The sequence below is a fragment of the Phyllostomus discolor genome, chromosome 5 (assembly GCF_004126475.2).
Source record: "Phyllostomus discolor isolate MPI-MPIP mPhyDis1 chromosome 5, mPhyDis1.pri.v3, whole genome shotgun sequence".
Classification (NCBI taxonomy): domain Eukaryota; kingdom Metazoa; phylum Chordata; class Mammalia; order Chiroptera; family Phyllostomidae; genus Phyllostomus; species Phyllostomus discolor.
This window is the reverse complement of record NC_040907.2, coordinates 83801209-84089566: the sequence shown is the minus strand read 5'-3', so window position 1 is coordinate 84089566 and position 288358 is coordinate 83801209. Positions and strand designations below refer to the sequence as shown.

The following is a 288358-nucleotide window of genomic DNA, read 5'->3' as shown; positions in this document are numbered from 1 at the left end:
TCTAACAGTTCTCAGCAAGTACAACTTTCAAGTTCCTTCCTCTCCAGGAAGTAACCCTCGAGGACCCCCAAATAGCAGCAAGGCAAGAGAAAGCAAAAAGAAAACGAAAAGAAACTGACATCATCTTTCCTCCCCACTGCAGGCCTCTGACTAAATTAGACCTCATGCTGGGGAGGAACAGAAATTACAAATTGGCTGAGTAATCAGACCTGAACTAGGAGGGAGGAAAATTTCAAATGGTTTGAGAACTGGGCATTTTGAACGTACCTGGACGGACTTCCTGCCACCTGAAAGACAACTTATTATTTGACAGAGATGGTGGAAGCTCTAGGACATGCTGGTCTTTTACCCAGAAGCAAAAGGGCAAGGGTCCCCTGAGCAAGGTTTATAGAAGCAGGAGGGAGGAAAAGCCAAGTTTCTTTTTACTTGCCCCTTATTTAGCCAACCTGCTTCAGTAAGCCTGGACAGATAAAGAGTTCTGGGACACTAATAAATATAGCATGGATTAGTAAATTAATTCATATTGTGAATAAATTCTAATAGAATAATGAATTATTGTGAATTGTCTTTGCTGGTAATTGGTTTGATGGGTGATTACATATTTAGGAATTTAAAGTGTGTGTAATCAGTGATCCATTAATTCAAAATTATTTGAGTTTCTATCATTGAGTATTTACAGTACCTACAAGTTGCTGTAACATATATAGAAAACCCTCATCCTAATGTTTCAAGTGAAAGAAGCTGACAAGAAAGTAATCTGAAAACAATGTGATAAGTGCTATAATAGAAGAATATAGACTGTAATATTGTAGTAGAGAGGAAGGGCATTTTTAACTCTCTGAGAGGATCTGGAAATCTTGCCTAGAAGGTGATACTTAATCTAATGTTTGGTGTGTTTCTTTAATCATTAACTAGAATGGGTTCAAAAACATTAGAGATTATTCTTGGAAGCAAAACAGCTTAACACAAAGGCATGCAACAGGAGAACCTAACTGACTCAGAGAACTGTAAATTCACTGGTTTGCTTATAGTACCAGGTACCTCTGGGTGGTGGTGGGGAGTATGTCTGGAGATTACTCAGAGCCAAGACTGGCACTAGGCCTAGATGACATGTTAAGGAATTCAAAGATATATTTTCAACCATTGAAAATGTTTAAAAGACTTTGGTTTTGCTTTTATGTTTATATATGTACTTTAAAAACAGATTATAATAAGATTTCTTAAAAATTATCTATAATTCCCCATTCAGAAAAAAACTACTAAATATATTCTGGAGTATTTTATTCATCATTGGTACATTTATAATATCTTTCTACTTCAATTTTGTAGTCCACATTTTAAACTTAATATTATACTGTGATGATCTTTGTGTCATTGAATAATTTCTGACAATGATCTCTAATAAATGGCAAACAAATAAATCCACTATTTTATATTTAACCAATCCTTTACTGTTAGTATTGGGTTTTTCACACATCTTGTAATTAACATTTGTGTATATAAATCTTTCAGTACATTTTTTATGCCTTTAAGATAAAGACCAGCCCCAGCTGGTGTGGCTCAGTGGACTGAGTGCCAGCCTGTGAACAAAAAGGGCTCCAGTTAGATTCCCAGTCTAGGGCACACACCTGGGTTGAAGGTCAGGTCCCCAGTGGCGGGTATGTGAAAGGCAACCACACACTGATGCTTCTCTCCTCTTTCTCTCACCCTTCCCCTCTGTCTAAAAATAAATAAATAAAACCTTTTAAAAAATAGATAAAGACCAATGAATTAAATTGCTAGGTTAAAAAAAAACTTTTTTGAAACAAACTTTTACACATTTCCATATTTATATCCACAAACTTTTTTCTAATTTACATTCTCCCAACTTCAGTAGCAGTGTAAAATATTCTGTTACTTCATAAGTTTATCAATGGGACAGATTATTTGCTTTTATGAATAATCTTTGCTAGATTTTTAAATAAAGTAAATACATACATTTATAAATTATCTCTGATAAATAACTTTTGTCTGACTTTTAAAAATAAAAGTCCACTGACGAAATGTTGGGGAATATAGAAAAATGCAAAGAAGTGAAATAATTTCAACTCTATTTCCTATAATTAAGAACTGCTTATATCTTGATATATATCCTTGCAGTTCCTTAAATTCTCTCTCTAAATATACAGGGTGGGACAAAGGTAGGTTTAAAATAGTGAAACACAGAGTTTATTATTGTATTCTTATTTATTAATTATTGTATTATTTTCCTATAAACCTACTTTTGCCTCACTCTGTATTTAACAAAATTGAGAATTTACTGTACCTGGACTTATGTATGCTTTATCTTTTTCATATAATACTATAGAGCAAATGCTTTAAAACATGGCTTGCAAGAGCTGCACAGCATTGCCTTATGTGAATGGGCCATTATAAGTAACCATTCCAGTACTGGAAGTTAGATTGGTCTTAATCTTTCATCTTCACATGAACATGCTTAAACATATATCTCTGTGATTATCTCTAGTTAATTGTTTAAGGCAAATTTCTAAAAATGGGAATGTTGGATGGAAAGATCTGAACACTTTTTATGACTTTGAATTCATATTGTGAAGTTGCTTTCCAAAGACAGCTGTGCCCGCGAGTAGTGAATGAGAGGTCTTGCTTCACAACATTAAGGATTTATCAATATTTTTTTTCCAATTTGACAGATAATAGAGGCTATTTAATTTTATCTTTCTATGATTATTTTTAATATTAAGTAGCACTTAAAATCTTTATGGACAATGGTTAGTTTTGCCCTATTTTTAGGATTTGGTGCAATTCTTTGGCATGTTTTGGCATGTTTTGTGACAGATGGTCTAACACCATGTAACAGAGACCAAGAACCTCCAAAGGTTACTTATTTAATAAAGAACTGTGTTGCAACCCATGGTTCAGTCCAGTTGGGAGCAGCAAATGTGGTGTCTGTCACACAAGTGGATGCTCAGTTCAGGTTCAAATGGGCCAATAGTGGTGGGAAATCAAATAAAATAAAATCTGGTGATCTTGTCAGGCTTCCTGAGTAAGAAGGGAATAAAGTATATCAAACATAAGTAAATATGCAAACTCTTTTTAAAAATTCTTACATACTTCAGTGTGTATCTAAATTATTTTCTAGTATCAATTTATAGACATAGAAGCAGGTATAAACCCCTAAGGTTTATATCTTAGATTCATGAATAAAACCAGAAATAAAGGCAATTACATATAAAAAACATGACATCAATAAAATTAAAATTGAAATACTTTTTCTGTGTTGCAAAAGTATTCATGTTATGTTCAATCACTGCTGGAATATGATTGTATGTGATGGCACTGGGATGGCAACGGATTGCTTTGTTTCCAGATTATGGAGACTTGGATGGTTTTATGTTTTATAATTATGTATGTATAAATCATTTTATCATCATAAAAATATGTATTACACAGATAATGAAATTATACACAAGTAAACATATTTTATTATGTAAACTAAAGGACAATTTAAGTAGTTTATATTTTATAATTTTTAAAGAAACCATAAACTACCAAAGGGCATCAAACCAATTAAAATCATGCTGGTATCTAATAACGCAGAAGCCAGGCTGTTTATTGCATTTCTTTTCTCTCTTCTTAAATGCACAATTGTGGAGGGAGGAGATGGAGAAGTAGGTCAATCTATATACGAACTTTCACATAACACTGTGCTTTCAGTTAGGGTGACCAACTGTCCCAGTTTGCCTGGGACTGAGGGGCTTCTTCGGATGTGGGACTTTCAGCCCTGAAACCAGGATGGTCTCAAACTTGCAGCCTTATATCTTGTTTCTCGCCTTCTTCACACCAAAATCTGCATGTATGTTAGGCTGTAGCTTCTTTTGCTTTCCATCATCAGCCAACACTTTTCATCCAATTTTCCAAAGTTTGTCAGAATCTCAGCTTCAATGTTGTCCTTTTGTTCTCTTTATTGTTAAAGGTTGAAAACAGAATTTTATCTAAACTTCAAAACTGCTACTGTAATGAATTCTCGTGTGTGCTCTGTCCATCATCTTGAACCTGAAAGGACAAGATTCTTTTCAGTTTCACACACCTATACAAATATGAATCATTGATGACTCAGTCCTAGCCCACCTTTCAAGAAACCTTCCTGTATACAACTTGGATTTCACCTGCTCTGAATGCATCACCTGCTGCCTCTGGTTCAGTTGCTCTAACAGTTGAAACAGAACTTCTTGGACCTAATATGATCCTGAATATAAATAGAAATACTAAGTTAACATAGGATGTTTGCTTATAAAAGAGTCATCCAAGTGTCGAATAGTCACTATTTAGAATATCATTAAAAATAAATACATGTAAACATGTAATGCTTGTAAAAAAAATCTCTTGAACTCCCAAGGAAACATTTGCAGAATTGGCAGTGTCTTCTCATAGATCTGCATGTTTATTTATACTTATAGGAAGCACCATTTTAAATTATGGAAATAATTATAATAGTGAGTTAGATTTTGTTTGAAATATGTTAGCATCTTGGCAAGCTTTTTTTAATATAAATTGTGTGAGGTTTAGTCATTTAGATCTATTGAAGATAAATAATTTTCTAAGAAACATTTTAAACAAGATCATATGACAGAAAAAGTAGAATTTTCAGCTTACTTCTTATCTTCCAAATTTTAATTCTTAGGTCCAAATCTGTTTCTTTTTAAGATGAACTATTACCCACATTTTCCTCCTGAATATTTTCAATTAATGTTGTATGTCAGCTCCAGCTCTTTTAGGAGTCTAAACTTACCATCAACAGGTAGACTGTTTTCACATGTTTTTACTGTAACTTAATTTTTGTTTCAAGTATGAAATACTGTATATCAAAAATAGAAGATTAGTAATGCAGTAAAATTTATGGGACCCATTTTAATATGTCATTTAGATGCACTCTGGGGACTACTCTTCTCTTACTATGAGGCCCATTGATGCTTATGCCAGTTGTGGGAACAATTTAAGCAGTCTGAATCCCTGTAAATTTAAAGAAAAGCATTCTCATCTTGACAGATATGAAAAGAGAAAAATACATAAAATGCAACCTATTTGGAGGAAAACTTGCTGCTCATTCTATTATTGTTGCCAATGTATGTGTTTGAATAAATTCCTCACCAACCCCCAACATTTTTCTTGGTTGATTCCTCAAAATAATGGTCTCTGTTTTTTGTCTCAAGCTTATTTCTTTTGTTATAAACATTTTTACTTTATTGGCTTGAAAGGGAGAAACAAAGTCCTCTGAAAAATATTTTTGCCCTTGATAAATAAGAAAAGGGGTTCAGTAAAATTCCAAACATAATAATTAGTATATTTTCTTAAAAAGATTTAATGTTTTCTGAAATATAGAGATTCTCCTTAAGAAAGCTACTACTTGTTCAGTGGTAAAAATTTTCATTTCATGATTATTTAAGCAATAAACCCTTCAATGTTTTGTGACATGGAAATTTTATAGCTCTTATTTGCAGTTAAACAATTTAAAAATGACATCCTATTCCTTAAATAACATAAGGCAAGAAGATGTTTTTCACATCTCCAATTTAATGTCCATAAACATCTTGGAACCAGGATAAAGACTTGAGACTAAGTCATATCCCCAGAGGGTGGTCTTGGTTAAAATCATTCTGTACACTCATCTCCATTTAAATATTCAATTATAAATGACATAAAGTCAAAATATATATCAACTATAATTGGAAGGAGAAAAATTCAGAAAGGAGTTTTCAGAACTATGGAAGTCTGAAACTAGGGAGAAGTAGGTTTTTTAAAGATGATGAAAACAATTTGTAATATTACTGTAAGTCTTACTCTTTAACTTCACTTGGGTTCCTCTGCTCTTCTACACACAGAAAGAGAATCAGGGCTTTCTTACCAGCTTTACTAGCTCATGAAAGGCCAAGACAATGACCCAATTTCCAATTTCCTATGGCTTCTCCTAGCCAAGGTATGGATGAAAACTATTGAGGGTCTGAATGAAGATTGAAGAATTAACACATTCTAATTCTCAGATTTCTTTCTTCATATGAGCTCAAGAACTCAACATAGTGCCATCAACCTATAATTTGTATTCTAGGTTGATTGCTTGGAAATAGTTCCTCATAGAATTAACATTATATGTGGAATTTAGGTTTTAACCCACAGTATACACACATTGTATTTTACCAAAGAACCTTAGACCTTGACCATCACATGTGTCATTGTTTTACAGAAAAACAAGCTCCATATTTCAATTCTCAGATGCTACAGTTACATCTTTCCCATTGCCACCTCAACAATGGGGACAAGCACCTCCTTTTCTCCTGTCTAACACTGGGCCACTCAAAGAAAATCAAGATTCTGGGGCCTCATTAATCCAGAGATCCCAAATCTTCATAGCAGAGAGAAGACAAAGCACTGAAGGAATGTAATGATTGAGCTGTCAACATCAGTGGTATATAATTGTCAACTTCCATGCTTGTAAAATAATTATTTTTCCAGGAGATTTAATATTCTGTTCATCTCAACTTCAGAAATTCCAATCTCTGTGATTTAAACATAATTACAAAAGACAAGATGTTGGTGATATTTATTACAGAAAGGGGAAACAAAGTTATTCCTTTACATCTACTTCATATAAAAAGATCTAGGACTTCTGGCCAAGATGGAGGTGTAGGTAGACAAACTGTGCCTCCTTACAAAACCAAAAGAAAGACAACAACGATTTAAAAACAAAAAACAACCAGAACTGACAGAAAATTGAACTGTATGGAAGTCCACCAACCAAGGAGTTAAAGAAGACACATTCATCTAGACTGGTAGGAGGGGTGGAGATAGGCAGCCAGGCAGAGAAGACTCACTGCAAGGTGGCTGCTGGCAGACCAGGCAGTCACACATTCGTGTGCAGATAAACCAGGCAAAACAAAGGGAGAACTACATGGACCACACAACCCAGGGTCCCAGCATGGGGAAATAAAGCCTCAAAGCACTGATTGAAAACACCTGTGGGGGTTGAGGTGCCCAGAGAAACTCCCAGCCTCACAGGAGAGTTCCCTGGAGAGACCCACAAGGTCCTAGAATGTACACAAACCCACCCACACAAGAATCAGCACCAGAACAGCCCAATTTGCTTGTGGGAAGTGGGAGACATGACTGAAAACTGGCAGAGAGTGGAGCAGGCACCATTGTTCCATCTCAGACACCTCTACCATATACAGTGTCACAACACAGCAACTGGGTTGACCCACCCTGGTGAACACCTAAGGCCTCACTCCACCCTTCACTACATAACAGGTGCAAAAAGACAAAAAAAAATAAAATGGCTCAAATGGAAGAACAGATCAAAACACTAGAACAAATACAACTAAGCAATGAAATGATAGCCAATCTATCAGATGCATAGTTCAAAGCACTGGTGATCAGGATGCTCACAGAATTGGTTGAATTGGATCACAAATTAGATATAAAAATTAAGGCTACAATAAGTGAAATAAAGGAAAGTGTACAGGGAACCAATAGTGATGGGAAGGAAACTGGAACTCAATGGAGTGGACCAGAATGAAGAAAAAAACATCCAATCAGAAAAGAATGAAGACACAAGAATTCAAATAAATGAAGCTTAGGAACCTCCAGGACATCTTTAAACATTCCAACATCCAAATTATAGAAATACCAGAAGGAGAAGAGGAAGAGCAACAAGTGAAAAAATTATTTGAACAAATAATAAAGGAGAACTTCCCCATTCTGGCAAAGGAAATGAACTCCTAGGAAGTCCAGGAAGCTCAGAGAGTCCCAAAGAAGTTGGACCCAAGGAGGAACACACCAAGGCACATCATAATTACATTAGCCAAGGTAAAAATGAAGGAGAGAATCCTAGAAGCAGCAAGAGATAGGGAGACAGTAACCTGCAAAGGAGTTCCCATCAGACTATCAGCTGATTTCTCAAAAGAGACCTTGCAGGCAAGAAGGGTCTGGAAAGAAGTATTCCAAGCCATGAAAGGCAAAGACCTACATCCAAGATTGCTCTACCCAGCAGAGCTTTCATTAGAATAGAAGGGCAGATAAAGTGCTTCCCAGATAAGGACAAGTTAAAGGAGTTCATCATCACCAAGCTCTTATTATATGAAATGTTAAAGGGACTTATCTAAGAAAAAGAAGATAAAAAACATGTGTTGTAAAATGTCAGCAAACTCACAATATTAACAATCACACCTAAAACAAAACCAAAAGAAACTAAGCAAACAACTGGAAAAGAAATAGAACCACAGAAATGGAGATCACATGGAGCGTTAGCAACAGGGGAGTGGGAGGAGGAGAGGGGGGAAAAGGTACGGAGAATAAGTAGCATAGATGGTAGGTAGAAAATAGACAGGGGGAGGGCAAGAATAGTATGGGAAATGTAGAAGCTAAAGAACTTATAACATATGGGCATGAACTAAAAGGGGGAATGTGGGTGAGAGAGGGTGTGCAGGGTGGAGGGGAGTGACGGGGGGAAATGGGACAACTGTAATAGCATAATCAATAAAATATATTTTAAAAATTAAATTAAATTAAATTTAAAAAAACAACAACTATGGTACATTTACACCATGGAATACTACACAGCAGAGAGAAAGAAGAAGCTCCTACCCTTACAACAGCATGGATGAAACTGGAGAGCATTATGCTAAGTGAAGTAAGTCAGGCAGTGAGGGACAAGTACTATATGATCTCATCTTTAACTGGAACATAACAAAAGAAAAAAGCAAATGAAATATAACCAGAGACATTGAAATTAAGAACAATCTAACAATAGTCAGAGGGGACGTTGGAGGGGGATTATGGGGAGAAGGGTTTTCAGGAACTACTATAAAAGCCACATGGACAAAACCAAGGGGGAAGGTGGAAGCAAGGGAAGGAGGTGGATTTGGCTGGGGTCGAAGGGAGTGGTGGAGGAAAATGCAGACAACTGTAATTGAACAAAAAAATAATTTTAAAAAATAAATGTTATTATCATTTTAAATCTGTAAATTATTACAACTGTATCATTTTTCTAGCTTTTTAAATTGGAATAATTTCAGACTTATAAAAAAGTTGAAAAGGGTTTCTATGTACCTTGGCTGAGCTTCTACAAACATCTTACTTGATCATAGTACAATGATTAAAAGGAGTTAAAAACAGCATTGGTACTATACAATGTTCTACTTTACAAACCTTATTCAAATTTCACCAGTTTTTCCACTTGTATCTATTTTGGTCCATAATTCAACCCTGAAACCTACATGAGATGTAATTGTCATATCTCCATGTTTTTTAATCTGTGACAATTTCTTACTTTCTTTGGTTTTCATAAACTTGACACTTTTGAAAGTTACTGGTCAGTCATTTTTTAAAATACTGCTCAAATTACATTTATCTAATATTTCCTTAGGATTAGCTGGCATTATGCATTTTGATGAGAATGCAGAGATGATGTTGTTATGTGTCTCATATCAGGAAGTAAATGATGTCAATGTATCTTAATATGGTGTTAAGATACCATATTAAGTTAACTCTAATGTTAACTCTGCCTACTTCATTGAGGCAGTATTTCTTGATTTCTCCACTGTAAAATTATGATTTTTTTCTTTTTAGATTCACAGTTATTTTGTTGGGGGATACTTTAAAGATATGAAAATATTCAGCTCAGTTTCCCATCATGGTTTTGTCCACTAATTTTAGCATTCTTCCATGACTCTTACTGTTTGCCCAAAATGGTTGTTTTCCATGTCCCCTATTTCTTTCATATATATTAATTGTAATTATATTGCAAGAAGAAAGAGTAGTCACTTCTTACTTATTGATGGAATATTCTAAGTATGGACTTGTGGGTATTTATTTTATGCTGTGGGTTATAGTCTGATACTATCATTATTTATTTTGTCACTCAAATTATTCCAGCTTTAGACATTGGGAGCATCTCCAAATTGGCTCCTATGTTCCTTTTATTTATTTTTTTCATCATCAACCAGGGATATGTTTATTAATTTGAAAAAGAGAAAGATGGTGCGGGGGGAGAGAAGGAGAGAGAGAGAAACAGTAATGTGAGAGAGAAATATCAATTGGTTGCCTCCTTCACACACCCTGAGTGGGGATAAAACCTGTAACCTAGGCATGTGCCCTGACTGGGAATCAAGCCTGTACATTTTTGGAGTATGGGGCAAAGGTCCAACCAAGCCACCTGGCCAGGGTGGCTCCTGTGTTCTTTTGACATGGCCCCATCATTTTCAAACATGCCTTTACTTTCTGGCCTCAAAAGATGTTCTGTGCTTATCTTGAGTGTTCCCTGTAACAGTCCTGGAAGCAAAACTTTCTATAAAAAGCCTTGGTCTTTTATATCAGAAAATAATACTTAGAATCAATACCTGGGCTCTAGGTATGGTAATTACTATTGGGTGGTCATTGTTTCTAGGCTCTCTCAGCAGCAGAACTAGGGAATATATGTGTGTATAGCAACATATGCCATATACATGTCTCTATTTCTTTGTCCATCTGTGTATATTTTATATTAAAACTACGAATTCATGCTAACATCTATAGTTTTGATCCAACAGCACATGGTTTATTCCATTCTCCTCCTTTTTTTATTTATAACTTTTTCTCCTCTAAAATTGAAAAATCCAGCTTTCAATATCCACAATATGTATTTTTTCAATTCTCGTATAAACATATGCAGTACTATGGACTTTCACAATTAGAAAAACTCTTGGATAATATTTGGTATAGTTTCCTCATTTTACAAATGAGAACATCCAGGCCAGTGGTGTTGAAATGCCAAAAGGAAGAAGGAAGTTATTAGAAAAAATTATTATAAATGTCAGAATTTTAAATTTTACTATTGTGTATATTTCAGAAGAGGATTTATAATGGACAGGAAATGTAATGTCAAGTAACTGCAAAGTAGAAGCATTAATTCACTTTTTCCTCACTATTGCTATAAAAGTGAGACCATTTTGGCTAAAAAAGTAAGACATTTGGTTAGCCTGGCTTGTATATATAATATGGCCAAAGGCCAGAAAAATTAAACACACTACTCATGTGGTGATAAGATAGCTTCTAGAAAATGGGAGAACAATGTTTCTGTCCATTACCATGTCTAACTTGTGCAATTATGGATGCAGTGAAATCCTCTGAGGTCATTAAAATTCATACATCATTTTTAATATGTTTTATTGATTATGCTATTACAGTTGTCCCATTTCCCCCCCTTCACTCCCATCCACCCTACAACCCCCTCCCACCCACATTTCACCACTTTAGTTCATTTCCACGGTTCACACATGCCCAGCTTCACGACTACCCCTCCTATCGGTCTGGATAAACAGGTCTATTTCAACTTCTTGGTTGTTTGACTTCCATTCAGATCAATTTTCTGTCAGTTCTGGTTGTTATTCTGTTTCTAAAGTGTTGCTGTCCCTATCTTGGTTGTGAAAGGAGGTGCAGTGCGTCCACCTATGCCTCCATCTTGGCCAGAAGTATACCATAGTTTTTTGATCCACTCATTTACTGATGGGCATTTAGGTTGCTTCCAGCACTTGACTATTGTAAATTGTGCTGCTATGAACATTAGGGTGCATAGGTTCTTTTGGATTGGTGTTTCAGGGCTCTTAGGATATAATCCCAGCAGTGGAATTGACGGGTCAAAAGGTAGTTCCACTTTTAGTTTTCTGAGGAAATCCCATATTGTTTTCCACAGTGGCTGCACCAGTCTGCATTCCCACCAACAGTGCACTAGGGTTCCCTTTTCTCCACACCCTCTCCAACACTTGTTTGTTGATTTGTTTATGATGGCCTTTCTGGCCAGTGTAAAGTGATATCTCATTGTGGTTTTAATTTGCATCTCTCTGATGGCTAGTGATGCCGAGCATCTTTTCATATGTCTTTGGGCCCTCTGTATGTCCTCCCTAGAGAAGTGTTTGTTCAAGTGTTTGCACTTTTGCCCATTTGTTAAGTGCATTTTTTATGATAATGACATTTATTTTAAAAATACATACCGAATGACTTCTCTGTGCCAAGCACCATGTTCAGAAACATCTAAGGATGCACAGCAGGCCAGATGCACATACTTTTATTTCATGTAATTCTTAATCACTAAATATTAAGACAATAGTTCTTATTTTTCAAGAGATTGAGTCCAACCATCTCTAATTATAATGATGGTATTATAACAAAATAATGGTATAATAACATTTATTAATTCTACAAATATGTAAATGCCTACATATTTTAGAAATAGGAATTAAGTCACTAACCAACTCCATGTACAAAAAAACGATTTCTGATGTAATAAAGAGCTACATATTTTTAAATCTAAAAGTATGTTAAGATATACAGGAGGGTAGTTTTTATCATCTTGGATTGGAGAAGACATTTTTACAAAGGATGGGAACCCAATATGCCATAAAAGAAAGAACTGAAAATTTTAACTGCATAAAATTTAAACTTTTTACATGAAAGGAGATACCATAAACAAACTAAAAGATTGGGACAAGCTGAAAAACATATTAAGTGTATATAAAAGATGAATTAGAATATAAAATATATAAAGAGTTCCTGTAAATAAACAAAAAGACAACTGAGCATTAAAATTTGCCAGTTCATATTCTGGTTAATCATAAAAAAAAAGAAAGGAAAAATGACAAATATACATATGCCCAACCTCTAAATAAAGAAAATAAATACTGATCAAAACAATAATGATTCACTTTGACCAAATTGGCACAACGTTTAAAAGATTATTCCTGAATAGTATTGATGGCTATATAGATGTGAAGTCAAGAACTCACAGAGATGGTGGGTGTAATGAGATGCACATATCTTTTGACTCAACAACTTAATTTCTATGAACCTGTCAAAACCACAAATATGCACAAAGGAAGCAGGTATAGGAAAGACCATTTGAATTGTTTGTAACAAAAAATATCAGAACAATCTCAATATCCTTTAAAAAAAGAATAGTTAAAAAATACAGAACATGCAGATATTGAAATACCAATTATTAAAAAGAATGATGTAGTGTTTTATGTATGAATATGGAAAGATCTTCAAGACATTATGTTGTGTGTTTTAAGCAAGTTGCATATCAACTGCTAGAGTATAATTACATATGTATTTGCATGCATACATATATGCAGATGAAAGAGAATGAAAGGAAACTTACATATTTTACTCTATATTTGCTCTATATAATTCTTGGTTTGAATTTTTACATTGGGAGTATTCATTTACAATATATGTAGCTAAAAATATAAAGTGAAAAAATAAGCTTCCATATGTTTCAGAGCAGCTCTTTGTAAATACAGCTATTTTGTCCAACTTTTAAAGTCACATTTAAAGGGAAAAATGGGCTAAAAGTAGAATATGCAACCAAAAATATCTATTTCTCAGATTAAGCTAGGCAATAGTTTCTTCAGTAAAGTTTGAAAATGTGAATGATTTCCTCTTGAACACAAGTTATTGAGTTATAGGTCAGGTAAATTGTTGGAAGCAATATTTTTGCAAATTCATTTTGGAGGACGAGGTAGAAAGGGAGAGCTCTCACTAATAGCCTGGCTGTTTAGTAGTGTGTTCTGAGGACTAGTATAGTTGACTACTAGAGTTCACTAAATTAGAATGGTAACAGCAAAACCAATTTACCCACTTGAACGCATTTTGTACACTTAATGAATAGATGTTAGGAGAAAGAAAAAAGAAAAAAGAAGATATAGGGCCTACAAAGCCAGGGGTAAGGAAATGGCTAATATGAAACAGAGAGTAAGACTATATACAACCAATACAAAGTTAACAGAGATACTTAGAAGCAGTGAATGAATGATAAAACTATGAGTCCCACTATTTTAAAACAAGTATTTGAGTTCTGATAATGTAAGTAAACCTAAGAAGAAAATATAGAAACATAATTTTCCAGTCATTCATCAGTTGTTCAAACCAGAAACAAATATCATTTTTGACATTTCCCCTCCTTCACCTCTACATCACTACAAGAAAAGTGATTCAACCAGTTCAACCACCGAAAGATCTCTCAATGTTTCCACTTCATTTTATCTTCAATGCTACCACCCTAGTGTCACCACCATCACATCTCACTAGGACAATCACAATAACCTCCTAACCCCTCTCCCAGCCTTCACTCCTGTCCTTCCAACCTGTCCACATATCAACCAGGGTTGCTAGGATCTTTTAGTAAGTAGTCCTACACCTTTCTGTTTAAGAACTGCCCTGCTGTGACCTTCAAGATAACAGATACACATGGTCCCCTTCCCCACCTCTCCTGCTTCATTGTAAGTTGCTCACTCTTCTTGTTCACTAGGCCAGTCTTTCTTCCTTTCGATCTCTGCATCCCTCCTCAGAGCCATCATGCTCTCTTTCCCCCAATTTTTGCCTAATTGATTCCTTCTCATCAGTCAGGTCTCATCTTAGATGACCTTTACCAATAAGCACTTACTTGACCACATAATCTAAAATAGCCCTCTTCTTCACCATGTTGGTCTCTGATCTTTTTCTTCATGGCATTTACAGAAATGTGTAATTATATATTATTCATTTTTTTGAGTGTATGTCTGTTTAAAAACACAGGGTCCAGCACAAATAACTCCTCTTTTTTGTTACAAAACTTTTATCACAAAATGATAAGCATATAATTCTGTAACATAACAATATCACACCATATGATATTTTAGGTGAAATGTTCAAGTTAAAACTATAAATTATTACACCCATATTATTACCTTACCATCCACACTCAAGCAGGCCTTACTTCTGTCAGACCCTGTATATCTCCCCTACTGTATTACTTCAGTCCTGAAATGATTCTTGGCCACAGATTACTTATGCAGCAGAGGTCCCGTCACTTTAAAATAAGCCACCATTATCTTATGCCTGGATTCTTACAATAGCCCCCCATAACTGTTCTCTGCACTTCATCCTCTCAAATCTATTAAGCACACAGCAGCAAACCTGTTCCTTTCGAAACATATTATTTAATCACCTCACTCCTCTATTTAAAACTTCAATGCCTCTTCACTCCATTAGAAGGAAAACAGTCCCCTATTAGTGGTTTACAAGGTTCTGTGTTATCTGAGCTCTGCCACCTCTCCAGCCTCATCAGGTGGCCCTCTCCCAACACTTTAGAGCCCCAAAATGTGGTACTTTCAGACTGGGATCCTGAATGTACAAATGGACAATGGCCAGACCATATATAAAAACAGAACTCCTACCCACAGTCTGTAGCAGCCAGCTTAGGAAACCTGCCCATTATGTACAGTAAACAGCCTAGGAAGCCAGTCTGCTATCTGTAAGTCATGCTTGGAGAAGGCGGACCACTATTTCTAACAACTGATCCAGAAAAACAAACAATAGCTCCTCAACAATCAGACTGAAAGGACCAGGATTTACTAACAACTGATAGTCTTTGAGTATCTGCCAAAGCATAAGTGATGATGGCTGACTCCCTTGAGTAAATGGTCTTTGTTAATTCCACAAAGACCCATCACTACAACAAGCTGTTTCCTCCCTTGGAGCCTTTCTAATTCTGTTCCCTCTGCCTGGAATGTGTCCCTAACCCTTCACATGGACAACCTTTTCCTCTTTTCTAGATTTCTGCCCATGTATTAAAGACATTCTCCCTGACCACTTTGTAAACACAACCACTTGAGACTCTTTTTTAGCTCCCTTACCACATTTACCACAACTTCCAATCATCTTACCTTTTCAGTTTACTTTTTTCCTACCTATCACCCCCACTAAAATGGAGCTTTATAAAGATAGAGACTCCCTTTCTCTCTAGTTTACTCTGATCCTTGAGAACCTAGAATAGATTGCTACAAATAATAGGTACTGAAGAAATATACTGAATGCCTAAATGGGTGAATAAATGAGTCACACCTAAAGTAAATGCAGACTCAGTGTAAGAAACAAGTGTGCCTAGACACCAGGTGAAATAACTAGATGCTGCTGCACTTTTGCTGGCCTCTTTCATGGACTGGACCTAAGACTGGGAGTTGGCCTCCCTCAGACTTGCCATGATCTGGAACATCCACTTCAGAGCAGTGAATGAGGGAGAGGTATGGCCAAGGATGCATGCCCGAGTCTCCAGATCTCACAGTCTATGAACCTTGAACATCTGAGTGAAACAACTCCACTAGCCATTAAATATTAGGTCCCCCAAGCCTACCCAGAATCTAGCCCTCAGTGTCAGCTACTTTTTAAAAAAATTTCACTTACGGTTTACATTCAATATTATTAGTTTCAGGTGTACAGCATAGTGTTCAGACAATCATGTATTTTACAAAGCGTTCTCCCCAATACTTCTAGTAGCCACTTGGCACTGTACTTATTTACTGCAATATTACTGATTGTATTCCCTATGCTGTACTTTACATTCCCACGACTAATTTGTGCTTCTTAATCCCTACACCTTCCCCCACCCCCCCCCCCCACACACATAGATATGGAAAGAAACCACTTCAGGAATTGGCTCATACAATTGTAAGGGCTAGCAAGTCCAAAATCTGCAGGAGAGGCCCGCAGGCTGGATACTCGAGCAAGATTTCTACTTTAGAGTCTTACAAGCGAATTCCTTCATCTCAGGAAAACCTGTTTTTCCTCTTGAGGTCATTAACCGATTGGATGAGGTCCACTAACTTTATGGAGGATAATCTACTTTATTTAGAGTCAACTCATTGTAAATGTTAACCATATTTACAAAATACCTTTACAGGACCATCTAGACTAGTGATTGACTAGACACCTGGGAACATAGTCTAGCCAAGTAGACACATAAAAATTGATCCTCACACCAAGGTTTCAACTTAAATCCCCCATTTTGTAAAGTAAGATATTGTCATTCTGCTACTTAAAACTGTCCGGGGTGTGCTATAGCTCTCGGCCTCAATTCCTAGTTCTCTATCATGAGTGAAAAGCCCAACCTGATACCTCCCTGTTCTTATTGCCCACCACCCTGTGGGTCACTATTCTACACTCCATTTTTCTTTTAATACCCAAGTCATACAAACTCTTCTCCTGCCTCAAAGTCCTTGCATGTGTTCTTTCCTTACCCTGGAGGGTCTTCACTCTAAACCTTTCTTTTGCTAACTCATTCTGGAATTCAGGTCTCAGTATACATGTTCTCTCCTCAGAAAAGCTCTCTTTGATCATTCTTCATAAAACGACTCCTTTTAACTTTCAGTCACATCATGGGCTTGTCTCCTTCATCACCCTATCACTGTCTGTGATCTCCCTATTAACTTGTCTATAACTAAATCAGTGATTCTCCATTAAGGTAAAGTTTGCTCCACAAAGGAACATATGGCAATGTCTGGAAATATTTTTTTAAGTACACTGTATTTATTTTTAATGGGCCTTTAAGTTCACAACGAAACTGAGCAGAAAGCTCAGAGATTTCCCACATACGCAGAGGTGCCCCACACACATGGCCTGTCCCAGTGTCAACATCTGCCACCAGAGCAATATGGTTTTTACAAATGATGACCCTACATTGACACATCTGCATCACCCAAAGTCTATAGTTTATATTAGGGTTCATTATTGGTGTTTTACATTCTGCGGGTTTAGACAAATGTGTAATAACATGTAACCACCATTATAGTATCATACAAAACAGTTTCACTGCCCTAGCAAGTCCTTGTGGCCCACATATTCATCACTCCCTCCCTATAACCATGGCAACCATTGAACATTTCACTGTTTCCAAGACTTTTTCCTCTTTTAGAATGTCATACAGTTGTAATCATAAAGTATGTAATCTTTTTAGGTTGGCTTCTTTCACTTGGTAATAGGCATTTAAGATTCCCCCATGTCTTTTAATAGCCTGATAGCTCATTTTGTAGCATTGAATAACATTCCATTGTCTGGATGAACCACAGTTTATCCATTTACCTACTGAAATACACCTTGGTTACTTTTAAGTTTTGGCAATTATAAATAAAACTTCTATAAATAACCACATGCAGGGTTTTATGTGGACATAAGTTCTCAACCCACTTAGGTAAATACCAAGGGACCTGATTGCTGGATCATATGGTAAGAGTATATTTACTTTTGTAAGAAACTGCCAAACTGTCTTTCAAAGTGGCTGCACCATTTTGCATTCCCACCAGCAATGAATGACAGTTCCTGTTGCTTCACAATCTTGCCAGTATTTGGTGTTGTCATAGTTTTGGACTTCAGTCATTCTGATAGAGCCAAAAATATTTTCTGAACATCCAGATGTGAACAGTGAAAGAAGAAATGAAATCTATTATCAACTAAGATGGGAAAGACTAAGGGGAAGTGGGTTTTGTGGCAAAGCTCAGGAGTTCACTCTTGGACATGTGGATTTAAAAGTCTTTATTAGACATCCAAGTAGTGATGTCAAGTAGGCATTTGTCATAACAAATATCTGGCACTGTGCTTGTGGGAGCCCTCAGCATGAAAAGAGTGAAGATATGAGACCAGATGAGATCAACAAGGGTGTGAGTATGAATAAAGAACACAGCCAAGGGCTGAGCCCTAGGGCACCCCAATAAGAAGAGGTTGGAAGAAGAACAGGAGTTAACAAAGGAAAAGAAGAGGAAATAATCAGGAGGGTAGAAGTTAGAAACAAGAGAGTATGGAGTCTTAAAAAAGAATATGTGGATGGGATGATTCATAGTATCAAATGCTGCTCAGACATCAGGTCAAAAGAGGTCCAAGAACTGACCATTACATTTAGCAATGTGGAGACCCCAAGTGACTTTGACAGAGAAGTTTCGGTGGGTTTGAAGGTTGGATGAGTTAGAGAAGGAACTGCAGGAGAGGAATGGAATCCTACAAGTAACAATAACTGAAAAAGTTTTGCCGCAAAGGGGAGTGAACAAATGGAGACATATATAGGAGGGGAGGTAAAGAGAAGACTTTTATTAGGCAAGAGGAATTACAGAATAACCCAGTAGATGGGGGAACCCAGTAAATGATGAAAGACTTGCCAGAGTAGATCATGGCAGATGAAATGTAGTACAGAAGAAAGGTTTTCTTTACACATGAGTTTGGCCAGTTTCGCTCTGGTGAAGGGCAGTAACAGCATGCAGAATGTGCTGTCAGTAACCCTTGACATGCTTGCTCCCTGTGACATTGTGGAAGCGCTGGCTGCCTTTGCGGGGCCAGAGCAGGCAGAGAAGTAAATGTTGTAGAACTTGTCCTTCGGTAACTTTAAATGCTTCTTGGTTAATGTGTTCACTGATCTATTCTGTAAGTGGCCTTTTTCCTCATGAGAAGACAAAGGACACAGATGTTTCCACCTTGACTCCCCAGACACCTCAGTGGCATTTGAAGCAACCACATAGGACCCTGCCTGTGTTTAGCTTCTAAACTCTTTCTATTTAATTTCCATGCCCCCAAGTGCCTGCCCTTTGTCTTTATCTCAAATTCTGGTCCTTTTCTGGACTTTTAAAATTGACATTTGGATTCTGGTTTCCTGGTTGGGTTTCAGTATACACGTTGGCTAGGATGATTTCTTTAACTCCTGGCTGCCTTGTGCCGCATGTCCTTCTTTATTTACAATACTCAGTGCTGAGCCCTGACCTTGGCTTGCCTTGACTAATGCCCTGACCTGGGTCTTCTCCATCACCCCTCAAAATGGAACAGATACATTCACTGACAGCTGGGATTTTGTGGTAAAAACACCAATTCAAAATATCGAAGTGAATTACCACTGATTATATATATATATATATATATATATATATATATATATATTATGTATATAATAATAATATATGTATATATACACATATATTGTCATTTGGTATAATGTAACATGCTCATAAATTGATGGCAGCTGAAAACATACTACTGATGAAACAAATCACATGGGTTGCTATGGTAGGCAGAATTCTAAAATGGTCTCCCAAATTTCTCACTCCCTTCCCAATGTGTGCTTCCCATGCAATTCCTAGAACTGTGGAGGTGGTGGATTTTACTCCTCTGATGAGGTTATTTTATACGGCACAACAGACTTTACAAAGGGACGTCATCCAGCCAGCACTGACCCAGTCACGGGAGTTCTTTAAAAGCAGAATTTTCTCCAGCTGGTCTCAGGAGTCAAAAATGCCAAAGATGGTGACACTGAAGCTTCCAAATTCATACTTTTTTTTCTTTACCTTGGATATCTGATGTTCCTAAACAATGTAGAAATTCTTGAAGTTCCATATCTATAAATAGATATTTAGATATTTCTAAAATCCTGTAATCACTGGGTTTTTTTTTTTTTTTAAATCTCATTGGGTCACGTTACCACTAGCCTTAGTAGATCAATTTCTGGACTATAGATTGAGCAGTTGATAGTGCTGATCTGTAACAATGGCGTAGCAAGACACTTGCTATCAGTGAAGTAGTGAGAAGGGACAGGTAGAGCTTGAGCAGAAACTATCATAAGAGGCCAGAGCTATAGCACTTCAAAGTCTCTTCCAGATCTGAGGCCAAGGCTGGATGGAGAATAGGGGTAGCATGTAAAATTGGGATCCAATCTTAAGAGCTGGAGAGTTGGCTTATCAAGGTCCAACAAACAGTGGATAGAAAAGCTGAAAAGACTGGGACAGTTGCCCTGACCAACATTGCCTAGAGGGTTGGGCATCATCCTGCAAACTGAAAAGTCACCAGTTCAATTCCTGGTCAGGGCACATGCCTGGGCTGCAGGCCAGGTCACCCATTTGGGTGATAGCAAGAGGTGACTGAGTGATGTTTCTCCCCCTCCTTTTCTCCCTCCTTTCCCCTCTCTAAAAATAAATAAATAAAATCTTGTGATGGTTGAGGGAAACTACAGGAAGTTAGTGTGGGGAACTTATAATTACTAAGTTTCTGCATCCTACTGAGTCCCATCACAGGTTTTCTGCATATGCATTTGCTTCTCAACTACCTTATGAGATCAGGTACTATGGTCTTCATTTTATAAATGCACAAATGGAGACAACTCAGAGTAAATAAATGACTTATCTTTGATCGCATACCTAGCAAAGTGATGGGGTGACAGGGTTAAGATTAGAACTCAAGTAATTTCAGTTGCCATCACCCTGTCATGCTATTTCCTGATGACTCCTCTTGTTTAACAGACACTATTGAATCCATGACAATTATACTAATTCTATCCCATGAAAATTTCTTGAGTACCCACTATATGCTGAGCACTACATATAGTGCTAGGAATCTGGCTTTCTTTGCTCTGTCATCCATGGCCTAGTGATTACTCAGAGAGGAGGACTAATAGGAAACACAGATTTTTGTGAGCCATATGTATACAGTAACAGCAATTATAGCCCACCAGGCACACAAAATGCCTACTATGCTTCAGGCACTATACTAAATGCTGGAAATTCCATAGGCAGCAAAACAGTCCTTTTATTTTGTGACTGTGCCAATTTCCTTGCTGTTCTTACTCTAAGGAAAAGTCTTTGTAAACTTCAGAATGGTCTTAAATGGTCTTAAAATATTCAAGGGAATACTATGAAGGATGTGTTCCCCTCTAAAAATGAAAATAGACTAATTGGCCTGGATGGGATCAGCAGAAATAAGCCAAGAAATTTCCAGTAAATATATGACTGGAGAGTTTGGGTAAGCTCCAAACCCAAAAAGTCTCTGTCAGAATTATCTAAAGAAGTCAGGGAAAGAATACGATTTTAACTATGAAAGCTGGAGCCCTATCAATAAACCCTGTATGGGCAAAAGTGGTAACGGGGAAGATGATCTGGATATAATAATATAGATTAGGAATTTGTTAGTGTTAATCTAATACTGTCAACTAAAGCAGAGATTCAAAGTCACTTAGAGAGATATAAGCCACCGGGAGACAAAGATAACTTCTTTTCCTCATTCATATGAGGTTGTGAGATAAAAAAAATTATCTCACTCCATGTACATAGGAAATCTTCTGATTAATATTTTGATTTTGCTATCAGAAGTTGAGATCTGGATTCCAGACAAGTTCTTAAATTGGAAGTCTTATTTATACATCTATCATTTATAAATATGATTAATGCCAGTTAATCTCAAAAAGCTGAATGATCAGTCCTGACTGGTGTAGGTCAGTGGGATAATCATCCTTCCACAAACCAAAAGGTCACTGGTTAGATTCCCAGTTGGGGCACAGGCCTGCATTGCAGGCCATGTCCCAGGTTGGGCGTGTGCAAGTGGTGGCCAATTGACGTTTCTCTTGCACATTGATATTTCTTTCCTTCTCTTTCTCCATCCCTTTCCTTCTCTCTAAAAGTAAATTTAAAAAAATTGTTTTTTAAAAAGCTGAGTGATTAATGTAGGAAAGATCCTAGAAGATGGTAGTATCTAGACATTGTCATTTCCCAGAGTCTGGTCCTTAGATTTAAAAGAACTGGTGTGGAGGACTTCTGGTCAAGATGGCAGCATAGGCAGACATGGCTTGCCTCTTTGTACAACAACATCAAAATTACAGTTAAAATGTAGACAACTATCGCTCAGAACTGTCAGAAATAGAGTTGAATGGGAGCCTGATGACTACAGAATTAAAGAAATCACATCCATCCAGACTGGTAGGAGGGGCACAGATGCGGAATAGGCTGGTCCCACACCCAGGTGTGGTAGATAAAAATTTGGGAGGGATATCTGGGGAGTGAGGAGTCCCAGAGCCACACCAGGCTCCCCAGCCCAGGATTCCAGTGCCAGGAAGATAAGTCCTCACAACTTCTGGCTGCGAAAAGCAGTTGAGATTGAGTCAGTGGAAGAAACTTCTGGAGCCCCAAGAAGTTCCTCTTAAAGAACCCACACATGGACTTACCTCCTCAGACTTGCTTCCTCTGAGTTCCATCAGGGGTAGCAGCATGAAAGGCACTAGCGGTACCCAGGGAGAAACTGAAGTCTGGCATCAGGGCAAGCAGAGACCATTGTCCCTTTGCTAAACTCTCCTTGCACAGAGACAGTGGGCTGGTGCCCTATCTAAGACTCCATCAGCTTGGCTAACAGTGTTTGACCCGCATTGGCAATCCCCAGAGACTCTGTCCCACTCAATTTATCTGCCCTCCCAATCTGCTTTCCATATGAATGGCTGGTCTTAGTGAATGCTTCACTACTTCCTATATCCCATCAAACAAGCAACAGCTGGCTTCAGCGAGACCTAAGCCTGGCACTAGCAGCAGCCAGATTAGAATCACAGCTTGATTTCACGTGAAAATCATCAAGCCCCAGCACAAGAAGCAACCATCTCAGATTGCTTTATAGCTTAGACAGGGTGCCCTGGGCAAAATATAGGTGGGGACTGACCTTGGCCTGTACCACCTGGGAAATCTTCAGGGTCAGAGCACCCAGTGGACAGATACTGACCACATCAGAGCACCACCACCCTGCCCCCCCCCCCCACATCTGAAAGGTGGAGGTTGATGGTCAGTGGCCACAGCCAATCCTTGCAACTGACTAGCCAGGGTGAATCCCTCCCATTGACCTGTCAACAGCAACCAAGGCTCAACTAAAAGAGGAAGGTGTACTCAGCCCCCACAAAGGATGTACCTTGAGTAACCAGTCTGGGTGATAGGGGAGGCTGTGACACTGGACCCTATAGGACACTCCTTACATTAGGCCACACTACCAAGACATAGAACCAAAGCAGCTCTATCTAACACATAAAAACAAACAAAATGAAGAGACTAAGAAACATGGCCCAAATGAAGGAATAGATCAAACTTCCAGAAAAAGAACTAAACAAAATGGAGATAAGCAATCTATCAGATGCAGAGTTCAAAACACTGGTTATAAGAATGCTCAAGGAACTTAGTGCCTTATCAGCATAAAAACGATCCAGTCAGAAATGAAGGATGCACTGATTGAAATAAAGGACAATATACAGGGAAACAACAGTAGAGTGGAGGAAGCCGAGAATCAAATCAATGATTTGGAACATAAGAAAGCAAAAAAAAATAAACAAACTACACAGAGCTGGAAGAAGAAAAAAGAATCCAAAATAATGAGGATAGTATAAGCAGCCTCTGGGACAATTTCAAGAGGTCCAACATTCACAGCACAGGGGTGCCAGAAGGAGAAGAGATAGAGCAAGAAATTGGAAATCTATTTGAAAAAATAGTGAAAGGAAACTTCCCTAATTTGGTGAAGGAAATAGACACTCAAGTCCAGGAAGCACAGAGAATCCCAAACAAGATGGATGCAAAGAGGCCCACTCTAAGACACATCATAATTAAAATGCTAAAGGGTAAATATAAGGAGAGAATCTTAAAAGCAGCAAAAGAAAAGAAGTTAGTTACCAGATGGTCACCAGATGGGAGGGGAGTAGGGGAGAAAGAATGAAGAATTAAGAAGTACAAATAAGTAGTAACAGAATAGCCATGGGAATGTAAAATACGGTATAGGACATGGAGTGGCCAAAGAACTTATACTCATAACCATGGACATGAACAATGGCAGAGGGATTGCCTGAGGGAGTGCAGGGTGCTGGGTGATGGGGGCAAAAAAGGAAAAGACAGGACAACTATAATAGCATAATCAATAAAATATAATTAAAATAAGAGAGCTGATGTGGTAAAACAACAACAACAACAACAACAACAACAACAACAACAACTAGACTTTGAAGCTAAAGACCAGAACCTGGGAAAGAGGGACAGTGCCTAGTATTACTACCCCGGGGACATTTTTGAGAGATTGTTTGGCCCCATTTCTATGATATTTTTGTGTCTTTGCTAATTGCAAGAAGTTCTAAAACAAATTCTTTGAAAGTGTTTATTAGTAAAGATAGGCATTGACTGAAATTTATTTCCTTCTTAGCCTCTTAAATATTGTAGAGTATCATGAAGCTTCTCACCCTAGAACCTACATGTAGAGTGCAACCCCTGGACTTTATGCTGGTCAATTTTTGTGACATCTTTTTGGCAATGGCCTTTCTCCTTGAAGGACTGGCTTTCCATATCTTTAAATTTGCAATCAGAAAACTGAATCTACCCCTACAGAGCTCAAGTCAGAGTTATCTGTGTTGATTTGGAAACGTTCTGAATTATGTTTTTCTTGCATCTTCCTGACGCTACTGGAAATCTGCTATGTAAAGGCACTGTTTCTATTAGAAACAATCGCTTCAATATCTCTGGCTTAGAATGAAGCTCTTTAATGCGTTACGGTCCTCCCTTGGGTGCCCAAAATGAATTATTTAAGGGTCATTTTGGGGAACATTGACTCCAAATAGAAGGGTTATTTGAAATGTCTTCCACATTTCAATGTTGAAATAAATTGACTACAACATAAGAGCAAGATTACAGCAGGCTGTGGATTCTATTATATTTCACAGATGTGATGTCTAAGCAATGACTGATGGGAGTTTACCAACAATAAGCTTTTTAAAAATATTCTGTTTTTTACCTGTGGTACAAAAGAACACTTATCAAAGTTTACCATCACATCCATTTTTAAGTCAATGGTTCAGTAGTGTTAAGTTTATTCACATTTTTGTGCAAGTGATCTCCAGAGCTTTTTCATCTTACAATCTGAAACTGTTTCCATCGAAGAACACCTCATTTCCCCTTCCCCCAGTCCCCAGCAGCCTCCGTTCTACTTTATGCCTCTATGAAATTGATTGCTTTAGATACCGAATGAGAAAAATCACACAACCTTTGTCTTTTGTGACTGGCTAGCAATATGTTTTTTAATGATAACACCAGTTCCTAGGACAAGTTTCTCAACTGTGTATTCCTTCAATTGAGAAGCAGCAGAGGACTTTATTTTATCATCATAGTGACAGATAATATGTACTTCAGTGTTTCGGTTAGTGTACTAAGAGCTTCATAATCGGGATCTCAATTGATTCTCACAACAGTTCCTAGAGGGAGATGCTATGACTAGCTCTGTGTTTCAGATGGGGAAACAGAATTAGAGAGATTAGGTAACTAGACCAATATTGCACATTGTCAAGGAATACACAGCCTTGACCATGGGGCATTGGACAAATATGACCCTGGGCTAATTCACCAGAGCATGGAAGTGCTGAAATTCAAAAGGAACTGACCGGCCTTGTGAAACAGTATCTGGTAAACAAAACAGACACCGTGTCATTTTAAAAAACCAACAGCATAAATTAAATTGGAACTGAAGTTTGTGTCACAGTTGGTTCTTTACAAAATAAATGAAATACAAGCTGAGAGAATGTAAAAACCAAATAATTTCCTCTCTTTCTAAGCAGACCACCTGTGGGTCTCTGTTCATTGATACTCAGAGTTTCACAAGTGGGTAACACAATGGGTCTCCATGTGTACTGCTACTGAGCTAACCTAGGCATTCAAGGGAAAATAAAACATAAATACATGTTACAAATTCTATTAAAGAACATTTAACTTCATCAAAAGAGAAATAACCACATTGAACTCATTAGAAATGATGAAAACATAATTTTTTCATAGTCCTGAGCAGTTGGTTCTAATCTAAATGATTAGCTGGACGTTAATCCATCATGAACAAATACTCTGTTGAGTTTGCCTTTTGTAAGTAGTCACGTGCAGTTTCCCCTACAAGAACACAGCATCAAACCTTTACATGGAATGAGAGAGGTGATGCTTTCATGTTTCAGGGCTCCTGCATATGAACTATGCCACGCATATGAAGTTTGGCTTAAGAAAGTTCAAGTGAATACCCAGACACTCAAACTAAACACAATAAAGTGACTCCAGAATGAAATATAATGCTTTTGTCATCACAAAATAAGTTAGTTTCAAGGGGGAAATGTGAACAATGAAACAAAGACAAGAAAATTAAAATAATTAAAAAATTAAAAAGAAAATTGTAAGTCTTTCAGTTTATATATGAAAGAAAATTATTAGAGGCTTCCTACACTTGGCAACAATACTAAAAATTTGCATGACATTATTCATATGAGTTGTGAAGATGTAAGAAATTTTTCTAATCTATCAATTTAAAGAAAGTGCTTTGATCAACCATAATAGGAAAGATTAGATTCTCTTTTTATTCTTTAGAAAATAATATTTAAAAAATCATGGGCATATGAAGCACTAATACAACCCCCAAAAAGGCAGAAGAAAAGTATTATAGTGTGTGCCAAACAGTTAATAAAAATCTTATATTTTCCTTACATTTTGTGATTTTTATGATATTTATCAGCTTTTTCTCAATCTAAACAGATATTCACTTCATTTCTTATTTTGCACTCATATTTTACACTCATATTTTACATTACTGTGTTTAATGAAAGTTCTGAGTTAATTTAAGTTGACCCCACAAAACTTGAATACAACCTCTGTATCATGCTTAGAGAATTCTTGTTGACCATAAACGTGATTTCTTTTCTTCTTTTTATACACAAAGATGCTAGTAGTTTATTTTTTTACAAAGGAGATGCTAGTAACAATGTGTCTCAATAAAAATGAGTGTATGCCACCTTTAGAGAGTTAAATACAATTTATTTTCTATATTCAAAATCTTTAATTGGCCTAGAATTTATTTTCAATTATGGTATGGATTGGAAAATTTCCCTTTTTTCCTCAAAATAGTTAGTCAATTGTTTCAACACCACTTAAAAATAACATATATTTCCTATTGCTAACAAAGATCACTTTAGTACATATTAAATTCTTGAGTATGCTTGAAGTCCTAGAATTTTTATTCTGTTCACTATTTATGTATTTCAGCTTCACTGTTTTAATTATCACTTTTTGATAATATATTTCAAAGACTATGAGAGGAAAATCTCACTTCTTTCTTAGTTTTCAGAATTTTCTTATTTATTGTAGTTTATTTTTCTACTTGAACTTTGAAATCACTCAATCATGTATTATAAAAAGAAGTTCACTAAAACTTTGATAAATTTGAAATTAATTATGCAAAAACTGATATCTTTACAATATTGAGTCTTTCTCAGACAGCTTCCTTCTTGTGTAGAATTTTCCTTATGGATCTTATCTGTTTGTAATTAAGTGTATGTCTACATCATATATTCTTGTTGTTGCTGCTGTGAAGGGCTCTCTGCTTGGTTACAGTCAGAATATTGTTGTGAAATTAATATGTCTGTGTGCTTTGTAAATGGCCATTTTACTGAATTTTATTTAAGAATTTTTCAGCTGCAAACATTGATATCATTGATACTCTTTTCATCTGAATTATAATTTATTTAACATTTCTCATTATATTTGCTAAGATTTCATCACAAAATAGTAGTTAACAGTTAATATCAGTTATCTATGAATCCTTGCCTCTAAAAGAGAGGGGAGAAGAGAAAGAGAGCACAAAAGAGCACATCTAGGTATCTATGTATCTCTCTGTGTATGTATTTGCATATGTGTGAATAAATATATATGAATATATGTAATGCTGAAGAAGTATTCTTTCTAATTTCCTTAAATACCTTGTCACACATGGATGCTGAGCTAAACTAGGTACATTTGGAAGAAAACTACTGATATGATCATTTTACTTTTTATCATTTGTATCTTTTACATTATTACATGTCTTGCTAAATCATCTTGATTTCAAGAATAAACCCTACTATGGTTGTAATTTGTTGTTCTTTTTATACATTTGGATTTGTGCTATTTCACTTATTTTTTATTGCATTTACTTGAGTGACATTTAGGTTTCAGGGATAAATTCTATAATGCATCATCTATATATTGTATTTTATGTTCACCACCATGTATCTTTTCATCATCGTTTATCCCCCTATCTCCTCTTTTACCTCTCCCAGGGCCCCTTTCCCTTTGGTAATCATCATACTATTGTCTATGTCTATGACTTTGTTCTTTTTTTTTTATTTGTTTAATACTTTCACTTTTTCACAAAGCTTTGCAACCCTTCCCCCCTCCAACAGCTGTCTGCCTCTCTGTCCGTGAGTCTGTTTCTATTCTGTTTGTTAGTTTATTTTGTTCGTTAGGTTCCACATATTAATGAAATCATATGGTATTTATCTGTCTCTGACTGGCTTACTCCACTTAGTGTTGTGCTCTCCAGGTCTAGCCATGCTATCACAAATGGTTATATTTCCTTCTTTTTATGGTTGAGTAATATTCCATTGAGTAAATGTACCACAGCTCTTTTATCCATTCATATACTGATAGACACTTAGGCTACTTCCAAATCTTGGCTATTGTAAATAATGTTTCAATTAATGTAGGTGTGCATATATTCTTTCAAATTAGCATTTTGGGTGTCTTCAGACATATTCCTAGAAATGAAAATGCTGGGTCATAAAGCAGTTCCATTTTTAATTTTTTTAAGGTAACTCCATACTGCTTTCTTCAGTGAATGCACTAATTTGCATTCCCACCAACAGTGCATTAGGATTCCTTTGTCTCCACATCCTCACCAGCAATGTTGTTTGTTGATTTATTGATGATAGCCATTCTGTCAGGTGTGAGGCAATATCTTGTTGTGGTTTTATTTTGCATTTCTCTGATGATTGGTGACATTGCATATTTTCCTCTGTCTATGGGCCATCTGTATATCTTCTTTGCAGAAGTGTCTATTCAGGTCCTTTGGCCATTTTTTAATTGGATGGCTTGGGTATTTTTGGTGTTGAGTTTTATTTTTTATAAATTTTGGCTATTAACCCCTTATCAAATGTATCACTGGCAAATATATTTTCCCATTCAGTGTGTTGTTTATTCATTTTGTTGATGGTTTTCTTTGTTGTGAATAACCTTTTTAGTTTGATGTAATCCCCTTTGTTTAATTTTTTCTTTAGTTTCCCTTGCCTGATAAAATATATCAGAAAAAAATATTGCCACAAGAAATGTCCAAGATTTTACTCTCTATGTTTTCTTCTAGGCTTTTTATGGTTTTGAGTCTAACATTTAAGTCTTCAATTCATTTTGAGTTTATTCTTGAGGGTGGTTTAAAGTGGTGTAGTTTCATATTTTGCATGTATCTATTCAATTTTCCCAACACCATTTATTGAAGAGATGGTTTTTACTTCATCATATGTTGTCGCTTCCTTTGTCAAATATTAAGTAATCATAAAGGTGTGGATTTATTTCTGGGCTCTCTATTCTGTTCCACTGATCTATGTGTCTATTTTTATGCCAGTACCAGGCTGCTTTGATCACTGTGGCCTTGTAATACAGTTTGATATCAGGTAGCATGATTTCTTTAACTTTATTCTTTTTCTCAAGACCACTGTGGCCATTTGGGGCCTTGCATGGTTCCATATACATTTTTGGAATATTTTTTCTAGCTCTGTGAAATACACCATTGGTGTTTTGATAGGAATTGCACTGAATCTACATAATGCTTTAGGTAGCATAAATATTTTAATGATGTTAACTCTTCCTATCCAGGAACACAGCATGTGCTTTCACTTATTTGTTTCTTCAATTTCTTTCTTCAATGTCTTATAATTTTCAAGTACATGTCTTTTACATCCTTGCTTAAATTTATCTCTAGGTATTTTTAAAGCAATTGTGAATAGGATTGTTTTCTTAGTTTCCCTTGCTGTTAGTTCATTATTGGCATATAAAAATGCAACTTATTTCTGGTTATATATTTTGTATCCTGCTACTGTACAGAATTTATTTATCAGTTCTAGTACTTCTCTAGGGTTCTCTATATACAGGAGTATGTCATCTGCCAATTATAGTTTTACTTCTTTGTTTCCCATTTAGTTGCCTTTTATTTCTTCTTTTTCTCTTACAGCTGAAACTAGGACTTCTAGTACTATGTTGAATAAGAGTGGTGAAAGTAAATATCACTCACTTCTTCCTTATCTTAAGAGGAATGCTTATATTTTTTGTCCATTGAGTTTACATGATGTTGGCTGTATTCTCACATATGATCTTTATTACGTAAGGTATGGTCCCTCTCTTCCCCCTTTGTTAAAAGTTTTTATCATAAATGTGTGCTGGATTTTATCAAGTGCTTGTTCTACATCTATTGATACAATCACTTGGTTTTTATCTTTCATTTTGTTCACATGGTATATCACACCACATTTCTGACTGGTCCTTTTTCATGGTTTCTATGTCATTTTTCATGTTTTTGAGCATTCTTATAACCATTACTTTAAACTCTATATCTGATAAATTGCTTCCCTCCATTTTATTCAACTTTTTTTTTTCTGGGGTTTCTCCTGTTCTCTCATTTGGAGAATCTTTTTTCTCTCCCCCTTTTGGCCTTCTCTTTATGTTTATTTCTATGTATTGCATAGATCTGATATGACTCTCAGTTTTCATGGGGTGTCCTTGTGTGGTAGGTGTCCTGTGGATCTAGTGGTGCAGTCCTTTTGATCGCCTGAGCTGGGTTCTCGAGGAATGTTCCATGTGGGTGTTATGTAGGCCCTCCTGTTGTAATCGAGCTTTGATTGCTTTCAGTCTGTTTGTGCATGAGATCAGCCCTCAGGCTGGCTAACTGTGAGGCTCAACGACAGCATGCAAGCTGCTGTGCAGGTGCTGATTCCAAGGGGCTGAATTCACCTCTGCAAAATTTGGTGCCTGCCAAGATCACTCTTTGGATATGTTACTTGTGAAGATTTTTTGGATCCTGTTCTGATGTTATCTGAGGCTTGCCACTGAGTATGTTAGTTCTGGGTTTTTGGTTTTTTGGGTTTTTTTTAGAGAAAATCTGGTGCACACCAATGTCAGGTGCTGCCTATAACTGGCCCTGGACACTGTGCTTAGAGCTACAAATGATCCACAATTTGTGGCTGCCTCTGCTGGATATGCTTGCACATGGGAAGGACCAAGCTGAACACCAAGGCCATCTTTTATTAGCACCAGGTCCTGGGGAAGGTCAGCAAAAGTCCCAAGGCAATCCTGAGAATCACCTCTGCCTGCCACCTTGTGTCAGCTGCATGTTAAGCTCAGTCACTGAAAGAACATCTGGAGGTACTCAACTTATATGAAGTAGGTTCACAGTGAGTCACCAGGTAGGGTAGAGTGATGTTCACCAAGTTGATGCAGGTTCAGACTCGGTTCCAGTGTTAGATATGAGGCCACTCAGCAAATATGTCTCGGTATACCAACACTAGCTGCCCTCTGCTGGGTAGTCCCATACCTTTGTGTTTTGATGGGATCTCAGGGATTCATCACGATGAAGCCAGAAGGGTTTGTGAAGTGAGAGCTCTGTTCCAGTCAGGCATGCGAAGGAAAAGTAGCTCCTACCCTAGAATCACACAATGCTGTCTTCCCAGATTCTGCCAAAAGGAAATGAAGCTCAGCAGGACAGGGTTACTGGGAGTCTAGAGGATGGGACTAGTGTATTTCCTGTGAAAGAGAGGTGCCAGTCAGGTTTCAAGGAAAATAGGGAGTGTGGCCCCCCACTCCAGATCCACTCAACTCAGTCTGTCACAGATTTGCCCCTATCTCTGCAAGGCAGAACCACTAGGAGTCAGGTGGGTAGGTTTTCCTGAAACTGAAGGGTGGGTCTGCTGGAAGCACAGAAGGATGTTCTAGTGGATCTCCACTGAGGGGAAAGTACCTGTCAAGTTTATGGGAAATTGGGGAGAATGACCCCTGCCCCAAAGTCACACAACTCAGCCATTAACACTCCCTGTGTCTGCCCAGACCTCTACACCCAGGCCTAAGCAGCTGACTTCTCAGAAATGATATAAGCTTCACAGGATGGGGCAAGAGGGGGACCCAAGTTTGGGGCTATTTTATTCCCCCAAGCTGATACGGGGAGTACCAGATACTGATACTGTAAGAAGGGGAGTGCTCCATCCAAGAAAGATGGCATCTGCAATATGGGAGAATGACTCAGCTCAGGGATCATGGTGGTTGTCCCTTCAGCTCTCTCCCCAGAGGCATAAACCTAACTCTCATCACATAACTTCAGTCTGCTTGCCTGCCCTCCACCAGAGTCCAGGGTGAGTAGTGGGGGAAGAAATTTTGTGTGTTGGCCCTTTAAGGGGCCATCTGTGTCTCTAGCAAACTCTTGTCTCTCCCTGAACAGAAACTACAGAAACAGAAACTACATTGCTTTTCAAAGCCATATGTTATGTGGATGCTTCTTCACAGCTCTGATGCTCTGTGCTGGGCAGCTGGTTTGGGGTTCAGACCCCATGCTTCTTAGAGGAAATCTCCTGTAGCTGAGATATCCTTCCAGAACTTCAGCCACCACAGATGGGAGCAAGGCCAGCCTTTTTTGCAACTCTGACCACCTTATCAGTTTTGATGTGCCTTCTCCTGCAAATACTTGGTTATATGACTTCTCTTCAGCAGGTCTTCAGTCAGTTATTCAGGCTGATTGTTCTATAATTTATTTGTAATTCTACTTTGGACCTGAGAGTTGGTGAGTGTAGCTTCCTCTTACTCTGCCACCATCTTGGTTTTATCCTGAGAGGTAGTATTTTATTTAAGAGATTTCTTTCTCCTCTATAATTATAAGAAAAATTTAGCTGTAGTATTCTTTCATTGTGATGATTTTATGAGGTTTTGGTATAAGATTAAAATAAACTGGGAAGATTTCCATCTTTCTTTATTCTTTGGCATGTTTTAAATTGCAAAAGAACTCTATAATTTCAGAGACTAAAATAACATCCATAAAATCATCTGAGTTTTGGCAAATGTGTGGGGATAATTATCATCTTTTTCAATTTTATTCTTGGTGGACCTTCTACATATTGAGCTAATTTTTGTTATTTACATATTCATTCCATGCTGACCATCTATTTCATCATGATATTCTAACTCAGTTGCATAAAGCTTTGTAGAGAAGTGGCTTCTATTTTTTTCTTGCATTCTATGAATTAAAAATATTTGAGTAAGCACTCCAATTTATTTATTTAATAATTATATATATTTATCACTATATTTGTGGATTACATTTATTATAAAATAAACTTGGCAATAGAAAAATACAAAGGATAAGATAAAAATGAAATAACCTATTTTAAAATATTTTTGATTTTGTTTTTTTTAGCTCCATAATGAAATAAAAAGCCATTTTGCTCTTCTAAAATTATCTCTTTCTTATGCAGCTTTATTAATATATAATTGACATGTAACATGTGTAAGTGTGAGGCATATAATGTGATTTGACACACATATGTGCAAAATGATTAGCTAACACCTCCATCACTATAATCACCATTTCTTTTTTGTGGTGAGAACTTTTCTCATTGCATAAACTAACAATTTCCCCATTACCCTACGTCCAAACTGCTAGTATAAACAGTCAATATTTTAGTGAGCACCATGTGATTAAATAGGCTTTATTCTTTTAAAAAATCTTGGTTTAATACTTTGTGATACAGTGATATAAGATGTTTTTAATTAATTTTTTTGATATTTCTTTAAAATGCAATCCTAGCTATAAAGATACCTCATAAATACACAGGGCTATATTGAAAAAAATAAATATAACATTGAAAGTTTTCCTAATTCATTATAGTCATTTGTTAAGTCCCATTCATCAATTATATATGCATGGGTTGAAATATTAGAAAATGTTCACCTTTCCTGAGGCAATCAGTTGGTCTTTTAAAATAATCACAAGTTTTTAAATTTTTATATTTTAACAAATAATTTAAAAAACCACTAGGACTGTATTTCCAGGTTTTTAGAGTATGCAGACATAAAAATTTTATAAGTGCAAATAACATTTCAGCAACAAAATCATATAATGGTGGAAACATTTCCAAATGTTGTTTCTCAAAATTCTGTCTCCATAGCAGAACTTTCTTTCAAAAAGTTACTTTCTGTTTCCTTTTAAAAACTATCTTCACTTCTGAGTGGTGGAATGTGCTAATATTTTTTTCAGTGACTTTTGAGTTGATACAATTCATAGACTTTTACCTGTGCAGAAAGGCAGAAAATTTGAAATACTTCTCGTCATAAAAGAAACTTGCATAATTCACCAATAGCTTAAAATTGGTGTTACTAAACTTAAATCTCAGATGCCCTTCTTCTAAGAGGAAATAAAATTCCATGTACTTCTTTATTGACTTGTAGATTGACATCTCATAATTTTTACAAAAAGTTCATAAATTTGCAAAGATATAATTTAGAAATTGGCAATTATTTAAATTTAAGAAATAAAACATAGGAGAATGGTCTGAGATGACAATATAAAAAGAACCTGGACTCACCTTCTCCCATGGACACATCAAATACACACCTACATATAACTCAGTTCCTTTTGAAGAATAAATGGGGGCTGGATGGACAGCTTTGGCACAGCAAAAGAGTGATGAGATGCATAGAGAAGAGTAGGAGAGATAAAGGTATGGTAATCATAGGAAGCCAGAACCCTACCCTAATGGGGCAACCTGCAGTAGGAAGGGAATTTATATAGTAAATATATAGTAAACAACCAATGAGTCAATAAAGAAGTCAAAGAGGAAATAAAAAATACCTTAAGGCAATTGAAAATGAAAGCACAGCTTTCAAAAATCTATGGGATGCAGCAGATCAATTCTAAGAGAGAAGTTCATAGCAACACAGTCCTACCCTCAGCAAGCAAGAAAATCCACCCCTGCCCTGGGCGCAATCGAACTTTATATCTAAAGGAACTAGAAAAATCCCAAAGTTAGTAGAAAGATGGAAATAATAAAGATCAGAGAGGAAATAAACAAAATAGAGACTAAAAAATTATAGAAAAGACTAATAAAACTAAAAGCTGTCTCTTTAACAATATTAAAAAAAAGTGATAATCCTTTAACAAAACTCATCAAGAAAAAAGAGACAGGACCCAAATAAATACAATCAGAAATGAAAAAAAGAGAAATTACAACCAACACCACCAAAATACAAAGGATCACAAAAGAATGCTATGAACAAGCCCTAGCTGGCGTAGCTCAGTGGATTGAGCACGGGCTGGGAACCAAAGTGTCCCAGGTTCGATTCCCAGCTAGGGTACATTCCTGGGTTGCAGGCCATAACCCCCAGCAACCGCACATTGATGTTTCTCTCTCTCTCTCTCTCTCTCTCTCTCTCTCTTTCTCTCTCTCTCTCTCTCTCTCTCTCTCTCCCCCCCCTTCCCTCCCTAAAAATAAATAAATAAAATCTTTAAAAAATTACAAGTAGCAAAGTTAAATTAGTATTGAAAAAGCTCCTAACAACCAAAGCCCAAACCCAGGACCAGTCACTTCCATAGGTGAATTCTACCAAACATCTGAAGAACTGATACTCATTCTTCTTAAACTATTTCAAAAAATTGAAAATGAAGGAAAGCTTCCAAAGTCATTCTATGAGGCCAGAATTAATTACCTTGATACCAATACCATAAAAAATAATGGAAGAAAAAAAAATTTGAGGTCAATGTCCCTGATGAAGATAGATGCAAAAATTCTTTACAAAATATTAGCTATCTGAATTAAACAGTACACTAAAGGACTCATACATCATGATCAAGTAGGATTTATTCCAAGGATGCAAGGATGGTTTAATATGTAGAAATCAATCAGCATAATATACCACATTAACAAAACCAAGAATAAAAATTACACCACCATGTTAGTGCATGGAGAAAAAGCATTTGACAATATTCAATATTATTTTGCTATGAAAACTCTCAACAAAGTGAATGTAGAGGGGATATATCTCAATATAATAAAGACTACTTATGACAAAATGACAGCTACCATTATATTCAATGGTGAAAAGCAGAAACTTTTTCTTTTAAGATCAGGAACAAGACAAGGGTGTCCAAACTCCCAGGTTTTACTCAAAATAATATTGGATGTCCCAAGCACAGTAATCAGACTAGAAAAGGAAATAAAAGTCATCCAAATTGGATAGAAAGAAATAAAACTGTTACTATGTGCAGATGATATGATTATATATAGAAAATTCTAAGGATGCCACCAAAAAATTTACAATTAATAAATGACTTCAGTAAAATTGTAGGATACAAAATTAATATACAGAAATTGGTTGCATCTCTATATACTAATAACAAACTATCAGAAAGAAAAATTAAGAAAATAATTCCAGTTAAAATTGCGTGGAAAAATACCTAGGAACCCTGGCTGGTGTGGCTCAGAAGACTGAGCAGCAGCCTGAGAACCAAAAGGCTCTGGTTCATTCCCAGTCAGGGCACATGCCTGAGTTGCAGGCCAGGTCCCCAGGAGTGGGTGCATGAGAGAAACACACATTGATGTTTCTCCCTCTCTTTCTCTCTCCCCCTCTCTCCAAAAATGAAATAAATAAAGTCTTAAAAAATACCTAGGAATAAATTTAATGAAGATGATAGACCCATACCCTTAAAAACTATAAGAAATTGATGAAAGGTATTGAAGACAACACAAATAAATGGAAGGATATACATGCTTATGTATTGGAAAGATTCATATTGTTTAAGTGTCCATACTCCCCAAAGCAATTTACAGATTAAATGTAATCCCTTTTTTAGTTTTCTGAGGAAATTCCATACTGTTTTCCACAGTGACTGCACCAGTCTGCACTCGTAACAACAGTGCACTAGGGTTCCCTTTTCTCCACATCCTCACCAGCACTTGTTTGTTGATTTGTTTATGATGGCCATTCTGACCAGTGTGAAGTGGTATCTCATTGTGGTATTAATTTGCACCTCTCTGATGGTTAGTGATGCTGAGCATCCTTTCACATGTCTCTGGGCACTCCATTTGTCCTCCTTGGAGAAAAGGACACATGGACAAAGTGAAAAGCGGGTAAATTTAAGGGTGGGAGGCAGGGATGGGTGGGGCAGAGGAGTGTGGTGGGATGAAAATGGAGACAACTATACTTGAGCAACAGTAAAAAAATGGAAAAAAATTAATAAATGTAATTCCTACCAAAATACCAATGTCATTCTTTATAAAACTAGGACAAATAATCTTAAAGTTTATATGAACCAACAGAAGACCCCAAATAACCAAAACAGTCTTGAGAAAGAACATAGTTGGAGGTATCATGCTCCCTGATTTCAAAGCATACTCTAATGTGATAGTAATCAAAACAGTATGATACCAGCATGAAAAGAGACAGATCAATGGAATGGAATAGAGATTCCAGAAATAAACCCATATTTATATAGTCAAGTAATCTCCAAAAAAGGAAGAATATAAAATATGGGAATACAGTCTCTTTGATAAATGGTACTGTGAAAGCAGGACAGGTAAATGCCAAAAAGTGAAACTAGACCACTCTTCTACACCATATACAAAAATAAACTCAAAATGAATTAAGACTTAAATTTAAGACCTGAAACCACAAAACTCCTAGAAGAAAACAGGAATATATCTCAGTTAAGGGTAATAAAAACACACACATACACAAATGGAACTACAATGAACTGAAAAGGTTTTTGTACAGCAAAGGAAGCCATTAACAAAGTAATAAGACAATTTAATGAATAGAAGATATTTGGAAACAACATATCCAATGAGGGATTAATATCCAAAATATATTGAAAAACTCATACAACTCAACATAAAAAAATCAACCACCCAATTAGAAAATGGGCAGAAGACTTGAATAGACATTTCTCCAAACAGGACAGACAGATGGGCAACAGACATATTAAAAGATGTTCCACATCACTAATCATCAGGAAAATGAACATCTAAATCACAATGGGATATCATCTCCCACCTGTCAGAATGACTATTATTAAAACTTCAAAATATAACAAATGTTGAGGATATGGAGAAAAGGGAATGCACTGTTGGTGGGACTGTAAATTATTAGTCACTATAGAAAACAGTATGGAGTTTCCTTAAAATATAAAAAAATAGAATTATCATATGATTCAACAATTACACTTATGTTTATTTATCGAAATAAAACAAAAACTAATTCAAAAATATATATTCATCCCAAAGTTCATTGCAGCATTATTCACAATAGCCAAGATATGGAAGCAACCTTGGTGTCCATCAATAAATAAATGGATAAAGAAATTGTCTGGAATTATCTTCTGGAGAGTGGGCCCCTTGTAGTACAGGCTTCTTCCCCTAGGTAAGTGTCCTAGAAACCCATCTGTATCAGTGTACCAGCTGGCGTTGTTGTGTGAAACCGTGTTTAGCTTCAGTGATTGTTTTGAAAGACTCAACACACTTGCCCATTTCATGCTGGGTGATTTATGAGCACACCAGCCTACACAGCACTGAGTGTTCAGTGGTTTTTGACCAAAAACAGCATGACTCCCACAACCCACCTTCCTATTCACCCAATCTCTCCCTAAGAGACTTTTTTTTTTGTTTCCCTGGATGAAAAATTGTCCTCAAATAAAAATGTTTGGCTGATATGGAAGAGTGAAACAAAAAAACAGCAGAAGTACTAAAAGGCATCAAAATCGACAAAACTGTTTTGAGCAGTAGAAAAATGTCTCAATAGGTGTTTTGCATCAAATGGGGATTACGCTGAAGGTGACTGAAGTTTAAACATGTAAGAGTAAATACATGATTTTTCATAAATAAATTCTGGGGCTTCTTTGCTCCCCATATATATTAGAATATTACCACAAAAACAAATAAAATTTTATTATTTGTGACAACATGGTTGGACCTAAATAAAGGGTATTATGCTACATGAAATAAGTCAGACAGCAAGAGACAAATATTATATGATTTCATTTATATCTGGAATATTTAAAAAAACAAATTACCAAAACAAAACAGAAATAGACTCATAGATACAGAGAACAAATTGATGATTGACAAAGGGGAGGAGGGAGAGGTGATGGATAAAAAAAGGTGAAGGAGAATAAAAGGTCCAAACTTGCAACTATAAAATAAATCACAGGGCTGTAATGTATAGCACAGGGAATATAGTCAATATCTTTGTGCAATGTAATCACTTTTCATATAGTAATAACTTTGTACAATGACAGATGGTTACTAGACTTATTATGGTCATCACAATATAAGGTATATAAAGGGTAAATCACTATTCATACACCTGAAACTAATATAATATACTATGTCAACTATGCTTAAAAAATAGAGCTTTTTTTCCTCTTCCCTGGGTGTACTCTCACCTGCAGTTCATGAAAATACATGCACCTCAGACCCATGGAGATTAACCTCAACATGCTGTTCAAAGTGTTGGCCCACCTGGGGGTTGCTGGCTGGTGGAGCTTTCCTTCCTGAAGTTGTGGGGCTGGATGAGGAGGCTCTGAGCTCGGTGCCAGTGCCTGCCTATGCTCTGTTGCTGGTGATGTTTCCATTCACTGCCTATTGAGAGAACTTCATGAAAAACAGATTGAAGAACTGAAGGCACAAGAAGTCAGTCCTAAAGGGTACTTCATGAAGTAGACCCTTGGGAACTTCTGTGGTACCATCGGACTTATACATGCAGTGGCCAGTAATCAAGACAAACTGGAATTTAAGGATGGATTTTAAGGATTCAGAAACTGAAACAGTTTCTTTCAGAAACAGGGAAATTGGCCCCTAAAATTAGACCAAGACACTTTGAAAAGAATGAGACAGAGCAGACAGCACAGGCAGCTTGGTGCAGGAAGGTCAGTGTCAGGTAGATGACAAAGTGAACTTTCTTTTGTCATTGTTGTTTTGTTTTGTTTTATTCTATTTTTTAGATTTTTTATTGATTATGCTGTTACAGTTGTCCCAATTTTTGCCCCTTTGCCCTCCTCCACCCAGCACCCTCTACTCCCTCAGGCAATCCTGTTCATGGGTCATGCATATGTTCATGTCCATGGGTCATGCATATAACTTCTTTGGCTACTCCATTTCCTATACTGTTCTTTACATCCCCATGACTATTCTGTAACTACATATTTGTACTTCTTTATCCCCTCACTTCTTCACCCACTCCCTGGCACCGCCTTCCCATCTGGCAACCATCAAAATGCTCTCTGTATCCATGATTCTGTCTCTGTCCTTTTTGTTTGCTGTTTGTTTTTCAGATTCAGTTGTTCATAGATATGCATTTATTGCCATTTTATTTTCACAGTTTTGATTTTCTTTTTCTTAAATAAGTCCCTTTAATATTTCATATATAAATGGCTTGGTGGAGATGAACTCCTTTAGTTTTTTATTGTCTGGCAAGCGCTTTATCTGTCCTTTGATTATAAAAGATAGCTTTGCTGGGTAGAGCAATCTTGGCCATAGGTCCTTGCTTTTCATAACTTTGAATATTTCCTACCAGTCCCTTCTAGCCTGAAAAGTTTCTTTTGAGAAATCAGCTGGCAGTCTTATGGAGATGCTTCTGTAGGTAACTAATTGCTTCTCTCTTGCTGTATTTAACATTCTGTCTTTAACTTTTGGCATTTTAATTATGATGTGTCTTAGAGTGGTCTTCTTTATATCCATCTTGTTTGGGACTCTCTGTATTTTCTAGACTTAATGTCTATTTCCTTCAGCAGATTAGGGAAGTTTTATTTCATTATATTTTCAAGTAGATTTCCAATTTCTTGCTTTTTCTCTTCTCCTTCTGATACCCCGATGAGGCAAAAGTTGGAATGCTTAAAGTTGTCCCAGAGGTTACTTACACTATCCTCATTTTTTGGATTCTTCTTTGCTTCTTGATATTCTGATTGGTTGTTTTTTGCTTCCTTATGTTCCAAATCATTGATGTGATTTTCAGTTTCATCTACTCTACTATTGTTTCCCTCTAAATTGTTCTTTATTTCAATTAGCATGTCCTTCATTTCTGACTGGATCTTTTTTATGCTTTTGAGGTCCTCACTAAGTTCCTTGAGCATCCTTATAACCAGTGTTTTGAACTCTTCATCTGATAGATTGCTTATCTCCATTTTGTTTAGTTCTTTTTCTGGAGTTTTGATCTGTTCTTTCATTTGGGCCATGTTTCTTTATCTATTAATTTTGTTTGTTTCTATGTATTAGGTAGAGCTGTTGTGACTCCATGTCTTGGTAGCATGGCCTAATGGAGTAGGTATCCCATAGGGTCCAGTGGCACAGCCTCCCTCATCACCAAAGCTGGGTACTTCAGGTGCACCTTCCATGTGGGCTGAGTACACTCTCCTCTTGAATTTGAGCCTTGATTGCTTTTGGCAGGTCAATGGGAGGGATTTACCCAAGCCAGTCAGCTGCAAAGACTGGCTATGACCATTGTCCACCAACCTCCACATTCCTTGTATGACCAGCTGTGTAGGGGCAGGGTGGTGGTGCTCTGACATGGTCTGTAGTTGTCCACTGAGTGTGCTATCTCTGGGATTTCCCAGCTGGTGCAGGCCAAGGTCAGCCCCCACCTGTATTCTGTCTGGGGCTATTCTGCATGAGCTACAAACACAATCTGAAATGGCTGCTACTTGTGCTGGGCTTGGAGATTCCCAGATGAAGCCAAATTGTGAATCTAGGCTGGCTACTGCTAGTGCTGGGCAAGGGGCCTCTTAGCAAGGGCACAGGGGCTAGGGGCTCACTGAAGCCATCTGTTGCTTATTTGTTAGGACTTATGAAGTTGTGAAGCATGAGCCTAGACCAGCCATTCATATGGAAAAGTCACGATTAACAGTTTGAGCGGGTGCATATGTTCGGTGGGATGGAGTCTCTGGGGATCTCCAGGATGGGGCACACAGGTTGATGGAGCCTCAGATATGGCACCAGCCTGGCAACAATGTGGCTTTGTGAGGGAGGGCTCAGAAAGGGGCAATGCTCACCTTGACCTCTGCTTACTTTGATGCCAGACACGTCAGATCCTCCCTCTATGCCACTGGTTCCTTTCAAGCTTCTACCCCAGTGCTAGAGCTCAGAGAGAGTGAATCTGAGTAAGTCCATGTGTGGGTTCTTTAAGAACTGCTTGGGACTCCAGGAGTTCCTTTCACTGGCTCAATCCCCATTGGTTTTTGCTGCCAGAAGTTATTGGGACTTATCTTTATGGCTGGGGGACTTCATGTGGGACTTGGGCTCCTCATTCACGGGATACCTCCCCCAAATTTTTATCCACCACACATGAATGTAGGACCAGCCCATTCCATGTATGTACCCTCCTACCAGTCTGAATGGATGTAGTTTCTTTAATTCCTAGTTGTCAGACTTCCATTCAACTCAATTCTGATGTTTCTGAGTTATGGTTGTTCTATATTTTAGTTGTAATTTTGATGTGGTTGTTCAAGGAGGCAAACCATGTTTACCTATGCTGCCATCATAACTGGAGATCCAAAGTGAACTTTCATGTTATGCTGTTCAACAACATAAATGGCCATCTCTATAAAATGGATAGATGAATGCTTATTCCAGTGAACCATGACACCCGTTCAGAGGCTTAGCAGCAAGTGCTGCCAATGTCTGCAGAAAATTCATGGAGCATGGGTGAGGGGAAGTCTGTTTTTCTGCTGTGGTGTCTGCAAGGCCACTTGATGCCCTATGGGAAGGGATTAAGCCTTTTCCTCTTCATCCCTTTACCATCAAAATGTATCTCCACCAATGTAGTCTAAAATGCTTCAGTACTTGTAGAAGACAGCTGTTCTTTTCTTCTGTAGCTCTAGCTGAGCTCAGCTGTCAATTGAGCAGTTTGGTGTAAGCTTCAGAGGGTGAAGGATTTCCCCTATTGCATGTCTTGTACCTCAGTATCTAATCCTTTAAATGGCTACTTTGGTTTTGTATGTAAGTTAAGGGCTTAGATATGGTTTAAATTGTCCTTATAAGGAACAAAAAAATGATAATAATAAAATAAAAATAGAATTAAAAAATAGAAATGTAAACAAATAAAAATAAAGTAAAACTTAAATTACACCTTATTCAATGGTATCCTAATCTCATAATTATTTGTTACCGACTGCTATCCATTTTTTAAAAATATGTGAGTCATAGCATACTTAAAAATTGAAAATTGTACTCAATCCTTGTTTTTCTTTGGATTTATAATTATATCCTTCTTTAATATCCCTTCTCCCAGAACATTTTTAAAATATATGTTTATTTTTGAAACTCTATGTTAATCACCATTGTTTACTGCAATAAAAATATGCATATAATTGAAGGTTTAATTTTGTAATTACCTGTGGATATAAGATTCTAAATGTTAATTGCCTCTTGGATAAAGCTATCATTACAATTGTTAGTAGTACATAATTGGTTAAACAATGTAATTGTATTACACATTTCTATAAATAATCATACTTTTTAATCACTTGGAAAAAACTTTTAATGATATTTAATGAGGTTGGGTTATTTTTGTACATCCATGGATAAATATTGCTTGTGGTTTGAATGAGACAGACATCTATCAATTGTACTTGCCTATTTCATGTTTCCAGGTGTAAATCCTGAGAAACCTTGTTCATATAAACAGGTAAGAATTGTTATAAGCAATGCTGTTCAGTTTGTTTAACCACATCTGTATCATATGCCAAAAAAGTCACCCACTGATGAAATTACTTTTAATAATCTATCTTTTGACAATTCTAATTCATTCTTCAATTTAGTTGAGAGCAAAGAATAAATATCTCACCTAGTCACTTGAGTTTACTCACTTAGCCTTTATTGAGACCTACTTAATGATTATTATGTGATTCAGCCTTTGCTGCACAACCAAGATCTCAGTGGTATATAATAAGAAGCAGTTATTTCTCTCCTTGGCAAGTATATAGGTCAGCTGAGGCAACCCTGATTCTGGTTGCAGACCAATTCTGGTATGTTCCTTGTATTTCTTTCTGGAGCTCAGAATGAAGGCTCAGTGGGCATTTTTTCTTCAGGTCAGTGGTCAGAAGTACATGTCTCTTCCTAAAGCCTAGGCTCAGAGTTGGCACACTACCCCTGCCCACATTCCATTGGCCAAATAATGTCAGATGATTCAAGCCTGACTTGGGTGAGGTGCGATAAATATTCTTATGGATATGTGGGGTGGAAGAGTAAATGTTTGCTGACCAATAATTTAATCTGCCACACCTATTAGCAGTTCTTTTATTGTTGTTTGTTTTTATTTGGGGTTTAGTTTTTACTTAGTGGTAACTTGTTCAAAACAATATATTAAAAAGTTTTGGTAGATTAAGAAAAGCATGAAGGAGGCTTCTGAGATGCTGTTACTATTCTATTTTTTACCCAGATGGTGAATACACAGGTGAGTTTGCTTGGTGATAATTCATTAAAATATATGTTCATGAGCTATGCACTTTTGTGTGTTTGTGTTATACTTCATATAAAAGCTGTTTTTAAATAAGGAGTTAAAATAAATTCTTTTTTATTTCAAAATCTTTTTCCAGTGCCACATTTTTGTAAGAGTCCTTTTTAAAACTTATCACAAGCTTTAAATATGTATTTATTAATGTTGTTAGAGTTATAGATTTAGAGCACCTAACTTTTGGACAGTGTCTGCTATGAAACCTTATTAGCAAAGCCATTCCTTATTTTCAAATCTATCAGTTAAATCAGATTTACTTTGCATCAAAAATTGTATTTTTCAATTCAAATAAATGTTAAAATTTATTTCAAGAAATGTAATTTTTAAGAAAGACTACAAAAGAAGTTATAGGATGCAGTTTGTAAATAAGTTGACTAAAAGTGATTAGGTTAAAATTGTGCAGACTCAATGTGATGAATTTATTTGTTTTATTTTTAAAAGCAAGAATAAATCTATATACTGTTTTTATCTTAATTTCTAACAATGCAATCGAATGTATAGCTAAAATAATGTTATTATAAAGGGAGGACTATAATAAAAACAAGCTATTTATTAAATATTGTGTACATACATGTATTGGACTTTGACACTTGGCTTTGTGGAATAATTAACTGAAAGTCAAAAATAGTTTCATTAATTTCATTCATATCATGAGCCAACCTTTTGTACATTTCGTGGAAGGTTCTATATAATACTAAAAATTTAATTATTCCAACAGCTACCCTAACAATGTAAAATTTGAATGAGGCAGAAAAAAGTAAGTAATTTAGATGTATAACTATTTTTAATATGTGATTTGATAAAACAGGTTTTAACTAACAGTTAAACAATATACACTAAATCTAAAAAGAAAAAATTCAGTATAACTTGAAAAATTTGGACCCCAGTTACTTTTAAAGCAAACAGTACCACTATTCTGTACTTATTCTTTAAAAATGCTTTTCTTTCCACTCAATGACTTACCCTAGGGATGAGTATTGAGAGTAGCTGAAAAAAATTGCTTACATTTAAATAAATGAAAGAAAAAAGTAACAGCCATTTTTAGCACGAATATGTCTTATCAATGTCTCTTTGCTTTGCCCACATTAAACTCTCCCTATTCGAGCAAGGCACTTTTGACAGTCCTTTTGAGAAGTAAGAGGGAAGGTGCTAAAGACAATTGTCATCACTCCCTTCTCCCTAAAAAGTCAGATTTCAGAATAATCTGCCAGAAGCAAAAGACTACTGGTTCTAATACATTGGTTGTACCTTTAAAAATAAATATGCATGAAAGAGGGAAAGACTAGAAGCTCTATGGGCTTTTATTGACCCAGGAGCTAATCATAAAAGGAAGCTTCCCCAAAAAATAGTATTTCCAGAAATCCATTGGTTTAGTGACCTGGAAACTCCATTCATTTTGGTGCCATAGAGCACTATGGTAAAATTCAGGAGGGGTAAAGTAGTATCTCTCATGATAGCCTTAATGATGTTCACTGAAACTGTCAAGGCTCTCTGTTTTCTGTGATCCTAGTAAGCTCACCTGAATCAACCAATTGGTTCTGGCCACTGTGTTGTAAAGGGGAGTGATGTGTGTCCTTTCCAGGCTGGAGCATTAAGCACTATTCCTTCTGCCATCTTCTAGCCAGTGACTACCTGCGTGGCAGAGTAAGGACATGATACAAAGACGCAAACCTTCTCTGGTTGAATGGGCAGTATAAATGAGATAGAAACATCTGTGTTTTAAACCCCTGAAATTCTGGGTGGCTTTTTTCCCTGAGTATCCTGCTCAATTCAATTTCTTTTGTAAAGTGGGACAAGGCTATTTTGAAAGGAGGAATAAAGAGAGAGAGAGAGAGACAACATTATGCTAGAGAAGCTTAGAATATCATGCTTTTGTTCTACATATTGAGCCTTTTAAAGTAGCCACATTCTTAAAAGACTGTATTTTAGCCCAGTAGGAAAGTTTAAAAAAATAATTATTTTAAATACTTTGCCAAAAACTAACTGGGTAATCTCTGTGGGAAAAAATATTTGTTATCACTCCTCATCTCATTGCAGAGAATTACATTTATTCTTTCAGTTATTTATTCAGAATTTCAGTTATTTAAAATAATCTAGTCTGAATATCATTTACCTAAGTATTTATTAACAGATATATTCCAATACACCGAAAGTGAAGAACCAAAGGCAACAATGTCAATATTCGCATCACAAAATTCTCAACTCTCCCCACCTGCCAAGGAGACACAGGCCTGATATACAGATTGAATAAGGGTCCACTGTAAAATATTAGCTTCAGTATCAGGAAAGTTCATTTTCCATTTTTTTTACATAAAAACACAAAAATAGATTTTTCAATATATATTTTTAGACCATTGTGGAGCATTCCTCAGGATGCATCCATATCACTTATAGAAAACTGAGATTGAGTATTCACTCCTAAGTTTTAATTAAATCTCTTTTTAATTTGTGATTAAATATTCTTTATCATTACTAATTTTAAGTATTTTAGGGTTGTTATTTTCTTAATTGACCTTGTGGATATGCATCAATTTTATTGAACTATTTAAGATATTGTCTCTTGTATTGATCAATTTTCTATTATCCTGATTATTATATTTTATGCTTAATAATTATTTCCTATTTCTTTTAAAAATATATTTTATTGATTATGTTATTACAATCATCCCAATTTTTCCACCTTTGTCCCCCTTCACCCAGTACCCCCCATTCCCTCCAGCAATCCCCCCTTAGTTCATTCCCATGGGTCATGCATATAAGTTCTTTGGCTTTTCCATTTCCTATACTGTTCTTAACATCCCCCTGCCTATTTTGTACCTACCAATTTGTACTTCTTAATCCCTGCACCTTTTCCCCCATTCTCCCCTCTCCCCATCCCTGCTGATAACCCTTCAAGTGATCTCCATATTTATGATTCTGTTCCTGTTCTGGTTGTTTGCTTTGTTTGTTTTTTAAATTCAATTGTTAATAGTTGTGAGTTTGTTGTCCTTTTACTATTCATAGTTTTTGATCTTCTATTTCTTAGATAAGTCCCTTTAACATTTCACATAATAATGGCTTGGTGATGGTGAACTCCTTTAGCTTTACCTTGTCTGGGGAGCACTTTATCTGCCCTTCCATTCTAAATGAGAGCTTTGCTGGATAGAGTAATCTAGGTTTAGGTCCTTGCTTTTTATCACTTTGAATACTTCTTGCCAGTCCCTTCTAGCCTTCAGAATTTTTTTTGATAAATTAGCTGACAGTCTTATAGAAACTCCTTTGTAGGTAACTCTCTGCTTTTCTCTTGCTGCTTTTAAGAGTCTCTCTTTATCTTTAACTTTTGGCATTTTAGTTATGATGTGCCTTGGTGTGGTCCTCTCTAGCTCCAACTTTTTGGGGACTCTCTGTGCTCCCTGGACTTGTATGTCTATTTCCTTCACCAAATTAGGGAAGTTTTCTTTCATTATTTTTTTCAAATAAGTTTCAATTTCTTGCTCTTCCTCCTCATCTTCTGTTATCCCTGTGATTCAGATGCTGCTATGTTTGGAGATGTCCCAGAGGCTCCTTATACTATCCTTGTCTTTTGTTAATTCTTTTTTTTCTTGCTGTTCTAGTTGAATGCATATTTCTTCCTTATGTTCCAAATTGTTGAATTGAATCTCAGCATCATCCCCTCCATTGTTGGTTCCCTGTAGATTTTTCTTTATTTCCCTTAATGTAACCTTCAGTTCTGCCTGGGGTTTTTTTTAATGCTGTTGCCATACTCAATAAGTTCTTTGAGCATCCTGATAACCAGTGCTTTGAACGCCACATCTTTTATATTGGTTATCTCCATTTAATTTCTTTTTCTGGGTTTTTTTAATTTCTGCTCATTTATTTGGGCCATATTTCTTTTTTCTCCTCAATTTGGTAGCCTCCTTGTGTCTGTTTCTGTGTATTAGGTAGAGCTGCTTTGACTCTCTTTCTTAGTACCATGGCCTATTATAGAAAAGTCATCAGTAAATTGTGTGAGGCAGAGTCTTAGGTAATTGCCAGGGCAGGACAACCTATTTCATTGCTTGGTAGCTCTGTATATGTGTGGGTGAGCAGGGTGGCTCAGAGAGGGGATAATGCTGCTGCCACCTTCTTGAGTTTTGCCCAGCACTCACCCTGTTTTTAATCACTTCACTTACTCCTTGTATGTGATTGGTGCCCTTCCAGCAATTTCCCTGGTGCTGAATCCCAAAGGGGGTGGGCCTGTGTAAGTTTTATGTCTGTGCATGCCTTTTAAGTGGGGTTTCATAAAAATCCAGCAGTTTCTTCCACCACCCCAACACCCACTGGTTTTCACAGCCAGAAGTTATGGGGATTTATCTCCCTGGCACTGGAGCCCTGGGCTGCCATGCGGTCTGGCCTGGGGCTGGAATCCTTTGCTCCTGAGGTATCTCTCCCAATATTTATCCTTCACACATGAATGTGGGACTGCCTGTTCTGCTGCCTCTCCACACCACACTGCCTCTTCTTGCCTCTCTGCCAGTCTCCTCATCTCTGCCCCTCCTACCCATCTAGATGAATGTGGCTTCTTCAAATCCTTAGCTGTTGGACTTCTGTACAGCTCAATTTTCTGATGTTTTGGGTATTGTTTTGAGGTTTGGCTGTAATTTTTCCTGTAGTTGTGTGAGGAGGTGAAGTGTGTTTATCAATGTCTCCATCTTGACTGGAAGTCAAATATTCCTAATAATCTTTATGTATCCATGTTATGCAAGGCTATTTAGCATATAAAAGTTTGTGACTTTAAAAAAGTTTTATCATATCAGTATAAAATAATCTGTTTGGATCCAACCTTATGCTTATCATCTTAAATTAATATTTATGAAATAGTTTTATTGAGAAATAATTATACATCATAAAAGTAATCCCTTTTAAGTGTACAAAAAATTACTTTTAGTATATTTAAAGAGTGGCATAATCATCACCAAAATCTGATTTTAAAATACTTCAATCATTCTAAAAAGAAAGTTCATGCCATCATGCTTCATCCCTATCACCAGATTTAAGCAACAATGAATGTAGTTTTGTCTCTAATAACTTGCCTTTTTTTGGACATTTTGTATAAATGGGATCATATAATACACATACTTCTTTCACTGAATAAAATGTATTTGAAGTTTACCCATACTGTAGCATTTATCATTATTTCATGCCTTTTTTAAAATTTCCAAATAGTATTCCTTAAATTGATCTTAGCCTGGCATATATTTACCCATTTCCTTATTTTTACCCTTAATGAATCATTATGTTTTAGTGTCATATAAAGAGTAATATATTAGATTTTGTCTTTTATCTAATTTGAGAATGAGTTTTTTAGACTGTAGTTTAATCCATTTACCTTTTTATTTTAATGCTTATAAGTTTCCACTTGTTTCTGTCATCTTGCTTTCTTTTTTAACTTAATCTTTATTGTATTTTTTACACTACCTTTTAGTCCCCTTATATTCCCCTACCTCCAGCAATCACCACATTACAGTCTATGTCCATGAGTCCTTTTTCTTTTTTGCTCAATACCTCCACCCCTTAAGCTCCCCAACTCACTAGCTGCCATCTTGGTTTCTGTTTTCTGCTTTATATCTGATATTTACTTTTTAAATTTTTCCAGAATTTTCCTGTCAAACAACCTTTTTTGATATTTTTTCTTGCTATGTATTTGTAAGGTATGTAATCTACTTCAAGTCAATCAGTAGTTTCTTTAAAGATGAATTTATATATTTTTATGTGCATAAGTAAGGTTGGCCTGTAAATTAGGCTTGTATTTTCCTTCTTTCTTTTTCTTTCTCTTTCTTTCTTCCTTTCTTTCTTTCTTTCTTTCTTTCTTTCTTTCTTTCTTTCTTTCTTTCTTTCTTTTTCTTTCTTTCTTCCTTCTTTCTTTCTTTCTTTCTTTCTTCTTTCTTTCTTCTTTCTTTCTTTCATTATTTGAATCAAGGTTGTTTTGACCTCCTAAAATTAGGAAAATTCTTTCTTTCTTTTTCTATTCTCTTTAAGTTCGGTAAAAATTTGAGTTATTTCTTTCTTAAAAGATTGGGAATTTCCTTTATGGGAAGGTTTGTAATTATGGATTAAATTTCTTTACTAGAAAAAGGACTTCACAGATGTTCTTTATTTTCTTGTGTCTTTCAAATTTTCTGAAGGAATTTATCTATTTCATGTGCATTTTCAAAAGTATTAGGATAATATTTTTCTTAATGTTCTCATGATTATTGTAATTTTTCAGGATTAGATTATTATTTTCTTCTCTGTACCCCTGACATTATTTATTCCACCTTCTCGCTTTTATTTTTTTTAATTTTTAGTTTTATTTTTTCCATTACCATTTATCACCTTATACACCCCTTTTCTCTGCAATCACCACTGTTCTCTATGTCCATGAGTCCTGTTTCCTTTTTGCTCTGATCCTTCCACCCCCCATAGCTATAAACCTGCTCTCCATCTATGAGTCTGTCTCTATTTTACTTGTTAGTTCAGTTTGTTGATTAGATTCCACATATGAGTGAGATCTTATGGTATTTGTCTTTCTCTGACTGGCTTATTTCAATTAGCATAATGTTCTCTAGGCCCATCCATACTGTCACAAAGGGTAAAATTTTCTTCTTTTTTATGACCAAGTAGTGTTCTTTCTTTTATTCTTAATAAAAAAAAAACTTTTAGCTTTGTTGGTTTTCTTTATAGTGTGTTTGTTCTATAATTTATATTTGTTCTTTCATTTATTTTACTTCCTTTAATTATTTGTAACAAAAGATTTGATTCAATATTAAAAGCATCTGAAAATAAGGGCCCATGGACATTAGAGAATAAACAATACATTTTTTAAAGCAATTATCCTGGAAACCCTAGGGAGAGGGTTGAGGGATGGGGTAAAAGAGTCACACTGAGAAGATAAGGACAGGGAGGAACAGAGACACTTCGGTGGAAACTCCATGGGGCCTATGGAGCCCTAGGATCATGGAGTGAACTGCTTGCTGTGCACTCCCTGCTTCCACCTCCTGGCTCTCCCTAACTCAGGCCAGCTTGGTGTGAGTTCATCTCTTGCAGTGCATCCCCATTTAGGAGGCTCAGAGGATGGCAGGCCTCTATCTAGCAATTTGAAACTCTGGGTTTCTACAGTGACCTGTGGGATTTAGGCCATTAGTGAACAGTTATGAAATCCTGAAGGTGAGAAATGACAATTGGTCCGGATTCACATTAAACATACTGGGATGCAAAGGCTTTTATTTACCTTTAAGACAAGACTCAACCTCAATCTGTTTTTGGAAGAAAGATTCATGCTCCCTCATTATTCATTTGCAATTAGATATCCTGGTACATCTTGACAGACTGGGGGATATCAATAATTTGGGGTAGCCTAGCCATGTGGACCTACATCAGCAAGAGCAGATTCTTCTTTTTCTACCAAAGGCTAAACAACAAGAGCTTGCTTAAGGAAAGGTTCTTTAATTGATAGATTTTCCAACTCTAGAATCAGTCAACAGAGTGTTGTCTTCACTGGAGAAAGGAAAGATTAGGAATCTAGCCTGTCATTGTGTTTGCAGTTACCAAAAAATGTTCTTCACAACCACTATGACTTTATGATTGCCCTAATCCATCCCCTTTTCTTATTTTTTCAGTTTAACTTAATGTTCCTTTTTCTAACATCTTATGGTGGATATTTAGCTCACTAATTTCAGCCTTTCCTCACTTCTAGTTAATGTATTTAAAGCCATAAACATCTTTCTAGCATATAGCATTAACTGTGTCCCACAAGTTTAACACATTGTATTTTTTGCTTATAATAATTTTTATTTTTCAATTACAGTTGACATATAATATTATATTACTTTCAGAAATACAACCCAGTTATTAGACATTTATATAACCCATGAAGTGTTCACTCTGATAAATCTAGTACCAATCTGACACCTCACATAGTTTTTAGAATATTATTGACTATGTTCCCTATGCTGTTCTTTCCATTCCCATGACTATTCTGTAACAACCATTTCATACTTCTTAATTCCTTCACTTTTTCACTCATCCCCCAACACCCCTCCCATCTGGCAACTGTCAAAATGATCTCTGTATCTCTTGTTCATTTCTTTTGTTTTTCAGATTCCCCATATAAGTGAAATCATATGGTATTGTCTTTCTCTGCCTTATTTCACTCAGTACAATATTCTCTAGGTCCATCCATGATGTTGCAGATGACAATATTTCATTCTTTTCTTAATGACTGAGTAATATTCCATGTATACACACAATTTCTTTTTTAGCATTCATCCATTGATGGACACTTAGGTTGCTTCCATATCTTGGCCCTTGTAAATACTGCTGCAATGAACATATGGGTGCATATGTCTTTTAAAATGTAGTGTTTTGGGTTTCTTTGAATAAATCCCAGAAGTAGAATTGCTGGGTCCTTTGTTGTCTCTTGTTATATCCTTTGTTTTAAAGTCTTTTGTCTGGTGTAAGTATGGCTACCCAGCATTTTGTTTCATTGTTTCCATTTTCATGAAATATTTTGGATTACCCCTTTACTTTCAGTCTCTGTGTGTCTTTTGATCTGAAGTGAGTCTCTTGTAGACAACATATGGAAGGGTCTTGTTTTGTTAATCATTAAGTCACTATATGTCTTTCGATCGAAGTATTTAATCCATTTGCATTTAAAGTAATTGCTGATAGATGTGTATTTATTACCATTTTATAATTCATATTTTTGATGTTTTTCCCCCTTCTTCTTGCAGAAGACTCTTTAACATTTTTTGTAATACTGGTTTGATTGAGATAAACTTTTTTAGCTTTTTCTTGTCTGGGAAGCACTTTACATGTCCTTCAAATCCAAATGATAGCTTTGTTGGGCAGATTAATTTTGGTTGTAGGTCCTTGCTTTTCATCACTTTAAATATTTTGTTCCAGCTCCTTCTGGTCTGCGAAGTTTCTGTTGAGGGAAAAGCTGACAGTCTTGTGAGAGCTCCCGTGTAGGTAACTAGCTGCTATTCTCTTGACACTTTAAAAATTTTTGCTTTTTCTTTAATCTTTGGCATTTTAATTATGATGTGTCTTGGTGTGGGCCTCTTTGTGTTCACCTTGTTTGGGATTCTCTGTGCTTCTTGGATTTACATGTCTACTTCCTTCACCAGGTTAGGAAATTTTCTGTCGTTTTTTTCAAATAAGTTTTTAATTTCTTGCTCTTTCTTTTCTCCTTCCAGCATCCTCATGATGTGAATGTTAATATTTTTGAAGTTGTCCATGAGGTACCTTACACTATTCTCATTTTTTTTGGATTTTTTTAACCTTTTCTGATGGGATGTTTTCTGCTTTCTTATCTTCCAAATTGCTGTTTTAATTCTCTGATTCATCTACTCTGCTGTTGATATCCTGTGACGTATTCTGCATTTCAGTTATTGTATTCTTCATTTCTGACTGGTCCTTTTTATGTTTTTTTATTTCCATTTTTACATTTTAATCTCTTTGTTGAAGTTCTCACTAAGTTCATCTACTAGTCCCCTAAGTTCATCAAGCATGCTTATAACCAGTGTTTTGACTGCATCTATTAGATTGCTTGTCTCAATTTTATTTAGTTCTTTATATGGAACTTCCTTCTGTTCCTTCCTTTGTAATATATTCCTTTGTCTTCTCATTTTTGCTGCCTCCCTATGTTTGTTTCTTTGTATTAGGTAAATCTACTATGTGTCTCAGTCGTGGTAGAGTAGCCTTATGCAGTAAGTACCCTGTAGGGTCCAGTAGTAGAGCCTCCCTAGTCACTTGGGCTGGGTCTCCAGGGGTCTTCCCACCATTTTGAGGGCTGTGTACACCCCCCTATTGTAGTTGAGACTCAATTGCTATTGGCATATCAATGGGAGTGGCTTACCCCAGGCTGATGGGCTGTCAGGACTGGCCACCACTACAGTAGAGAGCTGCTATTCAGAGGCTGACCCCACAGAGAAGAACTCACTTTAGAAAGGTTCTGGTGCCTGATGAGTCTGCTCCTTGAATGTGTTGCTCGTGGAGGTGGTTAGGTGGGGCTCTGTCATGTTCTGAGCCTGACCACCAGGTGCACTGGCTCTGTAGCCTCCAGAGAGGTGCAGGTCAGGATCAGCTACCACCTGTGCCTTTCCTGGTGTCAATTGGCAGGAGCTGCAGAACAATCAGCAGTTGGCTGATACTTGAGCTTGGAGGTGCTCAAGATAGGCCATGCTGTGAATCAAAACCAGCTACCTAGGACCAAGTCTGTGGCCACTGAGCAAGAGGTACAAGACATGTGGAGGTCAAATACTGCTTGTTTGGAGTTTGTGAACCTTTGAGAGATTTTGAGAAAGACCAAAGCATGAACCAAGACAAACTGTTTGTATGGGAAAGCCAGTAGAAACAGCTTGGCTAGGTCTTCAAGTTATGTGGAGCAGGGCCTCAGGAAATAACCAGGGCTGGGTGAACAGTGTGAGCTAGGTTGATGGAGACTCAGATATGGTTCCCACCTGCTTGCTTTGTGGGGGAAGAGCTCAGCAAAGGAACAATGGCCTCTGGCAGCAGTTCTGCCTGGGAGAAAACTGCCCGTCCAACTCTCACTCCAAAGCCAGACAATTCAGTTCTTCCTGTATATCCTTGGCATGCCTTTCTAGCTAATGCCCCAGCACGGGAGCTAAGATCAAGTGAGTCTGAATGTCTGTGCAGGACCTTTAATAGGAATGCCTGGGACTCCAGAAGCCCTCTGTCTCACTCAGCTACAATCCTCAGAAATCCTTAGTATTTCTGTCCCTCCTACCAGTCTCAATGTGTCTTCTTTCTTATATCCTTTGTTTTAGGACCTCTGTTCAGCTATATTTCAGGCATTTCTGAATGATGCTTGTTCTGTAGTTTAGTTATAATTTTGATGTGGTTGTGAGAGGATGTGTGTACTCAGTTTACCTATATCTCTATCTTGATCCTCCATGTCTAATAGAATGTATTCTATTAACTTCCTAATTTTCATTGTGATACCTTCTTTGATCCATGTAGATTTGTATTTCTTAATTTCTTAGTTTCCAAACACAACTTTTTTTCTATTTATCTTATTGGGTTGTGGTACCATTTAATTGCACTGAGTCAGAAAAAATCACTGATTTCATTATGATTTCAAAACTACTATATTTTCAAGTTTTGCTAATGTTCTACATGCATTTGAAATGAATGTGTGTCCTGCAATCCTTTGATTCAGTGTTTCATATGTATTCCCCAAAGCAAATTTTTAAATTATATAGTACAAATTTTCTATATTCATGCTTGTTCTGTCAGATATTGAGAAACATGCCAAAATGTTTTAGTATGATGGAAGATTAAAATTTGCTTTCTTTTTCTTATAGTTTTGCTAATTGTGTTTTACTCATTTTGGAACAATATTGTATATATATATAACTTTAAATTTTTTTGTATTTTCCTTGTTAATTAAAATTTTATCATTATAGTGTACCATTTTATCTCTGGTAAAGAGATTAGATTTTGTCTTAAAGTCTCATTTGACTGATATAAATCTAGGGACACTGGCTTTTGGGTTTGGCAGTTTCTGTGGTATTCCTTTTTCCATTATCTTACCTTCAGCTGTTATATGCCCTTATGTTTTAGAATTGTTTTATCTAAGCAGCTGAGTTTTACATTTTTATTCAGTCTAACACCTTTATCTTTTAATTGGATCACTTAGTCCATTTCCACTTGATGTAATTACTAATATATTCCTTTAAATCTACCATGCTTATTACTTGTCCCATCTACTTGATGTTTTTACCCTCTATTTTTAAACTGTATTTTGGATTGATTATTTTTATTCTTTGATTTATTCTCTATTAGTTTGGAAGCAACATACTCACTGATTAGTCTTTTAGTGGTAAGCCTAGAAATTAGAACAGGCATTCCTGACATTTCCAAGTCTAGTGCTAATTTGTGATTTTTATTTTCTTTCAAGAAAATATAAAAACATTAGAACACTTTAATTCTATTTTTCCTAATCTCAGTCTCTTCCCTTTTTACTACTACCTGCTCTTATTTTAATAGATGTGATGAACTCTCACATCATATTAAAAATACAGATCAAAGAGTTTTAAATCGCCTTTTGTTTCTTGTAGTAAATAAAGAAGTTAGTAAAGAAGAAAAATTTAATATATTGTTCTCAAGGTCATCCCCATTTCTGAACCATTAAGTACTTTCATATGTTGGATGATTTGGTGGTATTTCTTGTTAGCTATTCCTTATGAGGGAATATTTTTATCTGTCCAATATTGGTAGTCTAGGTGGGTTTTGCTTGAAGCTTTGTAGGATGCTTTGGAAGAGTGTATTGAAAAACTGGGAGCAATTATTGCTCTCACTGAATATATATATGCCTTCTTGCTCTTTGACTTTGAAACTTTTCCTATCAAGACTTGGAGTTTATTTGTCTACTCCTAAGTCTGGACTGGACTTATGAATTGCTTTAACAAGCAAAATATGTCAGAGTCATTTTCCAGTTCTAAGCCAAGGGTTCAAGAGGTCTTGTGCATTTTGGTTCTTTCTCTTGAATTCAGCAGAGCCACAAAATCAAGATCAGGCTAGCCCTCCAGAGGGTGAGAGACCATGTGAAGAAATGAGGTATTACAGATATGCTCGTTCTAGATGAACGGCCCCAGCCAACCCATCAGCTGACCATACATGAAAGTGAATTCAGCTAAGACCAGAAGAAGAAACTAGATGAACTCAGCCAAACTATTAACCTGTGTAGCCTGTATAGTTTGTGGGCTAAATAAATATTATTTTAAGCTACTAAATTTGGGGGTGGTTTTTAATGCAACAAAAGCTGACACAAGTCCCTGTTCTATTTAAAACTTTTAAACTCAAAGGAAAAGATAAGAAAAAAGTTTGAATTTTCTCTATGCTTTACTTTGGTACTTAGAAGTCTAGCAATCTGTGGTGTGGAGAAGCAGTCATATGAATGGGGATTTTCACCAGTCTGCTAAGGCTGCATGGTGCTAGCTGATCAATAACTCTTAGTGGGCTTTATTTTCTTCTAGTAGTAACAGAGTGGTAATTCAGAGAAAGTCAAGAGGCTAGAGAGTGGTTTTTATAGCATATGGCTCTGCTCTATCTAGGATTTGAGAAACCCCATGCCCATCCATATAACAATGTTTGTGCTATAAACATTCATAGCACAAAAGTCACTGGAAGGCATGGAGATGAAACTGAATCCAGGATAGCCCATTCCACCAAGGCTATACTTCTACAGTGATTCATAAGATCAAACGAGAGAGAGAGTTTTAAGGTGTTAATTCAAGCCAACAGCAGGAGAGATGGCTAGTGCTGAATCCTGTTTGGGCAGTAGGTGACCTTAGGGCACCTGAAGAGAAGAATGGAATAACTTACTATTGATAAAGACATTACATACAATTTTGTATAATAATTGCCATTACAAGTTTCCTAAAGAAATAATGCATCCATTTGATTTAACCTGTCATGCTAGCAAGTTTAAGAGAATGCAAATACATAAGACCACAAAACAAAAGAACAATAAAAAAAGGGGATGGGAATCTTTCAGGTGGTTATCCATTGTACCATAAGCACCTTAATGCTGAGTTATTCCTACAATGCAATCCAGCAGAAAAGTTTGTGAACAGTTTGAAGGCACTTATTCAATAAGTTTTACTGAATGCCCTAATATTTGTAAGTAGTTTTAGGACATGTAAAATTAATCATAATAAATTGGGTATAGAGGCTTTCTTCAAGGAAAAAGCAGGCTAGTAAGAAATGAGGCAAATATTTTAGTGATGGTGATGCATCCTCAAAAGTGATGGGTAACGCCCTGGCTGGCGTAGCTCAGTGGATTGAGCGCGGGCTGCGAACCAAAGTGTCGCAGGTTCGATTCCCAGTCAGGGCACATGCCTGGGTTGCAGGCCATGGCCCCCAGCAACCGCACATTGATGTTTCTCTCTCTCTCTCTCTTTCCCCTTCCCTTCCCTCTCTAAAAATAAATAAATAAAAATCTTTAAAAAAAAAGTGATGGGTACCATCTGAAAGTATGAATTCCCAAGGAATTTAGTGGAAAGTAGGACCAGTCAATGCTTCATCAAGTCTGTTTAAGAACGGACTTTGATGAGGGGTAGAAGAAGATGGAAGCTATTTCACCATTGGAACATCAGCCCAGACACTGAAAAAAGAGAACTTTTAATAAGGGTCAACAGATCTTGCATTTAGGAGGCAACATGAAGATTGATAGAATACCAAGGAAGAAGTGGATGACTAGCTATGTGACCCAAGAAAGTCATTAAGTCTTGGTCTCCATTTCTTCACATTTGAAATCCAGCTGTTACAGTTGATGATCTTTAAGTTCCCTGCCAGTTCTAAAGTTCTGCAGGGCTTGGAACAACATACTGTATTACTTTAAATCATTAAAGTGAGTTGTGGTTATAATTTCATTTCTACAGTCTATTGATAGTCATATCCTTGATTTATTTTAACACCAAGTCCTTGTTTGAAAAATTCAATAGCTAATTATAACACTAAAACTATGAGAAAATATGATTTGCTTTACAACAATATATTTTGACAGGAACTCTAGGAAGTCCTGTGGTAAACAAACTGAAACATTATGCATTAGTAATGTGTACAGTAGAAATTTGGAAAATATGCTAGGGGAAACTGAATTGTGTTATATATTATATATATTATGTGTCTATACATATATAAAATATACATACAAATGACATAAGGAAGCTGTACTTTTAAACAGAAAAATTAAGGACTTCTTTAAAAACCAAAATACCTTAAATATAAAAACAAAAGAGATTACAAAAAGAGGAATGAAAAAAATACAATTTTTATTGAAATTTGATCATGCTAAAAAAAGGAAGCTTCAGAGCTTGTTAATCATCTTTAGCTTACCTGAATAAGAATAAAATCAGAAAGAAGTGAAACTTTAAAGTAAGACTGAGTATGAACTAAGGCCCATTTGCATGCATAATGATTTAATAGTCTACTTTGACTGCAGTGGTCTATAAAATCATAAAAATATATTTAGTCATTATGCTTAGTAAACACAATCTTTAAAAATTATTTTCATGTAAATAACACTGCTATGTTATTCTTTCTGATTAGTGTTTTGAGTGTCTTAGGATATATCCCCAAAAGTGGGATCCCTGAGTCAAAAGCAGTTCCTTTTTTAATTTTTGAGGAAATCCACACTGTTTTCCACAGTGACTGTACTAGTCTGAATTCCCACCAACAGTGCACTAGGGTTCCCTTTTCTCCACATCCTTTCCAACACTTGTTTGTTGATTTATTGGTGGTAGCCATTCTGACAGGCATTCTGACAGGCATTCTGACAGGCATCTCATTGTGGTTTTAATTTGTATCTTCCTGATGATTAGTGACATATCAGTGTTATTTACAATAACCAAGGTCCAGAAACATCCCAAGTGCCCATCAGTAGATGAATGGATAAAAAAAAGCTGGTACATTTACACAATGGAATACTATGTGGCCATAAAAAGAAGGAACTTTTACCTTTTGCAACAGCATAGATAAACCTGGAGATTATTATAAATAAGCAAAGTAAAAAAAACCAGCCACAGAAAGACAAATACCATATGATCTTGCTTATACGTGGAATCCATAATAATTAACACAATAAATTGACAAACAAAATGGAAACAGAGACATGGAAACATGGAACACTCTAAGAGCTCTCACAGGGGAGAGGGGACTGAAAGAAAGAAGGTGAAGGGATTAACATAACCCAAGTACACAGACAACTGATGTGGAGATGGCCAGAGAGAAGGAGGGGGCTGGGAGGAGGGAGGCAAAGGGAGGGAAAATGGGGACATCTATAATGATGTGAATAAAAAAAAATAAAAAATATTTCGATGATAGCTTTGATACCTCTAAAGGCACAATTTAAACCTGCATTTAAATTTAGGTGCAAAACTTTTACAGTTTATCTAAAGTAATGGTCATCACCAAGATTGTCTCTAGAGACTATCTCTAGGTATATAAAATATTACTAAGTTCACATGTAAAGTAAAATACAGTGTAATAAATTTTACCTTTTCTCTAACTTCCTTCTGAACCCTGGCCTTTCAATAGACTGGGAACTCTGTTTTTTAAGAATCTCAAGGCAAAGTATTGTCATTTTACATTAAAATGTTTGCTATTGATTTTTTTCCTTACCCATAACCTGTAAGAGAACAAAAGATCTCTGTCAACAGACAGAGGGTAAAGGTAATAGAAAATGTCTAATATTAAAAAATTCTGTGCTGAAAGAAATGAATTGATCAACATGTATTAGGTTAGAGAATAAATTCCTAGGCTAGATAACCTAGCATTTTATTCAGATACAAGTAAAATATTACACAAAGGAGCTGGACTCATTTTTAAAAAATTAGACATGCAGTTTTCCTATCCTGAAGCATATTTGTGTCTGCTGGCAGACAAGTACAGGTAATTGCCTCCAGGTGTTTGCCTGCAGGAAGTCATTGAAATTCAGTGCTAGTAATGGCAGTTTCCTCAACAGCAAAAACTAACCTGCAGGAACCTTGCAGGCACAGGTATATATTTTAGAATAGTAATGCCAGCCAGCTGAAAAACCATAGACCCAGAAGGCCCAGCTTAACAACATTACACATTAAGTAAAACAAGAATCAGGACATATTTTAAACTATTAGCAAAAATTCAAGATTATAAAAATTATTTGATTTTTTAAAAAGTTTTAAAAGTTGTTCCCTGTTCTTGAATTCTTACTTGTTTATGGTATAGCTACCTAGCAGATTTCTTCCCTCTTCTCTCAAGAAAAATATGAATTACAAGAATAATTATACATTTCTTTAAGTTCTGTTTTTATGGAAGCTCATGTTAAAAAATATTTATTATTAAAAATAATCTACTATGAATAGATACCCTAGGATATTTTATTAAAGATGGCAGATTACCCCATTAGCATTTAGCCAATTTTCTTCACTCAAATGATAGTAATTTTTTTATTGAAAGATACAAACCTACGAAGACAAAATAAACAAGAGTGGAGACAACAGTAACAAAAATATGGAAGCTGAGAACAGATCTGAGAAAGCTAAATTTTAAGCCAGCTGTGGGAAAAGCTGAGAAATAGCCTGATGTTTTGGGAAATTTTTCAAATAAAGATCCATGAATGGACATCATCAGATATGTCTGGAAGTTCCGCTACAAGTATAGTTGCTTAGAAGGAGCTGCACCTGCAGATTTCCTCCCCTATTCTCTGTCACAGGTCAACTGCGCACCACGGCAAATGACTGGATAGAATCATTTACTGGAGACAGACACACCAAGGATACAATACTAAAAACTGGGATTGAACTCACATACTGAGTGGTAGGATTTCCAGTATCTCTTGCTCTTTTGAGGTCTGGAAAGCCACTGGGGACACACACACATTCAGGCAGGTGATTGGGGGTCTTCTCTTACGCTAGGGAGTTTGACTAGCTAAGAAGAAAGATTTGAAAAGACTGAGACTGAGTGCTCCACAAAAAAAAGCAAAGCCAGGTGTCCTCCATACAGTGATGTCCTGGGCTAATAAAAACTAGCCACACACTCATCTGATCAGTTTTCAGTGTGCATTCCTAATGCGAGTAGCCAGACAAAGGATCACCAGGAACTGATTCTAATATAAGAGAGACTGAAACAAATAATCAGGGGAAAGGCAGTGAGAGTAAACAAAGACTCTGAAGGAGAATAAAACTTAAAAAATCTATTATTAATATAATATGAAATTACATATACAAAACAAGAAAAGACTACTATTTTTTAAAGGAATGTTTTGGGTAAACGAGTCCTTAGAAATTAAAAATAGAATTATGGTAATGAAAAATTCAATGGAAGAGTTGGCAGATAAATTAGAAGGAATCTTCCCAAAGTGGAGTAAAAATGGAAAATAGAGTATGAAAGATAAGAAAAATAGTGGGCATGTCCGTGTGGTCCAATTTCTGTATGGTAGGAGTTCCACAAAGAGAGAGCTGAGAAAATAGAGAAGAGAAAATCACCAACAAAACAACTCAGTACTTTGCCCATAAAGGAACACGAGTTTTTAGATTAAAAAAAAATCAGCACCAGAGATAATAATAAACCTACTCTAAGATACATCATTGTAAAATGTTAGAACTCCGGAGATAAAGAGTATAGAAAAAAGAGATTTCCAAACAAGAGTAAAATTCAGAATGGCATGAAATTTCTCGTTACTAATGCTGGAAGCTAGAAGACAATGAATTAATGCCTTCAAAATTCTGAGCAAATGTTATTTTTATCCTAGAATTTTTATCCAGACAAACTATAAATTAGTGTGAAGACAAATTAAAGATATTTTTAGATGTTCCAAGTCTCAAAAATTTTTGTTTTCCCTGAACTCTTCCTTAGGTAACCCCTGGAGAATGGGCACCACCCAAGTAAGGAAGTAAACTAAGAGGAAGGCAGAAGATCCAAGAAATGGTGTCCCACTTCAGGGATAGGAGAGGCAATCCCAGGGATGATGGTAAAAAGGGTCCATGAAAATAGTGATATGTCAGGCCTAGAGGGTGACTATATAAAATACAAGTCAAAAAGCTCTAGGAGAGAGCTATTCAATAAGACCAAATTAATATTATACTGAGTGAGTTTGAATGGATTAAGATGGTGTTTACCCATCTTAGATTTCATTAGTAAGTACATGGAAAGCCAAGCAAATATACAAATTAGGCAATTATTTTCACCAGGGAAATGAAGGTAAAGAAAACACATTGTAACATGTTATATAGTTTATCTGTGAATGGTGTTTATAATAATACAGGTGGTCACGTACATGGACACCCAAGGGGGTGAGCACTGTAACTGCACTGCAGCAGACAGGGTGTGGTAAAGGAAGAAAGGGAAAGTCTCACATTTCAGAGTGAAAAGTCAAGAGACAATATCTAAATTGAAGAGTAAAAATTTAGCAACATGTTCATGTTATTTATAGTTACAACTGTAAATATTAAAGAATTGGCTAAAAGAATTAAAAATATTTGTGTCTAAGGAGTGGGAAAAGATGATAATGGTGACAATAGGAAGCAGCTTTTTTTCATAACATGTGTAATAAGTTTCTGACTCTTAAAACTTTAATGCAAAATTGTACATATTATTAATTTAAAAAAGAGAAAAAAGTTCAGGTTAAAAAGCATACTTCTAAAATCCTTGAGCAAATCGTTTCAAAAGATGTGGCTAAGGTGAATCACTTATCTAACAAAAATCATAGATCTTTCTGTACTTCATTCATTCATATTATCATATGTTAAGTGAATATTTGTTAAATGACTGTTTTTGGCAAGGTGCCCTGCAAGATACCATGGAAAATGTAAACAGAAAGAAATACAATATGATATGCTTCCTCATGTTGTTTGCCAACAAGTAGGAAAGATATGTGAAACATGTTTTTACATGTTTATATGAATCAATGATTAATGTGGAGGTGAAGGAACTACATATGACAATATGAAAGAAATAGGATCAGGACTTTGTGTGTGTGGCAATCTGAGCATCGAAGGAAGAGGTGGACCAGCTAGTACTAATATGAGAAAACCATAAAGCAAATATTTCAGCAAGTTTGATGGTTGTAAATCCTTCAATATAATGGAGGACAAAGAACAACAATGTTAACTTGAAGAGAACGGAAATTTTTCGTGCTTTATTTATCACTGCATTCTAAACACCTAGAACATTGCCTGACACATAACAGATAATAAACACTTGTTTAATGGATGGCTTGATAGGACTAGAAAGATAAATCAGGAGTTGGTAACAGAAGGCCTTGATATCATGCTAAGAAATTTAGAGTTTAAACTATAGTAGTAAAACATTTGAGGAGAGGATTGTCATGGTTCTAATTTTCATGGTTATATTCAAGATAAATTGGAAATAAGAGATGTTAGGTTAGGTAGGAATGGGGGAGGAATAAGGTCTGAATTATACCATTAGCCACTAAAGCAGAAAGGAAAAAACGAAGACCAGTTAGAGCAGTGTTTATAGAAGCTAGCCATGATATGGAAATGAACTAAGTTTGCGGTCAGAAAATCTGAGTTTAAATCCTGTTCCTTAATGAACCTAAGTTTCCTCATTAGTAAAATTTGGAATTTTAAAAAATCCATTATCTGTTGTCTAAAAAGTATCAGGTAAGTTTCAGAGATACATAAATATGTTAAGGGTGTATGAGTAAATTGAGACAGTGACAAAAGAGGAAAACATGAGTGGAGACATAAAATATAGCTTTGAATGAAGCTAAAAGTCCACTGTGATACATAAAATTATGTGAAAGCATGTTCTGAATTGCAAAGAGCTATATAATAGGTGTAGTTAACCTGCACTATTTCTGATTTAGTGGAAGCTTGAAAGATATTACCAGAGAATAAGAAGAAAGGGCACTATGTGGATACAGAGGCAACGGGTATAGACTAAACATTTAAGAAGTTTGGAGCTCAAGAGAAAACAAGAAACAGGATACTCATGGTGTTGAGAAAATTAGTCTAAGGAAAGATTTTTTTGAATCTAGGAGGCACCAGACCAGATTTGTAGCAGCGGAAGGGTCTGTGGAGTAGGAGAGGTACAGAACAACGAGAGGGGACGCAGATGCGCTTAGACCTGGAAGAGGTCAAAGGAAGCACAGTCCTGGGAAGCAAATTTGCCTGAAGTGAATAGATCCTACTTCCTCTGGAGGAGGAGGAAAGCAGAAGAGCAGAGGAAGGTGGAGTACCAACAGAACTGTGGAATATTAGGGGTTAATGGACTTCTCATTCTCCACAAGCTAGTAAAGGGCTTCTGCTGAAAGCAGGGTGAGTGGGTGAGTGGAGGAGCTAGGAGTCTCAGAGAAGCAGACAATTTCCCATCATTAGAAGGCAGAACTATGGACCCAACTGCGAGAAGGACCAACAACTGTAAACATAACCAAGCTTGTTGAGACCAAAGAAACATATTGCTGTACAGTTTATATAACATGTTATGCTTTTTGGACTTAAAAAAATTTTATCCCACTAGTCTTCATATGCTATCATTATATTACAAAATAAAAAAATTGAAGCTGGGAAAGAAATAACTTGCCCAAGATGACAGGGCAAGTAAATTCTTGTCTCACATTATAAAAATTTTAATCATGTGTGGTCATTAGTGGGAAGAAATCATTCTATTTATGTTATGAAATAGGTATTCTTTTCTTGGATAGTTCCAGGATCAGCAAGAAAAGTTGAAAGCTTTACAAGGCTGAGGTAAAGTCAAGATTTCCCTAAATATTACTTTGGTTAGTATCATACAAAGTGTTTGTAGTGAATGAACAGAATCGTCTAACAATAGTGTAGAAAAAAAATTTTTGTTAACAGACCATACTAATACCTATCAGGTTGGATTTCATGTTTGCACAGAAATCTTATTTTCATCTTTTCTATTTTGCAATGTTTTCATGGTTAATCATATCTTGAGGACAGAACATGTTGAAAGCAGGGATGTTTAATGTTAACTTACTCATAATTAAAACATCACAATTTAAATTGAAGTAAAGGGAAGTTGTTTATAGTAAAATGCTTACGTTTAGAAAGATTTGTGAATAAAATAAGGAATATTTGTCTTAGAGGACAAGAGGCCTTTCAGGATCACGGCTGAGAGTGAAAAGCGACAGACTGGATAAAGTAACAACATAGAGAAAAGTAACGTGCTCCATCTTTAAAGACATTACAGGATAAACTACACCGAGAAGGCAACAATTTTATAAAGGATATATAAATGAATTAATTAGAACCCATAGCTTTTTAAAAAATGAAGATTTTATTTTTAAAAAACAGTTTTAGGTTTACCAAACAGAGAATTCTTTCTCCTTCCACTGTCATTTCTATTTATTATTAGCATCTTGTATTAGTGTGATATATTTGATATGACACTATTGATGAATTATTATTAATTAAAGTCTATAGTTTACATTGGAGCTTACCCCTTGTGTTGTACAGTTCTATGGAACCCATAGCTTTTTTTTTAATCTTCACCCATGGATATGTTTTTATTAATTTTAGAGAGAGGCAGGTCAGGTGGGAGAGAGAGAGAGAGATCAATGTGAGAGAGAAACATTGGTCAGTTGCCTCCTGCATGCACCCTGACCATGGATCAAACTCGAAATCTAGGTATGTGCCCTGACTAGGATTGAACCTGTAACCTTTCTGGTGCACAAAACAATGCTCCAACCAAATGAGCTATGTGACCAGGACTGAAACCCATAGTTTTTTTAATCTATCATTTTCAGTTGTATCATCTAGAAAATAGTTTTGACTTATTAATATTTAAGTTGAGAAAAACTCTCAAAGGATTAAGTTAACATTTAATTTTGAATTTGTACTACTGTTTCTAGATAAGTGATTTTTAGCCAAGATTTTGAAGTGATCATAAAAAGATTATTTTTTGCATTTTATACTGCCTTTTGAAAAATTTACAACCAGTATTCTCTAATCACATTTCAATATTACCTAAGAAAAGTAACATATTTTAAAATTTAAAATTTTACCAAAATTTAGTAATTTTAACCAAATGCATTAAGATTTGGGAAAATTGTCTTATAATTTTTGTAGGTATAACAAAATAATATAGTACAGAAAAAGGGACAAAATTCATAGATTAACTTTGTTTTCAAATCAACATTTTACAGTGAATGCAATTATATCTAGCATATTATCTCAGATGGAAAAGAGCCTAAAATATATAATCTAAGTACTATAATTAAAGATTGTTAAAAGTTTGTTTATATCAAAATAATATATGATTTTTACAATGCCATCTAAAGTAGATCATTATGAAAAATGAAAGAATAAAGAAGTAAGAGAATAGATTAAAGAAAGTCTAAAAAGACGAGGTCTGTGATTAAAGTTTATATGGTCACAAAGCACTTGCTTAGAAATTCACCATCTTTGAAGTAGTACCAACACAATTACAGAGTCCCCTTACCCCAAAATGGACTTTGGTGAACTAGTTCAACACAGTCACATTGCAGGTAGAAATTAAAACTCAATGAAGTGTCCATATTAGTGGTGAAAGATACCACTTACAGACTTCCGGCCAAGATGGAGGTGTAGGTAGACACACTGTGCCTCCTCAAACAACCAAAATAAGGACAATAAAAATTTAGAAATAGCCCTGGCTGGCATAGCTCAGTTGATTGAGCACAGGCTGTGAACCAAAGTGTCGCAGGTTCAGTTCCCAGTCAGGGTACATGCTTGGGTTGCAGGCCATGACCCCCAGCAACTGCACATTGATGTTTCTTTCTCTCTCTCTTTCTCCCTCCATTCCCTCTCTAAAAATAAATAAATAAAATCTTTTTTAAAAAGAAGTTGTCTTTAAAAAAATTTAGAAATAAAAAACAACCAGTACTGACAGAAAATTGAACTGTATGGAAGTCTAACAACCAAGGAGTTAAAGTAGACATATTCATCCAGACTGGTAGGAGGGGCAGAGTTGGGTGGTAGGGTGGTCCTGCCTGGGTGGGGGTGGAGAGGGGTCTTGGCAAAGTGGTGGCTGGCAGACTCCCAGCACAGAAGCGAGGCGGCGGATTGTGGAGGGGCATGGTGCACAAGGTGGCTGGCAGACCCAGCAGTCCCTCATTTGCACACAGATAAACCAGGTGAAACTGGGGAGTGAGACAGACCATGCAACCCAGGGTCCCGGCCCAGGGAAATAAAACCTCAAAACACCGATTGAAAATACCTGTGGGAGTTGAGGTGCTGGGAGAAACTCCCAGCCTCACAGGAGAGTTTTTAGAGAAACCCACAGGGTCCTAGAAAGCACACAAACCCATTCACATGAGAATCAGCACCAGAAGGGCCCAATTTGCTTGTGGGAAGTGGGGAAATCCAGTAGAGAGCGGAGCAAGTGCCATTGTTCCCTCTTGGACCCTACCCCCACATACAGCATCAAAATCCAGCGACTGGGTTGCCCCGCCCTAGTGAACATCCAACACTCTGCCCCTCATTATGTAACAAGCATGCTGAGACCCCCCCCAAAAAAGGGGGGGCCCAAATAAAAGAACAGATCCAAGCTCCAGAAAAAATACAACTAAGCAACAAAGAGATAGTCGACCTATTGGATGCACAGTTCAAAACACTGGTAATCAGGATGCTCACAGAAATGGTTGAATTTGGTTGCAAATTAGATGAAAAAATGAAGGCTACACTAAGTGAAATAAAGGAAAATGTATAGGGAACCAATAGTGATGGGAAGGAAACTGGGACTCAAATCAATGGAGCAGACCAGAAGGAAGAAAGAAATATCCAATCAAAAAAGAATGAAGAAACAAGAATTCAAAAAAATGAGGAGAAGCTTAGGAATCTCCAGGACATCTTTAAACATTCCAGCATCCGAATTATAGGGGTGCCAGAAGGAGAACAAGAAGAGCAACAAGTGGAAAAGTTATCTGAACAAATAATAAAGGAGAACTTCCCCAATCTGGCAAAGGAGGTATATGCAAGTCCAGGAAACTCAGAGAGTCCCAAAGAAGTTGAACCCAAGGAAGCACACAGCAAGGCACATCATAATTTCATTACTCAAGATGAAAGATAAGGAGAGAATCTTAAAAGCAGCAAAAGAAACAGAGACAGTTACCTACAAAGGATTTCCCATCAGACTGTGAGCTGATTTCTCAAAAGAGACCTTATAGGCAAGAAGGGGCTGGAAAGAAGTATTCCAAGTCATGAAAGGCAAGGACCTACATCGCAGATTGCTCTATCCAGGAAAGCTTTCATTTAGAATGGAAGGGCAGATAAAGTGCTTCCCAGATAAGGACAAGTTAAAGGAAATCATCACCAAGCCCTTATTATATGAAATGTTAAAGGTATTCACCTAAGAAAAAGAAGATAAAAAACATGTACTGTAAAATGATAGCAAACTCACAATTATTAACAATCACAGCTAAAACAAAAACAAAAACAAACTAAGCAAACAACTAGAACAGGAACAGAACCACAGAAATGGAGATCACATGGAAGGTTAGCGACAGGGCAATTGGAGGAGGAGAGGGGAGAAAAGGTACAGAGAATAAATAGCATAGATGGTAGGGAGAAAATAGACTGGGGGAGGGTAAGTATAGTATGGGAAATGTAGAAGCTAAAGAACTTGTAAGTAAGACACATGGACATGAACTAAAGGGGGGGGAATGTGGGTGGGAGAGGGTGTGCAGGGTGGAGGGGAGTGAAGGGGGAAATGGGACAACTGTAATAGCATAACCAATAAAATATATTTTTAAAAAAGATACCACTTACCTATGTTTCTCACACGTACACCAACAGTACTGGATACAAACAGTCTGTGGATCTCATTTCCCTGAAAGCGTGGTTCATGGCTAATATCCAGAGTTGGTTATTAATTACTTAATAACAAAGACTATGGGAGGGCTATGTAGAATAATAAGATAGAGTTATCTGTTCTATAAATCATTTAGACCAAAAGATAGAAACCTAGAAAAAGTAAAAAAACAATAGGACTTAAAAGTTGCTGGTATGATTAACTACCTAATTGAGAGTATGCCAATTTTATATGAGTCTGTTGAACCATTTCAGGAGTGGTCAAAGAAAAGGGACAATTCAATGAGATCTTAGAGAATAGGTAGGGTATGGATGAGCAGAGAGGAGAAAGGTGGGCATCCTGCACAATGATAGCAATTGGAAATATGGAGGAAGGGAAGCACCAAGCTTACTGCAGGAACAGTTAGTGGAACCACTTAGTTGAAATGAAAACTTTACTCAGGGAAGCAGTTGACAATAATGCTGGCAATGTGCACTTGGATCACACTGTGGTTGGAAAGCAGCTAGGGAATATGGACTTCATCTTGTACTTAGAGGGAAGCTACTTGGTCTCTGCAGTAAGGGAGCTACATGATCAAAGCGTTATTTTTAGGAGATAATTAGGGTGGTGTGCCTGATTAAGAGAAGCTAGGAATGTTTGGACTCTAGCCCTATTTTTTTTTTTTTTAAGTTGATGCCTTGGTGGACAACTGCTTTCTTTTCCCAGACACCCTCTAATGTTAATATTGGCAACATTGGAGTACCACTGGATTAAACCGTTGAGTAGCTTTTTATTAAATGTGATATAGAGCATATTTGCTTTTCATCTGTAGCAAACTTTGAACAGAATGAAGAAAAAAATTTAAAATGCATCCTGTCAGACCTGTACATCTGAGCGTAATAACAGTGAAATCCAAAATCTTCTAAATGTGGGGAAGAAATCAGGGAGTCTGTGTTGTGGAAACAGGCATGGAGGTGTTAGTTAAGAGAAAATTGAGGAATTAGAAAAATGTGCTTAGGAGTGATGTCAAAATCCTGGGCTATGGGTGGTTGTAAAGAGCTAATTCTGATTTTAATTAGAGAATCTGCAGTCAAGAAGCCAGATGTCAGGGCAGTGGAAACTAGAGGAGAAAGAGAGATTGTATAGTATTTTCCATCCAAAGAATTCAATGCACTTGTACATATTAACAGAAGACGTAATTTAATTGAATTTAAGAAGACAGAGGTCCAATTCATAGACATCATAGAACCTAAAAGTAATATAGTCCTGGGCTTAAGAACAACTTATTCACTTCAAATTCAGATGCAAAGAAGAGAAAGAAAATAGAGCAGAGAATGTCAAACACATTCTCTTACAAGTAGGGAAAGAAATGCTTCCTTAGAAAGGAATCCGATTACTCTATGAGGAAAGAAGGGAGGAGATAATGAAGAGACATGGAAAAATAAAATAAAGAAGACATTCCACATAGTAGAAGGATAAAGATAATGAGCTGTTTAGTTAGATACTTGTTAGAAGTAGATACATTCAAATTACTTAATAAGCATTCACTGCTCTTCTTTAAGGCATTTCAGGAAGCAGATTATAATTATCACTCCATTTTACAGACCAGGATACTGTAAAGTGTCCCTTAGTACTTTAGTTTTCAGTTGCTAATCAGCAATGTATCCAAAATATAAGTTGGTCATGATAAGAAACATTACTATCTTTTTTCCAGGATCTGTAGTTTAACCTAGAAGAATGAGTCCCTTGACTTATCTGCTACACAACTGGCCAATATTCGATGATGCCATCTCAATGTTACCATATATCTTAGACTAGCAGAAAAATCAAGCAAGCCTCAAGTAAATCTTAGTAGCAAGAAATCCATACTATTCAGTCAGCTGCTAATAGTTCTATAGCACCCCAGAATCACTTATGTAAGTACTGGCCACATGTTCTTTTCTGGCTTTCTTTGAATTTGTGAGAAAAGACACAAATGAAATATTTTTTTGTGACATTGCAGAATGACAACTTGGCCTTCTAAAAATATGAATCACAGACCATTGTCCTAAAGTAACTCATGTTTGGAAACTTTTAAAAATAATAACTTGTCTGGGACAAGACTTTTTTCTAAGTAAGAAAAGATTTCTTAAGAAATCTCACTAGAAATTTGAGTGAAAAAAAATTGTGTGAATTTGTCTTAATGGTATCACAATGGATACAAGTTCATCTGTTGCTCAAAATATTTACCAGGAATCTTTACTGAGATGGAAAAAAATATATATTTTCATAGAAAATCCAGAAGCTAACCACATACTTTGCCCAAATTAGACTTTAGAATCATAGAAAAGTATGCTTTTAGAATAAGGCAAATAGCAGAAGAGCTACTATTAGAGAAATGTCTGATTTACCTTTCTGGAAATCTTTTTATTTTGTTCTAGAGGGGTGAACTATGGAACTTTCTGAGAGAACATGGTTACGAAACTGTTTTGTGATCAGAGCACAGGAGGGAGGGACTGTTTTGACTCTCTTGTTACTATGTGAGGGATGGAATTTTGCAACCAGAAGGTTCCACAACAGTTGGGAATGACAGTTGTATGAGTAGCAAGCAGAAGACAAATGTGTGTGTCCTGTTACTCCTGCTCTGAGCACTACATACCGCAACTGTGCCAAGATTCCTGCTTGCATCAAAATTTTTTGTAATTATCAAACCTCTTATGCATTATCCACTAACCACAAAAAAAATTCTTACAATATTATCTACACTGTCTTTAGGTTAGACAGCCATCTGGCTAGCTGATATTTGCTACATACACACAGCCTTATTTAGATGCCTTATTATAACACTTGATCCATTTCCAATCACCTACTATAGATCAAGTTCCCCATCTTCCTGTAGAAATTAAAATAGCTAAAACTTAAAAAGTTTACCATGAGCTATTATTGTCCTATTTTTTTTAGTGGCTTACTCTTGTCTTTTATTCCCTTGCTTATCTCCTGTGTATTAACATTGCTTTCATTTTCCTTAGCCTCTATAAAGTCTGTTCTATCTGTTGCTCTTTCTCCAACTTGTCCCCTTTGAACTTTGATTCCACATTCTTATCCTCCTTTTGTAATGACACCCATAGACATTTTGGCATAATAAGAACTACCATGAAAAGAAGATACCGATAAACTCAAAATCATAAACGTAACCATGAGCTTTTAGAAATAGAAAATTAAACCAAAATAGTATAGAATACTACTGCATTGAATTTAGGGAAGGAAAAAATGATGGCTTTATGAACTGTTTACCAGAAGCAATTCAGCTGCAAAATTTCATTCACTAAGCAGGCATCTAGAGAAAACTTTTTAGAGCTCAACTACATATTTAAAAAGCCAGGAGCTGGTGAGTTTGGGACCTGGTAAGGTTGGTAGTAATGGCAACATTAGTGTAGGAGGTAGGCCTTGGGAGTCAAGACGTATTTGGAGAAAGAGGGCACTTGTGAAGCTGGTGGGTGGAGTTGTGGACTTGGCAGTTTATTTACAGGAAGGAAGAGCTGTTTCTCACCAATGCTTTAGAAGGGAAATTGGTAGGGCTTTAATGTTTTGTTGACTTCCACCTGTCCTGTAACCTGATCCACACACCTAGTGTATACCTGTGGTGATGCTAAAATTTCATAATTATAGACGTATCCCCATTAAAATGAAAACATGCCAGGGATTTTATCCGTAATACTTTAAACCTGATATGAGGTTCTGCTGGATAGGTTGTCAGGTGGAAATTAAATCTCAAAATCTCAAAGAGGAGAAGGAAACTTGAAGAAAACCCCTGTGTGCTTCATAGCAGTATTTAAGCCCCACCTACTCGCCCAGATCCTAGACTGCTGCCAACGAGAATATAAAGGAAAGTTTGGACTTGCTGGTGGACAGCGTGGTCTAGAGGCCCAGGACCTGATCTGCTCTGCAGATGTTGAGGGGCCTCGTGAGGCCTTGTATGGTTATACCTTGGATATGTTACTTAATCTCTCTAAGTCTCACTTGTTTTATCAGTAATGTAGATAATAACAGTACCACAGCAGCAGGTTATGGTATTTGTTTAAAGAAACTTTATTTTAAGATATTTCATATTTACAGAAAGTTTGCAAAGATTGTACAGAGTGCTCACCCAGTTTTTCCCATTGTTAACATCTTACATTAGCATGATACATTTGTCCAAAATAAGAAGCTGCCATTGGTACATTACTATTCAGTAAACTCCAGACTTCATTTGGATGTCACCAAGTGTTTCCATTAACATCCCCTCTCTGTTCCAGGATCCCATCCAGGGCACCACGTTATATTTAGTTAACAGGTTTCCTCAGCCTCCAGAGACTTACATGTATTTCAAAATTGAAAAGATAATAAATGTTAAAGCACACTTAGTAGAGTGTGGAAAGGCAATAAGGAATTGGCACACACACACACACACACATACATATTTATAACTATGTGACAGGCACTGTTCTAAGTGCTTTAGAAATACCATTACATCTAATTGCCATAATAATTCTATGCAGATTCCAATTACACCCACTTTAAAGGTGGGTAAACTGAGGCACAGGGAGGTCAAATAAATTGCCTAGTATTATGCTTTTGACAGAGCTGGGATTCAGTCTAGTTTTTCTGGCTGCTAAGTCCATATTGTTTTCTCTGCCATATTTTTTCTTAATTTTGTACACACACACACACCTATCTTCCTCTCCCTTTCAACATAAAATGTGTAGGCCACAAAACCTCAATCAAAACTATAGCAGAGAAGAAATTTTTCTTTTTAACTTTAGGAATGCAGATTAAGAGCAAACAAAAAGCAATGGAGTTGCTGCTGGTTGAGAATCAATGAAGGGTTTAGAAGGAACAGGATTTGGGAGCAGGAAGAAGGTGAAGAGGATGGACTGGGAGCTTTCCAGTAAAGCTCTGCCAGTAGCCAGCTTGGTGACATTGTGTATACACATGACCACTGCATATTTTAGTTTCCTAGTCCATAATATAAGCAGTTCCCTTTTAACGATATTAATAACTTTCAGTCCAGAAATTAAACATTCCAAGTTGTTTAAATGAAATTGCAAAAGTAAGAAAACACTGACGTTGGCACAAAAGCCCCAGTAACTAAGCTGAAGGATGAGCAGGACTCAGTCTCCAACAAAACTATTATTTTGGGGCCATTTTGAGAGCAGGTCCTGAGCATGAAAAAGCAGAATCTGAAAGTAACTAGCAGGACTGTACTCAGTTTTAAGGAAGTTACAGAGGGTTCAACTAGGGAACACATCAAGCTCCCTTTACTCACAACCTTCATATTTTACTGGAAGACAGAGATAATAGACAAGTAAGACAGAAAGGTAATCCCAGAATGTTAGATGTTACAAAGGAAAGTATTGGAGTGATGAGACAGAGAGCATGGGGTGATATACACACTTTTGAAAGGACACAGAGAGGACATTTAATTTACATATGTTCAGATTGTGAATCTACTGGGGAGAACAAGACCCTTAAACCCTCTGGAAATCAATAAAATGGCTTTATTTATAATGAAGTAAAGGTGCAGAAACCAAAACAGCTTTCCACAGTAGGTTTGATAACTGTTTTACAAGAAATGTTCAAAGATGAATACATAATAATGTTTTCAGAGTTATTTAGGAATAATTCTTCCTGGAAGTAAGAGAGACTAGAATGGAGTCTTTTTGACCCTCTGGAGCTATGATAAAATCAAATTAAGCATGCCCCAGCAGTGTTTTGCTTGGATAAAGGAGATTGCACTGTACTGTAGAGCTTTCCAATTTTTTATTGTGTGGCAGTATTATTAAAATATTAATGATAGTTATAATAGTAGCTCACATTCGTTGAGCAATCAGTCACTTCCAGGCATTTTCATCTCGTATTTCACTCAGTCCTCTCTTCACTCTTACAAGGATTGTACTGAGGCATAAAGAGAGGGGAGCAACCTTTCCCACAGCCACCCGTGTCCTTTCTGACTGAAACCCAGGTATGCCTGAGCTCAAAGCCCATGTTAACTTATGTCACCTTCAAGCACCTGACAAGCCTGTTTCCTAGGCTGGTGTTAGTTCACTCTGCATTTTCTTGTAAAAATACTCTTTTCTGCTATGGAATGAATTGTGTCCCATGCTGCCTCCCATATTCATTTGTTTAAGCCTACTCTCCATGTGACTGTATTTTGGAAATGGGGACTTTAGGAGGTAATTAAGTTCACTGAAATCATAAGGGTGGGGACCTCATTCCATAGGATTAGCGTCTAAAAAGAGATACCCAGAGAGCTCACTTGTGGTCTGTGTGGGCATGCTGAAGGAAAGACCATGTGATGACATAGTGAGGAGGTAGTTGGCCAGCTGCAAGCCAGAAAGAGTGTTCTCATCAGAAACTGAATTAGCGAACTTTGATCTTGGATTTCCAGCTTCCAGATCTGCAACTAATATTATTAGTTGGCACTGAACTAGTGCTTTTAAATAAAGTTAGAAAAAACCAGTTCCTTAGATTGTGTATGCTGTAAGGTTAGTAATATCAACATTGGCATAAATGTGAATTAAACTATCTTTCTTAAACCCCAAGCATCACACCATCCCAACTTTCCTATTTTTATCACACAATCTACCAAGTTCTGAAACTTGAAAGTATGGACCTTTTTTTTCATTCCTGTTTTTCTTTGCTCCACAGATGTAGAACATTAGAGAGTTATTGCAATATTTTCATAAAATATATTCTTTAAGTTTTGAGCATCTCTGTATTTTTTTGGATTCCAATTATGGACCTACTATTTACTAGCACTGTAGCTGCAGGCAGATTATTTAGCATTTCTAAGCCTCTCTTTCATCTGTAGTATGGGTTTATAGTTGGGATTATATGAGTTTATATAGGAAAGGTTGACGAGTCATAAAATTTCAATTGCCATCAATTACTACCACTACCACTACTGCTATTATTACTATAGCTGGTGAAACGAGTGCTACTAATACTACAAGGATGGGTCCTAAATCCATCAGTGACAATAACTTTCCTTTAAAAGCTCATTCTAAGTCTACAAGTCTCCAAATGACTGCTAACTACAGGCCTATTTTAGAGACATTGCAGGTGTGGTTCTAGACCACCTCAATAAAGTGAATATTGCAATAAAGCAAGTTACATGAATTTTTTGGCTACTAGTACATATAAAAGTTATATTTATACTATATTTTAGTCTACTAACTGTGCAATAGCATTATGTCTAAAACAAGGTACATATCTTAATTAAAAAATACTTTACCACTAAAAAATGCTAACCATAGTCTGAGCCTTCACTGGCTCATGATCTTTTTGCTAGTGGAGGGACTTGTCTCAACGTTGATGAGAATGCAAAATCTGCAAAGTGTAATAAAGGAAAGTATGCTTATATTTGCAGTAGCACATTTTAATTCCTTCCTCAATTCCATCTTAATTTCTTGCTTTTCTCTGGTTGCCTGTTGCCTGCCCATTCTGTCCTCCTGGCTAGAGAATCTACCCTTCCTGTTTGCCTAGAACAGTCCAGGCGTATGTCTCTCATCTGAAAATAGTTATTAATAGTTTCCCTTTTTCTCTCAAAAGTATCTAGCTTGGATGCTACATTTATATGGTCACCCTACTTTTTTCACATTTGTTTTGACTTCCCACTCTAGCCAGAAGAACCATCAAACATAATTTACTTGCTCTCACAGTCAAGCTATGTCCCTTGTCTGGAGTGCTGTATTCATACTATTGCCAAAACATGAACTTTCCTTCAAAATCTTACTCAGAACTCAACCTCAGGATAGAACTTTCTTTCTTAATCCTGCCCTGCACCCAATCCAGAGAAATTTCGGCAATCGTGTAAATAACTCTGTATAACTTTAATTGGCTCTGTTTATAAGCTGCTTCTTGTGTCTTTTTTTCCCCTCTAGGTACTTTTCCATGTGTTTATACTGTCTCTATTAACTTGTAAACTCCCAGAGGGCAAGGTCTGAGCTCAGGCTGGTGCTGGCCTAAAGTGGATGAACAGTTAGAGCTGAATGGTAGACTGTGCGATCGTCGTGATTATTAATCTGTTTAAAAAAAAAATCCTTTGTTAGTGCTTTGTTTGTAATGGTCCTGAGAGTTGCTAATCCAATGTTAAAAATATATGTAGTTTCTACTAGTGTCCAGTTAGCTAAGACAAAATCAACAGTTACAAGCTTTCCATAATGGGAGGAGGAGGGTGCTGGATAGTCTGACCTATAGGAATGCTATGTGAAAGGCATGTTATGCGGTTTATCTCCTTCAGAGGTATATTCTTGTCTCTTCAAGGCCACAGGTCTAAGGAGGAAAGTAACGTTTACTTTCAAAACTGAGATCTAAAAACCAAACAAAGCCTCAGAAAACAAGCAGTACTACCTGTTCTAAGTTAGTGCTGACAGTGGAGGGAAATGAATCTCCAGCATTACTGCTAGATAGGTGGCTTGTTCATTTCAGTTCAGGTAACAAAGGGAAGGCAAGGCCAAAAGCTCCTTTTGCACCGCGGGGCTAAGAAGTGGGGATCCTTTACCGTGACCACCTGCTTCCTTCTCTTCAAACCAGCGTAAAAAGTGCCAAATATCTGGATATCGCACTCGGCTCCGAGCCCACGGTATAAACCCACGTAGGCGGTGCACCAGATAACATCAAAGCCCCAGGCAGGGGCCTGAAAAGGAGGGGGGAGGGGGGCAAAAGCTGCGGAGGGAACCAAGCGCCTCCCCCTAGCATTTCCTCTCACGCCCACTTCCAATCTAGGAGGCTTTGGTTTCTGCTTTTGTTGTTTTTAAAATTAAAAGTTAAACCCAGGAAGCTTTGGATCAGAGTTTTGCGTTGCAGTTCGGGTAAGTTTTCTCTGGGTCCTTTTGTTTGGCGCCTGGCTTGGGAAGAGCCTGGGCGTCGGGGCGGAGCAGGCAGGGTGTGCAGGGACGGTTTTGTCGCCGGGTCGCCCCCGAGGAGGAGGGGATTCAGCCGGTGGACAGGAAAGCCCAACGCGCGCGGAGGGCGGTGGGGAGTGACTCGGCGACCGCCGGGGAGGAACCTCCGGGATCTCCTCGTGGCGGTGGCGCCGCCGGGCCGCGCGTAGGGCGGAGGGCCGAGGCCGCGGGGCCGCGCCAGGGGGGAGCCCGATCGGGCCGCGCCTGGGCGGTCGCGTGGGAACCTGTGCTAGGGACGCGCGGGCAGCGCTGGTGGCGCGGAGCCCAGTGGACGCGATGGCACGCTGGAGCCCCGCGACAAAGCCTGGGGGTGCACTTCAGTCCTCTCAAAGTTGCTCAGCAAGAACAATGTGGTAGAACCCTAGTGACACTGCCCTCATTTGAACCCCAATCCCTGAGGGGCCTCCAAAAGAGTTCACTTGGCCGGTAGGGATGCAGCCAGAGAGAAGTGGGCCCCGAAGCGCCCCCTCCCCTTAATTTTGCAGAGTACGATTACCTCCCCCATTTGTTCCAGAATTTTTGACAGTTTTAACTACTGTTTACCACATATTTATCTTCTTCAAAAATTTTTTCGGCATATTCTGTTTATATGATACAGTTTGAGAAAGTATTAAATATGCCACATAACAAGCCGAAACTACTGTATAGTTTAGCTGGCTTTCCTTACTTATTCTGAAAACTAGGAAGTTAGAATTGTAGGCTGAATTAGGAAAAGTGATTGCATTTAGAAAATCAGTTCAAAAATAGAAAATAGGAAATTGTTCAGTATTGTATATATTTCAGACCATTTTAATATTGATTTATTGCCCAATAAAGTGAGTAGTCTGTTTAAGAAAAATTCTTTAACAAACTTAAATAACAAAATTGCATGTTTGTTAGAAACTTCACAGCAATGCCAAATCCTTATAAACACCATTCACAATATGAATTTGTTATGTTCAACAATTACTGGGTTAAAATTGTATTCATTCAGTTAGCATTTTCGACTTAACAAGTGACACAAAGTAGAATGAATAATTATGGAGCTATCTTAATCTTTATCCTCTGACAGATGAGGTACACTTTCACTTGTAAATGAGTTTATTTTTTAAATCTAAATACCTAGTTAGGAAGTTACATTATATGCTGTTTGTGACAGCAATCCATTAGATGCGTTTTCATTTGATGAGATGATTATATCACATGGAAAATAAAAAAATTCATTATTGCAAGGTTGGACGCATATTATGCTAACCATCATTTAAAATTTAGGCAGTTGTTGGATGATCTTCGCTCTTATGACTAAAGTTAGTTTTTAATAGGCATATTCCTACGTTTACATGACATTATTTTGTGGTACAAGCTCACCATTATTGAGTACTTCATTTTTAATCCTATTCTTGTGTTGAACTTTTCTTAGCTTAAAAAAGAGATAGGATTTCCTCAGATAATTTTTACTTTATTTACTTATTATTTTCTACAGCATAAGAAAAGTCTTATAAAAGTTTATTCGAGCCAAACTGACAATTGCGGGGAAGCAAAATCTCAACAGATAGAGAAAATGCTCTTTAGGATGGCAGTTTTGCAGCTAATTCTATACATTACAATCAAAGGAGGAGACGTAGGGACGGCTACAAGAAATTCATTGGTGTTGGATTTAGGGAGGAGGGAGAAACCAAAATGGGGAAATCTCTAGAACTAGATAAAAAGCAAAATTGAGAGGCACACACTTCTTTTACATTGATGGGTATGGGAAAGTTAATAATTAACATTTACAGCTTATAGAGATATTCCTCAGGGGAATTTCAGGGGTGGACCCTAGCAGGAAAAACCTAGACGTCTTTATAGAAGCCCCAGGGAACAAAACGATTCAGGTTTGCACAGATGGCCAGCATAGTGGGTGTACGGTCTTTAGCATTTTTATTCCTTAAAAGGGGAAAACAGTTTGTTTTAATCTGAGAACTCTTTCTGCATCAGAATTCTTGTTTTACTTTATTACTGTTAAGTTCAGCATGGCTCCTAAACCAATTCCTTTTGCCTGCTTCTTTAGGTGCACATGTGGAATTCCTGAGCCCCAAACTTCTAACGTTCTTTAAGTCTATCTCCAAAAACCTTCGTTCGTTTCCAACGTCCAGCCCTTCCTGATTTTTTCCCCATATGTTTCCATTCCTTGCTTCCTCTATTGCTTTCTAGCAGCCGGGGTCAAACTTTGGTTTCTGGTAGTTGCTCCGTCTTCCCTCTTTCCCTTTACCCGTGCGTCCCTGGAGCAAGTCGGCTGTCCAGCCCAGCACCCTGCTTTCTTCACTCAAGCACCCCTCTCCTTCCTGCCCCAGGTTGTCAGGTGGACAGGCAAGGGTTAAGTGCGCTCGCCGCTCGGGCTCTGGGAACCACCAGACGGCTTTGGAGCGGCCTCTGGAATAACCTGGGCTTTCCTCAATCTTTTAATAGAACATCCGCCACCCAAAAAGTGGTTTCAGTTCAGGGTTAATAATAAGTCCCCTTCCACCCTCCAAACCAACAACCCGTCCCCCCACCCCCCCCAGCCCGTTGTTTTTTAAAGTTGTTTTTCAAAGTTAATGAGTTTCAAGTTTCACAATGACTTTCTCCTTCCCTCAACGCGTTGCTGAGGAAACCCCCTTGGGGTGCCCCCCTCCCCTATCCCCACCCCCATTCGGCCCGGACGGGGGGCGGGGCTGGGAGACCCCATGACGTCACCGGGCCGGCCCACATCCTGCTTTAGAAAGTGAAGGGAAGGTAAAGGGAAACTACTGCCCCGCCCGTCCCCGCCCCTCCTCTGGAACCAACCGGCCCCAACTGCGCGACCCGGCTAGGCCTTCCCGGGACCGCGTGACCGGTCTGGCCCGCCCCTCCGCCCCTCCGCCCCTCCACCCCTCCACCTCTGCCAGGCGCCAGCCCCGAAGCGAGCGCGACCCCGGACTCCCGCCGCTGGTGTCCCTAGCCCAGCCCCTCCCCCTCAGGCGCGCTGCTCCCTCCTCCCGCTCCCCCTTCTTGTCCCCGTGGCGGCCCGGTGGGGCGGAGCCGCGGGCCGGCGACGGGGTGAGACGCGTTCTCGGGCCCTCCCCGCCGGGGAGACCCGGGGTTCCGGGCTCCACGGGAGCCCGAAGCGGGGCAGCCACCCTACCCCTATCCCACCGCTGGGCTGGTGGCCGCGCCTGTCCTGCTGGGCCTCTGCGCCCGGAGTGACCTCCGCCCTTACCCCGCGGAGCTACCGCCTCAGTCCCCACCAGGGGACGCCCCCTCCTCCGACGGCCAGTCGCAGCCGAAGGCCTCCCCGCTCCCGCCCCCGGGGATCCCCTGCTGCCCCGCCCACCCGCGGGAAAGCCTCGGACTTTCGCCCTCCCTCCCCCGCGCTGCCCGGCCCCCGCTCCCGTCGCCCCTAAAGACGCTAAACGTGCCCTACTCTGTCCCGGGGAGAGGTAAAACCTGCACCCGCCTGCCTTGCCCCGGGTCCCACGGTCCCACGGGGCCGCCCCTCCCCGTCTCGCCTCGTCGAGGGCGCGCTCCGGGCCTCGCCGCCCGCCCCCCCCCCCCCCCCTTTCCCGGACGCTTCTCCCTGGCAGTGGTCGTGTCGCGGCCGGGGGCGTCAGCTAGCGCGCCAGTCTTCACTGCCGAGCGCCTGCGGCCCCCGCCCGCGCTCTCCGAGCTTCCCCCCTCGGACCCCCGGTCGGCTCCCCTGTTCAATATTTCAGTGCTGGGTGGTGTGAGTGCCAGTCGCCGGCCTTTAGTGTGGCTGCTGCTGGGGCGGCGGCGGCGGCGGCGGGGAGGGGGGACGGAGTCGGGGGCCAGGAGCTGCCGCAGGAGGAGGTTATGTTTGTGTTTGGGGTTGTCAAGTGAAGGAAGGCTCCCTGGCGCCGCCGCCGCCGCCGCGCGGGGGTCGTGGAGATTCTGAGCTGCGGCGCCGCCATCAACAGCGCAGCTTCTGGGCCGGCTGCAGACGCAGCCGCTCCGCCGGGCGTCCTGGCAGCAGGTTCGGCGCGGGCTCCGCGGCGGAGGCGCTGCAACGGGGAGGGCGGCGGGGTGCAGTGGGGTGGGCTGGACCACATCCCCCTCCGCGGGCGGGGGGGGGGCGTGCGGGAGCGCGTGTGTGTATGCTTGTGTGTGCAACCGCCGACCTTGCAGAGGGGATGGCTGCGTGCGGGAGACGCTTGCCACTTCTGGGCGCCCTCGCCGCGCGCAAGCGGCCCGAGCTGAGGTCCAGCAGGCTGTGCAGGTACGGAGGGACCTAGCCTTCCCAGCCCGGTTCCAGCCGCAGACGCATTTTGCAAGAGGGTGGGGGGGTGAGGGAGACCAGGCCTCGGCTTCCCAACCTCACGGCTTTGTGGCTTTCTTTTCCTTTCGTTCTTTGCTCTAAGTGCCTGTTTACTCCCAACCACCTGGGTAGTTTCTTTCCGGGTTGGGACTACGCTCCTGCAGCAGTTGGGAAGAGGGCGGCGGTTTAGGCGCCGGTCGGATTAGGCTCCCTTCGGGGTCAGACTGGGGAAGGAGTTGCTGCTGGAGGGGAGGGGGCGCTGGTGGAGCTGGCGGCGAGGAGGAGTCTCAGGGTGGCCGTACTGGCCTCCTCTCGTCGTCCTCCTGCTTTCCTCATCCACTCCAGGCGCCTTCCAGAGCTGCCACTTCCATCCCCTACCCCTCCTCCTGGCGTTCGAAGTGCTTTGTTCAGTGCAGCGTTGCGGAGGGGTTTTCCCAGGCTCCGCCCTCCACATTCATTCATGTTTTTTCTCCTTGCAACTGTCTTTACGCTTTTTGATCGTGTCATGGTTTTGCTCCATGTGGTATTTATTTCTTTCCTATAGAGGAATGATTTATCACTCGTCCTGGTCGCTACAGTGCTGCTGATGCTGCTGAGTCTTTGAAAATATCCACTCCGCCCTTCACCAGGTTTTAAACATAGGATGGACAGCTAGGGACAGTGGGTAGGCAGTGAATGGAGAAGCAGAAAGCGGTTACTGATTGGGAATTTGCATATTTTACATTTTATGCTCCTGATCTTATGGGAATCACGTGACTGTTACAGTCGGAGTTCACGCTTTAAAAACTTCCAAATATCGTGACCATTTAAAAGCTTTAAGTTTAACAAGGAACGTATTTAAGCGTACAATTTATTTGCTCCTAATGTCTCTAAATTTTCTATTGAATCAGAAGCTTCATGAATTGGATGGTGGATGTCATTACTGCAGGGAGTTGTGGAACCATGTCTTTTATAGATCATTTAGCACAGTGCCAGATGAAATACATACATAGTATTGTATCATCATATTTCATATTCTTCTCCATGCATAAAAGAACTGCAGATATTTTTTGTCAGTACTCACATTTAGCCATATCAGGGATAAGATACTGAAGTTAGTTGTAGCCTTCTATTCTCTTACAGTGGAACAATAAAATTTTAAAACCATATCCTGGGATATTAGAGGTAATCTTTCTCATATAGGCTTTCTTAAGGAAAATTAATATTTGAATGTTTTTGTGTGTCAGGCAGTGGCATATTGTTTAGTCCTTATATCCTGTGAAGTGGATACTATTCCCTAGTTTTACAGCTGGGAAATCTTGTCTTTGGGGAGGTTACGTACCTTGAAAAAAACATAGTAAGGGGTAAAGCCTGGCTTTGAACCTAGTCTGGTTTGACACCAAAATACATAGTCATGAATTGTGCTACACAGCCTCTTTAATAAAACCCCGGAAATAGATGTTATTTCCACTGAGGGGAAACAGGCACTGAGAGCAACCAAGTCACACGGTGCCACTTTACTTAGTTGTTGATCATGAGCACATTAGTTAGCCTCTCACTGGCTTAATTTTCTTACCTGTAAAATGGGTAAATGATAGCTACCTCACCAGTTATTAGGATTAAGTAATGTGCAGAAAGCATGTAGGCACACAGTAGATGCTCAGTAAGTATTCTCTTGTTTCTCTTAAAGTACCAGATGCAACAGAAGTTTTAAACAAAGCATTCCTACTCCATTTTTTGTGGGTTTTTTTAGAGATTAAACATTTTGTGTTTAACATCATAATACTAAGCTTTGCTTATTAGCCACATTGCAGGAAGTTAAAACTAAAATTTTTAGGACCATGCAAGAAGAGGCCAAGGTAGCTGATTCGGGGAGAGAGATGATTTGTTTTTAGATTATTACTCTCTTGTATGTTGTCATGTTTTTGCTCCATGTGGTATTTATTTCTTTCCTGTAAAGGAAAGATCATTGTTTTTAAAATGTCTAAGTCAGGATAGGCTAGCTTATGCTGTCATAACAAATAACCCCAAACTTCAGTGACTTAAAACAACAAAGGTCTCTCTCTTGTTTATGCCACCTGGCCATGTTGGGTTAGTGGGAGTCAGCTCTGTGATGTCAGATGCACTGTCTAGAAGAGGCGACTGTTCCATGGCAGAGGGAAAGGAGCTCTGGAGGACCTTGCTTCTACAACTAAATGCTTCAGTCTAGAAGGGAGACGTGTCTCTTCCATTCACAAGTCATTAGCCAAAACTGGTCACACATTTTAGCTAAACACAGGGAGGCAGAACATACTGTCCTACCATGAGCCTAGAAGGGAGAACTGGAATAATGGGGAGCATCCACTATGTTAACTGCATTAACTCAGTAAAATAAGGTGAATGAGACATGATCCCTGTCCCCAAAGAATTTATGAATGGGCAGACATGTTCTATATACAGCATGTTCCATTTATAGCCTAATGCTGTACTTCATTTGTACTTGGTAACTTTACTTTAAAACACAATTCAGTGGTTTTTTTCACTCTTGATAAAGGTAAAGTGGTTTTTTTCTTTTCTGTTTTCTTAATGAGAAAGCCCAGATATTGGTAAAATTACATGTCCTGTGTTTAGTTAAAAGTTAGTAAATAATCTTTTGCGGCAGTCTCCAGCTTGGTTACTTCTGTTGTTGAGTTTAGAATGGTGTTGTATTAAGCCATTACCTTTGAAGTGTCTTTTTTCTTTGATGGTAGTCAGATGCAATTTTTCTTTTTCTTTTTCAGCACATGGATTAATTGATGGATATTAAGTTTATGGAGCTACTTTTTTGTGACCTGCTCTTCCTAGAGTTTCTAAGAAGAAAAAGGGGTCCCTGAATCAAAGAAGATGCCTCGAACCAAACAGATTCATCCCAGAAATCTAAGAGGTGAGACTGTGTTAAAGAAAAGTCAGGTGGATGGTAAATCGTGTAATAAGGTAACTGTTTGGTGCCAGGAATGGCAGTTTTATTAGATGCTGACTTTGTTCCAAGGTGAGCTCCATGGATGCTGGTTCCATTTTCCTTGTTCACTTCCACTTGCTCTGCACAATTCTTGTCTCTTAGGAGATGCTTAATAAATACCTGTTGAGTGAATTAATTGAATTTAACAAAATTTCAATGCCTTCTGAACCAATAGATGTTGGTATTAAAGTCTTAGATTTACTCTCTCTTAACAGGAACCATATTTGGATTGAGGAATTTGAAATTAATGGTTGGATATTCTTTTCCCACTGGATCCCTGTGGATTTTTTACCCCTCCCCTGTACTTATTTTGAGATTTGTTTTTGTACTACCCTGCACATTAGAGTAACAAGAAGTGAAGACAGTTATAGTTGACACTAACTCAGACCATTGTTTGCAGAACTCAGAATTAAACTGACCTATTTTTTATGAGGAAGCAATATGAGGTCAAAAGTATGTATACAATATACATTTTATACAAAGACACAAAAATGAGTGCTTCTTCTTACCTGTGAAGACATATTTTAATATTAGAAAAGTAAGCATGTTTTAGCTTGTTTTTTAAGAAGATTTATATTCGAATGTGTTTTATCAGCTGGGAATAGCAATTATCTGTTATATTTAATTTTAATGGATAAGAGTGTAGCGGTGTTAAGCAATGAACTCCTAAAGTAAATAATTACAAATTGAGTGAAGTACCTTATGAAATATTTACTATTATACAAAAAAAATTCTCAAGTACATGCAAGGTAAAAAAGTGACAAAATCAAACAGATGAATTGAAAATGTTTCTTGGTATAATAAATTAGCCTAGTCACCATAAAGTGATAGTTGAAAATGTGGCCGGTTCTGTGGTCTGCTTAAATCTGGAAATAGTACTGGGTCCTGGCTAAAAGAGTACTAGAGCTCTCTGGGCTGCCTCATCCTAAGTTCAAATTGATGGATTATAGTACTAGTGTTTAATGAGGTGAGGATTTATACAGAGAACATTAAGAGTTGTGTGTTGAAGTCTGATTTTTCAGAGTCATATAAAATTGACTAGGTTCTTGCCTATCTCCCTTAGTAGAATCTGAGCTCCAGAAAGTAGGGAATTTTCCTCATTCATGACTGTAGGCAGACCCTCCACACCCACAGATGCCCGCTGAAGGGTTCATTTGGAGACTTGGGGCCAACTTTTGTAATTTACCTGCCCAGAGACGGTGCCCTGTTCCAATATATGCAAAAGCACCCTGGGGGCTAGTGTGTGCTCTGGCCCAACACAGTTCCTGGCAGCTAATAGGAGCCCAGATATTTGTTGAAGGAATTTGAAGGAATGAGTATATGATTGATCAGGAGTATTACTTATTAGGTTGTAAGTATTACCATATTTTTCAGACCATAAGACCCACCTAGGTTTTAGAGGAGGAAAATAGGGAAAAAAAATTTGAAGCAAAAAATGTGGTAAAATATTTAATAACATAAATAACATAATATTTCACCAGTGTAAATGTAAATAGAACCCAACAACAGCGTTAACAGCCATTATTCTCCCAAATGGGGTGGTGTGGGGTGGGTGTGTCTTAGAACCCAAAAATATGGGTAAATGTTTTTTCTCTTTAAAATACATATAGTTGACCCTTGAACAACTTGTATTTGAATAGTTCAGGTCCACTTACTTGTAGAGGATTTTTTCAATAAATACAGTAAATTTTCTCAGGATTTTCTTAACATTTCTTTTGTGTAGCTTGCTTTATTATAAGAATACAGTATGTACTACATATACAAAATGTGTTAATTGACTGTTCACATTATCAGTAAGGCTTCTGTCAACAGTAGGCTATTAGTGGTTAAGTTTTGGAGGACTCAAAAGTTATTTGTGGAGTTTTGACTGGGGGGGTGGCGGTTGCCCCTAACCTCTGCTTTGTTCAGTGGTCAGCTGTACTTTATGATTTAAATTACATACTGTCCTGAGAAATGCATATTTTTAGACTGGAGACTGTTTTGTATATCAAATAAGTATACAACTCAACAGATATTTGTGGAACACCTTCATGTGCCACTGTTTTAGGTGGTAGGGATAAAATGGTAATCAGATGTGGACCCTGAAAGGCCTATGGAAGGAATTAAGGAGGGGAGATAGGTAACCATATAACTGTGCTACTGCAGTGAGTGAACAGAGGTATGGCACAGAGACAGGGAATCACATTTTGTCCTGATTGTGGGTGGCCAGTTTGGAATGGGGCAGGATGGTGATTTTGGGAAGGAAAAGTATCATCTGAACTGGGTTCTTAAGGCTGAGAAATTATCCAGGAAGATGACAAGGCAGGTTGAATGCATTTCATCCTAGGGTAGAAGCCATGACATAATTTGGGAAATCCAAGCTACTCTAAGTTACTCTCCATCACTAGTGCATAAGAAGTTTTATTCAGGGGAGAAAGGAAGGAAGGAGAGAGGTAGGAGATTGGTGTGGAAGAATTAGGAGAAATCAGGTTGGTGAAGGTCCATCAAATTGGAGCCTAAATTTAGTGTGTGTAGTTAAAAGTTTTAAGAGTGAAACTTGCTTATTTTCTGAAATTACAATGTTTTTATCAAAGTTTTCTGAGAGAACTTGAAATAAATTGGATCCCAGCCCTTTAGTGAGAGTTTAGAAAGTTGCTTGACTAAAGTAGTTATGAATGATCAGCCCACTGAATGTTGGGGGAAAGAATGAAAAGGGGAGAAGAGAATAGCAGAGAGGGGAAAAACTTGAAGAAGTGAAATCTTCTTTGGCAGAAACAACTCCCACAAATAGTAAGGAAACAGTGGAAATGGAAAGGGGGAAGGAGAGACTTTCCAGAATGAAGATATTCAAAGAAGAGATCGAAGTAGATTAGCACAAGACAATCTACTAAAACCATGTTGGGGGGACCTGCAGCCTCTCCAGACCCAGGGGTGGGGTCACCCTGACTTGGGGGTGGGAGGACTTCATGGAAGAGGTGGTATCTGAGCCAGGTAGTTAGCTTACTCAGCAGAGAAGAATGATGGAAAGCTGTTTCAGTTAGAAAAATGGAGAAAACAAAGGCAAGAAGTGCAAAGGTGTGACACTAAAAATTTCTGCTCTCTTCTAAAAATGGTTTGAGGACTCTCTCTCTAGACAGTTCAGTGGTTAAAGCAAGGGAAATATTAGCTACTAAAATGAATTTTTCAGCATTTATTTTATATCTCAAATGCTAAAATGAATTTTTCAGCATTTATATTGTGACAGTTGGAATACCATGTTTGTTTTGCTTTACTTGTGACCCACTGCTGTGGCTTGCAGAAGACCTAGCTCACAAAGTTAGCTATGAAACGGGGAGCGAGGAAACCAGAACACCAGAAAGGGAGTCAGTTACAGCCCAGCTTGCTGTGCTGAGTGCATTGCTCACACTGCTTGTGCTGTTGCTCAGGGTGTTCACTTAGCATGTGGCCTGTTTTTTAGGCTTCCTTGGAAAATAGTCTGTGATGTATTTGTCTTGTGTTTGTTAATTAGGTCAGTAATAGAAGATTTATACTTTCAAAAAATATCTCAGATTATGTATTTATTATGCTTCTGTAGTAGTTTCAATTCTTAAAATATAATTTTTCTTTGACTTATTCTTGGTTCATCAGCTGGGTTTGATAAAATCCTGTTGATATGCAAAGGCATGGATAAACATGTAACTTTCTGGAATATGAATTATACTTCAGGAAGAATATGTATATGTGTGCGTATTCACATATGAAAGCATTATGCAAGTAAATAGTACAGTATAGGCATCTATCACAGAGGAGCATAGAGAGTGTGCATAGATTTAAAATTCCACACGCCCAGACTATGCTCCCATAGGGAGATGGAGTTTATACTTCTGGTGGTAGAGGTTCTTTAGTGGAAAAGTATGAGAAGAACTGCTATGTTAAGGGTGAGCATGAATTTGGGACATAAATGAAACAGAGTTAAACTTGATGGGTAATTTGTTCAGTTTGTAGGAGTGTGGTTTGTGAATTCTAGTGTCTTTACCCTTGGCCATATATAAACCAGACAGAACCTTTGTCTTTGGTGGTGCAGGTGGGTAGAGTTTAACACTTACATATCCTTTGTGAGGTTGAATAAGAATTTCTAAAGAGCATGAGACAAGCACTTGGTGTTCAGAAGTAAGACTTTTCACGTTGTCCTAGATCTCCTGGACACTATGTGGCAAACTCCAGGGGTGGAGAGCACCAGTGTGTGGTTGTGATGAATGTAGCAGCAGGGTCAGCCCTGCCCTCCCTAGACTCATTCCTTACTGATTATATCTCTACTGCCTGTGTGTACTCTTTAACAGAATGGAGGAGCTGGGGACTTACAGAGGCTCCATGTCAGCCCCCTGAAGATAAAGGGCTGTTTCTGTGCTGTGCCAGTCATCATTGTGAATGTGTTTCAAAGCTTTGGGAGGAAAGAAAGAAAGTAGATGTTAACCTGTATTAGTTGAATTTGGGCCTAGGGTTTAAAAGACTCACCGACTTTTTTTTTTAAGATGAAATAGAGTTTTGATTTTTTTTAAGATTTTATTTATTTATTTTTAGAGAGGGAAGGGAGGGAGAGAGAGAGAGAGAGGAACATCAATGTGTGGTTGCTGGGGGCCGTGGCCTGCAACCCAGGCATGTGCCCTGACTGGGAATCGAACCTGCGACACTTTGCAGCCCACGCTCAATCCACTGAGCTACGCCAGCCAAGGTGAGACTCATCGGCTTTAAGATTGGAAATCAATGTAGAAAACACTAAGTATTAACCTTTTGAAAAACATATTTTGAGAATTTGATATGGTTGTTTTCCATTTTTATTGGTTGAATGCATTTAGCTCTGAACACACCGCAAAAAAAAAAAAAAAAGAGTTTATTCCCTTCCACTGAGAGACAGTTTTGTTACAATGTGAGAACTTAGAAGGCCTACCAGAGCATAGCCCAAATCCACACAAGGGGTCTGTGAGAGCCCATTGCCTTACAAGATGAAGTCGGAAGTCCTGATTTTGGCTAAGACATACTTTCCACAGTTTGGCCTTCATGTTCTGCAGTCTGTCTGATGAAAAGTCATTGCCATTTCAGGAGCTCAGCCTGCAAATCCAGCATTTCTGTGCTTTCTTGTCTTTCTGGGAAGTTTCTTCTCCACCTTTCCATTTCCACTCCATTTTCTTACTCTGTGTAGGAGTTGTCTTTGCCAAAGAGTTCACCACTTCTCTGCGTTTTTTCCCCCTTTGCTGTTCTCTTTCCCCTTTCATTCCCTCCACCAATACAGAGTGGGCCTCTATTGCTTGTGTCTGTGGGTGCCTTACTCTTCTTTTGATATTGATTATGTCATAATTATTTTCCTACAGGTCTTTCATCTTATCTGGATATAAATTATATGTCTAAAGAGCCTGTTTTAGTCATCTGTCTGTGCTCAACAAAACAATATTTATGTTAGCTCTTTAGCAAATTGGAGGGTTAAAGATGCTTGGTCTTCATGAAATTTGCTTACATTTGGAACCTTGAAGAGCAAATACTTGTTCCAATAATTGGTAGCCTCTGATTGATAAACCTGTTATAATGCAAACTTTTAATTGAACAGGTAAACTAAGTACAGTAAGTCCTCACTCAACACCCTCAGAAGGTTGTGCACCTTGAAGCAAAACTGTGTGTAGTGAAACTGATTTTACAATAGGCTAATTGATACAAACAAGAGTTAGGTTTCTGCAGCATCTTATAAAAGTTGTAATGAAACAACTTTGAACCAGATGAAGCTATTTGAGGATATACTGTAGTTATTATTAACTTTGTTTTATGTGAGATTTTGCCATCAGATTCCTAGAATTTACCTTTTCAGTACATTAGTTAATATAGTAATGGTCAAGTGTTTGGCTTCTGGCTACTAAGGGACTAGCTGTGTGGTCTTACACAAGCTGGATTGCTGATTTCCTTGTCTATAAATTAGAAATAATACTTGAAGATTAGAAAACAGGGCAAGTGTAAGCATTTGGCACAAAGCTTGACTCTCAGGTAAACACTCAATACAGAATTGTCACTTTCTATAAAAAACTGGCTTATGTCAAACTCTGGGGTTGCATATGCTTTGCAAACAGAGGACTTGGGGAATACCTATATATTGATAAAATATTTACCTGCATTTCGATGCTGCATAAAGTGCTTAGCATTGATTACTGATATGTCTCTTTCTTTTCCTGATTACTCAAGGATTGGGATTTGGAAGAGCGTTCAGTGCAGAAAATAATTTGGGAAGGAAAACTGACCCACTGTGCTGCCTTCTTGATTTGTCTACCTGAACTCATTCAAACCTTGCTTCATTTTTTTTATAACATTAAATGAAATTAAACATAATATTCTGTCTGTATCTACTTCTGGAAAGTGATTGAGAGGTCTTTTTTATTATCATTGAACTGTTTTTAAAAATGTCAGTGTCACTCACAGTCATGTGGGGTTGAAATGAAGTGCTCTAGTCATCACTGTTCTTTTTTTCTTAAGTATATTTTACTGATTATGCTGTTACAGTTGTCCTATTTTTCTCTCCTCTCTATCCCTTCTGTCCTATACCTTTGTTGCCTCCAGCATCCCCTCACCCCACTTAGTTCATGTCTGTGGGTGGTACATATAAGTTCTTTGGCTTCTCCATTTCCTATACTATTCTTAACATCCCCCTATTTGTACCTACCAGTTGTGTTTCTTATTCCCTGTACCTTGTCCCCCATTCTTGCCCCTGCCCCTCCCCACTGGTAGCCCTCCATATGTTCTTCTTTAGGTTCTGAGATGGTACCTTCTGTCAATCCCCTGCTCCCCTCCTCTGTGAAGACCAGAGAAACCCAGCTGGGTTTTCAGAATTAATCTGATTAATAAAAACATCTTTACTTGCTATCAATGGTAGGGCCCACTCCAGTGATTATTTTATAAAACCATCTACGATGAATGAAATCTTCTGGGTTTTTTTGTTTGTTTGTTTTGTGGGATTTTCTTATTGGGTTCATGAGTAAAGGAGGTTTAATTTTGTTGATTTTCAGATAGAATTATAGCTGTTTATTCATTATTTTTTTTTACATTTAAATGTTAGGTCTGCAGTTTTAAACTGAGAGCCTTGAGATTGGAGAAATCAGAATGTTGTAGAGAGAAGAACCCTATGGCTTATTTAAAAAATTGTACACAACTGTAGCTAGAAAGGAAATAAGCAATAACTTAAAAATGGTTTTGATGATGTAGGTGAAAAAGCAATTTGAAGTTTTTAGGAGCTATCATGTAAGTAGCTGATATTATTCAGTTTGACTAGGATAAAAATAGGAGGAAAAATTGAATATAGCAAGACTCCTGGTTTTTTTTTCCTGGTAATTATTTTTCAGCTCATGTTGAAAGCTTATTTGATACTTTTTGAATGCTTATTAACCAACTGCTTTTTTCTTTCTAATAGCAAATATAAAATGTAATAATACAATTAATTAGAGCAATGATTTTATTTTAGAACATCTTTGCACAAAATATGTTCTGATAAGGTATAATTTTATCTCACCAGAGAGTAGAAAAAAGCATAATGTGTGTAAAATCTCTCATCATATACATATAATTTTTATGTAATTTGAACAGTCTGGGTTAAAGTTGATTCTTGTGTTACCTGTTAAAACATTTTATGAATAAAGTAAGTGTCTTAGTTTTTCATGCACATGTTTAATCTTTTAAAATATTTTAACAGTATTCTTTTGCATGTCAGTAATCTGCCAATTACAGATGATGCTCAGATGTTCTTATAAAGCACTTGATGTTTATAATACTGTTAGTCATTATTTCATATTCACTATAGCACAGAAACTTAATCAAACAGGCTCCTTTCCTTTAAACATTCAAGTCAGTCATTCAGAAGGACGGTCTTAACCATTATTAGATTTAAGCTTATACGTGGTGCAGCATTGCATTAATGTTGACATTTTTTCCAGTTTTAAAATGAAAAGTTTTCAGAAGGTTCTTAGAAATTTTCCATGATGAATTTTATTCTAGAAAATATTCTAAGGCTATGCAGCCATGCAAATATATTTAAAAAAGATAAAATAATAACAAAGTAGTTGGCTACAATGTAATTAGAATAGCAGTCACTAAGTGTGAAACTGCTTTCTTGATGCAAAGCTTGATTTTTATGGTAGTTATGTGTCTACATACATAAAAGACTCCTGGGTGCCTATATGATTCGAGTATGAATTTACTCAAATATACTTATTTTGCATTTGGAAGTGTGCTTATATGTGTTTATCTTCCAACTCTTTCAGAGTGGCCCTTGAAGAAAAAGATGAGATCATCATACAACTGCTTAATAGTTATAGTATTCAAATAAACATAGATTAAACATAAAATTGCAGCAGTGTTTGATAGTTTAAATAAAAATGAACTGAACTGATACACAGGTAGTTAAACAATGCCAGTGTACCAGAGAGTTTTCTCTCATGATGCTAGTTTCTTACATGCCTTTCCAAGAGAATCATCCAGATTTTACAGTTGGGAAGGACAGACCTTAGAGGTCATTTAGTTCATTTTACAAACGAGAAAGTTAGCCAGAGATGTTCAGGTGAATTGACTTTCAGCAACTTTATTTGTATCTTGTTTGAGATGGTGTTTATGGAGTGGTCTATAGAATTTTATTTTTAATCACATTGCTTTCCATAGTATGGATTCTTGTGGGCTGGTTGCAAGAGGAAGGTTGTGTTGCATTATTTTTATGATTTTTATGGTGATGGAAAGAGATAAACTGTTCACAGGTGTGTGTTCTAGGCAATATTCAAAGTGTTTTTTTTTTTTTGCATGTTTGCTCATTTAATCCTAAAAACCATGTGAGGTAGGAACTATTATTGATCTGATTTTACAGACATGGCATGAGGCACGGGGAGTTTGCTGTCTGTCCAGAGTCCCACAGCTAGGCATCTCTAGTGTCTTTGCTTTTAACTCTCAAGCTTATACTTGTTGATGTTGCTAGTAGAAAGAACTGCCCTAATTCCTATGTGCCTGGAAATGCTTTCCATCCCAGTTATAAAATAAAGCTTGTCAAACATAGCACATATGAGCTGAGATTACTCAGGAGGTCAGAATTTGAAGCCCCCCACTTCCCCCCACCCCACCAAGTTCTTAATTGTTGGAAATCCATTTCAGATGTGTATGTATGCATTACTCTAAGTTGGATTTGTGATCACAGACCATCGAAGGAATTTCCAAGCTCTTCAAAAGAGAAAAATTAGTTGTTCCACCGTGTTTGCTTACGTGGTTTACTTAGTACTATGTAGTTTAAAGTAGAGATGTTTTGTTTAAAGGGGAAAATGGCAATATTTAAATGGGAACCTCAGCATAACTGTTGAAACTTTGGACATAAAGACTTAAGAACTATTTCTAGGAAAACTGATATAAAAATATTAAAACTCTAAATAAAAGCAAGGATGGGTGGGGTGGGGGGCCATGGTGGGGTGAAAATGGAGAAAGCTGTACTTGAACAATGATAAAAAATAAAAAAAATTCTAAATAAAATATAGAAGGAAACATTTTATAATTTTCCTCATACAGTAAGTACAGAAGAATATAGAAAAAGTACTATTTTAGATATATGTGGACTCTTGCAGATTTCAGATGTAGATAAAGGGCAAATGAACCACTTTTAAGGGATTGGGGTTAGGATATTTTATGTCTTCCATTTTAATTCTGTGAACAATGAGTGTGCTAGTGTACATGCTTAAAAATAAAACCTCATACCTGCCTTTTAAGAGTTTTTATGTCTCCAAAAACATGAAAAAGATATAAGGGCATTATTAAGCAACAAATATATACTTTCATATTAACATAGTTCATGTAGTATGGATTTCTCAAAGGGAAAATGAGCAAAAAAATCTGGGTGGGATAAAAGCAATCAGAAAGTACATAGAGGTATTAATGTTTTCTCAGTGAAAACCTGTATGAGGCAAAGTTTTGAGTTGGGTATTTTAAAAATATATTTTATTCATTATGCTATTACAGTTGTCCCATTTCCCCCCTTTATTACCCTCCACCCTGTACACCCTCCCCCACCCACATTCCCCCCCTTTAGTTCATGTCCATGTGTCATAAGTTCTTTAGCTTCTACATTTGCCATACTATTCTTGCCCTCCCCCTGTCTATTTTCTACCTACCATCTATGCTACTTGTTCTTTGTACCTTTCCCCCTCTCTCCTCCTCCCACTCCCCTGCTGCTAACCCTCCATGTGATCTCCATTTTTGTGGTTCTGTTCCTTTTCCAGTTGTTTGCTTAGTTTGCTTTTGCTTTTGCTTTTGTTTTAGGTGTGGTTGTTAGTAACTGTGAGTTTGCTGTCATTTTACTGTTCATATTTTTTATCTTCTTTTTCTTAGGTAAGTCCCTTTAACATTTCATATAATAAGGGCTTGGTGATGATGAACTCCTTTAACTTGACCTTATCTGAGAAGCACTTTGCTGGATAGAGCAATCTTGGATGTAGGTCCTTGCCTTTCCTGACTTCGAATACTTCTTTCCAGCATCTTCTTGCCTGCAAGGTCTCTTTTGAGAAGTCAGCTCACAGTCTGATGGGAACTCCTTTGTAGGTGACTATCTCCCTATCTCTTGCTGCTTTTAGGATTCTCTCCTTCATTTTAATCTTGGCTAATGTAATTATGATGTGCCTTGGTGTGTTCCTCCTTGGGTCCAACTTCTTTGGGATTCTCTGAGCTTCCTGGACTTCCTGGAAGTGTATTTTCTTTGCCAGATTGGGGAAGTTTTCCTTTATTATTTGTTCGAATAACTTTTCCACTTGTTGCTCTTCCTCTTCCCCTTCTGGTATCCCTATAATTTGGATGTTGGAATGTTTAAAGATGTCCTGGAGTTTCCTAAGCCTCTCCTCATTTTTTGAATTCTTGTTTCTTCATTCTTTTTTGTTTGGTTGTTTCTTTCTTCCTTCTGGTCCACTCCATTGATTTGAGTCCCAGTTTCCTTCCCATCACTATTGGTTCCCTATACATTTTCCTTTATTTTACTGAGTGTAGCCTTCAATTTTTCATCTAATTCGTGACCAAATTCAACCAATTCTGTGAGCATCCTGATCACCATTGTTTTGAACTGTGCATCTCGTAGGTTGGCTGTCTCTTTGTTGCGTAGTTGTATTTGTTTTGGAATTTTGATCTGTTCTTTCATTTGGGCCATTATTTTTTTTGTCTTGTTGTGCCTGTTATGTAGTGAGGGGCAGAGCGTTAGGTGTTCACCAGGCCGGGGCAACCCAGTTGCTGGGTTGTGATGCTGTAGGTGGGGATAGGGTCCAAGACGGAACATTGGCACTTGCTCAGTGCTCTCAGATTTCAGCCTCTTCTGCCACTTCCTCCAAGAAAACTGGGCCCTTCTGGTGCTGATTCCTGTGTGGGTGGACTTGTGTAAGTTCTAGGAGCCTATGGATCTCTCTAATGAACTCTCCTGTGAGGCAAGGAGTCTCTTCTGCTGCCTCACTCCCCACAGGTGTTTTCAATAGGTGGTTTGCGGCTTTATTTCCCCAAGCCAGGGCCCTGGTGGTTTGAGGCTTTATTTCCCCAAGCTGGGGCCCTGGGTTGGGTGGTCTGTCTCACTCCCCAGTTTCACCTGGTTTATCTGGGCGCGAATGTGTGACCGCTGGTTAGCTAGCTGCTTTGCACGCTTCACTGGGTGTGCTGCCTGCCATCCCGCGCCCAGGGTCTGCCAGCTGCTGCCTGCACACCCTAGGTTCATTAGCTGCTGCCTTGTGCGCCTGGGGTCCGCAAGCCATCGCTTTTTATTTTATTTATTTATTTATTTATTTAGCCTTGACCCTCCTCTGCCCAGCCGCCTGACTCCACCCCTCCTACCAGTCTCAATGAATATTTCTTCTTTAACTCCTTGGTTGTCGGACTTCTATAAAGTTCAATTTTCTGTCAGTTCTGGTTGTTTTTTTTTGTTTCTAAATTTTTGTTGTCCTTATTTTGGTTGTGCGAGGAGGCACAGTGTGTCTACCTACACCTCCATCTTGGCCAGAAGTCCCCTGAGATGGGTTTTTAAGGAAAGGATAGATTGGCAGAGAAAATAAGTTGTTCTGAGACTTTGGCAGAAGAAAGAATGGGGAATTATATAGAAGTGGTTATTGGTTTGCTTTGCTTGATTAGAATGGGTTTCTCAATGACCTTGAGACTAAGGAAGAAGAGGAAGGGAAACTTAATATTTGATATGTAGATGTTTTATTTATGACAGTTGTTAAATTACCAGGTTGATTTTTTACTAAGCCGAGCATATCCAGAAGATATGTTAGAGGCTAGGGACTATTTTATAATAATTTGAAATTTAAAAACAACCTTCCTAGGGAGGATGTTTAGAGGAGTGAAACTACTCTGATACTCTAGTGGGGATAGATGCCATTATGCATTTGTCCAAACACGTGGAACGTACACTGCCAGGAGTGAACCATACTATAAACTGTGGACTTTGGATGATGATGACATTTCGATGTATGTTCATTACTTGTAACCAGTGTACCACTCTGGTGGGAGAAGTTGATAGTGGGGGAGGAGGCCATTCATGTGTAGGGGGAGGAGATATGTGAGAAATCTCTGTACATTCCTCTCAGTTGTGCTGTGAACCTGAAAGCAACCCCCAAAACTAAGTATATTAAAAAAAAACAGTAGCACCTCCATGTTGAGTTGGTATGTTTTATTGACATGTAAGAAATACGATGGTAGGTTAAAAGAATGAGGCAGTCTCTGCTCTCTTGTTTTTAAGTTCAGAAAATCATCTGTACATATGAATAAAGCAGCAAAAGAAGACCATATGACCTTGAGCACATAACTGGAATTAAGTTTCTTGTTGAGAACAAGGCATGGGAGTGGGCAGGGGTTGGGGGCATGGTTATGTTGATCTGTGATTTCCTTTTTAACTTTAATAGCTATTATTCTGGGCAGGGTCAGGAAACTACAGTCTACTGGTTGAATCCAGTCTTCATCGTCTTTGTAAAAACCAGTTTATTGGAATGCAGTCATGCCTATAATTACACGTTGTCTCTGCCCGCTTTTGTGCCACGTGCTATAAAGGCAGAGTTGAGTAGTTGCAAGTGGCTCACAAAACCTAGAATATTAACTTTCTAACTCTTTACTGAAAGTTTGCTGGCCTCTGTCTAGGAATAGAGGGAATGAACTGGAGTAGTTATATAGAAATGCCTTTATGTTTGGGAATAAGGAAGAGTGTTTCATCTTTTCTGTAGAGAATACTGTAGGAATGAATTATAGAGGAACCTAGAACTACTGCTTTTGTATTTGGGGGTCTCCTGCCCGCCATGCATGACAAGGGAATTCACATTTGCTTGGGAAGCCAACCTTTTTCTTGTGGTTCTAAGGTGAAGAGAGAGACTTAGATGTTGAGTTGATTTCTCCAGAAAAATGTACTTGTTCTTGATGTTCTGACTCCAGGGTTGTGGGTCCCCACCCAAAGGCCTACATCATCAGGGAGCTTGTTGTTTAAGATAGAGGACTGTCCTTTTTCTAATTGTATTGTCTCCTTTAGTCACCTCTACATTGAACTCCAGTAGAAAAATATTATAAGCAATGATTTACAATGCTATACACAAAACATCTTGTGAAGGATTATTCTGCAGAAAAATTGAGCCATCTTTGAGAGGAGTGCCTTCTGAAAAATGCCCCCTGAGAAGCAGCCCTGCTACTGTGAGTGGAGTGCTGAGAAGGGGCCCCAAGAAGGGGATAGGTCCCCTAAGTGATAACTGCCGTTAACACATTAGGCATTATAGTTTGTACTTAGGTTTTTGAGAATGTGATTAAATTTCTGGTATGTCTGAATTCTCAGTATTCCCCACAATACTTTCCTTAATCTCCAAGTAATTCTTTATTCCTTGTGGTTTTGGGGTTGTGTGATTAAAGTAAGTAGAAAAGAGTGGTATTTTTATGTCCTAGTTTTGTTTTACTTTGTTTTTCCTTAAGTTAAATACTCTTATGTCAAGGATAGGCTTGATTGAGTTTTTGGTAACTATTTGAGTATTTTGAGAAATACTTTTGAAAGTAATGTCAGTTCTCTACAGACACAGTGGAACATTAGCCTTCTTATTTTGATATATGCCAGGGTTCAAATGGCTCAAAAGTGGCATGAAAATCCGTAACCGTTAACATGTGTCCTTTGTCAGTGAAAGGAAGCGCCTGTAGTGGTCATGAAGTGAGGTGAAAATGAAGGGCCACTTTGGCTAAATCTCTTAGATGCCTCTGTTTGGACCTCTGTGTGCCCTACTCTGATGTGTTGGACACGTTGTGGAGTTAACAGCTCTGCCCCTGTCTTCTGGGAAATTTATAATTGAAGGCATAAAAATAATAATGGCTTACACATGGAAGTCCAGACAGTTTTGCTAACATTTGATGAGCAAACATAGAAGTATGGTAATAGTCAGTAGTTAATGTATTTAAAGATGTGTGTGTGTGACTGCATGGGAAAAGGGTTAAATGTATCATTTGACCTATGTGTTGATACGTTATTTTTTTTATGGAATGAATGCCATGTAAATGATGCATTCATATACTTGCAGCATTCATATGAGCATCTTAGATGAGGTAGAGTTTGCATTAAGTTTGTATTTGATGGTAAGCTCTTTCATGAAGGAGTGGAATGCCTTTTTAAGCCTTCAGACAGTAGTTTATTATCTCAAACCACTGCATAATATTTTTTTCTTACAGCTTTGTTAAGCTATAATTTACATGCAATAAAATTCACCTATTACAAGTGGACAGTTCAATGATATTTATTAAAGTTACAGTGTTGTGCATTCTTTAACACAGTCCAGTTTCAGAATATGCCCATTATCCCCAGAGGGTTCCTGAGCTTGTTAGTAGTCAATCATTAACTCTCACTGCTGGCCCTAGGCAACTGCTGGTCTGCTTTCTGGCTCTTTACATTTGCCTCTTCTGGACACTTGCTGTAATGGGATCATACAATCCGTAGTCTTTTATGTCCACTTCTTTCATTCAATTAGCATAGTGTTTGAGAGAATGTATCAGGATTTTTGTTACCTTTTATTGCTAAGTAATATTCTATTGTATGAATGTATCACATCTGGTTTATTTATTCACCATCTGGATGGTTTTGTGTTTGGGTTATGAATAATGTTGCTGTAAGTCACCATGTCCAAGGCTGCAGTGAACTGGAGTGTTCCTAAATGTCACTAGGTCAAACTGGGTCTTCATGTTTGTTTTGCGTGATATGAGATTCCAGCTCTCTCAGGGTTGCTGTTTGCATGGCATATCTTTCCCTACTCTTTTACTTTGAAGCTACAGCATGCTACCTGGACAGCATGTTGTTGAAATAGGTCTTTATCCAGTCTGACAGTTTGTCTTTTCAGTGGGGTATTTATTCCTTTCACATTAATGTAATTATTATTGTTGTATCTGTGTCTGCCATTTTGTTATTTCTATTTTAAATTTTTTTAAAATTTTTATTACATTTATTGGGGTGACATTGGTTAATAAGATCATGTAGGTTTCAAGTGTACATTTCTGTGATGCATGTTCTGTATATTGCTTTGTGTGCCCACCACGCATCTTTCATCACCATGCATTTGGCCCCCTTTACCTTTTACTGTTCCCCCACCATCTTCATGTGGCTATGAGTTTCAGGGTTGTTTTTTTATTTCCACATATGAGTGAAATCATGGTTTTTAGCTTTTTTTTGACTGACTTCACTTAGCATATATTCTCAAGGTCCATCCATGCTGTCACAAATGGCAATATTTCATCTCTTCTCATGTCTGAGTAGTATACCATTATATATATGCACATCTTCCTTATCCAGTCCTTTATTGAAGGACTCTTTGGTTGTCTCCATGTCTTGGCCACCGTGAATAACACTGCATTGAACATAGGGGTGCATTATTTTTTATGAATAAATGTTTTTAAATTTTCCAGTAGATACCTAGAAGAGGGATTGCTAGGTCATATGGTAACTTTATTCTTAATTTTTTGAGGAACTGCCATACTGTTTTTCATGGTGGATGTATCAGTTTACACTCCTGTCACCTCTCCAGCACTTATTACCTGTCTTGTTGGTAGTAGCCATTCTCACAGGTGTGAGGTGGGATGTCATGGTAGTTCTGATTTGCATTTCCCTATTAGCTAGTGAAGTCAACCATCTTTTTCATATATCTGTTGGCTATTTGTCTTTGAGCAGTTTGAATACTATGTATTTTCCACTATGTTTGTGGATTTTTTTTGTATTACCTTTTTTGAGTTTTGTTGAACTTCCTGGATATGGAGATTAGTCGTTTTGCTTTTTATCAAATTTGGGAAATTGTAGGCCATTATTTTGGAAATGTTTTTGCCACTTCATTCTCTTCTCCCATTACAAATATGTTGCTATGCTTGAGGTTGTTTCACAGCTCTCTGAGACTCTGTTCATTTTTCTTTGATCTTTATTTCCCCTCTGTTCCTGAGATTGCTTAAATTCCATTGAGCTATCATCAACTGTACTGATTTTTTTCTTATGCTAGCTCACATTTGCTGTTGAACCCCTCTAGTAATTTTTAAGTTTGTTTTATTGTGCTTTTCAACTCCAGAATTTCCATTTGGTTCTCTTTTTATAATTTATATCTCTTTATCGAGATGCTGTATTTGTTGAGTTATCATTGACATACTGTATTTTAATGCTTTAAACATGGTTTCCTTCAGTCCTTTAAATTTACATATTCACATAATAGCTACTTTGAAGTCTTAACCTGTTACATCCAACATTTGCAGACACTCCAGACAGTTTCTGTTGACTGCTTTTTTCCCTGAGTTTGGGTCACACTTTCTTGTTTCTGTTCATGACTCCCAAGTTTTTGTTGGTATTTTACATTAAAGATAATGGAATTTAGCAATTCTGGATTCTGATTCTTGTTACTCCTGAGTTGTTATTTTGTTGTTGTTTTGTTTAAAAACTTGCCTGAAATAAACCTGTGAAGGTCGTCTCTCCCATATTGTGTGGTTGCTGATATCTGTAATAAAGTTTGGTTTTTGTTTGTATGTTTTCTTGCTGCTTTTAAGCTTCACTTCCTAGGGGTTGCCCTTGAGGAAGCATAGTTTTGTGTTCCAGCAAAATTGATCAGAGGTTGACCTCAAATCACTGAATCTTTCACTTTCTGCTGATGGATCTGTGTGGGTCTGGGGGGCACCTTCACATTTCAGGCACTTTTTCATGTCTGCTGTGGCTTTTACCTTCAGTTGGACAGCCTTGTATCTTTGTGTGTGTGTGTAGATGTGATTTTTGTTAGCAAGACATGTGTAGCTGGTATGAGCCCACTCTGGTGTCTATGATGCATGTGCAGAATCTCTGGCCAACCCAGCGTGTCTGTAGAGAGTTTATTAAGAGCACTATGGTTGCCTCACCTCCCACACAGAACTCTCTGTTAAAACTTGATTAGTTACCTGGTATCTTGGCTGGCCCCTAACAAGACTTCAGGTCAGGATAGCAGAGCCTCAAACCTTGGTGTTTTCTTGCTGATGGAATTGCCACTTTAAGCGACAGGGCTCCATTTCTAGTGAGCCTGGTCAGGCAGTGGCCATGAACCCATTGGCTTTCTTAGCTCACCTCTCTCAGTTGCACTGATGCTCTGATGGAGTTGGTGGCAAGGGGTTGGAAACAGACTCAAGCAGAAATGTCATAGGCTTGTGCTGTGCTGATCATACTAGAAGTTCAGTACTTTTCATGGAGAAACACATCTCAGTTTGTATATGGCTTTAGTTGATTTCCAGAGTGCTGAATTGCTGGTTTTTTGAGTTTTGTCTGTCTTCTTAAGTTGTGTTTTAGAGAGATTTGTCAACCTCTTCTTTTTGTCATTGCTACATTTTCTCTGAAGGTGTTCTGAGCATCCTCGGGTGGCAGGCACTGTCTTGAGCCCTGAGAACATGAAGTTGCACCATATATTTTGACAGGCTTCTTACTTAGAACTGCTCATAGAAACCCATGATTTTGGCTGAAAATCTAGTTAGTTACTGTTTAAAAGATACAAAGTGAGATACATGATTGTGCTTTTTTAGGATACATTGCAGCCATTATTGCTATTTTAAATCCATGGGACTCCTAAAACTGTTAGTCCACTGATAACTTTTATATGTAAGCTTCTATCACTAAGAGTATAGTTTAGTTGGGTAGTGGTGGGGGTGTGGAAGCAAGGGCTTTGGAGTTTGGTGTTGTGAAATTGTGATTGAATCTTGATTCTCCCACTGCCTAGATCTGTCATTTACAGAAGGTTATTTAATCCTTCTGAGTCTCTGTTTCCTCACCTTAACTTGTGAATGATACCTACCTAAGAACTTTCTGTGAAGAGTAAATATAACATAGTTACAATATCTGGCATGTAGCAGGCATTCAGTGAATGCTAGAGTACCCACCCAACAGGCTGTGGTCAGGAATATAATTTGGTAACTTTTTCTTTATCAGATTTTCTACTTCTTTGTTTACCTAGCTCTACTTTTTAGTTTTATCTTCCTTTTACAGAATAATATTGGTAGTTTATATAGTAATTGAGGCATATACAGTATTTTTGTCAGAGTACCATTTGATTCAATGTTCTTTCCAGATAAATGATCCCAATATTTCTTAGTGATTTCTTTCCTAAAGTCTAAATTTTATGTGCTTATAAGTGACAATGAAACTTTTTATGGCCACTTTATGGTGAATGAGCTCATATTTACAGCAGGTCCTAGAATAAAGTCATTTTGTTACAACATTGATGAGATGCTGTAGGGACTTAATTCCTGTTTACATCACTTAGCCTATGGTAATATTGGTTTTGTTGTTTATTTAAACCTGTTGAAAACTTTAAGTAAGGATTTACTGTGTCTGATATTGTCTTATGGGGAGGGCTGTGAGGTGAAAGAAGGTAGTTCATTGTCTCGACAATTCAGGTCATAATTGGGAAGGGTCAAAACAAGGTCTCTAGTAGAGATAGATATTTTTTTTAAAACACTGTTTAAATCTGTATAATTGCTTTTCTCATAGAGGAGAGAGCACTGGAGTAGGTTAGATTTTGTTACTATAGCAAGCTCAAATTGTGTCAGATAGTTTTGATCATCTGCCACAGTGTTGCTTGCAATAGAGATAAAAGACTTTTATAGCAATTTTTTTTTATCTTGCTGGACCAGAGCTCACCCTTTTCAACCTCAGAAGCTCTATCTCATGATATTTATTTATTATTGGCCTCATCCAAGGATATGTGTCCATTGATATTTTTTGTTTGTTTGTTTTAGAGAGAGAGCGAGCGAGAAGGGAGAGGGAAGGGGGAGGGAAACATTGATGTGAGAGATAACCACTGATTGATTTCCTCCTGTACGTGCTGCAGCCAGGGATTGAACCCACAACCTAGATATGTGCCCAGACTGGGAGTTGAATGCATGGAACGATGCTCCAACTGAGCCATGTGGCCAGGGCTGTCCCCTGATGTTTAAGTTGATGTGGAGGAATTGTTAACTTTGGTTCCACTTCAGGTTTTAATGTCATTTTTGGTTTTAGAGAGGATATGATTGGACTGTGGCACATCCAGATCCTCTTAATAACCATAGTTTTATGTGAGTTTTAGAACTGAGAAGTTAACAGTTGCTCTTACCATTTTACTTTAGCAAGTACCTTAGGCCAGAATATTTTATAATGCTTTTTATTTAACTTTTAAAAATTAAATTTCTAGACACTGCCCCTTCTTTTTGGAAGCCTTTAATGTCTTCTCAAGAATGTTTGTTGTGGATACTGTGTCTATCAAGAGTAATTCTTGAAAATAAAGTACTTGATGGCTATAAATTTTCACAATATTGAAATTGCAGAATCTAGGCATACGGGGGAAATCAGGACTCAGAGTTCCTTCATTATGAGGTGAAATCAGGAAGTTGCGGGTTACGTGGGTGACGAGATTATGCAGACATTTTATAGTCACCTGGCACTTGGAGTTGCAGCCCTGTGCTGCCTGGAATGGTATCTGAGTATACAGGTCATACATACCCTAACAAACATGATACAACCAAAGTTCCATAGTGAAATAATGGATTTTGTAAACATTAAATGGCCTTTTAGCACCTGCATTTGTTGTAAGAATGAAGTGTGGGGTTATAGAATGTTATTTCTATGAAAACACTGATACCAGTGTGTCTCTTGAGATGGGTCTATGACAGGTTTATAAAAATGATTACATTTCCCCCCTTAGGCTTTTAAAACCATATTTTTTGGCAATGGTACCTATGATAAATTTTTAAGAGGAGTTTTATTAAATAAAGTCAGAGTTTAGACTTTTTGTTTGGGGTAGATTGGGTATTTTTTCTTGTGTGCTTAGGAAAACCATGTGAGCCCTGGTTTGACTTTTGTGGAGTATGCCAAAGGGGCTCTGGCAGAAATGCCAGCCTCCAAGGCCCTGCTGTTCACTGGGAGTGGTAAGACAAGCTCCTGACCATAACAAGTGCAAAGTGAGCAGTGCCATGGGGTGACTAGAGCTGCTGGGCAAGACTGGGAAGGCAAGTAGTGCTTTCTGGTTCAGTGGGAAAGCTACTCCAACCCCCAGGTACTCTCTTTGCTTTTTCTGAGTCCCCATTTTAGTGCATAAAACCTATACAAACACACACACATAATATTTCTGATTTTCTTTCATTATGGGAGCCTGAAAGAGAAGAAAGAATTCAGTGGTGAGAGACTTGGCTAAGGAGGGTAGTTTGGACATTTGGTGTGATTTCTCTGCTTGAGGATTGGGCCAGGCTCCATGTGGCATCTGACCTGACCTGTCACTGGAAAAGCCCTGTAACTGTAGGATCTCAGCAAAAATATCTTGGAAAAACTCACTAATAAGCTCAGGGACTGGACATGTTAGATTTGGGAAAAATACCATTTGTGTGAACCAAGACCTTGCTATCAAATGTATGAAGAACTACTGACACCTCATGGATGTTGGTATTATTATTTTTAGCTATGTGAAATATGTAAGCCTGTATAGCAGTTTGTCTGTGTGCGAGTACATTCAGTTCTGTGGTCTTGGCACAGATTGACCTGTGTATTAACCTATAACAGTGAAAGCTGTTCTTCATATTTCCATGTTATTTGATGGATAAAGGTGGAGTATATACAGTTGAACAGTTAAATTTTTCCCATACTATTTATATTTGTTCTATAGAATTCTGCCAATAGGACTCACTGAAGGTGAAGACAAGGTAGCATTTAAATAATTCATTATCCTTTTCAAATTTATATACGTTACTGTTTTAGAAAAAAATATGATCATGCTCTTCTTTTTTAATGAAATAATAATAACAGTTCAGAGAGGTGAAGTGTTAGGACCCACTGACAGGTATATCTAAATAAATCTAATTATAGTGAAAAATTGCATATAGTTTATTTTACTTTTCATGTAGTCTTTGTTTTATGGTCTTGTTTGAATATCAGCAAAGTTGGTTGTTTCCAGAATCTACTTCTAATGTGAATCTTATATTTTAACATTTATAATTTTGGAATTATTCTTGTACACACTTAAAACATACACACATAGATAGGGAAGGAACATTTAAAAATGGTGTTGGGTCCTGGCTGATGTGGCTCAGTTGCTTGGACGTTGTCCTGTGAAATGGAAGGTTGAGAGTTTGATTCCTAGTCAGGGCATGTGCCTAGGTTGTGGTTTGGTTCCTGGTCAGGGCACATACAAAAGGTAACCGATCAGTGTTCCTTTCTCACATCCATGTTTCTCTCTGTCTTTTCTCCTTCTATTCCCCTCTCTCAAAAAAAAAAAAAAAAAAGAAAGAAAGAAAAAAAATGGAAAATAATGATGGGATTAATTGGTAGGTGTTTGGGGGTAAAACACTGAAATTTCACCCTACAAATCAAACTAAATTTTAATGAGTAGTAGGTATATAGAAAAATCAAAATATAGGAAAAAGGTAGAAAAGATACAAGACTGTTCAGACCCCTGGAGAGATTACACTCTCAGGTTTAGAGAATTAGAATGCAGATGTAGAAAGGTGTCTCAGAGCTGATAGACACAGTTAATATTAAAAAAATAGCTTATTCTAATATGTAAGAAGAAATAATAGATAAAAGAAATTATAAGTGATCAAATAATAAATTGAAATACTGTCAGTAATAAAATGGGAACAGCGTGGAGATAATTTTTATTTACCAATGCATTTGAAATTTATTTTAATACCCAGTTCTCCTGAGGTTGTATGGAACAGATGTAGTCATTTGTTGTTGATGATGTGGTGGAGCTTTATACCTGAGTATTAAACAACTTTAAATAAACCTCTTTATCCAGATGCTTTATTTCTTGAAACTTATCCTAAAGAAATTATTAAAGGCAAAATAATATTTGCTCAGAGGTGTTTTAGTGGTATCTTTAGTAGTGAAATAGTGGAAGTGACTTGAATGCTCTTTCAATTAGAATAGTAAATTGATCCTCTATACCAACAAACTTTTAAAATGATAGTTTTTGAGATCCTGTAGAAGCATGAAAAACGATTGCTGAATGTAAAATATGGTGTAGTGTAGAATATACTTTTATATGGTCTTTGTAGAAATGCTTTTGTTAGGGTGACAGCAATATGAGAACTTTAAATTATTTCAGACATTGATTGAGCGTTGTTAAGTGACTCTTTAGTGTAATCATCAGGCTGTGTTCTGGACACTGCTCAGAGCCCGGGGTACAGAGCTTCTTAGGTGACTCTATGTGATGGTGCCGATGGACACTTAAGCGGCTAACACCATTTTAGAAGAGTGGCACTCCAGAGAAGAGGATGTATGAGCTGGGTCTTGGAGAATGATTAGGAGTTGACTGGATCATTTGAGAAGATGATCTGAGCAGAGTCAACAGTGTGAATAAAAGCCCGATGTGTGTGTGAGTCATGGGGGATGTGTGTAGTTTACAAGCACCTTCTTATTTCCAGGGTTGATTTAATAGTGAGGAGCAGTGTAGGGGCACAGAGTGGGTGGGGTGGGTGTGCTTGTCGTTGGAAGGATGGAAAAAGACTGCCTCATTTTCATCTCATGCAGCTTTTCTATTTCAGAGTATGATATATATTACTTGTCTGGTTAGTTGTGCTCCGTTCTCCTAGTTGTTGAACATTTCTGGTTGTTCAATGAGTATGAAGTGCATGGAATCAAAGCATACTTGTCTGTGTAAATTTCTTTGTGTATTTGCTATTGTGGTCATTCATATATTGATTAGTGATGATATTCTTGAGACCATATGTGAATCATTGGCAAAAATGAAATTTTCTGACTCCTGATATGTGAAAGTATAGTCCCTTCTGCATTTTATTGTGGAGCTGTAGGTTGTGGCTGAATATAAACACACAGGGTGGGATGAAAGTAGGTTTACAGTAGTGAGTATATGAAACACAGAGTTTATACTTATATTATTATTTATTAGTTATTGTATTATTTTCCATACAAACAACTGTAAACCTACTTTTGCCCCACCCTGTATTTTTAGATAATACAGTTTTATGTGGTTGGGAAACAAGTTTTATTGGATATGAAAGGAAAGTATTCTGTGTATGTAATAGGTTGTATTAGTGAGTGTTATGGTTTTTTTTTAGTTCTTCAACATTATAAAATGTAAATGATAAATTCTACCATTTACTGCTTCAGTTTAAAGCATCCTGTATAGGAACAATTAAGGAGCATGGAATATCTCTTAGGACATTAATGCATGCAAAGTCACTATGTTTTAATGTTTTTATCTATTGATGATTTAAGGCAAATAACAGTAGTTAGTAATGCTATATTAGATGTTGTTTAATGTTTTCATAAAGAAGCACAGATACCACAATTTCTCAAAAGTATTTTTTAATGTTTGAGAACTGTATATTGGTATAATTGGTTTTCTTTTTTTATCATATGTGTTTTAGACATTTAAAAGCACTCTTTGAAGAGGTCCATAGGTTATACTAGATTGCAGAGACATATATAGCATACACAAAAAGTTAAGAACCCCATCCCCCAAACCACAAAGCTGGGAAAGGAACAGACCAGGATGAACTTGAGAAATGAACAAACAGAGTTTTGAATTTTACTCTGCTTATGGATGAAGGATTTAACTTCTGAGCTTCATTGTCTGTGTTATAAAATGACTATGATACATCCATCCATGGTTTGTAATGAGGATTAAAACAGTTGCTCTATTTAATGTACTTAGCAGGGTAACTGGCATATAGAATAAATGTTGTTACCTCTGGGTTGTAACTCTCAACAGAAACCAACTGTGTGTCCTTGGGCAAATTATTTATCATTTCTTGCTCTTTTTCATGTGTTTATCTGAACTAAAAGGATGTAGACTTGTTTATTTCTATTTCAATTAAAAAAATTCTGAGATTATTTTGAAAATAATCTCAGGGCTGTGCCCTGACCATGTGGCCCAGTTGGTTGAAGTGTTGCCCGTGCACCAACGGATTGTGGATTTGATTCCTGGTCAGGGCTTGTACCTGGTTGTCTCAGTTGTGGGTTTGATCCTAGCTTGGGGTGTGTATGGGAGGCAACCGATTGATGTTTCTCTCTACATTGATGTGTCTGTCTCTCCCTCTTCCCCACCTTCAAATCAATGCAGATATCCTGGGGTGAGGATTAAAAAAAAGAAAAGAGAAAACTAAGGTTTTCTTTTTCAAATTGTAATGCTCAGTCAGGTGTGCTGAGGGAACATTTAGGAATGTCCTTATGTGGCCACTCCTAAAGGAGGCACAGACCTCTATTTTGTTGATTAAAGACATGCATATATTGACACGCATTGTCCTTTATTTCTATGACATCTAGTTTTTCTTACCACTTTTCTTTCATTAAATGTTTGCCAGTCACCTTTGTTAGAAACTATACCTGTTGCCTCAAATACCAGCTCCAGCCATATGGGAGCTACCCCAGTAAACAAGCCTCTTTGGGTTGGCTTGTAGGAATCCTGCTTCAATTCTAATAACGATATTCTTGAATTTGTCTGCCTCTATCTTCACTTCTCTTTAAAGTATCTCTTTAAATCTCATTTGATCCATTGGCTCTAGGTTGGTAAGAAGGCCACAGGATTGGTTGATTGAGGATGGGAGGCTTATAATAAAGTGGAAATTTGTGATTGCAGAGAACAGAAGTATACTCTGACTCAGAAGTAATTCATTGGAAGGATACTGGATGGCTCACATAATGGCCAACACAGGTGTACATCTGTTTTTAAGACAGGTAGGGAGCTGTGTGTGCAGCCAGAACCTGCAAGGTCATGGCAAGGTACACTACTGGATCTCGGGCAATATATGGTGGGAGCACCAACCCTTCAAGTGCCCTGCTGCAATACAGTGTGCATGAGTGTGCAGTGTTTGCCTGACCACACCTGTGGTCAGATGACATGGAGGGCCAGCATCTGACCTTGCAGCCCTGGGGAGAGGAAGGAGGGCCTGGCTGCCCACCAGTACTCACCCAGTGGTAGGTTTTCCAACTGTGGAGTAAGGATTCAGATTCTGGCCAGCCAAGAGGAAGTACAAACAAAAAGAAAGATGACTGTTTTCTATTGCTGGTTCCAGGAGTTGCTGAAAGTACTTATTATTTGTTTGTTTGAGTGTGCACCTGCTGTTGAGTATGCATTCATGTGCCTGCTTCTGGAAAGGAGGGGACCTAGGCCTTTCATCAGCATCCTCAAAGGGTTTTTGATCCAAGAAGACCTAAGAAAATGCTCTATAATAAAGAGATTTAACTGTGTTTGAATCTTTGCTTTTCCACCAGGTGGTGCAAATCTTTTATAATGTTCACAGAAGATAATCCTCTTAAAAGATAAGAAACATTTAAAATGAAATCACATTTTCTCTAAAGAATTTAGTTCTACCACACAGCAAAGGATCATTGATTTTATTCTTGCCTTATTTGTCTTTCATAAAGAAATATGTGGATTTATATAACTTGTTAAATGTTGACTGTTGATTTAAATTATCCATGGCTTTTTGAAATTATACCACAGTATTTTGTTTTGTTCTTTCTAGAAGGAAGCTATGGCAATTGGGAAAAAAGTAGTATTAATATGCTTAACGTACTGATTATCTCATGTTCTTTATGAAGCAAGAGGCATTGAATTTTTATAACCTTTTGCTTGGTACAGAAAACTTGTGTGAACTGAATTTTTGAAGATAAAAGTGCATCGTAGCAGATGTGTCAGACGTTTTATAACTGCCTGGTAATGCGGCCCAAGTGACAAGTGGGATTGTAATCAGAGAAGATTGCTGAATGGAACAGAGACTGCCTTGACTAGATTTTCGTGGGTGTGAGGTAGTAAAATATAGCTTTGGGGCCTTGTAAGCAAAGTATAAATATTTCATTGCCAGCATAAAGGCAAAGAAGAGTGAATTTTGAGTTTGAATAAGTTTAGAATTGTCTTAGAAACTTGGAAGTTTTTAAATTTGGACATGTTTTGAATATTTTGGGGAAAAGTATTTGAATACACTTGCTAAATTTAAATACTATATGCACACACTATTAGTGTTATTCAAAATATATATTGTTAGATTCATTTTTAAAAATTTAGAGGTAGTTTAACATTTGAATTTGATTATTTAATAGTTTGAGTGTTTATACCAGTGGTTAGCTAGTAACCATTTAAATTTATACTAACAACAGTTAAACTATTCCAAGCAAAATAGCCTCAAGGTCCATGCTGTGTGTCTAGAGTTTAGTTAAGAACTTATTAAATTAGATCTTTTTTATACTACTTGTAACTCATTAGGTATGAACTAGATTAGTATATTGAAAACTTTTTTCATTATCACCCCATTCAGGAGAAAAATTAAATTAACCATTAATTAATTTAAAATTGAATTTCTACCTGAGAAGAATGGCATACTAAGGGATAAGATTTTATTGAGTAGGGCTAAGATTTCTAAGGCCACATGGTAATTGTTATTTTTTGTTCCCTCAAAAACCAGTTTTCTCCTCCTTTGAGACAGTATTGCTGGGTAGGAAAAACATGATCTAAGCTATATTGAACTTACCAACATTTCTTTATTTGTGGCTGCCCATAATTAAAGTCAGTGTATGTGCTTTGCTTCCAGAGGCATTGCAAGTGAGTCATCTATACGATGCATTTGTTTTAAGGACGAGAAATTAAATGTGCTTTTCAACTCACCTTACTGATTGACCTTGAACCCAGAGGATGGAATTGAGGGTACTAGATATCCTGCCTGACAACTAATGCTGCCCCTAAACAGTTTAATTGTTGGAGAAATTTTTTCAGTTTAGATAGAAATGAATGAATTCCTTTGTTTTATAACATTTCCCTTGTACCTTCTTTGAACTTGTTTTTAGAAAGAGAAGGAAAACAGAATTATGTTTTACCTATTTTGTGATAAAGTTTATGTTTTACTGGAGAATAAATCATGTAAACAATTGAAAGGTTATAATACTTGCAGTTGTACAAAAAAGAGTAGAATATTGAAATGAATTATATAGTTCAGTTTTCTTAGTTTGTATATAACAAACACAACTCTAGCCAAAGACTTAGAAAGCGTACAACTGCTAAATAAAAGCAGATTAGTGTCTCAGCTCTAGATATTTGGACCTGGAAAAGAAAAGAGTAGTAGAGTAGGATAACCTTCTTTAGAGGCAGAAAAGGAAATCTAACCTTACTCATTCCGAGAAAAGGTTTGATTGACTGGGCAGTGGATCTGTAGATCGATCTGCCTATCTAGTTTCCCCACTTTGAGCTGTTATAAGCTTACTGTATCTCCTGCATCTTTCTGTTTTTAGAAATAAATGCACAGAGATAGAGGTTTGCTAATATTTTACCAAAATGATGGGATAGTATATACATTACACTCTAGCTTGCTTTTTTCTATTCTATAGTTTGATGTGGCTGTCCTTCAGCTCAGCACATACAGATATTAATTCATAGTTATGTAATCTAAAATATGAATTTACCTGATTCTATTTTTTGATAGAACAAATACATTGATTTTGTTTTTATTTTTGCCATTACAAACTACTGTAGTAAATATCCTTGTTATATACATTTTATTTACTGAATATTTTTGCAGTTTTATTTTTCTATAGGATGGATTCCCCAAATTGTAATTCCTAAGCCAAAGCACATCCATGGCTTTAGATTTTAGTAGAAACTGCTAGATTTCTGGGTGAAAAGTTTGTAGCAGCACCTCTTTTACCCTTTTCTCTTTATCCTCACTGCCACTGGATTTCATTTATAGCTAACCATAAAGGTAAAAAATTGTGACTTGTCAAATGTTTATTAATTGTTTCCCTTTCATCTTCTGTCTTACCTCTTCATATCCTTTACTTGATTTCTCTTAGATTGGCCCTTTTTTAACTAGTAATGAAAAAACTTTCAGTGACATATCAGATAATGGTTTGTGTTATGATTGATGTCTTGAATTCAGTATACTGTGATGTTTCTTGTATTCAGACCTTTAATCTATTTATACTTCTTTTTGTACATATTGTGAGGTAAAGAATCTATTTTTTCCCTAGAAATAAAGTCAATCTGCCAGGATCGTATATTAAATGAAGAATCTTTTTCCTCACAGAATTGTCGTACAGTAACTTCCCATATATTTTGGACCGCTCACCTGGTTTACTGATTTATTTATTCCTGTGGTAATCCCATACTGTTTTTGTGACAGTAGCGTTTTCATGAGTTTTAAGTTCCAAAAGGATAAATTAGGCTTCATTATCATTTTTGAAAACAACATTTCTTAATGTTTGCTTTAAAGATCCTAAATTTTGATTCTAAATTCTATTTTTACCTATTTTCTTTCCTTAAAAACCGGTTAATTAGCTAGGCCTTTCCTGTGCTATCTGCTCGCCTATGAGTGCTCAGATGACAGCATTTCCCATTTTACTGCATTGGAGTGTAGCTGGGAAACGTTTGTTTCAGTATCAAGTGCAGACGAGATTCCTGTTGAATCAAGCACTAGTATTTTCTTGCTGGATTATTACAGCACTTTTAGAATTTTTCAGTAGAGACTGCTCTGGGCTTTGTGGGATTTCTAACAAATCTGATGTCTTTCCTGTAAATGTCAGTGGCACTTCAGTCAGTATGACAAACAGAAATTCCCACAGTTTTGCTTCAGAGTTATCTGAGGGGTGGATTTGGGGGGCAGGTGGAGGAGTATGGAAAATTGCTGAAGATGGGTGAGAACAAAAATACACTTATACCTTTTTGTCAGTTTTTATATATATTTGGAATTTTGCATGATAAAAAGATTGTGTGTGTGTGTGTGTGTGTGTGTTTAATGCCCCACACATGTAAATGATGCATTCTGTGAGGTAGGCCTGTCCCCACTGAGACCACTAATTTAGCACCCTAAATGGTAGCCAGGGAAATGGGTTTCTGACTTTCTGAATAAGAATTCTAAATGAATTTGCCTTCCACAAGGAACACTGTTATAATGAATAATTGGAATCTGTATTAATATTTGTTAGTTGGAGGACAAATTTATGGACTTTTTAAATGACTCGGTTAATACACTAACCAACATATATTTTTTTTTCTAACGGAAAATATATTCTCCTTTCTAAACCAAAAAAATTCACTTGAACTTTAAAACTGCAGCTTTTTAACTACGGACTAAGGGCAGGCACCAGAGCATACCTCTGGAAGCTTTAGGGTCCATTCCACCCCACCCCTGCCCTGTCTCCTCACCTCATTAGCTCCCCCTAACCACATGTCTCTGATCACATCTCTGAGTACAGCCCTGTGCTTGCCATGCAGGTGTAGTTTGTAGTTAAGTGTCTCAGCAGCCTCCCCCTCCTTCCCAAGCAGACTGGCCCTACATACTTCCTAGACAGTCATTCTGGAGTCTTCACTGTGATGCTTACCTGTAATCGTCAGTAGAGCTAAGTTGAATTTGCTTTGTGAGAGAGTTAATTTTTACTTTCTGGCTATAAGGCTTCTGTGACTATTTAGCTAAGTTGTTGAGACCGCTAGACTAATGAAATCACCAGGATCATGAAACATTGTGTGGACCTTGGCTATCGTTCATTACATTCATCTCTCTTCCTAACCCTGGTTCTCTGCTGGGCACTTTTATATGTGCTGTTGCTCAGATGTCAGATTGGGTGAACATGTATGTGGATGCAAATAAATACATCATCTGCTTCAGGCAGGCAGCTCAGCCCCTGGTCTGTGGAGGGTCCCGATAATTGTTTGGTAGATAGAGGAGCAGGACAGCTTTGCTCTACAGTAGAACTGGCTCCTGAAATGTTAGAATAATCTGAAAGAAAGGTGGGTCTGTTTGGCATGTTAAGGGAGATTTATTTGGTTTGTATACTTCCTTTAACATTTCATGAGTTAGGCACATTTTTCAAGGTGCTGTCACAGTGGAAATGTGGCCCAGGGCCTCTGTGCTACCAACTCCAGAAGAATGTGTAAATGGGTCACTTGGTATTATGCAGTGGGTACAGCCTTGTTATATCTATCAGTAGATAGATATAACATGGTGAATTAATGCTTGCTAATCAAGCCTACCCATGTATTTGAAGAGACCAATGTTAGTTGTGATTGACCTACCTTGTCTTGGAGTGTTAGCAGTGGTATTCACAGTGTATAAACACCTTTTTATAACAGATCTCAAACTCATTCATTAACAATTAAAAATGAATTATAATTTTAACAGTGCATGCCTGTTAAATGCTCTCTATAACATCTGTAGTGGTACATAAATGCCTAATGAAAACTTGTTTATAACATGTACAAATATCAGAAAGCCATGCTTTACAGTGGTTTTTCTAAATTGTGCCAGTTTGAAACCCATCAATTAATTTTTATTTTTAATACTTAGTTTCTTTTTATAAATGAATGTGATTTTCAAAAGAATGTTAAGTGTCTTTTGTGAAACATTGACCAAAGAGATGAAACACATGTAATTTAAATTATCCAGATTTCACCAGGAGGATTTTTAATGATTTAAGTCATATAGAAACTAGAAAAATTTTACCTTGTCTGTCCTGAATCTCTGAACTACCTTTGTAGATTTTTATGGACTTTCAGAATGTGTTCAACAATTTTAATAATGTATTTACAAGCACTTTGATATTCTAAACTTGAATAGTAGTTTCAAGATTAGCCATATGGAAATAGTATCTTGTATATGTTATTAAGGATAATGGCCAGCGTTTATTGAGTTCTTACTACATATTTGTGGACCTGTCCTAATCTCACTACTGCATTTAATCTTCAAAAAACAAAACCAAACCAAACCAAAAACAAAAACCTGTACTGTGTTGCTACTTGCACTGTTCCCATTTCAGGGAAGAGGGAAAGAAACCAAGGTGTATGTGAGCAAGGAGCCATAAGCCCCACAGGCATTGAATGTAGAGCAGAGACTGGACATAGCATTCCAGTGCATCTTAGCCGAAGTCTTATATCTCATGTTGCTGCTGCCCTGCCTTTAAGTTCATAATATGGTGTCCAAATACTTTTCACAGTAGTTTATAAATGACATAAAAATGACATAATTTATAAATAACATAATTCTGAATGCCTATGAGATAATGTATGTTGAAATTTTTAAGGTTGGAGACATGCTCTTGTAAAGTATAACTCATGTACAGTGATGTACCAGGACACAAAGAAACTGCTGTTTTAAATGACTAGAGGCACTTTGCCAAGATCACTGTCAAAGGAATCAGGAAGTTGAACAGTTGGCCAGCTGGTGAAGTGTGTTTTTAGAGGGAATCCTTGGGAAAGTGAAGGGGGAGGATTGTATTGAGTGCTCACTTTATATCTGGTACTATGCTAGATGCTGTCCCACGTGTTGCCACATCTTAATGCGCACAGTACAGGGAGGCAGGCTCGTCCCAGCCACCTGCAGCTTTAGGTAACTTGTCCCAGATCACTCAGCCATTGGGGCAGAATTGTTACAGATGCAGGTCATCTTCCCACATTCACATCTTTTTTTGCTATCTTGTACTAGATTGCTGTTGCACCATCTGGCCTTTCTCTCACTCTGCTTTTGAGGTGGCATTGTCTGAAGATGGTGTTTCCTTTTGTTTTCATCCTTAAGTTTGTGAAGCTTTAGGTCATTCCATGCTGGCCACCTTACTCCAATTGATACACCAAGTAAGAAGCATTTTTAAATTCCTACTCTCTTTATTGTAAGAAGTGTGACCTTCAATCGTGGAAAACCTTTCAATTTCCTCAGGAAGCCATCCAGGAAAGACTTTCAGACCCCTGTTCTGGGTGCATTGCACTCTTTTATTCAGGACAGCACTTCCTTATTTTTTAAAATCTTAGTACTTGAGCAGTTTGGCATGGTTTTGGGATGTGGCTAGGGAGCCTTTTGAGTTTTAAGTGAACTCAATGTTTGACTCTTCATGTTCGCCTCAAGGGAACATGATATATCTGGAACCTCTTTTTCTTACCACCTTTTTTGCCCATGAATTTTAAAGGCTTTTTCAAGGCTTTTAATGTATTTATTCCCCTGAAAAAGTCACAAATGCTAGGTAGATTGGTGTCCACTGGTGAGAGCAGGTGGGCTGTGCAGAGCATATGCCTGGCTATGAAAAGGCACCCCCATGCTGCCTGAAAACCGCATATTACCGAGGTTCACGAGTCTAAATTTTTCTACTCATTTGAATAAGGGAATGAAATTTTGCTTTAATAAAGCATTATGATAATAATTTTCTGAACTCTGTCACCCAGAAGTGAAATGATCATTTAGTATTTAGAAAAGATGGCTTTATTTTTAATACTCCCATCTCTTTACAAACATCCTTGCCCTTCCATCTGAAAATGTTCGCTATCCTTCCCAAAATTCGTACCATTTTATTGTATTTTATGTTTTTATTGAATTTATTGGGATGACTTTGGTTAATAAAACCATAGAGGTTTCAAGTGTACAGCTCAATAAAGCATCTGCACACTATTTCCAAGCAGAGTCTCTTTCTGTCCCCACCCACACCCCTTTGTCTCCCCTCACCCCTTCTTTTCCTCCGGCTGTCGCCATACTGTTGTGTTGGTGTATGTGCCTGTCATATATATATATTTGCTCAATCCCTTCCACTTTTTCACCCAGCCCCCTAAACTCCTTCCTGCCTGACTGCTATGAGTCTGTTATGTGTATCTGTATTTCTGTTTCTATCCTGTTAAGTTATTTTGTTCATTATATCCCATATATGTGAGATCATATGGTATTTGTTTTCTGACTGGCATATGTCATTTAAAATAACTTAGAGGTCCATACATGCTGTTGTAAAAGGTAAGATTTCCTTCTTTTTTATAGCCTAGTAGTATTCCATTGTGTAAATGTATCACAGCTTTTTTATCAACTCATCTACTGACAGCACTTGGGCTGTTTTCAGATATTGGCTATTGTAAATAATGCTTCAGTGAACATAGGGGTGCATATATTCTTTCCGATTAGTGTTTTAGGTTTCTTTTGATGAATTCCCAGAAGTGGGATTGCTGGGTCAAAAGGCAGTTTCATTTTTAATTTTTTGAGGAAACTCCATAGAGTTTTCCACAGTGGGTGCACTAGTGTGCATTCCTACCAACTGTATACTTGGATTCCCTTTTCTCCATATTCTCACCAATGTTTGTTGTTTGTTGATTTATTGATGAGAGCCATTCTGACTGACATGGGATGATATCTGTTAAAACCTGTATGGTTTTAATTTGCAATTTTTTGATGATTAGTGATGTTGAACATCTTTTTTGTTTGAACATTTTTTAAAATTTTAATTGTTATTCAAGTACAGTTTTCTGCGTTTTACTCCCATCCCAGCTCACCGAACATCTTTTCATATGTCTGTTGGCCATCAGTATCTCCCTTTTGGAGATGTGCCTATTCAGGGCCTTTGCCCATTTTTTAATTGGGGGGTTTGTCTTCTTTCTGTTGAGTTGTATACGTTCTTTATATATTTTTGAAATTAACCTCTTATCAGATGTATCATTGCTGAATATGTTCTCTCGGTGCATTGCCTTTTTCATTTTGTTGATAGTTTCCTTTGCTGCACAAAAGCTTTTTGTTTGATGTAGTCTCATTTGTTTCTTCTTTCCTTTGTTTCCCTTGCTCAAGGAGATATATCGTCAAAAATATTGCTACAAGAGATGTCTGAGATTTTACTGCCTCTCTTTTAGGATTTTTATGGCTTCTGATTTGCATTTAAGTCTTTTATTCATTTTGAGTTTATTCTTGTGTATGGTGTAAGTTTGTGGTCTAGTTTCTTTTACACACACACACACACACACACACACACCTCTGTTCACTTTTTCCAATACCATTTAGTGAAAAGGCTGTTTTTACTTGTACATCGTATGTTTTTCACATCCTTTGTCAAATATTGACTATAAATGTGTGGGTTTATTTATGGGGCTCGCTTTTCTGTTCCATTGATCTATATGGCCATTTTTACAGTAGTAACAGGCTGATTTTATCACAATGCCTTATAGTACAGTTTGATATCAGGTGGTGTGATTCCTTCAAATTTGTTCTTTCTCAAGATTGCTGAGGCTATTTGAGGTCTCTTGTGGTTCCATATAAATTTGTGGAATATTTGTTCTAGGTCTGTGAAATATGCTATTGGGGTTTTAATAGGGATTGCGTTGAATTTATACGTTGCTTTGGGTAGTGTGGGCATTTTAATGATGTTAATTCTTGCTCTCCATGAATACAATATATGTTTTCACTTACTTATATCTTCCTCAATTTCTTTCTTCAGTATCCTATAATTTTCCAAGTACAGCTCTTTCACCTTGTTAGTTGAATTTATTCCTAGGTACATTATTGTTATTTTTTCTGTAATAGTAAATGGGATTGTTTTCTTAATTTCTTTTTCTGATGGTGACATTTCCACAGATTTCTGAATATTAATATTGTACCCTGATAATTTTGGCAAATTCATTTATCAGTTCTAGTAGATTTTTTGGTGGAGTCTTCAGGATTTTCTATATACATTATCACGTCGTCTGTGAAAAATGACTGTTTTACTTGCACTTTTTCAACTTGGTTGCCTTTTATGTCTTCTTCTTGCCTGATTGATGGGACTAGAACTTTATTTACTATGTTGAATAAGAGTATTGAAAGCGGACATCCCTATATTGTTCCTGATCTTTGCCTGTTGATTATGATGCTGGCTGTGGGTTTATCATCTATGGCCTTTATTATGTTGAGGTATGATCCTTGTATTCCCACTTTGCTGAGAGTTTTCATCAAAACTGGGTGTTGGATTTTATTGAAATTTTTTTGCATCTATTGATATGATCATGTGGTTTTATCCTTCATTTTGTTTATGTGATATATTATATTTGTTGATTTGCAAATATTATACCAGCCTTGCATCCCTGGAATAAATCCTACTTGATCACAGTGTATGATCTTTTTAATGTATTGCTAGATTCAGTTTGCTGATATTTTGTTGAGGATTTTTAAGTCTATATTCATGAGGAATAGTGGCCTGTAACTTTTTTTCTTTGTTAGTGTCTTTATCTGATTTTGGAATTAGAATAATGCTGGCCTTATAAAATGAGTTGGGAAGTCTTCCCTCCCCTGGAATTTTGGAAACGTTTAAGGATAGGTGTTAGTTTTTCTTGCAATGTTTGGTATTATTTGACTATGAAGCCATCCAGTCTAGGACTTCTGTTTGCTGGGAGTTTTTTTGATTACTGCTTCAATTTTGTTAGTTGTAATTGATCTATTCAGATCAATTCTGAATCCTTCTTGATTCAGTTTTGGAAGAGTATATGTTTCTAGGAATTTGTCAATTTTACCCAGGTTTTCTAATTTGTTGGCATATTTGCTCATAGTATTTTATTACAATCCTCTGTATTTCTGTGGTGTCAGTTGTTAGTTCTCCTCCTTCATTTCTTTGGGTCCTCTCTCTTTTTCCTGGAAAAACTCTCCAAGAGAGTTTAGTTACAGGTTTGTCAATCTTGTTTATGTTTTTAAAGAATAAGCTCTTGGTTTCATTGATCTTTTGTATTGTATTTTTAGTCTCTATGTCATTTATTTTCTCTCTAATCTTCATTATTCCTTTCCTTCTACTTACTCTGGGCTTTGTTGTTCTTTTTTAAGTTTTTTAGTATAGGGTTAGATTGTTCAACAGAAATTTTTGTTTCTCCTTGAGGTAGGCCTGTAATGCTGAGACTTTCCCTCTTAGGACTTTTTTGCTATGTCCCATAGATTTAGAGTTGTTGTGTGTTCATTTTAATTTGTCTCCAGATAGTTTTTGATTTCTTCCTTGATCTTGTTGTTAACCCATTCATTATTTAATAACATGTTATTTAGCCTCCATGTGTTTGTGTGTTTTTCAGTTTTTTTCTTGTGATTGATTTCTACTTTTATCCATCATGGTCAGAGAAGATGCTTGATATGATTTCAGTCTTCTTAAATTTACTGAGACTTGTTTTGGATCCTAACATGTGGTCTATCCTAGAAAATGTTCCATGTGCTCTTGAAAAGAATGTATATTCTGCTGCTTTGGGATGAAGTGTTCTGAATATATCAATTAAATTCATCTGTTCTTGTGTGTCATTTAAAGCTGCTGCTCCCTTGTTGATTTTCTTCTTGGAAGATCTACCCTTTTTTGTCAGTGTAGTGTTAAAGGCCCTTACTATGAGTATATTACTGTCAATCTCTTTATGTCAATTGGGATTTGTTTTATATATTTAGTTGCTTCTATGTTGGGTGTATACATGTTTACAAGGATTATATTGTTGGATTGCTCCCTTTATCATTATGTAGTATCCTTTTTCTCTTTTATAGCCTTTGTTTTCAAGTCTATTTTGTGTGATATAAGTATTGCCACCCCAGCTTTTTGTTTGTTTGTTTGTTTCCATTTGCAAGGGATATTTTTTCTATCCCTTCATTTTCAGGTATATTTTGTGCCAGGTGGGTCTCTTGTAGACAGCATAGGTATGGGTAATGTTTTCTTCTCCATTCAATTACCATATGTCTTTTGATTGGAGCATTAGTCCATTTACATTTGAGGTTAGTATAGGTAGGTACTTACTCATTGCCGTTTTTTTCTTTATACCTATGTTCCTCTCTCTCTTCCTTTTTTCTTTCTTCTTAAAGCAGACCCTTTAATATTTCATGCAGTACTATTTTGGTGGTAATTAGCTCCTTTATATAGTTATTTATTTATTTGTCTGGGAAGCTCTTTATTTCACCTTTAATTTTAAATGATAGCCTTGCTGGATAGAGTAGTCTTGGTTGTACGTCTTTGCTTTTCATCACTTTGAATATTTCATGACAGTCCCTTTTGGCTGAGGTGTTTCTGTTGAGAAATCAGCAGATAGCCTAATGAGAGCTCCCTTGTAGGTAGCTAACTGCCTTTCTCTTGCTGCATTTAAGATTTCCTCTTTGTCTTTAGCCTCTGCCATTTTAATTATAATATGGCTTGGTGTGGCGCTCTTTGGGATTGGGACTCTGAGTTTTCTGAACTTGTGTGACTTTTTCCTTCCACAGGTTAGGGAAGAGTTCAGCCATTATTTCTCCAAACAGGTTCTCTCTCCCTTGCTTCTTCTTTTTTCTGGTATTCCTATGATGCCGGTGTCGTTACTCTTGATGTCCCACAGGTCCCTCAGACTCATTTTTTTATTCCCTTTTTGTTGTTATTTTTGGGTGCTTGTAGTTATCTTGTCTTCTAAATAGCTTATTTGATCCTCTGCTTCATCTAACCTTCTGTTGATTCCTTCCAGTGTATTCTTCATTTCATATAGTTTATTCTTCATTTCTGACTGGTTCTTTTTTATGGTTTCTATGTTTTTTTAATGCTTATTATCTCATTGTTAAGTTCTTACTGAGGTCATCCATCCTCTCCCTAAGGTCCTTGAGCATCCTTATAACCATTGTTTTAAACTGCATCTGGTATCTTGGTTGTTTTGTTCTTTCATTGGGGACATATTTCTTTGTCTCCCATTTTTTTCTGCCTTTTTTGTGTTTGTCTCTGTGTATTAGGTAGATCTGCTCAGACTCACAAGATTGTTATAAGGCCTTTCTGATGTAGGTGCTTTGTGGGTCTTAGTGGTGCAGTCTCCTAGATCATCTGAGATAGGTGCTCCAGAAATGAGTCTTATGTAGGTTATTTGCCCCCTCCTGTTGTATTTGAGTCTTGAATGCTATTGGCCCATTTGTGGGTAGAGTTAACCCTCAGACTGACTGGCTATAAAATAGACCTCATTGACCATGTATGAGTCATTGTGCAGGGGCTGCCCTCCAATTCGGAGTTGTTTGCAACAGTGTGTGATGCCTGCCACAGTACCTCTTTGGCTGTGTCATATGTTTGGCTAGTTGGGTCAAGCTCTGGTGTGGTTTGAAGCCTGCTGCTAGTTATGTTGGCTCTGGGCCCACTTGGCTGGGGTTCTGGTGCAAGTTGATGTCAGACGTTTTGTGTAACCAGCCTTAGGCTATCTGTCTGGAGCCACCACGCTAGTCACTGTTTGTGGCTGCATTTCCTGGGCCTGGGTGTGTGGGGGAGGGGGCCAGGCCGTTGTCAGAAATTAGTATCTTGTAGCTCTGAGGGGGTGGGGGCAACCAATAAAAAAGGTTCAAGGCTCCCTGAGGTCAGTGTCCATTTATTGGCTACTCTGCCACCTTTTGAGGTTGCCTGGACTTTTTCCAGAGTCTTATGAAGAAAAACCGTATTGTGGGCCTAAGCTGGCCATGCCCCACAGACCTTTCTTTCTTTTTTTTTTATTTTATTTTAATCATTGTTCAAGTACAGTTTTCTCCCTTTTGCCCCCATTCCAGACCTTTCCACATGACACAAGCTCGATAGGGCAGGGCGACCAGGTTGGGTGGATGGGGCTAGTGGCTTTCCTACTTGGGAGCAGGGTAATCAGGCACTAGATGGGGATAATGTGGCTCCTACTCCAGAGCCATGCCAGTCAGTCTCTGCTAGAGTCTCCAACTCTAGGTTCCCCAGGGAGGAGTGCACCACAGGTTCACATTCTGTGCAGCCAGCTGTCCCCATTGCAGGAGCAAGCTCAAAATGGTAGGGCTACCCAGACTTTGGCAAACAGATTGAGAAAGCCTTCTGCTGGGGGTGGGAGGTGGGGAAAGCTGCACTCCTCCCCTTAGCTCTGTAGTAATGCCTACACAAGCCCTGGACTGGAGTCTCTGAGGGAGATTCACTCCCAATGTCACAACTCTGAGCAGTGTTCCCTTCCCCCTATGGAAATTAACTCAGCAGGACAGGGCCAGTGAGACTTGGATAACAAATCAAAGCAGCCTTCTTTTGGGGGTGACACTGGCTTACAGAAAGGGAACAGCCTTCATGCCTCCGCTTAGCTCCCCAGTTGCATTGTCAGAGGACTAGCGCTTTGAAGGTCCCACATCTGAGAAGCATTGTGTCCCCTACCCCTCTCCAGAACTGAGCTCAGCAGGATGGGGCCACCAGGAGTTGGAAAAAGAGGGTCTTCCATAAGGACTGGTGCTGCTGAATCCATGGGAGGGAGGAAAGATTGGCCTCTGTTCCAAAGCCACACATTTCAATGACTATCTTGAGTGTCTGCCTATAGATTTTCCAGAAAAAGAGCATGCCACAGGTCTCTGTTGGGTACAGCCACCAGTCCTTTCTGCTGGACTTGAGCTGGGCAGGGTGGTATCGCCAATATGTGTAGGACCAGGTTAGTGCATGCCCCAAGCTGGTGCTGTAAGAATAGGAGTGCCCAGTCCTGGGAGATGGCACCTGAGGCCGGTGTGGGATATTAACTCAGGACCAGGACCTCCAGGCTCTCTCTCCAGAGCCACACCAATCAGATATTCTCTTTATGACTCCCATATACCCTGAGTTGCTTTCCCTCTCTACCAGAGCCCTGGGTGAGTGAGTGCCTGAGATCAAGTTGCTGTGCATTGGCCCTTTAGGAGAGCACCTGGGATCTTAGCAGACTCTCTCTTCTTCTCAGTGGACAGAACCCCTGCTGATTTTCATTGCCAGATGTAATGCAGGCTGCTCTTCCTGGACCTGGTGCTCTGTGTTGGGGGTCTTGTTGTGGAGTTGAGACCCCATGATCCTCAGGGGATTTGCAGCAGAGATATCCATATCCCTCCAGCTTTTTAGCCTCTGCCCGTGGGTGCCAGCGCCAGCCCCCTCTGCATCTTCATCCTTCTTACCAGACTCTGTAGTTTCTTCTCCATATCTTTGGACATAATAGTCCTGTTCATGTGCCCTTCATTTACTCATTTAGGTTGGTTGCTTTATAATTTAGCTGTAAATTGGTTTGGCTCCAGGAGGAGGTGTATGTAACTTTCCCCTACTCTGCAGCAATCTTGGACTCCCAAATTTTTACCTTTTTAAAAAAGTAATCAGGATTGGCAGGATCCTTTAAAACATGCATTATGAATATTGTTAATAGTACCAGTATACCATTCTATATTTGAAAATTCAATATAAAGGTCCAAAGTAGAATGTTTATTTTTCAAAATATCTTTCTAGTTGAGTTGAAGAACTCCAGAGGTCAAAAATCAGAGGTCAGATTTTTTTCTTTTTTATTATTATTTAAGTGGAAATGCTCTCAGTCTTTGTGAAAATGGCACAGAAGCTTGTTTCTCAGGTCCTGGCCTTTGAACAAAGTAGTGAAGCTGTTCTTCCTGCTTGGAAACATTTTTGTTGTTTTCTCATCCCTAGTCTGCTCAGTTCAAACCAAAATCAATCCTTGATGTTGTGTATGTGGTGGGTCCACTGAGCACATTGGCTGTTCACTGCATTTTAGTAAGAATGTCAGTAAGAGAAAATAGTAAAATAGCTATTCATTGAGTATCCAAAATTTTGTATTCTAACAGACAGCCATTTCCTGGTTATCCAAAGCATAAGTGAGCATATGAAAAAAGGTGTGTGTTGGGTGATTCTCCAAAGCCATTTATGACAACATTTGTATCACGGGGTTTAGGTAATCAAGTAATAAGAGTAACATGGTAGCTCTTTGAAACATGCTAACATGTAGGAATATTGGTATATGGAAGTTTGGGGTTGATGGTATTTATTATGGCATTATTCATCCATATTTAAGGTAAAGGTGGTTTTGGCACCTGTTCCTCATCACGAGTAGCCCCCCCATCTGAGGCATTCTCTTTATGCCTTTCTCTATTTCTCAGTCTCTAAGAGTCACCTGATAGGTGGGGCATCACTCTGGGAAAGAGGAGCCCATGGTGTTTGACCTTGGCAGTTAGCTTGTAGGGTGATGGTGCTCCATTCCTGTGTTCAGTGGAGTGTGTAAGGAGGCTTTGCACAGACCTTCATGCTGGTTGCTCTGCCTGAAACAGTTGCTTCTCTTTAAATGACAATATAATATTAAAAATCTAACAAGTGCTTTTTGACATACAGGGTGGGGCAAAGGTACGGTTGTTTGTATGAGAGTAAACTCTGTTTCATATACTCACAACTGTAAGCCTACTTTTGCCCCACCTTTGTACAGTTGACCCAGTTCTCTGTTCACAAATTAACACAAGTGGTGAAAGAAGATTTTTTTTCCTGCTCCCTCAGATAATAAATACCGCTTATGTGTATTATGATTTACAGATGATTTGAGACTATTTTTTAATTGCACTTATGGATATCCAACTAATAGTGTATATTTTCCTGGTAAGTTTAAGTAGTTTTACTGAGTAAGGTTCCTTTGTTTTTAGCATGCCTTATTTGAGACTTCAACAAATTTTATTATGTAATGAAGGAACATTTCTGTTGTGAAATTTTGCTTTTTTTTTTTTTAGATGTAACTGTTACAGTGAGAGAGAACATCTGGAATTTGATAAATTAGCCTGTAGCATTAAAATGAGGATGAACAATCAGGTATTCCTGGGAGGTGCTTCTGACTGGGGTGAGGGTGGTGGGAGTCATGGGCTCTCACGAAGTGTCTAGGTCAATACACAGTCAGTGTCTCTGCCCCTGTTGCTCCTGAGAAAATCGAAGCTTCCTATCTATCTGATCAACTTGGCCTAGGTTTCTCACTTGTAACCCGTCCTTACACTGACACTGCTGTCTGCCTTGAGCACAGGGGCTCCTACTCCACCAGCCCCAGGGGGAGCAGCCCTGTCTTTAGGAAACCACTATCAGGTTTATCATCTTATTTTTCCCACTTACTGTGCCTGGGTAGAGCCAAGTACTTCATGTGAACAGGCCTTGTGTTTCTTGAACAGACCTGGGTTTCTTTGGTTCTTTTCTAGTCTTTACTTATGCTTTTCTGCAATGAGCTGTGCTCTTGCTCTTGGTTGCCACCAGTCATAAAGCTCCTTTGACGGAGCCCAAATGTACTGGAGATACAGAAGTCTCTGGGAACCACAGTCATTGCTGCTGGGTTGACCATTGTGTTAAGGCCTATCATCAGTAAACTGTGTGCGTGTACTTACATACACTAACACACGTATATTTAGGACAAAAATGAGGACAACAGGCTTTTCGCTGAACCTCTTTGATCTTGTATCTTCTTTCTCTCACAATGAGAAACCTTATTCTCAGTGATTCCTACCATAATAGAGTCACTTATTTGCTGTATCCCATGATAGACAACAGTTTCAGAATAATAATACCAGCACCACCATCAATGTGTATGTATGTTTTCTTTTGTCCTTAGAGTATTTACCATTAGGGATATGCAGTTCAGGCATTGTGTTTTAATGCCACTCATTCCTCTCTGTATGGCTATGCCACCATTCAGTACATACTGACATTCATTTGTCACATTTTATTTTTAATTTTTAGGGATGGTTTTAGTTAAATTTTTATTTTGTAATTACAGAAAATATTTACATGGTTCCAAAGTATACTCTAGAAAACACAGTATTGTGAAAGAATTCCAGCTTCTGTGTCTGTCACCCCCCCCTTCAGTAAGTAACCTTTTAAAATTGCCATGGACTTTTTTCCAGTTTTATCTTTACTGGGGATGTACATGTGCATATGTGTGTAAACATATATGTTACATAATTTATGGGTAAAATATAAAAATACAGTTATATGTAGATGTACACTGACTTATGCTGTATATTTGTAAAGAAAAAGGAACTAGCTTAATTATATTTTACACATTAACATGCAGACTGTAATTTTTTCTTCTCCCTGCTGTGGGAGAAGGAGGTTGTGGGGAGGGCTGTGTATGAGTGGGTATTCTAAATTTGCCCTGTTTGAGGGATTGAAGTTTTTTTTGGTTACTGTTATTTTTCATCCTTCATGACTCTTGCTCAGTGTGCTCCTTCTTTGCTTTTGGTTAGCTTCTCTGTTCATAATTACATTTGCTCATAATTATGCTTCAGCAGTCTTGGGAGAGAACCTTTGTGGCTTTTTAAAAAATTATTCTTTTATATGAACTTGCCCAGATGAGTTATAGGAGGAACTGTCCTCTCTGGTTTCAAAATGAGTTTGAACTCCATGTAGGGGGACTTTCCAAATGAGTAAAGCATGCTATGGCATGTGGTTAGCCAGTAAAAATCTAAAAGACTGCAACAGCTGTTGCTAACGTGTGAACCATGCCTTCGGGTTAGAAGCACTATACAGTGTTTGGAAACTTTTAACTTCCAGTTGTACACAGCTCTAAATGAAGACATAAATGTCTTCTGATGATAAGAAAACCATGGTATACCCATTCAGATTATGAATATATTAATTCTTTACCTTTAGATTATGTTTTATCTAATAAGGAAGCATGTATAAATAATGAAATATAGCTTACCAGAAACACCCAAAGTAGGCAAACACTTATTTAAAGGCTGCCTATTGATAATAACAGTTTCCATGATTTAAAAGTGGGTGCAAAATGGTTAGGAAAAGTTACCTTTTGAGAACTTGTAAAACATGTTTAGTCAGTAATATCTTAGAGTTGAGGGGTGAGGATTTTCATCACCATCGTTTTTAAAAAGTTTGATTTTCATAACTGTAAAAGCTATATAGTTCCTGTGATTGGACTTGGTGTGTATTACACTTTGTAACTGTAATTTTCCCCTGCATCAGAAGCCTTTTTGTGCAGGTGTATAGGTGCTTTAGTTCACATAATCATCTTAGAGAAAATCTAAAAGGATATGTGTCAAGACTATATGGTGTTGCAGAATACAGGTTTGCAGGAAATACGATACAAAATTATTATAAATATTTCCTACATGCTAGTTCTCTCATATGTTGGGATGCTCTTTGACATGTCCAGCCAAATTCTACTTTCTTGTCTTTAAATATCGAGATGCCCTGATGGCAATTTATGGTTTGTTTAAAGGGAGAGCGGGGTTTTCTTTTGGTCAAGTTAGAAGATATAGTTTACTAAGGATAAAAAAATAAGAGAAACAGTGCAGAAATGTGCCATAAGCTCTGAAAAAAATTATAGGAAAACATTCTTTATGCTAACTTAACTCAAATGTTTGGATATAACAGAAAACATAAATAGATACCTGCAAGTCTTAGGAGCAAGACCAACGGAAACATCCTAAGGCCCTGTGGAGAGTTCTCGGACTGAGTAGCCCAGTTGACTCCATGTCTTGACTGAAACCAAAGTGGTGGTGGTAAGGGGATGTTGTGTGTTGGTTTATGTACTGCCTCAGCTAGGGTATATTTGGAGGGAAAAGAAAATGCTGGTTTTCCTTTCCCAACCTTATCAAATGCAAACAAAACAGGACGACATAAAAACATAAGAACCCATTAAACATTTAGAACCCAAGCAATGAATAATTTGAGTAATTTTTAATCTGAATACCTCATTGTATGAGCCAAAACCATATACTTTAACCATAGACCTTAGGGGCTTAGATGCTTTTCATGGTGCTGAATCCTTCAGGATCTTGCCTTTCCCTGTTTTATGAAGGGGAACCCCCAAAGCCAGGAATTTATTTATTAAAAATTTGTGTATTTATTTAATGTTTAAACTTCAGTCACCTGCAAAGTTCTCTCCGTTTGATGCAGTACACCTACTGAGACTTTTTTCCCCAATGCTCAGAACAGTTTTTGAATGTGTCAATTTTGATGTGTTTTAAGTGCTTCTGCCATTTCTTTGTTTTGCCTCTTCCACATTGGCAAAATATTTCCCTTTGAGGACTTTTTTTTATTCAAGGAAAGAAAAAAAAGTCACTGGAGTGAGATTAGATGAATAGGGAGGTTGGGGCATGGGGGTCATGCCATTTTTGGTCAAAAACTGCTGAACACTCAGTGCTGTGCAGGCAAGTGCACTTGTAAATCACCTATTGTGAAACAGGCAAACCCACTGAAAGAATCTTCAAAAAAAAAAAAATTCATTGAGGCCGAATGCAGCCTCTCACACAATGCCTGCTGGTGCAATGATACAGATGGGTTCTTAGAGCATCCACTTAACAGGGGAAGCACATTAACTACAAGGGCCCAATCTCCTGAAGATAATTCAGTTTTGTCTTTGGGGTGGAGTCCCATTCTACTCTTAGACTTAATAAAGGTTGAATAACTTTGGCCTCTTTTGCTGAGCTGTTCGCAGCCTTTATGCGTTAACTGGAATTTCTTAACTCTAGGGTGCACCCACACCTCATCCTGAGCTTTACCTCTGGGAATCTTCCCTACCCTGGGCTGGACTGGTTGAGGGACAGCTCCCACCACCCCCAAGTGGTCCTCCATGAAAATGCCTCTTGTCTGTTGCTAAACCTTAGGATGCCTACCACATTGGTGGTTATTTGGTAAATGTTTGCCGAATAATTAAATGAAAGTTTAACCTGCCCTTTTCATGGGACAATAAAAAAAATGTGTCCACATGACTGGGAGTATTTAAAATTTTTTATTGACCATTCTGTTGTATTGTTTTCCTTGTAAGCACAACTGTTTTGGATTTTAATTGATTTTTCCTTGAGAATACATCTTTTGAAGGATGTTAAAGCCAGCACATTTATATTGGTCATCAACCAATGGTGGGAACTTGCTCCATGCTGTTTCAGTTGGGATTCTCAGTATTGATAACAATTTACAGAATTTGATTTTTCGGTGCAGCTCATGGATTACAACATACATTTTTAAATAGAACACTTTAAAATTTATCAGTTGTTATTAGTCATTTTCCTATGGATGGGGATTCTTCTTTCCAATCTCTGTAGCCATAAGAAGTATAATCTAGCCATTGTTTTTATTTAAAAAATACATTTAGGATATGAAACTGTTCAAATAATTATAATAAAAACTAAGTCTGATAACGCTTGAAGATTAGATTAATCTGTTCAGTTTTTCCCTCCTGTAGGACTATTAACAGATTAATAGATAATTTACTATTTGGTTTAAAAAGTAAAAAACAAATAAACAAAAAAAAGATACCCTTGCCTTTTCTAAGTAAATATGAACTTGCTAAGAAACAATGCATATTGAGTACTGAGTGTGTTTCATAATCATAACAGATGGCCTCTCTTTGTCTCTAAGAAAGCTGAATTACAGGACAGTTACCATCTCAAAGGGTTCTTAGCTCAAATACTAGGATGCTGAGATACAAAGGGACTTCCTGAAATACTGACTTGGTAATGCAACTCAGCAAATCATTTTTGGATTCTCAGTCACATTATGTAAGTGGTCATACAGATGAATTTTTAACTCTAATTTTCCTAAGTTGCTTACCCACCCATTAAATGGTGGAAGGTGTTCTGAAATGCAGAATGAGTAGAATGCACTACTGTTACTTTAAGAAGGAAATTAAGTAGGGAGGGAAAAGGGGGATGTTGTGACTGCTGACATTTGTGGCCTCTTTTCATTTGCGTAAGAGGTGGACTGCTTTTCTGTAGCTGCGGTTGCCATGGAGAGGTAGTGGGGGAGGACTCCTAGGACCGCAGCCTGTGAGAGCAATTTTGTCTTAGAGCTGTTCCAGAATATGACGAGAAGGGGCAGGGAGCTCAGGTGTGCCACGTCGGCACAGATTATGGGGGCTGGCTGACCTGTCATGGCTGGTAACGTGACTTGTGCAGATACCCCTGGGTGTGACAGACATGTTTGTGGAAGTGCCTGTGGATTCTCTATGTGAAGTGAAAGGATTGTAATGTTGTATGTATTTCCACCCTTCATATGATTTCTTGATTAAAAGAGTCTGAACATATTAAACCAAATGTACACCCTTGTTATCATAAGAAACTAACTTCAGTCGGCATGTTTGCATATTGATAAATGACATAAATAGCAAGTCAAATAAATTATGATGGGAATAATACACTCAGAAAAGCTAATATGGTAGGTTAAACTGTAACCAAACATGAATGTGTTACTAACCTGGCATCATTAATATACGCATGTTATAGAGGGTGTAGCTAGCTAATACAAGAAAAATGAAATAATGAAAGTTGTAAGAATTTTTCTACATAATAGGTAGAGGAAAACCAGTTGTGTGTTTTGTTGATAAATATGCTTGTATCTTAAGAGCTGAATTTTAGGAATTTTGTCATTGCTGTTAAATTTTTATAAGGAATGTTTTTATGTCAAATACAAAATTGTTAGTGAGTTTGTAGTATGATCATTTATGGCTTTTTTTGTTTTCTTAACGTACATGGTAAATTGAATATGATGATACTAGTCTTGTTTTCTCGTGGATATCATTATGGATAATGCCTTTGTTTAAAAACAAAAGTGATTAGTAATTTTAACCTAAACTCTAACCTACTGTTTAAAGTATTTCCAAGTGAATGGAAATTAAATGTTTCTCTCTAGGAAATCATATAATATGTACAGTTTACCAAATATAAAGAAACTTATTTGACCTCTCAGTTTTCTGATAATATCTGAAATGAGAGCTTTTTTCTGTATATTATTGTTTAGAATATTGTTTCATAGTATTTGAGTCAGAAGTGGTTTACGTAGAGAATACATTGTAAGGTTGTTACAGTCATTGATTACTTAATGCATATTACAGTCTTTTAAAGAATGATAACTAGTTGCCTGATTTAGTCCATGAAAGAAATGCCAAACCAAGTATTTTTTTAAATGAAGGTAGTGTTATGTGAAATCTAGACATGATGTCATTCATAGTGGTATATGGTACTACTAATAATGGTATATAGCATTACTGAAAAGCTTTGTAAAATGTACAAATTTATTACAAAATTTACTTGAAAGATGTTACTTCAAGTTAAAGTAATTCAGAAATTAGTAAGTATTTGTTGCAGATTATATGTAAAACTATTCTTTAGATTATAACCTTAGATAGCTTACTAAAAACTTTTATTTCTTTTCTGTTTGGAATATTGTATATTAAGATGAGCTTTCTTTACTTTTAAATATATTTAAAGGTATAAAGGTTTATAAATTATTAGATGTAGATATTGATGAAATTGATATTTTCATGTTTTTTTTTTGTTTTTTAGTTAATTATAAGCTACACCTGTTCAACAGGAAAACCAAAATTAGTTTTCTGCACTACTCATGCATGTCAGAGGGCATGAGGTATAAATTATTTGTGTATTTTTTAGATAATAATAGGTAATTTTTACTGAGTATCAATTGCAAGGTAACTACTTTTCTAAACATCTATGCTTGCTGCCTTTTCTGAATCTCACATAACTTTGTGAGGTGAGTGGTTTTTTTTCCTCCTATGTTACAGTGAAGAAACTGACTTCTAGAAGGTTACTTGTCCAATTTCATAAGAGATAAGAAGGGTTGGACCAGGACTTGAAGCCGTGAAAGTTTTAACCACCATTCTTCACTATTTCTTGCATGTAAAGACTGTAATCTAGCATAGTGGGAAAACCTTGCCTTTCAGGCATCCTGGGATGGAACCCCAGCTTTCCATGTCTTAGCTGAGGGACATAGCAACAGTTGCACCTCTCCATGCCTTAGTTTGTTCATAGGTAATTCACAGTAGTAGTTATTGCTAACGTGTTATTATTCATAATGTTAAAATATAAGATAGTAATCCAATTATGTATTGTTGCTCTGTTTGGAAATGATTAATAGAATAAAAAAAGTAAAGGATATGATTAAAGTATCAGTGAACTTTTTAGAGTTCACTCAATATCCACTCAAATATCTATTAATATACAGCAGGGTTTCTCAGTCTTGATAGTAATGAGATTTTTGGACTGGATAATTCCTTGTTGTGGGGGCTGCCCTGTATGTTATAGCAGCATCCCTGGCCTCTACCCACTAGATGCCAGCTGCAGCCTCTGCCCCTTGATTGTGACAACAAAACATGTCTTCAAACATTGCCAGATGCTTTTCAAAGGGCAAGATCACCTCTGACTAAAAATCACTACCACATATATATATGGAAAGAGAGAGAGAGAGAGACAGTGATGAAGTAAGTAAGCATAATATAATTATAGAGTGTATTGAGGATGCTGTTGGAAAAGACCAAGATGCTCTAAGTGAGAATAATGCAAGGCAGCAGCAGGCTGGTTTTGGTGGCTGGTGTGGCTGTGTATGGAGTATGGGTTAGACAGAAGGGAGTAGCATGAAAATACATGGAGACCAGTGTAGAGGCTGTAGCAGAAGTCTCAGTGAGATGTGAGGGCTTGGACCAGGTGGTGGAGGTGGACAGTTTGAAGAGGTTTTTGGAGGGATAATCAGAGGACTCAGAAGTTACTAGAGTGTTACGCTCTTGACAACAAAGAATAAAGAACAATGAAGGTTTGTGAAGTGGATACTGGCTAGTCTATTGGGCTGACTCACCAAGTGAACCCACTGTGTGCCAGCTTGGCCATGCACAGGATTTATGTGTGTTACTCTGCAGAGTTAGACATTACCAAATGTCCTAGACCTTTGTGAATATTGGAAATCACAAGTCTTAAGTCTGAGACTGCCAAGTGACTGCATGCTTATTGTGAAACTTGAATGACTTGCCTCGCTTTAGAGACTAGGAATGATCCTGAGAGATGAGAGATCTCTCATTTTGGCAAGTGACATTCCTTGGCACATACCACTGCTGCTTCCTGGGTGCCTGTCCTTACCTGTCTCTTCCCACTTTTCTGTCCTTGGTCACAGAGCTTTCTCCTCTATTGCCTTCACTGGCAAAGTAAATAATTCTTTGGACATCAAATAATTACCATGCTTTCTGAGGTTTACAGATTTCTTAAAGCAGTGTCTCCTTGTGTTGGGTACAGTATAAGACATACATTTAATAAAGGGTAAGGCCCGAGCATTCCAGACTCTTGCTGGGAAACCAGATCGAGTTTTATTTTGCAGCAAATAACCTCAACATTCTGTTTTCTGGGGCTACTTTAGTAATTTATCACAGGTATTACTTAATGATCTTTTGTTAATAATGGCAAGTAAAGTCACTGAGAGTTGTAATTGAAATTTAAATGTTGTTATTGTAGATTGCAATGCCATTTACCTCAGCAATAATGATAAAATTATCATTATTATTTACCTCAGCAATAATGATAAAAACTTTTTTCCCCTCAAAATTATGTTGTTGAAATTGTGTGTATCGTAGTGTGTCAGTGATTTCTACCATAGTAAAATGGAAATTAATTTCTGATCTGAATGGAGGCTGTGGATGCTTAGGTCCAGCCTATAGGGAGACAAAGAGAGAGGAAGAGAGAGAGAGAGAGAGAGAGGTGGAAGGGGAGAGAGAGAGAGAGAGAAACATGCCACGTTTCCTGAAAGCTCCATGGGGTTTTCCTTCAGGGTCCTCCCTTGCCTCCACATCTTTCTCCAGTTCTTTTGATCAGTTATTGGTTGCTTTGTTTTCCTTTAGGAACAGGACCCTTTCAACTTGATTTTCCATTGTGAGCCATCTTCCCTGTGGGCCTTATTGAAGCAGTGGAGACGTTTTTAGTTTCTTTATTCACTTTGACACATGTGAATTCAACCACATTTGAACATACACTGTGCTTCCTAGGTTGGTACCTGTGCTTTGGGGATTGGTTTCTTACCTTCAGGTAGCCTAAACATATCAGAGATGGAAAGAGAGTTACACAGAGAATACATGAGACCACAAATAATAATGGGCAAATGGGATACAGTAAAATACCATTAAATAGGTACTTAATTACATGCAGTAGTATGGAATAGATAAAGTCCCATGGGATGTATAGGAAGGTGAGAAAAACTGTTGCTTTTCTGAGAGTTGGGATTTAAGCTTAGTTATGAAAAATGGTGAGATACAGATAAATACTAAGGACCAGGGTAATCGAGCGACTGATAGATCTTGACCATCAAATTTATGATTATAGCAGGTGATATGAACATGAAAGGAGCAGCCTGACACACACATATGTACATGTACACATACTTAATGCAAGAGGAGCTTGGGTACTGTTGATGCACACAGTTGTAACCCTGTTTCGGGATCCAGAAGGGGCTTCAAGAGCATGTGATATTCAAGCTCAAACATGAAAGATGAGGAATTGCTAGTTCACACAGGACCTTCTTTTGATGTATATAAATAACACAGAGAAGTAATGTAGCACAGTAGTAAAAAAGTTCACATTTTGGAGATCTGCCTGGGTTCAAACGTGGCACTTCTTACTAGCTACAATTTTCTCATTTGTAAAATGGAGTTCGGGTACAGGGGTGGTCTCCTCCTGCTATGTAGGTTGTTTTTGTGAGGATCAAATGACTTAGTATATATAAAGTCCTTAAAACAGGGCCAGGGCATAATAATTACACTTTAGCTGTTATTGATAGATTTTTTCCACAAAAGGGTCTGAAGGACGATGCAGGCTTCCCAGGCAAGTGTAAGGGGAGTGCTGGGAGGCGGTTAAGAAGGAAGAACACATGTTTGAAGTAGTGGTGGGAGAAAATGCAAGTTGTGTGTTGCAGCGTCCCTAGAAGGCAGTGTTGTTCATTCCAGAGGAAGGTTTTCAAAATGAGTTCTATTGATGGGTTGGATCGGATAACTGTGGTGTCTCCGTCAATTTTAAGAAATGTATATGTCTGTTAATTCTGTTTTTCTGGTTTATTTAAAACATATATTTTAGGGAGGCTAAGAAATAGTTAACTTTACTAGCTATTCAAACTAATTGTGTCATGGTTATCTCTCATGTGCTACAATATTATAACTGAAAAGAGCTTTAAGTTTTCTTAAGTTCAGTTATATTTTAGTGTGTTTTCCACCAAGATTTATTTGTCTAACTTGGTCTATATGATGCAGTTAGCCTCTAAAGCAAATGATGATAGCGGATAAATGACTAGAAAGCTGTTGTATTTTTGGCTCAAGGTGATCATATCCATACATATGAAGCTACAAGCCTAATTACTGTTATTTTTGGCCAGAGACCTTGCAAATGTGGGAGTTAGCTAAGTACTTCTTGTGTGAAAAAAGTGACACCTGTTTTTAATTGTTATGATTGCTTGAAGCATGGGATTTTTTTAGGTGATTGGATTATAAAGGTTTAATTGGGAATTTCATGCTTTGTAATATTTATCATAAGTAAATATTTGTTCAGAACCATTTAAGTGTACAAAGAGCCAAATATTATCATTATCTTCTATGAGCTGTTATTACTAGATAACAGTGAAGACAAATAAATGGAGGACACATGCATATATACATATAACAAACACTGGTGGGTATATTTCAAACATGATTATATACACACACACACACACACACACTCTATATTACATACGCACACACATGCATGTACCCACATATACCAAGTTGTATGGGCTGCTATTTGGCGAATATTTAGGCGAATGGCCTCAAACAGTAATGTGAGTGGTTCCCAAATAATTTATTTTCCTATAATATTATTCAGTGTAATTTAATCAGCAGATTTTATTGTTTGTTGTTAGGGAATTTCTCTCTGAGTGTGTTGGCCAGTAATAAATAGTGACTTTTAAGTTCATGATTGATAATTAATATTATGGATTACACAGTTGACCACCTATAAGTGTCTGCATCTCTTTAGCATTTTGTATATGTAATGCACTAAATCATTCCATAGTTAATATTTTTTCATTTAAAATGATAGCCTAGAACATTAGTACTAACTGGAAATAGTAGTTATATGCTATATATTTACATTTATTTCTATTTATCTTTGTGAAATTATATAAAATTTGGGAATTTTTCTGATATGAGTTCTTGAATGGAAAGTTACATTAATATACATATACATTGTTTAAAAGATATATTTAATTAAACTTTGAATTTTGGATTTTAAGGTATATTTCTTGTAGTTATTAAATTTTCATTTTTCCCTGATTTTGAGTAGCTTTATTCGGTATAGAATAGTTAGGATTTATGGCATTTATCTAATGCTAATGCCAAGATTATGGAGGAGCTTATCTGCTGTGTGTCCAGATTTGTGCTTGGGACTCAGTGGTGACTAGGACCTGCCTGGTCTCTGCCCTCCTGAGCTTGCTGGGCTCCTTTAACCAAACTGTTACTCAACAAACTACAACATGAGATGACTGCTATGGCAGGGGCAGTGTGAAGTATTCAGTTTGCAGGAGTACATGTCCAGGGTCCTTAACTTAGCCTTGGTGACAGAGTGTTAGGGGGTTTGGTTTATTTTGACTGTAATTCCCCCAGTAAAGATTGTATTGGTAGTTGATGACTAAAACTGTTAGACTTTGTCTGGTTTTACCTTATTTCTCTCCTATCCACCACCTACTTACAATTTTTATATCCTTTTGCTTTTTGTTTATTTCTGGTGAAGGAATTACCCTTTGGAAGGAGGCACATTGGACTATTATGAGGTGAAAAAACAGACTTCTTAACTGATCTCTGAATACTTTGACTAACACGTTGAATTGGATAACTTAAAGGAAAGGATGCATATAGAATGGTGTGTTGAATACTTACAACGGTATTGCCAATCAGTAAATGTTAAGGTACCCTCATTTGGAAGAAGGAAATGAATATCAAATAATTTGAAGCCCTGGCTGGCGTAGCTCAGTGGATTGAGCGCGGGCTGGGAACCAAAGTGTCCCAGGTTCGATTCCCAGCCAGGGTACATTCCTGGGTTGCAGGCCAGAACCCCCAGCAACTGCACATTGATGTTTCTCTCTCTCTCTCTCTATCTCCTTCCCTTCCCTCTCTAAAAATAAATAAATAAAATCTTTAAAAAAAATTAAAAAAATAATTTGAAAGCATGAAATTAATATAGAGTTTAAGTGAGAGTACTGAAAATAAGAATTTGAGAGTATACATATATGTTCATAAATGTATATGTATATATACATACATATATATGTATTTTTTAAGCATGTAAGTAAGCACTTACAAACTTGGGGAATTGAGGCAGTCAACTTTCCTTTTTGATTGTCTACCCATATTTATGTATACATACATACATATATTTTAATATGTACATATATATTTAAATGAGTAAGACCTCTCTTCAGTATGAGTAGTCCATACACTTAATTAAAAAAAGAACTAGTAAAGAAGTAGTTGGAATAAAAAGAAAAATTAGCATTTCACCTTTCCTACTCCTGCTTTTTATCCTTATACTTACAGGTAACCATTCACATTACTTTCTTGTCTGTTTCTGCAGAAATGTTCATGAAGACACGACAAGATTGTTTTTAATGTGCACACATCTACAAAACATTGAATTACACAATAGATACTGATCTGAATTCTGTTTTTTAAATTAAATTTAGGATTCTCATACTCTGGAAAATCATTGCTCAAGTCATTATGGTTATAAGCTTAAATTGAAAGCAAAAGCCTTACAGTAGGAAAACATCTACTAGTGAACTGGGCACTGATAAAATTGGGCTCCATTCAAATCTCTTGCATGATTTTAGATGATCATTTATTCCTTCCTACCTGTCCATCAGTGTTTTTGTCGGTTTATTGATTGCTGATTTATTATTTTCTCATAAGTATTATTTAGAGAATATGCATCTGAAATGGTAAGAGAGCAAAGTACTTTCACTTTTCTTGAGTGACCAAACATGATAAAACACAAACCAGAATCTATTAAAATAAATAAGACTTTGAGAATCTTAATTCTAAATTTGTATGTTCAGCCTTGACCAGATAATAGTTTTCTGTTTCAGCTTCTGTGTAAGCGTGTGTCCTGGAATAAGCCTCCATCTCCTCAGTTTCATGTTCCAAATTCATTATCATGTCTACAAATGGACTTCCTATTCCTGTTAGATCATTCCTTATTAATTTGTTCATTTAGTGATTGATCAGTTAATTTTTTTTAAAGATTTTATTTACTTTATTTTTAGACAGAGGGGAAGAGAGGGAGAGAGAAACATCAGTGTGTGGTTGCCACTCATATGCCTCTGTACTGGGGACCTGGCCCGCAACACAGGCATGTGCCCTGACTGGGAATCGCAGTGGTGATCTTTTGGTTCATAGGTTGGCACTTAATCCACTGAGCCACACCAGCCAGGGTAATCAGTTGATTTCTAAACGTTAATGGAATGTTTACTCTGTCATGTGTGTAAATTGTACGGGTGTGGATAGACAGTGGTGAAAGCAGTTCATTTGCCTCTGTAATGCATAGACTGTCACCACCATTTATCCAGTCATCAAAACTTGAAGTCTCTGTGTCATTTTAGACTCTGATTACTTTCTTGATATAGTAACTTTTTGTATCACATTCTCCTCTCACCTACATATTTGATTTTGTCATGCCACACCTCTTTTTGCTCCATATATTCTATGCTTATTCCTACTTTTTATCTTCACACTCTCTATTCACAGGAGTGTTTTCACTTCCCTTGGAATTTATGTAAATTGTCATACTTTGCCAGTATTTAATGGGATGAACTTTAATTAGTAATTTACTTAAAATAACATTAGTAAAACCAATTAATAATTATTTAAAAAGCATTTTAAAAAGAGAGGGTATTTTCAGTTTTTCCAAATATTTTCTTAGCTGATAATGTGCTTGTTATTTGTAATGGTGTACTAGAAAATATATTGGGGACAAATTAATTTAGTGTTTTTAAAATATAATCCATTCAATCTATTATTTTGAAACTTATTTGAAGTAATATGAAATAAGTGAAATGTACCAAGATTCAGAGTTGTTTGAATTTATTATTTAGGTATGACCTTGAGCTTGAGGCATCTTTAGATGAATAAATGTTTTGTCATATATTTTACTTATACATATGTTATAGACCCTATACTACACTGTTGTTATTTTTGCTTTAAATGGTGAATTGTGTTAAAGAAATGAAGGAAAATACAGGTTTTTTTTTTTAATTTGCTCTGCCTCTCTCCCTTTATTCCTTCTTCTGTCACTTCTTTCTCACAAATCAGGGCTTTGCAATTTTTTTGGTGGGAGAGGGAAGGGCCTGATTGTCAAATACTTTAGCCTCTGTAGCTAAAATACAATTTCTATCACATACTCTTCTTGTTGTTTTCTTTTCCTTTTTAAACATTAAAATAATGCGTAGCCCTTACAAAAACTGATTTTAGGTTGGATTTGGGTCATAATATGCTGACCCTACTGTAGATACAGATTTTCATCTGCTGTCATTTCCCATCAGTCTAACTCAGCACTTTCAGCACTGCTCACATTATTGGTAACAAATTTCTCAACTTTTATTTATTTGAGTGTTTTTATTTGCTTTCAGTTTTGAAGGATAGTTTTGCTAGATAGAGGAATGTAGTTTGGAGTTTTCTTTTCCACGCTTTAAAAATCCATTGTCATCCACCCCCCACCCCAATATTGTGCAGTTGTGGCATACCTGTGTGTTGTGTCATTTATAGTCATCCAACATGGATTTGCTGAGGTTCTTGGATCTGTAGGTTGATGGTTTTAGTCAAATTTGGGTGAAAGCCAGCCATTATTTCTTCAGCTATTCTTTCTTGGCAGTTTTCTCTCTCCTCCCCTGTTGGTACTGTAATTACATACATGTTAGATTACTTGACAATGTTGTATAGGTCATTGAAACTGTGTTCTTATTTACTCTTGTCTGCGTTTCAGTTTGTATAACTTGTATTAACTTGTGTTTAAGGTCAATAAGCTTTTCTTCCCCAGTGTTGCATCTGTTGTTAATACCATCCAGATAATTTTGCCTACATGTATTGTATTTTTTGTTCTGTTAACTGATTCAAACAGAAAAGACAGGGACAACATACAATGAAATGTACCTCTTAGCAGGTCCCCTTTCCCTAGGCAGGACTGTAAACACCGTAGCAGTGTTTACACTGGGTTTACAGTGGGTATCCTTTCATACCCACATATTCATTTTTATGTTTTGATATAAATGGAAGTAAATTATATACATTGTTCTTCTCTTGGAATTTTGATTTCTTTTAAAAACTTGTATCTTGGAAGGTTTTCCAGTCTTCAAATTCTTACTCTCCCCCTGCTCAACAAAAGGAATTAAGAACACTGGCAAACAAAACAAAACAAAACAAAACAAACAAAAAACCCACTGGCTGTCATATGTCTAGAAATAATATTTGCTCTTGTTGTTAATCTTTTCAGCATTGATATGTACAAACCTGACTCCTAGTGGTAGTTCAGAAATTATTTAATTTCCTCTTGGCTATGATTATGTTGGTGGGCAGCAGTGACCTTCATTGAATGACCACTGTATGCTTGGCCATTAGATACTTTGCTTCATTTACTAAAGCACTGTTATATATCATTTCTTACTTAATATTATTATTTTAACTATAACACTCTAATGATACATTCATGATACTTTGGAGAACTTAGTTTTTTAAAAAAAGATTGGGCTCCTTTTGTTTTGTTTTTTTAACTTTTCATTGGAGACATTTCAAAATGATTACAACATAGAATGGTATAATAAACCTTTATTTGCCTTTCATTCACCTTAGTAATTACTCGCTAAAGCCTGGTGGTTGGTTTGTTGTTGTTGTTTTTTCATTTACCACCCTGGGCACTTCCCCCTCCCATAATATTTTAAAGGAGACTTCAGATATAGTAAGTTCATTAATATATTTTCATTATATAAGCTCCAAAAGATAAGGAGTATTTTTTCACATGATCAACAATACTTTTATGAAACAAAAAAGGCAGTTTCTTAATATGGTCCAATATCCTATCAGTGTTTAAATTTCCAGTTCTCTATAGTGTCATAATATTTAAACCTTTTGTTAAAATCAGGACAAAAAGGTTTATATATTTTATAGGTTCATGTCTTTTATGTTTTGATCTGTAAGTAACCTTTCCAAGTCTTTCTTTCTTTGCAAATTATTTGTCAAAGAACTTTTTTTGTTCTGTAGTCCTTTCTACTATAGTTCTGTTTTTAAATAAACATAAAAATTAGATTTCTTTAAAGATTGTTTTAACTGATTGCTTTCAAGTTTCCAGATATTCTTTTAGATATCATCAGATTATGTTTGAGCATGTATTTTTTTTTGTCTAACATAGTTCTATGATGGCTTTGTTTTATGAAAGTTACCAGTTAAATACATGTGTGTAGATTTGAAATATGGCATGCTCTTTGAAATAAAAAAGACAAAATCAGATAAAATTAATGATAACTAGTAGGATGCCCATAATATGCACTAGATAATGAGTTTATTGTGTCTGCTGAACTTGTGGTGGTGACTTAAGAAAGAAAAAAAATCTTGTTTCTGTTTTTGTTAGAATGTAGTGAACTGTTTAATGCCATACAGAGAGAGGCTTATTCAGAGTCCTTGAGATGTGGCATAGATGTCTTGAAGTTTAAGTCTTTTCCTAAAAGACATAATCTTGCTGAGCCTTAATCTTGGTAAATCTTGCTGAAGGGATACCGTGTATTAATTAGGGGACTAGGGTTTGATACAAGGTAATTGCAACGTCCAAGTTTATGAGAGGAAAGAGGGTGGAGCTTGGGTATCCATGGGCAGAATGGGCCAGCACAATGGTGATATATTTAGAGGAAGGTAGCTGGGAATATCACAAGTCACAGCTGTTTGCTGGGTCTGTGTTAGAAAACTGAAATATCAAAATATTATTTACTCCAAACTGGATATTTCATCCTCTTAGATCTAGAAAAAATGTAGTTGCATTCTTTCCTTCTAGTCTTCTGTGCCTCTAAATAGTTTTCTTCTTACCCAAAAGGGGTTCGAATAGTTACTTCTAACATTTCCGTTCTCTCACACTTCTAATCTTTGTTATCTTTGTTTTTCCACTTCTTGAAGTATATATAGATTTGTATCGGCAGTGGTTTTAAGATCACAAAACAGAACCAATGAAACAAATAGGAAATGTCAAGATATTACTTACCCCAGTCCATAGTACAGTTGTCACAGTGGTTCCTGGCAAACTGAGTGCTTTGTTTCCTGATGATGAATAAATGGTGAATGAGCTTCCAGGAGATGGGGCTGTGCCAGGAGGAGCCCCTAGGCCACAGAAGGTGGCAGCATGCAGTTGGTCTACTAGCAAAGTTCATTGTGCTTCATTTCTATATTTTTACCCTGAGTAAATTTTGTATTTAAGTCTGTGTGTGTGTATTCATGTGTGTATGCACACATGAGGTGCACACATGTGTATATGTACATGTGGGAATCTGTTACTGGGTTAGTAACCTAAGTAAACCTATTGTTTAGCCTTTCAGGATAAGAACACTCTGTTTTCATATTCCTTTCTTTCCCCACCATAGTTACTATGACTACCTCCTTCCATGTACTACATCAGAAATCACGAAATGGGGAGAGGAAACCAACGTTGTCATGTCTAGTAAAAATATCTAAACCACAATGGTTAAAGTATTTTAATATGATTGTTAGAAAACTATTAATCTGTGCCAATTTTCAGTATCTTTTACAATAGTTTATTATGTTTAAATAGTTGTTTTCACTATTTTCAGATATTGAATTTTCAGGTGGAAATTTATTTTCTAGTTTAGGGCTTACATTAAAAAGAAACAATAGATCTGTTTTTACTTTTGCACTTATAACAATATATGTTTTGGCTTTGTTTTTTAGAAATATAATTTAATTGGGCATCCTTAGCCACCAAGTGCACATGGAGCTCTCCTTCCTTATCCTCCTTGGTATCCAGTACTTGGCAGCTCCTTTGATAAGGCAGACAGATAATGTCCCTGCTGCTGCCCCTGTTACTTGATAAAGAGTTACTTCCAACAGATGACTGAAAAGACTTTTTCCACTTTTTGCATTTTATATAATTTTGAATCTTGATCTGATAATATCTGTAATTTGGAGAACATTGATTTTTCAAGTTTGGCTGTATGTTGGAATCACCTGGGAAATGTTTTAAAATGCTGATTTAATTAGTGTGGGGTTCAGCCTCATTATCAAAATGTTTAATGACTTTAATATTATGTGACTCTTAATATGCAGCAGAATTTTTTAAAACTGTTTGGGTGATATATACAGGGTCATCAGACTAGGAGCTGGAAGAGTGACACTGAGGGACTTGGAATTGGGCTAAGTTGCTTTGGCAGCTTTCGAAGGAAGGAGCTTTTCAACTTCAAGCGTAACCACTTGGCTAGACTCCTTGTGGGCTCTCAAACAGTGTGAGGGGTTTGCTTTGCTTTTTACTTCTTAGGAAATATGTGTTCAACCATGAAAGTCAGTGGTCTTCTTAGCAAGACCTTCTAGGGATAAAAAAGTATAATTACCCCACTTTTAAAAGCACAGAATTTGAGCAGTGGCCTGGCAAGACACAGTTCTCAGCTCTACTGGTCCAGGCGAAGTGACTCTGTAAAGTGACACCAGATGACATTAAAGGGACAAAAAATAATTTAAAAGCCTTAGATGGTTTGGTGTGACACATTCATTTTATTTTTATGTACATTTTATTTTCATGGTCAGTTTTGCTAGCAAGGTGATTTCTTAAGGCAGAAGCATTGTGCTTAGTTGATTCATAATTTAAAAGCATGTCAGAGCTTAAGTCTACTTTTCTCTTTGCGCTATTTTCTCAGAAACATGCTTTCTGAAAGGGATATATGAACAATTTTACAAGATGAGGCATTTTAAATTTTATTATGGCTTATTCTGTTTCTAATCTTCTTTGCTGTTTTTGACTTATTATCACATTAGGTTAGGAGATTTTTCATGTCTTTTATCTCTACCTTCCTTCTTACTTTTCCCATAGCCAGTGTGGATCTTTATACAACCCTTTAAACCTTTTATTATCAAAAATTGATTACAACCTCTAGACAGATTTTTGGGGGGGCCCTCAAACTCTTAGCTCCCCTCCTCTATCCTTGGTACTTCTTTTCCTTTCTCAGTTCCTTCCTAGCTATTGCCCATCTTATATATTTGATTGATCACATGATGGATCATTCTAGCACCTCATTTCACAGAATTCTTTGTCCTTCCTTCTGGAAATATCCAAATAACAGCATCCTTCTCCATTTCTTCATTCTGGGTTGCCAAACTTTGTTAGAAAGGATAACATTGCTCTGCACAGTGGAGCCACAAAAATTCATGGGTTTCCACATTCACAGATCCCTGGTTGCTGTTCATCAGTGCTTTTGTTTTTCCTTCAAATTGGTTAGCTCTTCCATTCCCATCCATTACTTTGTCTAATTTCCACCAGTCTCTAAAACCTCTTAAACAAACACTAGACTCCTTTTTCTTTGTAGACAACCATGCCTCTTATCTCAATAAAATTTAGGTAATTGGCTAGAACTCCCTCAAACTCATCCTTTCTATTAGCAGACTTCGCAGCTGATCTACCATCGTCTTCCTTTTCTTTCCTTAGGCCTCAGAGAATCACCCGCGGATTGCCCTGTTCAAAACCGACCCTCCACCTAGACTCTTGATGTTGTCTTCTACTCGCTGCAGAACCTTGCCCCTTCATATCTTACACTGTTTCTTGTATATTTTCTCTCTTTTTATTGATTCCTCTCTTTGAATCTATAAACATCTTTGAAAAACATACCAAACCAAACAACCTTCCCTTGGCTATGTTTCTCTTTGATCCCCCAGTTCTATCTTGTGGCTAATTTCTTTGGGGATGCTTATTAGAATAACACCTGATTAATATGATGAAGTATATCTCTTTATATTCATCATTGAAGGTTTTTATTTTGTTTTTTTGCACTAGAGATATGATTTAATCAAGTACATTTTGTACATTATTTAGTTTTCCTTTTCTCTCTCTTGTCCTGTTTGCTGTTACAGCTCATAGTATCGTGCTTCCTGATATTGAAATACCTTTACATACTTATTTGACACCCTTCTTAGTCATGGCTTTCTTATCTTTGAATAAAGTTCTTGATGAAGATTGTTGCATCCTATTCACATGTGAGACTTGTCTGCAATATGGATTGTTCTGCCTCTTTGTTCACATTTTGATATTGGATTTTACCAGCTTTATAAATGGCTCAGAACTCCTTTTGTGTTACCTTGTGCTTTGTAACAGTTTAGGAAATGCTTTGGTTAAGGAGTTGGAAAGAATTTGATACTAAAATCCACTGGGCCTGCAACCTTTACAGAAGATAATTATGTGTTTCTGGTAACTGTCTCAGCTTCATCCATGGTTGTTATTCTAGTTGAATTTTTTTCTTCCTGGACAAGTTGAATGATCTTATGTTTTTCTAGAATTTTTAGTAATCACAGTTTTTAAATTCATTAGCACAGAGTTGAGTCTCTAATATTTTTCACTTTTTCAAGCAATATTTTTCAATTTTAAATATTACTAGTCTAGACTATCAATTTTGATGTTATCATACAGTGTCCTCTTAGCAAAGATGTAGGTCTGAAGGGATGCACAGAAAATGTGTAACTTTAAGGTTAAAATGTGTTACTTATAATGGTCGATTTTTTTAGCCGATTTAGTGGTGAACACTAGGGTAATATTCATTTAGAAGAGCATCTATAAAGGGTTATGGGTATTGGATGCGTTTTTAACATTACATCATTGTCGTATATTTAGTCTTATTGAAATAGCCCTGGTAGTTAACAGTTAAGAGTAAGGAGCTTGTACTGATGTGTAATGAGGGGACGTAGGAGTTAGGCTTATTCAGCAGTAAAAATAGTACAGTCACATATGGTGATTTTTTTTCAATCAGATGGTCTCTCAGTAAATAGAGGAGCCTTTTACAGTTCATTAGGATATACTTCATAGAATTTTATGATTAGCATTTTCACTTTGTGCTTCCAGGCCTAAGGGCTGTGGGAGAGTGTTAGAGCAGAGGGTTGGTCTATCAGAACAGCAAGAAGGAAGATAGGCTGATAGAATTAAGGTAGAAATTATTATTTATTCATTTCAAAAAAAATATTTTCCAATTACAGTTGAAATACAGTATCATATTTGTTTCAGGTGTAGAATATAGTGATTAGACATTTATATACCTTATGAAGTGATCACCCCAGTAAGTTAGTACCCTCCTGAAATCATACATAGTAATGACAGTGTTATTGACTGTATTCCTTATGCTGTAATTTACATCCCCTGGACTATTTGATAATGGCAGTTTGTACTTAGTCACTTTCAAGATAGAAATAATTTAAATTGATAGATTGAATGGAGTAATATCTATTCCACTGTTTTCAGGGTACTTGCATGGTTTCCCAAATGTAGTAATCATTTATAATATTAAAGAGGATTCTTAAATGAAACCACCCAATGCCAATTTTCTATATGGTGCACAGGTATTCCTTTTTCTCTTTTTCAGAATAGATGAGTTTTCTTTCTGTCACATGGCTGGTTATTGTCAAGGTTTATATAATCAGTAAATTACTCAGGGCCATCGTATGTCATTATTACTGATGTTCATGAGATATTTAGCTACAGACAAATAGGGTTCTACATGCAAGACTTGGTGGTAACAGAGAAGGGAGGGACACTTCTGAATGAGGGTGTTAGAGGAGGTGTCCTGAAGGGGGCAACTTGTTGAAAGAGTGTCACATAGAGAAGGGAGGGTGTGGGAGGGGCCTTCTGGGAAGACCTTCCCCTAGACTAGTCTTAGGGATCCGACTGTCCTTGCATTAGGTGTAACTAAAGCAGAAAAGAAGATGGGGAAACGGGGAGGCAGACAGGTTATGGGATCACAAAGAACATAGATTCCACACAGGGGAATTCAGACTTTATATTTACCATCAAATTGATACTAAAGGGATTGTTTGAGGGATATAATAATCTGTAAGCTCATCCAGGAGAGCTATTCTGTCTTTTTTCATCTCTAGTTTTTTCTGTTGTACCTGACACAGGGTACACATTCAGTGTAATAAAAACAGACAGCTTTTGTGTTTCCATCCTAATAGTTCGGTGGGTTGATCCCCAAAGCTGTGATGTCCTGGATCCCAAGTCTCTCAAGGAGTGGTGCTCAGGCATTGGAGATGGTGTAGGAGGCTGCACATTTACCATACGGTGACAATGTGCAGAAAACATTTGCCTACCGACCATTAGAAGATTGATTTATTTTGTAACATAAAAATCACCTGGTCTTCTCAGAACCTCAAAAGACAAATTGTTTTTTAAGGGCTCTCGGACGATTTCTTTTTTTCCCTCAGTGGTCAGATTATGTTTCCCAAGTACTTTTTTCCTTTATTTGTAATGATATATGGATGGTGAAAAAATATTTGGCACTGTTTTTTACACACAGAAGTTTTTATGTATGTAAGGCATTATACAAGATTGTTCATAGTCTTGACCATTAACAAATAGTTTCTGTGCTTTATTGGAGGAAAAAAAAAACTGTAAAAAGGTATACATTTCTAATAGTTGCAGAATCAAAATATAACCTATAATATTAGTACCCTCTCTCCTAGCCTGCCACTCTTTCAAATACGGGTCCCACTCTGAGGCAAAATTATGGATCCATTCCTGTGTTTCTGGGGTCTTTTCTAGGTAATAGTCCCAAGTATATTTAGTAAAAATTGATTAATTAGAATGTTAACATCTTAATTTAAATACAGTAAGAGCTCATTACAGTAAGAATGCTTTTAGATTTGCCAACATGGTATGAGTGTCCATTTTGAACCTATATTTGTTTTTATTTTTAAGCAACAGCAACAGAGGAACTATTTATTTATAAATGTGTAGTTCTCTGTGAAATTGTTGCCTGAGATAACTGACATTGGGGAGGGCATGATGGAAGATGTTTTAGAGTCTGAGACCCCATCCCAAACAACATTCCACCCCTTACTCAGCCCCCTCTCAAGGCTTATAATGAAGTCTGTTGTTACTGGGAAGTGTTACCTGCGGTTTGGTAATGGAATAGGGTAAAACAATGTAAAAAAAAAGATTTGTTGAGAACTGTTTGTTATATCAATGAATTTCAGACTGCAGGTTTACAGATCATTAGTGGGTTGTAAAATCAATGCAGCCGGGCAAGGCAGCATTTTTCATGTTTAATAGGAAAGGATAGAAAGTTGAGTGTGGGTAAGTTCGTTTCTAATTCTGTATGCACATACGTAAGCATGTGTAATTGGGTAAAGTGTAAAATATTACTTCTTGCTCTGGGTCATAATAAAAAATGGTAAATAATTACTTTTGAAAATTAATAAATGCCTTGTGTAAACCAGTTAGGGGCATATAGTAAGTGACTACTTAATCTATAATTTTGAAAACCTTATATTTTACCAGAAGAGTCATAAAGCAAAGGTTAAATATAAATAGGACTTTTATTAAAATTGAAGCAAAGCTTATAATAATAGCTGTTTCTAAGCTCTCTACTTGAAGACCATGTTGCCTGTTGAACTGGAGCTCCAGGTTTTAAAGCGTTGAAGTGGATCAGTGGAGAGACATGCATCAGCTGTCTCTCGCAAGCCCCCTGCCTGGGACCTGGCCTGCAGCCCGGGCATGTCCCCTGTCAGAGAAGCTAACCAGCGACCTTTTAGCTTACAGGCCAGTGCTCAGTTCACTGAGCCACACAAGCCAGGGCGAGAAAAAGGCAACTTAATTGAAAAATTTAAAAACAAAGATTAGATTCTTATGATCAAATGAACAATAAATTGAGGTTATTTTTGTAAGAATTTGTTATATTAAAGCACACACAGAAGTGGCCAAACCTCAATATACTAAGTAAATAACAGCTACTCTTTAATGTGTTTTTGTGAATTTTTGTTGCTTTGAGCCACAATTGATTCAATTAATAAAAACTTTATTACATAATTCCAAACTATGTATACATAAACCCTTAAACACAGTTACTACTACTATGACTATATATAACATATACACATATATTATGGATCTTAAGTTTGGATGAACTGTTGACATACAAATAATAGTGATTTCGTCTTTTATGTTTCTCAAGGACTGTGTGTTTAACTTATGTGATGTATTTATTTACATATTGAATGTCTACAGTGTACTTAGTGTGTTGTATTTTTAAAAAGTAGACCTTGTCCCTTTGTTACTTATTTTAATACAGATTTCACCCATGCATTTGCTGTTTTTCTCTTTGAAGTAACATTACTGTTGAACACAGGATCCACTTTCTGCATTTAATATGTATTTTTAGTACTGTTTTCAGTTTCACTCATTTCATGAGGAAAATAATGTGTAAATAAGAAAAATTATATTATTTCCAAAGATGTTACTATTCATAAGTCTTTTTTAAAAAAAAACCTTACCTAAGGATATATTTATTGATATTTTTGGAAGGGGGAGAGATAGAGAGAGACAGAGACAGAGACAGAGACATTGATTGCCTGCCTCCTGTCTGCTCCCTGACTGGGGACCAACTGACAATCTAGACATGTGCTATTACCAGGAATTGAACCTGCAACCATTTATGGGATGATGCTCCAACCAAGCCACCTGGCCAGGGCTCTGTTCATAAATCTTTATTTTAATTATATTTTATTGTTTATGCTATTATAGTTGTCGCTAATTTTCCCCTTTTGTCTGCCTTTACCATTCCTTCTCACCCCCTCAGGCAGTTCCCGACCATTGTCCACGGGTCATGTATATATGTTCTTTGGCTACTCTATTCCTTATCCTCTACTTAACATCCCCATGACTATTCTGTAACTACCAATTTGTACTTCTGAATTCCTTCACTTTTTTCACCCAACTCCCTGACCACCCCCTCCAATTTGGCAATCATCAAAATGTTCTCTGTATCTATGAGTCTGTTTCTGTTCTGCTTGTTTGTTTATTTTGTGTTTTAGATTCAATTGTTAAGATATGTATTTATTGCCATTTTATTGTTTGTATTTTTGATCATCATCTTCTTAAAGAAGACCCTTTAACATTTCATATAATAGTGGTTTGGTGATGATGAACTCCTTTAGATTTTCCTTTTCTGGGAAGCTCTTTATCTGTCCTTTGAGTCTGACTGATAACTGATAAGTTTGCTGAATAGAGTAATCTTGGTTGTAGTTTCTTGCTTTTCATCATTTTGAATATTTCCTGCCTACCCATTCTAGCCTGAAAAGTTTCTTTTGAGAAATCAACTGACAGTCTTATGGGGACTCCATTGTTGGTAACTAGATGCTTTTCTCTTTTTTTAAGATTCTCTCTTTGTATTTAACCTTTGGCACTTTAATTATGTGTTTGGTGTGGGCCTTTTTGGGTTCATGTTGTTTGGGACTCTTTGTGCTTCTTGGAATTGTATGTCTGTCCTTCAACACATTAGGGATGTTTTCTTTTATCGTTTTTTCAAAAAGGTTTCCAATTTCTTCTTTCTCTTCTCCTTCCAGCACCCCTATGATGTGAATATTGGAATGCTTGAAGTTATTCATAAGGCTGAGTACACTATCATTGTCTTGGATTCTTTTTTCTTCTTGCTGTTCTGATTGGGGCTTTTTTGCTTCCTTATGTTCCAAATCACTGCTTTGATTCTCACCTTCATCCACTCTACTGTTGATTTCCTTTACATTGTTCTTTATTTTAGCTAGTGTATCTTTTGTTTCTGACTGGATCTTTTTTATTATGCCGTTGAGGTCCTCGCTAAGTTCCTTGACCATCCTTATAACCAGTGTTTTGAACTCTGTGTATGATAGATTGCTTTTCTCTATTTTTAATTCTTATTCTGGAGTTTTGATCTGTTCTTTCATTTGGGTCATGTTTCTTTGTCTCCTCATTTTGACAGCCTCCCTATTGTTGTTTTTGGTAGAGCTTTGATATCTCATAGGCTTGATAGAGTGGCCTAATGTACTAGGTGTTCTGTGGAGCCCAGTGGCACAGCCTCCCCTATTATCCAATATGAGTTTTTAAGGTGCACCCATTGTGTGGGCTGTGTATACCCTTCTGTTGTAGTTGAGCCTTGATTGCTGTTGTTGTGTCCAAGGTCAGCCAACAACTGTGTTCTGTCCAGGGTCACACAGCATTAGCTACAAGCCATCTCGATATAGCTACTACTTTGCTGGGCTTGGAGGTGTCCAAGTGAGGTCCAGCTCTGAACTGAGGCTGGCTGCTGTTAGTGCCAGTCCTGGGGCCACTTAACAAGAGGTACCAGGCTCACTGAAGCATGAGCCAAGACAAACCATTCATATGGAAAAACCACTGGAAACAGGTTGGGTAGACTTGAAAGTTCAGTGTGGCAGGGCCTCCAGGAATCACCAGGATGGGACAAACTGTGTGAGCCAGATTGATGGAGTCTCAGCTATGGTGCCTGCCTCTCAGGCTCTGTTGTGTGAGGGCTCAGAAAAGGGAGAGTGGCTTCTGCCAGCACTTCTATCTGAGAGAAAACTGCCTCCCACCTCTCACCTGTATGCTGGTCACTTCAGTTCCTCCCTGTATGTCTCTGATGCCTTTCAATCTGCTGCCTTTGAGCTGGAGCTCAGAGGGAGTAAGTCCGAGTGAGTGTCCGTGTGGGTGTCCTTTTAGAAAAATTGCCTGGGACTCTAGTAGTTTGTCTTCCACAGCCTCAATCCCCAGGCTTTTGCAGACAGAAGTTACAGAGATTTATTTTCCTGGCACTAGAATCCTGGGCTGGGGAGCCTGGTGTGTGGTGGGACCCGTCTATTTTCAAGATATCCCTTTCTGGGTTTTTTTTTTTTTTTCCCCATGGGACCAGTCTATTCCATCTCACCTCTCCTACCAATCTTGATGTGGTTACTTTAATTCTGTAGTTGTAGTACTTCCATTCAGCTCAATTTCTGATGGCTCTGAATGATGGTGGTTCTATAGTTTTGTTGTAATTTTGACATAGTTGTGTGAGGAGACAAGCCATGTTTACCTGTGCTGCCATCTTAACTGGAAGTCTCTATTTATAAATCTTATTCTGAATCTAATACTTAGCAGGAAGCAAGTAAGCCACTACTATGGGATATGCATTTGTCAGAATGAAAACTGTAGTTATTTTTGACCATTGCTGATATGTAGTGTCTAATATTTCAAGCTTGCTTGTTTCCTTTATTTGGCTCTGCCCCTCTGACTTGATTTGGCACACGGGCGGATCAATATATAATTAAAAGGATTTTGATCAATAATTCAAAGGTTCGCTGAATTTCTGGCTTTTTCAACAAGAATAATGGGGGAAGAGGCAGGTAAACCAAAGTTTAAAGGGCCTGTGTGGGATCTGTGCTTTTTATTTATTTGGGGAAGGGTGTCATTTGGGGGATTAACCTCTTCTTTGGCTGGTAGTGGTATTAGGTTTATCATTGGAAATTGTTTTGGGGGCTGATTATGTATGCCAGAAGGAATACATGACTAAAGTACCAATATTTTGAAAGCGTTTAAACTATACTTCCATGGACTGTCTAAAATATCATATAATTATTGATACTGTATTTCAGTACAAAATAGTATCTTGGGTATTTTATAACTTTTATAATTAGTACATAGACCACTGTATTTAAACTTCGAATTGGTTACTGTCATAATCATCAAATATGTACATCCTCATAAAATTTAAATTAACTGTTACCAAAGTAGAACATGTGCTAATTTACAAAATCCAGTTACACCCAAAGCCTCAGATCAGAAAGCTACAGGCCCTCGTTCTCAATAAACTCCCTTTCCTGTCCCTTCCTTTAGCAGCCCTCCTCCCAAGTCTTTGTTAGTTATTGCTTCTAGGTTATACCTCATCTTTCAAAACTTCATGCATATATAACAGTTCTGTAGTCATTAGTTATTTTTAAAAATACCAATAAACATTTATTCTCTTAGTTTCTAAAGAACAGGACTTCTAGAGTAGCATAGATGGGAGGTTTGCTTGGAGTTTGGCTTGGAGTTTCTCATGAATATAGTCACTAGTTATATATAGTATCTCTTTAATGCAGTATAATTTTAAAGGAGAATGTGTCATTATGTTAATAGTTCATACATATTTGTTTGATAAATAATTCATTCAACAAATATTCTTGTGTGTCAGAAACTTTATAGGAAATATATTTGTTTTACTGTATTATTTGTAAAAATGAGCTGATTTATAAATTTTCTTTATTTTTCTTAGATAAAATTGAAGAAGCACAAAAAGAACTTAATGGGGCAGAAGTGTCAAAAAAAGGTAAATTAAAATCAACCCCAATATAAACTTTATTCTTGCAGAGATTCCTATATATAATTGCAGCATTTACTAAATCAGTGGAAGCAAATGGCACAATTAAAAATCACTTTAAATTAATTGATACCTAAAAATATATGGACTTCGCTTTATGAAATGTTTTAGCTACATAGCCTACTTTATAATTGTTTCCCACATGTTACTCTATTGATATATTGCTGATGGGAGTGTGGTGGTTGTAGGAGTAGAAACGCAGGCAGGAGTGAAGGCTGTTGCAGCTCTTTTGAAAGCCTATGTATGAGACTGTCCCACAGCAATAATAAAACCAGAAAACTGGATGCTGATGGCTGTGTGTATGTATGTTCATGTGATGCAGTATATTTTTGAAATGACAAAAACCTAAGACAACTAAAATAACCTAAATGCTAGTCAGTGGAGTAGTTGAAAAATTATAGTAAATTCATATGTTGGGATGTTACACATTTTTTAAAATGTTATTTCAATTGATAATTTGTTGCTAAATGAGAAGAATGAAATTGCATTATAGCACATAGAATATACAATTTTTTGTTCACTTGAAAGCACACATGCACACATGTGTGCACACACATCCCTTATGTAGGACTTGATAAAGTTCAAAGAGATTTATTTACAGATACCTGAACAATGTTGTGAGAAAAAGCTGAGGAAAATGATAAATTTTTACTTAAATGTCTGTGTGTCCTTTTTCTAGTTACAACTGGTATAATTTTGTATGACATAGAAGTTTAAAGGCAAAAGTTGGTTTTCATGATAGAAAGCATACTGATTATTCGTCCAGGTGGTAGGAAAAAAAACATTCAATGTAGAATGGCCTGTGGGAAGGGGAAGACAGTGGGGTATATAGTTTACTCGTTATCTGTTAATGAGTAAAATTGGTTAAGACAATATAAATTTTTTACGGCATTTATATTTCACGATTTTTTTATTTCTTTGCTTCTGTTATATCTTCTAATTATAGTAGAATATTTTGACAGAGTAAATTAGCCATGTAGGATTTCAGCTGAAAGTCTTTTTCTTAAGTGTCTTTTAAATCTAGTTAGGTTCCTAACTATTGATTTTAGAGGGTATAATTTCTGCCTGTCCAGGTTCTCCTTGGACCAGGTTGTGAAACCTCCAAGATTGTTTGGGGTTGGTATGAATAGTAACGCTGTGATGTACAGTGTACTGTGATGAAGTGTCCTCCTTCTTTGCCCCCTTTTCCCATGCCTGTCTTCCAAAAAATCTATCAAAGGTCCGTATCAAATATGACCCTTTAATGACATTCTTGCAGAAAAGCAAATCTAGAAAAAGCAGAGATGTCACCAAAGCCATGCTGTGCCTTTGAGAGGTTGGCTAAACATCCATTCCCTGCATGGCTGTAAGTAGCATTTAAGGTACTCAGGCTATGACAGATCTTAAACTTCGGTTTTTCAGTCAGCCTTTTTCACATCTAGTAATGGTTTAGAGCTGCTTCAGGTAGTAAAATAAATGTGTGCTCGCCTTCCTTTTCCTTCTTTCTCACCCCCGTGGCAAAGAGTTTTTGAGAATGGTAAACTAAATGCCTAATAGGAAGGAGGAAACGGAACAAAGGTTCTAGAAAAAGAAAATGGATAAGGAGGTTTAGAATAATCTAGTGGGCTTCATTTGGCAGGCTACACTTATTTAAGACCTAGGATGAATTCTATTCAATTCACTGCTTAGAATTACTATTTGGCCTTCATTTTTACATACATGTTCTAGGCAAATTGAAAATAAAATAGCTTTCCTCTTCAATATAATTAAGGAGTATTATCAGTTTGTGTTTAACAACATGAGATGAAAACTTTTAGTAATACAGGTGTTGAGATTTCTAAGATTTTTGCTTGCAGAATGATTTTGTTGAAGTTTATTTCTTCCTTTGAAGAATATACTTAAAAATTTAGAGTTATTTATTGCTTTTATTGAATCATTAAAATGATTCATCTAGGATTGATCACTTTTTCACTATTTTTTCCACATGCTTTTATTTCCCTCTGCAAGTCTGGCTTTTTTCATACAGTGCCCACAGACAGCTCTAAGGCTTTGTCTCTGTTGTACATACTGTGGTCCTTAACTTATTTAAGGTTTTTTTCTCCCCTCTTCTTTTTTGGTAACTATTAGGACAAGTAATTTATCTTCAGAGGCACTTAACATAATGGTAGGCTCGTGTTAAACCTTTGTTTTCCTCATTGATAGATTAAAATAGATGTCTGTCCTGTTTAACATTTTAAGGGAAGATTAATCTGTTTGTAATATAGTGTCAGAATAACTTCTTTTGCCCATTACACACCAACAGCGTATGGAAGTGCACTAAATTATGTTAGTGTACTTTATTTTTCTGCTTATGAATGAAAATCAGGTGACGTTGATTTATTTATTTCAATTTTAATCAATTTGAGGGAAAATACAGGATGCAACATCCATATAGTTCTCCATATTGCCATAATATTCTTCCTCACAGTGCTATTTACTTGTCCTTAACATCCATTGTGCTCAACACTATTTCTGAAATTTTTGTGCAGGCTTTAAATAAGATAGTAAATGTCAGATATAGTAATGGGAGGATAGGTGTAAGATAAACTGGGAAGAAATAAATAGATTTACTAGAAATTTTTATCTCTTGAGTAGACTTTAATTTTAACACTTTTAAATTTTGTCATACAATGTTGAAACATGAATATATGTAAGATATGAAACTATAAAGCAAAGAATAACATGGTAATAATCTTTGATTCTAGCAATTGACACGCTGCTAATACTCTTGCATAAACCTGTTGCCTGTCGTGATTGCTGGCCACTGTCTGTGCTGTAGAAGTGTTCATTGTTCTCAACTTAGTGGTCATCATTTTAGTGCTTCTTAAAATTGCTTACGTATTCTTAAACAATATACTTTTTAGCTTTGGCTGAGTTTGAGCTTGAATAAAATTATGTAATTGTGACAGCTTTTTCACTCAACATTGTTGCTAAGATTCATGCATGTTGTTGGATGTATTGAATAGCCATTTCCTTTCACTGCTGAATAATACTTCACTGAGTGAAATGATTTGTTCCCCTATTCTCTTGTTAATAGATTCCAGTTATTTCTACCTTTTTGTCATCACAGACAATGCAGCTATGAATATTCTCATACCCTGGGAATGTAGATATTCAGCTTCATAAGTTTATGCTAAATTATTTTCCAAAAAGTTTCTTTTTGGAAACATTACATTCCCATCATCAGAGTCTAAGAAATCATTTTGTGCTATTCAGTACTTGGTATTGTCTGTCTTTTAAACTTTTTTCTAGTTGAGTGGGTATAAAATACTATTTTGTTGAGCTCTTGATTTATTTTTGCCTGAATGGTAATAATGTGAAACATATCTTCATTTGCACTTCTTGAAATACTTACTGGTATCTTTTGTATGTTTTAAAAATCTTAATATATTTTTGATAATAACCCTTTATCCACTTTATGTTTTAGTTGGGCTTATTTTTTTTCTTTCTTTAAAGTGCCTGTTAGTAAAGAGAAGTTCTTGGTTATAATATTGTCAATCTATTAATCTTCTTCTTTCATGATTAGTATTTTTTGTTGGGATTTTTTGTTTGTCTGTCTTAAGAAATTCTTACTTACCACAAGGTCTTACGTATTTTTTCCTGTTTTCTTCTAAAACTCTTTCATATTCACATTAAAAATTAATCTGGAGTTGATTTTTAAAAATATGATGTGAGTTAGGGTTCCAGTATCTTTTTTTATCAAGTGGATAATCATTTGTCCCTGAAACATTTATTGAGTAGCTTCTCCCTTATTGCTGTTTCATATTAATTTTCTCTGAATGTATGAATTTGTTTCTTGCTCTCTATTCTGTTTCTGCATGGGTTAATATCAAAGCGTGTTGATTACTATCACTTTATTGTCTAATATACAGTAAAGCAAATTCTAACCATTCTTTTCAAGAGTATTTTAACTATTTCTAGTTTTTGCTTATCCATTTAAATTTTAGAATCAGCTTTTTAAAAAACTTGTTGGAACTTTGTTTGAGATCGCATTGAATTTGAAGCAAACTATAGTCACAATTTTGAGGCTTCTTATTCAGAAAGATAGTATATTTTTGATACTTGTATTTTCTTTATATCTCACAATTTTTTCATATGTGTCTTACTGGATTTAATTCTTGGGACTTTATTTATTTGCTGACTTTATTGATTGTATGAATGTGTGTGTGAGAAAGAGAGCGTATTTTCTAGCTCTTGTTGAATAGAAGCAAACATATTTTTGTATATTCATCTTATGTCCAGCAAACTGGCTAAACTCATCCATTCTGAAAATTTGTCTGTAGATACTTTAGAGTTTCTTATAAACAGTCATGTCAACTAGGAGTAATGAAAGCTTTGTTTCTTTCTTTTACAATTATCATTTCTGTTATTTTCCTTGTTTTACTCAGTTCATTCCAATGGAATGCCAACAAAGTGGTAGTGTTGGCATCCTTGACTTGTTCCTGATTTTAAAGGGAATTCTTCTGATATTTTACCATTAAAATATATATTTGATATGTTTTTATGGAAGGGTGGGTTCAAGTTTTTTGGTTTGTTTTAATAGTTTAAAAGGTTATTTTAATTATGAGATTTTAAAATATCTTAATGGTCTCTTTTTAAAATCAAACTTTTTCTTTTTTAATATATATATTTTTAAGATTTTATTTATTTTTAGAGAGGGAAGGGAGGGAGATAGAGACAGAGATAGAGAGAGAGAGAGAGAGAGACATCAATGTTTCTCTCCCCCAGTGGTTGCTGGGGGTTCTGGCCTGCAACCTAGGAATATACCCTGGCTGGGAATCAAACCTGGGACACTTTGGTTCCCAGCCCGCGCTCAATCCACTGAGCTACGCCAGCCAGGGCTTTTTTCTTCATATATAAAGACAATCTTACGGTCTTTTATTCTAATGTTTAAACCTCACTTGCATTTTTTAATAAAACCAATTTAGTCTTGATGTTTAATCTTTTTAAACATGTTGTTTTATTTGATTTGTTGTTATGTGTTGAATTCTGTATTCCTGTTCAAGAGATACTGGCCTATAATCTTACTTTCTTGCAATTTTACTTGCCTGATTTGTGTTGAGGTTATCTGAGAACTGTATACTCCTGCTTTCCATGGAAGTGTTTAATATTGAAATGATATAGGCATGTCTAGTTTGACTTTTGAGAGGGTTTAAGGGAGATTTTTAAGTACAAAGTCAATGTATTTAATGATATGGAACTATTCAAGCTTCTTTTTCTCTCTTCAGTCAAATAGTAAATTATATTTTTCTTATAATTTATCCATTTTATAAACTATTTGTATTTGTTGGCAAAAAGTCATTCATACTGTTCTCTTACTCTGCCTTCATTGTTGCTGGATCTATAGTTATGGCTTCATCTTTCATCATTAATGTTGTTCATTTGTGTCTTTCCTCTCTTGATTGTGTCTTTCCTCTGTTACTTTTGTAAGAGGTTTGTTTCACTCCCTGTTTATTATACTAACTTCTTATGTTCTTGATACTCTCTTGTATGATCCATTTCAGTTTTATTAAATTTTGTTCTTTATTATCTTTTTTTTGGTCTTTTTCTTTGGTTTTATTTTGTTACCAAATTTTATAAGTTGGAAACAGAGCTTATTCATTTTTATGCCTTTCTTCTTTCTGTTGGAATCACTTAAAGCTATTAAGTTCTTACTAAATATTGCTTTAGTTCTGTTACACATAGTTTCATACTGGGTACTCACACAATTTCTATGCTGGTTTCTTCTTTGACCATCTTGATAAAATATTTTTCCTACATGGTTGGGGCTTTTATTTTTATTTTTGTTAGTGATTATTTTTACTTAATTGCATTGTTATATTGTTTTTAAAGCCATTTTGTATTTCTAAATTAATTTTCTCTGTTTCTGAATATGATGTAAAAAATATCTCAGGAAATGTTCTACAAAAAGATTCTTAGTTTTATGTTGGGAATATAGAATCCAGAGTTTTCAGGTAAATTCACTATTTTACAAAGGTTAAAAAGCTGAAGTTCAAAATGTTAAATAATGTTTCCCCAGGGTTGCAATCAGAAAGTGACACAAAGCGCTGTCACAGCCAGGTCTTGGGCTGTGCTGTTACAGTGTCATTCTGCACCATAGCTGGGTGAGAGCCATGGTCTAGTGATAGTTGAATCTGTAATGCAGTTGTGTTAGTCCTCTTCTACAATGCCATTTGAGTGATAAGATTATGATAACAGTCACCTCCTTTAAAAAGGTTGTGATGATTCAGGAGAAAATGGGATTCAAACAGTGGTTTGGAAAAAGGTGGAGATTTTAGGTCAGGTTGCATTGGGATTTTTCACGTTATTCCCTCTCAAACAGCAAAATCCTGAAATCTCTACCATAATACCAGTACTTTCCTTTCAGTAGCTGTGATATTACTCTGACATCATATACTCCAGCTACCAGAAAGTTTTTATTTAAAAGATAATTTCCGTTAATAATTTATTTCACAATGTATTTGAGAGTAATAGGTCCTAAATATAAGTAGATTGATTATATGGCTTAAGAAACACAGTAAGGAATCTCTACTGCTGAAATAACTCAGTGATATTCAGAATTGCCACAAAGAGTCAGATGACAAGTAGGATTTTTGTTAACATAAGCATAATTGGTGCCCTGGAATTACCCTCCTTTAACTGGGGAAGCTTGAGGGAAGTTAGGTTCCTGTGTAGAACTCGACAGTAATTCAGAACTGAGAGTGACAGACTAATGGGGAGCAGAAAACTAGATCATGAACTCCAGTTAGTGTGTAAATAAGCAAGCTAGACTTTGTTTACCTGTTTTCTTTTAAATTTCATATAGAATATTAAAAACAAATGAAGCTGATTTGAAATAATATTTTATGTTAATGAAGTTATGCTTTAATGCCAGTGACATTCTCTTCCTTAAGAATTCTGCCAAGTATACTTAAGAAAACACAAGAGCATGCTCTTATAATTAGGGACAATGAAGTCCTTCCTAAGTGTGACCAAAAAGTTAGGTGACATGATAGGAAAGTTGGAGTGATTTTTTTATTAAATTAAAATAAATAATGTTAATATAATGTAAAATAAAATGTTTTAAAACATCCTTATAGAAAGTATGTGCAAAAGAAAACCTGACTGGCTTATTTAAAATGTGATAAATTTAAAAGGACATTAACAATTTAAAAAATGAAGGCTCACATTGATACAGCCAAATAAAAATGTTCATAAATTCTTAATGTTAAATGTTCTAGAAAAGTCATCATGTTTTTTTGTAAAGTTGTCACTTCATTCCTTTACTCACTAAATTTTTATCGTCCATCAGCCATTCTTTCTGGCCTTGGCAAATAAAAGCCTTAACTCAGTTTTTGTCTAAATTATCATAAAATCTGAATTGGTAGAATCAAAATTCATGAGGTTTTTTTTATAGACCAGCAGTAGCCCTAACAAATTTCCCTCGGGAACAGAGCAGCAGTTTCTGTTGTTTATAAAAGAAAGTCATCTCCTTTTAATATTACTTGGAATTTCAATTTTAAATATTCACTCTTGTGAAGTGTTCTGTTAGTGTAACAGACAATGCTAGTTGCTTGAATTACAGGTAATTTAGTATTGTTTTAATTATTGTGCCATGTGTATGAGTTAAAGGTATCATATGTCAACCCTGTCAATATTTTGAGATTTAAAAATACCAAATCCCAAGAGACCATTGCCTTTCAGATAGTCTATGACAGCTTTATAGAAGATGATTTACATATAAATAAACAAAGCATTTTTAGTACATTAATGTCTTTAAATATTCTGCCCTTATGGCATTTAAATGGGAAAAAAAACACAAAAATATTGCTTCCTACAAAATGTGAGAGGTTAAAATTCTCAATATTTTCTGACAGTGTTACTGATTACTATCCATTCATTGAGTAATCATTTATTAAATCATAGACTTAAATAACTCTCAAGATTTTATTTTTATGGGATTTATCCTATAAAATCTTGAGAGCTTTTTAAAGGATTGCATCCTTTGTACTTTCATAGGGTATTCCATTGTCTTCAAAATGCTAGTGACTGGGAGGTGCACACTGATTTCATGCACCATTTACAAAGGGAGAATGTCACTGCCAGTTAATTCATGACACAGTGCTCTTACAATTGATTAGGAGATGCATCCTGATTTTAGGGAGATTAAAATGTTCAAAACACATTTTTTTGAGATTCTGTGAAGTATGTATTCATGTCCAGTGCTTTAATTTTTTTGACAATGGAGATGAAGTAGTTTTCAGGTAACGATGTGTGGATTTGAGTGGATTGAAGACAGTGTCCCTAAGAAGTATGAAAAACGAAGCAGTGGGTCTTATTCTGTGGATTCACTTGGGGATTCAGGGAAGGATGATCAGGAAAAAAAAAACAGGTTATCTTCAACTTATTCTCTTCACTTTTGAGATAACTGACCTCATGCATTTGCCTTGGTATTTTCTATATAAATAAGTGACTTAAAAGGATAAAGTGTTTTGCTGTTGATTTACTCTTGCTTTTCTCCAGCTATGCTGCTATAATCTATGTGTATGACAAAAGGGAAAAAAAGGTAAAAGATAAAAGAAAAAGAGACAAGCTGAGATATGTACTGCCTACGTAGGGACTCATTATTTTTTCAATTTTGGTCACATTGGAGATGGCAGTAGATATGTTGTATCAAATTGAGGAATGTAATTCTAGGGAAGAAAGAATAGAAAATAAAAGCCAAGGGGAGGCAGAAATAAATTGAAGACGTAAACAACAGGGAGAAATTCTAGAAAATACATTTTAAAAAATATAAAAGCTAACAGTCATGGAAATAACAAAGTACCATTTCACTGAAATATAGTATTATTTTGTTAAACCGTTTTACTATTCAGAGTGTGTTTTGTGGGGCTAAGCTTTATATAAGAAGAATATCAAATTTTGAAAGACAATTCAGAGTTTTGCTCTGACCACCAACCCTGGGATATAAATTAACTGTTTTCATTCAAGAGAAGATTTGGAAGCAGCAAATGAGATTCTGTGATGAGTGCAGAAAGGCAGGAAGAGGACTGAAGAACATTTAAATGAGAACAAATGTATGTGATAACATTTATACATACTCTGATGTTTAGTTAGTGGGAAAATAGATTTGACCAGACTGTGTAACAGATTATATTGGGAGTACAGCACATTGCATGGAATTGTGACCAGGTATGTTGGTACTGGTGTGTTTATTTCTGGAGACCTACCACTTAGCATGCACTTAGCCACATAGAAACTGTTCAACAAAATCCTTGAATGGCTGTCTGTGGCTTTTAGCATGAAGACAAAGCTCCACAATAGAGCCTATGAGACCTCATTTCACTAAGCTCCTCTCCTCACCCTCTCACCCCTGCCACACAGGTCTCACAATTCCTCCAATTCAGTTTGTCCACTGTCCTCTCCTGGACCCTCTAAGAGTTTCTGGTGCAAACAGTAGGCACCTGGAAAATATTTATTGAATTAATAAAGGTGGATAGATAGATGATTATGGGGAAGGGCAAACATTATTTTACATAGCAGGCAGGACTTTTAAATAATATGTACTATTTTATTTTTCAAGTATGTTTAAATAGATATTTTTATTCCTGCTGTCACCTAGATTGCATATCTGAAGTTTTTTTTCATTATATTCAATTATCTGTATAATTTTTAATTGTATAGATCTGTGGTAATATTTGCAAACATTTATGTAAGTCACTGTAACAAAAATAAAAGCTTCAGCCCGGGCTGGTATAGCTCAGTGGATTGAGTGCTGGCCTGCACTCAAGGGTCGTTGGTTCATTCCCAGTCAGGGCACATGCCTGGGTTATGGGCCAGGTTCCCAGTAGGGAGGCCTGTGAGAGACAACCACACATTGATGTTTCTCTCCCTCCTTTCTCCTCTCTCTAAAAATAAATAAATAAAATAAAATATTTAAAATAAATAGATAAAAGCTTCATTCTTTAACCTTTAATAGAGACTGTGAACAGCTGTTAACAAATGAATTTTTCTTTTGATTTTTATCTGAACACTAAGATTAAGATTATTGGTGTAATTTAATAGAATAATATCTTAATTAACCCATTGAAAAATCAATGTTCTGAAGAACCAAGAAACTTTCTTAGAAAAACCACCAAGGTTTTTGGAATCTTTCTTATGAAAGTGAAGCAAAAGGATATAAATTTGAATGGCCATAAGGGCAGAGAAATGTGACTTGTATCCTGTAAACTTAGTGTTTGAATTCAAGTCTGAATCAGCCTTCTACCATGTGATCTTCTGAAACCTGCAAAAATATATCAGAATAATCAGTTTTATTATAAATGTCAGCTTTTTTGTTAGCAACATTCAGATTTTTATCTTTTGTTTCTCCAACAGACTATTTTTTTTTTTTTACAAATCATAAGACATTAGGACAAATTATAAAAATTAAAAATATACTTATTTCGTAATGCCTCATCTCAGTTGTGGCTTTTTTTTTTTCTAACCTGGGTAGAACGTAGCCACAGGGGATCTGTCTGGATATACAAGGTTTTCCTTATCACTTATGAGATGCTTTTTAGAAGTCAGGCAAAAGTACTTGTCAGGGGGTAAATGAGAGGGTTAACATAACAAATGCAATCAAGTATATACTTGCTCTTCTTCTCTTAGCGGGCTCTTTAAAAGATGTAAGTTATGTAAAGTAATAATTATAACACTGTATTGTGGTGGTGTGATATTTGTAGATGTAGTGTATATGATACCACAAAAAAAGAAAATGGAGCAATATAGGCATAATATTTCATGTCTCACTGTCATTAAGTTAGTATAAATCTGATGTAGATAATTTAAAATGTAAATACTAGAGTACTACAGAGGAAATAACTGAAAATTAGTGAAAAACATTAAAATGCTATATTAGAAAATATTGACTTGTAAAGTAAAACAGTAAAGGAGAAGTGTAGGAACAAAAAGAAAATATAATGAAAACAAAAAGATAAATGGCATAAATTCAGCTCTGTCAATAAGACACCTGTATTTGAATGGATTAAAAAATTCAATCAAAAGGCAAAGATTATCAGACTCTATTAAAAAAACAAGATCCAGCTATACACTGGCTACCCTGAGTCACACTTTTTTTATGGCATTTTTTAAAATTGTTTTTTAAGTACAGTTTTCTGCCAACCCCCCCACCCCTCCTCACCACCCTAGCCTTCCTCGCCTCCCTCCCCCATTTCTACCCCCTTGTTGTTGTCCATGTGTCCTTTATAATTGTTCCTGTAAACCATTCACCCTTTTCCCCCATTATCCCCTCTTATGTCCCTTCTGATCACTGTCAGCCTGATCTCAACTTCAGTGTCTTTGGCTATACTTTCTTTGCTTGCTTGTTCGTTTTGTTATTATTAGGTTCCTATTAATAGTGAGATCATATGGCATTTTGATTTCAAAACACTGTCAGATTGAAAGTAAAAAGATGGAAAATGGTATATTGTGCAAACAACAAGCATAAATGCTGATATAGCTATGCTAATACCAGACAAAAGATACTTTAAAATAAAAAAATGTTACTAGAAATAAATAGGACATTTTCTAATTAAACAAGAGTCAATTTATGATGAAAATGTAACAATTATGAACATATATCCATCTAACAACAGAGCTCCGAAATACATGAAGCAAAACTGATACAAATGAAGGTATGAAAAGGCCATTCAGCAATACAGTTGGAGACTTCAGTACCTTATTTTCAATAGTGGATGGAACAACTAGGCAGAAGATCAACAAAGAAATAAGACTTCACAAATAAACCAATGAAACCAAACAGGTATCTATGGAACATTTTGCCAACAACAGCAGAAAACACATTCTTCTCCAGTGTACATGAAATAGTCTCCATAATAAGCCATAATGTAGTGCATAGAACAATTTCTCAATACATTTAAGAAGACTTAAAAATACAAAATTTTTCTCTGGCCACAGTGTAATGAAATTAGAGATCAATAACAAACATTGTCCTTATCTGAAAAAGTTCTTCTGGTATTGTGTAATCCCACAGAGGAGGAGAAAACTTATGTATAAAACTTTCATGGACAAATGATTCAGACTTGCAAAACAAGCAGACAATGAATATTGTTATAAAGGAATTCTACCTTAGATCTTCTACATATGAGGAAACAATGAGAAGGCCCAATGGAAGTGCTTTCTTTGAAACAAAAATAGACCTTGCTATAATAATTTTTAAAAGACTATAGTTCCTACAAAAGAACAAAAAATTGTTCAAAAACATTTCCTTAAGTAATCAAGAGAAAAAGGGACCATTTGAAGACAGAGAAATATATTTGGAACTGTCTTGTTTCCTTTCTTTTAAAAAAATTATTGAACTTACTGGGCTGATATTGGTTAATAAAATTATATAGGATCCGAGTGTACAATCTATAATACATCATCAGTATATTGCATTGTGTGTTCCCCACTCAAAGTCAAGTCTCCCTGTATCACCATTTATCCCCTCTTTATTCTCTTCAGTGCCTCTTCCCCCTTTCCCTCTGGTAATCACCATACTGCTGTCTGTGGCTATGAGGTTATTTGGGGTTGTTTTTTCTTAATCCCTCCACATTTTTCAACCTTTCTTTTGAATAAGGTAGAGTCAGACCATTTTATTTATTTATTCTTTTTATTTTTAAAACTATGTTTTATAGACTATGCCTTTACAGTTGTCCCAGTTTTTCCCCCTTTGCCCTCCTCCTCCCAGTACCTCTATTCCTTCAGGCAGTCCCACACCATTGTTCATGTCCATGGGTCATGCAGAGGTTCTTTGGCTACTCCATTTTCTACACTGTACTTTACAGTCCCGTGGCTATTTTGTAACTACCTTTTTGCACTTCTTAATCCCCTCACCTCTTCACCCTTTTCTCCATGCTCCTTCCACTGGCAACTATCTGTATCCAAGATTCTGTCTGTTCCTGTTTACTTAGTCTGTTTTTTAGATTCAGTTGTTGATAGATATATATGTATTGCCATTTTATTGTTCATAGTTCTGATCTTTTTCTTAAACAAGTCCCTTTAACTTTTCATATATAAATGTCTTAGTGAGGATGAACTCTTTTTGTTTTTTTGCCTGGCAAGCACTTTATCTGCCCTTTGATTATAAATGATAGTTTTTCTGGGTAGAGCAATCTTGGCTGTAGGTTCCTGCTTTTCACTACTTTGAATATTTCTTGCCAATCCCTTCTAGTCTGCAAAGTTTGTTTAGAGAAATCAGCTGACAGTCTTATGGGAATCCCACTGTAGGTAACTTACTGCTTTTCTCTTGCTGCTTTTAAGATGCTCCTTTTATCTTTAATCTTTGACATTTTAATTATGTTGTGTCTTCCACAACATAATTAAATGGTTTGCATCCATCTTGTTTGGGACTCTCTGTGCTTCTTGGACTTGCATATATATGTTATTCACCAAATTAAAGAAGGTGTTGTTGTTGTTGTTGTTGTTTTCACTATTTTTTCAAGTAGATTTCCAGTTTCTTGCTCTTTCTATTCTCCTTCATGCACCCCTGTGACGTGAATGCCAGAACACTTGAAGTCATTTTGGAGGCTGCTTACACTATTCTCATTTGCGGGGGACTCGTTTTTCTTCTAGTTGTTCTGATTGGTTGTTTTTTGCTTCTTTATGTTCTAAATCATTGATTTGACTCTCAGCTTCATCCACTATGCTGTTGTTTCCCTGTAAATTGTTCTTTATTTCAATTAATGTATCCTTTGTTTCTGACTAGATCTTATTTATACTATTGAGGTCCTCACTAAGTTCCATGAACATCCTTATAACCAATGTTTTGAACTCTGCATCTCTACTTTGTTTAGTTCTTTTTCTGGAATCCTTTTAAACAAGAAACAGCCAGGTTCAGTTTAACCCCAGTTCCTATACCTTTTGCTAAGTCATTCCAAGCCAGGCACTAGCATCAACCAGCCAAGATCCACAGCTTGGCTTTGCCTGGAAATCTCCAAGCCCAGCACAAGAAGCAACTATCTCAGATTGCTTTATAGCTCAGGCAGAGTAGACCCAGGCAAAACATGGGTGCGGGCTGACCTTGGCCTGAGCCACCTGGTAAACCCTAGAGCCTGCACACCCAGTGGATATTTACAGACCATGATGGAATATTGCCACCCTGTCCCTGCACAGCTGATACTCCATGGAGGGTGGAGGTTGGTGGTCATTGATCACAGCCAGTCCTTGCAGCTCTGTCTGGGCTTGGTATATCCCTGCCATTGACCTGCCAACAGCAATCAAGGCTCAACTACAAGAGGAGGGTATACTCAGCCCACACAAAGGGCACACCTCGGGTACTCAGCTTGGGTGATAGGGGAGGCTGTGCTATTGGACCTTACAGGACACCTACTATATTAAGCCACACTACCAAGACATGGAGTCATGGCAGCTCTGCCTAATACATAGAAACAAACACAGGGAGGCTGCCAAAATGAGGCAACAAAGAAACATGGCCCAATCAGTCAGAGCATTTTAGCAGCTTAAACTTTTAGCAGTAAAATTCACTTGTGACAGTGTCATTACTTGTCATTTCTTAAGGATATACTTCTGAAAGAGATTAAGTATTATTTTGTTTTTATGTTAATTTAATATTTTATATTGTAATACATACAATATATCTGAATGATAGCTCTTATAAACTTATTACAAAACATCAAATGTTTATGATTTTTTATTAGAAGAGTATTAAAAATTTAGTTTCACTGAAGCTTAAATACAACTTATTCAGTTTTTAGTATTATAGGAATTAAATGCTGAAAAGCTGGTTTAGCTATTTTGTTCTAGTACTGTTGCAATTTTACATAATTAAAATTTTCAAAGATAAGTGGCTCTTACTTTACTTTAAATATTTTTAATTTGATTTATTTCTTATTTTATATGTTTTCATTTTTCTCTATTCCTAAACTCTTGTTATTTCTCTGAAATCATATGTTGACTGCTTAACAAATTTTTATATATAAAATGTTCTAGATTTTTATATATAAAGTGTTCTGATTCGCCTTTGAATGATTTATTATACAAATATTTTAGTACTTTGATTATATCTACTAGAGTTTGATCTGTTATTAAATAAGTAGCTATTTGTTGGTTTCTTAATTTGCTAATTGATCTCAGTCTGCGTTTGTATGAAGTACTTCATTACACATTTATTTGTGAGAATAATACCTGTGCACGATGAATTTAGATAGGATATAGTGGGATTTTCTGGTGCTATCTCTGTACTCCAATCCCATAGTGTGTTTAAAAAAAATTTGGACCCTGGCTGGCATAGCTCAGTGGATTGAGCGCGGGCTGCGAACCAAAGTGTCGCAGGTTTGATTCCCAGCCAGGGTACATGCCTGGGTTGCAGGCCATGGCCCCCAGCAACCGCACATTGATGTTTCTCTCTCTCTCTCTATCTCCTTCCCTTCCCTCTCTAAAAATAAATAAAATCTTTAAAAAATTTTTGGAAACTTTATGTATGTAAAAAAAGTTTGTTAAATGTAATGTTTGTAAGGTGTAATATGTCTTTATTCTACTGTGCTTCTTTTTCTGTTCGCTGACTTGAGCTACATGACAGCCTGTTAGTGTTGAATTCTAATTCTCTCCACAACCCCATAGTTATTTTTCTGTTTCTTTTGAACAGAATTTTTAAATGTACTTTGTTTCCTATTATGTCATAAAAATTTAATGTTGTACCTTGCCTTTTTAAAACTAAATGATTTTTGGTCTTTGGATGAGAGTTGACTGCAAATTCCACTTCTGTTCTGCTTTCCTCTTCAGGCTGAGGTTCTTGTTCAGGTCCGCTGCTGAGTTCTGATGGCTTTTTAGTTTATTCTTCCATTAGGAATAGTGATAAAACTGTTGAACTAATTTGATCATACTGGGTCATACTTAACTTATGTTTCACTTAGTATCCCAAGAACAGCTCTGATCTTCTGTGTGGTACACCTTTAATGAGACATGGTGATGTTCTCAGAGGTTGCTGTTACACTGTGTTCTGGCTCCAGGATCTCAGGGCTCCTCATCATAGCATTTGTTCTTTTCTCTCTTATGGCCTACCCATTTACCCTGTTTTTGACTTTCATGTTTTCATTATCATGTATTTGAATTCTATACGCTTGGTTATTTTTCATACAGTTGCTACTCATTTTGATTTATCCACATATTAAGTACTTCTTTTGCTCATCATTTCATCTTACATCTCTAGTTCCCCATCTGGGATTATTTTATTTTACTTGAAGAATAGTCTTTAGTTTTCCATTAGTGCAGGTCTGTTGCAACAAATAATTTCAAGTGTCATTTATTAAACAGGATATTTCTTTTGCTGAGTATAGAAGTGTAGAATTCTAGTTTGGCAATTTATTTTCTTGAACACATTGTTGCTGTTGAGATATTGATTTAAGTCTAATTGCTCATTTGAACATAATCTTTTTTATTATGAAAATATTTTTCTGATACTTTTATGATTTTTGTCTTCTTTCTGACTGGCAATTTCATAGTGATATGTGATTTCTCTGGATCTTGTTTATGGTTGACAGTACTCTTGATCTGTAGTGTTATTTTGGAAATTTTTAGACTTTATGCCCCCCCCCTTTTTTTTTACCTCCTTATCTTCTGAGCTTCTAATTCCAACCCTTTGCCATTTATTTTCTTTGTTTTAGAATATTGCTTCTGCAGTTTGCATCCTGTTGTCTCCCAGTACTTTATTCTGTTTTTTTTAACTTACCACTAAGTTCATTATCATTTTCAACTGTTCTAATTTGAACTTAAATACTTGCTGTGAGTTCTAAATTTTTTGTTTTGTAATTTATTTTTATCTTTTCAAATATGCTATCTCTCTTTTATGCTTTCCAATTCTCTGGGCTTTTCAGTATGCTTGTCTTTGAACAAAATAGCACATTTATTTTAAAGTCTCTATAATAATTTTAATACATTGAACTATTCAATCTGTTTGTATTGTTGGTTCTTTCATATTGAATTTGTTTCTCAGGTGCTTGGTTATCTTTGCATATGAGGTAGATGTTCTAGTTGAAAAATTATCAAAATGGTTTGAAGCCTAAATTGATGATACCTTCCTCCAGAGAATATTTTAATTTGTTCTGCCAGCTCCCAGGAAGACCACCAATCCAGTATCAGCTTCTCCAGTTTGGGAGTTTGTGATTTTTCGGCCACTGGATGTGAGTTGCAGTTCATGAAATTCAGCTACTCCATCCAGTTCTACATCCATTTCTCTCTCATTCCTGGAATGTAGCCCTTCAAGCACTGAACTGATAACATGTAGGTTTTCATATGGACCCTATGCATGGCATGCTCTTAATTCGATCATTTATAGCCTCAGTTCTCTTAAATTGTCAGAACCACTGCTCAACCTTTTAGCTTCTCCTTCTGGATAGGCAAACTCTCCCTGAGCCAAGGAGCCCCAGAAGCCAGTCTCACAGTTTTAGACTTCTGTCCTCTCTTGTATTTTGGCCGTGTCTGTCACTCTTCTTAATGTTTCAGTGCCGACAAGGTGGTAATGTTTATATTTTGTTTATTGTTATCCTCAGAGGAGGACCATTTGAAATACTTGATTCTCCTCTTCTTGAAGAAGTCCTTTATAGAAGTTCTTTAGTTACTAAGAATATCAGCTCTTCATCTGCCTTATATAATACTTTAATGTTTGTCATTGTCTCTTTAAATTAAAGGGTTCTATTATATATACCCAGAAAGTTTAATTTTTATACATTCAAATGGTTTTTATTTTGCTTTTTTTTTTCCTTAGGAAATGTTCCCACTCTCAAGATTAGTTAAATGTTTATGTTTTCCTAGTTCTTTCTGTGGTTTTATTACTTACATTGAATCATCAAACTTATTTTTATATTCATGGTATTTGCTGAAGATCTATTGGATTGGCCAAAAAGTTCATTTCGTCTTTTTCCATAAGATGGCTCTAGTAGTGCTTAGTTGTCTTTAATGTCATCTGACACAATTTTGTTAGACTTTATTGTGACAGCTGTCATATTGGTGTGCATTTAAAAAAAAACTTATCAAAATTGGTGAATTTTGTGTAGTCATTTAAATACTGAAGATGGAAGAAAATATGCAATATTTTCAACCTATTTATTTCAGGAAAGGTAAAAACAACTGAAATGCAAAAAAAAAAAATAAAAGATTTGTGTAGGGTATGGAGAAGGTGACTGATTGAATGTGTCAAGAGTGGTTTGTAAAGTTTCAAGCTGGAGATTTCTTGCTGGACAATGCTCCACAGTCAGGTAGACCAGCTGAAGTTGATAGTGATCAAATTGAGACTTTGAGAACAGTCACTGTTCTACCACACAGGAGATAGCTGACATACTCAAAATATCCAAATCAATGAAGCTATTGGTAAAAATGAGAAATGTGTCTTTTAATTTACAGAAGAAAACCATATGGACTTTTTGGCCAACCCAAAACCTTAATTTTTTGTACCACATGTGAAACCAGCATTGCATATTTTAAAACTATATCATCCTTTTACAAGATTTTAAAATATACCACCTTTTCATATACTAAGTACCTATATATAATGGGGTATTCTGTTGATTTTTAGTTTAAACATCTATCTGGTCTTGAAAAACTACTGTTTAATCATTTAATGTGTCTCCATGTCTATAATTTTCTTCAGAATTTTATTGTCTAATTTAGAATAGTTATTATCCCAAATGAAGATTGGAGTCATCATATTTAAAACAACAAATTTGTTTTGTTGTTTGAACTTATATAAAATTTAGAAATTTGAAAATGAATTGATATCTTCAAAATATTCATTGTCAGGAGCATATGTGTTTCTTCATTTTGTAAACCTTTTTATCATATCTGAAAACTTTAATTTCCTGTATGTTTCGAGTATTTTTGTGTTAAACTTATTTTTAGACATTTTTCTATTGTATTTTGCTGCTATAATAAATAAAATGTGTTTCCATTATGTTTCTAACTATTTTGGGTATAAAAGTAGATTTTCAGTTATTTCTCTTGGATTCTGTATATTTATCAACAAATAAATGCTGTTGCCATTTTTTAAATTTAATCTTTATTGTATTTTTCCCATTGTCATTTAGTCCCCTTATACTCCCCTCTTCCCAGCAATCACCACACTGTTGCACATTACCATCAGTTGTATTTCATTTTAAAATTGCATTAGCTAGATCATCTAGAAAAGTGATTAGGAAAATAGTGATTATTGCAAGAATCCTTTCATTTTTCCTGTCTTCAGAAGAGCTTTCTCTAATGTTTGATTTTGAGTGTTGCATATCATTGCATGGCAAATATTTTTATCCTGGTTTCCTAGTTTGTTTTGATTTTTCTAATTGCGCTGTGTCTGCCTTTTTGACCCCTATGCTGTTTAGAAATACATGGTTTAATTTCCAAACATTTGGGATTTTTCAGACTTCTTTCTACTGTTTTTTTTTCTTGTTTAATTTAATTGTATCATAAGTTTTATATGATATTTTAACATTTTTTTAAGATTTTATTATTTATTTTTAGAGAGGGGAAGGGAGGGAGAAAGAGAGGAAGAGAAACATCAGTGTATGGTTGCCTTTCATTTGCCCCCTGTTGGGGACCTGGCCCGCAACCTAGACATGTGCCCTGACTAGGAATTGAACTGGCGACCCTTTGATTTGCAAGCCAGTGCTCAATCCATTGAGCCATTCCAGCCACGGCTGATATTTTAACATTTTTGAGCAGCAGACTTTGTTTTTAAATTGAAATAGTCATATGTTCCTAGTGGCTGGCTATATTAGTTTTCTATTGCTCTGTAACAATTAGTGTAAACTTAGTTTAAAAATGTTTGTTGTCTAATAGTTCTGTGGGGTCAGAAGCCTGACATGATCTCACTGGGCTGTCATGGTGTTAGCAGGCTGTGTTCTTTCTGGAGGCACGGGGGGAGAGTCTGTTTCCTTGCTCATGTAGGTTGTAGGCAGAGTTAAATTCCTGTGGCCGCAGGCCCAAGTTCCTGGCTTGCTGTCATTTGAAGGCCATTCCAACTTTTAGAGTCTACCTACATACCTTGGATTATGGCCCCCTTTTTCTACCTTCAAAGCCAGCAATGGCAGGTAAAGTCTCACACTTCAAAATTCTTTATTGCCTCTTTTCTTGTTGATTGGTTAAATTTAAAGGGGTCCTGTGACAATCTAGGATAGTCTCCCCATTTTAATGTCCATAACACTGTCACATCTACAAAGTCCCCTTTGCCACAGAGGTGATATTTCCTGGTTCTGGAGAATAGAGTGTGGACATTTTCAAGGCCATTATTTTGCCTTTCATACTATCATATGGAACAATACAGCCTTATAATGCATTATACTTTAAAGTGGTAAAATTCTTTAAAAATTATTTTAAATTTCCTTTTATTTTTACTGTTTTCAGAGCTGTTAACATTTCAGCACAGGTCAGCTGGAATGAGTTCTCTCAGCTTTTGTTTTTCTGAAAAGTCTTTGATTTGCCTTCATTTTTGGAAGTTATTATTTCTTGATATGAAATTCTGGGTTAGCACTTTATTTTTTCTTACATTGTAGTATAAAAATTTTGCTCCACAGTTTCTGTTGAGAAGTCTGCTTTAATTTTTATTTTTGATTCTTTGTATGTAACATAGTTTTCGATTCATAGTTCTTTCTTTGTCTTTGGTTTTCAGAGTTTGAATATAATGTAGCTAGGTGTTTTTTTTTTTCTTATTATTCTTTTTTATTTTATCCATTTGAGGTTGTCTGAGCATTTTGGATCTATGGTTTATGTGTTTATATTTGGAAAATTCTTAGCCATTATTTTCTTCATGTATTCCTAAATACATGTTCTTCTGAGCATGTTGTTCTTCTCAATTCCAATTATACATTAAACTATTTGGTATTATCCTGTGGCTTTTGGATGCACTGTTCTTTTCTTTTTATGTTACTTTTCTTCTTTGTGTTTTTGTTTGTTTCATAATTATTGCCTTATTTGTAAGCACTGATTCCTTAATTTTGTTGAATTTACTAATAAGCCTATCAAAGAGTTTCGTTATCTCAGTTATTTCATCTTTTATTTCTGTAGTTTGCATTTGTCCCTCTCTCTTTTTAAATTCCCTTTTCTGAATGTATGTCAACCCTTTCCTCTGGATTTTTTAACATATTGGTAACAGTTATGTTAAATTCTCTGGAAATCTCAAATTCTGGATCATCTTGGAATCCAGTCCTTTTCATTGCATTGTCTCTTGACAGTGGATTGCTTTTTAATGCATGCACGTGTGTATGTGTCTTAAATTTTTATTGAATTTTGGATGTTGTGTGTAGTATATAGCAGTTGATGCTGAGGTCAGTAGTTTTAATGGCTGCAAATAGGCACTGTTCTTTTGTCAGGTCATGAGGCTGGATGTTGAGGCAGTCTGTAGAGGAGTTGGGCTAGGCTTGGATTTTGTTACTGTTGTGTTTCTCTTCAGTGTATCACACTGGCTTCCGATTCTTAGAGCAATGGATTGCCATATCCTTGTGCTTATAATGGGGCTGGGGACTTGGAGGATTCTCTCAGTATTAGTGCTACATGCTCAGCTTTTGGCTGCCTGTGTCACCGATGGGGGTGGGGATCTCCATCCTCCTGCCCCTCTCCTGACAATCCACTTGATTCTTTCTCAGTGCTATGCTGGTTAGTGGGACAGGTGAGGATTGCTTTGTTGTCCTGGTCTGGACTCAGTCTCAGGCAGTTCCAGTATTTCCTGCACCTCACTCTTGGTAGCACACTTCTCATTTTATCAGTAGAAATTGTGGTCCCAGGACAGTTTCCTACCTCCCCTGGGATAGAGTGTTTACCCTTTCCCGAGCCATAGTGGGTTTTACCCATGCCCTATGGGTGGCATGCCTGCAACTCTTTTTTTTTTTCCTAGCAGCTGAAAGCTTAAGGCTTTTTGCTCCAGGTGAGAGAATAGTTCATGCAGGCCCTACGATTTGTGCCTTTTCCACAGTGGCAGCTGACCCCTCCTGCATGCCTGTACATAGAGGGCTGCTTTCTTGGGTCTCCTGCCCTACCTCCTGCTGGAAGCCCACAGAAAAGAGCCCCAGAGTATAAACTTTCTCATGCCTGAGGTCAGGCTAATTCACCCTCCAACAGTTCCACACAATTTTAGGTGATATTTTCTCATTCATTTGCAAGGCGGCCATGCCTTCCTCCACATCTTCAGCCCTGCTGGGCCCCAGTTGAGCCAGTCCACATGTCCCTCTTTGGAGTTCAGGCTCTGTGGTTGCCCTGTGGCCTTGGCTTTCTGATAGGCTCAAGAGAAGTTTGATTTTTGTGATGTTTCTGGCCTTTCTTGTTATTAGGGTAAATCAACACTATTTTTAAGTTTCTATATCCTGAAGCAGACTGAGCTATGTTTATTTTTTTAAAATAAAGAATGGATGCTGCATTATATTAAATATTATTTACCCTTATTATAGGTGGTAGGTACACAATGCAGTATACAGATCATGTACCATAGTAATATATACTTGAAACCTGTATGACCCTATTAACCAAAGTTACCACAATAAATTTAGTAAATAAATGCTCGTGTGAATTTCTAGTTAATTTTTCCTGATGTGATGAGTTGTATTATTAAGTTGCCTAATATTAAATTCATCCTTTATTTTCTTTTACTTGAAGAATTCTTTCACTAGTACATATTTCTTCAATACTTTTTAAGGGCTGGATATGTAGGGATGAATAATAAAGATAAGGTTTTATAGATATATCATAATATCAGCAGGTAGACAAAAGTATGTAAACAGATAAATAGGACATTTGAGATTGTTATCAAAATTAAGAATGAAGTGAACAGGGTGAGTGGACAATAGAGAGGCAACTATTTTAGGTAGCATAGATAGGACCAGCCCAGGAGTAACATTAGTATGTTAGATTTAAAGGTCAAAAATGATCCAGTCATTTAAAGAGTTGAAAGTAGGAAGAGCTTTTTAAAACATTCCAAGTTCTAATTCCCAGGGGCAGGAGAGAGAGCTCTGTTGGAGGATCAGAAAGTTGACCCATGTGGCTAACACTCAGTGAGCAAGGGGGAAGTGGAATGGGGACAGTTTGGGAAGGTAGTCAGAGCCAGATGACCATGCTGCCTTTGGCCAAGTTAGATATTTGGATTATATTATATGAGGGATGGGAAGAACTTGGAGATGAATTGTTTGGTACCTCTTGATTGCTAAGTGAAATTAGTTGTTCCCAAATCTTTGTGGTAGTTTCTTGATTATACCTCTGGTATAATTCTTTATCACACATTAATTTGTCTTTCATTTCTAATCTCTTTTTCTCTGCCGACTTTTACTTCCTTTATAAGCACACTTCCCAACCCCCACCCCCATCCTAAAGAAACCTTCCTTTAACCTCTTCCCCTGATACTGGCATGCATTTCTCTTTTCACAACCAGATTCTTAGAAAGTGGTCTGTATTGACTGGTTCTTGTGTCACCTTGTACTTCATCACTGTGTGTGTGCTTTTGTAATAAGGATTTTAGCCCCAGGACCCAGCTGGCAACTGCTCTCTGAGATGTCCTCCTAGTCCCAGTGACCATCAAACCCAGCACCCTCTTGTTTAGTCCTGTTTATATGAATGTAGTATTTAACACTATTGGCCACATCTTCCATCTTGTAAGTCCATAAACCCTGACTTCCTGGGCACCTTACTATCACATGTTTTGTCTTATCTTTCTTATTACCCTTTATTTCCTTTCATTTTTGGTTCACCCTTAAATATTAAGGGTTATAAAATAATAAGGGATTACCCAAGCTTCTGATGATGGACTTCTCTCTCTACTGTTTGACTTGTCATTTTTGTACTTTTACCAAAACAGCTTTCACTGTGCACTCTTGGATTTTTGCCTGTAGCCCAGACTTCTTTCTAGGGAAAGAGAAGAATATGCAAGTGTATGTAATAATGTCATAATCTTCATATTGCTACATAATCTTTAACTTTTTAAAGGATATATAATGTTATAAATGGCTATGCCATAATTAGCCTGACCATTTCTCTGTTGAAAATTTCTAGTCCTAGATTGCAGCAACAATTTATAATTCTATACATGTATACTAAAGTAGCTGAGGTGGGAGAATGGAAAGTGAATTTTTCCCCTGACTACTCATCTCTCCCAATAAAGAGTAGAAATTCTTTGGCAAACCTTTTTCAGGCTTTCTTGCTTTGAATCAACCAAGAGGTCTCCTTGTTACTACCTGAGTTCAAGGTAGCATTTTAACTCTTGCCTGAGCTCCTGAAAGGTCTTCTAAATGATCTCCCTGCCTCTAGTCTCTTGACCCTCTGAACCAGCATACTTTCAATTGTTAGAGAACAGGTAGTCCTTATGTCCCCAACACCCAAAAGAGATCCAGAGTCTTTCACATGATGAGTCTCTGAGCAAAGCTGAAAAAGAGATTCACCTCCAATCAAGGCAGCATTTTAAACACACTAGTAAGTTGTAGTTTACCATGCCTACTACCAACCTTGACAGTATTCTTTGTCACACTTAACTGGTAACTCAGTCTCTCTGGAGCCAGGAAAGTCACTCATTTTTTCATCTGTTATTCTCTAAAAGTAATTCTGGAAACCAGCTGAGGGTGCTATTCTAAAAATCGTTGTTCCTCTTCCCTAAAAAATATAGGAGCCCTAATAATGATTAGGCTTGTACCTGGATATATGAAGTGCCAGTGCCTTAGAGGACCTGAGAACATCGTTCATATCTCCCTCACCACTAACCTCCAGTCATGTGGCCTCTCTGATCTTTCCACACTGTAGTCAACTGCCAACCTGATGGAGAATTCTGGGTTTTTGTGTGAAGTCCAATGCATCTAAAGATTCTGACAGTTGGTAACACTGCCAGTGTTGGTTCCTCTCCTGGGTGTGATTTGTGTGTGTTAAATGAATTCCCATTTGTATTTCTGACATGTTGATGTCTCAGAGTTTCTGCCTGATTGTCAGTCATTTCCAGTTGCACATTGACCAGAATGTAATTTTCAGCAGTTGGTTGATTCCTTTTTTGAGCCTTTCCCACCTGCTTTCCAATCTGACTGTATGTTCTTTTTGCATAAGAAAAAGGGTTGTGTTTCTTCTTTTACACTGAGGTTTATGTGCACCAAGCATGTCCAGCCCTTGTTTTGTTTCACCGCTGTGAAATCATAAGATGGTAAATATAAAGCAGTGTCCATTCGGTAAGGCAGAGGGTGGGCCTGTGCACTGGTTGTTGGGGACATACTAAAGAGGCCCCTTCCTGGGCCGTCTTCCACTTCCATTGCTTTTCTTTCTCTCTGCTTCCTCTAATTTATTTTTATGTTAGTCTTCCATAACAACAAAGTGCCTTGAAAATTATCAAAAAGCTCAAGTGCTGATGGTAAATAGCTACTTCCTCCAATTCTCCACCCAACTGTATTTCTGCTTTGATACATTCTGGTCTATGCAGTCTCTAAACTCTACAGCCTATGGTAACTCTGTGCTGGATGTTGTAGATATGGTCACAATGTTTGATGATTGTGCTATTTTCTTTAGATAAGGAAGGGGGTAGGAGAAAATAACTCCAGTCACTCTCTAATAGATTTGAAACTAATCAAGATTAGGGTGAGTTTAAAACAGTAATCAAGGTGGATCATTCTCTGAAGACCTAAGGATTTACTACCTCATATCTAGGGCATTGGTTCCCAGGAGGATGCTTCTATCTCTTAATTTCTAGCCATATGGTTTAGCTACCCATTCTGTGTATTTCCTTACCAAATATTGAGATTTTTTTTGAGGAAGAAAACTGGTGGGGTCAGTAGTGAGGTATGCAAGCTGCTTCAAGTAAGCCTCTAGAATGATAGTTCCATATTCGTCTATGTGCCTGGTGTTCGTTCTCTCTCTCTCTCTCTCTCTCTCTCTCTCTCTCTCTCCTCCTCCATGATCCTTTTATGTCCTAACTACAATACCTGTAAGTCCTTAAATTTACAGGCTGATTCAACATCAACATCCCGGGTCATCCATACCCATGATGGAATGGGCTTTATCCTTTCAATGAGAGAGTGAACCCTCTTAAAAGAGACCAAACAAGATGTTAGAAGAATGAGTAAGTAAAGCTTAGAAAAAGACAGTTAGGAACATACTCTCAGTCAAATGCCACCCCCTTGCCATTCCCCATGATTTTGGGCAATTGAAAGCAGAGAATGTGAAAAGACAAACCAAAAACTCTGCTTAATGGCATAGACTTTAATAAGATCATAAATTTATTAAAACCAAAACTCAGACATAAGACAATAAGATGAGATGAAATGGGAAATATGGAACTAAGGGAACAAAATGAGAACAAAACAACATCAGTCCAAAACGAACAATTTGAAGCAATAAAGAACTTAATAGCCAGGAAAGTGAATTATTCACATTAAGGGAAAAGCTTTAAATGATTCTAGAGAAAGCAAAAGCAAAAAGGAGAATGATGAAAGCAATGTAAATCGTAATGGGGATACAGCATAAAAATAATTGGTGCTCATAAAGTAAGGAAGCCCACCCTGAAAAAAAATTGACCAGGAAATATATTTGAAGATATAATAGTTTTCTGAAATATACTAATGCCCTTATAGAAAAGGTTATGATGTTCTAGGGGAAAAATTAAAAGTTTGTATATTGATTAACTATGAGCTGACTCCTAGTTATATTATAAAGACTTCAAAAGTAAAAAATTGGCAGACATACAGGCAGAAAAAAGGCAAGTCACCTCCAGGAGGGGAAACTATCAGTCAGGCTGGCACAAGGCCTCTCCATATGAGCACCATTGCCAGAAGCACAGGAATGTACAAAGTTTTGAAGGAAAGAATTGGTGAGTTATTACCAGGTGTTAAAATTGAAATAGAGAACTAGGAATAAACAATTATGCAAATAGAGTGTAAATGTCATAAACTTTGACAAAAAGTGAATCAATTTTCATCTAAAATCAAAATGTGATTCAAAAATTCAAAATCTGTTTAAAATAGGGTTTTTAAATTCTTTATTTTGATTTTATTTTTTACATTGTTAATTATCGCCACTATTGCAGATAGCCCCCTTGCCCACCTGCACCCAGGCCCCACCCCCTTCCCCCTGGCCTTCACTACTCTGTTGTATGTGTCTCTGGGTCATGCATACATGTTGTTTGGCTCATCCCTTCGCCTTTCATCCATCCCTCCCTCCCCTTAACTCCAGAGAAAATTTTAGGAAATAATACCTCTAAAGAAATATGTATCTTAAAGTTTATTTTTCCTTCAGTTTTATTTACATTTAAGTACAAAGAAAGATACATTTTACTCTTTTCATAAGAACACAAGAGAACAATTCTTTTAAAACAATGTGTTTCTGGTGTTATGACTGTGGGTTGAATTTTTGTGGTTTTTGGGGTGAGATTTTTTTTAATATAAAAGATTGTTTAATCTTTTGTAGATAAGTTTATCTAAAAAACCTTATTCCAAAAAATATGTAAAACATAGTAAATAAACATATTTACACTAACCAGGGCTCTGGATGGTGCCTGGTATGGGCAGATGTTTTTTTTTTTTTCTTTTTAATCTATGGTGCTTTTACTTGGACAGTTGTCCAAGCTGGGAACTGCTGCTCCTGAACAAGTGGTTTCCCTTCTCTGTTTTTATACTTATTTTAACAGCCTAGTGGCTTTCATTTTTATTATAACCCACCTCCAAGCTTCCTGGAAGTGAGGAAAGAACTACTCACCCCAGATGATTATCATTTTTCCTTTTGCCCATTTTCCTAATCTAATTAATGGGAATAATAAAGTACATAATGACTTTGTTACATTCATCTGAAAGAAGGAAAACAGAATTTCATAAATGAGTGGATTGAAAAATAAAAGATTTGCTCAACCTCATTTTGTAGAGATAGCAAGAAAGCTGATGCATTTTACTGTACTCTTCAGCTTAAAACATTTTAGTTATGAGACCCTACCCCTGCCACTTTTTCCTTTCTAACCTTCTGATTGTGGTGGGTAAATGTGTTTTTATCATATTACTGTGTAGTTTTTTCATTATACAAATATATGACAGCACATCAGCTGTCATGAGATGACTGGAGTATTTTTATTTTGTGTAAATTTTGTCTTCGGTAAATTCAAAGTGGTTATTATGGTATAGACATTTTGGTCTAATATGAATTTCAAATATGTACATTGCAGCTGCTATTTGTAAATGATGAGGAATTGGAGTATTTGGCTCTACTACAAATAAGTAATACAAACTTGAATAATTTTTATGTGCCCAAGGATTCAACAAATGAAAACAAACTAAATTATGGCAAGTAGTAATTGCTCAAAAATGTAATAGTTGATAGAGATTGTGGGTTGTTGATACTATTTAAATGATGATTTATTTCCAGTACTGCCAGAAATGGAAGTGGTTTCATCTCTTTAGCAATAAGCTCTATCTTCCTCCCTATCTACCTTCCTCCTACCTACCTACCTACCTACCTGTCATTAATGACAAAGAAACATAGCCATTGAATATTTTGTTCAGTTAAATTAGTGAATTTTTTAACTGAGGAACATTACAGCAACATGACTTTCTAATTTGATTGGTGAAGAGCCACAGATAAGTGGCCTATTTTACTTTCATATTTTTCTGTTCACTAACATAATTACTAATAAAGCAACACTTCATGGTTCTCTTAGCTCATATCTTATGATTATCTTGAGATATGATCAGGTATGTTTGTAATAAAAATTATTATGTAGTAGTCCATTTTCTTATAAGAATGTCAGCATTGTATAGTTTGAATAATGATATTATTTAGAAATTTGCTAAGAAGTTTGCTTGAAAAAATACTAAAATAACAAGACAGTTGTTAAATACCCTACATTATAAAGTTGACTTTCCTTATTTGTGAGACAGCTCTCTCAGACTGTTACAGACAGAGTCCTTAGCTGTGAGGATGAAAGGGGAGGATAATTTACTTTTGGAAGATCTGGTCCCAGGATCATGGTGAGTGGAGGTGTCAAGAGAAGAGCACAGCATTATAGAACTATACACGAAGGTCTTTGTGTGATTGTTTTAATAGGTTTTGATTGGCAATATTCTTAATGTTAGAATGCAGTTTTATCCAAAGTAGACTAGCATTAACGTACCTTGTTCAATTGTCATAACGCCCTCATGATAGTAATCTCAATTTTAAAAAGTTATAGTTGGTATATGTATCATTTTGCCAATTGCTTTTCTTTTTTTAACAGAAATCTTGGAGGCTGGTATTAAAGGAACTTCAGAATCACTTAAAGGTGTGAAACGAAAAAAGATTGTAGCTGAGAATCACCTGAAAAAAATACCAAAATCCCCACTGAGAAATCCTCTTCAGTCAAAACATAAACACAATGCAGAAGAGCCATCTTTTGCTGTTCTTCAGAGTACTTCAGATTCTCACAAGAAACAGAATCACAGCCCTATAAAAAATGGGAAACCATTTACCAAACAAAATGGAGAAACACCTGGGATAATTGCCGAGGCCTCTAAGTCTGAAGAATCTGTCTCCCCAAAGAAGTCCTCATTTCTGCAGCATCCATCTGAACTGCGTAGATGGAGATCGGAAGGCTCTGACCCCACCAAGTTAAATTTCGTAGATGGACAATGTGAATCTAGTTCTTTGTCAAGTAAAACCAGGACTGACCACAGTGAATGTATCTCCTCTAATTGTAGTCCTACTTCCTCCTCATATACAAACACCGCATTTGATGTCTTACTGAAAGCAATGGAGCCAGAACTGAGTACTTTGTCACAAAAGGGCTCATCTTGTACAGTTAAGATAGAAAAACTAAGACCAAACAAAACTGTACGATCCCCCTCTCAATTAAAAAACAGCTCAATAGATGCCCCAAATCAGACTTCACAAGAATTTGTTTCTGAATCACAGTCTTCTTGTACCTCATACACAGTGCATGTGTCTGCTGCTCAGAATGAGCAGGCATCATTTCAGTCAGTTTCTCATTCATATAATCAACATGAACACTTTGTTTCTAAATCTAACCAACAAAATCAACAGCTTCCAGTGTGTTCAGGTTTCACAAGATCACTGACAAGCCTGCACAATCAAGAGAACCCCAAACTTGAACAAGTGTATCATATAGCAGTGACATCATCTATAGGTCTAACTTCACCTTCCAGTAGAACTCAGGTTACTCCTCAAAACCAGCAAATTGATTCTGCTTCACCTATGTCAGTAAGTCCAGCCCAGTCTACACAGTCACCTCCCACACCAGTTTATAATTCAACTGCTGTTGCCTCTGTTGTGAATCACAGCGTAGAGCAAATGTGCAATCTTCTTCTGAAAGATCAGAAGCCCAAAAAACAAGGAAAATATATTTGTGAATATTGCAATAGACCTTGTGCAAAGCCGAGTGTGCTTCTAAAGCATATCCGCTCCCACACTGGAGAGCGACCCTATCCCTGTGTGACCTGTGGATTTTCATTTAAAACTAAAAGTAATCTATATAAGCACAAAAAATCCCACGCACATACTATCAAACTGGGACTTGTCTTGCAGCCAGAGGCTGGTGGTTTGTTCTTGTCACATGAATCACCCAAAGCACTTAGTATCCATTCAGATGTAGAAGACAGTGGAGAGAGCGATGACGAGAGCGCTGCTGATGAAAGGCAGAATGATGCAGGCTCCATGGACCTGCAGCCTGTGCCGATAATGAAAACAATACCAAGTTCTGAAGCTTTACCAAAATCAAGTTCCATTCCAAACAATCCAGGTCATGTGGTAGGTGATGTTTCACTACAGGACAAGTCTTCAGAATCACAAGCTGTGACAGACTTACCAAAAGTTGTAGTCCACCCTGTCAATGTGTCGTCCCCATTAAGGGTTGACAGCTCCAAGTTTACAGATTCTAAGCCTGAACTTTCTAGTGCACAGAAACAGAAGGACCTGCAGGTTACCAGTGTACTGTCACATTCAGCCTGGACATCCTCCCTGGAGACTGATGAAAAGTCCTGTCAGAAAAGGGACATGAGTCAACCAGAGGCAAAACAAGAATCTCCCATAGGCACAGTACATGCCCAGCTACAAAGGCAGCAGGCTACCGATTACTCCCAGGAGCAGCAAGGAAAACTTCTGAGTCCTCGAAGTTTAGGAAGTACAGATTCTGGTTACTTTTCACGTTCTGAAAGTGCTGATCAAACAGGGAGCCCACCAACTCCCTTTGCCAGAACATTACCCACTATGGAACAAGACTCAAATAAGAATAATGGGCCCTCTGCACCTCGTATCAATACACCAGCACCTTCTACGTTGCCATCAGGTGAAAAAGCATTGCTTCTAGCAGGTCAGATGCGCCCACCTTTGGCAACAAAAACACTTGAAGAACGGATATCAAAGCTTATCTCAGACAATGAAGCCTTGGTAGATGACAAGCAACTGGATAGTGTAAAGCCACGTAGAACTTCTCTTTCACGGCGAGGAAGTATTGATTCCCCCAAATCATACATATTTAAGGATTCTTTCCAGTTTGACTTAAAACCAATGGGACGGAGAACAAGTTCAAGCTCTGATATACCAAAGTCCCCTTTCACCCCTACTGAGAAATCAAAACAAGTGTTTCTTCTGTCTGTCCCTTCCCTTGACTGTTTACCTATCACGAGAAGTAATTCTGTGCCTACTACAGGTTATTCAACAGTACCTGCAAACATAATACCTCCCACTCATCCACTGAGAGGAAGTCAGTCATTTGATGACAAAATTGGCACTTTCTATGATGATGTCTTTGTATCAGGACCTAACACTTCTGTGCCCCAAAGTGGACATCCCCGTACCCTTGTCAGACAGACAGCGGTAGAAGACTCTTCAACAAGTGAAATGCATGTCCTCGGTACCGGACAGTCCTTGGATGAGAGCTATCAAGGATGCAGTGCCATGAGTGAAACTGTAGCTGCAAGGAACAAGTCATTGGCACCAGGCTCACATTTAGAAAAAAAGAAATCTCATCAAGGGCGAGGGACAATGTTTGAGTGTGAAACTTGTAGAAACAGGTATAGAAAACTGGAAAATTTTGAAAACCATAAGAAATTTTACTGTTCAGAGTTACACGGACCAAAAACAAAGGCAGCTGTGAGAGAACCTGAACATAGCCCCGTGCCCAGCAACACACAGCCTCAGATTCTACACTACAGAGTTGCTGCTTCCTCAGGGGTCTGGGAACAGACGCCCCAGATACGAAAAAGGAGGAAAATGAAAAGTGTTGGAGATGACGATGAAGTTCAGCAAAATGAAAGTGAAGCTTCTCTGAAAAGCTCTGAAGGCCTTCTGTTGCAGAATACTGTGGGCTCTTCCTCCAGTTTGCCTAAACGTAATATTGTCGTATCAAGTGACCAGCAGCATCGAAATATACAGTTGCAAAACTCCCAAATTCAGCTTGTTGCCAGAGGCCCCGACCAGATCATGGATCCAAAGCTGTCTACCATCATGGAACAACAGATAAGTTCAGCTGTCCAGGACAAGATAGAGTTGAAGAGGCATGGATCCGGAATCTCAGTCATCCAGCATACAAACTCACTGAGCAGACCCAGTTCATTTGACAAGCTTGAATCTTTTGAAGGCTCTGCACTTTCTCTCCAGGAGCTAAGTAGAACAGTGAAGTTTGGGTCCTTGAAAGTGATAGGAATTTCCCAAGAGGAAGGCAGCCCTTCTCAGAACATGTCTCCTTCTCAGCAGCCTGCACTATCAGATGCTCTTAGAGCAGAACTTCAGGAATGTTCAAGAAAGATTTCAAGTGAACGGCATGTGTTAGGACAGGCCTCAAGACTTGTTCGGCAGCACAACATCCAAGTTCCAGAAATTCTGGTCACAGAAGAGCCAGATCGGGACCTTGGAACCCAAGTACCTGATCAGGAAAAATCAGAGAAATTTAGTTGGCCTCAGCGTAGTGAAACATTGTCAAAATTGCCAACAGAGAAACTGCCGCCCAAAAAGAAGAGGCTCCGTCTTGCTGAGATAGAGCATTCCTCGACCGAGTCAAGTTTTGATTCCACTCTCTCCAGGAGTCTAAGTAAGGATAGCAGTTTATCAAGTTTCTCAGCTTCATTAGATGTAGAGGACGTTTCTAAAACTGAGGCTTCCCCCCAAATCGCTTTTCTCAATAAAACAGAGGTTCTCATGATCCCAGCTGGCTCTAATACACTTAACGTGCCTGGAACTCAACGGGAAATGAGGCGTGCTGCTTCAGAACAGATTAACTGCATGCAGACATCCATGGAGGTCTCTGATTTCAGAAGTAAATCATTCGACTGTGGAAGCATAACTCCACCACCTCAGACAATGCCACTTGTGGACTTGCCTCCGACATCTCCTTCTGGCATGGGAGTGACTGGACATGTGCCTCTTTTAGAAAGAAGGAGAGGCCCACTGATAAGGCAGATTTCTTTAAACATAGCCCCAGATAGTCATCTGTCTCCTGGGAACCCATCATCTTTCCAAGCTATTACTCTTCCTAGTGTGAATGCAGTGCCATTTCAGGGGCCTCCGCTCACTAGTACATTCTTAGCTGAGTTTCCTGCAAATACTGTGCACTCCCAGACTCAAGTTAAAGATCTGCAAACAGAAACTTCTAATTCCAACTCTACTAACATCTTTCCTGTTCAACAGCTTTTTGGTATTAATTTGTTAAATCAAATCCATGCACCCCTTAGCCACCAGAGCACACAGATGTCTCTGCAGGTATCTACACAAAGTGTCAAACCAGATATAAATCCCAGTGTATGTGTCTCTTCTAAAAGTGATGATTGCTTTGCTCCCAAGTACCAACTGCAATGTCAGGTTTTCACTTCAAGCCAGTCTTGCCCTTCTAATCCTGTACGTGCTTTGCCAAAGCAAGTTCTTTCCGATCCAGTTGGGGCTGACCATCGTATGTCTTCCTTAGCGTTACCAACCAAATTAGTAGATGCCATTTCTAATTCCTGTGCTCTGCCACCACTGAAGCTTGGGCCACCTGATGGTCAAGTGCAAAAGGTGCCGACATCATTTCCACTGCCTGTTCACCTGCAGAGTAATGTTCCAGGGTATTGCTTTGCCACAGTCACACCTCTGCCACAAATCCTTGTGACCCAAGATCTATCCAGTCAGCCCATTTGCCAGGCTAGTAATAGTGTGGTGCCAGTCAACGAAGAACAAAAGTCCCTGCCAAAATTGCAAAAAGTTCACCAGAATGCTTTGCCAAACTCAGAGGAAAAGCTTATTTGTGAAAATGTTTTTTCAGAGATGGGCCAAAATTCTTCTCTGGCAGATTCCTTGCCTGGAACTCAGAAAATGTCTATTGTTAGACTTTTGCCCCAACAAGAATCTTCAGCTTCAAGTAAAAGGATGCTTTCCCCAGCAAATAGTTTAGACATTGCCATGGAAAAACACCAAAAGCGAGCTAAAGATGAAAATGGAGCTGTTTGTGCAGCAGATATTAGACCATTGGAACCACTGAGTTCAAGAGCTAATGAAGTTAGTAAGCAGAAGAAACCTATTTTGGTGAGGCAGGTTTGTACCACAGAGCCCCTTGAAGGTGTGACATTGGAACAGGATATTTTTTCTCCACCTGAAATTAGCAGCGAGACTGTTAACTTGACAAATGTTTTACCAGCTGATAATTTGTCATCAGGACAATCTAAGTCTACGGTTATAGAACCTATAAAAGAGTTGCAAGAATTTGAAAACATCAAGTCATCTCTATCACTAACTCTTACAGTTAGAAATTCACCTGTTCCTTCAGAAAATACCCACATTTCTTCTTTGGAATGTGTAGACAATAACCAAGAAAGGAAGTCTCCAGAGGTTAAAAATCAAGGTGACAAAGTGAACATCCAAGAACAAAGTCCAACTACAACAACTGCTCTTTCCGTGCTAGATGCTGGAGACACACAGCAGCTGTCTTTCCCCAGCCTGAAGACCACAACCAGCTTCACGTGGTGTTATCTGTTCAGACAGAAAACATTGCATTTGCCTCAGAGTGACCAGAAAACTTCAGCCTATACTGACTGGACAGTAAGCGCCAGTAATCCAAATCCACTTGGTTTGCCTACAAAGGTTGCTCTTTCTCTCCTTAATTCAAAACAGAAAACTGGAAAATCACTGTATTGTCAAGCAATAACCACTCGTTCCAAATCAGATTTGTTGGTCTATTCAAGCAAGTGGAAAAGCAACTTAAGCAAGGTACTTGAAATATTTTTTATCTCCAAAAATAGTTTGTGTAAATGAGTTTTAACATGTCTTGATACCTTTAAATACTTTAATTAGAATGATAAATTGTGCTTCATGAGTGTATAGCAATTCAAAAGAAAGGATGATAAATATGCCCTGGGAGTTACACTGATAAGGGTTACCCAGATCCATTGTATCCTGAAACATTTTGAAAATGATAACTTGCCCTGAGCACTTTTTTCCCCCCCAGCTGAATATGTAAGTCTTTACTTAATGGTACAATAATCATGGTGTTACTTTCATGTTTCTCGCATATGAATGTTTTGTTTGTATTGTTAAGTGAGAAGAGAGTATGCTTTGTCCTTACTAATGCAAGAAAACAGAGGTGAATAATCAATGATTGTTGTATATCATTTTGAAATATAAGTCATTCTGTAGTTCTGAAAATCATCTTAGTGGTAGAGAGGATTCCCAAAATAACTAACTCATACACTTGATGATTATGTTGATCTGATCAAGATTTATAGAGCAAGGTAGAATCAGTCTTAAATTAGAGTTATTGGCTTTATAAAAATGGGAAAAATCATTTAAGTGGTGAAAGAAGGAAGATAGGAAGGAAGGGTGGGAGGAAGAATGGAAGGAAAGAAGGAAGGGAGGAAGGAAGGGAGGAAAGATGGGTAGGTAACAGTATTATATTGGCTCTGAGCATTCAGAATACTTGCCCTCTGTAGGTTCATGAGCTCATAGCACAGGTTCATAAACACACACATACTTATCAATAGGAAAATATCATAGTTCAGTATTACAATAGAAGTATATACATTTTTCAAAAAAGAAAGTCTAACACGGCCAGTAGGTTGAAGTACAGATACAGGGAAGATACTCAAAAAGTTCTGACTTCAGCTGAGTCCTTTTTTTTTTTAAATCTTCACCTGAGGACATGCTTATTGATTTTAGAGAGAGGAAGGAAGGGAGAGAGAGGGAGAGAAACATTGATGAGAGAGGGAAACATTGATCTGTTGCCTCTAGTACATGTCAGGATGGTGGATCAAATCCACAACCTAGTTATGTGTCCTGACCAGGAATCCATCCATGACCCTTTGGTTTACAGGACAATGCTCCAACCAACTGAGCTACCACCCGACCAGAGCTTTTAGGTGAATGTTAAAAAAGAAAAAGTAGGGTTTTTTTTTTTTTCAGGCAAACAGGAATGAGAAATTTTAATAGTCTGATGAATGACATGGGAGTGAGAAAGAACTTGGTTCATTTAAAGAACCCTAAGGAGTCTGTCATGGCTAGAAGGTGTTATAAGTTCAGAGTTGAAAATGTAGGTAAAAACTAAGTATGCATGGTAGTGGAGAGCTATTGATACTTTCTTAGTGAAGGAGGGTGAGTTTAATGTTTAAGTGCTCAGACTCTGCTCTAAATCTACTAAATCAGAATCTTAGAAGATGAGACCTGCCCACGAGAATTTAAGCAGAGCTTCATGTGTATTCCTGAAGTGCCTATGAAAAGCATGGCTTTTCTTTAATACCAAGTGACTTGGTAGAAATGTCTCTGGAAATGTACATACCTAGATTTGTAACTAGAAGACAGCTCCAGGTGGAGGGTGTGAAGATTTTTCAGTGCATAAGTGTAATTAATGAGATTGCTCAGGGAAAGTGTAAAGAAGAGACAAGGACTTAGAATGGGTTCCCAGGAATCACAACTATGTAAAGGGTTGAATGGATGAAGAAAGTCCACATAAGCAACTGAAAGAAATTGTTAATAGAGGAAGGAGGAGAGCTATGAGAAAGTAGTATCACACAGATCAAGGAAAAGGTATTTCAAGGAAAGTCGTTCCAGTAAGTTGACCTCCAGAGGAGTCAAATAAAGATAAAGACTAGCATGGCATTTGGACTGAGCAATTTTAATACCACTGGAGACTTGAGTCAGATGAGCACGTATCTATGTTCCCTCTTCATCCAAGCACCTAAACTAGATACATGAATCGGGAGTTTTCTTATCCTTCCATAATCTGTCTCAAGGCTTCCTAGCTTATTGACATACTATTTATTAATATACTTAGTATATTAATGGATGACTGACCAAATCTTTCTAGTCATTAAAAATTCAGCTTAAATATCAGCTCTCATTTTGGTCTTTGTAATTAATATCAGTTAAGTAGTATCAACTCTATTGAGCTGCCATACCTTGTGTATCACTCTACTCTGATACTTTACAATACTACATTTTAGTGATGAACTTTTGTATCTTTCTTTTCCACTGCACCAACACAGTCCATTAAAACTTTCAGATGGTGGAAATATTCTGTCTGTGTGCTAGTGACTACTGTAACAGACAGTGTAGATGAGAGTCTGAGTTCTGTGAGGGCAGAGACTATTTTCTTCAGTTTTATATGTCCATTACCTGAAACATAGCAGAGTCCCAGTAAATATATGGGGAGTAAACAAATAAATAAATCAATGAATAAATAAAATATTTTAAAGTGGTAGAGTAGAGGAAATTCAACTAACCACAACACCAGGCAACTGCTACATGGAGGAAACTAATTATATACTGATTTCTTAGGATGCATGTTAATTCACAACCCAATGTTAATGTACAAGTATTTATAATTCACAATGGAAAAGAACAGAAAAATACTAAAGTAAAAGGATTTCTAAGAGAAATAAGGCATCAACAGCATATAATACTATGGAGTAGTCAAGCATATAAAGACTAAGGAAATGATAAGGGTTTAACATGTAGTTTATTGGTAATTGATTGAATAGGAACCAGATCTGATAGTGAGAAAGCAAAAGATAAGTGAGAATTTGGAATTGAAAAGAAGGTAAGAAATAGGATTACTCTTAAAGGTATGAAGTCAAGAAAAGGTGCATGTATGTATTGCAAGTGGTAGGGAAACCTAATGTGTTTGCCAGGAAAAGAAAAGGAGTCAGTGGCATTTTTACCTGTCAGGGTCAGTGTCACTATCTCCTCATACTGCCTTCTTGAGAAACTCAGGGAGGCAGCTTTTCTTCATTTCTGCCTTTGTGAGGACAGGGGTTTCCCAGAGTCCTCTTTTTCCCGCCACAGAGGCCCTCCCTCCATGATGCACATACCCTCTTATTATCACTTACTATTATTAAGTCACCTTGGTACAATATCTGTCTACATGGTGATGTAATTTTTAAAGGAGGTTTGTAACAAAGAGGCCCTTGATTAGAAAACTTGTGCCTTGTGTTGGAGTTAGCCAAGAGACTGGAGTTCAGCCTTGGCTGTTAACACTTTACCTTGGACAAGTGACTTAATGCTGAGAGTGTCTTTCCTCACTGGGAGATAATCCACTTGTACAGCCTGCCCCACGGAGTTATGTTAGAGTCAGATGGGCTGAGGAGTGCCAAAATTTGTGGATGGTGCGATTGTGTAAAAGTCATAAGGTGTTGTTACCATAATGTTTCTCTAGAAGAACCCACAATGTTTCATTGTGAGTTCATTGCCTTCTTCTGGAGATTTAATCATTGTCAAGCCAAAAGCTAAATTTGACCTGACCTGTGTTTGTACCCCACAGTTCTCAGTGTTCAGGACCTTTTGAGAAGATATAGAGAGGAAACAGAATTATGGTTTAAAGTGGTGGGAGAAGGGGAGAACAAAATACTGGTAAATAGGTTTATGCTTACAGTTCATTGAACTTGAAGGGGATTTAGTCATGTTTCTTGAGAGAATGACATTATTATTTCAAAAGGAGTAACTAGCTCTTTGCCATCTCCAAAGAATAAACTCTTAAACAAATACACTTAAATTGTAGTAAGAGTAGTGGGTTAGATATAAGAAGTTGTTAAGAAGTTCCTATTAAACTCATGGAGTACCAGGGTGGAAGGTTGTAAAGCCTTCATTTGGGGGGGTCAGTGGGCTATCGTGGGATTTAGCATTAAGATTTATCAGTTTGCTGTGGTTTAGGCAGGTATATGAAAGATAAAGGAGGAGAAAAAGCAAATGACCTTCAACCTGTTGCTTTCTCAAAATGTATTTCATGAAGTTGACTCTATGCATTGTGTCCTGCCATGTTTTATTTTCCAAGTGAAACCTTAGCATGTTTGTGTCTTCAGTTTTATTAAATTAGTTTCTCTTTTTTTTTTCCTTTCAGAGAGCATTAGGTAATCAAAAGTCCACAGTAGTTGAATTCAGCAATAAAGATGCCTCTGAAATTAACAGTGAGCAAGATAAAGAGAATTCCTTAATCAAAAGTGAACCAAGAAGAATTAAAATATTTGATGGAGGGCAAGTACAAATTTTACTTCTAAATGTACATTTAAATTTTCTTTTTAAATGTACATTTGCTTTCATGTGAATGAAGACTTATCAGTGTCAGTTTTATGTAAATATTGTAAGGTATCTCAGCTTATTAACAGAATCTTCATGGCAAAATATATATTCGGTATTATGTTAAATAATTCCATTTTGTTCAAGAACATGATAACTATTTAGGAAATACAGGTCTTGGGAGGCAATTAAGAACATAGTTTTCAGCATGAACCCTGGAGTTCACACTGATTTACAGTAAGGAGTGACTTGGAAAACCTGCTCTAAGAGAGATGAACTCATTACCTATTTGATGTCTGTGTATTTTGTTATGAGAAAACCAAAATGTAAAAGCCAATCATAGTTATCATGAAACTCAGAAATAACAGTTGTTGTGATTGAATTTAACAAGAAAGAAGACTTTTAAACCCATGACTTATAAGAGGAAATATTTAAAAATTAAACCTAGTATTGAATAAGTTTGTTTGATTAGAATTAGCTATTAGAATATCAAGTTTTGATGCGAAAAGCTGGAATATTCTGTTACTTATACCTGCATAAAATTTATATTGATTCAGTCTAAAAATTGTGCCTTGTTTTATTTTTTAGGTTGAATTTTAATCATCAATATTTTATCAAAGACATAGTATCCAATTTCCCTATTCATCTTTCTTTCTTTAAATTAGATATAAATCAAATGAAGAGTATGTGTATGTCCGAGGCAGGGGAAGAGGAAAGTACATTTGTGAAGAATGTGGAATACGTTGTAAGAAACCTAGTATGTTAAAGAAACACATACGAACCCACACAGATGTCCGCCCCTACCACTGCACTTACTGTAACTTCTCCTTTAAGACCAAAGGTATGAGATGACATTGCTTCATGGTCCTTTTTATATTCGTTGAGTTAGTAGCTCTAAGACCCAAGTATACATATTCTGTGACCAACAATGCAGTAGCTAAAATAGACTAATACAAATTACATCTTACCAACATTGTAGACTTTTTTCTTTATGCTTCTGGACCTCTTGGGGGGAAAAAGATTGTTTATTACATGCTTTTAGAATATGAGTATATAATAAATACAACATTTTAAAAGGAGCAATTGGTCTTTTTAAATTTTATTCCCCAATTACAGTTGCATAACATGACAACTAACACATTTTCAAAAATACTTAATTTGGGGCCAAAGAAGAAAAAGAAATTTTCATGATTACTTAGGTGTTAAACAATTGAAAAAATTTAAAATAATAACTGCAGTAAACTTATGATTACATTCATGCTTTATTATCTAATTTTAGGTGTGCAGCTTTTTTTTCTTTTCATGATTTTTTTTACCCAAATTCTGTTGAATTTCAGCTTCAAAAGTTTTCTAACTTTTATACTGTTTAATGTTTGTAGAACTCAGATCTAGTCATTAAAATTATATTTGGTACTGTTTCTATATTCTTTATACAGGGTGGGGCAAAAGTAGGTTAACAGTTGGAGTACATGAAACAATTTATTCTTGTATTATTATTTATTAACTATTGTATTATTTTCCATATAAACAACTGCAAATCTACTTTTGCCCCATCCTGTGTGTTTCTTACGTTGTAAGCCTTTATTATAACCTCTGCAAGTTTTCTGCAGCATATAATGAATACACTACTATAAAATATTTACATTCTTCATTAGGTCCCTTGTTCATGAATCATTATATGAAAATTTGTGACTTGAAATTTTAATATCATATAACACCCTTTAAAAAGTAAGAATCTTTCTAAAACAATGCAACATAATTATAAAATCTGTCTGAAAGGATTATATCTGTAAAAAATACTTAATTGATAGTTTTTTATAGAACTACTGTGTCTTTTTTGAATAAACATTTGCTGTACTTTTTTATTGTTTTTTTTTTAGCTTTTGTTTTAAAAGTTCATCAGCTCTTCAGCAAAATTTATTACGTTTTGTGGCTAGTATTTATCGGCATTTAAAGAGAATTAAAATATGTATCATCTAAGTGGCTTCAAAGTAGTTCTCCTTAAATGCCAGTAGTATCTGAAATAAGGATGATTTCTTTTAAAACTGTTCTTCAAATAGCCTGGAATATTTTCTAAAAATTTCAAGAAATAGTGAGGAGTTGAGAGAAACAGTAATTCTGTACTTTTTTATTGTGATGTAGAACCTTCTTCTGGAAATGAAGGGTGGATTTCAGGATGATTTTCCTGGTCTTGTGTGAAGGCTTTGATAGGATAAAGTGCTTTGATCTTTTAACCCAATTTATTGCGCTTTTTTGCCACTGATTTTAATTCTATAATTAAGAAAAAATTTATTAATTTCTACTTTGAGACCAGAACACCAGTAATAGGCTGATATAACCAATAAAAGGTTACCAAGTACAAAATTATGTTACCAAATGAAGAGGATCAAAGTATACTAGGAAGTGGGTATTTCTCAATAGAAGGAGGGAAAGGAATCAGGATATTTTTAAAAATATGTTCATAAAATAAGGGGCAAGAAAGGAAGAAAACTTAGATGGTGGGAAACCAAACGAGACTATAGAAATTTCTTGTCAAAGAAAAGTACTGTGAGTCACCAAGTATTAGTGAAATAACTTAAAACAACTTCATGTAAAATCTTAGGTGTTTATTAAATAGTGGACAGAGCATAATGACCCCTAGAAAGTGATTGTTGTATGTTAGCAGTTTTTCCGTCTCTCGTATCTCTAATCTGCCTCATATCTGAATTTACATTAAACTTTCTGTTTTGTCAGATAGGAATTATGTGATAAAAATGATTTGAAAAAAGCTACCTAAGGTGACTGGTAAAGAAAATGCTAGAAATTCAATATTTCCCTATTTTTGACATGACAGTTCTCTATTATGGTCTTCCCTTGTAGCAGTCTACCTTTTATAAATATGCAAAAAAATAAATAAAGAGATTCCATAGTACCTTTTAAAGGTAGCTAAATAATATAGACTTGTTTTATAGTTGGCTGTAGATTTTAAGCCCTACTTTCATTTACTTTGTTTTCCTAGCCAGTTCAACTCTACTTCTTATTGAATGTGTCCAGTTATATTAAGCGAAAGTAGAAGTGATATAATGGCATGATATATGTATATAATTTTTGTATACATACTTATACACACACACACACACACACAAGGATAGCAAAATACTATCAAGGGAATGAGCTATAGTGCTAGAAATTGATGCCTCTGGTGGTAATGCTTGTAAATCTGTACTTCAGCATTTGTTCTCTTAGTTTATTTTATGAGTACATTTTCAAAATAATTGATTTGTTTTCACTCTTCTGCTTTAAAGGTCAGTCAATAGGAAATACACAGTGAGCTTGCATCTCTGTAGCATTTAGTGCCATTTATATCATAGAAAGCTAGATACAATCTATTTGTAGCTATAGGAATCCAGAAACCAAATCTCTCTTGCTTTCCAGAGGATTTAGATTAAGGTTTATTAAATCTGTTGAAAATTTTATCTATTAAATTAATGTACAAAGTTTATAGCAGTGCTAGGGGATATTTGCATTTTAATGTGCATATTTAAATGTAAATTGTTTTGTATATTTTAAATTATTTAAGAGGTTGGTTAATAGCAATAGCTAGGTTGTGAGAAAATTTGCTTATTGAAAACTTATATTCCCAAATATGCCTAGTTACAATTATACAGAAACTTTTTCAAAAGGAAAATAGCCTTCTGTGGCTATCTATTTTGGAAACAAAAGCATTTTAAAAGAAAATTATTAATGGATCTTGTATTTGGGTAATACTGTTATTAGACTAGAAAGTGTTCTGACTTATAAATGGAAATTTCAGCCAATTAATTTGGCCAAACTATTTGTTGCTACTTTTAAATGTAAAAACTAAAGCACACAGAAAAGTAGAGATTTGTATAATAAACATTGGTATGCCCATCATTTTAAAATAATTATTATTTTGCCATAATTGCTTTGTATTTTGTTTTTTAAAGTGTACTGTAAGTAATTGTCAGACATGGCCAAGGTATTTAAGCCAAGTGTTATCTCTAGAGTCATAGAGGTCAGGTTTGATGAATCCTAGGCATTTTCTGGCCTGGGTGCCTTCTTACACTTGAACCCCTGAAGCGCACTAAGCTATGGGATGGTGTGCATACTTTCTAGTGCAAGAATTGGCTTGAACAAATGTGACCAGGTCCATGGACTTAGTGCATATTTAGTGGAATTGAGGTTCTATAAATACAGCAACTTTGCAGGCCCTTCAACAACCATAGGCCCATAATCTAGACCAATAATTCAGGCATTTTTAGCTCTTCTAAAGACTTACTCTCAAAGTTTTTTGCCCTGCCCACGGAACTCAGTATTTAGATTTTATTTCTTTTCTCAAAGGATACAGTTTTCTCTTGTTGGCAGTTTTTCTGTGTGTGGCATTCTGCTTGGCAGCCCCAGAAGAATCCATGCTCTCGCCCCGCATTCATGATCACTTGGGGCAGGCATACCCAGTGGTTCCCACTTAATCCAATAGTACGTATAGAGATCCATCCACCAGCTGCCAGAGGAAGCGTGCCATTAGAGATACTACTGTGAGGCTTTTAGTCAATGTGAAGTGAAAGGAATGCAGGAAATTCGTTCTTATGTTCCAAACACACAGAATTACTATTTATAATGTAACAATAACCAACTATAGTTTTTAATAGTCAAGCTGGAAATTTAAAAGGCTAATTCTTAGGTACCAAAAATAAAAGAAGAAACTCCAAGATAGCTTGATGAACAGACACTTTAAAAAAAGTCCATAGGGACATCAAAGCCATCTAGATAATATGCAGAAATACTTGGGATGTTAATGCTAATGCTGAAATGGAATCAAGGCCTCAGAAATAAGCCTGGCTTTCCTGTCCAGAGACTTTAGGGGGAAAGCCACCTGCTAAAAATCGAAACCCTGTACCTATGCCATGTAAAAAACAAAACAAAAAACAAAACCTGGTCCAGAATCAGTGGTGTGAAACCACTAACGTCCCAGGCAGAAGCAATTAGAAAACTGACCCAAACAAAGTAGAGGAGTCAGATTTGAAAAGAGAAACTATTACTAATAAATAACAAGGTTTCTACAACATATAGATACCAGTATTTTCTTTTGTCCAAATTTTAGTCATTGGGATTATATGACTACAGCCTGTACTTTCACTTGAAATAGGATTGGAATTTGCCAGTGTTGACAAATGCAGTAGCAAAATAATACTATGTAAGCTTAGTAAACATTCTTTTCCCTTAAGGAAATCTGACAAAACACATGAAGTCCAAGACACATAGCAAGAAATGTGTGGATTTAGGCGTCTCAGTAGGTTTAATAGATGAACAAGATACAGAAGAATCAGGTAAGGCTTTATTCCATATTTTCCATAATGCTATTTACAATGTACTATTTTTTGCATCCATATTCTTCTTTTCATTCCACTGATACTGCTTAGTTTCTGTTTTCATTACCTCTTGATTATACTATGCTGTAGACTCCTCGGTTTGCTCATCTCTAATTTGTCTTCCTTCCTATCCATTTATCCCACTGATGTCGAAATGATCTTCCCGAAGCACGTGTCTGATCATACTGCTCCTCTGCTCCAAGTCTTCGTTGGTTTCTGTTTGCCTACCAGATAAAGTATGAGCCACTCAACCTTACATCCTCAAAGTCCTTTGTAATCTGCTGCCTAACCTACTTCTTGACTTTTATTTATCGTTTTCTTTTACCTCTCGTAATGCTTGAATTTCCTGCTTACACGACATTGATCCAGCTTTCTATTTATGCAGCCCTCCCTGACACCCCCGCCCTCAATCCCCACGCAAACCTGGCTCCCAGTCTGCATTGATTGAAGTCTTACTTTCCTTCAAGATTGACTCATATCCACTGCTGTCATGAAGCCTTCTCTGATTTTCCCTTCCCACACTACTTGCAGGAAGCAGTTTTTCCTTACTCTGAACTGCTGTAGTATTTTAGTTTTCCAGCTGAAAAAGTGGAATACTTTCACTTCCAGCTGAAAGTATTGAATCCCTTTCTGTCTTATTTTGGGATGATTTATATGCTTATCTTACCTTGCCACTGAAATTCTTGAGCAGATCACGAGCAGAATTGGTGACTGAGTAATGCTTGCTTCACCCACAGCCATTAGCAGAGTGCCTTGCACCTGGCAGCTACTCTGGAAATATTTGTGGGATAAAACATTTGCTCACTCCCCAAAATGTTTGTTATTTTGAAAAAGTTAACCAGCTATTTTCTTAACAATGTTAACTCAACAAATAAAAGTATTTATCTTCAATCAGTTTAAACCTGTTAAGGAAAATAGAATTATCCTTTTTTAAGACTCTTTTTAAAACCTAAGACTTGTCAACAAAAAAGTTGTCCTACTGTTTTTTTAAAAAAGCCCTAAACTAAACATTTACCTTCTTGCTTATTTTATTTAATATGCATTAGTTTGATGTACAGAAAATTTCCAAAGAAAAACAGGTGGAAACAGCATTGAAAATATAGGTAAAAAACCAAATGCATCTAATTCTTCCTGACAACCAGTAATATACTAAATTAATCAGCCTGACTTTATTTCTAAATATGCTAGAAAAGTGACTCACAGCTTAAGTGGTTCAGCCGAGATGATTTATTACTGTAAGCACAGGACAGGACTGCCTTCAGCCCTTTTGGGGCACTGACAGATCCTGAATAGAAGGAAAAAGTAACCACCACAAATTTAGGAAATAAGTTGCTTTTTAATGGTTTACATACATATTGATGTTTTGATACATACTGAGGATGACAGAATTAGGATTTTAAAATACCCCATTAACATGTAGCTTTTTGTCGTAGGAACATATTTATTAAAAGCCAGTGCTTTTCAGTTTTATTGAAATATAACTGATATACATCACTATATAAGGTTAAGGTATACAGCACAGTGGTGTGAATTATGTGTATATTGTGAAATAACCACAGTAAGTTTAATTAGCATTCATTATCTCCTATAGATACAATAAAAGAGAAGTAAAAAATGAAAAACCTATTTCCTTTATGATGAGAATGCTCTTAACAACTTTTGTATACAAGAGGGACTACCCCAAAACCCCAGAATTTATTTATAAAAAGTTGTATATTTATTCTTACATGTGTAAATTCTTGCCACCTTCAAAATATTCTCATTTGATGCAACACATCTATCAAGACTTTTTTTTCCACTGCTCAACACAGTTTTTGAATGTGTCGATTTTGATGTGTTTAAAGTGCTTCTGCTGTTTTTGGTTTCACCTCTTCCACATTGGCAAAATGTTTTCCTTTGAAGACTTTTTTCACCCAGGGAAACAAAAATAATGCCATTCAGGGCAAGACCAGGTGAATAGGGAGGGTGGGGCACCGGGCTCATTCTGTTTTTGGTCAAAAACTGCTGAACACTCAAGTTCTGTGCAGGCAATTGTGCTCCTAAATCATCCATCATGAAATGGGCAAACCCGTTGCAAGAGTCTTAAAAAAATATTCACTGAAACTGAATGCAGCCTCTCACATAATGCCAGCTGGTGCACTGATACAGACGGGTTCCTAGAACACTCAGCAGAGAAAGCCTGCCCTCCAGAAGATAATTCTGGTTTGGGGGCCCCCCCTATACATCATATAACACTATTAGCTATTGTCACTATGCTATACATGACATCCCCGGTACTTACCTTGTAATTGGAACTTTGTACCTTTTAACCACCTTTCTTCTCTTCTCACCCCCTACCTTGGGTAACCACTAATCTGATCTCTCCTTCTATGGGTTTGGTGTTTTGTTTTGTTTTGTTTTGACATTTCACATATAAAAACTAATTTTTTAATTGTTAGGAATTTAATTCTTTGTCAGTGTCTTTGTTTAATTCTGTGTTAGTGTCTTTTTATGTTGAGCAACTCAGAAGTAAAAAGCTAGGAAAAATGAGTAACAGTTTTAGCAAGTATATTTATTGCCCATAGACTAGAAAGGCATAAAGTAGAGGTTGCAATATGAAATACTAATGTCTGAAAAGTATGGAAATATAAGGTATCATTATAATAATACATATTCTTACATGTTTTATTTCTTCAAGAAGAGGAATCCTATAAAAAATTAAAGGGTCTGTAGAATGCACTAACTTGTTAAGGAAGATAGTACTTATATCCCAAATTTGCATAGGGGAATTAAGTATGGTTTCCATTAATTATCATTTATTCTTTAGATTGGCTGGCTGGCTGATGCACTTACATATCTTTTCATTCATTTTTGTGTTTCTCATCTCATTCCAAAACCATCTGATGCAAGTCTTTAGATTATAACTCAAATTTACAGCCTAATTTTCTCTTCAGATTAGATCTTCTGATAAACCTAGATAGTTTTACATGTTTTTCTCACAGTTTAATTTTTTAATTACTGTATTTATAGGTAGTATATGCGAAGTTGTTTCACAGTTTTTATCGAGTAGTAAATTATAGCATGTGAGTAGATTTTGCCAAGTGCTGTGTAATACTAGGGGCCTAGTAATTTATTATTAATATGCTAACAAAATATATTCTTTTGCTTTAGTATAGGCTTGGGATAAGTTATAAATGTAGTAAACATATGCTGTTTTAAACAAATTGTCTTATTTTCCTTTTATTTTCATTTGCTTTTAAAAAATATTATGAGTTTTTTAAACACAAAAAGTTACACAAAGTTTTATTACATGCACGCACGTCTTCATACCAGAGTTGATTATATAGTGTGGCAAAAGTAGCTTTATGGTTGTGAGTGTGTGAGGCAGAGAGTTTACGCTCACATTACTGTTTATTAGTTATTGTATTATTTTCCACACAAACAACTGTACACCTACTTTTGTCCTACCCTGTAAATATTTTCTCACATTTGTTTCAGATCTTTTTCATAAATTCATTGTATGTTTGAAAAAAACAAGCTAAGTAATTACACATTACATGCAGTTTTCCTTGCCCATCATTCCAGTCACTCCCCCCTACAGGGGCAAACACTGCAGTTAAGGCTTTTCCTTTCAATCCCTGTAATGTGTGTGTGTATATATGTATATATGAAGAGTATACGGTTTTGTTTATATTTGTTTTTAAATTTGCATAAACTTTACCACCTTGTACGTAGACACCTAGAAAATTAATTTGCTTTATAATTTTAAATTGTTCTCCAGAAGAGATGTTCCGTTTCTGCATATCCTAAATTATATCTACTATTTCAAGAATTTAAACTTTTGGCCAATTTCATCAATTGATAGTTTGCTGTCTTTATTTGTGTTTTCTTGATTACCATTGTAATGTTGGGTCTTATGCTTTAAAAAGGTTCATTCCAGTGAACTGGTGATAGTTAAAGATGGGGTTTCACTTAGCAATTCTTCAGATGTCCATGTGTTGGTGGGGAGAGTCCCTAAGACTAGAATATGGCACTGTGTGTCCAGAAGGTGCTTGATTTTCTAGTCCAGCACTACCCCAGAATATGCCATCAATTCTTCATCAGGCTCCTTTGCTGACTTCATCTCCCCAGCCTGTAAATGGCTGTAGTCTTCAGTCTCCTTTCTGTCTGTACTCACTCTCTGGGTAATCTCACCCAGTCTTCTGACTTTAAATGCCGTCTATATGCTGGTAATTCCCATATTCACTCCAACTTTACATATCCATCTGCCTATACACTGTCTGCACTTTGCTAATAGGCATTTGAAGTTTGATGTGACCCAACTTTTAATTTACTTCTTACCTCTAAGAAGCACACTTTTCTTATAGTCCTCCCCATCCTTCCCGCTGCTAGACCAAAAATCTTGAAGTCATTCTTGATGCCCTCATTTTGCCTCCAATCCACCAGATTACCTTTCTGCTCTTCCTTCAAAACATATTCACAATTCAACCACTTTTAACTACCTTTGCCATGCAACCCTGGTCATAGCTACCATACCATCATCTCTGCAGCATCGTTTGTGGTGGCCTCTGACAGATTCCTACAGTTCAACCCCTGCCCCTTTACAGACTGTTTGCATCACAGCAGCCACAGCAGTTTTTTTTTTTTAAATCATGTCTTTCCTTTGTTTAAAACCCTCCAGCGGTTTCCTGTCTCCTTCAGAACAGTGATCTACTATATACCTTCTGGGCTCTCCAGCCCACTTACCCTTCCTCATTACCACCTCTCAGAAACTCTTCTACTCCTGCCCCCCTTGCTCAGCCAGCTGCAACCACACTGATCTTGCTGTTTACTGAGCACACCCAGCAGGCCCCCCACCTGGCCTTTGCACTCACCTCCCGTCTTTGGAATGCTCTCTACCAGGTGCCACAGGACTTACCTTGGTATCTCCTTCAGATGTCTCCACAGTGAGGACTTCCTGATCCTATTCAAAACAAAAAAGCACCTCAGTCTCTTAGTGCTGCTGCCAGCATTGCTTAGGCCTCCTATTTTGCTTTATATTTTCTTATAGCACCAAGTGCCCCCAGAGGTGAGGACAGAGGTTTCACTGTGTTTACTGCTCTATCTCCAGCTCCTTAGGATTGCACCTCACAAGTAGTAGATACTAGTAAATAATTGTTATTTACTAATTAACATATTAGTAAATGATTAATAAATATTATATTAGTAAATAATCAGTAAATGATTGAATGGATCACTGGGAACAAGTGACCTATAATCTGGCAGGAAATAATTCAAGATTATTTTTAGAATTTGATATATTAGTTACCCATTAACTTCCTTTACTAAAATCAGTTGGTAGCTATAATATAATATTTAATACCTTTAATTATAGTGTTTACATAACATAGTCAAGGCCATTGTAGGTATATTGAAGTGGCAAGGGCATTTGTTTGGTAATTTCTCATTTTTTGATCAATGACTCAGAAAACTAGAAGATAATTTATCTAACTATTCAATTTTCGCATCTTCAGTAATGATCGCTCCAGATTGATAAAAACCTGTTTGTTTTTTCAGTAGTCCAGAGAAGAAAAGTTTATTCCCTTTGAGATTCCTTCATTTATCCATTTAGCATTTCAGCATTGTTTAGTAGGCGCACAGTCACTGCCCCTAGGAGCTCCTCGCCCCGGCTGTGAGGTTGGAGTGTGCCCAGACTTGGCAGGGTTCACTTCCAAAGGCTGGGTTCAGCAAAGAAGCAGTGATGGCCCAGTTGGTTGCAGAAGGATCACTAAGTATATCCCAGAAGAAAGGGAAGGAAATTACTCATTCATACATTACTTTATTTCAAAAGGTATCAATGAAAGGATAGGGTAAGGGAAGGCAGATGTTCTGGACTGAGGGAGTTGTGTGAGCAGAAGTCCAGAGAAGTCCAGAGGAATAGGGTGTTCAAGGGTAAAGGGTACCGGATGAGAACATTGGAGAGGGCGCATCCTGGGACAGTGGTTGGCGAACAGATCATCCTCTGTGAGCGCTTTAGCGTGGGAAGCAGTTATTCTACCTTTCAACTGTACTCACTTATCCTTAGATACAATGTCTCTGCTGTGGCAGTTTATACCTTTTTGATGTTTGGACACTTGAAAACCATTTTCTCTTAGATACAATTTTTCAATATTTGTAATCTTGTAAACATTCAATAATATACAGAGTTCCTTTTACTAAAAGTGTTTTTTTGTATTATTTAAAACCATTGCCTTTTTTAGGCCCATATGTTTCTGATATTTAATCCAGATTATTCTCTCTAATGTTCTTGAAACAAGGAAACAAGTGATAATCTTTGACCTGGGAATTTTTATTACTGCCAGTTTTGTTTTTTGTCTTCTGTTTTATTTCTTAGTGGGACTTTAGATAGTAATAGCTAAAAGAAGCATGATTTCATTAAGTTCCATTCAGCAACAACAATAATAAATAATACTATAGAGGAAAAAATCTTTTTCTGGAAGGGTGTTTTTACAAGCAAAGTACATCCTTCTTTCTCCACCAGATGGAGTTTACAAATTTGGGTGGAAAGTTTGGTATGACTTTTCCCTCATGACATCCAGCTTGTGTTTATATGTATAAATGTGTGATGACTAATTTAGAAATCTCACTCTTCATTTACTAAATTAGCGGCATTATTTTCCCTGGAATTAATGTCTGCCCTGGTCGAGCATCACTCTGGTATAGAATTTTCTTCATAGAATAGACTAACATAAAAGATAAAGACTTGATTTGTTTCTACTTTAATATTTCTATATTTTAAAACATTGGGCCTTTATCAACTACATAAAGGTGTTATGAGGATTAGCAGCATGTTGTGAAGTGTTTGATTTTACTATCAATTTCATTTTCCAAAAAAACCCACAAATTATTAGATATAAGTAATAAAGTGGCTTGACTTCAAAAAAATTAGAAGGGAGACTAAACATTTTCGGTTGTTACAGTTTTAAGTTTCGAAGTATGTATCTACTAGTAGAACAAAGTTCTGGGGTTTAGAGGCTGGTCTGCTTCAAGTGATTTTACATGCTGGGGTCTCGTCCCTGCTCCTTCTTGCCCAGTGCTGTTTCCCTGCCCCTCTGGTCACACAGGGCAAGCTCACCATCTTAACAGTCAGGTTACCCCGAGACTTCAGCTGCCACATGAGATCCTTTGTCAATATTGAAATGCCTGCCTGACAGTGTAGTCCCCATTTTCTTGGCCCAATAAATGAAAATGAAAATTGTGCGATGTAGTGCCTTCTGACACATAGCTTGGCTGTTATGGTTATCAAATGCTTTTGTGGCATCCTGGGGTCATCACGTCATTTCTCATATTCTTAACCTAACACAAATCCAATGTTAAGCCCATCTCATGTTATACTCCAGGAAACCACACTAGGATTCCATTTGTTGTATGTCTACAATAAAAGTTCAGGAAAATGCTAAGGTGCCGCCACAGCAGTGGTCACAGTTTGCTAGCTTGCATTCCAGAGGTGGTGATTACAGGGGCTTTTCAGATGCCTTTCATCAGGCCTCCACAGCTGCATATGGAGTAAGGCATATGTGGTCCAGCCATGTGAAAAGGGGGTGTCTGAAATAACTAAGAAAAAAACTATCGAAGGAATATCTTTTTTCACCAAGGCTTCTGTAAACAGTTGAAATTTACTGTTTAATTATGCTGGTAGATTACAGATGCCAAATAAACCATACAGTGTTTAAAGAAAAATAAGCCAAATTTAGGAGCCACTTGTCTTTTAGGGAACCAGTACTCTAAAACATCACGTCTTAATATGAAAATTTGTGACATTGTCTTCAGTAGATACTGAGTAGAATGCCTAAGTAGTTTTGATAACCACACTTCATATTTCATATTTAAAAATGTGGAAGTAATTTCAGTAGTAGAGCTCTACAATATCTTAAAAAGAACTGTTAGATTTGCCACACTTTTATGAGTCACACATACTTAACCAACTAACAGGACATACAAGAACTTGGTACACATACTCAGATCTTGGTTATCTCAGACATCTGGGAAATGGGATAAATCTTTTCAAAGAAAAAATAATCACTAAGGTGGTGTTTGGGAGACAGGATTCTTAATCTAGTCCCTGCCAGACTTTGCAGGACAGCATCCAGAAATCTAAGGACAGTGTTTCTAGGATTTTGTCCTATAAAGACAAATTTGGGGAGTCAGTCATTTAATTGATCTTTTCTGTAGCACACACATAATCATCACCAAGCAATTTTATCTCTGAGCTTAAATCTATTCAACAAAATGTATTAAATGCTTACGATAGGCCAGAGAGCAGTGCTACAAAGTATCCCATCGTAATGCTTATTTTGTAAACACCATCGCCATTTGGTAAAGTTACAAATTTATGTCTGCTTTATTTAATTTTCGCCAGAGGTTTTCTCCAGATTTGTTTCTATTTAACTTCAGTACCACTTTTCCTGGCATTATCGTCAATCTTTTCATTTTCTAAACATCCTAAACTCATTCTCCACTGTGCCGACCACAGGATATCCAGAATGTCATTCATTAGCGTAATGTTCAGGTTCCCTGGCTGATACAGAGTGCTTGTTAAAGGTCAGTGTGTAAACGGTATGACGAAGGACCAAGGACCCAGAAGACCCTTGACCTTTTTCATTGTTCATTAACCTTAGCAACAGCAGGCTGTACAGCTATTATTTTTTTCCTTTGGCAGATGAGTTTTCTAATTTTCAAATGGTTTAAATTTGGAAATGTTGGGAAATGTTTATTTTGAATTAAGTGGAGGGAATTATACATTTTTCTAAGCCAGCCATTAAAGTTTGTACATTTGGCATTTGAAAGAAGTTTCCATTTAGTTTAAAACTAGCAACTCAGGCTGTAATTATAGTATGTGCTTATGAAACCCTTCCAGGCCAGCTGCACATGCTCTGTGTTCTTGCCATGCACAATTATATAGTCTCGGGAATTTTTCCTGTTTTTGGGGGGAATTAGCAAATACTTCTACTTTTTCACTTTTTATGTCAAAAATCATGCTTCTTGCTTTTTGCTTTTCATACCTTGATTCAAAGAATGTTTTTGTCAACAGATGCTGGACTTCAATACTAGGAATGTTACTATGGGCCCTCAGTTGCCAAACTGAGAGAACCACCTTTCAAGAAAAATTTCCATTCACATTATGAAACAATAACAGGCCTTAGGAGTTATAGTTCAGGTATTAATATCACTAATGAATTACACATATATGATAGCCTGTGGTTTACTTCCTAAAGTGAACAAACATTAAACTCTGTTCCATTATTCTTAATGATGTTTTCATCTTTAAAAACAAAAACAAAAACAAGCATTACTGCAGCAGTTGCATGCTTTTAATAAATTATTTTCCTCAGGTTGCTTTTGTTTTGTCTGAATTTCAAAGGTAACATTTCCAGACATGAGAAAAACAAAAACAGACTAACTACAACAAAAGAATGTTGGGGCTGTGAGAGCAGGGGTTGCTGACCTCTCATGGAGCCTTTCTGTGGAGCCCTCTCTGTGGAGCTGGCTTTTCCAGCAGGTGTCACTGTTTGGCAGCGGCAGGGGGGCAGGGTGAAGAGCAGTTCACTCAGCTGATCTTAGAAAGATACTTTTGCAGCACTCTTTGGGAAGCTCTACATAAGTTTATCAAAACATTTACTTTTGAAAAACAGGAGTGCTGCATTGTATACCTCTTTTTTCCCCCTCGCAAATTTAAATTCACAAACAGTAAAGGAATTCTCAGCTTACATAATATTTTATTGAATATTGGAAGAATTTATTTACCATGAGTGGGGAATGTGTCTAGAGGGTTGTAAATTAAATAGAACTTTTAAGGGCCATTTATTTATGAATCTCTGAGGCGAGTATATGGGTTCCTTGTGTCTGTTCTGGAGTGCCTGGGGGGTGTACAGGGTGAGCCCCAGCTTTATCCTCTTGGAGCATTACAGTCTGCGTTGTTGAAGCCAAGGAAAGAACAACTGTAACATAATGGGGGAAAGTCTGTATATCTTACTGGATTAATGACAAGACTCCTAAATGTATAAAAACCTTGTTTCTAAATTCTAGCTTTGATGCCTTCTAGTCTTATGTAAGTTTCTTAACTTCTTTGTGTAAGTTTGATCTCAGCTCTGTCACAGGGTCATTGTCAGGTTAAAACATGAAAAGAATGTATATGTTGGCAAACTTTGTAGAGGACCTGATTGGAAATATTGTAGGCTTTGGGGCCATGCAGCCTCTGTTGTAGCCAGTGTACTCTGTGGTTGTGGTGTGAAAGCTGCCGTGGACAGCATGCAGACAGATAAGCCTGGCTGCGTTCCATTCACAGTGTTCACAGGACCCCTCAGGGGCCACACGAGTCCAGCAGTTGCATTTCATATGTTCTGCTATTCTTAACCAAATAATTATATGACACTTTCAATGTCTGTACCTATAAACATGCATATTTATAAGCTAGCGTATTGACTATAATTCATTCTACAGTTGTATTTTTAAAATATGGCATTTGAACGTGGAATGTTTAGTGCAGGTTAGGAGACAGGCAGAGCTGGTTTTGAGTCTTGACGCTGACACTTTAAAATAATTTACTGTGTTTTTAATTCTTAAACAATTATTGTCTGAGAGTAAGTCAAGTTCTTAATTATGTTTTGGCTATGATCAAATAGTATGGGTCTGTATGTACTGCTAAGCCAGTTCGTATATACTCTAGCCATCAATCTAAAGTCCTCTTAGAGTCTAGGTGGCTTGTGTTGGAATAGTCATGTAGTCCTCATATGTACCAGTGAATGACAAATGCAAAAATAGATGCAAGGTATGCAGTTTTAGGTTGTGAAAATGTAGATTGGTTGGAGTATACTGTGGGAAAATTTCCCAAGCTTTTAAATTTACCAGGGAAATGTTGGAATTGGTTTCAAGAATTAAGTTTCCTTTAAAACAATAGGAAAGAAGAAAATTGCTTATCAGAAGGAGACTACCTCAGTAAAAGAGCAGAGGGGAAGTAGGCACTATGCAAGCTTATCTCAGTGACACAGCCTTCTGGTGTCAGTAGAATAAAATACAGACCTCGGAGGAGCACTCACAAATAGTTTTTTATGGTATTTTTAAAAAGATTATTTCAGTTCTACAGAAAACTTGCAAAACTAGTATAGAAAATTCCTGTTACATCCTTCACCCAGCTTCCTGTTGTGTTGGTATTCTTACACAACCATTGAATATTTGTCAACACTAAGAAATTAACCTCAACTGAGCTTCCTAACTAAAGTACAGAACTTACCAGGTTTCACCCATTTTTGCACTCGTATTTTTTTCTGTCCCAGGATTTCATTCCAGGATCCCACGTTAAACTTAATTGCCATGGTTCCTTAGGCTCCTCTAGTATGTCCCTCAGTTTTTCTTGCCCTTCATGACCTTGACACTTTCAGTGAGGTCTGTCAGTTATTTTGTGGAATGTTTTTCAGTTTGGGTTTTTTGATACATGCTCATGATTGGATTGAGGTTGCCCTTCATTAGGAAAGAATGATAGAGTGAAGTGCTTGTTTTTAGCACACACCAGGGGCTACATTATGTCAGTGCGTATTACTGGTCATGTTAACCCTTATCGCTTCACTAAGGTGATGTCTGCCAGGACTCCACTATAAATTTACTTGTGTGGCTTTTATAAATATTAAATACTTGTGGGAGATACTTTGAGACTAGGCAGACATTTTGTTTATTCACTGATGAATTTCATCTGTGGTGACTGTTGCTGTGGGGTTCAAAATTATTCATTGGAATTTTCTGTGAAGTACGGTTTCTCTATTTGTGTACCATCCACTTATTCATTCATATCAGTGTGGACTCAACACGTGTATTTTATCTTTGGGTCACACTCCAATACTGTCATTATTGATTGTGTAGCTCAAGTTCTCATTGGCCATTGAGAGTTCTTTGAGGGCTGTTCCTGTTCTGTTTCAATGTGGCCTCATTTTTTTGAAGCTGCTCTAAATAAATGAGAACATGAGTCCATACTGACCATTCCAATTCCATTCAGCAACATGATGTTTATTGCAGTCTTCTCTATTTCCTCCTTTTTATTTTCACCTATAATGAGAAACCTGATTCTCATTGTAGGTGAATCTCATCTACAGTGGGCTCACATACTTGTTCAACTCTAGTATATCTATAAACTAGTTTCAGAAATCCTAACCCACCTGTGAACACACTGTAATTACAGCACAGTGTTTGTGTGTAGTTACTTTTGTCTTCAGCCTTCACAGTATCTAGTCAGAATCCTTTGCTAAGCATACCTAGGTCAGGATCTTTCTTCCCATCCCTTCAGTGTGGTGTTATGGGTCATTTGTATTTCAGTTAGAGTCATCTTTCTCAGCTTATTTTTCATTTTAGGTTCCCCCCACATCCTCATTGATTATGTTTTTATTATTTACAATAAAATTCTCTTCATGGTGTATAGTTCTGTAGTTTTTGACAAATGCATAGAATTACATGTTCACTCACACACTTCCATGCAGAACAGTTCCTTCCCCCCCTCAAATTCCTATGCCACTCCTGTATAGAAACGGCTCCCCCACCTAACATCCCCTAGCAATCACTAGTCTCTTTTTCTCCACCTTATTTTGCCTTTTCCGGAGTGTCATATGAAAGGAGTTATACAATAAGTAACTTTGGGGGTCTGGCCTCTTTAACTTAGCAGAGTACATATAAGATTCATCCATGTTGTTGTGTGAATCAGTAATTCATTTCTTTCTATCGCTGAGTAGCTTTCCACTATATTGATGTACCATAATTTGCTATCCCCTAACCAATTTAAAGACATCTGGGTGGTTTCCAGTTTTTGGTAATGTAAGTTTCTGTTTCCCTAGGTCTTGATCCTAGGAGTGGAATCTCTGGGTTATATGGTTAGTGCACATTTAGTTTTGTAAGAAAGCTGTGAAACTGTTTTTCCAAAGTGGCTACATCTTTTACATTCCCATCAGCAATCTATGACATTCTAATTGTTGTGCAACCTTACCAGTACATTTAAAAAATATATTCTAGTAGGTGTACAATGGTATTTCATTGTGGTTTTTCATTTGCCTCCTGATTGATGATGCTGAGCATCTATTAATGTGCTGTTTGCCTTCCATGAAGTTTCTTCAGGACATGTCCATTCAGAAATTTTGGCCATCTTTTAAAGCAGGTTGCTTTCTTACTGTTCAATTTTGACAGTTTTTCATATATTGTGGATATGATCCCTTTGTCAGAGAAGTGATTTGCAGGTCTTTTCTCTCAGACATTTGCATGTTTTATTGTTGTCTTTTGTAGTGTTTTCCTCAGAGGAAAATTTTTAATATTAATAAAGCTCAGTGTATCTGTTTTTTCTTGAATTGATTGTGCTTTTGGTGTATGTAAAAATCATATGTAAAAATCTTTGTCTAATCCAAGATCACACAGATTCCTGCAGTTTTTAACAAGTCACATAGTTTTATACAATGGGTTGACCAAAAAATTCATTTGGATTTTTCTGTAAGATGGTTCTAGTAGTGCTTGGTTGTCTTTAATTTCATTTGAAACAATTTTGTATTGTGACAGCTGTCATATCAGTGTGCATTAAAAAAAAACTTACCAAAATTGGTGAATTTTTTGTAGCCATTTTAATATTGAAGATGGAAGAAAATATGCACCATTTTTGGCATATTATGCTTTAGTACTTTAAGACAGGTAAAAACACAACTGAAATGCAAAAAAAAAAAAAGATTGTGCAGTATATGGAGAAGGTGCTGTGGCTGATCAAATGTATCAAAAGTGGTTTGTGAAGCTTCCTGCTGGAGATTTCTCCCTAGATGATGCTCCCTGGTTGGGTAGACCAGTTGGAAGTTGATAGTACTCAAATCAAGACATTAATTGAGAATAAGCTACATTATACCATGGGAAAGATAGCTGACATATTCAAAATATCCAAATCAATAACGTTACTGGTGAAAATGAGAAACATATCTTTTATAGAAAATAATAAATGGACTTTTTGGCCAAACAAATAGTAATTTAGGTCTATAATCTATTTTGAGTATTTGAGTATTAGATGTAAGGTATGTATCAATGTTCATTTTTTGGTATTTGGGTGTCCATTGGTTTATCACCATTTGCTGGAAAGATTATTCTTTCTTCATGGAATTGCCTTTGTCGGAATTTTAGCTCACTGCATCAGTGTGAGTTTTCACCTCTGCCCTCTGTCCTCTGATCTGCCGCTCCCGTCTGACTGTCCTCTAGTACCATACTGTCTCTCGTGTGAGTCTTTCAACTTTGCTCCTTCTTCAGAGTTGTTCCAGCTATTTTAGTTTCTTTTCTTTTCCATAGAAATTTTAGAATTGGGGTGTGAATATGTGCAAAATTCTTGTGAGATTTTTTAATAAAAATTGTATCTATAGATCAAAGTGGGGAGAAATGGTATCTTAATATTGAGACTTCCAATCTGTGAATAAGGTATGTCCCTTTGTTTATTTCCCATTTTTGATTTCTTTAACCAGTGTTTTGTAGTTCTCAGCATACAGATCCAACACTTTTAAAAATTTATACCTAATATTTCATTCTTTTGGTTTTATTATAAATATTACATTTTAATTTTGAAATCCATTTTGTTGGTAGAACATAGAGTTTTTCATAGATTTCCTTATTTTCCTTTTAATGTTTGTAGGAACTTTATTGATATGTCCTTTCTCTCTTGCCTAATGTTGGTAATTTATTTTTTCTTGGCCCATATTACCAGAGGTTTATCAATTTTATTGATTCCCCCCCAGGGTCCAGCTTTTGGTTTCATTGAATTTCTCTTCTTTTGTTAGTTTATTATTTCTGTTTTTATCTTTACTATTTCCTTCCCTCTTCTTGCTTTTGGGCTTATTTTTTTCTGATTTCTAAAGGTAATAACTTAGATTGATTATTTGAGGCTTTTCATATTTTCTAATAGAAACATTTATTACAATAAATTTAGCTTCATGCCACAAATTTTGACTGTTACATTTCATCCAGTTCAAAATATTTCTAACTTTCCTTTGAGATTTTCTCTTTGACCCACGATTATTTAGAAATGTATCACTTAATTCTGAAACCTTTGGAGATTTTTCAGATGTCTTCTAATAATTAATTTCTAGCTTAATTCTGTTCTCATTCAAAAGCATTCTCTATGTGATTTCTATCCATTTAAATATGTTGAGGTTTGTGTTGTAGCTCAGAATCTGATAAGGTATTGGTGAGTGTTCCACATTCATGTATAAGGAGAATGTATTCTGCTGTTGGCGGGGGAGGCATTCTCTAAATGTCAGTTAGTGTTGATCACGTTTACCAGGTTTTCTGTGTTCTCACTGATTTTCTAAATACTTCATCAATTACTGAGAGAGGGTTGTTGAAGTCTTCACCTATGATTATGTACATATTACTTTTTTTCCATTTTAGCCTTATTTACTTTGAGCTCTGGTTAGTTGCTACATGTTTGCAAGTGTTATATGTTCATAGAGTTAACCCCTTTGTCATTAATTATATAATGTCCCTATTGATCTGTGATGATATTCCTTGTTCTGAAGTCTAATTTGTCTGGTATTAGTATAGGTTTTTTCCCCCAGCTATATTTTAGTTAATGATTTAGGGACTATCTTTCTCCAAACTTTACTTTCAATCTATTTATATCTCTTTATTTAAAATGGATTTCTTATACACATTATATATCTCAGACTTGCTTTTTTATCCAGTCTGACAGCCTCTCTCTTTTAACTCATGTGTTAAACCAGCAGCTTTCAACCTTTTTAATCTCATTGCACATTAAAAATCTGCAGCACAGCAAAAAATGTATTATATTTCTTGCCAGTCTGTCAAAAAAATTGGTATAATTTTGGTCATTCACAGACCAAAATTATACAGAATGAATGTTGGGCTGTTTTCACTTCTTTTATTTGATAATCCAAGGGAAAAGGAGGGGTCAGTGCCCTTGACTAAAGAGTCAGGTGTTACCTGTTTTAAAAATTCTTTCAGCACACCAGTTGAAAATTGCTGTTAGATCATTCCTTTTAATGTTCATGCAGTTGGATTAGAACTTACCATTTTATCTTGTCAGCTACTTTTTGTTTCTTTTTCTGTTTTCTTTCTATGCCTTAATTGAGCATTTCTTTATTCTGTTTTATCATCTACATTGACTTGTTATTTATACCTTTTAAAAGTTTTAGTTGTCTACTTTCACATAATGTTACATTGTTTTACATGTAATATAAAGACTAAGGGTATATTCACAATTCCCTTTTATCCTGTGTGCTGTAGTTGTATTATCTTTTACATTTGTGCATATGCTATAAACACACAGTGCATTGTTACTATTTTGCCATGAAAATTCATTTAGCTTTTAGAGCAAGTGTTGTACTTTTTAAAAAAATAAGTTTACTTTGATTTATTCTATTTCTGATGCTCTTCCTTTTTTTCTGTAGATCCAAGTTTTCATTTGCTACCATATTTTCTCTGCCTAAAGAGTTTCTTTAACATTTATTGTCAAGTAGGTCTGCTGGCAGTGAGTCAATCCTGTTTTTGTTTTTCTAAAAGAATCTGTATTTTCTTCCATCTTGGAAAATTATTTCAGTGGGGATAGAATTCTGAGTTCAACAGTTTTCTTGTTACTGTGTTTTTCAGTTGTCAAATTTTATTTCATTCTTTTTTGTAGTTTCCATTTCTCATCTGAAATTCCCATTAATATCGTATGTTGTCCACTTTTCCCATTGACACTTTTAACATATTAATTGTAATTATTTTAAATTCTCTAACAGTTGTAACATCTGTGTCATAGTGACTGGTTCTGACTGCTTTTTCTTTTCTGAGTATGTTTTTTTCTCACCTTGTGTCTCTTATAATCTTTGTTGAAAGCTTGACGTCATATACAAGGTAGTGCAGACTAATGTAAACAGTCTTTATGCCTGGCAATGGGCATGCCGCTCCTCCTGCTAGGCCTGTAGTATGGCAGTTTTTCTAGTTAGAGTCAGACTGGGCTTGAGAGATTTCCAGTTGCTATGGTTCCCTTGGTGTACCAGAAGCTTCCAATTCCTGTAGAGATACCTTGTGTTTGTGGCGGAGGATGAATTACAACACTAATGCCTGTTCCATTCCAGTTCTAGGTCTTCCCTTTGTATAGTGCCTCACAGAGGGTCGCTCTACACATTCTTGTTCTGCTGCCTCTCTCCTGGCAGTATTTTGTTACCAGTTGCTTAAACCTCTTTAGCTTGGCAGTAGAGGATAAAGCAAGTGTATGCCATTGCTCTTCTGACCCAGCCTCAGTCTTCTAAATGTGCCACATGTTGAAGTTTCTGGGCTCCAGCACTTCATTCTCCCCTCCTCCAGCTGTTGTGGTGGACTCACCTGGTAATCTGTTTCTCCTCAAGAAGTAGAGTTGTATTTTTTTCTAATATTCATTTCCTTTCCACCTTCTAGGAAGTTTCCATCTATGTCCTAAGGACAACCATGTGTATTGCTTTTCCCAGTACAGGATAAGGTTTTTCTTTTATAGTGCAGAGAGAGGAGATGGACCCAGGTGGAATTCCTTGCCCCTCCTACGTGGCTGCTGCCCCTCTTCTCCCAGCTCTGGAACACAGTGGACACTTAGTGGTCTCTTCTCTGAGTGCTTGGGTAGGGTTCATAGCACAAAGCCTGCAAGAGAGTTTAACCCCAGAGGATATACAGTCTTCCCAGCCCACCCTTTGCTCTGACCAGTCCTTCAACTATTTAGCAGATTCCTGTTGCATCTACTCCAGTGACGTAAGCGGTGTCTTCACTTTTCCTACACACTTGTTTCTGCTTAGAGTTTGGGCTATTGGATTATCTGGGACCTTACCTTTGCAATGGGTTTGGGAAAAGTCATAAATTTAAAGTCAGGCCCTCCCTAATTAGACTTTGTAGCAGGTTGGTCCTTAATGAAGTCAGCCCTTTCTCGATTCTTTGTTCTGTCAGTCACCCACTTTCTGTTGTTAGATCCCACTTTCCCCTTTAAAAGAAAAAGTGACTCTAAAAATACATCTGATTTGTCACTAATGTGGCAAATACAACACAGATTGAGAATGGCTTTCTAATTTGAGAATTTCAAACATCAGAATACAGGATAAGGAATCAGGACTTTTAACCAGAAATCACCCATTCTGTTTTTAGTGTATGCACCTGATAGGACTCAGTTAATCAGTATTATTTATTTATCAGTTTACAATAAAATTGTAGAACCCTTAAGACAAAACGCTTATGAAATCACATATTAAAGAAACCTAAATGCATGTATTTTATCTTGAGATATTTTAATTATAAAAGTAACACATACTTGAGATAAACAACATAAAAGTTGTAGCATGTCCCACCCTAGAAATAACTACCTGCAATGTTGGTAGTTATTTCATCTGAAACTTTTCTGTATGAGTTTATCTTTGTCATATAGAAGAAGTGGTGAGTTAAATTAATACGTAGACCATTTGGGAAAGCCAGGAAATATACTGATTGCTTGTTTCTCTATTTACATTTTTTTCTCTTCAAAAACATGTGTGTAAATGCAGGCTGTACCACAGCCAAGCATCTGCCTTACTACAGCTCAGCGAGAAAGAAATGTGGTAGATGTTTTGTATTCTTTCCTAATTTAACTTTTTTAAGTTTTATTTTCTAAGAGAAAGAGCCTCTAATTTTGCGAGATGTTGAATAGATAAGGTTTATGAGCTTATGAGAATCTCGAGACTTCCCTGGACCATCTTGAATATTCCTTGTTAGACACTGTCTCACATGAGATTACGAAGCTGATAGGAATGACTTTTAGTTAATGTTCCCCTTCTTGTGAGGAGTGGGTTGAATCATCACAGCAAAAAAAATTATGGGAAAATTTAGCACCTAAGTGAAAAGTAAAAAGTAGAAGGAGGCTTAAATACGAGAATATTACTACTCAGAGGACAATGCAAACATGTCTTAAAATACTATTCAAGTATTAAGGAAAATTATTTGGTTTATAAATACGAAATTTTGTTAGGTGTTTTTAAATTTGTTCAATAAAAGGTAAATACAAAGAAGTGGACATAAAAAAGGAGCTCAGGAAAATAATTTCATTGAAACCTGTCAAACTTTTTAATATAGTTCAGTCTTCTTTGGGGGATTTCACAAGTATAATATTTGAGGCCTTCATTTCTGATTTTTTTTATGTCAACCCTCTACCTCTCTACTCTCTGGCGGCTCATTCCACGTTCTGCATCCCCAACAAAGCCGCTCTTGGCCATGCCGCTCTCTGTTAGTGCCTCACTTCTCTGATTCCTGCTGGGCTGAGGGACTCATTCTTCTCCACATCTTTCTCCTCCACTAAATTTCAGGCTTTCTGTGGGTAGAGTCCTTGTCTTTTATACTCCTCACAATACTGCCAAACTTTAAAAAAAATAAAAGATTGTGTTTGTCCAGCTGCAAAACATTCTATAACATACCCTCTTGGTTGTTTTTATTAGATGATAGACAAAGATTCAGTTTTGAGCGGTCTGGGTACGATGTGGAAGAATCTGATGGCCCTGATGAGGATGATATTGAAAATGAAGATGATGATGAAGATAGCCAGGCTGAGTCCGTTCTGTCAGCAGCTCCCTCCGTTACAGCCAGCCCACAGCATCTTCCTTCTAGAAGTAGCCTTCAGGACTCTGTGAGTGCTGATGAGGACATCAGGATTACCGATTGCTTTTCTGGGGTGCACACAGACCCAATGGACATTCTACCTAGAGCATTGCCCACCAAGATGACTGTACTTAGTACAGTGCAGTCAGACCACAGTAGGAAGGCAGAGTCCCCAATGAGAACCATGCTTCATGCTGCGAAAGATGAAGATGAAATAGCTGTTCTTATAGATTCTTCTAGGTCACCTGAAACTGTTCGTAGGTCTCCATGTCATCAAATGTCTGTAGACTACCCTGATTCAGAAGAAACTCGGAGAACTTCTATTGCAGAAAAGGCTATTGCTTTAACACAGGTAAATAGTTTGTTGTTTTCCTTTGTTTTATGTATGGGGAGCCTAATGGCTTAAAATAATGTACTTTATTTATTTATTGATGACTAAATCAGTTTGTTTCAGGGGTTTTTTTGTTTTGTTTTATTTAAGGGCAAAAGATACTTATTTTCTTCAGATTCTTATTAGGTATTTTAACCCGAGCTCACATATTGTATTATAAATCTTTGAAAGAACCAAATGGATCTATTAACATATACTCATTTATTATTATTTCCTTTTTGTTACATCTTGAATGAAAAATAAATATGTCCCTATTGAGAACATGAATCTTGGACATATTTATCCCATTGCTACTCCAACTTGTTTTTCCACTGGCATTGATTGATACAATGGATTTGCACTAAATTATCCAAACAGTTTGTACTTTGTCTCTGTTGGCAAAACAGCTACCAGTTTCTATGGCAAAGTTAATATGACCCAAAAAAACACATCAAGAAGTTCACTTTGCTTGAATGATCAAATTGCAGTCGCAGCTTGGGGAAACTTCGAGCCCAAAAACTACCTCAGGGCCAGACACAGGCCTTGGAAAGTCACCCTCAGGGTGTTGTGAATAATTCTCAGCATTTATGCCTGGTGGCTGGTGAGGAATATTTAATTCCATGAGGAGTACATTTTTCTGTCACTGACAGTTCTCTGTCCTTAGTACTCATTGACAATTGCACTCGGATTTATTTCTTAATGTGGCAGATTTCGGTTTACTAAGTAACACTGGAGAAAAGTAAAAAGACTATGAAAGCTTGGATTTCTGTAGACTACCCTAATCAATGTAACTAAATCACATTAACATTTAAATTGAACTATATTAATACTTAGATTGAATTATGACATAAATTAGTGTAGCTCTATAATATGAATATCAAGAAAAAGCTAATATTTAAATGATAACCTTGGGTAGATGAGAGGATAAGGAAGATTTATTACTAGTAATACATTTTATTACTTTATTTTTTAAAGTTCTTTTTGTTCTTTGTTTTTTTTCTATTTATTTTAATCATTGTTCAAGTACAGTTTTCTCCCACATTTTATTACTTTCATCCGTTACCTGTACTCTGAGCTTCTTTGTCCCAAAATCTCTCACACACCTGCCAGTGCCTAGAAATCTGGTTTTCAGTAAACATTTCATGAATGTTTCATAAACTTGTAAATGGGTGAAAGACTGAACAAAGGAAGAATTACAGACCTTTTTATTAATGACAACTCTTCATTTCATAAATGACTCGTTTCCCAGTTAATTTTTTTCCTGAGTTGATGCTTATTTCAACTAATATCTCAATTTCTCCATGATTCCTCATCTTTAAAATAGGGTGGAGCTGGTAGTACCAGCAATAAAAACAGCAGCAAAAGCTGAATGTAAGTATGGCCACATCCCAGGATTAATTTCAGTATGAATGAAATAATATCCAGGAAATTTGAAAAATGCAAAGTACTATACAAAAATGTACTGCTGTTATTTGTACTAGAAAATAAAAGTATTTAAAGTGCAATAGAGTTTTTCTATTGGAAATTTATTTTTTAATCAAAATAGAAATTGTAGCAAACTCATACTATTATACAAGAAAATATGCGTCCTTTCACCTCCCTACAAAGAATAGCATTTTAGCTCAGGACTAAGAAAGCTGTGCCCTGAAAGGATTCTTCTCTCTTGTCTTTTAGAACGCATCATTCGGGAGATCCCCCGCTGCAGCCAAGCGCAGCCCTCAGACAGGGGCGGCAGTTCCTTCAGTGGCCTCCCTGCAGCCTGACACCCAGGAGCAGAAGCAGCAAATCACTCTCCTGCCAACTGCAGGCCTGCCTTCTCCCCAGACTCATTTGTTTAGCCACCTTCCTTTGCATTCCCAACGGCAATCAAGGACACCTTATAATATGGTTCCAGTTGGGGGAATCCACGTGGTACCTGCTGGCCTCACGTATTCTACATTTGTACCCATTCAAGCTGGGCCAATGCAACTTACAATTCCTGCCGTCAATGTAATTCAGAGAACTGTGAGCACTCCTGGAGATACGATCACAGAAGTTTCTGGCACTACAAATCCCACGGGAGTGGCTGAACTAAGCAGCGTCGTGCCATGTATTCCCATTGGCCAAATCCATGTGCCGGGCCTTCAGAACCTCAGTGCACCTGGCTTGCAGTCACTTCCATCCCTGAGCATGGAAACTGTCAATATCTTAGGCCTCGCCAATACAAACGTTGCCCCACAGGTACACCCACCAGGGCTGGCTCTCAATGCTGTGGGACTGCAGGTGTTGACTGCAAACCCTTCGTCACAGGGCAGTACCAACCCTCAGGCACACATCCCCGGCCTCCAGATCTTGAACATCGCATTGCCTACTTTAATTCCCTCAGTTAGTCAAGTAACCATGGATGCACAGGGAGCTCCTGAAGTACCAGCTTCCCAAAACAGAGCACGTGAGGCACACCCCAAGCCGACTTCTGTAACCAGTGGGCAGCAGGGCAGCAGGACTGAGTCTCCTCAGGGGTCACTTCAAGCACAGCAGGAAAATGCGAAAAACATGCTGGATCCACCTGCCTCTACAAGAGGCCATGCGAGACTTGATGGCTGTAGTAAAATGGACACAGGGAAGGCTGCGTCAGTGAATCATGTGAAGCCCAAGCATGAACTCCCTTCAGTTCAGGGCAAACCAGCATCCAGGTCAGAATCTCTACTGAAGGCGCATCCTAAAGATTTCCCAGAGCTGTCAGGGCAGCAGACTGTCCCACCAGACAGGCAGGTGCCCAGGCCCAAGACCCTGCCTCACAGGCAGGCCGCTGCGCAGTTTAGTGACGTGAGTAGTGATGATGATGAGGACAGGCTTGTGATAGCAACCTAGTGGTTTTCTTTTCAAAACAACCTAGGGGTTTTTGTTTTTGTTTTGTTTTTTATATAACACTTAAAGGTTTCTTTGAAAACTTTCCTTCCCTTAAAGCACATTTTTCTGACATAAACTCATGACTAATCTTTGTGCAATCATGAATTTTTGACCAATAATTGTTTTGTGTCAGCTCCAGCCATTTTTGTACATGTTGTATAGACAATTGTGCCTTTTAGGAGTTTTATGTTTAGAACTGTACAGATTGTTGAATATCTATATATATATAAAATATATATTATATATATAAGAACCAGGTAGTTATTTGTGTTTGGTAAGAAAAACTTGTCAAATAAATCAACTGATTAAATTATATGTTGCACTGTTAAGTATAAATTTTTATGGCTGTGGGGCAGAGTATCTGTGTATAAATTAGTATGTAAACTCCATATTTATTGTATTCATATTAGTCTTTGAAAATGGGTCTGTCCTTCTGTGTAAGACAGTAACTTTACACTTCAGACAGATTTTCTGTTATGAAATGTTTCAGTAAAATATTGTTTACTGACTTTACATTGCTTTGGTTGTGCCTTCTTTATTATCATCTAGTGATCAGTCATCTGCATTCAGAAAATAGCCCTAGGTTACATTCTTCCCATACGCAAACACTATCCATGTTTTTGAGAAAGTGGGGGTGGGAGGCATTACCACCTTTGAAACTCACCAAAATCCAGACAGCTGGGAGACCTATTTTTCTTACTTGTGATGAGCAATTCAAAAACAATTAACTTACTAGAAAAATAAGCCAGGCGGTGAAAGACAAATACCATGTGATCTCACCTATAAGTGGAACCTAATCAACAAAACAAATATGCAAGCAAAATATAACCAGAGACATTGAAATTCAGAACAAACTGACAGTAAATGGGGGAGATGGGAGGAGGTAATGGGGAGAAACGGGGTAAAGGTCGCCAAAGTGTGTAGGATCTAAGAAGGGAAGTGGGGATGGCTGGGGTGAGGGGAAAATGGAGACAACTGGACTTGAACAACTAAAAAAAAATTGGTATTTTAAGAACAGTTAAAGTATTTTTAGCATATAGTCTGAAGTGGGCAAAGTTCCTAAATGTTGGTATGATGATTTCTGGTAAATGTACAATCAGTTACAAAACTTCTAAGTTATTTATATGACTCTCTTTAGTAAACATCCTTCCTTCCTGTCTTGGGAGGCCTAACTATCCTTACTCATTCAGAAAAATTGGATGAGGAGCCCACAATAACCACCATAGTGATTTGCATTATTAATTAAGCATTACAAATACTAGATTTGTGAGAAAACATGTTACATATTGGAATTTAAATAGCACATTTAATCGTGTTCACATTTTTTAAAATACGCTTCATGAAAATTTCAGGGAAAGGAAGTTGGTGAAACAAGAGCATGGAGACCCAGTGATTCCACTTCTAAAAATATATTCAAAGGAACCCCAAACACTAAATTATAAGAATATGTGAACTCCTATGTTCATTGCAGTGTTATTTACAGAAGCCAAGATATGGAAACAGTGCAGGTGTCCATTAATATATGAGTGGATAAAAATATTGTAATAAGCCCTGGCTGGTGTAACTCAGTGGATTGAGTGCGGGCTGCGAACCAAAGCATTGCAGGTTTGATTCCCAGTCAGGGCACATGCCTGGGTTGCAAGCCACAGCCCCCAGCAACTGCACACTGATGTTTCTCTCTCTCTCTCTCTTTCCCCCTCCCTTCCCTCTCTAAAAATAAATAAATAAAATCTTTAAGAAACATTGTAATATATTTAGTGGAATATTGTTCAATCATAAAAAATGAAATCTTACAATTTGTGACATCATGGATTCACCTAGAGCAGTGATTTTCAACCTTTTTCATTTCATGTACACCAAACTTCTAAAATTCTTCAGTACACGAAAAATGTTTTTTGCCATTCTGACAAAAAAAATTGGTATAATTTTGATTCATTCACACTGAACAACTATTGTGTTGTCTGTTTTATTTGACAATCCAGAGAGGTTTCTTGGCCCTGGCTAAATAGTCAGGTATTACATGTTTGAAAAGTTTTTTCCCGTGGACATAGACTTTATTTGGGGCCTGTTGGAAGAGAGAGCGGAGCTAGAACTAGTAAGTATATGGTGGGAGGGGCTTCTCAACTTGATTTTTAATTGAGTGCATGTTGCCTAAAGATCAGGCTGAGTGAGAACAGCTGTAGGTAGAAGTGAAAGGAGAAGAAAAGGGAAGTTCATGGAATGGACACTTTTGTTAGGGAAGGCAGCCAGGACCAGGATATGAGGACTGGGCGCTAGGAGGGAAGGTGCCTTTCATATGCTGAGACTCAGTCAAGGTCACTGGTTGATACCCTCTGCCCTGTCCCAGCTCCTGGCCATGGTGCCTGCCCTACTAGCTCCCTCAACATCCTTTGGAGATGTTAGGTAGCAGCTAATAACGAGTGGCCCAGGGGAAATAAAGCAGGGCCCCCGCCATTACAATCTAAAAAAAACTTAAAATGGAGCTAAAAACAAAAGGGAGACTTGTCTCACCAATTAATTCAGCAGTCCAGAGCCCAGTTTGATAAGATTGCCAGGTGCTTCAAAGATCACAAGCAAAGATGGTGCAGGAGGAGGGGAGCCCTTGAGACTGTGCTAGGAAAGGGAGCCTCTGTAACAATTTCATTAACTGGACCGAAAGCCTTTACCAGGAAAGCAAGCCTTTGTATTAATCCTAATGTCTAGAAGCAGGAGAAGGAGGGCTAACTGGAAGCTAGCTAAGGTGTATAACCCCTGAACCCCAATAGTCAGGGCACTTGGATTAGCCGAGGGCCTGTTTGTAGCTTTTTGCTTGAGTTTCATAAATAAATTTGTTATTTCTATTAAGTGTTTGTCTCTCACTTGAATTTCTCTCTTATGAGCAAGACAAGAACTGAGGCGGGAGAGAGCCCCCTGACTCTGGTCTTCCCTGGTAACAGACAGGAGGGGGATGAGGATGTGGAGTGGTGGCACCTTCTGCCTTGGGTGTTTGGCCTAGGAGAATTGCTCACTCAGCCTGCCCTGAAGTCTTAGCTAGAGTTGGAAGGTCAGGAAGCCAGCATGCAGACAGGGGAACAATTGTGCCCTTCACCACCCCTCCTGACACTGCCCCTCCCCATTACCTCACATGAGGTTGCAACTCTTGGCTGATAATTACATATCTCACCTTCATTTCTGTCCCTCACCATGGCCCCCCATCTGACTGTCCTGCAAGCTCAGTGGATCATTGCAGTCCCTGGTGTGGGTTGGTATGGCATAGCTGCCTATGGCCGCAGCCAAGGAAAGCCCTGACGTTGCACTCAGAGGACTGGGAGGAGCACTTCACAAAGAACACGGCCCCACATGCTTGGCAGGACAGTGCACTGCTCATGTGTAACAGGGATAAGTCGCTGCTTGGACAGCTCCTTCAGTGTGGCCAGGTTATCTGCATGTCCAGTTTATAGGCACCCAGCACAACCTTGGCATTGGGACAAAACTCCTGAGTCTGTCCTTGAAACTTCTTCAAAACACTATCCAGTGTTTCTTGTCAGCTACTGTAGAAGCAGATGAACACAGTGTCTGAATCAGGATAGGCCAGGGGCCTCACCTTATCATACTAAGAGGAACCTGAAGTGTCCCACATGTTGAGCTTAAGATGCTGCTTGTGTAGTCAAGGCTCACGGTGTAGTTCTCAAACACAGTGAGCACATAACCCCCTGTGCAGGTGGAGAAGGCGTCCTTGGCAAACACCTGCAGCAGCACCATCTTGCGGCATTCCAGGTCCCCTACCACCATGATCTTGCAGCATCCACTGTGCCCCTCCATGGTCCTAGCTAAGTGCCTCCTTCCAGCATCCCTCCTGGGCCTCCTGCCTCCTCTCCTGCTGCTGCAGCTGGCATCTCACAGCCCCACTGAGACTGCGCCTGGGGCTGGGCACCCTCTTTGTGTACCCCAGCCCCTTAAAAATTCTTAGGGTGCACTGGTGTGTTGTGTCACCTGGGTTGAAAAATCACTGACCTAGAGGGTAATACGCTCAGTGAAATAAGTCAGAAAGACAAATATCATATGGTTTCACTTATGTATGGAATTAAAGAGCAAAATAAACAAACAAAACAGACTCATAGATACAGGAAAGAGACTGACGGTTGCCAGAGGAGAGGGGCATTGGGGGCTGAGTAAAGGCATTAAGAAGTGCAAATCGTTAGCTCCAGAGTAGTCACAGAGATGTAGAGCACAGCACAGGGAATAGAGTCAATAATATTGTAGTAACTATGTGTGGTGCCAGGTGAGTACTGGAAGTATCGTGGGAAACACTTCGTAAAGTACACCATTGTCTAATCACTATGCTGTATGCCTGAAAGTAATTCAAAATAATATTGAGTGTGAAATACTGAAAAATAAAATTAATTTTAAATAATAAATACTATTTTTAAAAAAGATGAAAGCGAGAGAGCATGGGGAAAGCATTGTGAGGAGTTTGGAGACCAGCTGCTAGCCAGCCCCTCCTTCACATCTACGACTTCGGGGAAAGACCCTGCCACGCCCATTGACCTGGGTGCCCCAATCTAAATTACGATCCCTCAGCCATGCCCGGCACCAGTGGGCTCTGACAGATCTGCCATGCTTTCCACACATGCCTTCATTACACTTACACTTTCCCACAGATTCAGTAGCAAGATTCTCAAAAATAATACAGCTGTATTATATATGTCAAGGTAGATTTTGAAGAGAATTCTGAGAACTTCTATTATAGACATCACATTGTTCTATCAATACAGTTGTTGAAATAGGTCTATTATCTGTCAAGTTTCTCAAAATTAGTAAGTTTCAACTTTGGGTCATGCCTTTTTATTACACTTTTATGGCCTAAATTTTTAAAGTAGTATAATAGGCATATTCTTATTCTATAGTCATATTTTAAGTATATATGACTTCTAATTCAAAAGTGATGCTCAGAGTTTCAGCACTGAGATTTTCCTAGTTCGTATGGATAAAATTTTCTTAACTGAACAATTTCTACATTTAACCAAATACTAAATGTTGTGATATGCCTGGATGCTCCCTTAAAAATGTCATAATGCTGCAATATGCCTTGTGACTTTCCTGTACCCTTGAATTTTCAAGATTCATTGCATTATACATATACCTTTAATATTACTGACTTTAATGCTTTAATGTGGTTTTCAAATATTTTACTAGCATTTGAAATATGCAGCTAAATAAGAAACATTACCAAAGTTTGTGACATTTTATTTTGAAATAGTTACATAATTAAAATATAAGGAAATGATTTTGAATTGTTTCTCCAAAATTGTCTTTTCCCAAGGAGCACTATTATTTTCAACCACAAATGACTTATAAATAATGTAATCCATGGAGCTGGTGAGACTACATTTGACTTTTATCTGCTGTACGGTCGTGAATGGGAAGTAGAGTGTGATGCTATAGCAGATCTCTTTGATAAGTTTTTTGCAAAACATAGAAAAAGCATATGTGAAATAATGTCAGTATCTTCTTGTATGAATTCACTGCAATGTCACCATCAAAAGTGTTGGAAGTAGCTCAAGAACCTAAGGTCATTTTTCTGGTTTCCCAACATTAGTGTCTCCATCCTGTGAACATTTGTTGTAAGTTCACATAAATGAGTGGCACTCAGCCAGTGACTCATCTCCATTCCCCAGACTTCAGGCTGCAACGACAGCTGTTTCCTTCAAAATGGCAATTAACTGATTAATGTAGGTATTCCGTTTCTCTTTCTTTCATAATGCAAACATGATTTTTCTTCTACATAAACAGTATAACACTTTTCTTAATAGTTTATCTCTAACCTGAATTTTCCATGATGGGGCTTAATGAGGATTATGAAGTGTAATCATTATTTTTGTTAAGACACTGTTAAGATAGTTTACACTTCTTTCTTGATGCATGCTCCAATCAAAATATAGCACCAATACTCTTAACTTTTCTTTTTTTTTAGCATTACATTTTGAGATCAAGTTTAAGTAAAACCAAAAACCGACTTTCATTAGAGTAATTTTGTTTCAAAAACAATCCATAAATTCTAAACACAGGATATTAAATCTCTTTACAATAAGAATCTCCTCCCAAACTGACTTCCCATGACTTTGGAGACTATTTAATATTCAATGAATAAAGTTTAATGACACTAACTCTCTGCTGTCATTATGAGAAAACAAAATGAAGAGAACAAATTTAAAACAAGAATAGCAAAATATCCTTTTCTACAAATAGTATAATCTAAAAATCATGAGGCTCTTAATTACATATATCAGAATCATCCACAACTCTGCACACGCGAGGCTCTGTGTGAGGCACTTTAACATAAGAGTTAAAGCAGAAACATGACCTTCCCTTATGTGTTGCCTGTTCTCTGAATCAGGGGTGGACCTGAAGAAGGCACTCAGCTATCCAAGATCCATTAATGGTTTAAGTACCAACCACCTCCACTATACTATGTAAGATGCAAAGGAATTTAGAAGGCCCACATTTACCCGGAAAGAACATGTCTGCTTAAGGTTTCTGCCATAAAAACTAGAGAATAGTACTAAACTATAGACTAGACTATAAATGTTGCAAGAGTTAAGAAAGTTATTGTCTTAGGTAATAAAGGACAATTTGTGTAAGTTGGGAATTGCTGTATTTTTTTTTAAATTTTCATTTTGGAATGTAAAGCTCTTTATAATTCAAGTGTAGTTGACATACAATATTATGTTAGTTTCAGATGTACAACATAGTTATTTGACATTTATATACCTTACAAAGCAATCACCACAAGAAGTCTAGTAATCACCTGTCACCATACAAACTCTGCAATATTGACTATTTCCTGTGCTGTACATTATATCCCTGTGACTTATTTATGTTATAAATTGTACCTCTTAATCCCCTTCACCTTTTTGCCTATTCTCCCACCACCCAGCCCTCTGAACACCATCAGATTTTTTTCTGTATCTATAAGTCTGTTTGTTTTTGTTTGTTCATTTGTTTAATTTTTTTAGATTTTGCTGTATTTTGAAGGAGGCATGAAATTTGGGATTTATAATAGAGACAATACTAAGCAGTATAACAAAAATAGAGTAATGGAAATTGAGATAAATGTTATTTAGAATTATTTCAGGGAACCAATCTAGATGTAAATTTACTGCAGGTTAAATGGTGTCTATCCTCTAGGAACTTATGTTCTAGTAGAAGACTAAGTACAACAAGATCCAAATGTGTTAAGAGGCATGGAATTGGTACGACCAAGAGCATTAATAGTACAAATAAGGGAGCTCTACTGGTAGAGCTGATCGTGTTACAGAACACACAAGGGGGGGGGGGGGGGGGGCCTGGGACGATGTACTATTATTGAAAGAAGGCCCCGGTCCGTTATGTCTGCCGCCCTAGGAAAGACGTCTCTCAATGCCAGAGATTCGTGAAAAGGAAAGAAAATGTTTATTTAATGCTATACTAACTTAAAGTAGTGACCTAATGTCTTTATCAAAAAGAAATTCTAAAGTCTCTAAAAACACCCACAAACACACAGTCCTTCTTCCCTTCCCCCTTTGCCCAGTCCAGAGTACCGTATCTCAGGAAAGGAAATAGAAGTCCATGGCTCAGGCAGTCCTCTGGTTCTTCCCAGTTAGTCCTCCATCTCGATTGCGAGACCTCCCTGGGTTCCCGGCACCCTCGGCTGAGTCACCAGGATCTTTGCTAAAATCAGGTGGTGGTTCCCCCTTCTAAAGCTGTGGGGGTCCCCACTCTGCCAGGCACGTGGTCCCCTCTCTCAGGGCTGCAGGAAGGGAGAGTCCCCACTCTGCCAAAATTGCATGGTTCTCTCCTCCAGGGCTGCCGCGTGGTTCTCCCTCTCTCAGAGCTGCAGGAGTCTCCACTCCGTCAAGTCCGCATGGTTTCTCTCCCAATGGCTGCCGTGTCTGGGTTTAAATTCCCCGTGCCAATCTTCTTCTGCAGCCCCATTTCTGACTCCTCCTACACTTGGGCACACTTGCCCTCAATCTGCTGTCTTCTCCAGCTTTTCTGGTCGCCATCGTGGGTCTGGGCAGGTGTCACCCCATGTCATGGAGCCAATCTTCTCCCAGCTCCCACGCAGAATGACGCTGTAAGTCAGGGGACCTGCCTCCCAAGTCCCATCTTGGGGGGAAGGTCCCTTTCCATCCCCCTGGCCTTGAGCATGGCCATAGCTATTTAGCATATCTAAGTGACCAGCCAAAGGCTATAGGTATGCTAAATGACCATGCCATGGATTAGCTGCAAAGCTGCCCTGCATGTTCTTGCTCTGTGTGCCCCTTCCCCCAACGCATACCTGTGGGGGAAGGGGTGAAGACACCTTAAAATCTCCTGGACACCTTGAGTTCTGGACCCCATTTCAAATGCCTATTTGGGGTCCCCTCTCTTGGCTGCACCCTGTAACAATCAGGGAGTGCTTTATGGAGTATTTATGTGGCACTCGGCTTGGCCTTCAGGGGGACTTTGCTAAGGAGAGGATGTTACAAACAGAAGGGATGACTCAAGGGAGGTGGAGGGGAACCAATATTTATTCCTGTTGTGCATCATTTATAATCTCACATACTTCTCTAGGCAAGTATCATTCTCCCAGTTTATAGACAAAGAGATGCATCTCAATGTTTTGAATCCTCATCATGCCAGTGCAGCTGCTGGTATCTGAACCCAGGGCTGTATGGTGCAACAGCATTAAAATTAAGTAAGGTACAGGAAGCACAAAGAGATACTGTGACTAAGGGAATAAACAACATTTTGGGGATTTAGCAAGATTCTGACAAAGCCATGATGACCTTATGGAAAATAAGAGATAGACAAAGATGATTAGAACTGTGTAGGTTCTTCACATGAAAAGGCAAAAAGGCACGCAGGAGGTTAGGGTCAGACAGGAAAGAGGGCGTCATTTCTTCTTATTTTTTAAATCCTCACCTGAGGATATGTTCACTGATTTTACAGAGAGAAGAAGGGAGAAAAAGAGAGAGAGAGGCAAACATCAATGAGAGAGAAACATTGATCGGTTGCCTCCTGTATGTGCCCCCACTGAGGATCTAACAGAAACCTGGGTATGTATGTGCCCTGACCAGGGATCCAACTCAAGAACTTTCAGCTGGTTTACAAGACCACGTTCCAACTAACCCAGCAACCCAGCTAGGGTAGAGTGTCTTTTTTTTAATGTGCCAATAATTTGGGGGAGGGATGTAGTGGTGGCAGTAAGAGGGCAACAAAAGTGAGAAGGAACCGGAAATAATGCAGGGAGCATGGAAAGCAAATACAAGTTATCCTTTACCAAGCTGGCCACAGTATTTTTTCTTTTTAATTGGTAGACTCTGTAAAACCATAGGAGACATTTATTGGTGATCCAAATAGGTGAGGATCCACATCCAAGATTTGACCAGCTGTTGAGATTAGCTGGACATAAGACAAAATGGAACAGGGAAAGATGTTTGATGGTTTGGCACCTGTATTGAAAAAATTAATGATAAAAAAATGTAACAGTTTCATTTATACAGCTCCGTATGTGCCATCCTCACCCTGCCCCCCAAAGTATTATCTCATCACCTTGGGGATGTTAGAAATATGTTGTTCCGATCCAGGTAATAGATAGCTGAGCTCTATTCCTTCATGAACAAAGCATCATGAGTGTATCCTTTCTAGATGGACCTTAAGCTTGAACAAAATAGAGACAAATGAGGACGTTTCGAGGCCGTGGGGCCCTGGAGAAGCGAGCCTGGAGAAGCGCCGCTGTGAGAGGACCGTCTGGGAGGGCGGCTGCCACAGTTCATCAGGACTCAGAGAAGCACTTCAGGAGCGCCACCGCAGCCGAGATAGTAGAGCATAATCATAATAAAGAATAATAATTAAGTTATCTTTCCAGGCAGGTATTGTGAAAAATTTTATGTCTCCATTAATTTTTCGTGTAAAACCAGGATTAGTGTCACAGCAAGCAGCTGGTGGGAATTGAAGGCGCACAAACGGAAACTCATATTTGCATGGTAGATACAAATATGGAGAAACATTTATCTTCAAGAGAGACCACAACATTTAAAATTATAGTATTGTTCACACAGATCCTCGAAGATGTAAGAGGATTGCCCAGAGGAGGACTTGCTGAGCTGCTGCTCTCCCTTCCACTGCCTTCCAAAGAGCCACTCTTTGCTCACCTGGTGCTGGAGCAGCTGTGCTCTGGGAGAGACAGGCAGGTGCGCAGCCTCAGACGCCAACAGTGACCCACCCGCCTTCTGACGCTGGGGAGAAGGACCCGCAGATATTTCTTTCAAAGGCATGAATCAAGTTTTTCTTATTTTGCTGTTTGGGCTTTTATAAATTAAAAAGAGCCTATGACAAAAGAGCCTATAAGAAATAAAAGTTTTCTTACTACTTTGCTTCGTTCTCTGAAAACTTCCGGCTATCTCATTCCATAATGCCTGAGGGTTATACTGTAGAATTATTTTTCTGAGACACTGGATTTCGGTAGAGGTGGGAACTGCATGTTGGGGTGATGATGAATGAAGGAAAGTTAAGGATCTCGGTAAGTTTCCAATTTTATTTCCCCACCACCCAGGCCATGTAGCTAATTCTGAGAAGATGTAACTGATTTAGTAATTATAATGAACCCTCAAATTAAGTATGAAAATTTCCTGGCTTAAAAGGATATGCTGTAATATTTTCCAAAATTAGGTAAATATTCTTACTTTAACTAACAAAGTATTTATACAGATTTGAGTTTTGAGATTATAGAAAGGTCATGCCCAATTGATACAATAATAGAATCTTTTATGAACAAGTCACATTATATATAATGTAGCATAGCTAATTTTAACAATTGAAACAAATACTGTATGATGTCATCCCCATTTTATGGTTAAAAAACTGTTTCAGGATTACAAAACTAGTTAAGTAGTGAGGTTGGGACTTAAAAATAGGTCTGTTTTTTGCAATGTACCAACCTGTTTTTCAATGATGACTTATGGTAATTGTATTGTATTGTATTCATTTCTATGTGAAAATCTACTTAGTGTTCATAAAATATCCCATTTAAATTCCTACTGAGTTGAGTATGTCTAGTGCCATGCATATTTGGGTAGATAATAGATTTTACAATTTTTTTTCTATGATCTGCCTCATAATTGATATAATAGCAGCCGTGAAAAGATTTAGTGAGGAAATATTTAATTTAAATAGCAGGAGATAAAATGACATTCTAAAGTGACAATTCTAATCAAGCATAAAATGTAAATTTCCAAAGTGCATTAGGTTTCAGTTATTAATCATCATTCAGAAAAATGTCTTTGTTCCACATCCTATGATGATGAAAGTTAGATCAAAAGAACATGGATTCACATTGCTTCGTGTGTAGAAATGGTGTGAGCACAGCACACCATAGCACTATAAACTATTTGGATTTGATCCTTTCAGAAATATTTCCAAAAACAAACAGAGCAATTTTCTGTTACTTTTGGTAGAAAAGGAAATTATTTAAACATATTTCTCCTACAAGAGCAGCATCAAATTATACTTTTTTTTTTTTTTTACTGTGTGTATTTAAATATAATGTAAAAAAAGCAAAGATAGAAATTTAGGAGAAAACTAAGACATTTATAAATTATTTTTTAAAAAGCAGTAAGAGAGAAATATCACTGACCTATTTAGTAAATGATCTCATATATTAGAATAAACCAATAGAGGTAACTGTATAGAATTTAACTCCTTTTTTCCTTCAAATTCTTACTTTTGGTTTCTGGAATAAAAAAGCAAATGATTAGATGCCTCTTATGTTTGTGGGTTTTAAAAAGATATAAAGATTAATAGACATGTTGTTGGTTTTGCTTGAGACATCTTGCATTTATTCGTTTTCAGTGACTTGAAAGGCAATATATTTAGTTCTTTATGATGAATGTTGCCAACTGGGATCTAAAGAAACCGTGTTAGGTGAGAGACAACAGCAGGACTTTGCATTCCTGGAGGTCAGTCATGGAAAGAAAAGCCTTTGAGTTCAGTCAATTAGCCAGGCCTGCTTAGTTTTCTTTGCTAATAGCAAGGCTTATTTTTGTCCAGAAGGGTCAAATGTTAATACTGATTTTGATTCAGCAGTTGTATCCTTTGATATTTTGTAATTTATTATTTTGTAACACCTTTATACAATATACATTGAGATATTTTCTGTTACTTTGACATTCAGTTCATTAAAATCAATCCTTAGAAGTAGTTTACAATTTCATGTAAGTGTCTGCTTATATATAACTATGTACAGTCATAATAATTATTTATTGAGAAATCCAGTTTCATTAAAAGTATATTAACTATATTAACTATTCTGATAGTTTAACTTGTAATATTTCATGGTCTAAAAGGAGCTCCAACCTTTTGACTTTATAATGTTGATTATAAGAAACTGAATTTCGAAAACCAATATATTAGAATAAAAAATAAATTTAAAAACTTGCTTTTCTATTAATTTTAGAACCATATCATTAATAACTTCTTTTTGTTGATTGCTATTAAGTTAAATCCTTAATAAAAGATATTTTTCTTTGTCTCGGCCTCTTTGAAAATGGTTGCAAAATATTCAGTACACAGTATGTCAATCCTCTTTGATGCTTAAGCAACCCTGAATGCCTTTAGGTCAATGTGCTGAAGGTCCTTTAAATGGAGATAAAGATCAGAACTGACACAGGGACCCCAGGGGCCTGTCCTGGAAAATGTTTTGTTTGTTTTGTTTTTTGTAACTAACAAATTCCTGTGAATTCTTTGTTGTCATTTTTCTAAATCCTTAAAAAAACAGGATTTGGAAGACAAAACAGATTCAGGTGTCAAAACATTTGAAGTTTTTGCTATAGGTAGAGTCATATATTCTTTAGAATTTCAGCTGAAATAGATAAAATGTTTCATGACAGACTTTCACTATTGTCTCTTATAGATACGGCTTGTTACTGTTGTTTTTATTGCTGCTATTAAAATGTCTTTGCAGCATGTAGAATATGTGCTAAATTTATTTATAAATGATTTGTACTGCAATGAAAATGACTTGTATATAAATGATTTGTAAAACCTGCACATTTCATTAATTCAATTCAGATTTAAGGGCCATTAGATCTGTTGGCTGGAGTGTGAAAAGTTTAGTCTTTGCTCAAGGCTTATTCCTACTGCTGTCAGTCCACTGACAGACCACAGATGTATGACTCAGGGGTATATAGACAAAATGGACTTGCAAAAAATATCTCAAAGTTCATAATCTACACATTGCAGCAATATTATTAGTATAGACAGTGCTGTAGTTCCATAGTTAACTATTTGTCAAATCAAAATATAACCTTAACTTTTGGCTCTTATTTTTAAGTATTGCATAGGTAAACAGCATATTGAATACTGAAACAGGTATTTTAAGAACAGATTATCTAAATTCAAATCCCAGGCCAACAATTTATCAGGTAATTATCAAAGTATTTATTCTCCAAGCATCAATTTTCTCATCCTTTGTTTAGGACAAAGGTAAGTATCCAACTCAGAGGTTTTAGAGGAAGATTGAAGCAGAGAGTATGTAAAGTTAACAATTGCTAGTGCATATTAATATCTGAATAAATATTAGCACTGATTATCAGAGTTTTCAATGATTTTTAAATGTTTTACAATAGGAAAACTTGTCACCCAGCAAATAATTATGATGTAAGACCACGGGCAGATCTTTGTTGTGACTATGTTGAAAAGCATTTACACCCTTGTTTAATGCGGGGCTACATTTAAAAATGTTTTTTACTGTTTTGCTTTGCAGGAAAACAAGACAAAGTAAAGTAAAATGAATAAACCAAGCAGGTTGCCTCCAACAGCTTCCATGAACTCTTCTGTCTAAAAGCTTGAAAAAGTAAAAATATTCCTGTCTTGTCAACTGGCAAAAAAAAAAATAATAAAGTGTGTCTGTGTGTGTGTAGAGCATGACCAACAACATGGTGTTGGTCCAGTCAAGACAGCATAAAGTATATGAACCAAAGTGGAGTCACTCATGTCAACCAAGATGACTACCTATTATTTATACAAAAATCAATAATCTCAGTCTACTTTCCTCTTTCTCTCTCTTCTCCATCATTTATTTTTAGTTTAATTTTTATAGTCTGTCAGATTATATAACATATCCTGTTTTCTACCCTCCTATGGCCTCACTCTTATTTTAGTCTCAGTTCTACAGTTTAATATATTAAATACTCATCATCAGTTCTTTTGAAGTTTCTCTAGTTATCACTTTGTTTTGATGAAATGCATCCTCTCATATATTTCTCAGAGAATTAACCTTTGTACAGTATTCCTGAGTCTTTTCATGCTAAAAGCTATATAGACTTGGCGCTTGACAGATAATTTAGCTGCACCTAAAATTCTTGATTTATATCTTATTTTCTTGAGGTTTTTTAGGGTAAAGCTAGCATCCAGATCCTGCCAAGTATTTATAATCATTGGCTACTGAATTATTTTAACTATATCTAGATTTGTTTTCAGTTTATAAAACATATAAAGGACAACTTTGTTTATTTTTGGACCTTAGTTTTTTTGAAGGTATTATTTCTTTTTAGAGAGATGGAAAGGGAGAGAGAAAGAGAGGGAGAGACACATCAATGTGTGGTTGCCTCTCGTGTGTGCCCCCCACATGAGACCTGAAACCATGCTTTCACACTTTATAACCTTTCTTTCTTTTTAATTACACATTATTGATGAAAACATTTCATTAATGGATTTCTTTTGGGGGGAAATAACCTGAATATTGTTAATTTTATTAAAATAATAGTTCGTGAGTACTAATGTGCTTTCTTTTGTTTTTTTTTTACTTTTTTTTATTGTTCAAGTACAGTTGTCTCCATTCCCCCCCACTCCCCCTACAAGCTATCCCCACCTCTCACCCTTGATCCTACCCCCCTTTGGTGTTGTCCATGTGTCCTTTATACATGTTTGTGAAAAATCCTCCCTCTTTCCCCTCTTTTATCCCCTCCCACTTCCCCTCTGTTTACTGTCAGTTTGTTCTTAATTTCAATGTCTCTGGTTATATTTTGCTTGCTTGTTTGTTTTGTTGATTAGGTTCCACTTATAGGTGAGATCATATGGTATTTGTCTTTTACTGTCTGGCTTATTTCACTTAGCGTAATGCTCTCCAGTTCCATTCCTGCTCTTGCAAAGGTAGGAGCTTCTTCTTTCTTTCTGCTGCATAAAATTCCATTGTGTAAATCTACCATAGTTTTTTGATCCATTCATTTACTGACGGGCACTCAGGTTGCTTCCAGCACTTGGCTATTATGAAATGTGCTGATATGAACATTGGGGTGCATAGGTTCTTCTGAATTGGTATTTCAGTGTTCTTAGGATATAATTCCAGCAGTGGAATTGTCAGTTGAAAGGCAGTTCCATTTTTAGTTTTCTGAGAAAATTCCATACTGTTTTGCATGGTGACTGCACCAGTCTGCATACCCACCAACAGTGCACTAGGGCTCTCTTTTCTCCACATCTTCTCTAACACTTGTTTGTTGATTTGTTGATGATGGCCATTCTCACCAGTGTGAAGTGGTATCTCATTGTAGCTTTAATTTGCATCTCTCTGATGGCTAGTGATGCTGAGCATCTTTTCATATGTCTCTGTGTCTTTTATATGTCCTTGTTGGAGAAGTGTCTGTTCAAGTCCTTTGCCCAATTTTTTAATTGGGTTGGAGTCATGTGAGTTCTTTATATATTTTGGAGATTAAACCCTTATCTGAGGTGTCATTGGAAAATATGTTTTTCCATATGGTTTGTTCTCTTTTCATTTTAATGCTGTTTTCTCTTGCCATGCGGAAGCTTTTTATTTTGATGAGGTCCCATTTGTTTATTCTTTCCTTTATGTCCCTTGCTCTAGGGGACATATTGGTGAAAATATTGCTGCATGGGATAGCTGAGATTTTCCCACCTATGTTCTCCTCTAGGACTTTTATTGAGTCATGACTTATATTTAAGTCTTTATCCACCTTGAATTTATTTTTGTGTATGGTGGAAGTTGGTGATCGAGTTTCCTTTTGTTTGCACATAGTTGTCCAGATCTCCCAACAGCATTTGTGGAAGAGGCTATTTTTACTCCATTTTATGCTTCTGCCCCTTGTTGAATATTAATTGACCATAGATACTTGGGTTTATATCTAGGTTCTCTATTTTGTTCCATTGGTCTGTGTGCCTGTTCTTATGCTAGTACCAGGCTGTTTTGATAATGGTGGCCTTGTAATATAGTTTGGCATTGTGATCCCTCTTACTTTGTTCTTCTTTGTCAAAATTGCTGTGGCTATTCGGGGTTGTTTATGATTCCATGTAAATTTTTGAAATGCTTGTTCTATATCTGTGAAATATGCCATTGGTAGTTTAAGAGGGATTGCATTGAATGTATAAATCGTTTTGGGTAGTATGGCCATTTTGATTATGTTAATTCTTCTAATCCATGAACGTGGTACCGTCTTCTATATGTTTGTGTTTTCCTTAATTTCTTTTTCAGTGTTGTGTAGTTTTCTGAATACAGGTCTTTTACCTCCTTGGTTAGGTTTATCTCTAGGTACTTTATTTTTCTTGCGGCTATATCAAATGGGATTTTTTTTCTTCATTTCTGTTTCTGATATTTCATTGTTGGTGTACACAAATGCCTTTGATTTCTGAATATTGACTTTGTATCCCGCTGTTTTGCCAAATTCACTTATTAGGTTGGGCAGTTTTTTGGTGGGGTCTATAGGGTTTTTTATGTATACTATCATGTCATCTACAAACAATGACAGTTTTGTTTCCTCCTTTCCAATTTGGATGCCTTTTATTTCTTTTTCTTGTCTGATTGCTGTGGCTAGGTCTTTCAATACTATGTTGAATAGAAGTAGTGAAAGCAGACATCTTTGCTTTGTTTCTGATCTTAGTGGGAAAGCTTTTAGTTTATGCCCATTGAATATGATATTAGCTATAGGTCTCTCGTATATGGCCTAATTATGTTGAGGAATGCTCCCTCTATTCCCATTTTGCTGAGTGTTTTTATCATAAATGGGTGCTGTACTTTATCAAATGCTTTTTCCACATCTATTGATATGATCATATGATTTTTGTCTTTCCTTTTGTTTATATGATGTACTATGTTTATTGATTTTTTTAATGTTATACCGTCCTTGCATCCCTGGTATGAATCCCAGTTAATCATGGTATATGATCTTTTTAATGTATTGCTGGGTGCTGTTTGCCAGTATTTTCTTGAGGATTTCATGTCTATGTTCACCAGTGGTATTCACCTGTAGTTTGTAGCTGCTTTTAATTGCTTGGCATATTTAAGGTTACTCTCAGTTGGGACAGATAGTTAAGCAGGGATTAGGAATATTTAGCTAAATAGTTAAGCAGGGATTAATCCTGCTTAACTATTTAGCTAGTTAAGCAGGGATTAGTCAGAGAGAGTTTGATGGTTCAATTCTAGGTAATTTTATTTTTAAAGTCTTGTATGTGTTTTTAAGAATTATAGAATTTTAATGTCAAAAGCAACTCAAGATAATGCATCCAATCTCTTTATTTAATGAGGAAAATATATCTAAAAAAGTGAAATACATCCTTTAAGAAAAATACAATGTGACCACATTCATGCTGGCTACAGCACAGACTCTGGAGACAGTCAGTGCCTAAGATTATGTCCCTTCTGTTCCTAAACTTGGGAAAGTCATTGAATTTTCCTATACCTCAATTTATTGATCTATAAAATAAGTATAATAACAATAACAACCTCAGAAGTCAGTGTGAGGAATCAATGCAGTGTACTTGGTAAAGTGCTTACCTTGTCTGTAATAAGCATTCTGTCAAAGTTATCTCTTTTTCTTCTTCTTCTTATTATTATGATTGTAGTTATTGGTGTTATTTTGAGGAAATTCAAGTTAGGAACCAGAAGACAAGGGCTGACAGCCGTACATTCCTTTGTGCTCTGACACTTTCATTCTAAACCTTGAATGGGCTAGCTAAATGATAAGAATTGTTATGCTTAGGATTGTTTTTGCTTTTAATTGTATGTCTCCAAGGTCAGTATTTGAAGTACATGAGAGAATTAAATATCTAAAAGTTATGCTTGTAATGTTAAATATTTAAAAAGAATTCCATTGTTTATAAACAATGTTTCAAAGGATATGTAGGGTTTATGTTTTTGTGACTTTAATATAAAATGGTTAATATAACATTTCAAAGTATAACTAAAAAAAGAAAGCTGTAAATTTACCAGGAAAAGTATGATACTACTTTTATTACATTGAGGTAGGAAAGGGCTTTTAGGAAAGGGATTATGAAGACTCATGTATTTAAGTTCATTAAAATACAAAACCAGTTCTACATAAAAACATTGTGTTCTACATAAAAACATTGTCTAGTTGTCAAAAAAGACAACTTAGATCGGGAAAAGGGATTTGTCTTATATAACTATCAGAGGATTCTCATCCAAACAACATATTTAAATATTTCACCAGTCAGAAATAAAAAGTCAAAAGACCCAGTAGAAAAATGTTCTAAAGGTAAAAATAAAACTTTCATTGTTAAAAAAAACAAATGGCCAAAAACATTAAAAATGTACACCGTGAGGCCCTGGCTGGTGTGCTCAGTGCGTTGATCTCTAGCCTGCCAACCAAAAGGTCGCCGGTTCAATTCCTGGTCAGGGCACATGCTTGGGTTGCAGGCCACATACTAGGTAGGGGTGTATAAGAAGCAACCTATCAATGTTTCTCTCACACATTGATGTTTTTCTCCTTCTCCTTCTCCCTCCCTTCCTCTCTCTCTAAAAAAAATATAAATAAATAAATAAATAAATAAAATCTTAAAAAATATATACCTTCAATAGAAATTTTAAAATGCAAATTAAAATGAGATAAGAAGTTGTGTGGTAGGAGAAGATACAGGAGAGATAAGTGGTGATAGAAGGAAACTTGACTTGGGATGGTAAACATAATACAATATACAGATGATATATTATAGAACTGAACTATATATAATTTTACTAACCAAAAATAATTTTATTAACCTGAAACATATAATTTTATTAGCCAATGTCACCCCAATACATTTAATTTAAAAATGGTATTTTTTTTTCTAATCAAATCTGGTATGGGTAGAGCTGTTAAAGAAGCAGAATTTTCAGACCCAGCTGACAGAATCTGAGTTGATGGAGATATTGGAAAGGACAATTTAGCAATATTCATTAGAATTAAAAATGTGTGGCCTATGCCCCACTTCTCCATATCAACTGAAGAACAATACATGCCACAGTGACAAGAATGAAAAATTAATTATGTGATATTTTTCAATACTGAACAATTATAAACAGCCTAAAAGTCCTTCAGTGGGGTAATGCATATTCCTTCTCTGTAATTTAAGCATGAATAAAAAGTAAAGCATTAGATAAATGGATAGAGCCCTAAGACATATCCTGAAACAAACATAGAAAAATTTATATTGAATATAATAGATATGCTTCAGAACAAACAGTCCTAAAATTGTTATGGAACCGCGAAAGACCCCAAATAGCCAAAACAATCTTGAGAAAGAACAAATCCAGAGCCATCAAACTCACTGATTTCAAACTCTCTTACAAATCTGTAGTAATGGAAACAGTATGACATTAGCATGAAAGAACACATAGATCAGTGAAACAGAGCAGAGAATCCAGAATTAAACACATGTATATATGGTCAATTAATTTACAACAAAGAAGCCAAGAACATACAAGAGGGAATGGGTAATCTTTCCAATTAATGGTGTTGAGAAACCTGGGCAGCCATATACAAGAGAATAAAACTGGACCACTATCTTATACCATACACAAAAATTAACTCAAGATGGATTAAAGACTTGAATATAAGACCTGAAATAATAAAACTCGAAGAAAACAGACACTAAACTTCTTGACATAGATCTTGGCTATGACTTTTTAAATCTGATACCCAAGGTGAAAGCAACGTAAGCAAAAATGAACAAGGCAGACTACATCAGGCTTATAAGCTTCTGCATTGCAAAATAAAGCAACAAAAATAAAAAGGCAACCTACTGAATGGGAAAAACCTGTATCTGTATTTGAAAATCCTGTATCTCATAAGGGGTTAATATTCAAAATATTTTAAGGCCCATACAACCCATACAACTCAGTAGCAAAACTACAATTTGATTAAAGATGGGCAGAAATCTGAATAGATTTCTGAATCTATATCTGAATAGATACTTTTCCCACAGAAGACATACAGATGACCAACACATATATGAAAAGTTGCTGAACATCATTGATCATCTGGGAAATGCAAATAAAAACCATGAGATAGCACCTCGCCCCTGTTAGAATAGGTGTTATTAAAAAGAGGAGAAATAAGTGTTGGTAAGAATGTGGAAAAAAGGAAACCCTTGTGCACATTTGATGTAAATGCAAATTGGTGCAGCCACTATAGGAAACAGTATAGAAGTTCCTCAAAAAATTAAAAATAAAACTACTATATGATCTGGCAATTTTACTTCTGGGCACTTATCTGAAATAAAAAAAAATACAATACTAACTGGAAAAGATATATATATATATATATATATATATATATATATATATCTTATATATATATATATATATATATACACACTCCAATGTTCACTGCCTCACAATTTACAATAGCCAGGACATGGAAATAACCTAAGTACCCACCAGTGGATGAATGGATAAAGAAATTGATGTATACATATGGATGATATTATTCATCTATAAAAGAAATGAAATTTTGCTATTTACATGAGTGTACCTTGAGAGCATTATTTTAAGTAAAATAAGTGAGCTAGAAAAACAAATACCATATGCTCTCTCTCATATATAAAATTGAAAACAAAACAAAACAAAGCAAAAGAAAGAAAAAGCTTATAGATACAGAGAACAGGTTTGTGGCTACCAGAGATAGGGTCTTATGGGTGGGAAAAAAATGGGTTAAGGGGATAAAAAGGTTAAAAATAAATTAAATAAAAATATGTAAATGAAGTTTTAAAATATTTCACAAATTTAAAAACCCAAATGATTTTACCCTTGTTTTTACCCAAGTTGAGAACAAATTATTATATAGACAGGAACAAAAATGTTTGATGGTTTAGGTTCACAACCAAATGGCCTCCTGAGGTCTTACTCCCCACCTTCTACCACTTTTACCTCTCCTGCAGGTCCCTCTCCACACCAGTGTAAGCCTTGGGTCACTTCATAAACAGGGGAGTTGGTTCTGCATGACATCATATTGGTCAGAGCTATAGAGGAGAGTGAAGGGACTGATGTCTCAATTTCATAACTTTTCAATAGATTGGCTCCATTTCACTTAGGTAGTATAGTTCTCTCTTGCATCCTTAGGAGAAGTGAGGATGGAAGGAGTGCAGTAGGAGTACAAGACCGAAATTGCCCTTGTAATTGCTGCTTTTATTGTTACTAGTATGGGGTTCTATGAGTATGATGTGTTTCCCCTAACAATATTGCTGACAAGCAAAATTTTAATGCTCAAAAAAAAAAAAAAGGAAATGTATTCTTGTATCTCAAGTGAACAAAACCAACAATTAAACAGAAATCTATACTGGATGTTAGGCTTTTCTCCAAGCAACAGTTACTTATAAGTAATGTTTTAATGCTTCCAAAATGGAAAATATATTCATATTGCATTCGGTAATAAAATTTAAGATAGAAGACAAAATGGGAGGCTAAATAGCTATACAATGAATTTTCTTTAAAAAGACAAAAAATAATTTCTATATAATTTAACAGAATTTCAATAAGTTCATCAGAAGTTCAATAAGTTCAAGAATTTCATCAACATTAATATACATTGAAGGTATTGAAATAATGCCTTCATTTGTGAAATAATAAAAATAATGATTAAAATTTTGTGAGATAATAAAAATAATAATTATTAAAATGTATAAACACTTGTGTGCCAGGTACTCCATTATGTACTTTACATGTTTTGTTTTTCAATTTAATTCTTTTATTACCACTATGGGGTCAACACTCCTTTACCTTAACTCCAATCAGTTAAGACAACTATGGCTGACTGAGAATGGATAAAGGTCCCAGAAGATTTGAGCCCATTTTAACTACATATTTATCTACTTCGTTCTGCATGCATATTCTTTCCTGGTGTCCAGGCTATCACTGAATAAGCTGAATATATGCATTTTAAATAAAAATAAATTCAGTTATTTTCTTGGCATATACATTTGCAGTGATTCACAAACTTAAATATCTACTGCGAGAAAAGAGTCCTTTATACTTATAAACTATAATTACAGCATTCGATATTTTTAGAGGAAAAATGTATCTGTTTATGGTAGGTATTTAATAGTCACCTACAGATTTGCTCTAATTGTCAGCTTCTCCAAAATTACTATTGTTTTCTAAATTTCTTAACAAGTAATTATAAATAGATGTTTTGGTATGAAAAACAAGAGAGATATTCAGTGTTTCCCGTGTTTCACAAACACTGTATAATTTCCAGTCATCGCAGTTTCCCCTTGTTGATGGGAAACAGTGTTAGGCCATACTGTGCTTAAGTCTGTGCCGGAAGCCTCCACACATTCTTTTGCTTCTGGATTAACTCAGATCTTTCACTGTAATGTTGGAAATCTACACAAAAGATTAACATTTAAATATATGAACATATCTTTGTTTTTATTTGCAGCAAAGGATTGTTTTATTATAAATGCCGTTTAGCACTGTATAAGCTTCAGAGGACATATCAAATACTGGTATAAGCAAAACGTGATTTCATGAGGGTGTATATCACTAGATCGCAATGATGGCAGCTTGGTCAGATTCATGGGTGAATGAAGATATGTCAAGGTATGAGCTGATTCTCAGAAGGTACAGATTACTTTATACTTCTGATTGTACATGTGTTTGGTTTGGCTTGTGAATGTTACGTAATCTGTTTTTCCAGAAAAGAACTGAGGTCATTTGAAAGAAAAGTATTTGGGGACTTCCAGTAGATTCTCAAGTCAACAGAAATCTACCCAAATGCTGAAGCATTGACCCCTCCCTAATGTTAGTTTGTGAAAATGTGAATATTGTCCTCAATGTCAGCATGCTAATGCGTGTGCAAAGGTGAGAGCTTGTATTTGTGTCAAAATGTAGATTTGGTGCTTATGAAATATGGAAGCTACCGTCTTGATTACTCACCTTAAATTCCTTTTTTTCTCTTTAATTAAAATAATATATTTTGCAGTACACATAAAGGAAGATGCTTTTTTATCTGCCAGAAAGACTGAAGTTATGATCAGACCCAGATATAGAAACTATGAAATACTTCATGCCTCTTCTCCCTAAACTTCATTCCCCAGATATCCAGATCCAATCATTCTGTAGCTTTTTTACAGCTCCTAAACTTTGGGGATTAGATTGCCTCACTTGGGACCCAAAGCTCAAGTGCTTCCTATATTAACACTAAGGAACAAAGTTATCACACAAAAGAAAGGCAATTTAAGATGCTGATTAAAACAGATATTTAGAAATCTATTTTAGGAGCTTGTCCTGTAGAGAAGTCAGAGAGAAAACAATTCACACATAATATCAGTACCGTCCCCCCTCATTTTGTTCTTTAAAATTTTCATTTCATTTAAAGAAAACAAAAAAATTAGAACAAAAAACACAGGTATATGAAAAATCACACTCAGAAATTGCTTCCTCATGCCACAGTGGTGTGAAGCTAAAAAGTTAAGAGCAATCAGTGCACTAATCACAAAACCAGAGGATTATTGGCAACCCTTGAGAGGTTTGTTGTTCTTCTAACTAGTAGCAAAAGTTTTGATCATGTGTCAGCTAATGTGAAAACAGGTATGTTCACAGATTTGTCAAATAAATTTCTCACTTTAATTCAGGGCTGAAGAAAATGCCTGTTTCTTCCAAGGGAAAAGATGGGTAGTGGATTGAGTCCTGGACCCGGGGCCACGGAGTATGTGGGTTTTCCCTCCAATTCTACCACCTGCCTTCTTTGTGACTCACTGTCTTCGATCTTCTATTTTTTAATGCCTACCACACTTGCCTCAAAAGAGCCTTGTGGGAAAGATCCAATGAAAAGATACTAATCACCTAATAAAATAAAGAGTACTGTACAAGTAGGTATCATTATTGAGATCAGAATTTCCTTGTGATTACTAATGAACACAGAAGGAGATCTAGTTTTGAAAAGTGAAGATGCAAAGACAGTGCCAGAAACCAAGCTGCAATGTATTATTGGGGAAAGACTGTGTCACAGGACATTTAAAAAGAGGAAGTTTATGTATTAAAAAGAAAATGTACATTCAACTAGAATGGCTAAGAGAGATGGTTTTTAGAAAATTCCAGGAAAACAGAAGAAACATTAAAAGCATACCAACTCTACTTTAAGTCATTTTAAAAAGCTGGATAACTTGAGAATGAATGAATTCACAAACATGGTAAAGCAAAGCTGTTGTTTTTACTGGTCTTAATTTTTTCTGTAGTATTAATCAGATGCTTTAAACACTCAGAAGGTGAGCAGAGAGAGTGGGAGAGGGAGAGAGACATTGAAAGGTTCAGCCTCTTATGTGGAGTACATTGGCTTCAGCACCTTTTTGTGTTTAGTAAATATTCCGTGCAAATATCTGGGTTGCAGGATGCATTAATGGAGTTCTTGGGAAATGTGCAGTATAGTGATTTTTCTGATACAAGCCCTTACTTTTTATATGAGAAGGATGACTGAGATAACTAAGCTTCAATCATTCAATTTAATCTTGTTCTGCTTGGACTAGAATGCAGATTTCCTGATTCCTGATCTTTTTTCTGCCTTTTGTCATTTTCCATATTTATAAGGTATGATCATTTAATTATTGGACAGTTTTTAAAAATAATTTTTAGATACCATCTAGCCACCACCATTCAAAATTATATTATAGCACATATTTCCTCTATATGGACATGAATCAGAATTAATTATATCTTGATAATTTTGTAATATTCCTTGAGATTAGAGATACAAAAGTGGGTAGAATCTATTCTTATATTTTTTCATGTGAAGTAAAAAATGTTTAAAATATAAATTGCTAACAAAATACATTTTTAAAAATTTAGATTATTAAACTCAATATTACTTTAACAAAGTATAGCAGCAGGGATTCTAGACTAAATCACATTATTAATATTAATAGAGATAAACAGATACATAATCTCCTGGAGAAGTATGAGCTGTTGTTAGAACTTAAAAGGGGACTGTTAGAATCCTTCTGCTAGGTAACTTTCACTTGGGGAATGCTTATCAATGGTATCGGATTGCCTTTCTTTTGGACTTCAGGAGACCGTAGGCTGACTGTTTTCACAAAAGATCTAAATTTTGCATCCCTCAAAGCCTTTATTAAGGCTTTATTGAGAATGCAGATAATATATTGGTCACTACTTCATGGGCTGCTCTAGAATTTTCTAGAATGTTAGCTACAAGATTTAGATACTAATCCTTATAATAACATTTAGCATAAATATAAAATTTTTTATCACAACTTACATTTATAGTATCATCACATTAAATGTAGCCTCAAACAAACTTCTCTTCATTCCACTATTCCAGAGCTGTGCACAAAGCATGTCGTGATCTGTATTCATTGTCATCTATAATTGTGGCATTCACAAACAATCCCACTATAGCAGACTATATTTACATTTTAATTTCATTATGATCAGAATAATGAAGCTATTAATGGCTTTTTCTATTTTCCCTTTTAATAGCTTCTTAAACTTGAATAGCAGCCCTTTTGTGCATCCATCTGTTCTCAGAGATGGAATTTTTATTAGCATGAGTTTTCAGTTTCTATGAAGCAGTTAAAATAGAAAAAGGTCACTTCATATTTGTAAGTGTAAATTCCATTAATTATAAATGTGGAACCAGGATCCAAGATGGCAGAGGACTAAGTGGAAGCTACACTAATGTCCTCCCAGGACCAATCTGGAATTACAACTAAATTGTAGAGAAATCATCCAGAATAACCAACTGAACACTAGCTGGAGACAAACCTTATAACCACGGACAGACAGAAGGAACCACTTCACCACAATGTGACTGGTAGGAAATATGGAGGAGATGTGAGAGGCTGACTGGGCTCCCATGGACAGCAGATAAAGTGCCAGAGGAATATTCCAGGGGTTTGAGGGTTCCCCCTGGGACTTGTGGGGCCGAAGGCCTAAGCAGGGCTCCTTAGCCTACAGCACCAGAGCCAGAAGGCAACCCAGATAACATCCAGCTCTGAAAAACAGCAGGTTCTCCATCTGCTGGGGAGAGATGGCTAAAAATGAAGAGAGTATCTTAAATGGCCAATGTACAAAATTTCATTTGCAGCCACATACCTTGGGTGCTAGCAAAGGGAGAGCAGAATAGACTAGAGATGCTTAAAGAAAGTCTGAGATTGGTAGCTCTGGGGAGAAAACTGAAGGAACAGCTTCCAGTATCCCTGTGCTGAGTCATTCCCCATACTGCAGAAGACATTACTCTCAGAACACTCCCCTATGATGGCATCAGCCTGAGGGGAAGTAATACCCCCAAATACAGGAATTACTCTGTTCCACACTATGGTGCTTAAGCCAGGCTGCTGATTATAGCTTGATGAGATTAACAACTAATCTGTTGACATTTAACAGCTAAGGTGAAAAATACAAAGCAGCCAAAATGGGAAGACAAAGAAATAGCTAAGGTGGAAAATACAAAGCAGCCAAAACGGGAAGACAAAGAAATAGACCTCAAATGAAAGAACAAGTGAATTTTCCAGAAGAACTAGATTAAATGGAAGCAAGTAATTTATCAGATAGAAAGGTTAGAGTAATGAATATAAGGACACTCAAGAGCATAAAAAACCCCCATAGAAACCATAAAAAAGGACCAGTCAGAAATAAAGAATGCAATATCTGAAATAAATAATACACTGGAAGGAATAAACAGTAGGTTAGATGAAGCAGATGACAGAATCAGTGTTTTGGAAGACAAGGTAGATGAAAACACCTAAGCAGAGCAGCAAAAGGAAAAAAGAATTTTTAAAAAATGAGGAGAGTTTAAGAAACATCTTGAATACCATGAAGCATAAAAACATCTTCATCATGGGAATACCCATGAGAAGAGAGCAAGCAAGGGATCAAGAACCTATTTGAAGAAATAATGACCCCAAATTTCCCTAATCTGGTGAAGGAAAAAGTCACACATTCAGCAAGTTCAGAGAGTCCCAAAGAAGTTGGACCCAAAGAGGCCTGCACTGAGACACATCATAATTAAAATGACAAGGCTTAAAGACAAAGAGAGAATCCTAAAAGCTGGAAGAAAAAAGCAGGAAGTGACCTACGAAGGAGCACCAATTAAACTGGAATCTGATTACTCAACAGAAACATTTCAGCCCAGAAGGGAGCAATGTGACGTATTAAAGGTGGGAAAAGCAATGACCTACTACCAGGGCTACTTTACTCAGCAAGGCTATCATTTAAAATCGAAGGAGAAATAAGGAGCTTCCCATACAAGAAAGAGCTAAAGGAGTTTGTTAACACCAAACCAGTACTACAATAAAAGTTAAGGGGCTTGCTTTAAGAAGAAGAAAAAGAGAAAGAAAAAAAGCAGAGGAAAATAGTCTAACAATAAAATGGCACTACAGACATATCTATCAATAATCACCTTAAATGTAAGTGGCTTAAATGAAGGTAGCTGAATGGATTAGAAAACAAGACCCATATACATGCTGCCTCCAAGAGACTATTTTCAGATAAAAAAATACACACAGACTAAAAGTAAAGGGATGGAAAAAGATATTTCACAAAAATGGAAAAGAAAAAAACTGGGTAGCATTACTTATATTTGACAAAACAGACTTTAAAACCAAGGCTATAGTAAGAGACAAAGCAGGACACTACACAATGATAAAGGGAACAATCCAACAAGAGAATATAACCCTAGTAAACATTTACATGCCCAAGGTAGAATCACCTAAATATGTGAAACAAATCTTGATGGACATAAAGGGAGAAATCAACAGAAATATACTCATAGTCAAAGATTTTAACACCCCATTGACTTCAACAGATGGCTCTACCAGGCAGACAAAATCAGCAAGGAGATAGCAGCTTTAAATGACAGACTAGAGCAAATGAATTTAATTGATATCTTCAGAACATTACACCCCAAAGAGTAGAATATATACTTTTCAAGTGTACATGGAACATTTTCTAGGGTAGACCACATATTACGATGCATAAAAAGTCTCAATACATTTAAGAAGATTGAAATCATATCAAGCATCTTCTCTGACCACAATGCTATAAAACTAGAAATGAATCACAAGAAGAACACTGAAAAACACACAAAGACATGGAAATTAAATAACATGTTACTAAACTATGAATGAGTTAACAACGAGATCAAGGAAGAAATCAAAAGACACCTGGAAACAAATGAAGAAGAGGATACAACAATCCAAAATCTGTGGGACATTGGGAAAGCAGTCCTAAGAGGGAAATTCATAGCATTACAGGCCTATCTCAAACAACAAGAAAAAGCTCAAATAAATAATCTAACTTAAAAATTAAAGGAACTTGAAAAAGAACAACAAACAAAGCCCAGAGTAGAAGGAAGGAAATATAAAGATTAGAGCAGAAATAAATGAAACAGAGTCTTAAAAAAGATACAAAAGATCAATAAACCCAAGAGCTGGTTCTTTGAAAAGATACACAAAACTGACAAACCTTTAACCATACTCATCAAGAAAAAAGAAAGAGGACCCAAATAAATAAAATCAGAAAGGAAAGACAAGAAATAACAACTGACACCAAAGAAATGCAAAGGATTTTAAGAAAATATTATGAACAACTTTATATGTCAATAAACTGGACAACCTGGATGAAATGGATACATTCTTAGAGACATACAATCTTCCAAAAATAAGTCAGAAAGAATCAGAGAATCTGGATAGACAGATTACACATCATAAAATTAAAGTAGTAATAAAAAAATCCAAACAAATAAACGCCCTGGACAAGATGACTTCACAGGTGAATTTTACCAAGCATTCCGAGAAGAACTAACACCTCTCCTTCTCAAACTATTTCATAAAATCCAAGAAGAGTGAAGTCTCCCAAACTCATTTTATGAGGCTGTCATTACTCCAATGCCAAATCCAGATAAAGACACTACAAAGAAAGAAAATTATAGGCCACTATCCCTGATGAGCATAGATGCTAAAATCTCACCAAAATATTAACAAACCGAACACAGCAATGCATCAAAAAGATCATATACCATGACCAAGTGGGATTTATTCTAGGAGTGCAAGGTTGGTACAACATTTGCAAACCAACAAACATGACTCACCACATAAACATAATGAAAGATAAAAACCACATGAGCATATCAATAGATACAGAGAAAGCTTTTGATAAAATCCAGTAGCCACTTATGATCAAAACTCTGAGCAGAGTGGGAATAGAGGGAACATACCTAAATATAATAAAAACCATATATGACAAACTCACTGCTAGCATCATACTCAATGGGCAAAAACTACAAGCATTCCCCTTAAAATCAAGAATAAGATGGGGATGTCTGCTTTCACCTCTCTTATTCAACATAGTACTGGAAGTCCTAGCCACAGCAATCAGACAATTAGAAGAAATAAAATGTATCAAAATTGTAAAGGAAGAAGTAAAACTGTCATTATTTGCAGATGACATGATACTGTACATAGATAAACCCAAAGATTCAACCAAGAAACTACTAATAACCTGAATATTCAGAAATCAGTTGCAGTTTTATATGCCAATAACAAACTAATAGAAAGGGAAATTAAGAAAACAATCCCATTCCCAATTGCTTCAAAAATAATAAAATACCTAAGAATAAACATAACCAAGGAGGTAAAAGACTTGTACTAAGTAAATTATAAGATGTGGAAGAAAGAAACAGAAGATACAAATGAGTGGAAGCACATATAGTGTTCATGGATAGGAAGATTAACATTACTGAGATGTCCATACTACCCAAAGCAATCTATAGATTCAATGCAATTCCTATCAAGATTCCAATGATGCATTTCACAGAACTAGAACAAATATTTCAAAAATTTATATGGAGCCATAAAAGGCCCCACACAGCAACAGCAATCCTGAGAAAGGAGAATAGAGTTGGAAAAATCACACTACCTAATATCAAAGTACACTATAAAGCCATTGTAATCAAAACAGTCTGGACCTGGCACAAAAACATGGATCATGCAACAGAAAAGAGTGCCCAGAAATAAACTCACACCTTTATAGTCAATTAACACAATGGGCTAAAGATAGTTTATCCAATAAACAATGTGGGAAAATTGGACAGACATGTACTAAAAAATGAAACTAAATCACCTTATACCGCACAGAAGTATAAATTCAAAGTGGATCAGACACTTAAATGTTAGAGCCGAAACCATAAAAATCCTAGAAAAAAACAGGCAGCAAAACCTCAGACATTGTTTATAGCAATATTTTATCAGATATATCTCCCCAGGCAAGGGAAACAAAAGAAAAAATAAACAAATGGGACTACATCAAAGAAAAAAGTTTTTGCACAGCAAAGGAAGCCATCAACAAAGTAAAAAGAGAACCCACAGAATGGGAGAACATATTCACAGATACATCTGATAAGGGGTTAATATCCAAATTTTATAAAGAACTTGCAAAACTCAACACTAAAAAAATCCCAACCCAATTAAAAAAGGGGCAAAGGACTTGAATAGATACTTCTCCAAAGAGGACATACAGATGGCCAATAGAGATATGAAAAGATGCTCACTCTCATCAGAGAAATGCAAATTAAAACCACAGTGAGATATCATCTCACACCTGTCAGAATGGCCATCATCAATAAATCAACAACCAACAAGTGCTGGCAACGATGTGGAGAAAGAGAAACCTTTTGCACTGTTGATGGCAAAGCAGACTGATAAGGCCACTGTGGAAAGCAGTATGGTGACACCTCAAAAAATTAAAAATGGATCGACATTTTGAACCAGTAATCCCATTTCTGGGAATGTATCTGAAGGAACTCAAAACACTAATTCAAATGAACATAAGAACCCCTATGTTCACTGCAACGTTATTTACAATCACCAAGATATGGAAGCAGCCCAAGTGTTCACCAGTAGATGAGTGGATAAAACAACTATGGGACATTTACACAATGGAATACTACTTGGCCATAAAAAAGAAGAAAATTTTACCCTTTAAAACATTATGGACAGACCTGGAGAACATTATGCTAGGTGAAATAAGCCAGTCAGAAAAAGATAAATACCATATGATTTCTCTCATATGTGGAATCTAATGAACAAAATGAACTAACAAGGAAAATGGGGGCAGACTCACAGATAGAGAACAGGATGACAGCTAGTTGCAGGGGAGGTTAGGGGGTGGAGAAATTGACCAAAAAAGGAAAAAGGACTCGTGGACATGGACAACAGTGTGGAGATTGCTGAGGGGAGGAGTATATAAGGGGACTAAATGGTAATGGAAAAATACAATAAATATTAAATCGGAAAAATTAAATACTTAGAAAATTTGGAACAAAAAATCAGAAATGAAAATTTTACTGCATGGGATGAACACCAGATTGGAAAATACAGAGAGATATAACAGTAAATTTAATTCAGAAAATCTATATTAAACACAGAGAAACAAGATTTCTTAATAAGTAAGTGACCTGTGAGCCCCATCAAATGGTAGATATATGTGTAACCAGAGTCACAGAAAAGAGCATAGCATTTCGTTTCAGTAGCTTTCCATTGCACACAGAGTGAAAGTCAAACTTTTCTCCAGACATCCAAGCCCTCCTTGAACTGGCTTTTCCCCCATTTTTTCAATCACGTCTTGTTTCTTTGTCCTCCTCACACTGATGTTTTCAGCTATACTGAGCCACTTTCAGTTCCTGAACAAAGGCAGAGTGTTTGCTTTCTGCCTGCAACTCCTTCCTGTGGCTTCCTGCCTTTCTTCTCTAATTTTCTCAGCTTTGGTGGTCACTTATTAAAAAGATCCCATCCTTAACCATCCACTTGGAAGTAGGGTCTGTGTTTTAGTAGTCATTTTTTATGGCAACTAATTTTTTCTATTTACACTTAGCACATAGTTGGTTGGTTTTGGGGAGGTTCTTTTTTAATCTCTGTGTTGGCTTATTCAGTGCCTTCCTATACCCCTTCCCAGGATTGTAAACTCCTTGAAGTAGCATTTCAATTTTATTTTTTGGTCAAATCCTGTGATAGTGCCTGACACATCCAACTTGGTTGGAATGCATACATCTCTTGAGTAAATTAATTTATGCATGAAAATTAAAAGTTTTATAACAAGTTTGAATAAATGTCTTACTGATTGCTATGTTAGTGTACAAATGTACCCTACAGCAGTAAATTAAGAAAGAGGCCAGCTGATATATGCAAGATGTGGAGTACCCACACTTACTTAGGAGGTGGTTATTTCGTCTCCATCAATTTGTTGAAACACCTTGCATTGTTGTCCAATCAAAAAAGGGAAAAATAAAATATGTACATAAACTGACACTCAAACTTTGATTATTTTGCAAAGTCCAACACACAGTGTAGTTACAAAGCTAAATTTTCTTGGTAGTGCATACCAATGTAAAATGGTATACTGCTTTTTACAGTTTAAATTGCTTTAATAAACATTATCTCATTTCACCCTCATTATAAACACACAGTAGAGATCATTTTGGTCCATACCTCTGTAAAATCTTAGTATTTTATCCGGGAAAACTTGTGATGTCATTTAAATGTACTTCCGCTGCTCATTTTTATAGATAAGAAAGCTGAGGCCAAGAAGCATTGTAAAGTTGTGCTTAGGACTCAGAGCTCATTAGGATCAGCACACAGGTCCTTTTTTGGGCAACTGGAAATGCCTGAATATGCTTCTGCAACAACTTAACACCCTACTAATGACTTTTTAAATGTATTACTTTATTTATTTCAATAAATTGTAAAAGATTTTTCTGAAAACATGAATCATGCAGCAATGAAAAGATCATTTTCATCCCACTACTGAAATAGAACCACTGTTTTATTTTTGTATGCTATTTTCTAGTATCTTTCTTTGACTTGCATGTTTCATAGAATTATATACATATATTATTTCATTCTATGCTTTTCACTTAAATGTTATTCTTGTATATTTATTCTTGAAAGCTTTACATAATCACAACTTTAATACAAAGTTAATATGTTGCCTAATGAACATAGTGTACATTAGTTAACCTATTTCCCATTTTGGACATTGAGGTCATTTTAACTTTTTTGATTTTATGAATAATTCTGAAGTAAACATTGCATGTGAATATTATGATCAATATCTCTGATGATTTCTATAGACAGATTCCCTGTAGGATGATTATAGGATCAAATGGAATGAATAATTTCAACACAATTGACCTACATAGTCAAAGGATTTTCCTCAAAGGATGTGACAATATCACTAATAGTATGTGAGAAACAGTTTACAAGGTTCATTCTCACCAGGTGTTATCATTTAAAAGCAAATCATTAATGTAATAGGCAAAATAGCTCCCAATTGTTCTTTCATGTTACATTTATTTGCTTATTAATAAGATCAAACATTTTCCAATTTCTTTGTTTACCCGATATCTTTTACAGCTAGATTAATCCACTATTTTTTGTTTTCATGACAAGCTAAGACACTAAAGATGAAAAACAATGGAGAGTGGAAGTGAGGAAAACAGAGGCAGAAACAATTAGTGACCCCCTACTAGGGTGATGATTATTTCAAATGATATTGCCAGGTACATTAATGTGGAAGTTATGAGAAAGAAGAAGCAAAAGTTATAAGACTTGAGCTCATAATATAGTAAAAATTACTTCCAAGTGACTCAGTTTTAGAACTTAAGGCACTTTTATCCTTTGTTGAAGCTTTTATAAACTAAATGCATTATGTGAAGGAATTGCTTAATACTAGAAGAAAATAATGAATAGCATGAATAGCTCCTGCACGATAGGTCTACAGCTGTGCTGGGCAACATGGTGGTCAGTAGGGGCAGGGGAACTATCAAATGGTTGAAATGGGGCCATTCTGAATTAAGATGTGCTGTAAATACAAAATACACACCCAATTGTGAGGACTTAACACACGAAAAATAAATGTAAAACATTTTGCTAAGTTTTTATAGATTACATCTTCAAATGCTAGTGTTTGGATATATTAGGTTAAATAAAACATACTATTAAAATTAATTTTACCTGTTTTATTTTATTTTACTTTTTAAAATGTGACCTCCTGAAAATTTATAATTCCATATATGTCTAGTTGGCCAGTACAGGTGTAAAGAATCATTATGATCTCAGATTTTAAGAAGGCTATTACAAATTCCAGTGCTTCAGCCAGAGATATAAAAGAGTATATGATTCAAGAGAGAAAGGGAGACAGAATGCACCATGTAATTACATTTAGTAAAGAGAATGACAGTGCAGCAACCGATGTGTCCAGTCAGAAAGGCCCTGATGAGCTTCAAAATTTATTCATATGCTCAGATTTTAAAGGACTTACTGAAAAAAAAAAAGGCAAAGCACATAACCAGCTACTCTCAGGGCTTTTATATAGAATGAGCTAGAACAAGCCAAAGGGGCTTTGAAAACTATGTTTGGAATGCAAATAAGAGCAAAGGAGGACAATACTACATAGAAAGGCTGGGAAACTATGACTATATGAGATAGAGGATAGAATTCTGCAACTCCTATTTTGCTTCCCTCTATAAAAAGATAGAATGATCTTCAGTCTGGAAATTAGAGACAAAATCTCAAGCGAAAAATGGACTCAAGATTAAAAAGGAAACACTTGAGAATATCCAGGTGTTAAAAATAAGTGTTTGTCTCTAACTGCAGACAGATTTTATTTCTGGATAATGAAATCATCAGTAGTTTTTGGCAATTGACTTGTTCCAAATTGGAACTTATTTAGTTACTAGATTATCAGTTCCATGAGAGCATGGACTTGATCTCCATTATTCACTGCTGTACCCTCAGTGCCTAAAGTGTTGCCTGGCATATAGTAAATGCTCAATAAATATATGCAGAATAAATGAACAGGGAATACAGAATTGCCAGATAATAATGGAAAAATATCCAGATCTTCAAAATAAGAAAAATGAGGATTCTGAATTGTATAGATACCTAGGCATTGTGCAAACAAGATATCAATAGTTGAGCCCTGACCATTGTGGATTAGTTGGTTGGGTGTCCTCCTGCAAAGAAGTTCACCAGTTTGATTCCCAGTTAGGGCACATGCCTGGGTTGTAAGTTCAGTCCCAGGTCAGACATGTATAAGAGGCAACTGATTGAAGTTTCTCTCTCACATTGATGTTCCTCTCCCTCTCTTTCTCCCTCCTTTCCCCTCTCTTTAAAAATAATTTTTTAAATGTAAAAAAAGATGTTAATAGCTGAAAAAATTTAGAGTGAGTTAATTAAAAAAATTCATGATATTCTAGGATTCTTCTAGAATATTACATCTATTTTAATCTATAACACCATTAATTGATGTTACACACATTTGGCAGATAAGAAAACTGAGACTCAAAGAAGTTAAATAATTTTGCTAGGGTTGATATAGGTGGTAAGCAGAATAGTTGGCAAACAAAACACATCTATTGACTCCCAAGTCATTATTTTCACTCTACTAGTTGTCCTTGGAAAGGGAAACAATTACTCTGAACCGGCATATTTATGATAAGAATGATAGTGCTAAACTCTCCTAATTTCCTTTTTAACCAAAGTGCTAAATTTGTTGATGCCATAGATAACTAGTTTATACACTTTTTAAAAAAGCAGTGAAATATTCCAAATCTGAATATATAAAGAATTTCCTAGTAGAATTTTCTAGCTATTCTGGGTGAAACAGGTTCAGAGACCAATCCAAATGGCTATCCATTCACCTTTGCAGAACATTATAATCCAGTGCCATAAAGAAAGTATAATAAGATTTCAGCTGATCATCTGATAAGGTTGCTTTTAATAAATAGTCTTGCAACTTTATACAATCTGACCAATTAGTAGTATGTGGAACCACTGGCCCCAAGTAGTGTGAATTAATGAATTGATGTGAAACTTGAAGGACAACATGTGGTATAAAGCTTATATTTTATGTTTAAAAATGTGGCCAGTGAGCCCTGCCTGGTGTGGCTCAGTGGATTGAGTGCTAGTCTGCAAACAAAAGGATCATTGGTTCGATTCCCAATTACTGCACATGGTTGGGTTGCAGGCTAGCTCCCTGGTAGGGGACAGAGGCAATCACACATTGATGTTTCTCTTTTTCTTTAACCCTCCTTTCCTTTCTCCCTAAAAATACATAAATAAAATCTTTTTTAAAAAATGTGGCCAATGACATTCCCATTTTTAACTGATCACACAATTTTATACCAATTCCTACACTTGGACAATCAGCATATACTCTCCCATATACACATATCCTCTTTTTTACTTCTTCCTCTAGTAGAACAAGAATGATCCCAATGGGATTCTTAAGACAGGTGCATCGTATTTAGACATTCAATCCATTCACCTTTATGTGCACATTATCATTTAGTCCTCAAGAAAGGATCAAGAGAATCTTACTCTCCTAAGTCCTATTGTTACTCCAGAAAGGATTTTTGGATGTGGGCAAGCATTCTCCTCGGTAAGCATTCAAGTTCTCCTCTCTAGCTGCAGAGTCCTGTTCTCTCTATGCAACGACTTTAGAATGTCTCCCCTGCCCTGTTTTTCTTCCTGTTAACGGGAACTGACATTAAAGTGACTTTAGGGTTACTTGCTGTCACATGGACACAGCTCCTTGCTCCAAATCATTCCTTTCTCTCCCTCCAACCCCATCATCACTTGCCACCACAATCACCCTTTCCATTTTTGACACATTGCACTAGTGGAACTACACAAGGAATCTTCATTCCATCAATGATACAATCCTTTTCCTAGGCTCCCGGTGAAAGTAGCATTACTCTTTTAGTTAATCTCAAGCTGTCCAAGTGTCACTGTCCATTGATTTCATTTAATTAGATTTATTTAGCTAGGAAGTGACAAGAAAATCAGTTGTATTTTTAAGTAAGGTTTATTGAACAGTTATTCCATACCAGTAACTGAGCTAAGAATTATATATATATATATATATATATATATATATATAATATACATCTCATTTATATATATATATATCAATAGATAGACAAATTCCTCAAAGACTGTTAAGTTTAGAAAGATGGAAGTAAAGTAAATCAACTTTAATTCAGAGTAATACATGCAAAATGCTGGTAGAAGTATATATGTGATGCTGTGAGCACTCAAACAACATCTAAATCATCCTGCTGAAGGTGTTATACAAGGTGAAACTTTAAGAATAAGTACAGGTTAACTACAAATAAAAAAGAGGTTTTCAGGCCCTGCATCAGCATGAATAAAGGCAAGATGACCTGATGAGAGGACACTTTAGGAACTGTTTGCCACGGGGAAAATATAGATCAGCAGGGCTGTGGGGAAAACCAGGTGAGAAAGGTAGGCAGGCTGTGAATCATAAAAGATTTTAGACTTTTCTTCTTAAAAATTTTTCTTAAATCATCACCCAGTGATACATTTATTGACTTCAGAGAGAGAAAGAGAGAGAGACAGAGCATTGATGTGAGAGAGAAACATTGACCAGTTGCCTCCCATAGTGCCCCCACCAGACATCGAACCCACAATGTAGGTATGTCCCTGACCGGGGATCGAACCTGCGAACTTTTGGTGCACAGGATGATGTTCCAATCAACTGAGCCACCCAGCAAGGGCTAGACTTTTCTTGTTAATGCTGTGGGGAACCAAGGAAGTGTTTTAGGATGGGGTATGAAAGAGTCTAATCTGCATTTTGGAGAGATTAATTCTGGCAGCCATGGAGGATTAAGGTAGCAGGAAAAAAGACAAGAGGAAGGAAGAGCCATTGAGGGGTTAGGTAGTAATATGAACAAAGAGTGGTGAAGGTCTGAATTAGGATCTTGAAAAGAAGATGCATTTGGGAGTAATTTAGCAGATAAATTTGGAAGAACTCCATGAAAACGTGTACATGGGGTTGAGGAAGGAGGAGGAGGTACAATGGAATGTGAGCTTCGGTCTTGGGCAAGTTGGGTAGACAAGGATATCAAATACAGCAGATACGTGAAGGGTAGTCTTGGGGAAGGATAGTGGCTTCCATGTAGGAAATGTTGAGTGTGAGATGTTTGTCCTGCAGGACCTGCAGTTACAGAAGAGTGGGCTGGGATAGAGGTCGGGATGCAAATGGATGCAGTCAATTTGTATATCACGACTGAAATCGGGGTTTTGGTGAAGTGACTCAGGGACGTGTAGAGCAACACTAGCAGAGAACTGAGAATGGGCCAGAGGAAAAGTTTCATAGTTGATCTTTGTTGTTTTGTTTTGATAATATGGGGACTCTTGAAGAGATTTTGTTTTTCTAGTGTTGAGGGGAATGGCCAAAGGAGAAAGTTCAAAGATACAAAAGAGAGCAGAAGGTATTCATTCATTTCAACAAATATTTATAAAGGCACTTTAAGAATCTGTGGATAAAAGATTCCTGCCCTTGTGCAGTTTACATTCTAGTGGTAACAAGAGGCAGCAAGAAGTAAGTATGTTAGAAGGTGACAAGTACCACAGAGAAAAATAAGGCTGCTTAAGGAGGTCAGGGCGCTAGTGGAAAGTTTAAGTGTGTGATTTAAGTAGTGATTAAGGAGAAATCTTGAGGGGGTAACAAAACTTGAGGGAGATAAAAGAAAGAGTCATGCAGGCATCTGGGAGGAAAATGTTGTAGACAGACAAATCATGATAGCAAATAACCTGAGCCTCAGGGAATATTAAAGAGTTTTGGTACAGCTGATATGGTCAGGTTGAGGGGTGGTGGATTAGACCGGAGAGGTACAGATCCTGTAGAGATTTGTAGGCCCCAGTAAAGAGCATAGCTTTTTCTCTGGCTGAGAGGGGAATCCACTGGAGGGTTGTGGGCCCAGAAGGAGCAAATCTGACAGATGTTAAATCAACACTATGATGACTGAGTTGAGGGCAGACTGTTGGCGACTATATTAGCCAATATGCTCCAGAGAACTGGAACCGATGGGATGTGTGTGTGCACGTGTGCTCATGCAATTGTGTATTTGTGGAGATTGGTGTGTCCAAAAGAGCGTTGGTCAGCAGACTGTGGAAGAGCTGAAGTTTCACAGTCTGAGTGTGAAGGTTGTCTGCTGATCTTCAGAGGAGGCCAATCTTTTTTGTAAGGCCTTCAACTGATTGGGGAGGCCAACCTGCATTATGGTAACTTCAGGAAACTTTAGTCTGTGGAGGTAAAAAACAACTAAACAACTCTTACGTATATCTAATAAGAGAAGTTACTTTTTAAAAATGTATTTTCTCATTGCTCTTTTCTAAGATGTTTTTGATTAACTTTTTATAGGTTGGTTTCATGGCCATGTACAGGGGTACATGAGAATTCTCTCTTCATGAGAATAATACTAACACAAGTTTTTGCCGACGTGTAGGATAAAAGTGAATGGGAAAAAATGCAAATGTGTTCCACCAGAAATGGTTCTCTTTACACTTAAGAAATTATTTTTTTATGATTCAGTGATTTGGAAAAACACTGATCTAAATCAGTATTTTTTAGTATTGCCTAGGAGTAAAAATAGCTTCAAACAACTTTAAATACTACAGGGGACAATTTTTATTTTCTACTTTTTTATCATAAAGAGTCTTTTTTATTGCTTTGAAAGATTTATTTCATTTAATAATTTGAAGTACATTTTTAATTTTGATTCTCTGTTTTTGGTAACACAAAATTATTGACATTTTTAGGTATTAATTATCCCCCATAATTTAATTAAGACATTTCTGGATCACACTTCCCTTCCTACATCTTCCCTTTCTCTTCAAATCTTTTGTGTCAGCAGACAAAGTGTGTTGCAGGTAAATGTTGGTTAAAGAAACAAAAGAGTTTGTGCATAGCCAGAAAATGCAAATACATTGTAATGTTAAATTTAAAAATATGTCCCAAGGGAAGTAAATGCATTCCACTCTACAACCTTCATCAAATAAAATGGATGCTGAATCTTTGTCCTGCCTTGATCCATCCTATACAGTGTGGACTTTGTGTTAAATATCAGAAAATTTAATTACCAGAAAATTACCTGGAAATCAAAATTTTCTCCTCCTTCCATATTTTGAAAATGAAATAATTGTGGGGCACTCTTTCAAATCTACACAGTGAATATAGCCGCAGAATGCACATTTGTGAACTGTGACCCCAAAGAGTTGTCTTTCTAAATTTCTAATAAAGGTGTACACTTTCTTTGTCTTGTCTTTATTTTTTATCCTCACCTGAAGACATTTTTTTTCATTGATTTTTTTAGAGATAAATGAAGAGAGTGAGAGAAAGAGAGAGAAAGAAACATCGATGTGAGAGAGAAACATCAATTGGTTGCCTCTCATAAGCTCTCCTACTGGGATGGCACCCGAAACCTAGGTATATGCCCGGACTGGGAACTGAAACTGCAACCCCTTGGTTTAGGGGACAACACTCCAACCAACTGAGCCACCTGGCCAAGGCAAGGGGAATACATTTTGGAATGTCAAATGCACAGTGATATCAGACATTGTTAATGGGAGCATATTTCTGCATTTTGTGGTCACACACCCAAAGGATCTCTTCCAAGAGATCTCTCCATCTTGCCTTTGGTTTGGGTGGAGAACGGTCTGACACATGAAGCTTTGTCTGTGAAAGCACCACTGGCAGCTGGAAATAACCTTATATAGTAGCAGCGCTTCACACCCCCCTGCTAGAAAAATCGGTACGGAATGTGGCAACTATTAAGGCTGACAAGGACATTCCACAGGAAGATGCTGGGGTCAGCCTGAGGAAAGATCATTGTAGCACACTTACCCTAAACACTGGCTGTTGTTTCAGACCAGTGAAGAATGGCAGCCAGTAGAATTTTGATTAGTCATAGGCACTATGACCTGGGTTAGGCCTATTTTTTTAAATATTTGGAATTATAAGCCAAAATGCACTTCCCCCGGAATGAGTTTGCCTCTGCTAGCCTTTCAGCATAGCAGTTTATTTCTATAGGACCTAGGCACACAGAGTCATAGCAAACTATTGTTTCCTTTGCTGAGAACAGTGGGAGACAGGAAAGCCCTTCAGAAAATAATATATCTAGACTTTTGCAAACCAACAAGAAAATGCATTGACAAGAGGCTGAGCAACTTTTCTTGCCACTGAGGACAGAAAATGCTTCTGGAGGTGACTGCATATCTAAGAAGTTTCAGTGCTGATCTTGGCACGACTGTGTGGCCTTGAGAAGTGGTGTTCAGGGCTTCAGAGGAAATCTTTTCTTTTCATAAAAAGGAAATTGAGAATGGAGGCACTCAGAGCACTCTTCCCTGCGGACAACCAGACCAACACATGCCCCATCTACCACGGGGCAGCTTTTCATGGGCCCACCCTAACTTTTCATCTGTCACCAACACTGTAGCAAGTGTACTGCTCAGTACAGGTAGTTGTTCAAATGTCCCCCCTTCCCTTTCTTTCTTCTTTGCTGTCCTTCACCAGCTCTCACCCTCTCTGTTCTTTTCTTTCTCTTTTCTTCTCCTCATGCTCCTTCTTCCTCAACCCTCAAGGACTGAATGCTCTCACATCCCAGGCACTGCGCCCAAGAACAATGTGGAAAGCGCGATACATGGTGAATTTCAGCAGCAATGCATCCTCCCAAATACTAAGAAAAAGTCCACTGACCAAAATCTTTGATTCTTAACCCAGTTCTCTACCACTTTAAAAAAATTTGGTTTCTGCATTAAAAAATTGTGATTATTATTTATTAAACATGATCTGGCCTTATAGTGTCACCTAATTCATTGATTCATTTCTCCGTTCACAAATATTATTGAGCATGTGTCTTCCAGTAAACACTGGGATTACAGCAGTGAACAAACAAGCACAGACCCTACCCTCATGAAGGTCAGGGAGAGAAGCAGTAAGCAAACAAATAAAAAACATATATTATATTAGGTGATAACGAGTGACATGAAGAAAGATAAAACAGCATAAGGTACATAGGAGGTGGCCAAGTAGAGAGATGGGAGCCTTTTGCACAAAGGACTGCAGCAAATCCTTTGGAAACTGTAATGGGAAAAGCATTACAGTTGGAGGGAACAGCAAAGGCAAAAACTGAGTCAGAATGCCTGAGTGTTCAAGAACTGCAGTTCAGCTGGAGCAGAAGGAATAAGGGGGAAAATAGGAGATGAAGCAGGTCATAAAGCAGGCAGGGTTGAGATCTCAGACAGCCTATACAGCATAGTAAGGACCTTAGCTTTCCTCTGAGTCAGATGGGAAGCCAGTAAAATATTTTGATATGAGGTAAATAGGACATGATCTATTGCATGGAATGTGAAGGCCTGGTGGACCATTTTTGGTAAGCAGAGCTGGTGTTGCTGGTGAAACACTTCAGGCTTGGGCCCAGCTTCTTCTTCCTGGTTGTATGACTGAGGACAAGTTGCTTAACTTCTGCATGCCTTCTATGTGACCACTGTATCTACCTCCTAGAGTTGTTATAAGGATTATGTAAGTTAATGTTTGTAAACTACACATTTATTAAATGTATAAAGTAAGTATATTTTTAAAGGATCATTGTTAAAAAATAATTTCAAAGTAGATATTACCTATCTTTCAGCAATTAATACAAGTAACTTCCCAAGACTGTAACTTGTAGATGACAAGGTCAGTATTTATACCCAGGTCTGAATGACCCTGAGGGCCACCTATTGCCATACAACACGGTACCTGTCTTTTTCCCTCAGCAACCTCAGCTGCTAGAGACATCATTAATGGGATAGTAACACTAAGTGTTATGGGTTGAATCCCCCATGCCCAGTTCCTGTGTTGAAGTCCTAGCCCCCCAGTACCTTAGAATATACTTGTATTTGGAGATACAGTCTTTACAAATATAATCAAGTTAAAATAAGGTCATTATTTTATGGTCATAAGGGTATTCTCAGAAAGGGAGAAATTTGGACACAGAGACACATGAAAAGGGAGAATGCCATGTAGACATTGGAGTTACACATCCACAAGCCACAGGTCTACCAGAGCTGGGAGAGAGGCCTGGCACAGATTCTGCCCTCGTGCCTGTAGGACAGCAAGGCCCCAGTGACACCTTGATCTTGGCCTTCTAGCCTTCAGAAATGTGAGACAATACATTTCTGTGGTTTAAAACACTCAGCTTGTGGTACTTTGTTATGGAAGCCCCAGAAAACTAATATGCTGTGTTTAGATTATCTTTAACATTTTATACAAATGAGTCCTTGCTAAGTTTCTAGTAAAGGCACAGTTGTAGCCAAGAGTCCACAGTTCCCTGAAACTTCATTGTTGTCCAAACACTGCCCAAGAAAAGCTGTAGCAAATCAGTTACAATGGAAGGTAATTGCAAGTAGGAGTGATCACCTAGGTCTCTGATGTGCGTTAATTTCAGCCCATAATTAACCTGCCAACTCCTCCTGTTAATAAACCTAGTGAGTTGCCAACATTGATCAAGAAAGGTGAGACAATTGGATCCCATGGAAAAATGTCACATCAAAGTACCAGAAGCATTTTTAAAAATCTGTTCTGATTCTGCTGACTTGTTAAGTAAGACAAATCATTCCTGATGAGTTGAGATTGCTGGCACCTGGATCGTCTGGTGCAGCACCTCATTTTAATTGCTCATTGTGTGGTTTCCTTTCAGCCTGAGACCTTAATTCCAGCAAATGATTTCTGTAACATGTACAGTGAAAGTAAGGTGCCTGCTGAGGATGGATTATACCACACTGACCTCTCTTTAAAAAGACACTGCAGGGACCAAGTCTTTAATTTTTAAACGTTTCTGCCGAGCAGTGGTATATGATTTATCAAGTGTAATTTTTATGTTTATACAATATTTTCGCTCAAACTTGATCTCTTCACATAGATTACTTAAATTTTTATGTTAATAATTAACTAAGAATTTCCACTAAACTACTACAGTTTGAATACTCTTCTAGAAATGGTTGGTATACTGCCCTGTAACTATCATAAAACAGCCTCTGAAGCGACTGAGACTACCAACTGAACAACTGATCCATTGTCTAGTAATTTCATCACTTTGCAATCAAGAATCTAAATTTAAGGACCAGAGTGTGGAAGGTTACAGACCTTGAATTGAAATCAGCTCTGTCACCCACTAGCTATTGCTCCAGTTATTGAACAGAAACCTCTCTGGGCTTCCGTTTCTTCAAATGTAAAATAAATATGATAGCTCTGTAAAGATTTTTTAAAATTTTATTTTAATCATTGTTCAAGTACATTTTTCTGTCCTTTACTCTCATTCCAGCCCACCCACCCATCCATCCCCACCTCCCTCCCATTTACACCCCCCCTAGTTTTTGTCCATGTATCCTTTACATTTGTTCCTGTAAACCCTTCCCATTCTCCCCTGAAATTCCCTCCCCTCTCCCCTCTGGTCATTGTCAGCCTGTCCTCTATTTCAGTGTCTTTGACTATATTTTGCTTGTTTCTTTGTTTTGTTGTTTAGGTTCCTGTTAAAGGTGAGATCATATGGTATTTGTCTTTCACTGCCTGGCTTGTTTTGCTTAGCATAATGTTTTCCAGCTCCATCCATGCTGTTGCAAAGGGTAGGAGCTCCTTCTTTCTGCTGCATAGAATTCCATTGTGTAAATGTACCATAGTTTTTTGATCCATTCATTTACTGATGGGCACCTAGGTTGCTTCCAGCACTTAGCTATTGTAAATTATGCTGCTACGAACATTGGGGTGCATAGGTTCTTTTGGATTGGTGTTTCAGGGTTCTTAGGATATAGTCCCAGCAGTGGAATTGCTGGGTCAAAAGGCAGATCCATTTTTAGTTTTCTGAGGAAGTTCCATACTGCTTTCCATAGTGGTTGTACCAGTCTGCAGTCCCATCAGCAGTGCACTAGGGACCCCTTTTCTCCACAACCTCTCCAACACTTGTTGTTGGTTGCTTTGTTTATGATAGCCATTCTGACTGCTGTGAAGAGGTATCTCATTGTGGTTTTAATTTGCATCTCCCTGATCGCTAGTGATATTGAACATCATTTCATGTGTCTTTGGATCCTCTGTATGTCCTCCTTGGAGAAGTGTCTGTTCAAGTCCTTTGCCCATTTTTTAATTGGGTTGCTTGTCTTCTTAGAGTGGAGTCGTGAAAGTTCTTTCTATATTTTGGAGATTAAACCCTTGTCTGAGGTATCATTGGCAAATATGTTTTCCCATACAGTTGGTTCTCTTTTTATTTTAATACTGTTTTCTTTAGCCATGCAGAAGCTTTTTATTTTGATGAGATCCCATTTGTTTATTCTTTCCTTTATGTCCCTTGCTCTAGGGGACATATCAGTAAAAAAGTTTCTGCGTGAAATATCTGAGATTTTCCCACCTGTGTTCTCCTATAGGACTTTAATGGTGTCATGGTTTATATTTAAGTGTTTTATCCACCTTGAATTTATTTTTGTGTAAGGTGTAAGTTGGTGTTCTAATTTTATTTTTTTTTTCATGTAGCTGTCCAGTTCTCCCAACACCATTTGTTGAAGAGGCTATTTTTACTCCATTTTATGTTGCTGCCCTCTTTGTTGAATATTAATTGACCATAGAGACTTGTGTTTATTTCTGGGCTCTCTGTTCTGTTCTGCTGGTCCATGTGTCTGTTTTTATGCCAGTACCAGGCTGTTTTGATTACAGTGGCCTTGTAATACAGTTTGGTATCAGGTATTGTGATCCCTCCTACTTTGCTTTTCTTCCTCAAAATTGTAGCAGCTATTGGGGGTCGTTTATGGCTCCATATAAATTTTTGAAGTGTTTGTTCTACGTCTGTGAAATATGTCATTGGTACTTTAATAGGTATTGCATTGAATGTGTAAATTGTTTTGGGCAGTGTGGACATTTTAATGCTGTTAATTCTTCCAATCCATGAACACGGTATATGTTTCCATTTGTTTGTGTCTTCCTTGATTTCTTTCTTCAGTGTTATGTAGTTTTCTGAATATAGGTTTTTTACCTCTTTGGTTGGGTTTATTCCTAGGTATTTTATTTTTCTTTTTGCTATATTGAATGGGATTTTTTTTCTTGATTTTTGCTTCTGCTGTTTCATTGTTGGTGTACAAAAATGCATTTGATTTCTGGATATTGACTTTGTATCCCGCTGTTTTGCCAAATTCATTTATTTGGTGGAGTCTATAGGATTTTCTATGTACACTATCATGTCATCTGCAAACAATGACAGCTTTGTTTCCTCCTTTCTGATTTGGATGCCTTTTATTTCCTTTTCTTGTCTGATCACTGTGGCTAAAACTTCCAATACTGTATTGAATAGAAGTGGTGAAAGTGGACAACCTTGTCTTGTTCCTGATCTTAGTGGAAAAGATTTTAATTTTTGCCCATTGAGTATGATGTTGGCTGTAGGTCTCTCATATATGGCCTTTATTATGTTGAGGAATGCTCCCTCTATTCCCACTTTGCTGAGTGTTTTTATCATAAATGGGTGCTGTACCTAATCAAATGCTTTTTCTGCATCTATTGGTATGATTATGTGATTTTTGCCTTTGCTTTTGTTTATATGATGTATTATATTTACTGATTTGCAAATATTGAACCATCCTTGCATCCCTGGGATGAACCCCACTTGGTCATGGTGTACGATCTCTTTAATGTGTTGTTGGAGGTGGTTTGCCAATATCTGGTTGAGGATTTTAGCGTCTATGTTCATCAGTGATTTTGGCCTGATGTGTTCTTTCTTTGTTGTGTCTTTATCTGGTTTTGGGATTAGGATGATCTTGGCCTCATAAAAAGAGTTTGGGAGTCTTCCATCTTTTTGGATTGTTTGGAATAATCTGTGAAGAATAGGGGTTAGCTCTTCCTAAATGCTTCGTAGAATTCTCCTGTGAAACCATCTGTTCCTGGGCTTTTGTGTGCTGGGAGTTTTTTGATTACTGTTTCAATTTCATCAGCTGGTATTGGTCTGTTTGGGCTTTCTGCTTCTTCTTCATTGAGCTTTGGAAGATTATGTTTTTCTAGAAATTTGTCCATTTCACCTAGGTTTTCAAATTTCTTGGCATACAGTTCTTCATAGTAATTTCTTACAATCCTTTGTATTTTCGAGATATCACTTGTAATCTCCCCTCTTTCATTTCTGATTGTGTCTATTTGGGCCTTCTCTCTTTTTTTCTTGATGAATCTGCTTAAAGGCTTGTCAATTTTGTTTATCTTTTCAGAGAACCAGCTCCTGGATTCATTGATCCTTAGACTTGTGCTTTTAGTCTCTATGTCATTTAATTCTTCTCTGATCTTGGTTATTTCCTTCCTTCTGTTTGCTCTGAGCTGTCTTTGTTGTTGTTCCTCGAGTTCTTGTAGACACAGGGTTAGGTCGTTTGTTTGAAATGTTTCTATCTTTTTTAGGTAGGCCTGTATCCCTATGAACTTCCCTCTCAGGACTGCCTTGGCTGTGTCCCATAAGTTTTGGGTTGTTGTGAGTTCATTTTCATTTGTTTCCAGAAACTTTTTGATTTCTTCCTTTATTTCATTCTTGACCCACTCATTATTTAATAGCATGCTATTCAATCTCCATGATTTTGAGTGTTTCGGGTTTCTTCTCTTGGGGTTGGTTTCTAGTTTCAGTCCTTTGTGGTCAGAGAAAATGCTTGGTATAATTTCCATTTTCTTGAATTTGTTGAGGCTTGTTTTGTGTCCTATCATGTGGTATATCTTTGAAAATGTTCCATGTGCATTTGAAAAGAATGTGTATTTAGCTCCTTTGGGATAGAGGGCTTTCTATATATATCAGTTAAGTCCATTTTCTCTAGGGCATTGTTCAATGCCATAATATCTTTGTTGGTATTTTTTTGGAAGATCTGTCCATTTTTGATAGTGGGGTGTTAAAGTCCCCCACTATAATTGTGTTGCTGTCAATATCTTTCTTTAAGTCCTGTAAGATTTTCTTTATGTATTTCGGTACTCCTATTTTGGGTACATATATGTTTACAATGTTTATGTCTTCTTGGTGGATTCTTCCCTTGAGTATTATGAAGTGGCCTTCTGGGTCTCTCTTTATGGCCCTTTTTTTGAAGTCTATTTTGTCTGATATGAGTATTGCTACTCTGTCTTTTTTTCATGTCCATTTGCTTGGAAAATTTGTTTCCAGCCCTTCACTTTCAGTCTGTGCAGGTCTTTTATCTGCAAGGTGGGTCTCTTGTAGGCAGCATATGTGTTCTTTCTTATCCATTCAGCTATTCTATGTCTCTTGATTGGAGCATTTAATCCATTTACATTTAAGGTTATTATTGATAGGTATTTATTCATTGTCATTTTCATACCTGTGTTCCTCTCTGTCTCTGTCTTTTCCTTCCTTTCTTTAAAGCAGCCCCTTTAGCATCTCTTGCAGAGCTGGTTTGGTGGAGGTGTATTCTTTAAGACTTCTTTTGTCTGGGAAGCTCCTTATTTGGCCTTCTATCTTAATGGACAGCCTTGCTGGGTAAAGTAGCCTTGGTTTTAGGCCTCTGGTTCTCATTACTTGGAATATTTCTTGCCATTCTCTTCTGGCTTGGAGTGTTTTCATTGAGAAGTCAGCTGATAACCTGATTGGAGCTCCCTTGTATGTTAGTTCCTGTTTCTCCCTTGCTGCCTTTAAGATTCTCTCTTTATCTTGGTATTTTGCCATTTTAATTATGATATGTCTTTAAGTGGGCCTCTTTGGGTTCCTCTTGATTAGGACTCACTGTGTTTCCTGGATTTGTGTGACTTTTTCTCTCATCAAATTAGGGAAGTTTTCCGTCATTACTTTTTCAAATAGGTTTTCTATCCCTTGCTCTTTCTCCTTCTAATATCCCTATTATATGGATATTATTATGTTTTATATTGTCTTGCATTTCTCTTAATCTGTCTTCATTCTTTCTGAGGCTTTTTTCCTTTTTTTTCTCTTTCTGGGTTGTTTTTTTCTACTTTATCCTCCAGCTCACTGATCCCATCTTCTGCTTCATGGATCCTGCTTTTGATTCCTTCTACTGTGTTCTTCAGTTCAGAAATTATATTCTTCATTTCCTCTTGCCCCTTGTTGATAGTTTCTATTTCCTTTTTCATGTTGATATAGTTTGCAGTGAGTTCAGTGTAGTTTCCCTGTAATTTCTCGTAGCTCATTGTGAGCTTGTTGAGCTTCCTGATAATCATTTCTTTGAACTCAATATCTGATAGTTGAGTTGCCTCTATTTAATTTAGCATTATTTGTGAGGCTTCTCCTTTCCCTTCATTTGGGGATTGTTTCTTTGTCTTCTCATTGTTCGTGAGACTCTTCTTGTTAGCCTCTGTTTCTTAAATTGATCTGTTCTAGTTCCCTGGGTTTATGGTGTGAACTTCTGTGGTAGAATACCTGTGAGATTCAGTGGTGTAGTCTCTTTTGGGTATCCCGGTGTTCACAGCTTCTCCCTACTCTTTTTTGTGATCAGTTGGAGGGGTAAGGCAAAATGGTTTAGGACAGCAAGAGAGTATTCTATGATATTTACAGTAGCAGCCAGTAGAGAAGAGATAGGAGATTCTTTGGATATGCATTGTGTTAACGGTGATCTTCCACCCCATTAGCCACTTTTTAAAAATGGATGGAAAGAAGATAAGAATCTTGTTGGGGAGAAAAGGATTGTTAGTTGAATCTAGAAAGCTGTGAGGCTGTGGTAGGTCAGATTCTGAGGTAGGGTGAAAGTAAAGAATAGTAGATAGGTGTAGTGTGTGAGAAAATAGAGTTAACCACTACAGTAATAGAGTTCGGGAAATCACGAAGTGGGCCAAGATCTGGAAGGGGTTTGTGTGTAGTATTTACAATTATGTGGAATAGGTCTTATTTACAGTAATATTAGAGCAACAGTCATATGACAGAATCTATGAGATCTAGATAACAAGAATAGGGAGTATAGAACCTTGAGTAGTGTGCTAATGGAACACAAATGAAGGACAGTAAAATTAGCAATACACTATGAATGAGATCACAGGGGAAAGCTATCAAATAATATGGTATAATCAGCCAAGCAAAGAAGACTATACAGAAAGAAGAGGAATACCAAAATACTATTAAAATAAAAAAATGTAAGAATAATGAAAAAAGGGTAATACAAACATGCAATAACTTGCAGGTTCAAAAAAAAAAGGAAAAAAGCAGAAGATGGAATGAAGAAGAGATAAATTTGGAAAGGAAGGAATAACACTAGAGTGAAAAAAGGGAAGCATAAGGAATTGAGAGATATAAAAATAATAATTAAAAAATAAAGTTACTTAAAAAAGATAAAATCAAACAAACCAAAAAAAAAAAAACAAAAAACCTTTTGTTGGTTTCTAACTGGCCAAACCAGTTTTTCTAGTCTTGCTGGGTCAGCAGGCTGAGGGGCCATTGGAGTGGCTTTTCTTCCTTCCTTCCCAGTCAGAACTCGGAGTACTGTCCCCAGGGTTAGCTTCGAGGTCTCCCCAGAGCCTGTCTGGTGCCTCTATGCAAGACCCTGTGTATGGGTCTGGGCACTCCTTAAGCACACTTTCCCGAGCTCACCCCAGAGGGCTCCGGGATACCAAGGAGTGCCCGCACCTTTTCCAGATTCACTGTGTGAGCTCTGGGGATCCCGAGGGGCACGCATTCCCCGAGTTCATGGCCGGAGCACCAGGGATCCCATGGAGTGCCCCTGCCTTTTCTGTGTTCAGGGTTGTTGGGTCTGGGTCTTCCATAAAACCACACTATCTCTGGGTTGGGGGTGCGGGCGCATGGCCAGGCTGCCCTTGGTCCATGGCTCCAGCTCACACTCTTCTCAGGGCAATGCGTGGGTGCTTGCAGCCCCTGTGTGATTGTCTCTCAGTCCTCACTCCTCTCCCTGTGCCTTCAAGCAATGAGGTCTCCCCTGGGTGCTGCTCAATCCTTGTTTGTCCAGGAAGGGAGCGGTTGATCCAGCTCTCTCACGAGTCCCCTGAGGCAGACCCAGGCCTCGGGCTGCAACCTCCCTGGTCCCTGAGCTGATCTCCGGGCCCTTATTATCCTGAAGTAGTCTCCTTACCATCTGGTTTTTCAATGTCTGCTATAATTTTTGATCTCCAATTTTCATAAATGATATCGTTGGCTTTTTGCTCTGTTTCTCCGCAGATCTGTCAGTTTTTCTCCCATGTGTAGGGGGAAGTAAAATTTGCTCCCTCCTACTGTTACAGAAAAGACGACTCAAGTGGCTTTGGGGTTTTCGAAGTGGAGTTTTATTCACGCATGCAGACCCAGAGGAGACAGATTCCAAATTCTGGGCTCCAAGCTCAGACTGGGGCTGCTTATATTCTTGTTACAAAGGCAGAAGGAGGAGGGGGAAGGAGTGCAGCTGCTGAAAGCGGGCATACAGAGGCAGAAAGTGGGGCTTAGCATAGGACCTTGAGATAACTGCTTATCTGGGAATGGCTGCTCTCTGAGAATGGCTGCTGTTCAGCTATGCCCTGTCACACTACCACACTGCCAAGCTCAGGGTTCTTTTTGTAAGAATTTTTCTGAAAATTAAATAAGATAGTATATGTAGAGTGCCTGACACTGAACAAATGGTAGCTAGAGTAGCTATTACCTACTACAAACTTTTATTAATTGATTAACATTTTTGGACATATTTTATTATTTGGGGAGCCATTTCCCCCAAATAATAATAATAATAATAGTAATACATTTTTTCTTTTTGAGAAGCAATTGTTGATTATAAAAAGGGAAGTCCATAATAATTATTTAAATAAATTCTTCATTAATATTCATATTTCTCTAGGAGAACATGTAGTAGTAATTAATTTTGCTAATTCTTTGATTTATACATTTCATTAGCCCAGATTTATGCTTTGTAGCACCAAACATCCCTCTGTCTTTTGAGCAATTTCACAGAAAAGGAGAATAAGGAAGGTACTGACAACAACAAATATTTGTATAGTGACAGTTAGTAATTTAGATTATATACATTTACTCTTTAAATCCTTCTAAGTCACCCTAAGAATTAGGCATCTCTATCTTTATTTTCCAGATGAGGTAACCAAGGCACCAAGAGCTTAGGTAACCTGCTCAAGGTCATGCACAGCTGGTAAGTGGCAAAACACCAGACCCAGAGGAGCTTTGTAGGCTATAAAAATGTGCATCTTTTATCACATGGTTAGAATATAATGAAATATGGGCAAAAATTTCAAAAAAATGATTTACATACTTAGTGCTTTTCCCTTTTAGATGATTTAGACTTGCCTTGAGACACTGACTATGCGGGGTGAAGGTAGGGGCGAGGATTTTTCTAATTAAGGAAACAGTACAGACAAAAAAAAGACAATTAAAAAAGAGTTCTGTAAACCCAGGTGTCGTGGTCAACAGCAGAACTTTTAGGTAGATGTAAGGTCTGCCTATGGCATTCAATTGGGCCAAAGGCTCATCCCAAGCTGAAGGAAAGGAAGGCCTCCCAAGAATGAAGTGACTCAGTTAAGCTTGTTCTGGAGCATAAGCTCTGGGCTCCATTAACAGGGTGAAAACAACCCTTCAGATTGAACTGTTAACCAGTGAGCGCTGCTGGGCTCCGCCGAGCTTGAGAGAGTGTGGAAGCATGGGATTTGCGATGGCTGACTTTTGTTTTCCATTCAGAAGAGAAATGCTTACCAAGTACTTTGCCCATCTGCTGAATTTGTGGCTATTAATTTAGAACTTTTTTTTTTCCTGAGAACTAGCCTTAAAAATAGTGAAAGTAGGAAACTTTCAAGCAGCTGTTTTCCCTTATGACTACATTCTTTCACTTCTCTCAGCACTTGTCTCTGCACTTTCCTACCTTTCTGTGGAGGCTATAAATGGCTTCATTTTATATAGCCAACTCATGATCCCAAACCGTTCCTGTGGTGAACCTTCAGGACATTCCCTAACCTGGTAAGCAATTCCACAAATGCAAAGGGAGGGAATGGGATCATCTGACACTAGAATCCTATGACCAGTCTTTGAAGTAGAAAGGAAACCTTGTCCTTGTGAGGGGCCTCCCACAGTATGTGTGACAACAAAGGAAATTACTGTGGGTGTTATGGACTATTCAGTGAGTTGTGTTCCCCCCTCCAGATTTGTAAGTTGAAGTCCAAATCCCCAGCACTTCAGAATGTGACTACATGTGAAGATAAGGCCTTTGAAGAGGTGATTAAAGTTAAATGACATTATTAAGTGGGCCCTAATCCAATAGGAAGGGGTTAGGACAAAGACACACACATAGGAAAGACTGTGTGAGGAGACCAGGACATGGCCATCTGCAAGCCAAGATGAAACCAACTCTCTGACAAGTCTTCAGGAGAAACCAACCTTGCTGATACCTTGGTCTCAGGCTTCTACCCTCCAGGGCTGTGAGGAAATACATTTCTGTTGTATAAGCCACCCAATCTGTGGTTCCTTGTTATGCAGCCCCAGCAATCTAGTACTGTGGGTGTTGGGTTTCTATAACCACTCCGGTCACAGAAGGAGACACTTCTACTTGCTCCCATGTTCCCTGTGCTTAGCTACCTTGGCCTCCTCATTGTTCCTTGCATATGCTCTCCACACTGCATGGAACACACCTTCCTAAACAGATTTCTTGATCCTTCCCTTACTTCCTTCAAGCCTTGTTCCAGTCTTACCTTCTCAGCAAGGCCTTCTCTGGCCACGTTACTCAATTACAGCTCAACTACCTCCTACCCTCCCTCAATACTCTATTCTTCTTTATTGCTTGATTTTTCTCTATAGTGTTTATCATCTCCAAACATCCTATATAATATACTTATTTAATTGGTTGACTTCTCCTTTAGAATGTAAGCTCCATGAAGGAAGAGAGTTTGTTTATTTTATTCACTGACATATGCCTAGCACTGGAGCAGTGCTCAGCATGAATTGAGTTGGAGACACTCAAGAAATATTTGTTGAATGAATGTATAAATAGTGCTAACCATCATCATGCATTGAACAATGTATGCCAAATACATGTAGTGATTCATTAAACATGTGTATATATATATTTAATATGTTGAGTCTGATATAAACTGCCTCTTGCATACAATCAAAATATTCCTGTGTGGTTAAAAAGATCGACATTTTTCTCTTTATTGCATATTGTGGGAGTGTGAGAAATAGGCTAAGGAATTCATTCAAAGTTGAAGAGTTGGTGATAAAGGGAAACCCTGATTCTAGACAAAGAAAGATTTGTCTTTTCAAAGGTGATGATGATAAATGGGACCTGGTATTTGCCAGATCCCAACAACTGAGCACGCATTCCGTGTGAAGCAGGGTCTGGCTTAGGGGGCCAGAGGGCAAAGGGACAATATAGTCTACAAGTAGAAAATGCAGAGACAAAATAAAAAGACTGAATTAAAAAGTATAAAATTGTACCATAGTCTAAAAATTGTTACCTTTATTACTATAGCTCTCAAAATAGAGAACATCCTTTGATTAGCTTGTATAATTGTAAAGCAAATATCTTTGAAACACAAAATTCCAATCTCTGTTGCTTTTATGCTTTGTGATTCTTATTTCAGCATATTTAGAGTAGTTTATTGGTACTAAGGTCAGCTATAGTTGTAGAAAACATCAATATCACTGTTAGATTTTTTAAAAAGAAACAAATATAAGTTGAAAGTGTAACAAGTGTGACAAGTGCTGCCTCTACTCTTCATGGGCATTGTCATCTTTTGGAGAACAATGTGGTGGTTACAATCCCTGGGGACAAAACTGAATAACTTAAAGGGGAAATAATATGACTTTGTTAGTTAAACACAACCATCAGGAAAATTAATCAAATACAACTTAACTAAACCTCACTGTATATTCAGACTAAGATCCTTGTCAGTCCTTCCTGAGAAATAAAAGAAACATCTCCCTGATTTGAACATGGTTTCCCTGGAATTGACCTTTTCAAAAATCTTTTCCTTTTGTGGTGTTAAAAATATTATTTTTCTTCTGCTGTTTAGAAGTCCTGAGGAGTCTTAATACCTGATAAATAAATGCTTCATATACAAGTTCCATTTGCCTTTATATATAGGAGAGAGGATTCCCTGAAGTGTCTGAAGATTATAATAATAAATCCATCTGATTCAACCAGGGGAAAGTACTTAGACTGTTTCCAAGAGTCTGCACTTTTCTTCATTAAAAGAATATGTTGTATCATTTTGCTTCGCCATATTGCAGCAGTTATATGTATATTAACATGTAACTATGTATGAATATATATATTTATATAAACATATTCATGTATGTATATTATATTCAAGTATAATGCATGTTTTCTTAAAAATGATGCATTTTCATAATAAAGTCAAAGAATGAAGAAAAGTACAAAAAAAAAGTAATAACTCACATATAGTCACCACCCCCCAAGGGAAAAAATCAGCAGTGACACTTAGTGAACCTCATTCTGCCTCTCGTTCTCTATCCTCTACAGCAGGCTGACATGCCTTCTGGAGTCCAGTGGAACCTCACTGATTGAGATGGGCTGGGTTTAAGAAAACTCACTCAACCCTTGTCGTCCTTAGGATTTTCCACATGGATGTTAAAAAACATTCCTTTGCTTTAAGAAAAGTCAAAGTGCAAGTGAAATGATGAATAAGAGCCAAAGCTCTCCCCATTTCCAGGAACGCAAGAAGAGTGGTGGGAACTGGGGCAAACTGGAGAGGAACGCCCTAGGCCAAGGGTACAGGTGTCTCTCAGGTGGAGTAGATTGTCCTCAAGCAGAAATGTGGCCCCAATGTTGTCAGACCTTCTGATTTATTACAAGATGTGAGACTTGTGTTTGTACTTGAAACCTTCTAATTTTAAAGTATTTTCTCAAAATGGCTTGCAAACATTGTGCAGACTAAATGAAATATGCAGTATAATCTGCTAGCTGATATTTGCTATACAAATAGTTGGATGCATAGGTAGATCTGTGGAAAAGTAACCAGCATATAAATAATTACTTCAAAATAAAATAATCCTGTAGATACTATTTCATTTGTTTAAATCACAGTTTTATTTAAACTTGGCAGAAGAAAAATAAACTGATATTAAAATGAAAAAATTGTTGACCTTCATCAAACATTTCTTTACCAACAAAAATTTCTCTAAACTTAAGAAAAAAATTATAAAAATCATTAAGAGATTGGAGACTTTATAACTGTAATTTAACCATGTGCTTTAGTTTTAGACTCTATGGATTAGCTTCCTACTTTTGGAAAATTTGAGCTCCTTAGGTATTTTTTCTTGCTTTGCCTCAAGACTACCTTATCACCCTTAGTTCACTTTTCTCAAAATTGTAGAGTATTATGATTATCTTCTTTCCTTAGTGCTTCCTCTGGGATGGAGGTGTACTTTACTTAAGAGCCATGACACTTCAGAACCTTCTGTTTCTGTCTCTGGCCACAGCTTCTTAATGTGCATGGCCTAATGCTATGTTCTTTCCTTATTGGTTTTCTGCTGAAGAATTTTTGCCTTTTTAAAAACTAGTTTTTATGTAAGAGGTATCAGAAAAAGTGATTTCTGTAACCTATGTCATTTTACCATATTTATGTGAAAATCTTCTCAAATAAATTTCTAAGTGAAAATATAGTTAACAGCTCTGACTGGGTAGCTCCGTTGGTTAGATTGTCATCCTGATAAGCCAAGGTTTTGGGTTTGATCTCCAGTCAGGGAACATACAAGAATCAATCAATAAATGTATAAATAAGTAAACAACAAATCAATGTCTACCTGTCTCTCTCTCTCCCTGCCTCCCTCCCCCTTGTCAGAAAAAGACAAATACCATATAATTTCCCTCATATGTGGAATCCAATGAACAAACAGAACTAACAGCAACATAGAGATATGTTTTTGTTTTTATTTTAGGTGTGGTTATTAATAATTGTGAGTTTGATGTCATTTTACTGTATATGGTTTTTTATCTTCTTTTTCTTAGATAAGTCCCTTTAGCATTTCATATAATAAGGACCTGTCCTTATCTGAGAAGCACTTTATCTGCCCTTCTATTCTAAATGAAAGTTTTGCTGGCTAGAGCAATCTGGGATTTAGGTCCTTGCCTTTCATGACTTGGAATACTTCTTTCCAGCCCCTTCTTGCCTGTAAGGTCTCTTCTGAGAAATCAGCTGACAGTCTGATGGGAACTCCTTTGTAGGTGACTATCTTCCTATCTCTTGCTGCTTCTAAGATTCTCTCCTTCATTTTAATCATAATGTAATTATGATGTGCCTTGCTGTGTTCCTCCTTGGGTCCAACTTCTTTGGGACTCTCTGAGCTTCCTGGACTTACTGGAAGTCTATTTCCTTTGCCAGATTGGGGAAGTTCTCCTTTATTATTTGTTCAAATAACTTTTCCACTTGTTGCTCTTCCTCTTTCCCTTCTGGTACCCCTATAATTCTTGATGTTGGAATGTTTAAAGATGTCCTGGAGGTTCCTAAGCCTCTCCTCACTTTTTTGAATTCTTATTTATTCATTCTTTCAGTTTGGTTGTTTCTTTCTTTCTTCTGGTCCACTCCATTGATTAGAGCCCCAGTTTTCTTCCCATTACTATGGGTTCCCTGTACACTTTCCTTTATTTCACTTATTGTAGACTTCACTTTTTTTTCCATCTAATTTGTGACCCAATTCAACCAATTCTGTGAGCATCTTGATCACCAGTGCTTTGAACTATGCATCTGATAGGTTGGCTGTCTCTTCGTTGCTTAGTTGTATTTGTTCTAGAGTTTTGATCTGTTCTTCCATTTGAGCCATTTTATTTTTTTTTTTTTTGTCTTTTTGCGCCCATTATGTAGTCAGGGGTGGAACCTTAGGTGTTCACCTTGGTGGGTCAACCCAGTTGCTGGGTTGTGATGCTGTATGTGGGGGAGAGGTCTGAGAGGAAACAATGGCGCTTGCTCTGCTCTCTACCAGCTTTCAGTCACTTCCCTCGCTTCCCAAAAGCAGATTGGACCCTTCTGGTGCTGATTCCTGGACAGGTGGGCTTGTGTACGTTCTAGAACCCTGTGGGTCTCTCCAACAAACTCTCCTGTGAGGCTGGAAGTTTCTCCTGGCACCTCAACCCCCATACGTATTTCCAATCAGTGTTTTGAGGCTTTATTTCCCCATGCTGGAGCCATGGGTTGTATGATCTGTCATGCTCCCTAGTTTTGCCTGGTTTATCTGCATGTGAATGTATGATCACCCGGTCAGCCAGCCACCTTGTGCACCTCGCTCATTCTGCCCACTGCCGTCTTGCACACCCGGGGTTGCAAGCCACTGCTTTTTTTGCCACGACCCCTCTCTACCTGGCTGCCCAACTCTGCCCTTCCTACCGGTCTGGATGAATATGTCTATTTTAACTCCTTGGTTGTCAGATTTCCATACAGTTCAATTTTCTGTCAGTTCTGGTTGTTTTTTTGTTTTTAAATTTTTGTAGTCCTTCTTTTGGTTGTGTGAGGAGGCACAGTGTGTCTACCTATGCCTCCATCTTGGCTGCAAGTTATTATGTTATTTTGCAAAAGCTTTGTTATTTTGATGTAATGACATTTGTTGATTTTTGTTTTGTTGCCCTTGCCCCAGGAAGATATATCCAAAAAAATGCTTCTAGCACTATGTGAGTTTACTGCCTATTCTCTTTTAGGAGTTTTAGGGTGTCTGGTCCTATATTTAACTCTTGGATTCATTTGAGTTTATTTTTGTATGTGGCGTAAGAAAGTGGTATAGTTTCATAGTTTTCATGTATTTGTTCAATTTTTCCAACACTATTTTGCAATACTATTTTCCAATACTACTTTCTTAGTATTGAAGAGACTGTCTTTTCCACATTGTATATTCTTACCTCCTTTACCATAGTTTAATTGCTCATACATGCATGGGTTAATTTTGGGCTCTCTATTCTGTACTATTGATTGATGTCAACATTTTTCTAACTGCGTGTTGAAGAATTTTTAAAATGTGCAATATGTTTTATTCAGGGGCACTGACTTCTTTTCCCTTAGATTGTTGAATAAAAAAAATGACAATAGCCAACACAACAATAGCCTACTCATACCTATTTTTTGCCATATCAGCAAAAAATATATTTTTTGGTGTGCCACACACTATTAGTAATTAGTTTATTTGTGCCATGATATCAAAAAGGTAAAAAATTGCTGGTCTATGTATCTGTTTCTGTGCCAGTATTATACTGTTTTGATAATTATAACTTTAAAACAGTATAAATTTTACCAAAAAAATTATATAAAATTGAGAGCTATATTAAATAGCATGATTCATAAATTCTAAGGTACTTACACAGGTATATCATTAATTTAGCAGTCATACACTACCCTATATCATGAGACTATACTTATATATTTGAGGTAGACACATATATATTAATTTCTTACATTATTCAATGATAACGTCTCCAGTTTGATTTTTTGGAATTTAGTTTTTTAAATCTGAAAGAGATCTTATAGATCAGTGGATTCTTTCATCTTATAGATAATGCAGCTGAAGACTACAGAGATCAATCTGGGGAGCTTTTAAGTTTTTTCATCTCTGGTGTTTAGAATAGTGCCTTCTGTGATCACAGATAGATCAAACTCAACAAGTAGTATGCTGCCTGAAGCAATAGTATTGAGAAGCTGCTGGTGGTCACCAAAGAAGATTTTCACATGTACAAAGCAATCCCTTCCTACTACTTCAAAAGCACACTGACCTGTGCTTGCCTGTGTGTTAGGTGCAGGGTTTCATATTAGATAGAAATGTATGCTTCCAGATTTGGCAGAGAGACATGTACTAGTGGAATAGGGCTTCAGAAAAAGATGCTTCTTTAGGCTTAAAACTACCTGATGAATAGGATTTTCAGGTAAAATTTAATTGCCACTTATTCACAACTTTGAATAAAAATTATATTTATCTCCCTTTGAATGTTTTCTTTTGGTATAAAGTGACTTTTAAAATGTAATTTTACAAGTGTTCTCCCTTCCCCCACTCCACAATGCTCTTGTGGGTTCTTTTCCTGTAAGTGCGGAGGCTGTGGTCAGCACAAATAATGCAGCAGAGTCACGTGTCACAATATCCCTCCCTCTGGATTCAAGACCCTTTCATTTGGCAATTAAAATTGTAGACATGAACATGCAGGTGATGGTCAGCCATAAAATCATGTATATATGTAACTGTTTCCTTTGCAGAAGTAAAGTTACTTAGGAGTTTTTTTTTTTTTTAATCAAGGATGTAATGGTCTATATAAGATAGGGGTGTGTGTGTGTGTGTGTGTGTGTGTTCAACAGAACAATGCCCAACATACCATTGATACTTTACATGGGAAAAAACTAATTCTAGGCATGGAATAAAGTGGATTATCAATAATTTATTTATTTTTGGAAGTTCAGTTCCTTGCAGGAAACATTTGTACACTTATTATATTCCAGAAATAATGCTATACCTCTAGCTTGATTACTCATACCCTTTAACATCCACATCAATTGTCCATAAAAAAATGCTGGCTTCTCAGTTCCTTGACCCCTTCACCTCCAATAATCAGTTGCTCTACCATACCTTTGCTATCTATTCTCAATGTCATACTTCAGGCCTCACAGCATCAGTCATTGCATTACCTCAAATACCCAATTGTGTGGCCCCTTCTCAGCTTATCATCTCCAGATTTTCTAACCTACACTTCCTAATACACTCACTCCAACAAATTTTGAGTCCCTAAAAACTGCTGATCTAGCCATGGATGCTGTGGCTCAGTTGGTTGGGTGTCATCCTGAAAACTGAAAAGTTGCCAGTTGGATTCCTGGTCGGGCACATGCCTGATAAGGGTTTGGTCCCCAGCTGGGGCACATACAGAGGGCAGTAGATCGATGTTTCTCTCTCACGTCAATGTTTCTCTCCCTCTTTTTCTCCCTCCCTCATCTGTACAATAAAAAATTTTTTAAAAAATTTAAAAGACTGCTAATCTATTTGCCTTCTGTTATTTGTTTTAATTTAGGTAAAAAGATGTATTTCAAAGTGGGAACAGTTGTACTATTTTATTTTTTACTCTTATTTCATTATTATTATTTTAAAATATATCATAAAATGTTTCATACCAAAAAGTATAAAGGCAATACAACACTCATATTCATTCCTACCACCCACCTAAAGATATAAAACATTACCAATAGCATTGAACCCCACTATGCTATCTTCCCAAGTGCAACCCCCTGGTTAAACACTGTCTGAATTTTGTACCTATCATTTCCATTCATGTCTTTATTCTTTCATTGGTATATCCCAGTATACACTATTGTTTAGTTTTGCATGCTTTTAAATTTCAGGTTACTATTACCATAATGATTGTATTACTTAACAACTTTTGTTTTTTTCCTTGACATTAAGTGAGAGCCATCCTTGTTGGCCCATAGCTCTAGTGTATCATTTCACTGTCATGTTATTCTATGATATGAATTTGCTGTGGTTACTTACAACATGTTCTTGTTGCTAGACATTCAGTTTTCTAGTTTGTTTGTTTTTCTATTTTACGTGCTGCTACTGTGAACATTTTTGCACATATTTCCTCATGCACAGGCCTATGCATTTCCTCTGGGAGAAATGGTCATGCCAGAGGCTGTACCCATCTTCATATTTTCCAGTGACGTCCAATTCCTTCCAATGCACTTTTCACTTCCCATTAAACAGCTCATGTCCTTGTTTCTTTTCTTACCCAGTTCAGATTTCCTGACCCATTACTAAAATTAGTCCCTTCCATATGTTGTGGCCAGCCTGCCTTTTCTTCCTTTTGTTACTCTCCCTAGCAAAACCCCATCCTTGGCTTAATTCAGTTATTATTCTTTTCTTCCCTCTGATCTGAACCTAGAGCTTAACACAACTCTACTGAGGGACTCACTTCGCCTGTGTGACTACGCAACCCCTGAGCACTCTCAATGCTACCAGGCTATCCAACTTCATTTCCCCAGTCAGTTCCCCTCCCAGACAACTCTCTCACTCCTTTCACTTCTAACTTCCCTCTTCACTCTCAAACAATGAACTTTCTGTTTTTCTTTTCATAATATAAAACAACCAGAAAAGAACTTTAGGATTTTCCTACAGCCCAGTTAATCAGCCTACATGCCCACCACCAAAACAGATGACTTGTCCTTGGTCCTGTCTAAAGCCAACCTCTCTTCTGAGGCACCTCATTCCTTCTCTCTGCCCTAACTAATGGCTTTTCTACTGTAATTTTCTCCATTCCTCCCACACCATTGTTCTCCCTCCTCCCCTCTCTGCTGGACCTTTCTCATTAGCATACAGACCAGCTGTAATATTTTCTGTCTTAAAATAAAAGAGAAATGTCTCATGTTCCTGACTCCCATCTCCTCAATTATCTGCTTTGCTTTATAGTGAACTCCTCAGGAGTTATCTAAACTGATTCTTCATTTTTTCACTCCTATCTCTTTGACCCACTCAGTGAAACCACAATTGCCAAGCCACCAATAATCTCTGTGCTACTAAATCTAATAATGGTCAACTCTAGTTCTTATCAGGCTTCTGACAATAATTAAACCATCAGTCTCTTAAAGTTGGCAGAAGCAGGATCTCTGTTGTTGATCCAAGTCTCAAATGTGGATTTTGGAGTCAGTCCTGCTAGTTCAGTCTGGAATATGTAGCTCTACTTGACTTCACTTGGCTTTCAAGACATTTTCCTGGTTGGCCAGCTCCTCACTATGGCTTCTTCTAAGTCTCTGGATCCTCTTTTTCTTCTGCCCTCTAAATGTTTATGCACCACTGGGTTCTGACCTCTCTTCTTCCATGTGTATGATCAGCCTCCTACAAGATCTCATTAAGCCATTGCTTTGAACACAATTGAGATGCTGGTAACTCCCAAGAGTATATCTACAATCCCCTTTAACTGACACAGATTCTGGGTTGTGCTTGTCCTAAGCCCACTTCTCTAGTCTTACCTTTGTCCACAAATAGTACTACTTTTCACTCAGTTTCCCAGACCACATATTAGGAGTCATCCTTGAGTCCTCATTTTCCCTCATATCCCATTAACAAATTTGTTAGCATGTCTTGTCATCCAAAATTTTAAAATTCCTCCTAAATCTGACCCATTTTCAGGACCTTTCCCACTACCATCCTAGTTCAAGCCATTATCTCTCACCCAAGCTACTGAGGTAACCTCTTCAATGTCTCTCTGCCTCCACCCTTGACTCTATATATGTTTAAAGAACATCAGAATTATGTTTTATTTTTTCTTTTCCTCTTTAAAAAATACCTATTGAGGTATAACTTACATTTACTAAGGTGTTCAAATCTTAAGCATTCAATTCAATTTTGACATGTGTATATTTTTACCCATGAAAGGCCCTCCTGTTTTAGGATATAAGCCACCTCACTCCAGTCAATACCCCCCAAATATAACAACTTGTGTGATGTCTATCATGATAGATTAGTTTTGCTCTTTGAGCTTCATATGAATGGAGAAAAACTGAGTGTGCCTTTTCCTGCTTGGCCTGTTCCATCCTTACATCAGGTCAGTTGCACTTAGCTGTGCCTTGTTATTTTTCCTTGCTGTGTTATTGCATTGTAAGAATATGTCACCATTCATTTATTAATTCCACAGTTGATGAACATTTGGGTTGTTACCAATTTGGGGCTATTATTAATCAATATTCTATGAATACCCTTGTGCCTATTTTTTGGTGGACATAGGCTGTTTTGTTTTTTTAGATATATGCACAGGAGTGGAACTACTTGATCAAAAGTATGTGCGACCAGCTTTAGTAGATGCTGTAAGATGGTTTTCCAAAATGGCTTTACCAACACGTACTCCCATGTAAGGTGTGGAAGTTCTAGTTCCTTCACAACCTCAGTAACACTGCAGTTTCCATCATTCTTTAGAATCACAGTAATCTTTTTCAAACAAAAATCCAAGCACATCTTTTTTTCTCCTGGTGAAAATTCCCAGTGGCTCCTTTTCACACCCAGAACAGGGCTTGTCGTTCAGGCCTTACTCTGTCTCCTCCTCTCTCCCCTGCCTGCCTGCCGGCTTCACTGCCCCATTTGCTCAACCTGTTTCTGCCTCAGGGCATTCTTTCTCCATTCTGTTTTTCCCTGCTGTGCCTTCCCCCAGATATTTCAGTCCCTTGCTCCCTCATTTTCTCTTTATTTTTGAGTATCTCCTTCTTTGAGAGATCTCTGTCTCCTTCTTCCCTCTCATCATTCTCCATCTGTTTACTCTGCCTTATTTTTCTTCACAATACTTATTAGCTCCTGACATTACATCATGTACTTGTTTATTTGCTCATTTTTG

The 288358-nt window shown here is 37.0% G+C and overlaps 1 protein-coding gene, 4 long non-coding RNA genes, 1 other non-coding gene and 1 pseudogene across 10 annotated transcripts; 3 read left to right on the top strand and 4 right to left on the bottom strand.

Moving 5' to 3' along the window:
* Positions 1-78911: 78911 nt before the first annotated feature.
* Positions 78912-224563, top strand: HIVEP1 (HIVEP zinc finger 1). Of its 5 annotated transcripts, none has more exons than XM_028514026.2 (9): positions 78912-79042; positions 86123-86265; positions 156290-156343; positions 185580-191533; positions 195651-195784; positions 196492-196667; positions 201052-201153; positions 220632-221143; positions 222836-224563. In XM_028514026.2, exons 2-9 carry the CDS (start codon positions 86226-86228, stop codon positions 224009-224011), a joined length of 8148 nt encoding a protein of 2715 aa, XP_028369827.1. In that variant the 5' UTR covers positions 78912-79042; positions 86123-86225; the 3' UTR covers positions 224012-224563. The 5 variants fall into 5 exon arrangements, with proteins under 5 accessions (XP_028369827.1, XP_035882399.1, XP_035882396.1 ...); XM_036026503.1 differs by lacking the exon at positions 78912-79042 and adding an exon at positions 82180-82551; XM_036026504.1 differs by lacking the exon at positions 78912-79042 and adding an exon at positions 82724-83102.
* On the top strand, positions 87743-96877 carry LOC118500727. The gene is made up of 3 exons (XR_004903303.1): positions 87743-87881; positions 88846-88850; positions 96866-96877. It is a non-coding gene; the product is annotated as an uncharacterized LOC118500727 (long non-coding RNA).
* Positions 105274-105397, bottom strand: LOC114498305. The gene has a single exon (XR_003684738.1). It is a non-coding gene; the product is annotated as a small nucleolar RNA SNORA28 (small nucleolar RNA).
* On the bottom strand, positions 123579-125628 carry LOC118500726. Its single transcript, XR_004903302.1, has 2 exons — positions 124995-125628; positions 123579-124918 (listed from the first exon to the last, which is right to left on the bottom strand). It is a non-coding gene; the product is annotated as an uncharacterized LOC118500726 (long non-coding RNA).
* On the bottom strand, positions 136395-136654 carry LOC118500725. The gene is made up of 2 exons (XR_004903301.1): positions 136509-136654; positions 136395-136472 (listed from the first exon to the last, which is right to left on the bottom strand). It is a non-coding gene; the product is annotated as an uncharacterized LOC118500725 (long non-coding RNA).
* Positions 224564-227228: 2665 nt separating the features above from the next.
* LOC114496802 lies at positions 227229-227851 on the bottom strand (annotated as a pseudogene).
* Positions 227852-249936: 22085 nt separating this feature from the next.
* On the top strand, positions 249937-259932 carry LOC118500448. Its single transcript, XR_004903007.1, has 3 exons — positions 249937-250104; positions 255188-255194; positions 259922-259932. It is a non-coding gene; the product is annotated as an uncharacterized LOC118500448 (long non-coding RNA).
* The last annotated feature ends 28426 nt before the right edge of the window (positions 259933-288358 follow it).

Coding starts and splice junctions, on each gene's coding strand:
- HIVEP1 (XM_028514026.2), top strand. CDS start 86,226: ATGCCTCGAACCAAACAGATTCATCCCAGAAATCTAAGAG. Junction 86,266..156,289: donor TCATCCCAGAAATCTAAGAG/GTGAGACTGTGT, acceptor TATTTTTCTTAG/ATAAAATTGAAGAAGCACAA. Junction 156,344..185,579: donor GGCAGAAGTGTCAAAAAAAG/GTAAATTAAAAT, acceptor TTTTTTTAACAG/AAATCTTGGAGGCTGGTATT.